Source organism: Microtus oregoni, unplaced genomic scaffold (assembly GCF_018167655.1).
Source record: "Microtus oregoni isolate MIOR12 unplaced genomic scaffold, Mior012 000022F_ref0000154, whole genome shotgun sequence".
Classification (NCBI taxonomy): Eukaryota; Metazoa; Chordata; class Mammalia; order Rodentia; family Cricetidae; genus Microtus; species Microtus oregoni.
Genome location: NW_024543081.1, coordinates 13,645,870 through 13,927,681, shown reverse-complemented (window position 1 = coordinate 13,927,681; position 281,812 = coordinate 13,645,870). Strand labels below are relative to the sequence as shown.

General features: G+C 47.4%; 10 protein-coding genes across 16 annotated transcripts; 6 read left to right on the top strand and 4 right to left on the bottom strand.

Moving 5' to 3' along the window:
* The first annotated feature begins 11,177 nt into the window (after nt 1-11,177).
* On the top strand, nt 11,178-29,657 carry Sun2 (Sad1 and UNC84 domain containing 2). Of its 2 annotated transcripts, none has more exons than XM_041672378.1 (18): nt 11,178-11,367; nt 13,725-13,883; nt 15,056-15,261; nt 15,412-15,558; nt 16,308-16,403; nt 16,718-16,811; nt 17,942-18,015; nt 20,186-20,313; nt 23,038-23,292; nt 23,821-23,898; nt 24,384-24,427; nt 24,893-25,058; nt 25,578-25,799; nt 26,074-26,158; nt 26,504-26,619; nt 26,730-26,897; nt 27,110-27,202; nt 28,205-29,657. In XM_041672378.1, exons 2-18 carry the CDS (start codon nt 13,762-13,764, stop codon nt 28,316-28,318), a joined length of 2,208 nt encoding a protein of 735 aa, XP_041528312.1. In that variant the 5' UTR covers nt 11,178-11,367; nt 13,725-13,761; the 3' UTR covers nt 28,319-29,657. The 2 variants fall into 2 exon arrangements, with proteins under 2 accessions (XP_041528312.1, XP_041528311.1); XM_041672377.1 differs by having other exon boundaries at nt 17,936-18,015.
* A 1,613-nt stretch (nt 29,658-31,270) lies between these two features.
* Nucleotides 31,271-55,496, bottom strand: Gtpbp1 (GTP binding protein 1). Its single transcript, XM_041672499.1, has 12 exons — nt 55,272-55,496; nt 52,263-52,374; nt 45,389-45,569; nt 44,503-44,851; nt 40,033-40,156; nt 38,906-39,020; nt 37,131-37,275; nt 36,834-37,016; nt 36,010-36,145; nt 35,329-35,507; nt 33,824-34,024; nt 31,271-32,864 (listed from the first exon to the last, which is right to left on the bottom strand). Exons 1-12 carry the CDS (start codon nt 55,461-55,463, stop codon nt 32,772-32,774), a joined length of 2,010 nt encoding a protein of 669 aa, XP_041528433.1. The 5' UTR covers nt 55,464-55,496; the 3' UTR covers nt 31,271-32,771.
* A 6,400-nt stretch (nt 55,497-61,896) lies between these two features.
* Nucleotides 61,897-77,318, top strand: Josd1 (Josephin domain containing 1). 2 transcript variants are annotated; one of them, XM_041672341.1, is made up of 4 exons: nt 61,897-63,210; nt 73,706-73,834; nt 73,951-74,135; nt 75,275-77,318. In XM_041672341.1, exons 1-4 carry the CDS (start codon nt 63,026-63,028, stop codon nt 75,283-75,285), a joined length of 510 nt encoding a protein of 169 aa, XP_041528275.1. In that variant the 5' UTR covers nt 61,897-63,025; the 3' UTR covers nt 75,286-77,318. The 2 variants fall into 2 exon arrangements, with proteins under 2 accessions (XP_041528275.1, XP_041528274.1); XM_041672340.1 differs by having other exon boundaries at nt 61,907-63,210; nt 73,951-74,145; nt 75,275-77,311.
* A 1,705-nt stretch (nt 77,319-79,023) lies between these two features.
* Tomm22 (translocase of outer mitochondrial membrane 22) lies at nt 79,024-80,690 on the bottom strand. The gene is made up of 4 exons (XM_041672336.1): nt 80,532-80,690; nt 80,249-80,367; nt 79,784-79,901; nt 79,024-79,670 (listed from the first exon to the last, which is right to left on the bottom strand). Exons 1-4 carry the CDS (start codon nt 80,646-80,648, stop codon nt 79,596-79,598), a joined length of 429 nt encoding a protein of 142 aa, XP_041528270.1. The 5' UTR covers nt 80,649-80,690; the 3' UTR covers nt 79,024-79,595.
* A 7,593-nt stretch (nt 80,691-88,283) lies between these two features.
* On the bottom strand, nt 88,284-98,000 carry Cby1 (chibby family member 1, beta catenin antagonist). 2 transcript variants are annotated; one of them, XM_041672399.1, is made up of 5 exons: nt 97,898-97,942; nt 95,460-95,568; nt 90,511-90,616; nt 90,310-90,428; nt 88,284-88,992 (listed from the first exon to the last, which is right to left on the bottom strand). In XM_041672399.1, the coding sequence occupies exons 2-5, from the start codon at nt 95,535-95,537 to the stop codon at nt 88,912-88,914; spliced, it is 384 nt and encodes a 127-aa protein (XP_041528333.1). In that variant the 5' UTR covers nt 95,538-95,568; nt 97,898-97,942; the 3' UTR covers nt 88,284-88,911. The 2 variants fall into 2 exon arrangements, with proteins under 2 accessions (XP_041528333.1, XP_041528332.1); XM_041672398.1 differs by having other exon boundaries at nt 88,285-88,992; nt 95,460-95,571; nt 97,898-98,000.
* Nucleotides 98,001-98,276: 276 nt separating this feature from the next.
* On the top strand, nt 98,277-154,568 carry Fam227a (family with sequence similarity 227 member A). The gene is made up of 17 exons (XM_041672547.1): nt 98,277-98,500; nt 105,104-105,323; nt 108,026-108,132; nt 114,773-114,842; nt 115,450-115,529; nt 117,484-117,630; nt 119,119-119,220; nt 119,901-120,005; nt 121,258-121,381; nt 123,406-123,513; nt 133,026-133,111; nt 140,410-140,562; nt 142,625-142,782; nt 145,192-145,344; nt 147,367-147,507; nt 150,448-150,573; nt 154,179-154,568. Exons 2-17 carry the CDS (start codon nt 105,182-105,184, stop codon nt 154,249-154,251), a joined length of 1,875 nt encoding a protein of 624 aa, XP_041528481.1. The 5' UTR covers nt 98,277-98,500; nt 105,104-105,181; the 3' UTR covers nt 154,252-154,568.
* A 14,050-nt stretch (nt 154,569-168,618) lies between these two features.
* Nucleotides 168,619-201,994, top strand: Dmc1 (DNA meiotic recombinase 1). 2 transcript variants are annotated; one of them, XM_041672533.1, is made up of 13 exons: nt 168,619-168,669; nt 169,270-169,314; nt 170,868-171,014; nt 174,642-174,724; nt 179,110-179,162; nt 180,746-180,787; nt 183,131-183,203; nt 187,019-187,110; nt 187,590-187,663; nt 187,785-187,899; nt 189,420-189,480; nt 200,636-200,752; nt 201,925-201,994. In XM_041672533.1, the coding sequence occupies exons 1-13, from the start codon at nt 168,619-168,621 to the stop codon at nt 201,992-201,994; spliced, it is 1,023 nt and encodes a 340-aa protein (XP_041528467.1). The 2 variants fall into 2 exon arrangements, with proteins under 2 accessions (XP_041528467.1, XP_041528468.1); XM_041672534.1 differs by lacking the exons at nt 183,131-183,203; nt 187,019-187,110.
* An 11,744-nt stretch (nt 201,995-213,738) lies between these two features.
* Nucleotides 213,739-234,833, top strand: Ddx17 (DEAD-box helicase 17). 2 transcript variants are annotated; one of them, XM_041671735.1, is made up of 13 exons: nt 213,739-214,134; nt 217,280-217,430; nt 218,313-218,412; nt 219,718-219,851; nt 220,444-220,509; nt 222,640-222,781; nt 223,039-223,199; nt 223,289-223,461; nt 224,874-224,984; nt 225,400-225,461; nt 226,550-226,609; nt 230,663-230,899; nt 232,085-234,833. In XM_041671735.1, exons 1-13 carry the CDS (start codon nt 214,085-214,087, stop codon nt 232,588-232,590), a joined length of 1,953 nt encoding a protein of 650 aa, XP_041527669.1. In that variant the 5' UTR covers nt 213,739-214,084; the 3' UTR covers nt 232,591-234,833. The 2 variants fall into 2 exon arrangements, with proteins under 2 accessions (XP_041527669.1, XP_041527668.1); XM_041671734.1 differs by having other exon boundaries at nt 213,740-214,134; nt 230,663-230,905.
* Nucleotides 234,834-234,852: 19 nt separating this feature from the next.
* Kdelr3 (KDEL endoplasmic reticulum protein retention receptor 3) lies at nt 234,853-245,695 on the bottom strand. The gene is made up of 5 exons (XM_041671736.1): nt 245,461-245,695; nt 240,265-240,365; nt 237,036-237,194; nt 236,164-236,416; nt 234,853-235,402 (listed from the first exon to the last, which is right to left on the bottom strand). Exons 1-5 carry the CDS (start codon nt 245,549-245,551, stop codon nt 235,362-235,364), a joined length of 645 nt encoding a protein of 214 aa, XP_041527670.1. The 5' UTR covers nt 245,552-245,695; the 3' UTR covers nt 234,853-235,361.
* An 11,240-nt stretch (nt 245,696-256,935) lies between these two features.
* Nucleotides 256,936-281,332, top strand: Kcnj4 (potassium inwardly rectifying channel subfamily J member 4). 2 transcript variants are annotated; one of them, XM_041672264.1, is made up of 2 exons: nt 256,936-257,073; nt 275,663-281,332. In XM_041672264.1, exon 2 carries the CDS (start codon nt 275,702-275,704, stop codon nt 277,034-277,036), a length of 1,335 nt encoding a protein of 444 aa, XP_041528198.1. In that variant the 5' UTR covers nt 256,936-257,073; nt 275,663-275,701; the 3' UTR covers nt 277,037-281,332. The 2 variants fall into 2 exon arrangements, with proteins under 2 accessions (XP_041528198.1, XP_041528199.1); XM_041672265.1 differs by lacking the exon at nt 256,936-257,073 and adding an exon at nt 257,094-257,393.
* The last annotated feature ends 480 nt before the right edge of the window (nt 281,333-281,812 follow it).

Below are 281,812 nucleotides of genomic sequence, written 5' to 3'. Positions count from 1 at the left end.
CCAAAAGACACTTAAGGTCATGCTCAACTTCCTCAGCGATCAGGGAAATGCAAATCAAGACAACTTTAAGATACCATCTTACACCTGTCAGAATGGCTAAAATAAAAAACACCAATGATAGCCTTTGCTGGAGAGGTTGTGGAGAAAGGGGTACACTCACCCATTGCTGGTGGGAATGCAAACTTGTGCAACCACTCTGGAAAGCAGTGTTTCGGTTTCTCAGGAAATTCGGGATCAACCTACCCCTGGATCCAGCAATACCACTCTTGGGAATATACCCAAGAGAGGCCCTATCATACAACAAAAGTATATGCTCAACTATGTTCATGGCAGCATTGTTTGTAATAGCCAGAACCTGGAAACAACCTAGATGCCCTTCAACGGAAGAATGGATGAAGAAAGTATGGAATATATACATATTAGAGTATTACTCAGCAGTAAAAAACAAGGACTTCTTGAATTTTGCATACAAATGGATGGAAATAGAAAACACTATCCTGAGTGAGGTAAGCCAGACCCAAAAAGAGGAACATGGGATGTACTCACTCATATTTGGTTTCTAGCCATAAATAAAGGACAGTGAGCTTATAATTCATGTTCCTAGAGAAGCTAAATAAGAAGGTGAATCCAAAGACAAACACATAGGCATCCTCATGAATATTAACCTTCATCAGGCGATGAAAGGAGACAGAGACAGAGACCCACATGGGAGCACCGGACAGAAATCTCAAGGTCCAAATCAGGAGCAGAAGGAGACGGAGCACGAGCAAGGAACTCAGGACCACGAGGGGTGCACCCACACACTGAGACAATGGGGATGTTCTACTGGGAACTCACCAAGGCCAGCTGGCCTAGGTCTGAAAAAGCATGGGATAAATCCGGACTAGCTGAACATAGCGGACAATGAGGAATACTGAGAACTCAAGAACAATCACAGTTGGTTTTTGATCCTACTGCACGTACTGGCTTTGGGGGAGCCTAGGCAGTTTGGATGCTCACCTTACGAGACCTGGATAGAAGTGGGCGGTCCTTGGGCTTCCCACAGGTCAGGGAACCCTGATTGCTCTTCAAGCAGATGAGGGAGGGGGACTTGATCGGGGGAGGGGGAGGGAAATGGGAAGCGGTTGCGGGGAGGAGGCAGAAATCCTTAATAAATAAATAAATTTAAAAAAAAGACACAAAAGAGAGGGGCTGGAGAGATGGCTTAGAGGTTAAGAGCCATTGCCTGCTCTTCCAAAGGTCCTGAGTTCAATTCCCAGCAACCACATGGTGGCTCAAAACCATCTGTAACTCGGTCTGGTGCCCTCTTCTGGCCTGTAGGCATACACACAGACCGAATATTGTATACATAATAAATAAATAAATATTAAAAATATGAAAAAAGACACAAAAGAGAGTGATTGCCAAACCTTGTCAAGATCAAAATTCCTGTTTCATAGAAAAATCTGTTGAATATTCTAGGCCTTTAGGCTGAAGATGGATGCCCCAACATCGCAGAGGAACTTTGGGTGACTATCCAGGCAGCCAGCAATTTCTGTCATTTCTCACATTTTTGGAAGTCACTTGCTTGCACTTCCTGCTTATTGAGTTAATATTATTTCCTTCTCGGGTCTCTGAGGGAGTTGAAGACTAGATAGTTATAGTTTTCCTTGTTTACGAGACTCAGAAAAGAAATTCAGTAAAGAGATGTGAAGTGTGTAAGGTTGAGAGATAGAAAAGGTGGTTTGGGATGGTAAAGCAAATAATCATAGAAAGTAAATTAGGTACAAGACTTTGGATTCACCAAGATAGGATAGATAATGGAGTATTTTCTCAGAATTTGTCAAACGCAAATGGACTAGACATTGTTGATGTACTTATTGCCTGTATATATTATATATAGTTATTATATTTTAGGTAGTTTTTGTATCAGTTATAGCCTTCTTTTTTATTTTAGACAAAAAAGGGGAAATAGAGTGATATTTTATTTGTGGGTTTTTTCTTTTTTCTTGTTGGTTTTTAGAGACAGGGTTTTTCTATGTAGCAATCCTGACTGAGTGACTGAACTCACTCTGTAGTCCAGGGTGGCCTTGAACTTTTGGAGATCTGCCTGCCTCTGCCTCCCAACTACTGGGATTAAAGGCGTGCGCCACCACCACCCAGCCTTATTTGTATTTTAATAAATAAAGCTTACCTGAAGATCAGAGAGCAAAACTAGCCACACTAGTCAGCTACACAGGCCAGGCAGTGTGGCACACACCTTCAATCCCAGCAGCCACAATAGTTAGCCATAGAGGCTGGGTGGTGGTGGTGCACACCTTTAATCCCAGTACTAGAGAGGAATATAAGACAGGAGGAGACAGGAGCTCAGTCTCAGTCTGCAGTTACGCTGAGGACAGGATTGCCCAACTTTGGTAGAGGTAAGAACTCTCTAGTGGTTAACTGCCTTGTTTTTCTGATCTTCTGCTTGAACCCCAATATCTGTTTCTGGGTTTTTATTATTTATGCTACACTCCTGGAGCAGTTGGGCTGCCCAATCCTTGCCAAAAGACCTGAAGACGTTCCCGAGACCTCTGTGATCCTTGTTATCACTTATAAACAGCTCTGTCCAAGTTTGCAAGAGTTTGCAGGGCCTTCCTCCAGTTCTGCTTCAGGAGACTCTTGGGCAGGGCTCAGTGACGCTCACTCACAGAAAATACCCTACAGTGAGGGCACAGTTAGCACAGGCCTGGGGCACAGAGGAACCCAGGCACAGCTTCCTGGAATCTTCTCGAGGGCAGTCACCCAGCACACACATAACTTCTCCAGAAACCAGCTGTGACAGCCCAGCTGCTGACTGCCAGGGCAATCAATGGACCCTGAGTTCGTACTGAGAGTTAGTCATGGGGTCACCCTCTGCCTCACACAGCAACTGTCTGTCTGCATGGCACAGTGTTTGAACAGATAGGTTGGGCACAGAAAGATAGTCTTCTCATAGCATGATGGGAGTCTTACCCAGATCTAGCTGCCGAGAAGCTAGCGAGCTGGAGCCAAACTCACCAGACACCGGGAAGGAGGGGAGACTATGAGAGCGAATGGGTGCTGGGAACCATTTAAGCCACAGACTCAGTCCCAGATGATAAGCGGTTGGGGGGGGGTGGGCGGGACTAGATGAAGTCTATGCCCAGGAAGATCCCCTGAGAGCATGGTGAAGGCTGGAGGAGACAGGAAGGAGGGTCTCTAGGGAGCTGCAGAAATGCCCCAGAGTATTGGGGGGAACAGACAGCATAACAATGAGGCCCTTGGGCTAAAAAGGGCTGGGAGGTTAAGAGTGCTCACTCTGCAACCATAAAGATCTACAATTGGATCCTAGCACCCTTGTAAGATCTGGGTGTAGGGGCTGGAGAGATGGCTCAAAGGTTAAGAGCACTGACTGCTCTTCCAGAGGTCTTGAGTTTAATTCCCAGCAACCACATGGTGGCTCACAGCCATCTATAATGAGATCTGGTGCTCTCTTCTGGCATGCAAGCAAACATGGAAGAAATGTTGTATACATAATAAATAAATCTTTTTTTTTTTTTGGTTTTTTTCTAGACAGGGTTTCTCTGTGGTTTTGGAGCCTGTCCTGGAACTAGCTCTTGTAGACCAGGCTGGTCTCGAACTCACAGAGATCCGCCTGCCTCTGCCTCCCGAGTGCTGGGATTAAAGGCGTGCGCCACCACCGCCCGGCTCGAGCACAGGATGCTCTTCCAGAGGTCATGAGTTCAATTCCCAGCATCCACATGGTGGTTCACAACCATTTGTAATAGGATCTGATGCCCTCTTCTGATGTGAGTGAAGACAGGTCAACAAATAAGATAGACCTGGTCATAGTTTGCATGTGTGCCAGTCACCCCGGCACTGTAGAGGAAAATCTCTGGGGCTTGCTGGTTGCCAGCCTAGCTGGAAAACACAAACTCCAATGTCAGGGAGAGACCCTGCCTCAAAGGAACAAGGTAGAGAGTGGTAGAGAGCCTAGATGCCCTCATTTGATCTCACCGTGGAACTGTCTGAGTCTGGGAAGGGATGCAGAAGGGGGTCCAGGACCTAAGGAGCATGTCCTGGTAACAGGGCAGGGTGCTTATGCTGAATAACCACAGCCACCCTGGCCCCAGCACAAAGCTGCTTAGACCCTGAAGGAGAGGATAGCGGAGAAGGGGAGTGGGGGCAGAGTGGGAAAGGGATAGGAAAGGGAAGAAAGGAGTCTGGAGTATTATGAACTAACAGGAGATGGATAATAATAGGTAGAGGACTGTGGGACCCTTACGGGCTGCATGGCTGGATCTTATCAATCAGTGGGAAAAGAGAGATGGCAAATCAGACGGACACATGCTCACTAGCCCCCCACCCTCCAACACTGGAAACCCCTCCTCCTGTTGACAGTTCCCAGTCACTGAGCCACAAAGCCTGGAGTCTCTGACTACCTGGAGGTCTTGCATGGCAACTGTGAGCTATGCTGCCTATAGTGCCCTGGGCATGCTTGAACAGCTGGTGTTGGAGAGGACCTGCAGGCTGGCAAAGCTGAGAAAACGTATGTACACACTGGCTTCCGCAGCCCTGTCCCATTGTATTCTGTAACATAAAGGCCAGCCACCCAGCCTCCCCACACCTGGAGGACCTGGGCTAGCAGGAAGTACAGTCTCTGAGGAAACAGGGGCAATGTGGGGGGTGTGGTAGACACATATTTTCTGGGGTCCCAGATCGGGACACCCTCATCATAAACAGGAAACCTTCTGCCCTTTGTGTTTTCTGGAGAACACTCTAGGGGCTTAGTATAGCATGCTCCTTCTATGTTGGATGCAGGGGAGGCAGGGCCTTCATATGTTCATCCTTGCTCAGGAATGCAGGTTGGACACGCATAACAACACTGCCCTGATACCCCAGAAGCCCCTCTGCTCCCAAGGATCCTTCTCCCCATTGGGGACCTTCACATTGCCACTCTGTCTTCACAGCCACCTGTGAAGAAAAGGAAGGATAGTGGGGTGCTATCCCCATTCTGCAGGTAGAAAAACTGAGGCCAAGTAGCTGCAGCCTGGAGAGTGGGGATGGAAATTTGCTGGGGGTGGGAGATTGGCTTATGCTGGGGCCTCCCAGACCACCAAAGGGACAAAGGAACAAGGTGGAGGTCTCAGCAGCAGGGCCAGAATGGGGTGAGTGAGCTTTGGCAAGCTATCTTCAGTACTCCTTCCACGACTGCCTGTAACTGAGCTGTCCCCTCTTGTCCCTCTTCCCTTGGCCACTCCTCCCACATTTGAGGAACCTTTTCAGGCAACTCCTTTGGTCCTTCAATTATGGACAGGCCATTGTGACAGAATCCATTAAGTTTAGAAACAACAACTACTACTTCTTCTTCTTCCTCTTCCTCCTCCTCCTCCTTCTTCCTTTTTTCAGGCTTCTTTGTGTAACAGTCCTGACTGCCCTGAAACTCACTCTGTAGACCAGACTGTTCTCGAACTCACAGAGATCCACCTGCGTCTGCCTCCCGAGTGCTGGGATTAAAGGCATGTGCCACCACCTCCTGGCCTCCTCCTTCTTCTTCTTCTTCTTCTAATTATTATTATTAATTATCAGAAGGAAGAAATGGATGTAATCATGTTTGGAGTATGTTTGCCTTATGTTAACATGGTTACAAATTATACTTATTTTTGTGGAGGGAAAACGTGTGTGTGCGTGTGTGTGTGTGTGTGTGTGTGTGTGTGCACACGCCCACTCATGTACACGCACACTCACGAGCACTTTGGTGTACATGCCTGTGGAGACCTAAGATTAACATCAGATATCTTCCTCTATCACTTTTCACTTTTTAAAAAAATTTTGTGATTTAATTTTTAAAATTTTATTATGTAAACAGTGTTCTGTCTGCATGTTTGCCTACAGGCCAAAAGAAGGCACCAGATTTCATTATAAATGGTCATGAGCCACCATGTGTTTGCTGGGAATTGAACTCAGGACCTCTGAAAGAACAGTCAATGCTCTTAACCTCTGAGCCATCTCTCCAGCCTCACTTAAAAAAAAAATACTGGGCCTCGCTATGTAACCCTGGCCTGGAACTCACTATGTAGACCTGGCTAGCCTCAAACTCACAGAGATCCATCTACCTTTGCCTCCTGAGCTCTGGGATTAAAGGTGTGCGCCACCATGCCCTGTTCCACCTTATTTTTTGAGACAGTCTGTCACTGAGCCTGGAACCCAAGGATTCAGCTTGGCTGACTGAACAGCAAATCCCAGGGGTCCTCCTCTCTCTGCCTCCCAGTGCTGGACAATCAGCAAGCTTATGTAGGTGCTGGAGACCTGAATTCAGGTCCTCAGGCTTGCAAAGCAAGTACTTTACCGGCTGAACCATCTCCCTAGCCTTGGAGGGAAGACTTTTGTTACTATTGAAATGGTTCTAAGGGCCTGGTTGTGGGGTTCCTTGCGGCCTGGGACTCACCTGAGACTTAATGTCTTGTTGTGATGCACTGACCTGGTCAGGAGATCATCTCTGCAGCCTTGTCCTTGACACTGACAGAGCGGGACTGCAGTGGGGACTGCTGAGTAAGCAGGTGGTCCTTAGAAACGGACACAAATCCCATCACTGACAGAGCTTTCCTGGGGATCATACGCTACACTAAGATCCTCCACACATCCTTACATGCTTGTAGTTCAGACGGGGACACTGAGGCTGGCAAAGTTAAACAATCTGCCCTACATTGGTCTCCAAGAGTGTCTGAGTCTCGGGCCTGCTTTCTAAATCACTAGCCTGCTAATGCCACTATGGCAACCGTGCAGCTGGTGTTAAGGTCAGAGAAATGACCTTCCACAGATATGGAGCAAACCCCTGAGATCTGGTCTGTCACGGACCCTAGGCCTGGCCCTACCTTCTTCTAGGTGCTCAGCCCGCCCAGGCCACTCCTCTGGGGCCCATCCCAGAACAGAGAACATGGGGCTCAGGGATAAAAGGATTGTAGGATGTGGGGGCAAGCACAGAAGCCGCTGCTCTTGCATGGGCATTTGACGATCTCTAGGAACCTGCTGCTGAATGATTGACAGGATCTCATCAACAGAGAAAACAGAAGAGGACAAGCCAGGCCCCAGCCCAGCCTAAGGAAGGGCCTGGCCTTAGGAGAGGCTATGGGCAAGGCTCTGGGAGTGCAACTGAGGATCATAGGGGCTCTGAAGCCTGGGCCACCTGAAGCTTGGGCCGGGGAGTCAGGTGATTGAAGGTCCAGAAGCCGTGTTTAGCGTGCATTTATTAGAAGCCGGGCACTGTGATAGGCGTGGGGGTCAGAGATGATGAAGACACGGTCATTCCAAAGAGTCTAGGCCACTGCCGCGTGCCTGGGAGCCTCCACCTCAGTCAGAGACCCACATCCCTGGCCTGTCGTGACGTGACCCCTGTGCTTTCTCCCCTTGGACCAGTCTCCTTTCATAAAGCAGCTTTACTGGGCTGCTCCCTGCCAGTGGCTTCTTGGAACTGTCGGATGAAAGAGCCCATAGGTGCCTGGAGCCCCATGGCAGGGCTGGGCGGGGTGCAGCAGCATCCCACATCAAATCCCAAGGAGGTGGAGGAACAGCCTCCGGGACTTGGGGGCACCAGGTTTCTCAGGAGTTCCCACTCTCTGATAGCTGCCAAACGTGTTTCTGCAGCTAGGAGGCATGACATGAAAGTCCCCACCCTGCCAGGTTGACCTGTGATGGGTAAATGACAGACGCCAACACCCTGACTACCGGCTGATGCTGACATTGGCAGGAAAAAGTGGAGTTGGCCTTGGCGGCATAGAAGTGAGGGAGCCTCCCCCAAGAGTACTGAGGGCTTACCACTGGCCGTGGGGTAGGCAGACCCACATAGGCAATTCCACTACCAGGTGGGGTGTAGCAAGGGAAGCCCCCAACCTTGGCTGCAGGTCAAGGGCAAACTAAGGGCCTTGGGCTTTCCCCACAGCGCCTGTGCCTTGAAGTCTTTGCCTGTCCTCTTCTGGTTTGACCTCACAGGGGAGGCAACAGAGTCCAGAAAGCCTCGTTAACTTCTTCAAGGCCACAGAGTCACTTGGTGTGGCTAACAGAATGATTGTTGTTAGTCATGTTTTATCAAAAGAGAAAAATGGTTCAGAGAGGTTAAGTGACTTGCCCTGGGTCAGAGTGAGCAAGCAGGACACCTGGCCTAGGTCAGAATAAGAGAGTCCATATCCCACAGCAGTGGGCTTCCCTTCACTTACCTGGACAAGAAGGGGGCAGTAGCCATGGCCTGTCCTGTGGAAAAAGGATCAGTAGCCAGGACCTGTCCTGTGGTCCTGGGGACAGGGGCAGTAGCCATAGCCTGCCCTGTGGTTCTGTGGGAAGGGGGAGGCAGTACCATGGCCTGTCGTGTAGTCCTTTGTGGGGGACAGTAGCCAGAACCTGCCCTGTGGTTCTGTGGGAAGTGGGGGACAGTAGCCATTTCCTGTTCTGTAGTGCTGTGGAGGGGGCAGTAGCCATGGTCTGCCTTGTGGTACTGTGGTGGCGGTGGGCGCGGGGAGGGCAGTAGCCAGGACCTGTCCTGTGGTTCTATGGGAAGGGGGCGCAGTAGCCATGGTCTGCTCTGTGGTCTTGTATTTGTGGGGGGAGGGTGTAATCTTTGGATCACACCCCTGAACTCTGGTTCTCAGAGCCCCCGGTACAGACAACTTCATCAAGTGCACGGTTAGTTTTTGTCAATTTGACACAAACCTAAGCGTAACTGGGAAGAGGGAACGTCAGTGGGGGAATTGCCTCTATCAGACTGGCCTGTAGGCAAGTCTGTGGGGTCATTTTCTTGACTGATCACTGATGTGGGAGGGCCCACTGTGGGCCGTGCTGCCTCCAGCCAGGCAGTCCTGGGTGAAGGAAGAATGCAAACTGAGGGAACATACCAATAAGGAGTGTTTCTTCATGGTGCCTGCTGACCTCCCTCAGTGACAGACTAGGATAAGGCCACGTGAGCCAAAGAGGCCTTTGCTTCTCGAAGCTGCTCTTGGTCAGTGTGTCACCGAGAACCAGACTAGGACATCAGGTACTTGTGGATTTCTTATAAATCAAGAAAACCATTACATATCATGATAAATATCATCTTTATACCCGCATGTGCAGAAACATAACTTTTTTTTATTTTTCTAGATCTGGAGATGGACCCCAGGACCTCGCGCATGTTTGTGCTCCCCCATGGAACTATAATATGAGGGAAGGCACCACCAGAGGCAAAAAAAAAAAAAAAAAAAAAAAAAAATGAAGCACAATAAGTCAGGTGGTCCCCTTCTGATTGTCGGCCTCTGTAATCCTATTCTACATGGGGCAAACCTATGTCCCTGCCCCTCCTCAACCCTGGAATGATGAGAGAAAAGACAAAGCAGTGGGGGACAGGGACATGCCCTGTGGCATGGGATGGCTGGGAGAAGGGAGGCAGGGAGAAGGCTGCCTTATAAATGACAGATCTCCCCAGAAAGGACAGAGGAGTGGCAAGAGGCAGAAATGATGGGGAACACTAAAAGGCAGGTCTGATCGGGGCTGTCATGACAATGGTCAGGAGGCAGGGAGGATCCCAGCACAGTCATGTGAACCTGGAATACCAAAGCCAAGAATTTCCTAAGACCCAGCATTGATTTCCTATGGTTGCTGGGACAAATGGTCATAAACTTGGTGACTTGAAGCAGCAGAAATGTATTTTTTCCCACAGTTCTGGAAACTGGAAATCTGTGAGTTGTCACTAGGCCATCCATAATCACAAGGTGGCAGGGCCACATTATCTCTCCTGCTCTAGGAAGAGGCTCCATTCCGTGTCCTTTATAGCTTCTAGTGAGAACATTTCCCCCACTCCGGGCCTCAGAGGTCATACTGCCTCCTTTCCCCTAACCTGGCCTTTTCCTGAAAAGAATTCTTGTCACAAGATCCTGATAATCCAGGATCATCTCACTCCAAAAATCCCTAATCACTTCTGAAAGGCCATTCCTATCCTAGAACCCAGGATTAGCACCCAATAAAGTATGAAGGCCTACAAGACGTGGAGAGATTGCCTGCAGCCAGCCCATGGTCATGATGCCTGAATGCCCAAACCTGCAGAGGTAAACAGAACAGGGGGTTGAGAGAGTTCGTCCCCTGCTTAGGAGTTGCTTCTAATCAGTAGCATCTCTTCCAGTCGGCAGGAGTCAGTTCCCAGCATAGTTATAATATCATAAGGGCAGGCAGCATCCCATTTCCAGACGGTATAATGAGAGTCTAAAAAGGGGGTCTGCTTTTATCTGGAGGTGGAATTAATACACATGGTTTTTGTGTTTTCTCAGTCTCCCACTGCCTTCCTATACCAGCTTTTGTTATTTAATCATTTCTTGTCCCATTTTTTTTCTTGGCTCTTTAAAGTGATGGGCACTGGATCTCATCTTCCTTAGAAGTGTTTTGTCCCTAGCTGCATCTGCTGTATCTTTTTTGGGTTAGGGTGGGGGTGGGGGAACAGGTCCCTGGAGCCCTGCACTCACTTTAGGGGGAGGAAAGTGGGAGGATGTGTGGAACCAGACTGGCAGGCATGGCGGCACATGCCTTTCATCCCAGCACTCAGGAGGTAGAAGCAGGAGGATCTCAGTGAGTCCGAGGCCAACCTGGTCTACAGGGTTCCAGGACAGCCAGGGCTATTACACAGATCTTGTCTCGAAAAATACACAAAGCAAAAAAGGGAAGAAAGAAAAAACTCTAGGCGTTTTGGAAGATGGGTCGGTATCCAAAATTCAACCTCAGAATGAAAACAGAATGTAATCTTCTAATCTCAACTTTTACCTCTGGGTGGCTCTACAAAAGAAACAGAAAACCTCCATGAACCTGTTCCCTAGTCTTTAAAAGGGCAGACACGGCTGGCCCCAGCAAGTCGTTCACACCACCCGCACACTACTCTTCAGCGCGAGTAGGGACCTTCCACCCGCACCCTTCCCTCGGGTTATTTCCAGGACATCCTGTACGCGCCATCACCTAAAGCCTTTAGGCGTGGGCAGGGGCGCATGAGGGCACACTCAAGTCTCACAACCTGGAGGTCGCACTCCCCTCCCGCTTCCCACGCGCGGATTCCAGGGCCCACGCTGAGGGCGGGCCGAGCCGGAGCCTTTGTGTTCAAACCGACCAATGAGCGACGACGGAGGGCGGGGCCGGCCGGCTGGGCTTGGCCAATGGGTTGCAGGCTGTCAGCGTTGACTGACAGGCGCACACATACACACTTGGCCACGCGCGCGCCGCCCTGCCCCACTCGCGCTGCGCGGGCCTCGGTCGGCTTCATTGTCCGCCCACCGACCCCGTGCCGTCCCGCGTCTCCGCTCCGCGCGCATCTCAGCCCCCGGCCCGGCTCGGACTAGAGCGCGGCGCCGCCCGCGAGACCCGACGCGGGAAGAGTCACGCAAGGTAAGGGACGGGGTGGGCCCGCCTCCCGCAGCCCCGCGCCGGCCTGGCCCGAGTCGCCGTCCGACCCGAAGCGCCGGCCTGCGTCTCCCGGTCCGGCCAGGCCGAACTACTCCAGCCCCTGCGCGGCGCACGCCCCGGACCACTCGCGGGCCGGCGCCCTGACGCATCGCGGTCACGGGGAGGGCGCTGTCCCCAGGCGGGACTTCCCCAGCAGCCTCCGGGGTGGAGGACAGCCAGAAGCCAGCCGCCCCAAACCGGCCCAGGGCAGTGCCACTGACCGATTCCTGGCACTGGAAGTTCTCAGCCTGCGCCACCGCCGCCTGTCACAACTCTGGGGGAGGAAAGAGAAAGAGAGAGGCCCATTTAGCTCAGTTCCAAAACAGCCTAACCCAACCAAACCAAAACAAAGCCATCGCGCGCCGCGCCGGGGTGTGACTGAGAGCCAGGACAGGGGGAGAACGTCTGGAGCACTTTGCGTGTCTCACGGGGAAGTGGAGTGGAAATGTCACGTGTAAGATTCCCCAAGATAGGGGCCAAGTCTCTGTTGTAATGAGGGTTCTGAAGTGGGGAAGGATATTTTATTAGAGGGTTTTGTAACTGATGGTGTGGTAGGGGAGTGTCTATCCTAGCTACTCCCCACACTGTAGACCTTTGTCATCTTGTGAAACCTGGACAGCCGCTGTGGTAAACTATTTTGCGACAACAGGATGCAGCATGAAAGATAAAGATAAGGGCCACACAGCTCTGGGAGTGCTGGGAGGTGGCACACTGTAAGTGTTCAGTACCCTACCTCCTACCTCCTCAGAATGTTTAGATTCTTGCCAACAGCAGCGTGGGCACTGTCTAAACATGTTGCAATGTTTTTCCCCCTGGCAAAGGCTTCATCTGCTCCAGCAGGGCAGGGGTTAAGAGGAGGGTGTGAGTATCTGTAGCTGTCAAGTGGGGGTGGCAGCCATAGGTGGAACTACCTTATAAGGACTGGAATACAACCCAGGCCCCAGGCCAACTTCTTGCTTTGGCTACTACCAGTTGATCCCTTTACCAACACCACTACAGGGAGTGAAGGATGCCAGATGGGCATCCCACCTGGGAAGACGCCAGTTAGCCCAGACAGGAGGCTACTTGTCTTGCTAGCTGGATGAACCTGACCTTCTGGTTTCTACGGTCAGGGTTTAGATGTGTTTCTCACCATTGGGAGGTCAGTGTCTGCCAGGAATATCAGGAGTCCTGATATACCCGATATACAAAGTCCCAGTACTTGGAACGTTTGAGTGATCCCTTCTGGCCCAGGCTCCGAGAAGCCTGCGTTGGTCATCCGAGATTTGAATTTGGGTTCCAAGGCTGAAAGGTTTGTTTACTTTCGCTCACATGGTGGAAGACTGTCTCTGGCCAGGTCTTTTCACCTTGGCCTTCTTGTCGATTTCACCCCATCCCACGGGGTGACTGTGACTGTCCTGTAGGCCAGACTGACTGCAGCACTCCATAAGAGCTCCACCTTCTGCATTACTTCCTTAACAAATATTCGTTGTGCAACCATATAGTTTACAGCTCCGTTTCTACTGTATGTTATACAAAGCTGTAACGCTTCCCAACTTGTAAAGCTTTCGATGGAATGCAGATGTCTAAGCCCTGCAGTCTCTCAGGTCTGAGCAGAAAGAGACTTGGCTCTCACCTACAGGCTAGTGTCCCAGGTTTCTCTCCTGTAGAAGGGTGTGGTGATGGCCACCTTGCTTAGGCCAGGGTCATCATTAATGAGTAGGACAGAAACCAGACAGCTAGTAGTCCTTTATCATGGCCATTGTCACATCAAGATGTCACGTCACAGTGTGCTGGGAGGCTGCAGATGTGAGCCCCGTGATAATGCAGGTGGGAAGGGCTTCTGTAATCAGGATGTGGCTGGGGCCCCAAAGGAAGGAATGGAGAGCATACCCGGAGGAAGGGGAGCAGTGGGTGTGGGGCTGGACATCGTGGGGAGAGAATAAAGCCCTGGTGTGGGAAGGGCTTGAGGGTTCGCCCTGGGAAGCAGTGATCAAAGTCCCTGTCAAGTGTGTGTTAGTCTCTGCTGCACTCAGAGGTTGAGCAAGGCCCAGTTCTGGCTTCCACAGAGCTCAGTGCCAAGGAGGATAAAGACAAGCAGCCTGTAAACTGGGAAACCTTGTGAAAAGAGCCACGGAAGGGGCTCCCTGAGTCCTAAGTAAATCCCAAGGCAGGCAGGGTCAGGGATGAGCGGAGAGTGCTTCAGGTCACAGGGCGGCTTCGCTTAGGTGTGCAGGACATCTGTCCTCTGCAGTGAGGTAGCACCTGTGTCTCTCCTTGGTGGAGCCCTACACCTTATATGTTGTCCTGTCTCCCCCAAGTCTTTCTTCAGGAGACGGGTCCCTACCCTGCCTCGTCATGTCAAGACGAAGCCAGCGCCTCACGCGCTACTCCCAGGATGACAACGATGGCAGCAGCAGCAGTGGTGCAAGCTCCGTGGCAGGAAGCCAGAGCAGCCTGTTTAAAGACAGTCCCCTCAGGTAGGGACGGGGGCTGTTTAAAGACAGTCCCCTCAGGTAGGGATGGGGGTGCTGTTTAAAGACAGTCCCCTCAGGTAGGGATGGGGGGGCTGTTTAAAGACAGTCCCCTCAGGTAGGGACGGGGGACTGTTAAAGACAGTCCTCTCAGGTAGGGACGGGGGCTGTTTAAAGACAGTCCCCTCAGGTAGGGATGGGGGGGCTGTTTAAAGACAGTCCCCTCAGGTAGGGACGGGGGCTGTTTAAAGACAGTCCCCTCAGGTAGGGATGGGGGGGCTGTTTAAAGACAGTCCTCTCAGGTAGGGACGGGGGCTGTTTAAAGACAGTCCCCTCAGGTAGGGATGGGGGGGCTGTTTAAAGACAGTCCCCTCAGGTAGGGACGGGGGCTGTTTAAAGACAGTCCCCTCAGGTAGGGATGGGGGGGGCTGTTTAAAGACAGTCCTCTCAGGTAGGGACGGGGCGGGTGACTCTTCCTTGCCGCTGTTGCGGATGGAGAGGAGATGCCTGTGTTTGGTCCAGAGGCTTCTGCCATTCTTCGTACCTACAAGGATGGCAGGACCCAGGATGCTGCCTTCTCCACCCACTGTGAGCAGGGGCCACCCAGCCTTGGGTTTAGTGAACAGGAAGTGGGGAGAGGCAGCTTCATACAAAAGTCAGGCAGGAAACACCAAAGCTGGGCTCCACAGAAGCGAGTCTGCTGTGGACGGGTGTGGCAGTTCAGCCGCCTTCCCCAGGCCCGCACCTCACATTTCACCACCTGCAGGGTCTCGGGAGCTGGCTCTTGACTCAGGGCAACAGCGCCTTGTCGTCTTGCCTCCTTGCAGCCTTGAGGCCCATGAGGCTCTGGTTAAGTCTGGGAGGCCAGGTCAGGTTTATCCAGATTTTCAGTAGGTTACGGAAACTCCTAGTCCTACTAGGAAACATGGGAAAACATTTGGCTTTGAAGTGAGAAACCCGAATTGAATGGTGACCCACTCTGTCTCTAACTGGTGAACTTGCCCGTCTCTGGTGAGATTCGGCGAGAGGTACCTGTGCTGGGAGAAGTCAGAAGTAGATGGGTTGCTGGTCGCCTGGCAACAAGGCCTACCAGTACAGAGTGAGCCTGCCAGGGCTGTTGGCTTCCCCTGCCTGGCTGGGCTCACTTCCCTGCCTCTCCCCTCATGGCTGTCCCACAGGACTTTGAAGAGGAAATCGAGCAGCATGAAGCGCCTGTCCCCTGCTCCACAGCTGGGCCCCTCCTCCGACTCTCATACCTCCTACTACAGTGAGTCTGTGGTTCGGGAGTCCTACATCGGCAGCCCCCGGGCCGCATCCCTCGCCAGGAGTGCCCTCCTGGATGACCGGCTACACAGTGAGCGTCTACACAGTGAGCCATACTGGAGTAAGTACCCCAGACCCCCTCCTGAAACCTGGGCTCCAAGTTCCTTCCCTCTCAGTGTTCCCAAGAAGCCCTTCTCGGGATGCTTCTCGGAGCACCCCTCAGCCCCAGGTGGAGGCTGTGGGAGCTCAACAGAGCCCCGTCCCCTGCCAGGTGGGGACCTGCGGGGAAGGAGGAGGAGAGGCACAGGCGGCTCGGAAAGCAGCAAAACCAACGGGCTCGGGCTCACCACTGAGAGCAAGGTCTCAGAGGACTTTTTCGGCTCTTCTTCGGGCTACTCTTCAGAGGATGACTTCGCAAGTAGGTGCTGCCTCATTAGCTCATGTGAGTGGACTGAGGACAAGGGGCACCGTGACAGTGTGAGATGACCTCACCATAGCTTCCCTGAGAGCTGGGGACAGAGCATTGGGGTGGAGAATTTGCCTAACAAACATGCAACCTTGGGCAGCTTGCTCTCTCTCTCTCTCTCTCTCTCTCTCTCTCTCTCTCGTGGTGTGTGTGTGAGTGTGTGTTCACACATGTACACACCTTACTGGGTGTCTGCACCAACACTCTCCATCCTTCCCCAAGCATTCCCTCACCTTGGACTTTGTGTGTCTGTAGAATCCTCCTCCACTAGTCTGTGAGTGACCCAGAACCACATCACTGTGTTTTGGGTAGTTTAATCTGGGACTCAAGCATGGTCAATACTCAGTAATTTCTGTTACATGCAGGAATGATCCCTTGTCTGGTTCTAAGCAACTGCCTAGAGATTGTCAGCAAGGAGGGGTACAACAGGGAAATAAAACGTCAGGGCCTGGGGACATGACTCAAGGCACAGTGCTCTAGCAAGCACAGGTCCTAGATTCAGTCCCCAGCACCAGGAAAAGATGTTGGAGAGTCCCCATTTATCAGTTCACACACATGCCTTGAGCTACTACTGTGTGCTAGGCCAGTCTGGTACTCTGGGAAGAGGATGAGAGACTCCAGCTCAAGCAGAAGTCAGATTCCAAATCCGGGGTTCACTGTGATGGTGAGGAGTCGAGTTCGTCTCCTTCCCTTCCCTGCAGGTTACACGGACTCCAGCCAGCACGGCTCAGGGTCAGGGTTGAGGAGTGCAGCGTCTCGGGCGGGCTCATTTGTCTGGACCCTGGTCACTTTCCCAGGTGGGTACTTGCTGTGTGCTAGGCCACTTCCACGCTTCTTATTGTGTCTGCTTGGGCACCCAGGCTACAGAGTTGGGAGGGCTTGTTGTAGAATAATCACTGAGAACCGAGAGCTGTGGGAAGGGCCTAACAGGTTTGAGCAGGAGCCACTGCAGAACAGGTTGGGGTATATGACTGGGCTGGTGGACTTGGAGAGGGGTCACTGTGGAGTGGGACAAACGGGGCCTGGCAAGGGGTGGGCAGGGGAGCGCAAAGATGGGGAGAGCATAGTGTGCTGAATTCGGCTAAGCTTAGGCTTAATGGCTACCTTTCAGGCCGGCTCTTTGGTCTTCTCTACTGGTGGGTTGGCACCACCTGGTACCGCCTCACGACTGCTGCCTCCCTCCTGGACGTCTTCGTCTTGACCAGGTGAGTGAGACTCCAGACTTGATGATGAATCAGAAAGACCTGGCACCACAGGGCTTGATAGAGCAGCCGAGCCTGAATGTGCTCCACCGTTCCCTGGAGATTCCCAGTCTAGGGTAGCTTCTGGCGTAGGCAGGTTTCCCTTCCTAGTTAATAACTCAAAGTTCGTACTCACTTGGGCCCTTCCTAAGAACCAAGGGCCACCCAGCCCAGCCACTTTCAGCCCAGAGAGAAAGGGTGGCTTTGCTCCCAGTGGCAAACTCTGAGGCACTAATTCAAAAGTGGGGTAGAAAGTCCTGACTCCTTAGGCCCGTGACAGGCTACATTCCAGAGGTTCCTGCTTATGGTCAGAAGCCATGAAGAGGCATTGTCTGAGGATGCTGTGGGGTTGGTTATTCCCCAAATTCTCGAACCAGTAGAACAGAGGCTTAGGGCCGTGTCCTTTGGGTGGAGAAGAAAGGCTAGATAGACCAGGAGGTCAGGGCACTTCTAGCCAAGTCCAGGTCATGGAGTATGGCTAAGTGCTGCTGGAAAGAGGGATGGTCACCAAAGAACCTGAGAGAATCAAGAATCAGTCAGGAGAACTGAGAGTCTGAAGCCAGCCTGAGCTACATGGGGAGTCCAGGTCAGCCTGGGCTACCTATCAAGACCCTATCTCAAAAATGTATGTGTGGTGGGGGTGGGTAGGCTAGAGAGATGGCTCAGTGGTTAAGAGCACTGGCTGCTCTTCCAGAGAACTGATTTCGATTCCTAGCACCCACATGGTAGCTGACAACAGCCTGTAACTTAGTTCCAGGGGATACAATAGCCTCTTCTGGACTCTAAGGGTACCTGCACTCACCTGCACATATGTCTACACACACACACACACACACACACACACACACACACACACACACACACGCAGAATTGAAAACAAATTTTAAAATTTATAGAGCCAAAATTCCCCTACTCTTAGGACCTACGGGTACAGTTCTAGTGAACTAGCCTGGCCCTAATCCCATGGGAAGCTCAGGGGTACTTGTTTTAAGTCTACTTTAGAATTCTAGAAAAGTCCCAAGGGACTGAGTGGAGCATGGAGGCCCAGATCCCACATGCTGATGTCTGCCTTCTTCTGTCCTCCCGAGGTCCAGGCACTTCTCACTGAACCTGAAGACTTTTCTGTGGTTCCTCCTGTTCCTGCTGCTCCTGACTGGTCTGACCTATGGTGAGCAGGGGTGGAAGAAGGGAAGACAGAGGCAGGTGTAGGTGTGACAGTCGCTGGGCTAACAGTGCTCCAGGGGTAGGTGTGGCAGTCGCTGGGCTAATAGTGATTCAGGGGTAGGTATGGCAGTTGCTGTGCTAACAGGAATCCAGTGGACCAGATCATTGGCAGAGCCCTGCCTGATTTTTCCACTCTCCCCAACCCCACCCTACTGTCCCAGGCTGTCCTGTCTGAGGGCATCCCAGGGCTGAGGGGACATGTCTCATCTGACCTTGCTCTTGCTGTGGTACAGGGTGTCTCTGGGAGGAACACGCCCCTGGACAGCCACTCTGTGGGTAGCAAGCAGGAACTCTGAGCTATTATTAGGAGCAGCTATTTTCCCTCTATTCCAAATCAGGACAGAGTCTGTGCAAGGGGAATGTTTTTACAAGATCAAGTGAAACCTTTGGCTGCCTTGAACCAGAAGCCGTGAAACAGCGAAAAAAGAACTGGCTGGGACACGAAGAGCTGCTTACCCACAGCTCTGCCCCATTCTGCCTGTCACAGGACCTTGTCATCTTTGCCTTGTGTATTCCACTTCTCATTGGACAGCTAGTTCACTGAGTTTCCGGTTTCATGTGATTTGGCTGTATCCCAGGCTCACTTTCAGTGACTGCAGGAGCTTGTAGAGAGTTGGTTTTATCTGTGTAGCTCTGGCTGTCCTGTAACTCTCTGAGGAACAGGCTGGCCTTGAACTCCCGGGTGCTGGGATTAAAGGAGGGCCACTACCACCACCACCACTGCCCGGTGTACTTTTATTAATAAGAAGGCATTTTTCCAAATGTTGGTTTCCTTTTTGTTTCCTGTTACAAGAACAACTTGTTCATACCTAGTGGAAACTGGGCATCACCCTTAAAATAATAACCATTTTATTACTCACGACAGCGTGGTGCTTGTCCCACCAGCACTTTCCCAGGTACTGAGCACAGCTCCATCTGAGCTTCTCGATTTGCTCGTGGGGTTGACAGCTGGTGTCACAGTCAGAGCTCATGGAGGTGCCAGGGGAGTGTGTGGTGGTGGTGTCTGCACAACCTGCTGACTGTGGGTGCTCCTTCCCTTCCCTGCTCAAGGCTGATAACTAAGTGGCAAACACGACATTTTTCAGGCTCTCTGTTTCTCTGTGGCTGCAGCCTTGGGCCCTGATCCTGGGATGCTGCATTCTCTCGTGTGATGCTCACTGTCAGCAACCCATGGAGCTGGGGAGCTGCTAAGCCCACTCACAAGTGGCCCCTTGAGCCATTTGGACAGGGCAGCCAGTGGTGGTTGTTGTCACTGTTATTCTTTTTTAAAAATGCTGCAAGATCCCCGTGGCAGCAGGCAGCAGAAATGCTGTAGGTCCCAAATGGTGGCAGCGGGCCATGTGGTGGCAGGCAGCGGGGGTCTGGGAGCAGCCAGTCCCAGGCAGAGACGGCTGCTGGTCTCAGAGCAGTGGTGGCAGGCCATGTGGCAGCAGACAGTGGGCCCCAGGCAGAGACGGCTGCTGGTCCCTGAGCAATGACTGGTTCCAGGCAGGGAGACACATGGTGGGCGGGCAGAAGACAGAAACATGGATAGACACGACATGCAGGGTGAGGTTGAATGTTTATTCAGGGGGTTATGGAGGAGGAAGGGTGAAGGGGGGACAGAGAGAGAGGGAGAGAGAGAGGGAGAGAGAGAGAGAGAGAGAGAGAGAAGAGGAGAAAGAGACAGAAGGGGGGAAGCAGAGAAGTGGGGAGAGAGGCAGAAGTGAAGCTGCCTCTCCGAGAGGAAGATGGAAAAGAGAGTGAGCTCAGGCTGGAAGCTGAAGATCAGCCTGCCTCAGCGGATGGGGAGGGGAATGGGTGTGGCTTGTCTCTTAAAGGGACCAAAACCATAACAGTCACAGCTCCCCAGGGCACTGCGCACTGAGACAGCCAGGGCTACCTCAGGGCTGGGCTCCACCCCTAGAAATCTGGAGCTGGTAAAGGAAGGAAGGTGCTTTCACACGGGTTTCACTGTCTGCAGAATGAGCGAAGGAACGTGTGTGTGTGTCTGTGAGCACTGAGTGCGCTGTGAGGTCATGAGGTGTCATTTCCATGCCTAGGAGAGCTGGACTCACAGTGAGTGACACAGGCCGCATGACAGATTCTAAGCAGCACTCTCTCCCTGTGCCTAGGTGCTTGGTATTTTTACCCCTTTGGGCTGCATACACTGCAACCCACCTTGGCCTCCTGGTGGGCAGCAAAGGAGAGCAGGAGGCAACCAGAGGTGTGGGAATCCAGAGATGCCTCCCTGCACTCCCAGGTGAGTCCACAGGGCTGAGGGTGGTGGGCGAACTCCAGCCTGCCTTTGCAGGGGGCACCCCAGCCCTCACAAAGCCACAGAACTACAAAACCCTTTCCCCTAAACACAACTCAAGGTATGTATGTGCTCAGAAAGCAGAAGGAAGGGGTGGCAAACGGTTTTGTTGCCTTTCAATGTGATTTCTCCATATTGCCACGGCTTCTGTGTGTAACATCCTCATAAGGTACCTCCTACTCCTCTTCCAACTTAAACTTGTGACTTAAGACTGCAAGTTTGTAGTAGCTGTGGTCTGGAGGTCCCTTCTGGGCTGAACCAGGACAGGTGGTGCTGGTGGGACAGCAGGCCTAGGCCTTCACTGTGACAGCTGCTCCCAGGTGCTCTTTGTTTGCCTATCAGGCTAGCCTGGGCTTCCTCCCATGGCAGCTCAGCTGTGTTCTAGGAGGGGGGAAACAAGCCAGATGAGATAGGACCTGGAGAAGCAAGTATCAAGGACAGACCAGATGCAAGGAGAGGGAAGCCCCTCCAGCACGCAACCTGCTGGACCACTCTGCAGAGGCTGCAGACAGGGAGTGAGAGATGGTGGTCAGTTTATAATCTTCTCAGGTGTTAAGATGGGGCGGGCCCAGGCTGTGCTCTTTAGGGGCCTGCAGTCAGTTGTGGTAACAAGTGAACCAAATAGGCAAATAACCAGAATGCAATAGAAATATAGGGCACTCAAAACTCTGTCCCAGGGCTAGGGGGGCTGGCTCAGTGCACAGCACACTTGCTGTGTGAGTATCAGACCTGAGTTCAGATCCCCAGTATGACTAGTACACACCTATAACCCTAGTGCTGGGAGGGGGTGGAGTCAGGTGGATCTCAAGGACTTGTTGGCCAATACGGCCAGCTGAAATGACATATCTAATGTCAACTTCTGGCCTCCCCTGGTGCACCAGCTAGTACACTTCACATACATGTGTACACACATGCATACACACATGAGCATGGCACACACACACACACATGAATCTCTTTGTCTCAGCAGGGCATGGTGGCTCACATCTGGCACTTGGGAGGCTAAGGCAGGAGAATCACTGTGAATTTGCAGTTAGCCTGAGCTACATGGTAAACTACAGGACAGTCTAGACTAAGAGTAAGACCCTTTCCCAAGAAAACAAACGCTGGGCGGTGGTGATGCATGCCTTTAATCCCAGCACTCAGGAGGCAGGGGCAGGTGGAGCTATGTGAGTTCGAAGCCAGCCTGGTCTACAAAACTAGTTCCAGGATAGACTCCAAAGCTACCAAAAAACCCTGTCTCAAAAAGCAAACAAACAAGCAAAAAACCAATCAAAACAAAACAAAACAAAAAGCAGAAAAGAAAACAAACATCCCCCCCCCCAAAAAAAACCTCTTTGTCCTCTAGTGATTTGAATTTTGCTTGTACCTGCTGAGTTAACCTTGCCACATATTCCAGCATGGACCTTTTCATGAATATGATCTTATTTCTTTTTTTTTTTTTTTTTTTTTTTGGTTTTTCGAGACAGGGTTTCTCTGTGGTTTTGGAGCCTGTCCTGGAACTAGCTCTTGTAGACCAGGCTGGTCTCGAACTCACAGAGATCCGCCTGCCTCTGCCTCCCGAGTGCTGGGATTAAAGGCGTGCGCCACCACCGCCCGGCTGATCTTATTTCTTAAAATGATGGCATCTCCTGTCATCTGCAAACTCCTTTTAACATTAATCTTTGAAGCGACCAGGAGCGGCTCAGTCTTAGGCCACTTTGCATGTGGAAAGGGGAAGTAAAGGCAGTAGAGCTTGGCCTGGCTTCCACCAGTGTGAAGACAGCAGTGGAGACAGCGGGTTTGGATAGGTGATGGCAGGGGCGGGGGAGGGCAGGCTGGGAATGGCATTCTGTGCTTGTTACCTTTGAGTCATGCGAGCATATGTTTAAAACAGAATTTCTAAGACCGGAGACCTCTGCCCCAAAGTCCTTTACTCTTTAAGGGTTGGTTGTCAGATTGCATTTTGTAATTTCTCTTGGCAAAGATTTCGTTGTTTGGTGAACAACAGTTTTCAAAATTCGTGACACAGTATCAGATGTCAGCCTTGATCCAAATGGCTGCTACTACATCTCTGTAGGACATTGATTTAAATGAGGACAATGCAGAGCTTTCAAACCATTCCTTCTTGATGTAGTTATCTATGGAAGAGCAAAAGCACTGGAAAACCAAAGGCTACCCCTCCCGACCTTATACAGCTCATGGGGTGTATATACATATATACGTATATACATACACACACACACATACATACAGTTCACGGGCTGCCCAGCTGGATATGATGGGAACTATGTTTAGGGAGCTTTGGGCCCAGCTCCTGCAGTGTATGTCCTGTATCTCCTGGCACATGCTGCAGTTACTAGCCATTCCCCAGCTGTTTTTGCTTTTCTGTTTGTTTTTGTTTTTTCAAGCAGGAGTCTCACTAGTTATCCCTGGCTGTCCTGGAACTCTCTCTGTAGACCAGGCTGGCCTTGAACCCACAGATATCCGCCTGCCTCTCTCTGCCTTACAAGTGCTGGGATTAAAGGTGTGCACTGCTATGCCTCGTTGCCATGTCCCAACTGGGCTGAGTCAGGAGCCCCTTGAATTCTCCTCTTTCTGCCAGCTGTCTCAGTGGCCATCCCCAGGAAGCCTTGTGGTAGGTTCCCCTGGGCCCCCCCAACCTCTGTTCTTTTCCTCTGGCCCCACCAGGCTGAGCAGCGGATTCTCTCCCGGGTGCACTCCCTGGAGCGGCGCCTGGAAGCTCTTGCCTCTGAGTTTTCCTCCAACTGGCAGAAGGAGGCCATGCGGCTGGAACGCCTGGAGCTGCGGCAGGGGGCTACTGGCCACGGAAGCAGCAGTGGCCTGAGCCATGAGGATACCCTGTCTCTCCTGGAGGGGTTGGTGAACCGCCGTGAGGCTGCCTTGAAAGAGGACTTGCGCAGGGAGACTGTGGCTCGTATTCAGGTGAGGGAACAGCATTGCCGGGGTGTGGGGCTGCACATCCCCTGAGGGCGATGCCATAGAAAACCCTGAAAGTGCACATGTTGAGTGTAGGAAGCCCCACAGAGCATGAGGGAGACAGTCATGTGTAATATAGCATTGCTTGCCAAGTACCCTGTTAAGGTGGGGATGATCCACCTTCCATGGTGGGAGTGCCCAGCATGGTGCCTGACTCCAGTGAAGTGTTAGACACCAGGTGGTACCCCTTGTATTTCAGAGCCTTGTAGCATAAAGTCCTGTTATAATGTAATGAGCCCCGTTAGCTTCTAGTCACAAGTGTTCCTCCAAGGGCTGCTGTCAAACCTTAGTCTCTCAGGGCATGATGGCGCATGCCTTTAATCCCATCACTCAGGAGGCAGAGGCAGGTGGGTCTCTGAGTTTGAGACCAGGCAGGTCTACATACCGGAGTTCCAGGAGAACCAGGGCTACATAGAGAGACCCTGTCTAAAGCAAAGCAAACACAAAAGCCAGTTTCTTCCCCGTATCTGGCAGGAAGACCTGGCAGCCCTGAGGGCAGAGCATCACCAAGACTCGGAAGACCTCTTCAAGAAGATTGTCCAGGCCTCTCAGGTCAGTGGGCTAGGTGTGTAGGCCTGCGCTGAGGATCTCACCACACTCAGGTCTGTCCTTGGTCCTTCATGGATACTGCTGGGATGTTGCACAGAAGGGGAATGGTCTTGTGGCTTCTCTAGGGGCTGCACTTGTCGCGCATGGATGCTCCACAGTGACCCCTGGGGATGTGTGCATGGGGCGAGGTGGTAGCTGTACTGGTGCATCTGTGCTCAGGGAACATGAATGTACCTAGGTGGAAATGAGTCTGGTGAGGTCATACAACTTCAGCTGGTTTGATCTCTGCTGAAAGGGCTGGGAGGTCCCGAGGCAGGGATGGGATTAACTATTAATGATGGGACACCCCCACCCCCATACAGGACAGGTCCTCAGAAATGAAGAATCCTGTGTATTCTACATGCTAGGCAGTCACTCTGCCAACTGAGCTATGTCCGCAGCTGAATTCTTCATTTCTTTCTTGTCTTTGTTCTTCTTCCTGCTCCCAGGAGTCCGAGGCTCGTGTCCAGCAGCTGAAGACAGAGTGGCAAAGGTAACAGCTGCCATGGCCAAGGCCTGTTCTGTCACCATTAGGGCTCTGCCTGGTCCCTTGGGGAAGGCTGGCAGAAACTTAGCTTAGGACCCTGCTGGCAGCCTCTAAGGTCCAGGGAAGATTGGTAAGGACTGGGGGTGGCAGGGCCAGGCACTGCAGAGAAACTGGAGCTGTGGGCTGGAATCTTCCATGTGCCTTATGTTCTTATGGCCAAGCAGTGAAGGCAGCGGAGGCTGCAGCACTGTTGTGTATTCCAAGCTTAGAGGGAATCAGAACAGAATTAGCTCTGAGACAGACAAGCTAGTTCCCAAGCTCCTGTGCTGTGTTCTCCTGCCAGACTCCAAGGGCAGTCCTGCTCCTTCACACACGCAGTGAGTGACAGGTACACACTTTATGAGGAGTCAGTCAGGGGTCCTCTTCCTTCCTCAGCATAGCCTTACCTTACTTGCCTTCCTCTGGGGTTAGGATGACCCAGGAGGCCTTCCAGGAGAGCTCTGAGAAGGAGCTGGGACGGTTGGAAGCCCAGCTGGCCAGCCTGCGGCAAGAGCTGGCTGCCCTGACTCTGAGGCAGAACTCGGTGGCAGATGAAGTGGGACTGCTGCCACAGAAGATCCAGGCTGCCAGGGCTGATGTGAGTTGGAATTACCCAGAGTCCTGTGGAACATCCTCCCCTCTGAGACCACCCACCGGGGCACGGGGTCTGTCTGCTGGGGCTGTAACCCTAGTCTGTTGTCTGAGACCACCCACCTGGGGGCGGGTCCCTAGCCTGAGGTCTGCTACCACCCGCCTGGGGGCGGGGTCTGTCAGCTGGGGCAGTAACCCTAGTCTGTTTTCTGAGACCACCCACCTGGGGGTGGGTCCTTAGCCTGTTGTCTGCAACCACCTGCCTGGGGGCAGAAGTGGGGGCAGTATCCTTGGGCTGTCCTGGAGGCACTTCGCACGCGTGGACTGCTGCAGACCTGGACTCTGGGGGAAATGTTTGCCGTTCTTAGCCAATCTTCCCTAGAAGGTAGTCCCTGACCTCTGTAACCTCTCTCCCAGGGTCTCCTTCCCCTCCAGCTCTGCCTCCCTTAGTGACAGCCCACCAGCCCTGCCATAGCAGCCCCTGCCATTCCTGCAAGCTTCTCAGTGACACTGCCTTTGTCCCTAGGTGGAATCCCAGTTCCCTGACTGGGTCAGTCAGTTCCTTCTTCAAGATAGGGGTGCCCGTAGCGGACTCCTGCAGAGAGACGAGCTGCATGCTCAGCTTCAGGAGCTGGAGAGCAAGATCCTTGCCAGCGTGGCAGAGATGCAGGGCAAGTCAGCCAGGGAGGCTGCAGCTTCTCTGGGACGGACACTGCAGAAAGAAGGCGTGGTCGGGGTGACAGAGGAGGTAAGAACGACTACCCTCCCCACACACTGCTTTCTTCCCCGGAGGCTGTAGACCTCAACAGTCCTATGCTGCCAGCTCCTCATATGTTCTAGGACATAATGATGGACCCTCTGGTTAGAGGTTTGGGTGTATGTTCTGGGCCAGGTGTGGGTGGTGGAGGTATACAAGACCTGTTTGGGTACCACTGTGCCCGTCTAGCAGGGTCAGTCATGGGTGTGCATGCAGTGTCTGTGCCCCATTCACACCACACTTGTCTCCCGGGGACATGTTTCAGCAAGTGCACCAGATCATCAAGCAGGCCCTGCAGCGCTACAGCGAGGACCGTATTGGAATGGTAGACTACGCCCTGGAATCAGGAGGTGTGTGTCCTGCCTTCACCACTTTGCCTTATCTTGGTTCTTACAATGGCTAGGCCTCAAGTCTGCCAGGCAGCACAGTGCTAAGCAGACAGCTCGAGGCCAGTACTGGACACCCAACGGGACTCCCACCCAAGGCCAGGGATGGCTGAGAGAAGCCATGAGGCACTGAGTGGCATTCCTGGCTGGAAGAGGCCTTGTGAATTTAGGCTAGAGCTAAGGGCTGGGTTTAAGGTCCTTACCCCCATGTTCTGTGAGGAGACAGGCAATGGCTCTTCAACCCTGGAACCCAGGAGCTTATTGGGCCTCTCCACTGAGAGTTTAAAGAAACTTTCTCTCCCGGGACAGGAGCCAGTGTTATCAGTACCCGGTGTTCTGAGACTTACGAGACAAAGACGGCCCTCCTCAGCCTCTTCGGCATCCCCTTGTGGTACCACTCACAGTCACCCCGAGTCATTCTCCAGGTGGGCACTCAGTGAGGGCTCAGTGCACTCTGAACACAGTGGGGGATGCCCCTCAGTCAGCCAGACCTGGTTTAAAGCCCCTTATCTGACATGCCTTTCACCTCCTCCAGCCAGATGTGCACCCGGGCAACTGCTGGGCCTTCCAGGGGCCTCAGGGCTTTGCTGTGGTCCGCCTCTCTGCTCGCATCCGCCCCACAGCTGTCACCTTAGAACATGTGCCCAAGGCCTTGTCGCCCAACAGCACCATCTCCAGTGCTCCCAAGGACTTTGCCATCTTTGTGAGTACCTGGTCTGTGTGGGGGCAGAGGGGGTGTCTTTGCTGAGAATCACCTAAGGTGGCTCTGGCAGTGACGGGGTTAGTGCATTTGAAAGAGGAGAGCCAGGGTGAGACCTAGCCCTTCAGCTCAGCTGTCTGAGGCTGCAGTGAAGACACCAGTTGTGAGACTGAGTAACCCCCGACTCCTCCCCACTCCTACTTGCTTTGCTATAGGGCTTTGATGAAGACCTGCAGCAGGAAGGGACACTTCTTGGCACGTTCGCCTATGACCAGGATGGGGACCCCATCCAGACCTTCTATTTCCAGGTACAGGATTGTGTGCTCATGGGCTGGAACCTCATCCCCCACCCCCACCCATCAATAGCAGCCATCTCCCGGCACTTGCACTGCCAGGCACAGGGCTCAGAGATCTCTTCCCATCCTGCCTCAATTCAGGGTAAAGGTAGAGATTGACTCTCCTGTCAGTGACACAGAGATGACAGCATTCAGGGCTTCCTGAACAGGGTTTTACTAAAGAAGGGTTGTGACAAGGATGTGACACATGTTCAGGACAATCAGTGTGTAGTCAGCTAGTCTCAGGCAGGGCATGTGGCCTACAATAAGTGGGCATCCAATCTTCTACGCTTGATAGAGGCAGACCAGGTGCTACGGATGGAACTCAGTTCATTTTAATTCCTTGGTTGTTTTGTTATCATTGGTTGTTTTGTTTTTTTCTATATGTGTGTATAAGTATTTTACTTGCATACAGTGTGTGTGTGTGTGTGTGTGTGTGTGTACCATCTGTTTGCTTGGTGCCATAGGAGGTCAGAAGAGGGCTTTGGATACCCTATAACCAGAGTTATAATTAGAAGCTGCCATATGTGTGCTGGGAATTGAACCTGGATCACATGGAAGAGTAGCCAGTGCTCTTAACTGCTGGGCTAGCTCTTCAGCCCTATAACACTATGGCTTTTAAGCTAGACACACACCAGCAAAAAGCAAGCCCTGTCCACAAGCCTCCTATGGAACTTCTATGCATGATAATGCTAACCATGACTGGGAATGAATTCGTCAATCTCAGATAAACTGTGCTGGTCCTTGGTACTCAGACTGTTCACATACAGCCCAAGGGCTGGCTCATGGGTAGTGGCCCCTAGAACCCTGAAGTCCCCCAGGGCCTTTGGCCTGGAAACTTTGTTCCAGGAAATACAAACTTTAGAAATGTAGGTTTTTTTTGAACCCCCCGAGGGAGACATCTGGCCCCCCTAGCCCCTTCTGTTGGTGATATGTCAAGGGCCCAGTGACATTGAACCCTTCTTCTCCACTTAGACCTCTAAGATGGCCACATATCAAGTCGTGGAGCTTCGGATTCTGACCAACTGGGGCCACCCTGAGTACACGTGCATCTACCGCTTCCGGGTGCATGGAGAGCCTGCCCACTAGCCCTTTAAGACCTTGTGCCTGCTGCTAGCCGCCTGGGAAGCCCACCCTTCCCAGCATCTACCCCTGCTCTGAGAGTAGGTGTACAGCACCCCACCACTGCCCGCACATGCTTGATAGCGCTGACTTCAGGAGCAAGAACGAAGAGGCAGCATGTGTAGGATTCCCTGCATAACCAAGCAGCTTGAGGTTGCCAACAGGCTCCCATGCCTCTTAGTCCTCCCCCTAGAGCTAGGCGCCTGCCAGGGTGTATATATGTAGCATACTTTGGAGGTCTGGGAGTCAGGAAGTGAGACTATTTGGTGGAGGGACTGGCAGCAGGGAGCTCCTGGTAGGTGCCAAAGCCATGGGCACACTAAGCCAGAGCCCCAGGGAGGTGAGCTGGGGGTCTTGTGGCCTTTTAGGACAGTGCTCAGCACTATATAGTGGGAACTGTCTCTGGCAGGTACCCTGGCCCACAGGGCCCTTGGGGTTTCTTGTATCCTGGAGGGTACCAGCTCCTGTGTGCCTCTGAGGACTGCTGTCTGTGCCAACCTAGATCCCCAATGCTGGGGACCATTGCTTTTTCTCCTGATGTGGGGTGAGGGTCTACTTTGTACTTCATTCCTGCTGTATCCTGCCTGTGCTTCAGAGCAAGGTTTCCATTCCCCCAGGGGAGGACCTAGGCTGTCTTTGGGGCCATTCCATCAGGGTAGCCTAGAAGAGAGGGAAAATGACCTTGGGGGTTCTCCTGGTCTAGTGCCAATGGCCACAATGTGGTTCAAGGTTTCAGGTGGAGAGGTCACACTAGCCCACTCCCATCTAGTGAGGGCCCTGCCCACTCTAAAGCAGCTCCCTTGGGCTTTCAGCTCTTGCTTAGATTCTTTCTCTGTGGGGGCAGTTGGGTAGGGGCTGGGAGGGAGGCTGGCAGAAGTTACCTTGTGTGGGGAGGAGGAAGAGGCTTTTAGACTGAATGGCCCTGCTGTATTATGTATAGAATTCTCAAGGTCTGTTTTTATTTTTTGTTTTGTTTTTTTAAACTGAAAAGCTACAGGCTTGATTCCTAGCCCCATTCTGCGGGGCACCAGCTGTTACTCAGTTCCCAGTTCCTGGCTTCTGAGAGGGGCTTGGTCCTGGCCTATGGGAAGGGCCAAGGGGAGCTGCCAGGCAGGGGCAAGCAGAAGCCCTCTTAGGTGTTCTGAAGCCACAACCTGCACATCCCTGCCCTCGGGGCTTGTTTTGCGCTCTCTTGTCACAAATGCTGCACTTGTCGGTTCTTTTTTAAAACAAACAAAACAAAAAACCTCTCCGAACTGTAATTTATGCCTATGCAAAAAAATAAAGTATGCCCAGGATCAATGGATTATGTGTTTTGTTTTGTTTTGTTCTGGTTACCACACAGCAACTCAGCTTAGACAAGGGACTGAATTCTTAGCTAAACCACTATACCCAAAGACTTAGTCCTAATGCCCAGAAACTCAGGCCTTTGGTTAAAAACTACTGGGATGAACTTGGAACCCCAGCTAAGGTCCACTGCAGTGTTTCTGGATTTGAGGGCTGGCAGGAGGGAGTGAGATGACTTTGGGAGCTGTCATCAAGAGTACCATGAAGAAGGAGGATTTCCTTTTGTCTCTGCTTAAACATAGGCAGAGGGTCTCTGGCTTAAGGAGGTGTCTCCTGAAAGTGTCTGTCAGGATCTGCCAGGGCCTGGGGGACTGCTTAGATTCATCTCAGGGCTGAGGCGCCTCCTACTGACCATGGCATCTTGCCCAGAGCTGGTTCTTGCCTTGGCTGAGAAAATAAAAGCAGGAACTGGTCAGCAGGCAGGAGAGGGCACTGGCCAGAGTACAAGTTGGCCCAGAGCCCAGGGGCATGCTATGTACTCATTCTCTTCCACAAAACAGGTATTACTGGGCAGGAAGAGCCCTAACAAATAGTTCCATAATTGCCACACACCATCAGGGCTCAGTGCCTCTGCCACCTGAACACTCAAATCCTCTGGGCCTCTCATGGTCTGACCCTCACAAACTGTCTCCCTAACTCCCCAACTCTAGCCAAATGTACCCCTGCACTGTGGCACATTCCTGTTACATCATCTCAGTGCCAGGCATCAGTGAGCCTTAATAGCTTCTGCAGGTGCTGTGAGGACCTGGCCACCTCCATCCCACCCACCTTACTGCCTCAGTCCTAGAAAAGATGCTGCACACGCAAATTGCACATACAGAAGGCTACGTCTTGCCCTCATGAGACTCATGGATTAGCAACTTTATTGGCTACAAATGGGCTGGTATTCTCTCTAAATGGAGAGCTGAGCTGGCTGAGTTCTGCAGACCTTTGCAGCCCCATTAATGACCATTCAACACTGAATTCAGTCAGCTCCCCTGGCCATACCCACACCTACCTCCCTGAGGGCCTGAGGCCAGAGTGGTAGCTGTGGTTCCTGAACACAGTAGTTCTAGGGACCACCACTGCTTAAAGGGGCATAGTTAGGATGAAATGAAACTCTACTGTGGCCCAATGCTATGCCATGTGCCACCATGCTGAAGTCCCATTACTACAAAGGTACCAGCCTGAGCCAGAACTACATACAGATGAAAATAGCTGGATTCAGAGGAGTGGGCTCCAGCTGGCTGGGAAAAGCTGTAGGGTGAGCAGGAACTAATCCACTGGCAACGGCTCTTCCCTGTCTTGTCAGCCTCAGAGATGGCAGCAGTGACCGTCCGTCCAGCTGTGGACCCACAGCAGCAGCACACTGCATTCAGCCTGACCACAACACCTGCCTCCCTTACTCAATGAATCCACACAACCTGGAATATGGGGTTCAAAGATAGCAAGTGGCGCATTTACAGCTGCAGAAGTGGGGCTCCTGGAGGCCCTACTCCCCTCAGCTGCCACCAGGTGCACAAGGCAGGCAGAACCAGTGTTCCCATGGCAGCACCTCTACCTGGAGGGCTGGGCAGGGAACATGACACTGTCAACTTAAAACAAACTTTTATTGTGAATGCTGGTTTGGTCAGTCCATGGCCATGGGGCAGTGGTAACTAGAAACAGCTGGGAGGAAGGGCAGGGAGGAAAGAGCAGTCAGGACCAATCGAAAAAAAAGAGCCTGGGAGGAGAGGTGGGGCTGAAGAGGGACCCAGCCAGCTGGGTGTGTCCTGGCTGAGAAGGAGCACCCCAGCCTGAGGTCAGGGTGCAGGGCTTGCCCACTCTACTCTACCCCAGCAGAAGTGCTTTTGATGGCCTAGAAGAATCTCCACTGCCACCTGTCCTTACACACCCCAGTCAGGGCATCTGAGCTCAGGCTTCTCACCACTGTGATGCCACAGCTGTAGCAGCTATGCTGGGGTGATGTGGGGAAGGAGGGTTTCTAGTCCTGGCTCAACTCAGAGGAGTACCTACCCTCCCCCACCAAAGGAGGGGCTATAAAACCGGATTCCAGGAAGGCCTGGACCCAGTCTGGTACCCTGTGCTCTGAGGCTCAGCCAGAGGAACAGGAAAAGCCTCCAGTGGTTACAGAAGTCAGAGCAGCCAGGGCCAGCCAGGCAAGCCCAGGATTGTCTCCAAGGGTAAGCCCACCCATTTCTTTGGATCCATGGCAAGGGTCAAGAGTCAGGGTGGGCAGCCAGGTGGTGGGGGTGCACGCTTTTAATCCCAGCACTTGGGAGGCAGAGGCAGGCGGATCTCTGAGTTCAAGGGCAGCCTGGTCTACAGAGCAGGTTCCAGGACAGCCATAGCTACACAGAGAACCCTGTCTCAGAAAACAAACAAGTCGGGGTGGGCAGTCCTGTAACACAGTCACCATGCTCTCGCACATCACAGGTGCCGCTGCAGAGCTTTTGACCTTACCAGTCTAGGAGCTTAGGAGGGAAAAGGAGAGACAGGGGAAGCCACCACTTTCCATTAAACTCCCCAAATCTTAGATTGGGGGATCCCTGCTCTGACAGAAGCTACTAAACCAAAGAGGAGCTTCCAGCTAAGAGGGGCAATTGGCCTGGGAAGACAGGTGCCTTGGGCTCCTGAGGTTCCCTAAAGGATCTGAGGATCTCATTGAGACAGATACAGATGGAAGGACAGGTGGCAGCTCTCAAAAGTGAGTGGCCAGCCAGGACTGAAACAGAGATTGACAGGGTCAACTGCATTCCTGCACACACCCCCTACACACACACACACACACACACACACACACACACACACACACATACGACAGAGATATATAATAAAAAGAATAGAAATTAAGGGCCCAGATGTACGAAAGATGTGTAAGGGAGGAGGCAGTGGGAGATGGTCAGTCCTTGGACATCTAGTCCATCCTCATCTTATAAATTACAATGCCCCCTGGAAAATGGGGGTTGTGGCAACAAGGATGCTCTGGCTGTGGGCTGGAGTGGGCGGGTGGCGGTCAAAGATGCTCTGCCCAGCTGGTGAGCAGTAGCCAGAGTAAGGATCCCATGGGTGGTCAAGTGCACCAGGGAAATATTCAGCAGCCGCTGGCAGGAGTCACACAGGCCCCCTGGGACTTCACCTTGTGGCGCTGGCCCCCTCGTCGCCGGCCCCCACTGCTGGGCTTGGGCTAAAAGAAAGAAAGCAGGCACTTGAGAAATGGTGGTCCTCTAAAGTAGGGCCAGGCAATGACCATGTTGTAGCCCTAACCTAGTCATGAGTTTCCAAGGGGAAACCGAGTCTTCCTGGCAGCTGTAGGTGTGTGGTAATGGCAGGGGAGCTGGTCAGAGAAGCACACAGGGAAATGAGTCAACATACATCACTAACTGGGAGAGGGGTTCAGGAACCACGGAATGGGACGGGGTTACAAGGAGAGGGAAGAGGAGAGAGCTGAGGAGGAGAAAGAAGAGAGTGAGCACCAGCACTGTGTGATAGTAAGGCTCAGACACCTACTCCAACAAGGCTAGAGAGAAACAACACGGGGCAGGCATTGGGGGGTGGGAGGTGATACCAGGCCTTTGTGAGCTCAGCAAAGACCCGAAAAACAGGCAGGTGGCACAATGACCCAGCAAAGACCACCTCCCTCAGGCTTGGAGAAGGAGTTCTAAGGCAATGTCTCTCAGATGTGCTGGATCTCAGGCACACACAGCACTAGTAACCAAATATATTTGTATTATCAAAGGGAAACCTTGGCTGGGTTTGGTGACTCACACCTGTGATCTCAGCACCAGAAAAGCTGAGGAAAGCTGCCTTAAGTTTAAGGCTAGTCTAACCTACAGAGTAAATCTCAGGCCAGTCTGTCCTACAGATTGAGATCCTACGCCCCCCTCACTTTTTTTATTTAAAAAAACCCCTTACTTTTTATTTTACATACCAACCCCAGTTCCTCCTCCCTCCCCAAGATCCTGTCTTTAAAAAAAGAAAGGGAAAAAAAAACAAAAACAAATAAAAATCAAAATAACAAAAAGGGGAACCTTGACATTTTTCTATTCTTTATTTCATTAAAAACAAATGCCAATCAGAACCACTTAGATTATCAGTCCTGCCCCTCCCAGCACCTTGCTAGAGGCCTTAAGAGGCCCTACTTACCTGTGGCTGGAGACCACTGGATGTAGCAGCCTGTGTAGTTCCTAGAGAGGAAGCGTCCTCTCCAGCTGAGGGGCCCCCTGCTGCTGGCATGCCAGATGGACCTCCTTCTTCTCTTTTGCTCAGGGGACCCTTTTTTGTGGACTGCATTTTAATCTGCTGGGGCTTGGAGTTCATGGGAGAGTTATTGGTCGTCTGGAGGAGCTGTGGAGGCCAAGTGGGTAGCATGATGTCAGAGTTGCCTGCCCAGCTCTGAGTGAAGCCGATGACAGGAAGGCCACCTCGGGAGGCAGAGCAAAGAGGCCTTCCCATTCCCATTCTGAGGCCGGAGCCACACAGCACTGGAACAGATGCCTCACTTCCTGCCTCTCCCTGCCTAGAAAGACTCCAGCCCTTTCTGGGTCCAGCTGCTATTCCTACAGAGAGCTCTCTGAACTTCTGCCATCCTACTCTGAGGTAGGGTAGGGTCTGGGCTGCCCAGAGCCTGTTTTGGACCATACTTTAACTTCAGGCCCCCTTAAGAAACAAAATATACACCTGTCAGAAATCATAAAAGCTACCACCCAGGAGCAAGTGTCTCAGAATCTCCTTGTTGCCCAAGTTTAATCAATCTCAAACACAGCAGGAAAGAAGGTTGGCTGGGTTTCACAGGACACTACAGTGCAGGCTATAGCCTCTAGCAAACTATCAACATGACAGGGATGCTTCTCAGGAAGAAAAAACAGCCTGAAGTTCATTCCCGTCTCAGACATGGAAACCACGTCTTCTTCTATATGGGCAGGGGGCAGGGGTCAAATCCTCTATCAAATGTTCTACCCAAAACCATGGGTGAGCTCTATAGCAGGCAAAAGGTGGGCTCCAGGAAAACAACCCAAGCACCAAAGGACCTTCCAACCATGTCCCCATGATACCCAGCACTCAGCCCAAAGGGATCCACCATGCTGTGGGAAACCCTCAGGCAAAGTCCCAAGCATGCCTCAGGACCCAGAGGTAGCACCTCAGGTCAGCCGTGGCTCTCCAGACACTCTGTCTCCTATGGAGGAGCACCATACCCCAATGCCACCTTCTCTCCTTCAAAATAGCTTCCAAAGCTGGGCGGTGGTGGCACATGCCTTTAATCCCAGCACTCAGGAGGCAGAGGTAGGTGGATCTCTGTGAGTTCGAGGCCAGCCTGGTCTACAAGAGCTAGTTCCAGGACAGGCACCAAAGCAACAGTGAAACCCTGTCTCAAAAAAAAACCAAACCAAAACAAAAAAAAACACAAACAAAACAAAAACAAAAACAGACAAGCTTCCAAAGCCCAAAACAGGAGGCTTAAGGGACAGCTCCTGGGGAAGCAGAGACATCACTGAAGCCATCCCCTAGTACTGGCTCAGCTCTGCCAGGGCAAGGACCACACCGCTGTCCCAGAATGAAGACAACTCCTGGGTTCTCAAGAGGAGCTTGTGGTACTCGTGGTTAGAGCACACTGAAGTTTCCTTGGGCAGGTGAGGTTACCCCAATCATACCTTGGTGATAGTACCAACAGCCTTGGTACGACCTTCCCGAAACACCAACCGCTGGTCTATGTGCAGGTACTCAGGGGTCTTGATGAAGCGGAAGTGGACAGTAGCCTTGTCTCCTGTGCGTAGACAGTCTTTATCCATACTCAAGATGGTAGCTGTCTGCCGGATGCTCCCACAGTGTACTGTCAAGAGAGCCAGAGCCAGAGCATGCATGACCTACCCTGTGGCCTCAGGCTGGAGCCGTGTCTCTATGACAGGGCAAGAACTCTGAGAGCCAGATACATCAGTGCAGTCCACTCTCAGATCTGATCCTGCCTCCTTCCATCTCTCCCCTACCCAGTCCCATGTGGCAGAGCCAGTGCCTATGTATACATATGCCTTCCCAAAGGGTTCTTCCTAGCACCTTGATGATGCCACCGGGCACACACAGAGATGCTCAACACTCTCGGCTGAATAAATATGGGCAGGTGTTTTCTGAGGACTGGTTTTGGTCTCCGAAGCCTCTGTAGGACTGAACAACTAGTGCTGCTCAGGGGCTGGACTAAGGAATGGCTTAGCTAAACAGGATAGAGTTCAGGCAACTGCCTTGCCTGAAGCTGGATGCCTTGGGCTTAAATTGCCGGAGCTCCCCTGGGAAGGCGCAAGTACAGAATATCTGAGGCTGGCAGGATCTTGGACACTTACCCATGGCTTGGTAGCGTGGACTAATTGTGGTGGGATGGTGGAGGACGAGAATCTCAGCCTCAAATTCCCAGGAAGCTTGGGGATTCAGGCGTGGAGAAACCATCACCATGCCTTTCCGGATGGATGAGCGCTTTATCTGAAGGGAAAAAGGAGAACACAGCGCTCAAGGACCATGGTGTCCTTCAGGTTTACCCAGTCCAGTCCGGTCCCAGAGATGAAAATGTCTCTCTAGGAGTGGGAACCACTCCTACAGCTCTACTCCTCACCACAAGGCAGCCTCCGTGCTGTGCAGCAAGCTAAACATTGCTACCAGGAAGCAGAGAATACTGCACAGGAGCTCAGCTTTCCAGCCACTGGATCCTGGAGGGTAAGCCAGGAGCACAGGCAGGTGCAAGAAATCAGTAAACCTGACCATGGAGAAGACAAAGGATATCCCACTTTTCCTAGTAGCTTATAGGATGGTGGGTGACCCCAGAGCTAGTACTCACCCCAAACCCCAGGAGACGGAAGACTGAATGGTAAGAGTATGTGCGCAGATCCCATCCATCCTAAGCTTAGGAGGGTGGCACTGTGCACAGGAGGGACACTCCTATCTGACTGCACTGTGCAAGTGACAACTGCTCAGGCTACGGAGGGAGGAGCAGAGCTCAGGGGGAAACAGTCCTGGCTTGGAAAGGTTATGACGCTGTGAACCTCAGTCTCCTCCTCTGTGAAAAGGGTCAGTAACCCCCGCCTTACAATGCAGTCACAAGAACTGGAGATAGTAAAGTACTTGGCTCGGACTTAGTAGAATTCAAGAAGTTTCTGGAATTATCCTTACTCACCTTCTTTAGTGCAAAGGAGGCTGTCTGGCCTCCCCGCACCTCCTTGACAGGCATGCGCTTGCGATGGATTGACTTGACAGCAATAGACAGGAAGTTACCCAAGGGATCTGGGCCCAGTAGCAGAGTGTCATTCAGCTTGATCAGGCCCCTCAGCGTGGTCCCGGACACCACTGTCCCCACACCCTGCCAAGGAGAAGAACCCAGCCTATTAAGCCTATTCCCACCACAGACTCCTTCGCTGAGGACGGAGCAGGAAGTGTCCACCCACCCTGTGCAGCCCCACCCAGAGGCACTCACGGGAACAGAGTAGGTGTCATCTATTTGGAACTCAGCAGGTTCTTCCTCCCTGTAGCTGGTGCGCGGGGACAGGAGGTTGAGGAACATCTTGAGCAGGTCAAGGTTCTCCCCTGTGACATTGGAGATCTGGAATATCGGGCACATCCTAAAGAGAGAAGAAATAAGGGAGAGGCGCTTAGGTAGCTATGACCTCCTGTCAGGTCACTTTGGCCCTCCTCCTCATTGTCTTACTTACCTCGACAACACGAATCGCATACTCTCCTGAGTACCTCACAGACTAGGGACTCTAAGGAGCTGGAGCGTGGCTGTACCCCTGAAATATAGCCCCTTGTTGGACAACTGGTAGCACTGAAGACAACACAAGCTAGAGAAACAGGCCAAATGCCAGGCTGCTCTGAAGCACAGACCAAGTCAGGGGACAGGTGGCTCCAAGGAAGCCCTGGCTCAGGGCAAAGAAAAGGAACTGTTATCAAAAGATGATTCTGGACCAAGGAGCTAAAGAGCCTAGCACTGTGCTCAAGTCAACACGTAGAATCTAGATGCATTAACATCTGGAGGAAGAGCCTGGTAGAACAAACATCCAATAAACACGTATGCAATGAACAGACTCACTAAATAAACGCCAAACTGGCCTGTGATTAGAGGGCTTTTGAGAAACAATATAAAAAGTCAGTGAGTCATAAAAAGACAGCGTTCCACCGGCCAGGCACAGGCTGGTGCCTTCTATGCTCATGACTTCCACTCCAGCACCCAAGCACCCTCTCTGGGGAAACATAAGGGCTAATCTTGGTTGCCAGCTTGATTAGATTTAGCAGCAACGAAGAGGCTATTTGTGGGAAGGAACAGTCGAGTAAGGAAGCCCCTCCCCCAGGGTAGGCAGAGTTATATCTGTGTAGAACACTGGGAGGCCCCTGGTAATGTTTGGTGAGTGGTCAGTTCAGAGCACTGGCCAAGATACAAAAAAGTCCAAGAGAGGCTTGGTGGAGCGTGGAGCATGGTGGTACAAGCCTTTAATTCTAGCACCCTGGAGGCAAAGACAGGCAGATCTCTCTGATTTCGAGGCCAGCCTGGTCTACAAAGTGAGCTCCAGGACAGTCAGGGTTATGTAAAGAGACCTTGCCTCCAAAAACAAACAAGAAAATAAATTAAAAATAAACAGAGGTCCAAGGAAGAAGCAGCTCTACCTTCGCCTGCCCACCTTCGCTCCATACAGGTGAGTGCACCTCTGTTATTGCTGCTGTGGCTGCCTGTCTTTACTGATATCACAGCCCAGTTTCTTTGGCCTTGCAACATAGACTAAAGACCAGCAGCTCCAGGGTCCTTGAAGACTTCAGCTCTAGACTGGAACTAATGATGAAACAGCTATGGAACTCTCAGCCTCTCCATCAAGCACAGCCACTGTTGGACTATTCAGCCTGTACTATATAAGCCAATCTAATATATCCTGTGTGATAGATATGCATTCCGTCGGTTCTGTGCTTCTAGAGAACCCTGACTAATTCAGGAAGTTAATAATATCCCCATTCCCAGGTAAGGATGAGACATCCTAACTGGGACTTCAACCTCAGAGAGATCAGTAATTCAGAATGGGAACCGCCTGAACCTGTTGACCTAGGAGACTTGTACAAAGACAGAACCTTCTATTTCCTCCAGCCATGTCCACGAGGCCTCATGCTTGACTAGCTGGTTTAGGCCTAAGGCTTGCTGGACCCTGCTGGCAAGGGCACTTGCTTAGAAGCATGTGCTTCCCCACCCTTTAGCCTTGCCCCCATTACCTCTCAGAGCTGAAGTTGGAGGCTGTGACAATCACATCATCTTTGCTCTGCACCAAGACAGGGATCTTCCGGCAGCCTGGTGACTTCAGCAGGCGCTGTAGCAGCTTCAGGGTTTCTTAAAGAGTGAAATGAAACAGAATTAGGACACAGGCTTCTCTCTGGCCAGACTTCCAGGGTATTGCACTCAATAATGATGCAAGCAGGAGACAGACAGACAGACGGACCAGTGTTAAATGTCACGATGCCTGGAGAAGCAGAAAGGAAGATCAAAGCTGGGTGGGTACATGCTGCTAGGTGTAGAGAGCACACAGATGGGGCTCTTGTCTAAGGCCATGTGAACACATAGACAAGTGCCTTGGGTTCCCGAGGATGATGTTCTTTCCACTATGCTCTTGCTGTCTGGAAGGTCTCATCTCAGGAATATTCTGAGCATTTACAAATCTGCAGGGACCCTTCTTCTTCTCTCTCTCTTTTTTTTCTTTTCTTTTTGTTTTTTTGAGGCAGGGTTTCTCTGTAGCTTTGGATCCTGTCCTAGAACTAGCTCTTGTAGACCAGGCTGGCCTCGAACTCACAGAGATCCACCTGCCTCTTCTTCCTGAGTGCTGGAATTAAAGGTGTGCACCACCACCGTTCAGTGCAGGGACCTTTCTAATGAGACCTTCTAATGGGGACAGTGCTCCATTCAACTTGCAGCACCAAAGAGAAGGTGCAGAGGCCTACTCCCAAGGTCTGTGTGGAAACTCTGGTGGCTAAAGGCCAAAAGATATCTGCCCAAACTTCTCCATACACATCTGCTTCAATGGTACAGCACAATGCCAGCTGTTGAGGACACTGGGGAAAAATGGCAGACTAGGCAGGGGGAGGGAAGAGAATGGCAGATGAGACTGGGGGGAAAATGACAGACTAGGGATTTCATAGATCCTATACTTGGAACCAGGAAGGAAAAAGAACAGAAGGAAATTCTGGACTTCTCTTTAATCAAGAGCCAAACAGGAGAGGAAGTAGCAGACTCCAGCTGATGGAAGCTGAGGCCAAGGTCTAGCACAGACAAGGGTGCAGAAGGGGCAGATCGCCCTGCATCAGCATCAACAACCCCACAGGCTGCTGCAGCTGGAGGCTACACTTACCTTGAAGGATATTGGCAGGACACATGTCAATCTTGGTGACAACCACAAAGACAGGTACATTGAGTGCCAATGCCAAGCCCAAGTGCTCCTTGGTCATCCCCACGATGCCAGCATTACTGCCCACCTGCCCCAACAGAAAGGAACTGTCAGGACAAGGAGACAGAGACTGCTGCTGGGGAAGTGGGGACTGCAGCCTGCTGGGGAAAGCTGGGCTGGTGAAGTTCACTTAACTGAGCTCTGGAGGAGGGGACTTACACCTGAAAAGCAGGCCCCAGCGACAAAGCCTTTAACCCCAGCCACTCAGAAGCCTGAGCTTGAGGCCAGCCTGGGCTACAGAGAACTTTTAGAGCCAGCTTGAAAAACTCAGTGATACCCTGTATGAAAAAAAAGTAAACAAAGGGCTGGGCTTAAAATGTAACTTCGAGACAGACTCTACCTAGCACCACCAGACCCAAGGTTCAGTTCTCAGTATTGTAAAAAATAGACACAACAAACAAAAACTCAAATCAAACCAACAACAAAAAACCAGAGGAGTCTTGTAAACAATGGGGCAATTCAAAGAGCCTGGGACGCACAGCCATCCATACTCCCCAAAGTGTGTTCACTTTTAACATCTTTAGTCTTCAGTTAACACACCTTTAAAACAGGGCCAGACACGTCTACTTTAGAGGGACACCTGATGTTTAGCATCATAATGGACACTTGCTATATGAGCACATAGTATCTCTGGGTCTGGAGAAATGACTCAGGGGTTAAGACAACTGGCTGCTCTTCCAGAGGACCTGGTCCAATTCCCAGTAACTACACGGTGGCTCACAACTGTCCAAAATTTTAGTTCCAAGGGATCCAATGCCCTTTTGACCCAAGGATACCACAGACAGTACAAATACATACATACACACAATAAAAATGTTCATAAACAGAAAATGAAAAATAAACACTTTTTTAAAAAAGTATCTCTGGCAGGAACACAAAAAACTGAAGACACTAGCTGCCTCTGGAACAAAGGAAGAAGGGAAACTTTACTACGTGCTCTCTGTTGTCTTTTAAAAAATATATCCATGCTGGGTGCAGTGGTGCATGCCTTTAATCCCAGCACTTGGGAAATAGAGGCAGGGATCTCCATGAGTTTGAGGCCAGCCTGGTCTACATAGCAAGTTTCAGGCCAGCAAGGACAACATAGCGGGACAGTCTTAAAAGAAAAAAAAAATTTTTTAAAAAAAGTCAATTGTGTGTATGTTACTGTGTGTATGGAGAGGAAGTTATGCCACTGTAGTGTCTGGAGACTGGAGGGCAACCTGTGGGAGTTGGCTCTTCCAGGGATCCAATTCAGGTTGTCAGGCTTGGCAGCATACACCTTTACCCACTGAGTCATCAAATTGGCCCTCTTCATTTTGTACCACGCGAGGGAATGCCTACTAGGATAGAATTAAGAGAGAAACTGCTGCCATCCTGTGCCTGCGTGGAGCTTTGAACATGCTGCAACATCTTCACTGTGCAGTTTTCACTTGCTGGCAGCCTCCAGCCCTACTGCTGCCCCCATCTGTCTGCTGCCCCCATCTGTCTCCATCTGTCTGCTGCTGCCCCCAGCTGTCTGCTGCTCCCAGCTGCCCCCAGCTGTCTGTTGCCCCAACTGCCCCCATCTGTCTGGTGCCCCCCAGCTGCTCCCATCTGTCTGCTGCCCCTAACTGGCTGCTGCTTCTCTGAGTTACATCTCCAGTCCTCCGGCTATTTCTTTTCACTCTTTTTCAATACAAATGCGGCTCACTTTGTTGTTCCCACACTGAACCTGAGAATGATCTATTGGTTTCTATATGTTACCTTTTTCCCCCTTGAAAATTCATAACTGTAGAACATTAACAAGATAGTTCATTGTTTTTGATACTTATTTATTTACTTAAAAAAGAAAAAGATGCCAGGAAATGGTGGCACACATCTTTAATTCTAGCACTTGGAAGGCAAAAGCAGGTAGTTCTCTGAGTTTGAGGCCAGCATGGTCAACAGAATGAGTTCCAGGCCAGCCAGGGCTGTCAGAGAAACCCTGTCTCGAGAAAAAAGAAAAAAGGCAATAAATTTTAGCCAGGTGGTAGTGGTACATTCCTTTAATCCCAGGAGGCAGAGGCAGGAGGATCTCTGTGAGTTCGAGGCCAGCCTGGTCTACAGAGCAAGTTCCACAACACACATACACACACATACACACACACAAAAGAAAAAACAAAAACAAAAAAAGGGTGTGTGTGTGCCTAGTATATAACTCAGGCTGGCCTCAAAGACATGATCCTCTTACCTCCACCTCCTGAGGGTTGGGATTCTAGGCAGGCAGAAGTAAAAATACTTAAGGTATTTTTCTTTTGTCTATAGAAGTTTAATAAATGGATGATGGCCTAAAAGTCAGACAGGAAAATTTTGTTTGGGGTGAAGATTATCCCATCGTTGTCCTACCTCAGTACAGTTTTAACTGAATGAAGAACTTGAGTCTCTAAAGTAAAGACATGATAAGAAGGACATGCATTAGGGCTATGGTACAACAGTAGCATGTCTCTCCAGGAGATGCTAACTGATGTGGTTCATACATATTGTATACATGCACTGAAATATTCTGAACTTATTACACATGTTAGTTAACACAATACAACAGAAAAAAAGAGAAAGAAAAATGTTTGTTAAGTTAGTTCCCAAACCCTTCATGTTTAAAAAATATATGCAGGGTAAGAATTCTTTTTTAATTTTTTAAAAAATATTATTAGGGGCTTGAGAGATGGTTTAGCAGTAAAGAGTACTGGCTGTTCTTCCAGAAGACCCAGGTTCTATTCCCAGCATGCACAAAGCAGCTCACACTTGTCTATAATTCTAGACTCTGGGGAATCTCACACCCTCTGTTGTGAAATATTTGTTTAACTGGGCAAATATGTGTTACATTTGTTTATGCTGATTTGTTTAATTATGTAAAGGTATGTTGCTGTTTCACTTTGCCTGCCTAGGGTGGTCTAATAAAAAGCTGCCCAGCCAACAGCTAGGGAGTAGAGGGATAGGCAGGACTGTCAGGCAGAGAGAATAAATAGGAGTAATCAAGTAGAAAGAGGAAGATGCCTAGGGCCAGCCAGCCAGCAAGTAGAACGTACAGAAGGAAAGAAAGGTAAAAAGGCCCAAGACAAAATGTAGATGAGGAGAAAGAGGTTAGGTTATAAGAGCTAGTGGGACAAGCATACGCCCGAGCACTCATAACTAATATGAAGTTTCCATGTCACGATTTGGGAGCTGACTGACAGTCCAAGAAAGCCTGCTACAACTCTCTTCTGACCTCTGTGAGCACTGGGCACACATGTGGTCCATAGACATACATGCAGGCAAATCACACAAACATATAAGATTCAATAAAATTAAATTTTAAAAATTAATGTGTGTGTGTATGCATCTAACGGTCAAAAGACGTCTAGATGGGGTTAGTTTTCTCCTACCTTTATGTGGGCACTGGGGATCAAACTTAGGTTACCAGGCTTGCTTCCCACTAAGTCATCTTCCTTACCCCCTAAACCCTTCTTAATGGCCACAGGCCCAGTGGCCCCTATGGACTTTCACAGAGAAGCAGAGAGGGATGGGCATCCCTGAGCACACACTGCTCCTCCCCTCTCCAGTTTGAAGGCTGGCCTGAGAACCTGTTTGTGGGGTAACTTGAGCACATTTTGTAGCAACAGATGCCTGTGTTTACCACACTTATTAACACAGGCAGCTGAAGAACCAGGAGGGTGGAGGGGCTTTGGAAGGACTTGAAAACTCACTCACTAAGCATGTGTGTGCACTGCACTCTCTTCCTCCCTCCCTTTCCCCTTGAAGCTATGCATAAAGTACAGTAAACTCAGCAGAACACACATGCACACACTTGAGCAGAGCCGAGCCCTATGCCCTTCTCCTTTTTGGTGACACTACATGATGAGCTGCCCTCTGGGAGCCCTAGGACCAGGAAGGCCTACTTCCCACTGTGCAAGCCACCAGGAGAGAAAAGGGCCAGGCCCCTATAACTTCCCCAAAAGGGCTGTAGAATGGTTGCTACATTTCCCTCCCAGGCACTGAAGACACCACCTAAGGCCCTGCTGATTGCTTGGCTCCAGATGTGAGATGCTTTTCTTCTTCCTTCTGATCTCAGAGGGTGCCATGTAGGGCCACTCTCTCAAAGTACCCTCAGGCACTAGAGAAAACATTCCTGAACACACTAAGTAAGGAGGAGACCCCTTTGCCTTTCCAAAAATGAAATCTGTGAGTAGTATCTTGCTTTATACTAGGAGGTCCCCTCCCTGATCTAAATGCAGGAGAAAGGTTAATATTCACCTATGGAGAAGATCACAGAGCTCAGAGGGCTGAGCTCCCCGAGATCCCAACTTGCCATCCTTACTCCAGCTAACAGTCTCAGAAAGATCCTGAACCTTCGTCTAGCACCTCCAGGTCCCCTCCTGAAGGAAGCTTCACACTTACCATGAGCATGCAGAAGTCAGGCAAATGGCCAGTCATGCCAAAAACAGTGGTCTTCAGGTACTTCTCGTGGCCAGCCAGGTCGATGAAGGTAATCACCTTCGTGGACTTCTCACAGATCTTTGTCCACTCGAGGCTGCCACCATGGCTGTCGGGCTTGTTCACTACATTGCCTTCACTGTCAAAGCCCAGAATGTCATTGCCCACGCTGCTGGTTCGACCAGATTCAATCTCATGTTTGTGGCGGAATAGTTTTTGGCGGGCAAAGCCACGACCATTGTCCAGTTCCCCATGTGTTAGGACTCCCAGGAGTGTGCTTTTGCCAGCATCCACGTTGCCTACCACTGCCACCCTGCATGGACACGAAACCAGTATGAGAGCTAGTTCCTGGGAAGACTACTCAGCCAGAGCCTGGGTCCCCAAGGGAGTGTTCACCCCAGCCCTCTGGCTCATGTTGTCCCGATTCCTGGATGAGCACAGAGGGGGTGGGTGTTCCTGAAGCTGTACCCAAGGAGCACAGAGTTAGTCAGAAGTCCTGGCTCTTTCAATGCCTGCAGTCTTAACCCCACTGCTGGGAAGACCCCCAAAGTTATAAAAGGTACAAAGGATCTCCCTAGCCCCCATTTTCTAGCCTCTCAGGTTGATGGTAAACTGACTAGAGCCACAGGCTGGCCCCAGAATGCATGGCTGGGTCTCTCCCACACGTTCCAGATGGAATACCAAGGAACGGAACACAGAAACAGAGCAGCACTGCCAAGACCCCGAGCCCCATACTCCCCCACCTTGGGAGAAGGGAAAGGCAGGGGAGAGACAGCGCTGACTCAGCAAGCACCACAGGCTGCACCACACGCTCTGTAAAGCCCCTCCAAGTGTTCTGTGGCCTCCTCACCTGACCTCCAGGAAGTCATTGTCTCCAACTCGTTTCCTGACTAAGTAATCACGCACACGGCCACCAGCTTCTTGACGCTCACGCAACAGGATGACATCAGCCTCTATCTGTTCCGCCATGCTCTTCACTGTGGCGTAGGAGGCTTCCATGTCAGCTTCACTCAGCCCGTACTCAGTCCCATCTGGTGACAAGAGCCCAGACATCAACAGGAGAGGGGTCAGACCAAGCAGCCTGCCAATAGGCCAGCCAGTCAACCCTATCGAAACAGACTCCCTCCTGGCACTGCAGAAAAACAGTGACAACGCAGGCACACACAGAGTTAATGTATAATAGTGCCACAGTTTCCCCTTCTAGCAGGGCACTGGGTAATTCATTCATAAGCCAGAGATTCTCCTTGAACTTATGCCAAGCTTCATACTGGGTGCTGGGAATATAAGTGCCCTCAGTGAGCTCACAGCCTCAAGGGAGAGACACAAGAAATTAATTAATGTCAATATGGATCTGAGCACTACCCTGTAGAGCTGAAGGAAGAAAACACAAAGGACAGTCTAGGGATGTGAGGGTAGCTTTGAGGGTGCTGACCCCAAACTGGGTCTTTAGGAGTTGAGTAAAGACATCATGGCAGAGAAGCAAAACTGAAAGCACCACAGACAGTGACCAGGCAGGGACAAGAAGAGTCACTGTGTTGGGGCGGTGGGGGGGGGCATCAGGGAACAGAGGGAAATGGAAGCTGCTATGACACCAGACAACAGTAAACGTTTTGTACCAGAGCTGGAGGTCAGGCAGGGCAATAACATGGTCAGAGCAAGGTAGGCAATAAGCAAGAGGCCAGAAGCAGGAGCCAGGCAAGGGAGAAATTCCAATGCCCTAGGTAAGCAACGAGGGCAGGAAGAGGGAGGTTGTGGGAGGGGGGGTGTCCAGGTTATCTTAAAGACAGTTTGTAACTAGGATGGCTCAAAAGAATATGAGCCTAGGATGTGGAGGTAGGCAGGAAAAGGCTGAACAACTAGTTTCCTAGAGTCTAAGAACAGCAATGCACCAGGTGCATCTCTGTAGCATGGGGTTCAGTGTCCACACTCCCTCGGCCTCTCTCTAGGTCCCTCCTAAGCACACCCTGTAGCAGGGTGCTCTCTTCTTTTTCACCACCCAGAAACTTTGCCAGACCAAGCGTATTCTTCTACCTCCTCTTCCTCAAGTTCCCCAAAGCAAGCTCACTAACTCCAAGGGAGGAAAACCACCCCTCTTCTCTTTGTCTCTTCTCACCTGAGCTACTAACCGTCTCTTTGATTCAGGAAACCGAGGAACGAGATTAGCCAACCCTTGCTGACACTCAACCCCAGGGCTCTGAACTGACCACCACTCCTAGAAGAGCTGCCATCACCAAACATCACCAGTGCTCCCCATCACTGTAACCAGCTACAGCCCTGCCCCACCTCCTGAATGCCAGCCTCTGCTAGTCCAGCCACCAAAGGCCCCCTTTTTCCTCCAAACTTTCCCCTGAGTTATCGTTCTAAAGTCTCAACTGTCACTGTCAAGACTTCAAAGACGGGCCAGGCGGTGGTGGGTCATGCCTTTAATCCCAGCACTTGGGAGGCAGAGGCAGATAGACCTCTGTGAGTTAGAGCCAACCTGGTCTACAAGAGCTAGTTACATAGTTACAGGACAGACAGAGTTGTTACACAGAGAGACCCTGTCTCAAAAAAAAAAAAGGCTTCAAAGATATTCTTGTCTAGCACTGGCCACCTCGCCAAGCTCCACATGGGATCCAGTGTCCTACAAGAAAACTCCTACCTAAAAGTCTGGTATTCAGACTCACCCACTCACCCTGTAAGCAGCAGCACACAGATGGTCAGAATCAAAAAAGCACTGGACATTTCCTGTAACCCTACAATACAGGCAGTACTTTTGCCTTTTAATAGTGGAATACATAACTTGACAATTCCAGCACTCAAGAGGATGAGGCAGGAGGATCATAAATGTGAAGCTCCCCTCAAAAACGAAAGGGGAGGAGGGGAGGGAAGGAAGAACACGATAAACAGAACCCAGATACTTGAGAACTAGGGGGCTGCGGAGGGGCCATAGTGTAAACTGGAGTCTTCTGATTCCAAATGTAGATGCTTTTCCTTCCCTGCTGGCCCTCTCACTGTCTGGCTGCTCCCTCTCTTGTTGTCCCTGTTCTAATAAAGACAATACTTTGCTTCTAGTCACCTAAGCATGTCCCTTCATCAGCCCAGTCCTGCTGATTTGATTCCTGTTCTTTATGGTGTTCTTTTGCTGCCTGATTTGGGACCATTTTCTACTGAATAACTGGTCTCAGTGAATCTAGTCTGTGTGTCTTGCCCCTGCAACACCCCCGACAGTCCACCTAGCACAGTCCCCATACATTTAAACTCCCAAAGAAACCATGGTTCTAACATTGCCACTTTCACATCAAAATCTCTGAATGACTTTCCAGAACCAACAGTATTCCTTTCCACTCCAAGTCCTTTAAGTGACGGCCCCCCTACCCTAGTCTTAGCTCGACCCTCACTTCTCACCCAGACAGCCAATCAGCATGTCCCCTCTTGGCAAGATCCTCTCAGTTCTGCTCTGTGGCCTTCTTTACAGCATCTATCACACCCTGACTTTGTACACGAGTTCCCCTGACTACACAGAAAGTCTTTTGTTTTTTTTTCTAGACAGTAGCTACGGAGCTTGCTCTGTAGACCAGGCTGGCCTCAAACTCACAGAGGTCTACCTGTCTCCTCCTGAGTGCTGGATTTAAAGGTGTGTGCCACCACTGCCCAGCTACACAGAACATCTTGAGGATGAGGACCATATCTTAACTATTCTGTGGTGAATAGCTTTTCTACTTTAAGTCCTCAGACGTTTGGAAAATGTAAAACAACTGAATCAAGGGAGAACAACTGGGCAGAGGGTTCTAAATGAGCCACTGAATGAACTTTGGTCCCTTGAGCTCGGGATGGATGGCTGTCATCCTTACCAGACAGACTATCCACCTCCCTTGCTGGTTTTCAATCGGGGCCAGCACCAATGTAACCTTCACCATCAGAACCTTCAGGTGGGCACATTACCCTTGTCTAAATGCACCACTTTCATCATGTTAGGAGAAAAGCCAGTGTCCAGTTACTAAAGACGTCTCAGATTCTGTCCTGCCAGCTCGCTTTCCTTCCCACAAACATTCCACTACTCAAGGTGCTATGGCAGCTTCCCAAGCTTTGGGGACACAAGTCTCAGCTCTTTGGCATAGCGTTCAAGGACCATAAAAGGACCCTGCCTACCTGTCCAGACCCCCCCACCTCACATTCTCCTCTCCTCACTGGAGTACATCTGGCCCTCCAAATGCGCATCTCCAGTGTCTCTGTGCACGCGGTTTCCTCTGCCCACTCGCCACCACTCACAGATGAGCAGCTCCTCTGTGTGGCTGTTCCTGACTCCTACAAATACAACACTGTGTCCCCTGCTGTGGCATCTGCCACTCCCCTCATCGCTATGGTGATTAGGCTGGCTGGCTAGGCAGGTATTCCCTCCCTCTCTCAATGCTCCATTTGCTCAGTTGAAGATGATGACCTTCCTTTACAAGAACCTTTCTTCAGGGATGAGTGTATGACGACACAACTGTGTTCCCTGCTGGACCCTCCAAATGAGCACTCAAATCACAGCTTAGTATTAAGAAACTTTTGACTTTAATCCCAGCACTCGGGAGGCAGAGGCAGGCGGATCTCTGGGAGTTCGAGGCCAGCCTGGTCTACAAGAGCTAGTTCCAGGACAGGCACCAAAGCTACAGAGAAACCCTGTCTCGAGAAAAAAAAAAAAAAAACCCAAAAAACAAAAAACCAAAAAAACAAAAGAAACTTTTGAGATTCTTTTTGCAAAGCAATCCCATAATAAATCAACTACAACCTAGGACCCCGAAAACCTTCCACTACTAACACTAACATTTCTATACCAAATGCACTCTCTGAGCTCGTGGAATGTGCCCGGACACTATGAGATGGTGTACTAGTACTCTCATTTTCTTACTATTGATTTATTTTTGGTTTTTCAAGACAGGGTTTCTCTTGTAGTCCTGGCTGTCCTGAAACTTGCTCTGTAGACAGTCAGACCTCGAACTCAGAGATTCACCTGCCTCTGCTGGATTAAAGGTATACACCATCACTGCTTGGCTGAAAGATTTTATTTTTAATTATATGTATATGTGTGGGAATGTGCACCTGAGTGTAGATGTCCAAAGAGGCCAGCATATGGGATCAGATCCCCAGGAGTTGGAGTTATAGGTGGCTATGAGCTTCCTAACATGCATGAGAACTAAACCCAGTTCAGTGTGTGAAGAGCAGTACACACTCTCCAGCCCGATATTACCTGCATTCTAAGACAAGAAAACAAGTCATAAGTAAACCCGGACTTTCCAGGCTCCAGACCCCAAATTACTAGACAATCACTGACTTGCTTTCTAAAATATCAACCTTAAATGAAGAACACACAGGTATAGAAAAGAGTCCCTCTGGATGGTATAAAAGGTTTTAATGTATTTATTCACATAATACTTTTCTGAGGGACAGGCGGTGGTGGCGCACACCTTTAATCCCAGTACTTGGGAGGCAGAGGCAGGTGGATCTCTGTGAGTCTGAGGCCAGCCTGGTCTACAGAGTGAGTTCCAGGACAGCTAGGGCTACACAGAAAAACCCTGTCTCAAAACAAAACAAAAACAAAAACCGTTTCTCTGAGGAAGGTTTCCATGTCTGCATTCTCCATGTTACAGGGGCAGGCTCTGGACCCAGGAGAAGCTAGAGATGAAGCTGACCTCTGAGAGCCTTGCAATTGATTCAGTGTTGTCTGATGTTCAACTTGTTTAACCAGTTCAGATGGCTTCTGCCTCCAAAGAATCCAGCAGACGGAGTCACCAAGATGATGTGTGGCTACTGCTGGGTGTGTGGGAGATGGGCAAATGAGTATTACATCTTGCTTTCCAAAGGAGAGTTAATTAGTTGTGAGTTGCTGAGCTATGGCAAAATTTAGACTGCAGTAAAGCAGGAGAGAAAAGAGGAGTCTGAATCTGTGGGGAAGGCCAAGACAGGCAGATAAAATCCAAAGCCGGCCTGGATCACAAAGCAAGATCCCATTAAAGTAAATAAATAAATAGAGTCCAGTTCATTAAAGACTAGTCCTACCCCTTGTCAAAACTGACCTTTCTGTGGTTTCCTATGAAGTAGGAAGTGACCTATGAATGGTTTGTCTTAAGGCAGGACAGAGACATACTCGATGAACTCGCATAAGGAATCAATGATTTATCACCAAGCAGAATGGCCTTTTCTGAACCTGCTGCCTAGCAGCACTTGGCAACACTGACAGACTCCCTCCCTTCCTTGACAGGTGACCTCTAAGTCTGCCTATCTCTCTGACCAGGTCTTCTCTCAGGCGATAGGCACCACAGCTGAGGGGTGGCAGGAGTGGGAAGGACAGGGGAGATAGGGGAGCCGTTTTTTAGAGACCAAGTTGTTGTCCCTAGTTGTCATCTTCAGGCATTTTCAAATATTGTTTTGTGTATGTGCCTTCTTTCCTCCTTGTGGGCAAGGACCAGCTTTATTTTGTTTTGTTTGACTTTCTATTGCTGGTGACAGTGCACAGGTCCTTGAACATCCTAGGTGAGCATTCTACTGCTAAGCTACAAGCCCATCCTAGGGTAACAAATTTTAAGTATCCAAAAGAGCTTTGAAAAGTATCAAGATCTAGAAGATCCTTAACATATGTATCAAGTAGCTGAAGAACAATTTTTTTCCAGTACTGAGCATTCAGCCAGGCCTTGCATAAGTCAGGCAATGAAGCACTGCCCCTGAGCTACACCCCTGGCCTTTTTTGTATTTTTTATTTTGAGACAGTGTCTTAGGATGGTTTGAAATTGGCCATCCTCCTGCCTCAATCTTCTGAGTGCTAGAATCACAGGCAAGCACTCCCAGGCCTGGTAAAAGGCCTGTGAGAGCTCCTGAACTCAGACTCAGCTGCCAAAGAACTACTATGTGCCTGTCTACAAGTCTACCGAGAAAGAAAACTGCCCCAATGATGCACACAGGCCCAGCCTGGGCTCCTTGCAAGTGATCCTCAATAATTTCGGTTTTCATTTCAGCAAAGATAATGTTGCAATGAAGATAAAGGTAGTGAACTGGCTATGGCACTAAGGGTGGAAACAAGGAGTGATTGGAGGGGGAGTGGACAAAACCAATTCCATTATCTTGTCTGGGGCTCTGACGTGGGGTTTGCCTTTCTCTAAAACTGCAGACTCTATTATGATGAGTAAGTAGGTTGGAGGACAATAACCAAAGTGGTCACATGGCTACAAGCCTGCCGAGATCTAGAAGGGGCCAGGAGGGACCTCTGTTATCACAACTATCCAGACTGAGTGGTCAGCATGGTTTGGACCAAAGCACCTTGATGTAAGAAGAGAGAAATTCTGAGTGTCTACTTCTTGGTGGCTTCAAGAAGAACCACAGGATTATCAGCTAAGCAGGAAACAGAATGTAATGGGATCCACAAACAGGGTCTATAGGGAAAGACCTAGAGTTACCCAAAGCAGGGTTAATTCTAGACCTAGCTAGGACTTACTGGCTTACCTTGGACGAGGTTTCCTTGCCTAAAGTTCCAATTCCCTGTACGTAAATAAGGAGTCCTGAGGTGGAGAGGAAGCATCTCTAGGGCCCCCTGAACAAGGAACCTTGACCCCAAACTTGTCCTGACCATTCAGTTGCTTGTCCCCCCTCCAGACAGTTCTGCAGGTATTACAGAGTGGTTGCACAGGAGACACGGAGTTAAAAAGGAGGCGGCGGGGAAATGTGCTCTAATAATTGTTTAAAATAAAGGAAAGGAAAACTATGCTCACCTGATCCCTGCCCAATGACATATATGGTCTCTCCGCATCCCTCGTCCATCCTCTCCCACATCTGCCGAAGTAGGCTGTCATACTGCTCTGATGTAGGGCTCACTAGAACCAGCTAGAAGAGAAACCAACAGCCTTAGGACCACACTCACTAGAGAGCGCCACAGCCAAAGCTGATCAAAGCCTGACCAGAGACCCTGGGCAAACCTCAGAGCACTCTAATGCAATACAGCTGTGCAGCCCCCACATGCGCTTTCTGCCTCTCCTGAAACAGCCTTATACGACCCAGATGATATATTAGAATGAGTTATGTCTGCACCACAACCCACAGGAGGAGCAGTGTGCACAGCCTGCCTCCAGCTGCTTCACAAGGGGGTTGTCCCAAACAGGGGAGAAGCCAGCCTGACACAGCGGGAAAGCTGCAGAGCTGTGCTTTGCACCTCCGCACCATCTTCTGCCTACAGTGCACCGGGAGTTCAAGGACAGACTGCTCACTTATAGCTATGCCCTCCACCCACAGTAACAAAAGGATTCTGTTCTACCTTGTCTACGCTGTCTTGATTACTACAGTGAAAACTGCCTGCGAAAGGCCATCTTTGTCAACAAAATTCTACAGCCACTAAGGATAGTATTATTAGGACTATGGGCTGTGTAAATCGTGTCAATAACAAAGTATCAACCACTTATTTGGGGAGGTCTTTGTCATCAGGCATGCCACTCCTATGTGACCTTGGACAAAGAACTTAACCTCTCTAAACCTCAATTTCCTAGTCTATAGAATAACATAAAGCATTTGGGCTGGCTCAAGTCTGTGATACCAGCACTGGGGGAGCTGAGGCAAGGAAATTGCTATGAGTTTGACAGCCTGGGCTATAGAATGAGATTCTGTTTCAAAATGAAACAAAAACAAAAGCTTCTAGGCCAAGCTAAACTAACGCTCAGTACAAAGTTATCTTCACCCAATCATTTCTACAAAAACTGCATGTATCCCGCCACCATTAATCATGAAATGTTTTTCTTGCTGGAAGCTCTCATAGCCTTAGCTCCCCACATTTTTTAACAATAGTGAGGTATAAAATCTAGAGTGTACTCTTTCCAGGGCTTAAATCTATTCAGTCCACCCCTTCTCTCCTCCACATGGTCAGCTTTTCTTTCACACACACACACACACACACACACACACACTCTTCCAATTTCCAAGGACTTCCCAGCTATGTGATGAGGTAACAGTTCCTTACTCATGGCAATTAAATAAAATAGTAACGAAGGTACCACCCTCTTACAACTCTGTCCCAACTCCCCACTGTGTTTCCACGCTTCTTCAGTTCCCTGACCATGTACTGCCATCCAGCCAGCCCACTTCTAACATGCCCATTTAACTCATCAGAACTTATAATTGTAACCCGGTTGCTGCCAGGGTTACACTGTCTCCTACATTTTGGAGGTCCTCTTGAGTTTGGCCATCCTCATCTAGAGGAACTAGAGAGGACTACCATGACAAAAAGAAGCTAGCTGGCTTCCAAGTGCTCAGCAGAGACTGGATGGAGAAAGAATAGTTGGGAATCGTTTACTTAGGTTGCAGGGAAAGATTCTTTCCAGTTTTCTGTAGTTGTGCCACCATGAGATGTCACAAACATTTTCAAAGCTCCATAAAATCTCCCATCCAAGTAGTAATCAGACCAGACCCTGCTTAGCTTCCTAGATGGGAAGAGACTCATTCAGCATAGTATGGCCACAGACATCAAAGGGCCATAAAAACCTCTCTTATAATTACCTTACAAAGGGCAAAGGGTGGGGCGGGCCTATCTTTCATCAGCAGCTACTTAATCTCCATAGGGAATTATCATCTATCTAGTCCAAATACTTCCTGAGTCTCTGATATGGATCTGGTACTATAATGGGTGTCTTAACATACACTTCTAATTTTTGCAATACAGCCATAGTTTCTTGATGGAATAACTGGAGAATTGAGAGGTTAAGATACCTTCCCAAGGTCACAGAACCTCTTTAATGGCAAGAGTTGGAAGGGAAACCCAGCCAGCCTTCCCAGTCCCTCCAAGTGGGCATTAGTGTCTTTAGTGACACCGAACACTTTCTAAACACCAGTTACATCTTAGACTAACATTTTTATTTTTCACAATGCCAAGTAGATGATGAGATCTAATTTCTGCCTACCGTCTCAACAACTCAACTCAGAAGGCACTATTTAAAACCCCGTCCTTACCCTATGACTACTAAGAGATGGCTCAACTCCTGGGTAGCAAGACTGTGTGGGTCATGCCCACTGCCCATCTAGTTTTTAAATTTTATTACATGGGGGTGGGAAGCGTGCCACAGCGTTCGTGTGGACATCAGAGGACAACTTGTGGGAGTGAGTTTTCTAAGTAGGTAGGTCCAGGGGATCGAATTGAGGTTGTCAAACTCAGGAGGCAAGCACCTTTACTAGTTGAGCCATCTCGTCAGTCCCATCTTTTTATACTGTTTGGGTGGACACGGAAAGTGGACACTCCTCGGACATCATTCTCGCAGACGGAGCAACTACTTTCTGTTTCCTTTCCAGGGACCAGGAAGAGAAGCAGCTGCCACCCTACATCCACCTCAGAATGGCTACCTGTCTTCGCGAGCAACCCGCCCCCTGCCCAAGCCACCTTGACCCTCGGTCGTCCCGGACGCTCCAGAAAGAAGAAAACCCTGAGGAGGGCGGAGTGGCCCACATAGGGACAGGGATGCAGAGCGCGCGGCCGGTGTTGAGAGCCCAGTTCCACGTGGCGGAGCCAAGGGGCAGCGATCGAGGCGGGAGCGGAGAGCGCGGGAGGCCGGCTGGACACTGCCCGGTGCCGAGAGTGGGCCCGGGCCCCGCACGTCCGGGAGCGCGGCAGGTGGGCGGGCTGCGTCTTTCCCGCGTACCAGTGAGCCGCTGCCACTGGACGGCAGGCTGCCCGCCGTCGCCTCGGAGACCGTCCGGCCCGCTCGGGTACCCCTGGCCCCGCCGCCGCCGCCTCCCGGGCCTACCTTGCTGGTGAGGTCCAGCTCCGGCTCGCCGTTGAGCGCCTCGCCGTCCTCGCTGCAGTCCGAGTCGAAGCCGCCGTGGAGTCGTGCCGCAGACGCCGCGGCCCGGGCTGCTCCCGGAGAGCTGGGCTCGGGGGCAAACATCGAGGCCGGCACCGGCGACTCCACCGGGGAGCGACTCCGCTCCGCCGCCATCTTTAAGAACTTAGGCTAATTCGCAGCCGGCCGCCAGCCCTCCCTCCCTGGCTCATTTAACTAATTTATGCTTGGCCCCGCCCTTCTCGTTGGAATAATTTATGCGCAGCTTCTCCCGCCTCGAGAGGGTGACACGTATCTCCAGCGGAGACAAAGGCGACTCAGTCTCTCAGCCACCAATCAAGTGTCTTAATGAATAATTAATGAGCCTAAACCCCAACAACAAATATCGGAGACGTCGGGAGCCAAGGTCCCACCTCGGGAGGGGCCAACACGGCGTGCACTCTACCTGCCTGGAGTCTTCTCGCCAACGGGAACAAAGCAGAGGTCTGACTGACTTAACAGCAATCCAATGAAAAGAGAGATCCATGCTTTTCCCCGCCTCCGTACCGCCCCTTCACTTTCCAGAGGTGGGGCCAGTTTCCAAATCACACTGCAAAACAATCCCGCCTGGAGCCTCAGGATGATGGACAAGAGAGGGACCCAATCTTGCCCTCCCTAGGTCCCGCGCATCTGGCCACTGCTCACCCAGATAGTAAACTGCATAATGAACCTGGCACTCCAAATGACTTAACAGTCGCTGGCAAGCTTAAAGCAAATTTTATAGTACAATCGATGCTATTTATTCCAAGAGTTGTAATACTTTAACAGCCAGACCAAGTCAATTAAACACCGACCTTAGGGAGCGCCATTCATTGACTCCTCAGAGATAGATCTATTAAGTGAACAAAAAGGAGAAGATGGCAGCCCAAATACCAGCGTAAAACACCTCACCACATTTGTGGTTAACAGCTGAGCCAAAGGTCTAGGATCTGTGAAGGTAGTTTCCTACGGATTATTTTTTCAGTGATGTCGCTTGTGGAAAGTCCTAGTTCAAAACCCTGTCCGTGTCCCTAAAATTCCTGTTACGAATGTCTGAAAAACCTAGACTTTGTCAGGTGAGTTTTGGTTTTTACCAAGGTCTTATAATGCTGTCTGACCCTATCCACTCTTCCTAGGTAGTAGAGAAAAAATAGCAGCCAGCTGAGAAAGTACAGAAGATTTAGGGTTCAGATCACAAGGTATAGTGAGCAAGAGAAAGGGTTTAAAATAGCCATTCGGGGAGCCTGATACAGCAGAATCTTATCATTTTTAAACAAGCTTCTGTACTGACGCTGCTGGAAACGTGGTCTAAGGTTTGTTGTTGTTGGCAGAGATTTATTATTTTTATTTTGTGGGTATGAGTGTTTGCCTGCAGGTATATCTATGCATAACCTATGTGCAGTACCTGTGGAGTCCAGATGGGGCGCTAGAATCCTTTGAGACTAGAGTTACATGGTTGACAGCCTCGGTTTGGGTGCTGGGAATTGAACCTAGGTCTTCTGGAAAAGCAATCAGTGCTCTTAACCTTTGAGCCCTTTGCCTTTTTTTTATTTTTTATTTTTTTGTTTTTTTGTTTTTCAAGACAGGGTTTCTCGAAATCTGTCCTGGAACTAGCTCTTGTAGACCAGCCTAACCTTGAACTCACAGAGCTCCGCCTGCCTCTGCCTCCCAAGTACGGGGATTAAAGGTGTGCACCACCACCGCCCAGTGCCCTTATTGTTTTTTTTTTAAAGATGTATTTATTTATTATGTATACAGTGTTCTGGTGCCAGCAGACCAGAAGAAGGCACCAGACCTCATTACAGATGGTTGGGAGCCACCATGTGGTTGCTGGGAATTGAACTCAGGACCTCAGGACCTTAACCACGAGCCATCTCACCAGCCCCGCCCTTATTGTTCTTGAAAGAGTCTCAAACAATCCAGACTGGTCTTAAAGATCATTACGTCAAGGAAGATGTCCATGAACCCCTAATTTTCCTATTTCTACCTCACAAGTGTGCCCCTGCAGCAGTGCTGGAGATGGAACCCCACAGCTCAATAGGCGAGCACTCCACTAACTGAACTACATCTCCTGCCTGATAAGTTATTTTGATGTCCCCCCCCTTTTTCCTGGGTAAATTGCTCGTTACTCAACCTATATACTCCTGTATCTGATCCCACGGTGTAGTTAAAACATTAAACTTTTGTTGAGCAGTGGTGGTGCTTGCCTTTAATCTCAGTACTCGAGAGTCAGAGGCATGTGGATCTCTGAGTTGGAGGCCAGCCTGGTGTACAGAGTGAGTTCCAGGATAGTCAAGGCTACACAGAGAAACCCAAATAAACCAAACTCCAGATAAACTCCAAAAAAACAAAATAAATAAAAAATAAAATTTTGATTTGTTAGAAGATCCAAATATCAAGGCATTTTTTTCTTTACTAATGGATTGTGCAATATGAAAGGTGTTTTAGGTCTTAGTCTATCTCCTTTTAAATAGTTCCTTGCCCTATTGGAATCTCCAGAGTGATGTTTTCTCTTTGCATACCAGCAAGTCAATGGACAGAGAGTTTTCACAGAGAGATTAAAATGAAAGCTTTAAAAGGATAATTTGGTCCTATGACCCACTCTTAGGGGAAAGAAAAGATTCATAGCCAATATTTTTCATCCATAATACCTATGTAACAAAGCTTCCATAAAATCTCTGGAAAGAGGGTGTGGTAGTTTGAAGGCCCACAATATCACAATAATAGGGAGTGGCACTATTAGGAAGTGTGACTTTGTTGGAGGGGGTATGGCCTTGTTGGAGGAAGTGTGTCACTGTGGGGGTAGACTTTGAGGTTTCCTATGCTCAGGATACTGCCCAGTGTTTCAACTGACTTCCTGTTGCCTGCAAGATGTAGGATTTCAGCTACTATTTCAGCACCATGTCTGCACGCTGCCATGCTCCCTGCCATGATGATAATGGACTGAACCTCTGAAACTGTAAATGAGCCACCCCAATTAGATGTTTCCCTTTATAAGAGTTGCCATGGCCGGGCGGTGGTGGCGCACGCCTTTAATCCCAACACTTGGGAGGCAGAGGCAGGTGGATCTCTGTGAGTTCGAGACCAGCCTGGTCTACAAGAGCTAGTTCCAGGACAGGCTCCAAAACCACAGAGAAACCCTGTCTCGAAAAACCAAAAAAAAAAAAAAAAGAGTTGCCATGGGGCTGCTGCTGTTGGAGAGATGGCTCCGTGGTTAAGAGCACTGGATGCTCTTCCAGAGGACATGGGCTCAATTCCTAGCACCCATATGGCAGCTCACAACTGTCTGTAATGTACATCACATACAAATAATACATTATAAAAAAAATGATAACAAAAAGAGTTGCCATGGTCACAGTGTCTTGTCACCGCAATGAAAACCCTAACTCAGACAGGGGCTGGAGAGATGGTTCAGTAGTGAGAGCACTAACTGCTCTTCCTGAGGGCAGGGGTGTGAGTCCCAGTACTCACAGGGTGGCTCACAATCATCTATAACTTTAGTTCTGGCATACTGTGGCACCATTCATCCCCGTGGATGCAAAATAGATTCAGAGAAAAAACTTACACTCAAAAATAAAATAAATAAAAATAAAAAATCTTCCTCTAAAGGACAAAGTCTAACTTGGGTTCCAAAGAACTGGATCCATGAAGGCTATGTGTGTGTCTTGTCCATGCGTGCACATGTGTACTTATATGTGTGGAGGTCAGAAGATGATGCTGGGTGTCTACTCAACCCCTTCATTTTTTTAAATCTTTATTTATTTATTATATATACAGTATTCTGTCTGTACATATGCCTGCAGGTCAGAAGAGGGCGCCAGATCTCATTACAGATGGTTGTGAGGAATATGGTTGCTGGGAATTGAACTCAGGACCTCTGGAAGAATAACCAGTGCTCTTAACCTCTGAGCCATCTCTCCAGCCCAACCCCTTCATTTTTTGAAAAAAGTATTCATTATTGTGTGTGTGATGTGTGGTGGGCACATAGGCCATGTATACATGTGGTACTCTGAAGACAACTTTGTGGAGCTGATTCCCTCCTTCCATCTTTTTTTTTTCCCTCTTGAGACAGGGTTTCTATGTGTAGCCCTGACTTTCCTGGAACTAGCTTTGTAGACCAGGCTGGCCTTGAATTCACAGAGATCCACCTACCTCTGCCTCCCAAGTGCTGCCTGGCTCCTCCTTCCATCTTTACGTACATTCTGGTGTTCAAGCTCAGGTCTTTGTGCTTTCACAACAAACACTTTTGCTAGATGAGCCATTTGGCCAGTCCCATCTTCATCATTTATATATCCTCAAACTCACAGAGATCCATCTGCCTCTGTCTCTTGGGCTGGGATTAAAGGCATGGATTCTCATGTCATGTTTAAAAAGATTTATTTTATTGTATGCGTATGACTGCTTATGTGTGTGCACCATGTACATGCCTGCTGCCCACAGAGGCTGTACGAGGGCATCGGATCCCCTGGAACTGGAGTTATAGATGGCTGTGAGAGCCATGTGGGTGCTGAGAACTCTGAAAGAGCATCATGTGCTCTTAACTGCTGGACGGTCTCTCCAGGCCCCTTATTTTTTAAACAAGTCTCTTATCTTATGACTTGACTAGACTAGCTGCCCAGGAAACCCCAAGGATCTTCATGCCTCTCCTTCTGCTGAGATTACAAGGGATATATCCTCCTGTCTGACTTTTTACATGGGCACTGGAGAGCCAAACTCAGGTCCTCACTTATGCTGCAAGCAATTCACTGACTGAATCGACCCCCAATCCCTAAGACGGATTCTGAGGCTGTTTCACCCAGAATGGGCATGGAAGCCCCCTTATCACATACTTCGCTGTCTGTCTGTCTCCTTTGACTGTTCTTCTGTGCACTTCATCTTGTCCTTTGTAATAAATGGGTACATACAAGTATAGTGCATCCCAGGGTTAAGTGAGCCATTGTAGCAGACTGAATTGGATCAAGAGCCGTGAGAATGTTTACAGAGCAGATAGACCAGAAAGTCCAGAGGTTCCGACTCCTAAGTGGCATCCAGAGTAAGAGGCAGTCTTGTAGACCAGAACTCTTTATTTGAAGGTTCTGACAGTATCTCCAGGTATTGAGTTCAATTGCTGGCTGCTCACTGTCTGTCTGAGGCTGTGAGCAGAGGTGCCAATCGTATTAGTTCTATTGCTTCATTTGATATGTAGCATCTTATGACGACGAAGAGTTCAATTTCTGAATACCTTGACACCTGACTGAAAACACATGTCCTTCTCACTATGGGATTTTGCCCAGAAAGGATATATGGAGCACTTGCTTTTTTAATTGAAAGGGAGTATGTATCAAATGACATTTAGAGGTAATTCCCTATCCGTCGTTAGGTTCTCCTTCTGAAAGCAGTTCAGTGCAAGTTCAATTAGTTCACTACAGATACAGTGATTTCAAACAGCTTGATGCCCAATTCACTACAGATACAGTGATTTCAAACAACTTGATGCCCAATTCACTATAGGTACAGTGATTTCAAACAACCTGATCGCCTAATTCACTACAGATACAATGATTTCAAACAGCTTGATCGCAACTTTGTGCTTCAGTTTTCTCCCTAGAAAAGAGAAATGCCTAATACTATTCCCACTGACAGTTAGTTTAGATAGGTAAAGTGTTTACAACAATGCTGGCTGCACAGCAGGCCCCTGGGAGCTAAATCCTATGTGAATACACTGTAACTGTTGGACGGTTGACACTTTATAGAAACCTTTAAGATAGTTCAATAGTCTAGGTAGAAGCAAAAGACTCCCGTCCACGTGGTAATCACTCAGATGTGTTGCATGACAGTGTTGATTGGAATAGTCTTGCGGATTGGAGAAACCACCGCTTTAAAAGTGCAAATCTGTTGTTTTCCAAGCAGAAATCCGAAAGGGAACTAGAGACAATGACGATTTAAATCCACAGGCAACTTCAAATAGTCTGCCTTTTGAATACAATGTACTCAGCTAAACTCAGAAAATAGGGAACCCTAGTTGATATAGTACCAGGCCCTGCACAAACTAGGCGTTTTAAGTCATTCTTGGTTATTTAATGAGTTCGAGGTCAACTGGGCTAGAGGACACCCACACCCAGAGAGAGAGAGAGAGAGAGAGAGAGAGAGAGAGAGAGAGAGAAAGAGAGAGAGAGAGAGAGACAGAGAGAGGGAGAGAGAGACAGAGAGAGAGAGAGACGAGAGAGAGACTGAGACTAAAAAGAAGGCTAGAAAGGAAAAAAGAAAACACAGAAAGGAAGGCCTAGTGACAGCCAACCAAGAAGAGGTGGCAGAGTAAACGGGCAGTGGTTTGTGTGGCGTGAACGTGAATACGACATACGACACCACGGATCTGAAATAGAACTCTCGTTTCCATTTGCAATATGACTCCTAGCAAGGCTCCTGCTCTCTGCGCTCAAAGAAAACAGGAGGCGGTCGGGTTCACTAACCAAGATTATGCCCGACCGCGTTGGTAAAGTGCTTGGAAATCTGGTGAACATAAGTGGACCAGGGCAGCAGCAGCCGCGATCCACGTTCCAGAAAGCACTCCGCCGCGGAGGGTCCTGCGGCGTCCAGGCGGGAGTCGGCGCCGGGGCGGAGCTGAGCAGAAGCTACACATCGACCTTGCCCGCGATAGCAGCCCTGCCGCCGCTGCCCGGCTCCCCAACCACAAACCCGGGGAGATCCCCTTAGAGCGGGCGCGGGCTAGAGCGGGCGCGGGCGGCTTCACACGGACGTCAGGGGTGACGCCGGGTTGGCGGGCGGGGTCAGCGCGGGGGCGTGTCTGGGGCGCGCGCCGCTGACGTTGGGCTCAGGTGCGCGTGCCCGCCCGCGCTGCCTCCCGCTCGTCCGCGCGCGGCCCAGGTGGTGGCCGGCTGGCTCCCGGTGGGGGCGGAGGGGAGGCGAGCGGTCCCCGCGGGGCAGGCAACGGGAGGACGCCCGTGCTCGTCTCCCTCACGTGACAGCGGGAGGTCGCGGCGGGGACGACCAACCGGGTGGGCCAGGGCTGCGCGGGGCGAGGCAGGCGTCCGGCCGCACCCTCGCGGGCCAGGCGGGCCCTCCCGCGGCTCCGCCCGCGCAGAGGCGAAGCGTCTCCTCCGCTGGGCCGAGTCCGCCAGCCTGCCGGTGGGCATGGAGAACTGCCCCCGAAGCCCCCGCGCGGCCCGCGACCCCAAGCCCGCCGGCCCTCGCTAGCTGTTGGCATCGGGCGTTTTCTTCACCATCCAACCGAGTCTAAGGAATCTGTGGCGTTGAGATTCGAACGAAATGGAAGAAAAAGAGCGATGTGACCCATTCGGCTTTGCCCTCCTGCATTGAGGCCTAGTTGGCATCTGCAGAGGAAAATACAGCCAGGAAAGCGTGGTTTTTTTTCCCCCCCGAAAGGGGGTGGGAGGGTAGGGTTGTGAAAGGGAGGAATCTTACGTTTTATATGTTCTTTTTAAATTCTGCGCTTTGAAAGTGGTGGCTGAATAAACTAATCCAAAAGTTATTTTTTCTATCGAGAAGACAGAAGAGGTGGATTTTTTTTTGTCCCTTTTGATTTCAGCCTTTTCTCCCAGTGACAAAGCATAAATCATGGACACCAGAGAATAAGGTGAACCTCAGGAATCTGAAGACGGAAGCCTAGACCTAGACCTTCTGAATCCGGGGGGAAGGAGTGGGGTGTTTATCAGCTCTGTCTGGAATCTAAATCGAAAAACATGAGTTGCATGCCATGGAAAGGAGACAAGGCCAAATCTGAATCCCTGGAGCTTCCCCAGGCAGCACCCCCACAAATCTACCATGAGAAACAGCGCAGAGAACTCTGTGCCCTTCACGCCCTCAACAACGTCTTCCAGGACAGCAATGCCTTCACGCGGGAAACGCTGCAGGAGATTTTTCAGAGGTAAGCCCCCCCCCCCCCCTTGCTTGGCATCGTGATTCCCACTTCTTGATATTTCTGAATTTGTGGGTGGTGCGATGCCTCAGGGACATAAACCTTCAAACCTACGGGTTTGGAATTAGATGCCGTCGGCCGCTGTAAGGAGCACAGGAATGGTTGGCAATCACCATCTCTGGGCCGTCTGTTGTGGAGTAGCCTCAGTTGTGCGGTTACCACGGTTCTGGTCAGTCAGGGAACTCCATGTTGCATGTGTTATTCCCATTTTGAAATGCAGACAGAGCTATGCAGAGCTCCTTAATTTCCTCCAAATAACCCGACAAGCCATGGACTCAGGGTTGAGTTCAGGTCCCTATCTCTGCTGGTAGTCACTGCTATAATGCCTCCCTTCCAGACCCTGCCACCAAGGAATTTACAGTCTAGAGGAGATACAAGATGCATCCACGGTCAACTGTCACCAAAGGTGGGACATGATGGGCACCACAAGAAAAGTCTACCCACAATGCTTAGCTTTTCTGAGGCCATGTGTTGGCCAGGGTGCTCTTCATATATTGTTTTGTATGACTCTCCTCACCGTCATTTTACTGATAGAGAAATGGACAGAAAGGTCAAGTGATTTGTCCAGAGCTGAGAGAGGAGCTGGCTCCAGATCTCGCCTCTTCCTTGGGGCTGGTGAGAAATTCAGGGATGGAGTCTGCAGGAGTTCCTAGGTGTGTTCCCTAGCACTGTCTCCCCCGAAAGAAAAATGATGCCTTTCGGACCCCTTAGAGCAAATATGTCACTCCACAAGTGGTCAGAGTTCAGTTTTATGCTCATTGCTTTGGCTTTTGAAAAGTCTTTGACCAACAGCCTTGAGCATTGTGGTGTCCTGCTGGACCCAGCAGCATGGCTGCAGTCCACAGCAGCTTTGATGGCGAGCCTGTCTATCCCTCCAGACCTCAGCAGAGAAAGCTCAGGATCCTTTGAGACTCCAGGCCACCTTTATTGATACTCCTCACTTGGAGATGAAGTAGCCGCAGCACAGGAATTACAGCTAGAATCAGCCCGTTTGGGGTGATTTGTAAAGCACAGGTGTGGATGGACCACTTATTCTGAAGGAACCGAAGGTCTCTGAAAAGAGCAAACCTGAGTGCTCTTAAGAGTCATTATTTGGTCTACAGAGCGAGTTCCAGGACAGGCTCCAAAGCCACAGAGAAACCCTGTCTCGAAAAACCAAAAAAAAAAAAAAAAAAGAGTCATTATTTCCCAGTGCCGGTAAAGACTAGAGTAACGCCCTTGCCTTAGCAGGGCAGACGTGCCTTTTGGTTCAGGACCACTATCTGCCAGTACAGTTCAGGCCTCGGGAAATGAAGCCCTAGGAGGTAAGAGAACGTGTCTTCCACCACCCAGTCATGTGACAGAAAGGAGGACCCAGATTTCTGAACTGCCTCCTTCTGGGCAGCTCTGGATTGTGTCCTAATCTGTCACCAGGGAGAAGGAAATGACTCACCATGCGTACCTGCGTGTGCTTGGTGCTCTGTCTAGATTGACAACCCCCGAGCCACCTTAGCAGTGCTCCGGGAACCAGGACTGAGTGGATGCAGTTTGCCTAGTTTTAACCACCAGGAATAAATGTCACATTATTACTGGTTGGTTAGTTCTACTCAGGTTGACAGATTTTGACCTCTGTGAGTTTGGCTCCTGGGCTGACAGGAGTTAATTATCTTGAGACCACTAACAGACCAACACTGCCCCGTTTTTTGAGGGCTGTCTTTGCACAGGCAGCTGAGCCCTCGCGCCCAGTTTAGGAGGTAGGTTCTGTGTTTCCCCCTATTCCAGAAGAAGAAATCAGGACATGGAGTTTGTAGTTGCTAATGGTCAGATTTGGTCCCAAGCTTTATAGCTCCAGGGCCCACCTCCAGAGTGCTCCTCTTGGCATGCTGCAGACGGGAAAAGCTCTTTAAAGAAGCAGGAACTTCAGTAGCCTTCTTTCCAGCTAGTAAGCCGGCTGGACTGGGGGTCTGGGCTGCATCATCAAGTGTTTGTGGAAAACACTGGGCGTCTTTCAGATGAGCTCTCCCTGAGTGAGAGGTGCTGAATATCTGCTAGCACCCACAGGGCTTGTTCCTTTTGAAGCATTTGCAAACTGTGGTATTTCTTTTTTTTTTTTTTTTTTTTGGTTTTTCGAGACAGGGTTTCTCTGTGGTTTTGGAGCCTGTCCTGGAACTAGCTTTGTAGACCAGGCTGGTCTCGAACTCACAGAGATCCACCTGCCTCTGCCTCCCGAGTGCTGGGATTAAAGGCGTGCGCCACCATCGCCCGGCCGAAACTGTGGTATTTCTGTGTTCCTGATCAGCACAGTACAGGCTGACCAGCAAGAGAATTCCAGAAAAGGAGTTCTATAATAGAGCAGTTTTATGTGTGTGGATAAGTCAGGACTTCACCCCCTTCCCTCGCCCCCATGTATGGGAGGAATCCAGAAGAAACTGTAAAGGAAGAAGGCAAGAGAGGGAAGACTAACCACTCGCAGTGTGCCAGGTACTGGGAGGCATTGTGCAGAAACAAGCTGAGCAAGGCACCTCGGGGCTGTCCATGGGGCAGGTCTAAGAGACTGAGGTGCAGAGAGAGCCATGGACAGTGGAGCAGTTTAGAAATGAACAGTTGGTCTCTTTAGAAACTTGCATTTATGGTGCTGGAGAGATGGCTCCGTGGTTAAGAGCACTAGCTGCTCTTTCAGAGAAGTTCAGTTCCCAGCACCCACATGGCAGTTAACAGCTGTCTGTTACTCCAGTTCCAGAGGATCTGGCACCCTCATACAAACATGCATGCAAGCAAAAACACCAGTGCACAAACACACACACAATCTTAAGAAAAGAAAAGAAACTGATATTCAAAGGGAAGAAAGCTGGCAAGGTTAATCCATGCTGGTGTACAAACGAGACTCCTGAGTGGTAGAAAAGGGGGGAAAGTGTTGATAAGAACTGTTTGCTGCGAGGGAGTTCATCATGGCAGTTGAGTTTTAGCCAGTTAAAGGGGGAGACACAAAAGCAGGGTGGAGTTTTAATAGAGTTGTGGAGATGGGATGACTCATGCTCCAAATAGAAGTGAGTAAGAATTTAGAATGGAGCTAATGCTGATTAGCAGCGAGGGAGGGTCAGGTGGAAGGGGCTTGACCTGGAGAAGCTCCTCAGGCAGCGGCACGTGTCTCCAGTGTATCCACCTATGCACTTCACCGTATCTGTACATAAACTTTAAAAAAGAGGGCTGAGAGGTGAGCTCTCAGAGTAGCACTGACCTCTTGACCTTATGCATACTCGGCAGGTGTTCTGCTGCTGTACACTTCAGCTTGTGGTAGCATGCTTTTTTTTTTTTTTTTTTGGTTTTTTCGAGACAGGGTTTCTCTGTAGCTTTGGAGCCTGTCCTGGAACTCCCTTTGTAGACCAGGCTGGCCTCGAACTCACAGAGATCCACCTGCCTCTGCCTCCCGAGTGCTGGGATTACAGGCGTGCGCCACCACCGCCCGGCTGGTAGCATGCATTTTATCTTATTTACTGTGTTTCATGTGTATGGGGGTTTGCCTGTATGAATGTCTGCATCACATACATGTGTTGGATTCTCTAGAACCGAAATCACAGATGATTGTCAGCAGCCATATGCCTACTAGAAACCAAACCTGTGTTCTTAACCACTGAGCCATCTCTTCAGCCCCTCTAGTAGCAAAGGGCTCCTTTTTTTGGCTAGGCTACTTTGGAAATACGTAGGCCTGAAACATTTTGTTTGGTTCTTTCCCATTATTTTAGTGACCAGAAGTTCTTGCAGCAAGCTGTGCATGCCTCCCCTAAATAGAATAGCTATTAAAATCTGACTAGACAGAAACTAGCCTGGTGACAGGGAAACATTCTGTTGAAGGAGGAACTAGGTTAGGCGTGCTGGTGAGCGTCACAAAAGGTAAGTGCTCCAGTTTCTCTACTGGTCATTCGTCATGAGAGATGGGAGGAGCCATACTGAAAAGTTTGAGAAGGTGAGAAACTAAGAAAAGTGCTGAGGGTTTTTGTTTGTTTGTTTTGGTTTTGAGACAGGGTTTCTGTGTACTCCTAGCTATCATAGAATTTACTCTATAGACCAGGCTGGCCTCAAACTCAGAGATCCGTCTGCCTCTGCCTCCTGAGTTCTGGGATTAAAGGCGTGTGCCACCACTGCCTGGCTAAGGGGCTGAGTATTAACCTCTAGGGATTGGAGGAGCTCATCCAAACTTGTGAGGGGAATAGCTGACATGTCCCTACTCTATGAGCTGTGTTGTATTTAGAAAGATATCAGGAAATTCAGATGAAAGAAGGGAGAGAAAAGTTGATTAAATCTTTCCTTCCATCCCTGCTTCTCCCTCTTCATTAAAATCCAAAATCAGCACCACAGCAGGCAGAGTAGTGACTTTGGAGGGGACTGAGGACAGTAGTAGTAACCTGGGCTACGGCCCACCTGAGAGCGTTTCAAATCTTACCCAATTCTGGCTGCAATAACCAACACCAGATGCTTGCTACAAGCCCCAGGATTTCTGTAGAAATCAGCAAGGCAGTTCTGGGCAGTAGGCACTGTACCCAAGAGGCTCTGGTGGTGTGCTGATGGACTGTCACGGGGAAGTAACCGTGGGCAGTTGAGTGCTGTCTTGGAGGCTAGGTCCTCGCTGTGCCACTTACCTGGCACCTACGCGTGACTGTGAAAGTCACTGTAACCTTTGCACCTCAGCTTCCTTATTTACAGAAAGATTGTAGAAGGATTAAATGATAAAGCCTATGAAGCAGCTAACCCAGTCAATTATCCTTAAAAGGAAAAGAAAGGACTTTTGGGAGGGCAGGGGGAGAATTAGGGGTGCCCATCCCTGTAGAATGGAATGGAAATTGTTGTTAGCATTTCCTATATTGATCAGTTTGGATTTGTTTTTGAAAGGAGATCTCATGTAGCCCAGACTGGTCTGGAGCTTGTTATATATAGGAAAATGACTGAACTTCCGATCCTCGGCCCTCCACTTCCCAAGTGCAAGTGCCAGCTAGATAACAGTCGTGTGTCATTGCTCCCTATGTTGATCAGTTTGGACATGTTTATTAGATGCCAATGCCAGGCTGAGACATAGCATTAAAAGAGTTCCAGGGACTCAACTGTTTGAATGCATGCCAAATGAATTCTTCAATAAATTAGTATTGATGGTGTTTGGATAAATTTGGATTATGTGTGGTCCTCGGTGTCTCCCTCCATTTTCAGAGTCAGGAAGGATTCTGTGGAAGAGAGGATGTAAGGTTGAGTCTGAAGAAGCTGTGGGATTTGGCCTGTAGTCAGAAATAGGATAAACCACTAAAGGCCACATAGCTCTGATGCCTGAAGTATACCAAGCTCCCCGGAGAGGACAGCAGCGGATTGAGTAGAGTGGGACCTGGAGTTGGCTAGGCAGGCACTAGGCTGGAGAAGAGGGTGAAGTGAGGCCTTGGTGAGTGTGAGAGAAAGATCTGTGCTGACCTGTTGGGAGGAGCTTGCGGGCTAGCAGAAGAGTCTGGGAGCTTTCAAAAGCTCAGTGTGACACTAGGGGCCTCCGGTTAGGAAATGTGGGAACAGCAGGAGAGGGTCTGAATCTTAAGATTTTTAAAGAGATGAGAGCAGGACAAGAGATCTTGGGACAGCAGTCCTGAAAAGCAGACTTCAGAACGATGTCTGTGTAGCCATTGGTGTTGAGGGCTGAAGCACGGTGTGTAACCTTCTCTATGCTAGGGACTCGTTCCTGCTTTACTTGCTGGCTCATCCTGTGTTACTGTATTGAAATATTAGCTGCCTCTCAGAGTCTCCAAAGTGAGCATGAAATTGGGAGACTGAGGAGAGCACTGCCCTGTGAGCATGCAGGGAGGTAGCCTGTAAGAGGTTGAAGTCTTAGCCTTATTTCTAGTGATGTCATCTTTCTTGTATTGGTCAGAGACTCTCCAGGGAAGATTGAAGCCACACAATAGGTTCCTGAAGAGTGGGAAGAAGGAAAGGATCTGCTACCGCCCACATGTGGTCTCCTCTTCACTTCTCCACTGCCAGGAGAGGGAACCTGGGTCCTAGTGCTCCATGTTTCAGCCTGGGGACTCAGGACTCAACAGACCTTTGACTCAGCAACCTGATACTCCCATCCCACCCTGACTCTTGGGTCTTCACTGTAAGCCACATAACTGGATTCTCATGAACGCAGGTTTGAGCTTAGTTCTGCCAGCTGTTAGTGTTCATGGACAAGTCAGTTAAATCACCTGACTTCATGTGGAGTGGCACAAGCCTAGCATTCCCAGCACGGAGGAGTTGGAGGCAGGAAGGAGGATCAGGAGTTTGAAGTTATCCTCAGCTACATAGGGACTTTGAAGCTAACCTAGGCTACATGAGACCTTCTTTGGGGGGTAGTTGGAGGGTTCAAAACAGGGTATCTCTGTGTAACAGTCCTGGTTGTTCTGGAACCGGCTGTGTAAAGCAGGCTGGCCTTGAACTCAGATCCACCTGCCTCTGCCTCCTGAGTGCTAGGATTAAAGGTGTGCACCACCACCCATTGAAACCTTTTATAAGAAAAGAAAAAGTTCTTTAAATTTTACCTAACTTTAGAATTAAAAAATGTTTATTTTTATTATTTAAAAATTGTCAGAAAAGAAATTAAATGTCGGGCAGTGGTGGCTCATGCCTTTAATCCCAGCACTCAGGAGGCAGAGGCAGGCATATATCTGTGAGTTCGAGGCCAGCCTTGTCAACAAGAGCTAGTTCCAGGACAGGCTCTAAAGCTACAGAGAAACCCTGTCTCAAACAAACAAATAAAAAAAGAAAAAAAAAAAAAGAAATGAAAAAGGCACATTGACGCCGGGCGGTGGTGGCACACGCCTTTAATCCCAGCACTCGGGAGGCAGAGGCAGGCGGATCTCTGTGAGTTCGAGACCAGCCTGGTCTACAAGAGCTAGTTCCAGGACAGGCTCCAAAACCACAGAGAAACCCTGTCTCGAAAAACCAAAAAAAAAAAAAAAAAAGGCATATTAAAAGAGGGGAAAAAAAGGACCACCCACAGCCATGGCCCTCATTGGGACTGCTTTCTGCTGCCTAGACACCCAAGGTCTGAGTGCCTATGGGAAGGAGCTCTTTGACAAAGCCAACAAACACCAGTCTTTGCACAGCCTGGTTCTGCTAGAATTACCCTATTGCAGAAAACCCCTCTGGGGCTAGCTTCTGAAACTACTTTATTCTTCACCAGCTCTTACAGTCAGGCTCTGAGTGGAAACAGTAGCATCCAGGTTGTGGGTCCTGTTGGAGGGAGCCTGCTAATTTTAGGCTGAAAGGGTTGGGGCTTGAAGCAGAAAAGGTATTAAAAGAAAATGGCACATAAAACATCATGTGTAGGTATGTGTGTGTGCCCATGAGTGCAGGAACCTGCAGGACCGAGGGGCATCAGATCCCTGGGAGCTGGAGGTTGATGTCTGTGAGCTGCTTAATGTGGATCCTGGGAACCACTCAGGTCCTCCAAGAGAGCAAACCTTTCTAGCCGAAGAGCCATCTTTTCAGCTTCGGACCTCAGGATTATTTACTCAAATAGGATGAATTCATACCTCCCAGTGTGGGAATTAAATGAGGCACTTACTAAAGCAGTAGTTCTAGCATTGAGCAAGTGATGGTCATCAGAGGAAATGGCATTTGGTTACAGCGTGTGGAACTGGTGCCTTTGGTCTGGAGATATCAAGTGAGCCCTTTTCCCTTTAATTTTCATTATTTTTTTAATGCATAGGGTAGGGATATTAGTTTTCTCCAGTGGTTGTCACTGGGAATATCAGCCATGGGTAGGCCCCATGTCCAGGAGCAGTTGGTCAATACAAAACAGACTATATTTATATTTTGTCTAATTGGTTTTTTTTTCTATCTCTTCAGTTTGTTTTGATTTTCTTTTTTTAAGAGAAAAATCATGAATTTTGTGGCTAGGGAGGTAAGAAGGATCTGAGAGGGGTTGAGGGAAGAGAAAGAATATAATCAAAGGGCTGGAGAGATGGCTCAGAGGTTAAGAACATTGACTGCTCTTCCAGAGGTCCTGAGTTCAAGTCCCAGCAACCACATGGGGGTTCAGAACCATCTGTAATGAGGTCTGGTGCCCTCTTCTGGCCTGCAGGCAGAAATACAGGCAGAACAATGTGCACATAATAATAATAATAAATATGGCAAATATATTGTATGAAAAAAAACTAACATCAGCCAGGAAAAAAAAATTTTATGTGTAGGCTGTTTTACCTACATCGATGTCTGTGTACCATATTTGTGCCTGGTGCCAGCAGAGGCCAAAAGGCATTGGGTCACCAGGTACTGGAATTATAGGTTGTTATGAGCCATCATATAGTAGCCAGTGCCCTTAACCACCAAGCCAACTCTCCAGCCGTAAATCCCTGTGATGCCCAGTATGGTGGCACACACCTTTAATCCCAGCACTTCGGAGGCAGAGGCAGACAGATTTCTGTGAATTACCGACTCCAAGGGCTTGTCTACAATAACAACAACAACAACAAAAAGATATGTTGGCCTTCCAGTCAAAATGGCCTTCCCCATCTCCTGGTTTGTCAAGACTGTGAAAATAAGCCAGGCGGTGGTAGGGCACGCCTTTAGTCCCAGCACCTGGGAGGCAGAGGCAGGCGGATCTCTGTGAGTTCAAGGCCAACCTGGTCCACAAGAGCTAGTTCCAGGACAGGCTCCAAAGCCACAGAGAAACCCGTGTCGGAAAAAAAAAAAAAGCAACAACAACAAAAAGACTGTGAAAATAAAATGATAGGATTGGAAATGCCTTCAGTACAGGCCTCAGTAGGAAAATGGAATTGCTGAAAGGAGCAATAAAAAAAAAAGGGGGGCAGTCGGGCGGTGGTGGCGCACTCCTTTAATCCCAGCACTCGGGAGGAAGAGACAGGCGGATCTCTGTGAGTTTGAGACCAGCCTGGTCTACAAGAGCTAGTGCCAGGACAGGCTCCAAAGCCACAGAGAAACCCTGTCTCGAAAAACCAAAAAAAAAAAAAAAAAAAAGGAGGGCTTGAAATAGGTGGGGTGATGCATACCTGTAATGGTAGCACTTTGGAGCTGAGGCAGGAATATCCTCACCTCAGGGCCAGCCTGAGCTAGTATGGAGACTTCAGTTGAAAGCTGGGTAGGCCACCAGAACTACAATTGAGTTTGTTTGGTTTAAGGTTTGTTTTTTTGTTTGTTTCCAAGACAGGACTTCTCTGTGTAGCCCTGGCTGTCCTGGAACTCACTCTATAAATCAGGCTGGCCTCAAACCCAGAGATCACCTGCCACTGCCTGTAAATTTATTTTGTTTGTCTGAGTTGATTTTGTGCTTTTTTTTTTTTTTTTTTTTTTTTTTTGGTTTTTCGAGACAGGGTTTCTCTGTGGTTTTGGAGCCTGTCCTGGAACTAGCTCTTGTAGACCAGGCTGGTCTCGAACTCCCAGAGATCCGCCTGCCTCTGCCTCCCAAGTGCTGGGATTAAAGGCTGCGCCACCACTGCCCGGCTGCTTTTTTTTTTTCAGGATAAACACGGGCACACATGCATGGACACACATGCAGGCACACTGTCTGTAATGGGCTCTATATTCCAGTTTAATATAGCCCTCATTAGAGTTTATTACCGTTCATTTGGCTCCTGTTCATACATTTATGCTGCCTGTCTCAACTACTGTGGACCTCTGAATATTCAGTAATAATGATTACTGAAGTACAGGTCTTAAATAGAGTATTTAAATTGCAAAAGGCAGGAGCAACACTCACTGCCTGCCATTTAAATATCACCTGTCTTTTACTAGTTTTTTATTTTATTTTATAGTGAAGGTCTCACTATGTAGTTTCAACTGGCCTACAACTCACTAAGTAGATGAGGCTGGACTTGAACTCACAGAGACCTTCCTGCTTCTGCCTCCTTAGTGTCAGAATTAAAGGTGTGTTGCCACCACTGGCACCACCACTACCATGCCCAGCTTTGTCAGTGTTTTGTTGTTGTTGTTGTTTGTTTTTTGTTTGTATTTTTAAGGTTTGTATGAAACAGAAATAACATCAGTAGGAAGGCTATGCTGACAGGAATTTGTAAAGGAGACCAGCATCTCTGTGCATCAGTTCGTTTTTGTTTTTCAAAGCAGGGTTTCTATATGTAACAGTCCTGATTGTCCTGAACTAGCGCTTGTAGACCAGGCTGGCCTCGAACTCACAGAGATCTGCCTGCCTCTGCCTCCCGAATGCTGGGATTAAAGGGGTGCGCCACCACTGCTTGGTCTGTGGATCATTTCTTGTGGTCATTCCCTCACTATAACCCTCCTCTCAAAAGGCCAGACAGGTCTCAACCTTCCTGGATGTTTTTACAAGGGGGAGGCAATCTCCAGGCTAGCTTGTTTGTGAGATTATTCTGCCAAGAGAACCAGCTTCCAGGGCAATGCTGCAAAATGCTTTTTAGGTGGTCCTAGGCTGGGGAGGCTGGCAGACCAGCAAGCCTAAGCTTTTCCTTTACATTTGTAGGTTGTCTCCAAACACTATGGTGACGCCCCACAAGAAGAGCATGCTGGGAAATGGGAACTATGATGTGAATGTCATCATGGCAGCACTTCAAACCAAAGGCTATGAAGCTGTTTGGTGGGACAAGCGCAGGTAGAAAACAAAACTTGATTTGGCGACAAGGGCCAGCCATGGCACCAACCCCAGGTGAATGGGGGCAACCATGGAGAGTGGCTGCCTCAGAGTCTGACACCTTTTCTTTTCTGCAGGGACGTGGGTGTCATTGCTCTCGCTAACGTCATGGGATTCATCATGAACCTACCCTCCAGCCTGTGCTGGGGTCCCCTCAAGTTGCCTCTTAAAAGGCAGCACTGGATCTGCGTTCGTGAGGTGGGAGGGGCCTACTACAACCTTGACTCCAAACTCAAGACTCCGGAGTGGATTGGAGGCGAGAGTGAGCTCAGGTGACCCCTAACAGCTGGGCTGCTGAGCGTTTAGTTTGGGGTGCTGGGGAGTCAAGCTCATCTGATTACCTGACAAAGGAAATGAAATTCCTGTGTCCTTGGATCCTTGCCCTGCCTTCTTGGAATCAGGGTCTTTTAAGACTCAGAACTCCATCCATCCTGTGATCCTAGCTTTCTGATGCTGTCACCTTCCATTTAGATAACTGCCAGTTATCTATCAGACAGGGTTAAATTTCTCTGTTGACTTACTTATTTTTTGAGACAGAGTCCCTCTATGTAGTCCCAGTTGTCCTGGAACTCCTTATGCAGACTAGACTGGTCTTGAACTTAAGAGATCTGCCTTCTGCCTGCCCTTGCCTCTTGAGTGTAAAGACATTTGCCACCACCACACCCAGCCCCGTAACTGAAGTTTTTTTCCTTTTATTATATGTGTGTAGGTGTGTGTGCTCCTGGGCATGTGTGGAAGCCAGAGGACAATTTTTAGGGGGTTGGTCTTCTTCCACTGGGGTTCCCGGAATCTCCCTGCTTGGCAAGTGTTTTATCTTGAGCTGGCCCAGGTTTTATGCTGTTTTAAAATATGCAGTGTTCTAGAACTCACACCAGCACACTAATGGTAGTAATCTCTGAGAATGAGCAGAAATTGTATATCTGTGTGAGGGTGCTGGATCCTGGTGTTACAGACAGTTGTGAGCTGCTATATGGGTGTTGGGAATTGAACCTGGGTCCTCTAGAAGCAGTCAGTGCTCTTAACCACTGAGTCATCTCTCCAGCCCTGAGACTTGAGTTCTAACAGAAATGGAGAAGTAACCAAACATGGAACTTTTAAGTCACCCTTGGAGTTTTAAGATTGCCACAGGGATAGCCTAGGTGGTGGTGGTGGTGGCGCCGCACACCTTTAATCCTAGCACTCAGGAGGCAGAGGGCAGGTGGACCTGAGTTTGAGGCCACTTGGTCTACAAAGCAAGTTCTAGGACAGCCAGAGCTATAGAGAGAAACCTTGTCACAAACAGAACTGATTGGTATGAGTGATAAATGGGGAAGTCTCTATCCTAGTGAATGGGCGGCCCCAAGACTGCAATCTGCAACTCACTGGCATCTCGTTTCTTGTTGCCTATTCCCTCTTACATAGGAAATTTCTAAAATACCATTTGCGAGGAAAAAACTGTGAACTCCTACTGGTGGTACCAGAAGAAGTGGAAGCCCATCAAAGCTGGCGAGCAGATGTGTGACAGTTATGCTGGACCTGCTCTTCGCCTCAACCTCCAGCCCTCTTTGATGTGCTGTGGCCTCTACAGTGGGTCTGTCCAGCCACTTCCCTAAACATCTCATTGGGTTTCCCCCTCAAATTTGACAGTGCAATAGGACAGGTGTGTGGACTGTCACAGCCACCAAGCACTGTCTGTGCCTGGGGAAGAAGGTAGGAGCTCTGAACATTTAGGGCAAGCCATTTAACACCTTTTCTATTTTAGAGAAGGGAGGTAAGAGGTGGGGGGCTTGCTTACTTCCCCCTTTCTATGAGGACTTGATACAAGTTCTGCTGGTAGTTGTCACTGATGCTCCAGGCTCGCAGGGAACACACACTTCCTCTTTTTCTCTCCTGTGGCACCAGGGGGTCCAAGGACACAATACTTGCAGAGCCCAGTGACTAGTTCAAAGGACCCAAGCATAAGCGTCTCAGGAAACTGTCAGGCCCCCAGCGGTGGCACTACATGCCATCTGCAATCCATAATGCCACTTCTTACCCCATTTTAAATCCTAGCCAGCCTTGGAGTTTTATAATGAGAAGTTCTGATATTCCAAAGTGGGTAAATTGCACAGTATTCCAGCAAGACAATGGTGAAAGATGCCTAATGTTGTGTGGCTGGAGCCACATTAGGACAGTCATGGGTAGCTTTTCACTCAGATTATGTCCCAACATTTCACTACATTGACATAGGAGGCTCTGGGGCAAAAGACAATGAAGAGGAACAGTATTCCTAGTTGGCTCATTTTAACAAAATCAGAAACACCTCTGCCATTGACACCAAATTTCATAGGGACAGAGTTGGGTGAGGAAACCGCCATGAAAATGAGCCTCGCAGTCTGAGAGTGAGAACTGGCAGGCACATCCTGGGCTCCAGAGTTGCAGGTTATGTGCACAACGCTAGAGGCTCTCTGAGTTTGGCATCTTTGTGTAGTTTCCATTACAAACTGAGGGTTGGCTCACCCCCACCTCAAGTAGTTCTAGACCATTTTTCTCCTGTAATTTTAGAAAATAAGTAATTACCATACCACACACTAGTGTGGTTGTGGTGGCCTTCAAGGCAGGTGGGCAGGCAGGTGACCTGGCCAGTCCTTAGGGAGACCTGGTCTCTGCAGGTCTGAGAGCTGTCCCACTGTCGATCCTGAGCAAGCTTACTGGGGTGAAGCGGGGGCTGTCTCCCCACTGACTGGAGTGCATGTTTACACCAGCACTTCTCTGCACATGCATCTTCAATCCAACAAGGCCGTTTTTTATTCGAGTAGCAGAGGGCCCCAAGTGGCTACTGCAACTCAACCACGGTCATCTGTACCATTTTCTACACCGGATCTGCTTGGCACCATGGGGAGCTCTGACCCTGCACAATGACATTCCAATCACTACCAGCCAGAAGTTACAGCCGACCTTGCTGATCGGCACAAGCAGGACCTTGGGTCCATTGGCACTGTCAGTGGTAGTAAGCCATTTCTTGGGAAGAGGAGACTCCTCCCTACAGATCTGCTTGGGCCTGTGCAAACAGCACTGGAAAGGAGCCCCATGCACGCGGAGTCCATGAGCCAGTGGAATGTACAAAGACGCTTAAGCATTTCAGGGCTGGTCTGTTCATATCCAATCTGGTGCTTAGGAACAGGGACCCATGTTGATGCCCAAGGGCAAAAAGCCCCATTCCTTTTAAGGAAGGGGAGCCTGACCCTGATGCCCAGCAAGGGGCAGCCCTAGGCTTTGTTCTTCTTGCTTTATTCCATTTTTTGTTGGCCTTGTGCTGGGTTTGTTTACAAAGATGTATTTTGTTTAACCAAATATTAAAAATGAAAAACTGAACACATTTGTTGCCTAACTATGTAAAAACCTTTGGAATGATTCTGACATAAAGGGATTTTGTTACCACTCTGAGATACACTGTCAAATTTCGCACCTGAAAAGCCAAGACAAAGTAGTTCAGAGGTGCCCAACCACCATTGTCCTACCAGAGGGGACGCTGAAGCAACATCATGTGTTTGAGGTCAGTATGGAATCCAGCTAACCATAGCCTGCCTCAAAAAAAAAAAAAAAAAAAAAAAAAAAAAGGCTGGAGAGATGATGGCTCGGAGGTTGAGGACACTTGACTGTTCCTCCAGAAGACCAGGGTTCAATTCCCAGCACCCAAATGGCAGTTTACAACTGTCTGTAACCCCAGTTCTAGATCTGATACCTTCACACCAATTCACATAAAGTTTAAAACAAAACAAACAAAAAATACCCTTGAGGCATTTGCATTTTACTGTAATTTTTTTTTTTTGTTTTTGTTTTTCGAGACAGGGTTTCTCTGTGGTTTTGGAACCTGTCCTGGAACTAGCTCTTGTAGACCAGGCTGGTCTCGAACTCAGAGAGATCCACCTGCCTCTGCCTCCCAAGTGCTGGGATTAAAGGCATGCGCCATCACTGCCCGGCTTTTACTGTAATTTTAAAATGAGACTTCTGTTGGAGTTTACCTTTTGACTGTCTATTAGTGTTTCTCTAATTATCAAGTGAAAAGCCAGACACAGCAGAGCTGTTTGCCTTGAGAGCACACAACAGTGGTCTAGGTAGAAGGCTGGCTTTGAATCCAGATCCTGTAGTGACAGGCCTTCTACAGGTTCCTTAACCCATGGGAATAGTACATCCTCCTCAATCATACAATGCCACTGGGAATTGATTACAAAATAGGATCAGAAAACCTGCATAATAAATTATCACACTGGGTGTGGTGTTGCACAAGTTTGATCCCAGCACTCGAGGCAGAGGCAGGCAGGCAATCCTGAGCCAACCTGGTCCATACAGACCATGTTTCAAGAGAAAAACAAAAGACCAACATTGAGTGGGAAAACTTCAAGGTTCAAAGATAGGACAATAGTAGGATCCATTTACCAGAGGCTCACTTAAAAAAAAAAAAATAAAAAACAAAAAAGGAAGCTGAGTGGTGGTGGCACGGGCCTTTAGTCACTCCAAGAAGCAGGCGGATCTCTGTCTCTCTGAGTTCAGGCCAGCCTGGTCTACAGAATGAGTTCCAGGACAGCCAGGAAACTCTGTCTTGAAAAACAAAAGAAATCAGCCTTACCAGGTGTGTATGCCTATAATCCCTCAGCACTCAGGACTGAGATGAAGGCTAGCTTGGGTTATGGAGAGATTCCATCCCCAAGAAAAGAGGTAACAAGCTCTATCTCCTCTCAAGACCAGAAGGCAATACATACTTTAAACAGTTTCTAAGTAATGTGTAGACTGCACACCCACAGAGCATGCCCTTCAACTTTCTGTAGGGGAGACTGAAGTGATTCAGGGCAACAATCAACACCATGTTCAGAAAGAAATGTTCCTTAGATGTATGAAACGAGGTTGGAATAGAGGTGCTGGCTTAAGCAAGAAGAAATTTGGCAGGCAGTGTCCCTGTCTCTTTTTTGGGGGGAGGGGCAGGGGAGGAATAGAGGAAGACAGAGTTTCTCTGTCAAACAGTCCTAGCTGTCCTGGAACTCATTTTGTAGAACAGGCTGGCCTCAAACACACAGAGATACACCTGCCTCTGCCTCCCAAGTGCTGGAATTAAAGGCATGTGCCACTACTGCCTGCTGTCCCTGGCGTTCTAAAATGGCCTCAGTTTAAAATATGTATCACAAACACAGCAATAACACTTTCAGTTGGAGTTCTTTTAATATTTAAATACAAAAAGTGAGCACTGACTTCTTTTTTACACAGCACGCAGGTCCAATTGTGCAGAGGGAGGAGCGCCTGCTCAGACCACAGTCCCCATCTGGCTAAAGCTACAGCCAGCCTCCCTTCTCTCCACCATACAGGGATTCCCGTTGACCATTTTGTAATGGCAGCTATAATGGATCTTGTCAGTTTCACACTGCTTACATGCCCCAGACATTCCCATTCTTCTAAAGAAAAGTGTCTTTAAGGGTCGGGGTGCTTACTTCTTCCCCACAAGGGGCACGTGAGAACTTCGACAGGAGCAGTTTACTAAAGGGATAACGTGGAATAACCTTCCACATGGCTGTCCTCTAGCATCAGACCAGGAAATAAGTGAGAGCATGATGAAGGGCACAGGTCCAACTGGAGTCTCCATGAGAAACGGAGAGTGCCCACCAGACTAAATAGATTGATGCGCCAAAGTTAAAATAAGTCCAAACAATCAGCAGTTCAAACACAACTCAATTTCAAAGTCCTCCCCCCGGACAAATTCTTAAGTAATAATCTAGATCTTTCCAGGAAGTGGAGGTAGAGCCCCTGGCATTCCTCCTGACAGCCCTGTGTTAGGCCCCAAAAGTATCTGGAAAAGAGAAAAGTGTGTTAAGACACTGTATAGTTTCAGTAGGTTAAACAATCCAGACCTCGGGCCTGCATCGCTGGCCCGGAGCCCAGGAGCCCAGAGCGTGTGCTCACCTGCCGCTGCTGCAGCTGCTGCTGTTGCTCCATTTGCAACTTTTCTGTCTCAAAGACAACAGGAAGAACCAGGATCATAAAGGAGGTGGTCCCAATCCACAAAGCTGCCCTGGAAAATCTGCAGAGGGAGGTGTGTGTGGTGACGTACCTCCCCCGATGTTTCTCAAAGTGTCCCTACCCATTCCCTCCACCGAACTCCTAGCAGAGCCAAGAGGAGCAGTGGTTACCTAGTGATTACTGTAACGTTCTTATAAGTCTCGCATATAGAACCCTTAGTTAATATGAAAAAATTCCCACAACGTTCCTGCCAGATAAGAACTCCGCTCTGAAGGCGAACCACACTCGGAGTGTTGCAATGAATCCAAGGTCACTCAAGCTCCCGCCTGTGGCTTCCGAGGCCCGGTGTCCTCTGACGGCACCAGTCCCTCCATGCACACTCTCGGTGTCTCTACATTCGTTCCTTACCTGTACATCTTCTGAGCCACAAAGAGCGAGAGATCAAAGGTGGCTCCGGCGGCGGACCGGACCCTCTCCGGAAACATCTCCGTCAGACCCCAAAGTCTCTCCGACAGGGTCTCATCTAGCTGTGGTGGAGGAGGTGAGGGTCGTTGGCGAAGCGGCAACAGCACCGGAGTCGCCGAGCCCTGGGCCTGGCCCTTCCCTGCCGCGCGGATCAGCCGCCCTCCCGGCTCGCGGTGCCCACGCTCCGACGGCCCGCTCCCGCCCCGCTCCCCGCAGACCCGGGCACCTCGTCGTCGTCGTCTTCTTCCAGCTCCTCCTCGGCCTTCTCCGCCTCGGCTTTCGGGAGCAATTCGTCTGGGGACAGAGGCTCCCCGGCGCCGGCAGCAGCGACGGCGGCGGCCATGGCTGTAGGACACCGGAAGCGGAAGGGAGCCGGCGAGACGGCTCGCCGCTGGACAGAGCGTCTTCCGGAAGCGAGCCGGGCTAGCTAGAGAGAGAGAGAGAGAGAGAGAGAGAGAGAGAGAGAGAGAGAGAGGGAGGGGAGGGAGGGAGGGAGGGAGGGAGGGAGGGAGGGAGGGAGGGAGGGAGAGAGAGAGAGAGAGAGAGAGAGAGAGAGAGAGAGAGAGAGAGGCAGGAGGAACTCCGTCCCGCCCCCTGGGAGTCGTCCGCCTCTTGGCTCTGCGGATACAAAAACTCTCAGCATGTTGAAGGAGAGAGGCTATTCTGTGCAGTTGGGGCTGGGCTGGGCTGGGCTCCGATACCTGCATATTTAAAAGAAAAAAAAATATATATATAGGCATTTAGAGACAGGATTTCTATGTACAGCCCTGACTGTTCTGGAACTCGCTTTGTAGCAGAAATCTACCTCTACCTCCCAAGGGATTAAAGGTGTGCACCGTTCCACACGGTTCTGCTTGTTTATTGAGACAAGGTCTTGCCTAGGCTAAGCTAACCTCAGATTTCTCTTGCCTCAGTCTCTCAAGTGTAGGGATTACATACGTGTGTCGTTCAGCCATCAATAATGAATGCTTTAAAATTTTTATTTTATATTATGTGTATGTGCACGAGTATAGGTACCCTTGGAGGTCAGAAGCCTTTGATCCCTGGAGCTGGAGTTACAGTCATGAGCCACTCGACATGGATGCTGGGTACTGAACTTGAGTCCTTTGGAAGAGCAGTAAGTGATCTTAAATGCTAAGTCATCTCTCCAGCCCCAACAACACATAATTGAAGAAACTAAATCTTATTTTTTAAAAAATTGCTTTCATTTTGTGTTGGTACATGTATGCATGTAGTGCTTATGGAGGTCAGAGGACAACTTAGAGGAGTTGATTATATCTGTAGCAGGGCTCCAGACCTTAGTATGCTCCAGCTTAGAGCATAACTGACTCCATGATGGAAGTGCCATTCAGGCTGTAAAGTCAGCACACAGCACCACGAGGGGAAAATGAAACAAAGGACTAATCCGTCAAAGACAACAGTTCTGGGAAAGTCTCTAAAGGTGCAGACCTTGCTTTCTGACTTCTGGAGTTCTGCTTCTGGCTAACTGTTCTTGTTAACTGAAACATGCCAACCCAGGACACGGTTTTTGTTCTTAAAAGCTCAGTGCTACCACTGGGATCCTGAACATCCAATATAGTCACGGCTGGCTAATAAAGACTTCCTATTGGCTTAAATCCCTGTCTGAGCCATCTGGTGAATTTCCCAATGAAAGACCCTCCAAGAGAGTCTTTCCTCTGGGGAGACCCCTCCCAAGGAACAGCGAGACCACTTGTACGGATGCAAACAGCAAGAGGTTTATTCAGATACACAGGTACCTGGGGCGACAAAGTCTCTCGGAGGACTTGAGCGCCTCCAGGTCGGGGTAATGGGTTTATATATGTTTTGGGGAGCAAAAAGCGCGGTACAGAAGGGAGAAGCGTAGTTACAGGGTTTTTATTGGTTAGTTTCAATGTGGCCGAGTTCAGGTCGGGACAAGGTCCCTGGTTTCCGAGAATTCGGATATGGGCAGCCTTGGCTCTTATCTAGGGCAGACAGGGTGTCTTCTCGATGTTCCTCCCCGCCTGGGACAGACGAAGCCCACATTTTCGGTATTCCTCGTCCCCCCCTCCCCCCCCCCCGGCCCAGCCACAGGTGTCTCTATCTCGTTTTGGCAGCTTCTAAACTGCCCTTTGTTCAAACCCTGAATATTCAGTACAAGCCTTGTAAAATGGCGTTACCCGTGCATCAAATCCAGGCTTAGCAGCAGGCATCTTCACTTTACTCCTACTGCTATTATTAATTATTTTGAGACTAGGTTCATGTGGCCCTGGCTGTCCTGGAACTATGTAGGCCTCCAAATCATAGAAATCCACCTGCTTCTCCCTCCAAAGTGCTTAGACCAAACATATGCAACATCATATCTAACTCATATATGAATTTTAAAAAAAAAGTATGTTGTGGTTTGCAAGAAATGGCCCCCAAAGGGGAGTGGCACTATTAGGAGGCATGGCCTTATTGGAGGCAGTGTATCACTGTGAGGCGGGCTTTGAGGTTTCTTTTGCTCAAGCGTCTCTTAGTGTGACAGTCGGTTGACTTTCTGTTGTCTCTGAGTCAAGATGCAGCACTCTCAGCTCCAGCACCATGTCTGCCTGCATGCCGCCATGCTCCCCACCATGATGATAACTGGACCTCTGAAACTGTAAGCGAGCCACCCTCAATTAAATGTTTTCTTTATAAGAGTTGTGGTCATGGAGTCTCTGCACAGCAATAAAAATACCTAAGACATATGTTTAATAATAAAGGTTTTTTTTTTGCTGTTGTTTGTTTTTTTTTTCCGAAACAAGGTTTCTCTGTGTAGCCCTGACTTTCCTGGAACTCACTTTGTAGACAAGGCTGGCTTCCAACTCACAGAGATCCTCCTGCCTCTGCTTCCCTAGTGCTGGGATTAAAGGGGCGTGTCACCAACATCCAGCATTTTTTTTTGAAAAGGGTTTTCAGTAATTATAAAATTGCCAAGCAATCAGAAAATAGTGGGATCATACAATGTCACTTTCCGACCGCTGGGGATGCCTGAGAAGCCTGAACCAGGATAAAAGTCAGAGCTCCAGAACTGGGGGGAATGAGGAGCCAGTGCTTCAGGTTTCCAGAACAAATGCCTAGCAGCAAAGGCCACGCGGTGAGTGGAATCCAGGTCAGAGGTCACACAGACAAATGACCTCTAAGAGTTCCAGTGAGAGGTTATGCTCCACCTGGAGAGGAGGAGGGTGTCCTAGAACCCTCAGCTCCTGGCTGTTCCACTGCCTCTTCCCTCAAGGCTACATACAGTAACTGCCACCCCATGTCCTGTCGGAATCTGAATCTGGAGGTAGAGCTCTTACTTGAGGTGAGGGCAGCTAACCACGGCTGTAAAAGTCATCCTATACCTGCAAACTCAAGTGTAGATTTGCTCTGGTTGTTGCAACTAATACTGTCTTACGTCCACAGAACTTTCTGTTTCGGCTCGTCAGTGACAACCCTTCCCTAGTCCAACTCAGCACAAAATGTCATGGGACTATTGCGTTGATTACAAGAAATAATGGCCAGTTATAGCACTAGTCAGTTTCTAGTCTGACTAAGGCTTTGAGGGAGAATTTTAGCCAGAGCCTGAAGGAGATATCTACCAAAAAGGAAACTTTTTTTTGTTTTGTTTTTCAAGACAGGGTTTCGCTGTGTAGCACTGTCTGCTTCCAGAACTCACTCTATAGACCAGGCTGGCCTTGAACTCAGAGATCTGCCTGCCTTTGCCTGCCCAGTACTGGGATTAAAGGCATGCACCACCACTGCCTGGTTTCAAACAGGAAATTCAACACCTGGGGCCATGTTGGTGCCTGAGGGCCACACCTACTGCTGGAGCCTGAGCTGTCTGTGCTGACTTCCGGGCCTGGGCTGTCATTGAGAACCATGTCTGGGTAGTCCATGGTCCCACTGCAGCAAGGGTCTGTGTTTATGTCTGCAGCCTATTGTTGCCACCAAAGGCCATATGGATGCCGAAGGTCTGGGCCGTCCCATGACCAAGTTGGTATCCGTGGGCCCTGACACCGCCAGGGCCATGCTGATCTGAGTGGCCTGCACTGCTACCCAGGGCCATGGTGACATCCAGGCCCACACTCCTTTCAAGGGCTTTGTCCATGGCCCTACAGCAGCTGGGATTTAAGTTGATGGCCACAGCTCTTGTTACCACTGAGGGCTGTGCACTACTTGGGGTCTGGTCAGCCACCTGAGTCCATACTGATCTGGTGGCCTGTTTTGCTACCTGGGGCCATGATAGTCTGGATTGGGGCTTCTGCTGAGGGTCGTGTGGGTCTGTGGTCCTGCTGCAGTTGGAGTGTTGATCTCTGTGGCCCATGTTACCATGGGGGGCCATAGGAACCAAGTATGCTGAAATCTGAGGGCCATGCTGAGCAGCCGCCTCCCTATGCTGACCCTGCCCCTCGCTGGCCACTGCAGCAAGAGTGGGTACTGCTCACATCATGGGAGAGCTGGCCCTACATTCAGGGATACGGCCCCAATGGCATGGGCGTAGGAGAGCTGGCTCTACCCCAGCTGCCTGGACTGACCAAATCATCTGCCACCCAGCCCACGTCCAGAGCTTTGACTGACCCACTCAGCATCTACCCTATCTGTGTCCTGCTGGAGTGTGAAGGGACTGGTCTTGTGGAACCCTAGCAGCAGGATCTCTGACTGGGGCAACAGCAGGGTATCGGAGAGGAGTCTTGAGGTTCCAGTGCTGATGCTGATGGTGTAGCACTGAATGAGGCCCTGAATGAGGCCAGCAATTCACTGTAATGAACATTTGCCAGTAAAGCTGAGTGGACAAAAGGGTCCATTGCGTGGCACCCTGCAGCTCCCAACGTAACTGAGCGGAATGAAGAGGTAGGGAAATGGAGGAGCCAGGTGTGGTTGTTTTTGAACTTTTTAAAAATTTTTTCTACAGGGGTGAAGAGTGGATATGGAGGGACTGGGAAAGGAGCAGGATTGGGGTGCATAAGGTGAAATTCCCAAAGAATCAATAAAAATGATATTGGGGGCTGGAGAGATGGCTCAGAGGTTAAGAGTACTGACTGCTCTTCCAGAGGTCCTGAGATCAATTTCCAGCAACCACATGGTGGCTCACAACCACCGATAATGATATCTGGTGCCCTCTTCTGGCCTGCAAGCATACATGGAAGGAATGTTGTATACATAATAAATAAATTTTAAAAAAATTTAAAAAAATAAAAATGAAATTAAAAAAATGACATGCTCTTTAATCCCAGCACTTGGGAGGCAGAAACAGGTGGATCTCTGTGAGTTTGAGACCAGCCTGGTCTACAGAGCTAATTCCAGGACAGGCTCCAAAGCCACAGAGAAACCCTGTCTCGAAAAACCAAAAAAAAAAAAAAATGACATGCTAAGCATGGTGGCCCTAGTACTCAGGAGGCAGAGGCAGGTGGATCTCTATAAGTTGGAGGTTAGCCTGGTCTATATACCCAGCTCCAGGACAGCTAGGATAGAGCCTGTCTCAAAGCAAAAAAAAAGACATACCTCTCAAGTGGGGGAAAAAAAGCAAGACTAGTCTTCCCAAGGGACCTAGGGCTGGCAGTGAGGACTGGGTTATGTTTTTGTGTTTTCTAGACATTTTTGATAACAAAGGTCACCCTTGGCCCCTTCCTGCAACTATGACTGTCAAAAAAAGCCTGGTGAGCCCCACGTGCAAATCCCATGTTCACTAACGTCAGCTCTTCTGTTTCCAGCTGTGTGGTGGGAACAGTCTAGGCCCCTGCAACCTGCTCCTCCTACAGAACGAGGGCAATGGTGGCCTTCTGCTCAACTAAGTCCTTAACTGCACAGCTGCCCTCTATCACACTGGCTCCAGAACCCTGCCTAAGGTACCAGTGGTGGCAGGGGGAGTCACAACATTGAGACATCTGAATGTGCCCTATTGTGGAATATTATTTTATTTATTTATTTATTTATTTATTTATTTTTGGTTTTTTTGAGACAGGGTTTCTCTGTGGTTTTGGAGCCTGTCCTGGAACTAGCTCTTGTAGACCAGGCTGGTCTCGAACTCAGAGATCCGCCTGCCTCTGCCTCCCAAGTGCTGGGATTAAAGGCCTGCGCCAACACCTCCCGGCTTGGAATATTATTTTAAATAGGGAAAGAAAGGTTACATTTGTTTTTGCTGCAGAATGTTACTTTCCTGTACGAAGGTGTTGCTTTTGTTTCACTTTGACTGCCTAAGGCACCCAATTGATCAGATAAAAAGCTGAACCGGAGAAAGGACTGGTGGGGCTGGTGTTTAGAGAGAATAAATAGCTGAAGCTGAGCAGTAGTGGCACACACCTTTAATCCCAGCACTCGGGAGGCAGAGGCAGGCGGATCTCTGTGAGTTCAAGGCCAGCCTGGTTTACAGAGCAAGCAAGTTCCAGGACAGGCTCCAAAGCTACATCTTGAAAAACAATCTCTCTCTCTCTCTCTCTCTCTCTCTCTCTCTCTCTCTCTCTCTCTCTCTGTATACATACACACACACAGAGAGAAATCTAGGTGAGAGAGAAGAGAGAGAAATGAGAGGAGAGAACGAGGAGGGACACCTGGGGCAAAAAGCCAGGCAGATGAAGAGAAGCAATGAAAGCTACACAGAAGGAAGAAATATGTCCCGAGGCAAAAGGTAGATAAAGAGAAACAGGTTAAGTTAAAAGCACTAGCCAGAAACATGCTTAAGCTAGGCCAAGTATTCAAAACTGTAAGTCTCTGTGTCATGATTTGGTGGCCCACATGATCCTGAAGGGTTTATCCGCAGCCCTTTCTCTTTCAGCCAGCACTTCACTAGAACGGTTTCGTCACCTGGTGAACAGTACTCATGTCATGAGAATTAAAAACAAATGTCCAGCATCATAGTTCTCAATAAATGGTTGCTGAAAGGTGGCCTGGACACCAGTAAACCCCACTGCTCCATAATCCTTATTTATATAACATACCGGGATCCTTTCAGGATTTCTTCAGTACTAAGTATTCACTTGGGCTGGCAAGATGATCCATGGGATAAGGACAGAAGTCACCAACTTGACAACCTGAATTTGATCCTCATGACCACATGGGACAAAGAGAACTGACTCCGAAATTTGTCCTCTGACCTCCACATGGAGCAGAGGGACACATACAACATACCCCATAAAAACAAATAAGTAAAATGTAATGGAATTAAAGTTGAAAATAGAGGCTGGTGGTGGTGGTGGCAGCACTTGGGAGGCAGAGGCAGGTGGCTCTCTATGAGATGGAGGTAGGCCTGGTACAGAGTCCCAGAATAGTCAGGATTACACAGAGAAACCCTGTCTGGATAAACAAAAAGGGGTGCAGAGTAGACTTCGGGTTAGGCACTCGCTCGGGGGTCAGGAAGTGAGGCTGTGAGCTGCAGTTCTCCCTTCGCCTCTGTCCATCCCCCTGCAGCGCTCTGCTGGCCATTAGGAAACTGTAAGCCAAGCCTCAGCGCAGGCTGTCCCTCTGTCACTATGGGCTGGGACTCAGAGGCCTCTGGCACTTGCACTGTTGTGTGAAGCGGTTTCCAAACTGGTCTCTGAACACTGTCTCCTAGGGCACAGCTAGGCATGCTAACAGGGCTGAACCGAGGGGGTGTGAGACTGAGTGCAAAGGACTGAGCCTACTGCCGGACTCAACACCAGCCCAGAAGGAGGGACCCACTGAGGCAGTCCCCAGTTTAAAGCCCTGGGCTCCATGCCTCAACCTGTGTCCCCTGCTCGACTCTAACAATGAGATTCCCCTCTGGCTAGATAAGACTAGATCATACTGACTTGGGCACTGATTCCCATGCCACCCACTCCTCACCAGGTCTGGACCACATAGTGGGCCACCAGTGCCAGCTCCCTAAAGCGGTGGAATTTGAGTGCGAAGTCATTATTTCTCTTCTAGGGTGGCTTTCCACTTCAAGGTGCGGTTTCCCTAACTCTAAAAATTCTTTTGGTGGAGCAACAAAAAGAACCCAGCTCTGCTCATTTTGGGGAACCCACACTGGTTTCGTTTTTGTTTTTGTTTACCTATTTTGCTACACAGAGATTATTGAACACCATTTAATAAAAATAAATAGTCGAAACAGAAAGCAGAGTAAATTACAATGTGCTGTGAGGGCAGAGGTTGCTGCTGGGAAGCTGATGGCAGAAGAGGCTGTGGACTTGGGGATGGGGATTCTTTGAAGGCAGAGAGAGCACGGCCGGAGAGGACAGAGAATGCAGAGCCACTTACTGTGCGCCCTCATGTGAAGTGTGAACTGGTGTGAACTGGAACTAGTGCCAGACCCCAGTGTGAAGAGGTGAACTGCCAACTGTCTGAACACAGCAACTCTGAGACAATGGACAGCTATATGCTGTCACCTGCAGAGAGCAGCCAAGGGCTAACTATTTTCTAGACCCGCCTGGGGTTTGCTTTAGATTGAGACCCTGGGCAGTGTGCCTGTGGTGCCTCCCAAGCTATGGCCCTGGCTTGGAACCTTGGTTTCTTCCATCCCATGCCACCAAGTCCAAGGGAGCTAGGGTCTGTGAATGCTCACTCTCAGGGCAAGTCTATTAATTTGACTGAAAATCAAAGGGCTCTGCCACATCCTCCTCCCTGGGGGTCAGTGGTGACTTCTAATCTAGCGAGCCTGTCCAGGCTCTTCACTTCCTCCTGCGGTTGATGATCTTCAGTTCGTCCAGTTCTTTGTCCTTCAAGTGGGACTCGGCAGTGGTCTCTGACAGCTGGAAGGGAAGCATCAGTCTGTTACAAAGGAAGCTATGTCAGGCCATGCTGCCGGCTTGCACAGCTACTCGGCCCCAAGGAAAGGCCTGCAATTCCTCGCCCAGTTGGCCTCTTCCACAGGAGAGCCTTGGCAGTCAAAGGAATTACTCATATTCAAGCCCTTGGCACTCCCATCATTTACGGCTGTGTGGCACACCACATGTGAAGGCTGAAAATGACAGATACCGGGCACTCTACAGTTAGGGGACCGTAAATCACTTTGACTTGTATTCCTCATGCAATGGCACCTAGGGAACAAGCGCCTAGGGAACAATACTGTAAAAAACGTCAGGGGAATGGGATGCTCTAAAAGTGATGCTTCTTTCCTTACCAGGATCTCTGACTAGGCTTTACAGCAGAAGGAAGTTGTCATTGATCATGAAGACAGAGGGCGATCTCTATTTCCAGAGCAAGTGTGTGGCTTGCATTAGCTCTGTGAAGTAAGAGCTACTCTGATGTGTAGTGATATCTTGTTTGTACAAATAAAGCTTGCCTGAAGATCAGAGGGTGGAGCTTACTGCTAGCTAACCATAGAGGTCTGGAGGTCTGTACAGACAAGCAGGAAGTGATAAGGTGGGAGGAAGCAGGAACTTAGTCTCTTTTCAGCTGGGAAGTTGAGTAGGTAAGATGGCTGTGGTTTTGCTCCTCCTCAATGATCTCGCAGCATGTCCCCCAGTATCTGACTCCGGGCTTTTATTATTAAGACCCATTTGAATTCATGCTACACCGAGGCCAGTTGCCCTGCTGTTGGCTAAGGTGAACAGCAGTTAGCCAGCAGGACAAGAAAGCTACCCATCAGCTCCATCACGTCTGCCATCACTATGTGCAAGCACCGCCAGGCCCAGGAGACACAAGAGACTGACATTAATTGGGTATGCACACTCAGCAGGTCTGCACTGGGCACTAACTTAGTCTCTGTGAGGCAGGATACCTCCATACCATGAACGGACACCCCCACCTGAGATGCCTTCATTATAATCTTCATTCCTGACACTACCCTGGGGCATTCGGCTCACATACTTCTTCATCCAAGAAACTCTCCCCTGGATAGACCTCTTCCCCTGGGCCAATGCCAGGCTCTGCTTATAAAGGACACCCTTCCATAGGCACAGGCATTGTGGGTATTGTTACACATCCCTGTTCCAGCTTTTAGTGGCAAGGTTGACTTTTATGTACCCAGCAAATGAGCCCTTGGGAAATCAGTTAGGTGGCTTGACTCAAGACAGAGCTTCCTTGAAGGGGACACCTAGGCGTCCCTTCCAGATTGCCTTGCTCACCATGTCCAGCAGAATGTCCACTTTCAGCCGCAAGAGATTGTTCTCTTCTTCCAGCTGCTGGTTCCGTTTGCGCAGGCGCTGAGTCTCCCTACGATCCACACCTCCACTAATCACTGTGTCTAAAGGAAGCATGGAACAGGAGTGAAAAGGGGGGATTCCTTCTGCTATCCTGATCACCAAAGCTGCAGGAGGGCCTCTCACCTGCTACCCACTGGCCATTTTCAAACTTCAGGTTTTGCCCCGCCAGGTTCATGGTAGGAGTTCCATAGTCAAGGCCCAGCTCCAATTCCCGCGTTGACCGATCTAACTGTGGTAAGAGACTATGATGGCTTAGGAAGTCACAGAACAAGAGCTCACACCCCAGCTTCTCCCATTAGTTCCAAACCCAACAAACAGGTGTCTATCCTCCCACCAGTACTTAGCACCTTTAAATATATATATAATTTATTTATTTTTGAGTCATGGTTTCACTATGTAGCCCTGGCTGTCCTGGAACTCACTATGTAGAACAGGTTGGTCTCAAACTCACAGAGATCCACCTGCCTCTGCCTCCTGAGTGCTGGGATTGAGTGTACTGCCACACCTGTCAGTACTTGAAATACTTCACAAGGCTAGATTATCAAATGATATACAGCAAACATTTAAAGAAGAGGCTAGGAAAACTGCCCAGTGGGTAAGAGTGCTTGCTGTACTAACAGGCTGACCTAGTTTTAGTTCCCAGCACCCACATAAAAAGCCAGATGTGACCACATGTGTCTATAAATCCCAGTGATGTATATACAGGGGGAGGTAGATGGGAGAAAGGAGGCTCAGTGGGGTTTGCTGGTGACAAGCCTAGGTGAAAATGACAAGTTGCAGGTTCAGAATGAGACCTGTCTCAAGGTAATAAGGCAGAGAATTACTGGTAAAGCAGGAGACCCAGTGTCCTCTTCTGGCCTCCGTGCACAAGCGCCCACCCACCCACCCACTTTAAATTATAAGAGGGAAGAACCGCTCTATTCTAAGCTTGGATGTTTCCAGAAAGGCTATATAGGCTGTAATTTGTTGTTTTTTTTAAATATTTATTTATTTATTATGTATACAATATTCTGTCTGTGTGTATATCTGTAGGTCAGAAGAAGGCACCAGACCTCATTACAGATGGTTGTGAGCCACCATGTGGTTGCCGGGAATTGAACTCAGGACCTTTGGAAGAGCAGGCAATGCTCCTTAACCACTGAGCCATTTCTCCAGCCCCTTGTTTTTTTTTTTTAAAAAAAATATTTATTTATTTATTTATTTATTTATTTATTATGTATACAATATTCTGTCTGTGTGTATACCTGCAGGCCAGAAGAGGGCACCAGACCCCATCACAGATGGTTGTGAGCCACCATGTGGTTGCTGGAAATTGAACTCAGGACCTTTGGAAGAGCAGGCAATGAGCAACCACTGAGCCATCTCTCCAGCCCCTAGGCTGTAATTTGTAAACTGAATTTTTTACATCTACTTTACAGTTCAAAGAATCCGTGTATATCTGTATACACATAAGGATACTTGGCTTTATTGATTCCCTCCTGCATCACTACATTATAATAAGGAAATTTGTAGTTTGCTTAATATGAAAGAACATAGTTGTGAAAGCATAAAATCCTAACAGTCCCTGCCAGGGCTTATTTAATGTGACAGTCAGTTTCTGTATTCATTGACAGAGCTCGCCAAAGTCTCCCGAGTCAGGCCTGGTTTCCGAGCATTCAGAAGTGAGTATGACCAGCTTTTCCAGAGAGGAGCTTTCGGCTCTGTGAGGGAGACATAAGTAGCTCAAGAAGCAGGACCAAACAATGGGTTCCAGAGCATGCACACATGTGCACACACATGCACACACATACACACAGAGCATGTGCACACACACAGACACACAGAATACATACACACTCTCAGAGAACACACAAAAAAAGGGAGGAAGTCCTTCAAGTGTGTGCTGAAATGTCTGTTGCTCAGTTGGGACTTCCTTGATCACCCTATTTAAAGGGACAGCTTTGTTTCCATGCCACCCTCCTCATTAAGATTAAGATATCTGCTCACTGCCTCTTTATTTTGCTACTGGGACTTGAATGTTCTAGGCAAGTGCTCTACCAGTGAGCTATATTCCTTGCCGTGTGTGTGTGTGTGTGTGTGTGTATTCATGTATGTGCAGGTAATGTGTGTACAGGTGTAGAGGCCAGAGAACAACATCACATGTCATTTCTCAGGCACTATCCACATTAAAAAATATCAGGTCAGGCATGGTGACACATATCTTTAATCCCAGCACTCAGAAGGTAGAGGCAGAGGCAAGTGGATCTCTGAGTTTGAGGCCAGCCTGGCCTATAGAGCAAGTTCCAGCACACCCAGGGCTATACAGAGAGACCCTCTCTCAACTTTACCCCCCACAAAAATAAAAAAATTAGCATCTAGGGTATTAGCTATCCTGATGGCATTTTCACAAGTGTGCAAAAGATTCCCTTCTCCCTTCTTCTCTGCATTTTCCTGATAACTGTCCACCATTCCCGTCTCCTCCGCCCCGCCCTTCTTCAGCACCTATGTTGAGAGACATTCTCTCAACGGCCTGAAGCTCAGCAAGCAGGCCAGGTTGGCTGGCTGGCGAGCCCCAGGGACCCTCTTGTCCTCAGCCCCATGTCTTCTTCCTGTGCCCCACCCCCATTCACATGCCATAATGCCAGGATTTTTAAATTTATTATATTTCTAACACTAGATTCATTTGTTTTATAGTTTGTATCTTGTCTCCATGCATGTATGTGCACCAAGTGCATGCTTGGTGCCTGTGGAGGGCAGGAGAGGGCAATGGGTTCTTGGACCTGGAGTTACAGATGGTCATGAAGCCCCACGTGGGTCCTGGGAATCCGACCTGGGTCCTCTGCAGGAGCAACAAGTGCTCTTAACCACTAAGCTGTCACTCCAGCCTCTGGCTAGTTTTTAAAATGTTGGTTCTGGGGACTGAACTTAGGTCCTCATATTTTCTCATCTGAGTCATCTCTCCATTCCTCTGGAATCCCCTTTAAAAAGTATTATAAATTTTGAGAGGGTCTTGTTGAGGTACCCAGGCAGGCCTTGATCTTGTAATCCTATCTCAGCCTCCCAAGTACCTGGAATTATACTACCAGGCCATGCCCCCTCTTCTTATTTCATACCCAGCACCCAAGAGACTGCCTGATGTACAGAGTTCTCAGCTAGCTGTCACAGAACTGATGGGCAGGGAAGATGACCCTGGGCAGGTGAAGCAGCATGCATATAGGAGGCTCCTGTAAGGCTGGGTGGCTGAAGCAAAAGGCGTACAGAGGACAAGGCCATGAGGACCTGGTCACTGTCCTGTAATAACAAGTCACCACTGAGCCCCCAGGACTCTGTGCACCACAGTATTTCACATTGCATTCCCTTGTCACAGCATTTGTCTGGGCGGCTCCAAAACTGCAGGGAGAGTGGGCTCTGAGCCACTCAAAGACAGATGGGTTTTGTTTTGCTTTGTTTTTTAAGACAGAGTTTCTCTGTGTAGCTCTGGCTGCCTTAAAATTCCCTCTGTAGACCAGGCTGGCCTCCAACTCAGATCCCAAGTGCTGGGATTAAAGACATGCGCCACCACCACCTGGCTCATCCTGTTTTTAAAGTTTTGTTTTTTGGTAGGGTGTGGGGTTGCACACCATTAATCCCAGAGGCAGAGGCAGGCAGTCTGAGTTTGTCCCTGTCTACATAGACAGCTTGGGTCAGCCAAGACTACACAAAGGGACTCTGTTCTCAAAGCAACAACAATAACAAAAGATTTGTTTTTATTTTATGTGTATGAGTGTTCTGCCAGCATGTAAGTAGGTGAACCTTGTAAGTGCAGTGCCACTAGAGGCCAGAAGAGGGCGCTTGATCCTTGGTAACTGGAGATACAGATGGTTTTAAGTCACCATGAGAGTGCTGGGAACCCAACCCAGGTCCCCCCCCCCCTCTGCAAGTGCAGCAAATGCCCTTAATGGCAAGTTCCTGAATTTTTTTTTTTTTTTTTGAGACAGGGTCTCTTCCTGCAGCCCTGGGTGTCCTAGAACTCTATATGTAGACCAGGCTGGTCTGGAACTCACAGTGGTCCACCAGGTTCTTTTTCCTGACTGCTGAGATTAAAAGTGTACCACTACACCCACTTGAATCTGATCTTTAAACATGACTGAAATTAATCTGAAATTAATTTTTTTTTTTTTTTTTTTTTTTTTTTTTTTTTTTGGTTTTTCGAGACAGGGTTTCTCTGCGGCTTTGGAGCCTGTCCTGGAACTAGCTCTGTAGACCAGGCTGGTCTCGAACTCACAGAGATCCACCTGCCTCTGCCTCCCAAGTGCTGGGATTAAAGGCGTGCGCCACCATCGCCCGGCCTGAAATTAATTCTTAAACAAGTTTTGGAACTAAAATATAAATCAGATTGGACAACGTCACCTGGGACCAAAATCAGAATGAGGCTGTCTGGCTGGCTGGCTGTCTTAGTGGGGTCTTGAATAAACTCCGACAGTAACTGCCACACAGGAATTTAAACTTGAGTAATAATATAAACTAAAAGAATGCTGTTGATGGCCAGGCGGTGGTGGTGCACGCCTTTAATCCCAGCACTCGGGAGGCAGAGGCAGGTGGATCTCTGTGAGTTCGAGACCAGTCTGGTCTACAAGAGTTAGTTCCAGGACAGGCTCCAAAACCACAGAGAAACCCTGTCTCGAAAAACCAAAAAAAAAAAAAACCAAAAACCAAAAAAAAAAAAAGAATGCTGTTGTTGAACAATCTTTTGAACACTGTGTTGCTCTCATTGGTTTAAGAAAGAGCTAAATGGCCAATAGCTGGACAGGAAGAGGTTAGATGGGACTTGTGGACAGGGGTGGAGTCACCAGCCAGATGCAGAGGAAGCAGGACGTGTACAAGATGAGGTAACAGGGCATGTGCAATATAGCAGCAAGTAAGTTAATAGGAATGGGTTAATTTAGGCTCTAAGAGCTAGTTAGAAACAAGCCTGAGCCACCAGTCGAGCATGTATAATTAATAAGTCTGTGTGGTTATTTGGGAGCTGGCTGGTGGCACAGAAAATTCCACCGACAGGATGCCCTCCAGTGCTATCTGTCCACCCAAGACCACCTGTGCCCCAATCCACTCACAGAATGCAGGTTGGAGAGAGAGGCCGACTTCCGAGGCGGGGTCTTCTTTGGGCTGAATATACTCCCAAAGAGAGGCATTCCTGACTTGAGGAGGAAACACCAGCACTTCCTTCTAGGGTCAAACAGATCAGTGACGTTACTTCATTGTTCTCAAATCATGGAAATATTTTAACCACTGGCAATTACCAACCCTGGCACTATCACAGGGAAGAGTTGTCCATTTAGACAGAACAGCAAAGGAAGGCTGTCTGAGGTCCCAGAAGGCCTGGCAGGAACTCCCATGTGTTGGATGCTTTTTATGTGCTGTGCAGGATGCCAATGCCTTTGCACAATCTCCTTTAACTCACAAACACCCCTTGACAAGCCCCTCCTCTTCACCCCATTTGGTTGGTGACATTTAGAAAGCTAAGGTCTTCAGTGGGAATGGGCATTTGAACCAAACTTTGTGTGGCTTCACAGTTATGTTAGCATCAGGCAAACCTGTCCCAAGTTGGCCTCACCAGAACTACAGTGTGGACCAAGGAATGAAATTTCTATCCCATAAGCCGGTCAGAGATGGACCAGGAACTCTAACTTCTGCATACACACAATTCTAAAGCTGCGAAGCTACACTGGTACTTCATTCCCAGCTGACAGTGATGCTTATCACTTGGTCCCTGTGTCAAGCCCCTTGTCCTGTTATGAGAGGTAAGGTGGTCTCAAGGAAAGGAGAGAGCCATGGTGGAACTGACAACAACACTGTCACCATTATACAGCGTCAATCCCAACCTCCTGTGCTTGTAAAAGTCACATCACTTAGCTTTTGGGAAGAGGTCAAGGGTTTTTGTTTGCTTGTTTTTTTTTTCTTCAAGACAGGATTTCTCTGTATAGTCTTGGCTCTCCTGGAACTCACTCTGTAGACCGGGCTGGCCTTGAACCCAGAGATCTGTCTGCCTTTGCCTCCTAGTGCTGGGATTAAAGGCATGTGTCACCACTGCCTGGCATCTTTCTAATTTTAAGAATAACAAATAAGGAGAAGTTTTAAAACCGGTTGCAAGGCTCCAGGGTAGTTTTTTTTAATGTATGTGTTTATGTGCTGTATGCACATGCACTGCAGGTGTGTGTGCGTGTGTCTATGTGTGTGCGTGCTTGTATGGAGTCCAGAAGAGGACACCAGGTGTGCTGCTTTATCGCCTCCTGTCACAGTCCCTTGGCAGGGTCTCTCACTGAACCTGGAGATAGACTTGTGGCCAGCAAGTCCAGACAGTCCTCTCTCTGCCCCCGACAGTGCTGGGAGTACCGGTGTGGAGTCCGCCACGGGCTTTTTCCTGGGGTGCTGGGGACTTGGATTCAGGTCACCATGCCTGTGCAGCGAGCACTCCTATTTCCTGAGCCTTTCCTCCAGTTCCCTTCAGAAATCTGGAACTCTCTCACACACACCCTTCTACAGAGTGAGTGCAAGCCGTAGCAACACCCTACGAGACTCTCTGGATGACTTTAAGATCAACTCTGCTGAGATCCTAGGTTTCTTTTTTGTTTTGTTTTTGTTTGTTGGGACAGGGTTTCTCTGTGTAGCCCTGGAGTGCACTCCGTAGACCAGGCTGGCCTCAAACTCACAGAGATACATCTGCCTTTGATCAGACACCTTTAGTCCTAGGGTTCTTTAGTGAAGCCTTCTCATAGGAAGGGCTCAGGATCAAGACAGTTATGAGGCTATACCTGGTTTCCAACCAACACCGCTGCTCACCCTCAGCGGGATCCCAGCATTTTATCGCTCAAGGGCCTCAACTGCTTTATTTTTTGTTATTGTTTTAAAATGTATGGATGTTTTCCCTGCGTGTAAGTCTGTGTACCATGTGCCTTAGGTCCGCAGATCCCTGGAACTGGTGCTACTGGCCGTCCTGAGCTGGGAATTGAATCCATCTGGTTTCTCTCCAACAGCAACTTGTGCTCTTAGACGTTGAGCCATCTCTCCAGCTCTCGAGTCTCTTAATTATAACCAGGAATAATAAAAGCACCCAGTTTGTAGGCGAGGAGTGTTTTCTTATTTACAAGTTGTTGGAGCATTTGATGCTCACCATAACCCTGGGAAGCAGATCAAGCTGTGCCCCTCTACAGGGAACTGTACTTATTGTGCGAAGCTTTAGTTCGCATCAGGTTATAAAATGCATTATCTTCACTCCGACAAGAAAGTAAAGGGAGAATCTTTGGTTCTCAAAGGCAAAAGGGTCAGCCAGTTGCGTGTCTGCAGGCGCACAGGCCACAGGACCATAGGAGTTCAGTACCAGTTAGGAGAAATCCTTCAGGTGATGGGTCAAAAACACCGTCCCAGGATGCGAGTCACCGTCGCAGGATGCGCCCGCAAACCACCCGGCTTGGCCGCCACCCTCTCTAGGTGAACCTGGGCGCCCCCTACTCCCGGGCTGGCCCCGGCCTTCGCCCAGCGCTCCCAGACGTACCTGGCGCGTCTGGGAAGCCGGAGTCCAAAGCTCTCCCCAAGCCTTCCGCAAGGATACGCCCACGTCGCGTCAACCGTCGAGAAGGCAATTGGCCGGCGCCGGGTTCCCATCGCGCGCATGCGCGGCGGCTATGGCCTCTACCACTGAGGGTGAAGGGGGAGCCATGTCCCAGAGGAGCCTCCGCGGAGCACCGGGGCTCCCGCGGGTTCCCTCTGCTTCAGCGAGCGCGGAAGACCTTGGGAAAGTGTTCTGGAGTTACTCTTACGCCAAATGGTGTAGGCCGCGAGAGTAGTACCCCCTTAGACACGTTGGTCTAGCCCCCAGGTAGCGCCGCCGTCGCCATGGTAACCGCGTGTGGCAGCCACTGGGCCAGCTCAGGGCTGCATTATTGTGGAAAAGGAGTGTGTAGTGACCCGGGCTGGACTCACAGTAGCAAAATGGCCTGCTCTTCGGCTGCCCCGCCCCGGCCACAAAGCAAAATACGCTGCTTTTCGGTGGTTTGGGGTCCCGGGTGCCAGCGGCCATCCGGAGCTCCGTTGGGTCACCGGAGGGACCCGTGGCGGAACCCGCCCTGAGGCTTTGGGATTCTCCCGAAGCTTTCAGGTAAGACAGACGAACAGACAGAGGACGACTGCTTGCCAGCAGCAAACTGGCTCCTGCCAGATCTGCCTCCTCCTCATGCCCACGAGCATGAAACTGAGGTCCAGGAAGGTCACCCAGTGAACAAGGAATCCCCTCCAGAATTCCTCAAGTCCTAATGGCGTGTATTGGGTGTGCTCTGTTTGGTAAAGTAAATGAAACGCGCCATCCAGGAGATGTTTCCTGGTGGCCTAGTGGGTGCACTAGGTGTCATCCCAGCCATAGTAAAGGATAAGACCAAAGTGCAAGCCGTTTTCCTCTTTTGCCACGCTGCATTAGAAGAGAGAGTTTCACGATCAAAATTAACCGTATCTAAAATTAACCATTCCCTGGTTCAAGAGAAACATAAAGTAGAGCACATTTGTAATTTACGGTCATTCTAGCAGTTTTTTGTTGTTGAGCCCTGAGCCTTGGGAACGCAGATCCCGTGCTTCACCGATGAGGTGTACCCAAAGCACCTTTCACTGGGCAGCCCAGGCTTCCCCGGGGGTTCTCAGCTCATCCTGCTTCAGCCTCTTAATGCTGGATTACAGACATACTCTAAACCTGGCTTCAGCCCCTACAGTTTTTTCCTTTTTTTTTTTTTAATAGATTTGGGATTTGAAACTTGGGCTCACTTTGTAGTTCTGGCTGGTCTCCAAATCCTCCTGCCTCTGTCTCTAGAGTACTGGAGACTGAAGGCTAGTGCTACCACACCTGACCCTACGCTGTTAAAAGTAAAATCAAGGGCTGGAGAGATGGCTCAGTGGTTAAGAGCATTGCCTGCTCTTCCAGAGGTCCTGAGTTCAATTCCCAGCAACCACATGGTGGCTCACAACCATCTGTAAAGGGGTCTGGTGCCGTCTTCCGGCCTGCAGGCATACACACAGACAGAATATTGTATACATAATAAATAAATAAAAAATATTTTAAAAAAAAAGTAAAATCAAAACAGATTAACTTGACTACTGCTTTATTTAACTCGGTTTTTCCAAAAATATGCTTAATCATATTGATTGATTGATTGACTGGTTTTTAATTTTAAAATAAAATTTACCTTCTTCGGTCACACTAACCAAATTTAAGAACTTTGTTTTCACATGTGGCTAATGGCTGCCGGGATGGGCAGTATCTCTGGAGCCTTCGTCTGGCCTTATTGCTTTCTCTTCTCTCCTTTAACCAATTAACTCCTGCTCTTCCTGCATCACCATTGACCTCTCTAACAAGGTCGAAACAAACTGTCGAAATGCTTAAGAAGCAGAGGCAGGGATCTCTGTGAGTTGGAGGCCAGCCTGGGCTAACTAGCAAGTCCCAGGCCAACCAGCAGGGCTACATAGTGAGACCCTGCCTCAAAAGAAGCTAAAGAGAGCACACTATGTCATCTCATACCCATCCCTGTGGACCGCCTCTGGAAGCAGTATGAGTCTTAACTCGTCGTCATACGCATAACTTTTATAAATTACAATTTATAGTTATGCACTTATTTTAATTCTACAAGTCTACCCCAATAGCCCACCCCACTAGGGGGACTTGGATCCAGTCTAACTTAGTTGACCCTCTTGTGTACAGTTAGAGCACTCTTGCTAGTCTGTGGGAGGTCCTTAGTAGTCATTGAGTGCTGAAAGTTGACAGTGAACCCAAGTCTGACTCCACAGTCTGCATTTTCAAATCCCAGCTGCCAGAATGCCCCCAGGGGAAAGTTTCTTGGCACCCACTCATCCACGCTCAGCACCTGGCACCGTGCTTGCCACAGGGCAGCTTTCAGTGAAGCTGACTCTCCCTCCTCTACAAGCTACGACTGTGCTCCCGAGCACACGTACCCTTAAATGGTATGAGGAAGAATTCAGCCTGGAGCAGTGTGTGTATTTTAAACATTCCTCTTTAGAAACACGCTACTCAGTTCTCACATTGGCATGAGTAATAGCGTTAGGCTAAAGCTGGAAGCTTCCGACAGAGTCATCTGAGCCTAGCTCCTCAGAGAACAGAGTGTAATTTTCCAGCCCTTCTGGGGAATGGGTAGGAGGACAATGAGAAGCCCTAAAACGCAGCTGCCTCCTCTCACCTCTCCCTGTTCGACCTGCCGGCTAAAGACTAGGAGCAAAGGGCAAGAAACAGTACTGACCTGGGCCTAGGTCAGTCTTCCCTTCCATCCAATGGGCTTGGTCAGGGTCATGGGTTGGTATGGAGCGATCCCTGCAACCACCAAGACCAGCGGAGTCAGATCAGAGGGAGATACACAGGTAGTTCAATTCAACAGGACTCAGTAGCTGGTCTTGGCTCACACTTCAAGAGTCTGACCCTAAGTAGTTTCTTTTAGGCACATTTAAGCACAGCACAATTAGTAAAAAGAAGTTTCCTGGTGATAATTAACTCAATCCCACGGGTACAACAAAGCTTAAGATAGGACTGCGTCAAAACTCTTTGTAAAGTGTAAGTAACATCTTCCGGGAAAATGGGTTCTATAGAAAACTGAGAAAAAAAGTTCAAGATAACTTATGTGATAAGGGTCTGGAGGGCAGCGCTGCAGATGGACTGATGTGATAACATATGTGACATGTGATAAGGGTCTGGAGGAGGACGGTGCTGTAGATGGACTGATGTGATAACATATGTGACATGTGATAAGGGTCTGGAGGAGGACGGTGCTGTAGATGGACTGAGACAGACAAGCTCCAGGGTCTGTTGGTCAGTGCGGTCTGACCACACAGATAGTGCAGAGGTCACCAGGCTGTTAACTATGTCAGTGCCTTCTGGGTGGGAAAACAGGTTGTGTGCTCCCCTTGGAAGATAAGCCCTGTGTGTTTAACCTTCCTGGTTTCCCTAGTGCGTCCGTGTGAGCACAAGAACCTACATCCTTCCCATAGGACAGTTTGCGATAGGCAACTTCTTCCAAAAAAACCCCAAAAAACCAAAAACAAAAAAGACAAAAACAAGTATTGAGTGATTAATTGTAGTGATTGCCCCTGGAGTAATTCTACTATGTAGTACAGATAATAGAAACCCAAAGATAGATATTGGGGTTCAAGCTGAAAGATCAGAGAAGCAAAGCAGCCAACCACTGAAGAGCTCTTATCTCTAAGAAATCTTCAGACTGAAAAGGGAATGAGTTCCTGTCTCATCTCGCCTTCTATTCCCCTTTAGTTCTGGGATTAAAGGCATGCACCACCACCACCGCCTGACCTCTATGGCTAACTAGTGTGGCTGCTGGGATTAAAGGTGTGTACCACCACTGCCTGGGCTGTATGGCTGACTGGTGTGGCTAGCTTTGCACTCTGGTCTGCAGGCAAGCATTATTTGTTAGATCATAAACAAAATATCACTATACTCCTAATGGAGAAAAACAGAAGTGAGTCATTCCAGTTCAGGTTTTCTTTTTTGAGACAAGGTTTGGTGAGGTAGCCAAAGCAGGCCTTGAACTCTTGATCCTCCTTCCTGAGTCCCATCACTTACCTTGCTGGGGTTTTAGGCATGTGCCACCATAGCCAGCTACCAGTTATATATATTAAGTGCTGTAATAGGTTAAAGTAGCCACATAAAAGGGTCTACTCTATGGTCCTGGTGACCTGGACTAATCCCGGGTCTTTCTAAAGATGATGTATCACCTGGGACTAAGTCCATAGATGGGACCTCATACACAAAGACACAAGGGCAATAAGAGCACAGCATGACCTGACTGAGCCGGTCCCCAGTGCTCATCACACAGGCCTGACAACCTGAGCGCTCTCCCTGGAACCCAGCTGGAAGGAGGAAGCTGACTGCATGAGGTTGTCTTCTGATCTCCTCGTGTGTACCATTGCTATATGTATTCCTGCGCCCATTAATAAAGATCTTCTTAAAAGAACATATCATGACAGGGAACCAGAAAGAAGTCTGTGGGCCAGGCCTCTGGAGTGCAAAAATTGGGAGAAGAGTGGGAAGGGAGACTGAACTGGGGGAGCAGGGTGCAGGAAGGAGTGGTAGGTAGACCTAGGTTGGTTTCTCCATGACCTTAGCTCCCTCCTTTCATTCTGTATGAGCTGCGTGAGGACAAGATCTAAGACTCTGGCTTCCCCATCCCCACGTCTTATACTCTGGATGTGGAGGGAGATACATGTTATAGGACTGGACTCAGGAGACAGGCCAGAGTGTCCTAAAAGTTAGGGACAAAGGGCTGGGCAGTTTTCTATGGATACAGAAAGCCCTAGAAGGCTTGTGCTGAGGAGGACGGTTGTCCTACGGTTATAACTCCTGAGAGCTGCAATGAGTCATGGGGTCACATGTGACAGGGTGAGACAATGCAAAGGTTCCTCCATCTTGTATTTGTTTGTTTATTTTGATTTTTGAGACAGGGTTTCTCTGTGTTACAGCCCTAGCTATCCTGTAACTTGCTCTGTAGAACAGGCTGGCCTTGGACTCACAGAGATCTGCTTGCCTCTGCCTCCCAAGTGCTGGGATTAAAAGCATGCACCACTACTGGCCAGCCCATCTTGTATTCTTGCTGAAGCCATTTCAGGTTTAACAAGAATTTGTTCTTCTTGATAGAGAATCCCATGGAAAATTACCCAGCCCTGTTCTAGGAACCCAAGGTTGGGATGTCCTAGCTAATTTGACTTCTGTTAAATTGTCTGTCAGTGTGGAAATCCCTCCAGCTAAGTGCTTACCATAGCTTCTGTTAAAACTGCTTACTGCTGCAAAGCAGCTGCTGGGTGAGATGCCAGGATTCTGCCTTTAAAAACTCTGTGTTCTGCACACTCGAGGCCACACCTGGGCCCTTGAATACCTGAGTGTAGTCCCAACTGGCTGGAATAAAGACATTCTATTGACTGTTACCTGTGTCTGAGTGGTCCTCTCTGGTGGCCTCCCTGTAGCACCTCTCCAAATCTTGTCTTAAAACTCAGGTCCAGAAACGCAAAGAGATTTGGTTTCATTTATAGTTGGAATGCTGACTTGCAGAGTGGTCTGGAGCCCTGGGTTTTCCAGTCCCCTAACCTCCACCCCCCGCATCTCCCCCTTCCTCCAGGTTTCTCTGTGTAGCTTTGACTGTTCTGGAACTCACTCTATAGACCAGGATGGCCAAGAACTCACAGAGATCCACCTACCTCTGTCTCTATTCTTTTTTTTTTTTTTTCGAGACAGGGTTTCTCTGTGATTTTGGAGCCTGTCCTGGAACTAGCTCTTGTAGACCAGGCTGGTCTCGAACTCACAGAGATCCGCCTGCCTCTGCCTCCCGAGTGCTGGGATTAAAGGCGTGCGCCGCCACCACCCGGCCTCTGTCTCTATTCTTAAGACTAAGTCAGGGCTGCCACAGAGCTCTGCAGATAATGCCTGCAGCCAAGACTGATGACCTGAGTTTGATCTCTGGAACCCACTGATGGAAAGAGACTTGTCTCCCACACCTTGTCTTTTGACCTCTACACACACTGGAGCATGTGAACTCACCAAAAAAAAAAAAAAAATTAAAAAACATAAAACGGAAAAGTTAAAAGTTTCTATAAGAATCAGTACATGGCCGGGCGGTGGTGGCGCACGCCTTTAATCCCAGCACTCGGGAGGCAGAGACAGGCGGATCTCTGTGAGTTCGAGACCAGCCTGGTCTACAAAGGGAGTTCCAGGACAGGCTCCAAAGCTACAGAGAAACCCTGTCTCGAAAAACCAAAAAAAAAAAAAAAAAAGAATCAGTACATGGCCGGGCGGGGGTGGCGCACGCCTTTAATCCCAGCACTCGGGAGGCAGAGGCAGGCGGATCTCTGGGAGTTCGAGACCAGCCTGGTCTACAAGAGCTAGTTCCAGGACAGGCTCCAAAACCACAGAGAAACCCTGTCTTGAAAAGACCAAAAAAAAAAAAAAAAAAAAAGAATCAGTACATGGGGGCTGGAGAGATGGCTCAGTGGTTAAGAACACTAGCTGCTCTTCCAGAGGTCGTGAGTTCAATTCCCAGCAACCACATGGTGGCTCTCAACCATCTGTAATGAGATCTGATGCCCTTTTCTGGCATGTGGGCACACACATGGAGGCAGAATGTTGTATACATAATAAATAAATAAATCTAAAAAAAAATAAGGGGACAGGTGACAATCTAGTTCATTCCACACAAGCACCACACATATGTGTATATTTTTTAAAACTGTGGTTTCAAAGGTGGAAATTACTTTGCTAACATGATACAGATGTAAAGGATGAGGTCATGGCGAGGCTATTGAGGGGGAAGACAACTGCATAAAACAGTTAACTTTGGGGCTGGAGAGATGGCTCAGTGGTTAAGAGCATTGCCTGCTCTTCCAAAGGTCCTAAGTTCAATTCCCAGCAACCACATGGTGGCTCACAACTATCTGTAATGAGGTCTGGTGCCCTCTTCTGGCCTGCAGACATACACACAGACAGAATATTGTATACATAATAAACAAATAAATATTAAAAAAAACCCCAGTTAACTTTGAGTAAATATTTTTGCATCCATTTGGAAAAAAAAATAAAGGACTTCCCAAACAAAAGCCTTTCTTCCTGCTTAATTGTGTGCACCGCGCCTTGTCATCCTCGTTCAGCGGGCTGTTGTGAGCATCTTTCCGCTTTTGTTTCCTGAGATGGTTTCATGCCATTTTATCCTTGCAGGCTGCCTGGATAAAGAACAAGGTTGGAGTGGGAAAAGAGAGGAAACTTCCTGCCTGCCAGTTTACAAGAACCTGACTAATGGAATCTGCCAAGAAGATGGATGTCATCAATGTCACTGCCTTGCCCATGATACCACTGGATGAACACCAGGTGGTCTCTGTCAATGCCCGGAAAGTACAGGAGAATTCTTTGAGGAAACAGTTGCAAGACCATCCCCCCAGTATCCTTCCAAAGCTGCCACTCACGGTCAGACCAAGTACCTCTCATGGTGTAATGAATGCTTAGGTTCATATATATTACCTGTTAGCCCACTCTACATACCATGGTAATTTTTTCTGAGCATGGAAGTCCTATTTGCCTCTAAAGGAATGTGATGTTTGGAAGAGTTGTTTAACTTGAGGTTTAACATGTATATATATATGGCTTTTCGAGACAGGGTTTCTCTGTGTAACAGCCGTGGCTATCCTGGAACTTGCTTTGTAGACCAGGCTGACCTTGAACTTAGAGAGAACCATCTGTTTCTACCTCCCAAGTGCTGGGATTTAAGGTGTGTGCCACCACCTCCTGGCTGAGGGTTATTTTTTAAGCAGAGGGCACTCAAAAAGAAGATGCCCAGGTCAGATCTGTTAAAAGAGGGGGAAAGTTTTGTATTGGCTCCGCTTACTCTTCCTTCCTAGGAATTAGGGCTGTGGACACAACAGGCAGCAACTAGGAAGTCAGGAGCTAGGCCTCTGTCCCCAGAGAGCTGAGCCCACCACTCAGATCCTTCATTTCCTCTGGTTGACCTCCCCTCTCCTCACCGGCTAGCCCACTACTCAGGCTCAGTCTGCCCCTCTGGCATCCACCCAGGCTCTGCCTGCCCCTGCTCTCTCCCTGGTCTCGCCTTCACCGACCCTCCTCTCTCCACTGAACTGTTTCCCTGCCGCACAGACCCCATCTCAGAGTCCATCCCACAAATAGGTTTTAAGTCTTGCTGCCGCCAGGCAGCCTACATCTTCCACTCTGCCTCCCTCCCCACATTCCTCTCCCCGACCCTTCTTGAGACACCAGCTAGTGTGATCCCATCTGGATCTGGATACTTTCTTGGGGCTCTTTCTAATGCCTTTCTTAATTCCACACTCGACTTGGCCTTGTCATTATTACACGTCCCTCTTGGTGTCTTCACTTTCCAAGTGCCATTCTCACCGATAAGAACCCTTGAGGTTAATGAAAGGGAGAGCGAGCCTGCTTTACGGGGAAGGAGGGAGTGACAGGATTCTGAGGTTTATCGAGGCATGAGGCTATCAGATAAGGTAGAACCAGTTGGACTCAAAGAGAGGTTCAATTGAGAGACGATGATAGCAGGTGCCCCTTGTCCCAGTCATCCCACACCTGAAAATCTCTCTTAAAGAAATATCCCAGGAGCCGGGTGGTGGTGGTGCATGCCTTTAATCCCAGCACCTGAGAGGTAGAGGCAGGTGGATCTCTGTGAGTTCCAGACCAGCCTGGTCTACAGAGCAAGTGCCAGGACAGCTGGGTTTGTTACACAGAGAAACCCTGTCTTGAGAAATCAAGAAAAAAAAAAAGAAAGAAAGACAAAAGAGGCTGGATGACTCTGCTATCAAGAGTGTTCACTGCTCTGGGCCCAGTTACAAGCGCCCACATCAGGCTGCTCACAGCCACCCCTAACTGACCCCAGGGGATTCACAGGCACTAGCATGCACATACGTACACTCACTCAGGCACAAGCATACATGCATAAAATTAAAACATCTTAAAAAAAAAGAGTATTCCAAAATTTGAAACCTCTCTGTGCCATGCTCACCCCAGCTTTGTTTGCTGTTGAGAGAGGCTGTAAGTGGCTTACAGAGCAACAGCCCAGCAATAGGAAATCTCGCTGAGGTGTGCGTTCTAAGTGGCCCGTTATTATGTGGCCGTCGGGTACGTTCTTGTGGAAGAGAAGTCATGGACGTGAGCCAGGCATCCGTTGACAGTGTGATTATACTTGCACGGAATACTGGAAGGCAAGCTGGTGCAGGGGCGCATGCCTGAGGCAGGGGGATGGCTACACAGACAAACAAACAAAACCCGAAAAAGAAAGCTCTCGAGACTCCATCAGAGGGACTGGAAAGGTGGCTCAGTAGCTAAGAGCACTAGCTGTTCTTCCAAAGAGCCTGGGTTCAATTCCCAGCTCACAACTGTCTGTAACTCCAATTCTAGGGGATTTGATACCTTCACACCAATGCACATAAAATAAAGCTAAGTAAATTTTTAAAAAAGACTCCAACAGAGAGGCTGGAGGCAGTGTGGACAACTTTTTCCTTGGTTAGTACTTTACAAGGTGGCTACAACACTTATTTTTCTCCTCCATCTCCTTTTCTCTTCCTCTTTGTTCTTTTTTTAAAAGATTTATTTATTAATTATATATACAGCATCTGCCTGCATGTATCTCTGCAGGCCAGAAGAGGGCACCAGGTCTCACTATAGATGGCTGTGAGCCACTATATAGTTGCTGGAAATTGATCTCAGGACCTCTGGAAGAGCAGTCAGTGCTCTTAACCTCTGAGCATCTCTGAGCCATCTCTGAGCCCTTCCTCTTTGTTCTTGACGTTGTTTGTCTGCTTGCTTTTTTCTTTTTTTGTTTTTATTTTAGACAGGATATACATTATAGCCCTGGCTAACCCAGAGATTACTATGAAGCCCAGGCTGGCCTCAAATTCATGGCACCCCTTCTGCCTCAGCCTCCTAAATGCTGGAATCACAGAGATGAGTGCTCACACCGGTTCATAAATTTTCATTTATAATTTACAAAGTGATTCACTTAGACTTGATGAAGTCAGGAATGTTGGCAGAAGGAATGAGTCAGTAGAGAGATGGTGTAGCCTGGACACCTTCCTGGCCGACGAGACCCCTCTGCCATGGGTGCCTGCTCGCCTCCTGGAGTTTCCTTAGCAACTTGCCTCCCAGCATGCATCATTGGCTCCATGAGTCAGGTGAACCAGAAGATTACTGAGATAGACCTGGGACCCAGCCTGTGGGTCAGCCTCTCGGTGAGTTGAAGCAGATACTGGAGCTCAGGCAAGGCCTTTGGGAAGAAAGGGTTCTAGGGAGAGTCATTCGAGGTGTGCCCTGCAGGCTCTGTACCCCTCCAAACACATGTTTGTACAGTTGAGGTTTCAAAGTTCACTTTTAAAAAATTAGCCGACTTTAAAAAAAGTATGTATGTGTGTGTATGCCACGTGTGCATGGGTGCTTTTGGAGGCCAGAAGAGGGCGCTTGGTCTCCCGGAGCTGGAGTTACAGGTAGTTCTGAGTCAATGTGGAAGGCCCTGAACTTGGGTCCTCTCAAAGAACAGCAGGAGCTCTTAACTGCTGGGCTCTCTCTCTAGCTCCAGCAGGCTGCTTCTTAAGAGAAGTTTTTAAATTTGCAGTGAACATATATACCATACGCCCCACCCTCACACATGTGTAACCTGCCCCATCAACCTCTCCATACCTCAGTTATAATCAGCAAACCCTTCCTGCCCCCAGCATTACTGCCGACCCCCTTACTTTATCTTAGGCTTCCCTCCTGATGAGTGTGGACCATGCGCAATGATGTGTATCATCTGCCTCTGCAGTGCATAGGGAATAGCCTCATGCCCCAGCTACGCACACCGCCCTTTGTCTCCCTTCCCTCCCAACCTCTGGCTGCCACTGGTCTACTTCTCGTCTGTTTCAACCCTAAAGAATGCTGTGACCTTGGAATCCTGCAGTGTAGCTTGAGGCATCACTTAGTAATGCACCTTGAAGGTTCTTCCTTGGCTTTCCACGGATAGCCCATTCCTTTCCAGCTTTTGCTAATACCCCATTATCTGGATGTACAGCAGTTTGTTGATCTACTCCCCTCCTTGGGCATATTGGTTACTCTCGTGCTTTGGAAACTAAGACTAAAGCCGGACATCCCTGTGCAAGCTATCACTGTGAGTGCAGCTGTTTTGGGTAAATACCAAAGGACACACTATCAAAGCCGCTTCCAAGGTGTTACAGTCTTTCCACCAGTGAGCTCTGGGGTTCCTTTGCTTGGAATCCTCACCAGCACCTGGTGGTATTGGTGTTCTGAACTTGGCTGTCCTGGTAGGTGTATGGTAGGGTTTCACATGATGATCAGACAACACAGGTTGTGGCATCTTTTCATTGCTTTTTCATCATTCCTATATCTCCTCCTCCTTTTTGAAACAGGGTTTCTCTATGTAGCCCTGGCTGTCCTAGAACTCTCTCTGTAGACCAGGCTGGCCTGGAACTCTGAGATCTGCCTGCCTCTGCTGCCAAGTGCTAGGATTAAAGGCGTGTGCCACCTCCGCCCAGCTTTCTCTGTCTTTTTTGATGAGAATGGGGTTTTTAATGTTTTGTTTGTTTGTTTTCCAAGACAGAGTTTCTCTTTGTAACAGCTCTAACTGTCCTGGAACTTGCTCTGTAGACCAGACTTGAGCTCAGAGATCCGCCTGCCTCTGCCTCCTGAGTGCTGGGATTGAAGACATGCACACCAGTGCCCAGTGGGGTTCTCAGTGTTAATTGTCAACTTGACAGTGTAGGGAGATTGGCCTCTGTTGATGTCTTTGGGAAGCTGTGTTGATTATATAGTTGAGGGGGGGCACCCTGCCCACTATGGATGGCACCCACATGCTGGAATCCTGGACTCTGTTAATGGAGAATAGGTACTGGGCACACATTCAGCGTGCTCTGCTTTCCAACTGGGAATGCAATGTGCCTGCTGCTCTGAGCACCTGCTGCTGTGAACTCTTGGCTATTCAGGGCTATCCTTCTGTGCTGGGCTAGCCTCCGGAGCTGGGCTTGCCTCCTGTGCTGGGCTAGCCTCCTGAGCTGGGCTAGCCTCCTGAGCTGTGAGCTGCAATAAGATGCTTTTATCAGATTATTCTACCACAGCGATGGGCTGGGGTGGGGAATTAAAACATGAGGTGTTTCCTAGGTCATAGGCCCATCTTTAAAAATTGAGCTACTAGTTCTCTTGTTTTTATAGTTAGATAAATCTTTTATTGGGCATACCTTTTGCAAACATTTTACCCCAGTCTGTAGCTTGTCATTTCATTGTTTTGACAATGTCTGAGGAAGACAGATATTAAAAATGTCAATGACTTTCCACTTCATCTTTGGCCTTTGGTTCCATGTCTAAAAAGTCACTGTCAGTCCCAGGGTTACTTGGGAGCTCCGACCTTATCCGCTATGGCTTTAGAGTTTTACATTGTACATTTAGGATGGTGGATGGTGGCTCATCTTGACTTGGCTTCTGTGACCCCTGCAGTTTTCACCTCTATTCATCCACGCTGCCCCAGCAGCTCCTCAGCAATGGAGCAGGGTCTCCAGTGGCACCCAGAGCTGCTGCCTCTGGCTTTCTGCTTCAGGGCGTCGGTCCCCTGTCTCTGCCCACCTTCTCAGTTTGGAGGCCACCACCTGCTCCATGTCTCCAGTCCTCACAATTCTGAGAAGAGTTGTTGATGTTTCGGTGTGTTCAGACTTTTACTGCTAGGGCAGGGTGGTGGCTGTGGCTCTCTTACCTGATGGCCTGGAAACGAGAAGTCTGCAGAGTAGTTTGGTTTTATTTTTATTAAAATCTAAAGCCCTTCCATAATCCTCAAACATGCAGAGACACATGGACACAGTGGCTCTGGTCAGGGTAGGGGCTCTTCAGTTGGCCACCGTCCCAGCCACTCAGGATTCTTGAACATGTTATGTTTGCTTGTTTCACTTTTTTTCATAGTTTTCCAAGACAGGGTTTCTATGTGTAGCCCTGGCTGTCCTGGAACTTGCTTCAAACTCAGACTCACAAAGATCCACCTGCCTCTGCTCCCTGAGTGCTGGAATTAATGGCGCGTGCATTTCGTTTTTTTAATTAATTTATTTTACATGCATTGGTGCTTTGCCTCCATGTATGTCTGCGTGAGGGTGTTGGATTCACTAGAGATGGAGTTACGGACAACTGTGAGCTGCCATGTGGGTGCTGGGAATCGAACCTGGGTCCTCTGGAAGAGCAGTCAGTGCTCTTAACTGCCGAACCATCTCTCCAGCCCCAGCATGACACAGGTCTCCAGATCTAATGAGAAGCCTAGACTAGATGACCCTCACCCGCTGTTGGAAGGGAAGTTTCCCCGGGAGTTTTTGGCGCATAGTGTTCTCCTGGTGGTGATGCCCGCCTCTTCCTCCTCTCTTCTTTCCCCTTCCTCCTCCTCCCCTCTTCCCTCCATCCCTCCCTTCCTCTCCTTTCCTGTAAGTGCTCTTTGCATTTTTGGTCTGTCTAACCCAGGCCCTCGACCTGTCATTTCTCTCCACTTTCTCACTCTTCTTCCTACCACGGCGTCTTGCTTTTTGCCAAGTGTCTCTAACCTCGTGATCTGCCTCCAGATTTTTCTCCCTGATCACCCCGGCTTTCCCAGTATCAGTTTCTGAGGACTCCAGCTCTTGTGTCATTCTCTCTCTTGCATTTATTTTTTTTTGGGGGGGGTTGTTCAAGACAGGGTTTCTCTGTAGCTTTGGAGCCTGTACTGGAACTAGCTCTTGTAGACCAGGCTGGCCTCAAACTCCCAGAGATCCGCCTGCCTCTGCCTCCCGAGTGCTGGTATTAAAGGCGTGTGTCACCACCGACCAGCTGTTGCATTTAATTTTTTTTAGAAAATTTTTTTCTTCCTTTGAGATATGTTCTCATCACCAGGAAACCTAGCGTTCAGGAGGCAGAGGCAGGCGACTCCATGTAAGTTCGAGGCAGCCTGGTCTACAAAGTGAGTTCCAGGACAGGCAGGGCTACACAGGGAAACCCTGTCTTGGGGGGAAAAAGAGAATGAGAGAGTCTCACCATGTAGCACTTGGTGAATCAGAACTCACTATGTAGACCAGGCCACCTCCAGCTTGCAGAGATCCCTTTTTCTCTGTTTATAAAGTGCTGGGATTAAAGGTGTATCAACACACCTGGTTTTTGTTTATATTTTAAAAAGTTTAAATAGCTGAGTAATACATACTGTTTTATAATATGCAGACTATTTATTAGTGAAAAGTGAAAGCCATCCTTTTCTTGCCAACTTTCCTCCCTAGAGGTACCCATTGCTATTCCTATGCCATGGATTCTTCCAGAGCTTTTGTAGGTTATTTTTACGGGCACTACATTCCTCTGGGTTAAGATATGTAAATATATACAGGATCATGCTATAAATGCTCTCTCACAGCCTGCTTTTGTCTTACTAATTTATTCATTGATTTATTTTCAGAACAAATGCCTCTCGGGAACTCTTTTCAGCCAGTACTATTGGCCTGCCTATTATTTTAGTGGCCTCGTGGTATTCCAAAGGTTGGATTGAGCATAATCAATTTATTTTCCAATGATAAATATCTCAATGGTATTTATTTTATTTTATTTTATTTATTATGTATGCAGTGTTCTGTATGCATGTTTGCCTGCACGCCAGAAGAGGGCACCAGATCTCATTATAGGTGATTGTGAGCCATGTGATTGCTAGGAATTGAACTCAGGACCTCTAGAAGAACAACCCGTGCTCTTAACCCCTGAGCCACCTCTCCAGCCCCTCAATGGTATTTTAAAACAGTGATGTATGTGTCTGTGTGAACATATGCCATGTGTGTGCGGGTGCCCATGGAGGCCAGAAGAGGACTTCAAACCCTCTGCAGCTGGAATTACAGGCAGCTGTGAGAGCCTGTCTGGGTACACGGATCTAAACCCGGTCCTCTGGAAGGGCTCTTAACTGCTGAGCATCTCTGCAGCCGCTCTCGGGCATTTGAGCGTAGTGAACATTTGAGCATAGGGAGCATATGACTGTTTCAGTGCCTTGATCTATTTTGCTTCTTGTTGCTGTGATAAAACACTTACCAAAAGCAACATGGTTGGGAAAGGATTTGTTTCCTCTTACAGCTACAGTCCATTATGGAGCGGAGCCAAGGCAGGCACTCAAGGCAGGAACCTGGGGACAGGAAATGGAGCTGCTACTGGCTGGCTCTTCATGGCTCACTAGCTGCCTGGCTGACTGTCTGGTTTACTTCCCTTTAGATTTATCTTATTTTATATGTATGACTGTTTGCCTGCATGTATTGGGTCCCCTGGAGCTGGAATTATGGATTGTGAGTCTCCATGTAGTTGCTGGGAATTGAATCTGGGTCCTCTGGAAGAGCAACAAGTTCTCTAAAGCACGGAGCCATCTCTCCATCTCAGTTTGCCTTCTTATACAACCCAGAACCACCTGCCAAGGGTGGCACTGCCCATATCAATCATCAGTCAGGAAAATGCCCTACAGACTTGCCCATAGGCCAGTCTGATGGAGGCAATTCCTCAGCTGAGGGTCCCTCTTCCCAGCTGACTCTAGTTTGTGTCAAGAAGACAAAAATCAACCACCACAGGGCTCATTTGCAGAATAAAGCCCTAGAAGTGAGGTTTCTCAGTGCGATGAGTATGGTTGGGGCGGGGGGGGGGAGAGAATGTGAGCACATAGATGCTCGCCACGGCACACATGGAGGACAGAGGACAGCTCGTGGGAGTTGGTTCTCCTTCTACTGTGTGGGTCCCAGGAATCAAACTAAGGTCGTCTTGCTGAGCCATCTTGCTGGTCCTGATTTTCTTCTCATACAAGCGAAGCCATTCTTTATGAATGGGGGCACCGCTAGCATCAGTTCGCGGCCCACCTCTGAGCTGGAATTGGAATCAAGTTGTGAATAGCAGTAGGGTACGCAGACATGCTCTCTGGATGATTCTGTGCAGGCATGTATTCCTGTGGGAGGGTAGCACTGGGTGTGGGAGCTTTCCAGTCAGACCACCAGATGGGAGGGAATGAGCCTCAACATCTGGTAAGAGGCCCCACAATAATCCACCTACCTGAGAGCATCCATAGGGATAGGATGAGCTGTATGTAACACATGCCCGACCTAGCTGGGACTTAGCGGAGCCCCTGGTCACATCAGGGACCGAGTATGTATGTGAGTGCACAGATCTGTCTGCTGTTGCCTTTATGCACCAGGCTTGACTGTGAGGTCACTTCTACCATCCTGGAACCCATTCTACTGGGCGACACATCCAGCACTTCCATAGAGAACTCTATCCAAGCACAGCTAGCCCCTTAGCTGACAAGCAATACATTGTGAGGGCACTGACATTCCCTTTTCTTTCCTTTTCTAAGGTGAGGGTGGGGAGCATCAGAGTTACAGTGGGCTCTGGTGAGAGGTCAAGGGTGACTGATTGATAACAAGGTTAGCCCCTAGTAAGTACCTGTTTGACAACTCTGGGCTGTGTGCAAAATGCACCAAATTCTTTCTCCCGGGTCCTTAGAGAGGCCATGGAAGGTAGGTGTGGTTATTACCTTCTTAACGGAAAGATCGCATGTGTGTACTTGTGGATTGCAGTCAGAACCCTGCTCTACATCCTGTGCTCCCAGAAGTGGAGCCAGGAGGATAGCATGTTGCAGGATGCTGGGTGAGATTTGTATTGATGACATACAATGGGACCATGTCAGTGACACCGATGGCCCAAGGTCCCTACCACCCGTGGGGCGGAGAAGAGGTACTTGGCTACATACTCTGTTTCAGGCCTTTGGATGCCAGTAGGATAAAGCTCCAATTCCTGACCCCTGACCCCTTCCCTGGATTTGCATCAATCTCTAATGCCCTGTTTTTTTTTTTCTTCTTCTTCTGATTTTTGAAGGCAATTGAGGAATATGAGTTGGAGAAGAAGTCTTTAAAAGAGAAAACTCACGGCAGCCTGGGAGACAGAGGCAAAAAATCCTTTCTCAGTCTGAAAAGTGCTTTTGTGGGGTTTGGTTTTTTATTCTCTTAAGTTTAGATCCTTTTCAGCATTTTTGTTTTGTGCTAGCATGGATCGCAGGGCCTTGCACGTGCCAAGCACTTGCTCAGCCACTGAGAAAAACCCCAGTTGTTAATTTTTAATCTTTGAAATGCAATTGAGTTAGAATCCAGAGTTCTACCTGAGGATAGCTTTTGTCCTCCTCTGTGGTAGCCTTCCATTAGACCTGACACTGAACGAGGAAGGAGGGAGGGACAAGACCATGCCGGGCTATCTGCTAGGTGACATCACACCAGGTGCTTTGATCCCTGCTTCTTTATAAAGCTCCACCTGGTGGTGCCACACACACACACACACACACACACACACGCACGCACGCACGCACGCGCGCGTGCGCACACATACACACACCCAGGAGAGTCCTGCTGGGGAGGAGCTTTCCTGGTGCAGAGTCTTGTCTTCCCTTCTGCTTCTGAACAGATAGGCCAGTCCAGCAGTCTGACCGTCACCAGGCAGCCCTCTCCCAGTAGCAGGTGCAGCCACTGCTTTTTCATATTTAACTTCTCCTCCATTCTCAGCCAGGAGACCAAAGGAAGAGTCACCGATATCCTGCAAAGGTTCGGAGCTCCGGAACGCCAAGGTGAACCTGACAAAAAGGGTAAGAGCCCAGTGCCATGTTGCTGTACCAATGGTTTCTACCATGAACAAAATGGGTTTTATTCTTCAGGAAGGAAGATTTGGTGTGTAGATAGCGACTCACAGAGAAAGGCAGGGTTCACTTTTTCAAAGATCTGGCAATACTTTAATTCTAGAATTGCTCATGTCACTCTTGAAAGGGCAGAGCTGAACCCAGCCTCTGCAGTTAGAGTGTCTTAGAGTTCTGTGTCTGTTACTGTTAGAGCTGAGGCATCTCCGCTTAGAGAGAGTCCTCCAGTTTCACTGCCATGGCACCACACAACTCCATGTGCCTTCTCCACAGAGGGTCCCATGTCACCACTCACCAGCCAGGCTGGTTATGGTGATCATTGTGGATGTGCCAGGAAGCGGAGATGATGGTCCAGGGCCATGCAACACGTCAAAGGACAGGCACAGCTCTCCACTCAGCTCTCCAGCCCAAGGCCAGCCCGCTTTGTTGCCGGCAAGTCCAGTGACAGCTGTCCTTGTCAAGAGTCACAGCACAGGCTAGGGGTGTGGCTCAGGGGTAGAGGGCTTGTCTAGCATGCACAAAGCCCTGGGTTCTGTCTCCAACATTGCAATTTTTTAATTTCAAAAAGAACCCCAAAAATGGGTATTTAAACTATCTAGATCACCTGTACCGAAAGCCTTAGGAAACAATGCATTATCTTTTCTGACAAAATAATTTACTATATTAATTTTGTGTGTATGGGGGAGCGGTGCACATGCCATGGCACACATGTGGAGGCCTGAGGACAACTTGCAGAAGCCAGTTCTCTATCTACCTTGTAACTCGCGGGGCTTGATCTCGTGTCATCAGACCTAGTCGCTGGCATCCTCGCTCGCTGACCCATCTTGATTGCTCGTATTTCCATTATCTTTTTATCACCTTTAACTTAGTAAATTCCGAAACAGCACAAAGCCCGGTGGTTGGGTCTGAGGTGAAATTGCCTTACACGCATTGATGGTGTCTGAGTATAGTTGTCCTGCCTGAGGTGGCATATGGAGAATGGCAGAGTGACCTCTGATTCAGGATCAGCACAGTCATTCAGCAAGCTCTTCTCTCACTGTCCCCTTCCATGGCCAAGTTATAAAAGTAAACAGCTAGCCCAGCACAGTGTATCAGTAGGTGCTGTGGGCTGATGGTACTTGCACCCCTCATTCCATTTTCCTGCATTGTCCCATCTTTTTTTATCAACTGTCATGTTTGCATTTGGTTATAAAATTTAATTTAATGATATATATTAAGTAATGTCATATATTGAGACAGTTACATTCTTTGATAAATATTACTGTTTTAAGAAATTCATGCTAGCTGGGTAGTGGTGGCACATGCCTTTAATCCCAGCACTAGGGAGGCAGAGGCAGGCAGATCTCTGAGTTCAAGGCCAATCTTGTCTACAGAGTGAATTCCAGGGCAGCCAGGGCTACACAGAGAAACTCTGTCTTGAAAATCATGCTAAATAAATGGCACAAAGAGGCAGAGGACTATGTGCTCTGAGATATTAATGACAATAATATTGAAAGTAATGAGGGAGAAATCAATTAGCATGTAGCAGTTTACATGATAATTTTGAGAACAGTATACACATACATACACACATGCATACATACATAAACATAGACACACACACCCTGAAGAAATCTAGAATAAGGCTAGGTGTCTAAACTAGGACATAAAAGTGTGTATGTGTTGGAGAGACAGGAGGGAGAGGAGGAGGGCTAACATAAATGTATTTGGAAGTCTTTGCTCAGAGCTTTAAGGAAAGCAGAGCTGACGCAGCAGGCATCGGGGAGTGGTGCTGGGGTCGGGGAGCTCTCGTTTGCTCCCTGTCTGTGAGTCTGTTGCGCTGTGTGTAGAGGGGGAGGCATGTTCTTGTTTTAAATTGTCAAGATGATGGATCCCATTTTCATAGTATGCTTTTTTTTCTCGTCAGAAAAGAGCAGATAAAAACCTGCTGGCAGAACTTCACCAACACCCCCCGTTTGATGAAACGAAGCCCAACAAGCTTCCCAATGGCGTGGACTTCTGCGATATGGTGGGCAATGTGATCCGGTCTGAGAAAAACCCGTTTAGTGGCAAGGTAAGGAAGAGAGCAGGGAGCCAGCTCACTCCAGCTGTACAGGCGCGCCTGCCGAGGCAGAGGACTCTACTGGAGGGGCAGAACCCGTTGTCAGTGCTGGCAGCAGTGCTTTTACATCCTGAGCTCTCTTGCCAGCCCTTGCAGTGTGTTTTGATCATGTGTGCTATTAAAAAAACCAACTGGAGCAAGTACCTTCATATCTACATGTCTGTCTGTGGGCTATCTGCTGTTCTCTCAACTGCTCTGTGGCACGTAGGTCAGCCTGACTTCGATCACTTTCCAGTCAGAACAATTCTGCTTTGGGTGTGGAGTATTCCCCAACAAGGCTCGTGCACAGGGCTCTGGAGGGAAGAGTGATGATGCCCCAAGATGCTTCATGCTTAGGTGAAGCAATGCCAGAGGCAGGCGACAGCTCAGTGGAGGTCTACAGAAGAAGACGGTCAGACTTCTCTTGGTGACCCTGTGGCTAGGCCTCTTCATCTTTTATGGCTGCATGATCTCTTTCCCCCAAATGGTTCTGGTCATTGGGCCTTAACTAGTCAGCCCTCCCTCCATTCCCGGGACTCGCATGGCAGGCAACTGTACTCGCTGCTACACCCCCCCAGTTATCTCCCTGTCTCTATCTCTCTTCTTCCCTTCTTTTTTTTTTCCTCCCCTTTTCCTCCTTCTCCTTCCCGCCACCTGCCTGTGCTGAGTCCCGCCTGAGTGAGATGAAGACCGAAGGCATGTGATCCAGCGGCAGACACACAGGCGTCCCTCAGTCATAGATGCTGTATGGTGGGGAGAGCATAAGCTGAGTTTGTGTGTAACTGTTTTCATTTTTGACTTAACGTGTATTTATTACTGATTCAGCAGAGTCTCGTGGCTTTGCCCTTTGCCTTGTGTCATAGATGCCTAGGTGACTCTCTCTAGAGTTGTGGGTTCCTAGTACTGGTTCTGCCGTTTGCTGGCCATATTACTTTAAGTCCTTGAGCTCTGCGGTCCTCAGTGTCCTGAACTATGGAGCCTCAGTTTCCTAGTATGTGATAATAATGTGTGCTCAGAGATTCTAGCCAGGTTAAGAGAAAATGTAATGTCACTTAGCATAGGACCATGAAAATCATGAGACTCACTGAAAAGTTAGGGTTTTTTTCTTTCTTTGTTTGTTTTTATATTTATTTATTTATTGGTTTTTGGTTTTTGAAGACAGGGTTTCTCTGTGTCGCTTTGTTGCCTGCCCTGAAACTAGCTCTTGTAGATCAGGCTGGCCTCGAACTCACAGAGATCCTCCTGCCTCTGCCTCCTGAGTGCTGGGATTAAAGGTGTGTGCCACCACCGTGCAGCTTCTTTCTTTGTTTTCATTGTTAGCAATTCAGCCCTCAGGAGGTTGGGACAAGGAGAATCACAAGCTCCTAGTACAGGGGACATAGTGAGGCCCTGTCTTGAGCAACAATAGCAGTAATAATAATAATGGCCACGATACTAATGTAAACTTCATTTCTTTTCAAGTCTTACTGTTTAGACAGAGAATTAGAGAAGTTTCTATCCTCTCCCTCCCTGAGCGCCATCTGGCTGGACAGCTTTTGGTGGCTGTTTCATGAACGGTACCAGGTAAATGTGAACCTGTGTCTCCTCCCTCACTGGCCTTGCCTTCTTATGGGACCAAGTCCTAAGTCCCTCTGTTCCAGTGAGTCACCTCTGCAGATTCAGCCTCTCACCTCCCTACTCCTGCCCCACCCACGTACCTGAACCTCAGCTCCCCTGAGCTTGAGCAGTTGGTCAAGTAGCGGGTCCAGGACAGGGGAGAGAGGAGAACGTGGGACCTCCTGGCCCAGACTTAGGAGTTTACCTTCCCTGACACTCCATACGTGCTGTGTAAATATGGACAGCAGACAAACAGCTCATTCCTCCACCTGTGGGTTGTGACCCCTTTGCAGGGGTGGGGGTGGGGGTCTCAAATGACCTTTCCCGGGGGTCACATATCAGATATTTACATTACAACTCATAACAGTAGCAAACTTACAATTATGACGTAACATTGAAAATAAGTGTAAGTTGGGGGTCATCACAGCGTTGATAACCCTGCTCTAGCAAGTAAGACTTCTGAGGTGAGATCAGTGCTTTGCCTGAATCGCAGACCCCTGCCAGGTGTGGTGGTGCATATTCAAGGCCAGCCTGGGGTCTCCTGGTGAGGCCATCTCTGATAAAACAACAAACAGAAAGAGAAAGCGTGGCAGCCCCTTGGCAGCTGCAGCAGGCATGCTGATAATTCTCTGTCTCTCACCTGGCAGCCAAACAAGGAGATTCAAAACAAGCTGTTTGACCGAATAGCCCGAAATTACGCCTTCCTGTTGTTCAAGACAATCAGGTCCCACTATGAAGAGGCGCTCATAAAAGTGAGTATAACAAAACATTCAAGTCTAAAACAGTTTAAAAAAAATTAGACATCTCACCAGGCAATGGTGGCATACGCCTTTAATCCAAGCAATTGGGAGGCAGAGGCAGGTGCATCTCTGTGAGTTCGAGGCCAGCCTGGTCTATAAGAGCTAGTTCCAGGGCTGGAGAGATGGCTCAGTGGTTAAGAGCATTGACTGTTCTTCCAGAGGACCCGAGTTCAATTCCCAGCAACCACATGGTGGCTCACAACCATCTGTAATGAGATCTGGCGCCTCTTCTGGCCTGCAGGCATACAGGGAGGAAGAATGTTGTATACATAATAAATAAATAAAATCTTTTTTTTTTTTTTTTTTTTTTTGTTTTTCGAGACAGGGTTTCTCTGTAGCTTTGGAGCCTGTCCTGGAACACCCTTTGTAGACCAGGCTGGTCTCGAACTCACAGAGATCCGCCTGCCTCTGCCTCCCGAGTGCTGGGATTAAAGGCGTGCGCCACCACCGCCCGGCCATAAATAAAATCTTTAAAACAAAACATTTATAAAAAAAAAAAAGAGCTAGTTCCAGGGTAGGCTCCAAAAACTACAGACATTTCATAGATCCTGGATAAAGTACATAAATGAGAAATTCACTGAGGAAGAAGTATGGATAGGAGAAAAGTTTAGTCACAAATCAAAACAGAAATAAAAATAATAATTGAACTCCCTGGAGCTGGGGGTGTTGCCCTGAAACAGTGCTTCTCAACATGCGTGAGATCCTAGTTCAGTCTCCAGCATCACGCAGAGAAGAGAAGAGAGGAGAAGACCCCCTCTCAGCCTGTATAGTGGTTCACACCTGTAATTCCAGCATTCAGCAGGCAGAGAGATGATTCACGTAAATTTCTGGGCTGCATAGTGAGACCTTGTCAAACAAAGTTCAATTGATCCTGTTTGGGGTGGATAGGCATAGGGAGATGCATGCGTATGCAGTGTATATATTTCCATATCTTGCTGTTTCCCTGGCTGTGCTCAGAAGCACTGAGCGTTAGAACACTGCGGAGGTGTGCTGGGAAGGCAGAGATTGCTGGCTGAGCAGAGTCTGGTTCCTGAGGAGTGTCCTCAGTGACACCTGGAGATGGGGAGATGAGGAGGCAGCCCAAGACAGAAAGGAAGGTAGCCTGGTGTTGGGAAGGAATTTGGTCACCGGTTCTTGGCTCAGCCAGGCCTCTTTTCTGAGGGCAGAGACACTGGGACTGATGCTGAGCTCTGTTTCCTCCCAGAGGCTCCCATCGCTTCTGAGCAAAGCCCTGTACACCAGCTTCTGCTGCTGCTTCCCCCAGTCCTGGTTCAACACACATGAATTCAAGTCAGAAATTTGTAACACCATGGGCCTGTGGATCTCAGGTGAGAGGGGAGGAACTTCCTGCCAACTAGGGAAGGAAGGTGGTGCAAAATGTTTCCCACCAGAGGCTGGGTGTGTTTTTCGACTAGCATCAAGACAGTCTTCCTGTTGTTTCCTTATCAGTGGAGTCTGAGCTTGGTCCTACATACCTGCATATATGCATCCCTGGCTATGGCAGGGAGTTTGTGAGTTCAAAGCCAGCCTGAATTCATGGCAAGCCCCTGCTTAAAAAAAAAAAAAAACACGAATACAGCAGCCAAAATGAACTGTAAACAAAGTTAAAGCTGGGCGTGGTAGCACACACCTAACACACCTGCAGTCCCAACACTTGGGAGGCAAAAGCTATGAGTTTGGGCCAGCCTGGGCTATATGACAAATATCAGGCTGACCAGAGTTACTTAGACCTATCTCAAAACACCAGAGGGGAAGAAAGAGGGAAGGAAGGAGCAAGGGAGGGAGAGAGATAGAGGATGAGAATGTGAGAGAGTGAACTGAGCCGCAGTCCCAATTCCCCTTTCCTTGTAGGCAGTTCTGAGACATGGCCGCCTGACCTGAGCCTGTGCCCCACCACGTCTGCAGGGAGCGAGGCAGCAAGTGTCAGTTCAGCCCTGTTAGTTATCCGTATGCCACGGACCCCAGAGCAGCAGGACCCAGGTGGCCCCATAGTCCACTTCAGCACATATTGCGCCAGCTTCACCTTGGCTTTCCCAGATAGCTTCACTCCTTTCCCCCACTTCCCTATCTCAGCATAGAACCTTCCTGAGGTCATTGAATGCTGTTATTTTTTTGTGAGGATTTTTGTTGGTCAGATATTGTGCAAAACAGGCAACTTTGACATTTTATGTTGGGAGCAAGAAGTACAACAAGGTCACTGCCTCATAAGGAGTTTTGTCACCATGGTTAAGCTCTACAGCATCCAGTAGGAAACATGGCTGGATCACAGAGGAGGAGCCGAATGCTTTGGGGGACCCCTGTGCAGGCTGCCTGGTCTTCACTCTCTTCTTTCCACGGGGAGTCACACGGAGCACATTTACCTACCTGCCAGGGAGAGGTGTGATGCCTCTGCCCAGGAGAAGCACACCAGAGATTCACGACCAAGGTTTTCATTCAGGGTCATCTTGGAGACACCTCCATCTATCTGGGATCTCAGTTCTGGAAAGCTGGTGTTTAGCCAAGCCATACTGTCTACGGACAGCCCAGGAGGAATAGCTCACTCATTAAAAAGTAGTTTTGTGTCAGTGTAAGGAACTGTTTGCTGGCTGCGTTCCCAGACACTAGCCAAGGCCTTTCTAAGCCTTGGGCTTGCTGGGTGAACTCTTCGCCGCACACCCTTTTAGCCCTCTGAACATGAAGGGTTAAAGAAGTTCAAGAGCAAACAACCGAGTATCATGCTTTAGATCCAGAGTTGTTCCCCTCCAAAGCTAGGTCTTGGGTCACTGTGGTAACCTGTCTCTCATTTCCCACCTTCTTCCTGCTGTTCCTTCTCCCTGGTCCTGCTTTTGCCTAACTAATCACTAGGAATAAACCTCCTGTCTCCTATTCTCGAGTGGAGGCAGCAGCATGGCACAGTGGCTCACGTTTCTCCAGTGACCCTTGGAAGCATCATTTCTGGCACTAAGCCTGAGAGTGTGTTGAAGAACCTTTGCTGAGCAGTTATTCACTGCTGCCCGGTCCATTGGGAGGCCCTGGGGATGTAGACCTAGCCCTAGCCCCTGCCCCTGGGGAAGGGAACTCTTTGTTCAGCAAGAACAATGGGAGGCAAACAGGAAACTGGGCAGCTGCAGCATCTTCATTAGGGCTGTCATGGGGTCACATGCCCAGGCAACAGAAAGCGGCAGGGCAGATGGCATTGTCCCCATTCCTCAGGTGAGGAAACTCCCCAGAGAGGGAGTGACAAGGCCAGAATAATGCTGGTAGCAGATCTCCAGTTCCCTGAAGCCATCAGGGAGACTCAAGGCCTCTGTTCCCCTTGTTCTGCTCCATTTTCATTAGTGGAAGTGTCTGTTACCCTCTTGGCTTCTTCTAGGGACGTATCCTTGCCCAAAGAGCTATGACAATTGGGACTACTCAGAGCTGGATCCGGAGAGGTTCCGGAGAGAAGAACTGATGTTACACAGCAGTCGACTTATAAAGGGTAAGCACCAAGCTCCAGCCCTGTCCCTTCTGCCCCTTTCACAGTCCAGCCACAGTGTAACCGAGGCAGAGTACCAGGGCACTGATGTCCCCAGCAGGTTTTCTCTCATAGGCTTCCAGGTTAGCCATCAAATGAATACAATACCAGTGTCGCTGAATATGGGGAGTAGAGTTTTACATTTGGTAGAAAGGCTGGGGACACCCAGTTCTGACACAGGGATTGCCTAGACCATGAGTTCCATCCGTAGAGCTATAAGCAAACAAGCAAATCTACCCTCTTGTCTGTCTGTTCTCCCATACTGTATCAGGTCTGTATGTACCAGTATCATCTACGAGCCTGCGTGTTCTACACTGTATGGGTCTGTATGTTCTAGTATCGTTTATGTGTTGAAATACGAGCGGTGGGCTGTGTCCCGCCACCCGGCTAGCTTTACCCAAAATAATTACACGGAAACTGTATTCTTTTAAACACTGCCTGACCCATTAGTTTCAGTTTCTTATTGGCTAGCTCTTACATATTGATCTAACCCATTTCTATTAATCTGTGTAGCCCACGAGCTGGCTTACCAGGAAAGATCTTAACCTGCGTCTGTCTGGAGTGGGAGAACCATGGCGACTCCTTGACTCAGCTTCTTTCTCCCAGCATTCTGTTCTGTTTACTCCGCCTACCTAAGGGTTGGCCTATAAAATGGGTCTAGGCAGTTTCTTTATTAATAAGAAATCATTCCCACATCATTTCCCCTTTTTCTGTTTAAACAAAAAAGAAAGGCTTTAACTTTAACATAGTAAAATTACATATAGCAAAACAGTTATCAAGCAAGAATTACAGTTACAATATTTATATCTATTTTATCTTTTATCATAACTAAGGAAAACTATAACTATTCATTCTTCAACTCCATCAAAGACTCCAGAAGGATATAATACTACCTAAGTAAACAAGAAATAAGAAAACTCTAGAAATGACAGAGACATCTCGCTGCCTGGACAGTCACCCAAAGTTCTTTTGTACCGTTGGGGCATCCATCTTCAGCCTTCAGGCCCATAGTATCCAGCAGACATTTTCATGAAGTAGGAAATTCCAAAGACAGTTCAGTCACTTTCTGCTGTATCCTGCAGAATGTCTCGCAGACTCTTTCATGAGTCAGGAACCCCGAAAGGCCATCTCACCTTTAGGCAAGTTCAGCAGTCCTCTCTCTGCAGGTTCTCTGTGTCCGGTTTATGCAACAGTCCAGGCAAGAGCAGTTTCTTGCCCAAATGGCTATCAAACTCCATAAGGATCCTTTTTGATGCCCATCTTCCTCTCGAAGTAGATTGGTGCCGCCAGGAGCAGATATGTCTCATTGTCATGAAAAGTCCTAAGTTATTAAAATATTTTAAATGCCATATTCTGTAGCCTTTGAGAGATATGAAGAATGCCTATCTGAAATATATCTCTATATATCTAGAAAATCTAAGTAACATGACTACAAACTTGACTATTATTTATGATTATCATCAACAGCCTATATTTCCTAATTATACATTACATTTTAAAAATGAACTACACAACCTTATTCAAGATCAGAAATACATATACATATAATAAAATTGACCTTAAATCTCTATCAATAAAGCAAAATCTATATTAATGCAAATTATTCATATCTATATCATATCCCCCTTTAAATGTAAAAGAACATTTATAAACAATATTTTGGGAATTATGGGCGCAGTTTTTTCTCTCCAAACTGCTTCCTGCTGAATGGGGGCGTCGTTAATTAGGTCATTTAGGGTGTAACCTGGGTGCCAGGTTTATCTCAGTTGCCAGTTGAGTGAAGTAATTTTTTGAGGGTGTTCACAGGAACTTTTCAGGAGGTCGTGGTCTATCATACCATATGGGGATAGATGCAATCCACAGGGTCTGGTCCTCTGTGAAAACAAAAGAAGACCCTTTCCAAAGCATCATATCCTTAGACCCAAATTTTGAAATCGTAATACCCTTATATCCATCCTGGTTTAGCTTGGCAGCCCATGTAATGAAATGTCTCTCTGTACTTAGCTCCTTCACAGTCAAAAATTTTAAAGAAAACACAATATACATAATCCAGACTCTCTGTGAATTTTTCATTTTTACATGGCTTATTTTTCTTTATTTATTTTAATCTCTTAACTATCTGTACTCTGTCTCTTTAAAGACTTAACTTTTTTAAAAAAAAAAACATTAACTTTATTTTGTATATTCTCTTTCTTTTCTCTCCCAAGTCTACGTACATTCATCCAACAGTGTGGTCTTTTATGTCTGAATCTGTATTATTGTGAATCTGTAATTTTTTTTTTACTATCCAGGAGCATTTCTTAAAATGTTAAGCAGTTCTTAAAAACTTAAGTTGCACCATGTACAGGTAATACGGTAATAAGGTACAGCCTGTTTCTTGCCCAGTCTAAACCTTAACTGAGCTGTTTTTATGGTAATTACGATAGTTCCTGCCTGAGACCAGCACAGTTCATCATGGCGGAGCCGAGCAGCTCCTGCCTCAGAGCCATTTGGTGCCCCTGAGCCACACACAGTTCCAGGCACACAACAGTCCACATTGCCATCAACCAAGCTGTAGCACATTATTCCAAATGCTCCATTTAAAAGCTCTGTCTCCCGCAGGATCCAGACAGAGATCGCATTGGTGGCACAGCCCAGAAAGTCACACTTTAAAATGACGCAGCTTTTTTTTTGCTGCTGTTGGTGATTTAGGAACTCTCTCTACAGCAAGCCACCAACAAACAGCCAAAAGCTGTGTTAAACTCTGTTTTTTTCTGTGATAAAAATTAAGCTCTCTCAGGTTTTACGTGGAGTTCATTAGCACGTTGGGAGCCACTCTGTTGAAATACGAGCGGTGGGCTGTGTCCCGCCACCCGGCTAGCTTTACCCAAAATAATTACACGGAAACTGTATTCTTTTAAACACTGCCTGACCCATTAGTTTCAGTTTCTTATTGGCTAGCTCTTACATATTGATCTAACCCATTTCTATTAATCTGTGTAGCCCACGAGCTGGCTTACCAGGAAAGATCTTAACCTGCGTCTGTCTGGAGTGGGAGAACCATGGCGACTCCTTGACTCAGCTTCTTTCTCCCAGCATTCTGTTCTGTTTACTCCGCCTACCTAAGGGTTGGCCTATAAAATGGGTCTAGGCAGTTTCTTTATTAATAAGAAATCATTCCCACATCATTTATGAGGCCTGTGTATTCTATGTTCTATCCAGTCTGTGTGTTCTAGTATCATCTATGAGACCTGTGTGTTCTATACTATATGGATCTGTATGTTCTAGTATCATCTATGAGGTCTGTGTGCTCTATGCTCTGTCAGGTCTGTGTGTTCTAGAATTGTCTATGAGGCCTGTGCATTCTATACTTGATTGGGTCTATATGTTCTAGAATTGTCTATGAGGTCTGTGTGTTCTATACTCTATCCAGTCTGTATGTCATACAGTAGAATATGAAAAGCTAGTTAAACCGGGCAGTGATGGTACACTCCTTTAATCCCAGCACTTAGGAGGCAGAGGCAGTGGATCTCTGTGAGTTTGAGGCCAACCTGGTCTACAAGAGCTAGTTCCAGGACAGGTTCCAAAGCTACAGAAAAACTCTGTCTCGAAAAGCTAGTTAATAGGAACCTAGGAGTTTACTGGCGCCTGGGACCTGCTGGAACCTCTGGGTGCTATTTCATCTCCATGACAGTCAAGTGAACTACAGGAGACACATGTGTGTCACCACTGAGGACACTGATGGCCAGTGGAGTAACTTACACAGTCCCAACTTTTCTATTTCCCTCCCCATACCATGTCATAGACATGTTTTGGTGGCATTCACCTCCAATTCAAGCACTTAGGAGACCGAGACAGGAGTTTGAAACCAACCTGGTCAATTACAGAGCAGAAAATTCTACTGCCCACTTGTCATCCACCCTGTGAGCACTCTGACTACAGTTCATTGGCGTTGCTACTTCACCTTGGTGGCTAGTTTAAGAGTCTGTGAAGGTCACGTCACGTCGTGTCTGTGAGCCAGGTCTTGGGCTGAGATTGTCTCTGGGCCTGTGAGCCTTGCCCCTCCTCCCTATCCAAGGGCAGAGGCAGGCAATTGAGCCCCAGCATGTGGATTGCAACTGCCTTGGGTAGAGACAGGGCACGGAGGCCACACGGAGCAGGGCCAAGATAGCTCCTGACACTGGCCATGCAAGACGTCCACACTGAGATTTGAAGGTCAATGTTTCAGACAGCTAGAGGGTGTAGTAATAGGAGCGGTGGGGCTGCATCCCCAGCACCCCAGCCGCCTGCTAGCTTCTGCCCCAAAATAACAACACACAAACTGTATTCATTTAAACACTGCTTGGCCCATTTCTATCTAGCCTCTTCTAGGCTAATTCTCACATATTAATTTAGCCCATTTCTAATCATCTGTGTAGCGCCCCTACGTGCGCTTACCGGGAAGATTCTAGCCTACGTTCATCCTGGGTCGGAGCTTCATCGCATGCGTCTGGCCTGGCGAGGGGAGCATGGCGTCTCTCCTGAGGCATCTGCTCCTGAGAGGAGAGCTATTGAGTCTCTGAGCTCACTTCCTCTTCCTCCCAGTATTCTGTTCTGTTTACTCCACCCACCTATGTTCTAAGCTATGAGCCCAAGCAGTTTGTTTATTACTTAGCCAATGAAATCAACAGATTGATAAATGACACTCCCATATCACTTCCCCTTTTTCTGTTTAAACAAAAAAAGGAAGGCTTTAACTTTAACATAGCATAATTATATATAACAAAACAGTTATCAAGTAAAAATTACAATAATCTTTATCATAACTAAGGAAAACTATAACTATAACTAACTATTCTTTAACTCCATCAAAGACTCCAGAAAGATACAATATTACCTAAGCAAACAAAAAGTAAGCAGCTTTTAAAACTCTAGAAATGACAGAGACATCTCGCTGCCTGTACAGTCACCCAAAGTTCCTCTGTACTGTTGGGGCATCCATCTTCGGCCTACAGGCCCATAGTTTCCAGCAGACATTTCCACAAAGCAGGAAATTTCAAAGGCAGTCACTATCTGCTTGACCTGAAGAATGTCTTGCAGACTCTTTCATGAATCAGGAACCCCGAAAGACCATCTCACCTTTAGGCAAGTTCAGCAGTCCTCTCTCTGCGGGTTCTTTGTGTCCAGTTCATGCAACAGTCCAGGCAAGAGCAGTTTCTTGCCCAAATGGCTATCAAACTCCATAAGGATCCTCTTCGATGCCCATCTTCTTCTTGAAGTAGATTGGTGCTGCCAGGAGCAGAGTGACTCATTGTCATGAAAAGTCCTAAGTTATTAAAACATTAAATGCCATATTCCGCAGTCTTTGAAAGATATGAAGAATGTCTATCTAACTGAAATGTATCTCTATATATCTAGAAAATCTAACTAACATGACTACAAGCTTTACTATTATCGATGATTATCCATTAACAATCTATATTTCTTAATTATACAATACATTTTTAAATGAACTACACAATCACAATACCTTAATCAAGATCAAGAAATACATATACATATAACAAAATTGACCTTAAAATCCATACCAATGCAAATTATTCATATCTATATCATATCCCCCTTTAAATGTAAAAGAACATTTATAAACAATATTTTGGGAACATGGATGCAGTTTTTTCTCTCCAAACTGCTTCCTGCTGAATGGGGGTGCTGTTAATCAGATCATTTAGGGTGTAACCTGTGTGCCAGGTTTATCTCAGTTGGCAGTTGAGTGAAGTAATTTTTTTGAGGGTGTTCACAGGAACTTTTCGGGAGGTCGTGGTCTATCATACCATATCGGGAAAGATGCAATCCACAGGGTCTGGTCCTCTGTGAAAACAAAAGAAGACCCTCTCCAAAGCATCATATCCTTAGACCCAAATTTTGAAATCGTAATACCCTTATATCCATTCTGGTTTAGCTTGGCAGCCCATGTAATGAAATGTCTCTCTGTACTTAGCTCCTTCACAGTGAAAAATTTTAAAGAAAACACAATGTACATAATCCAGACTCTCTGTGAATTTTCCATTTTCGTGCGGCTTTATTTTAATCTCTATTTCATTTCTTTTTACTTCTATTTTATATTCTCTGTATATCTTTTTTTAAAATATTTATTTATTATGTATACAATGTTCTGTTTGTGTGTATGCCTGCAGGCCAGAAGAGGACACCAGATCTCCTTACAGATGGTTGTGAGCCACCATGTGGTTGCTGGGAATTGAACTCAGGACCTTTGGAAGAGCAGGCAATGCTCTTAACTGCTGAGCCATCTCTCCAGCCCCCATCTCTGTATATCTTTGACCTAGAATAACTCTGTAGACCAGGCTGTCCTTGAACTCTCAGAGATCCGCCTGTCTCTGCCTTCCAGGCATTGGGATTAAAGGCGCATGCTACCACACCTTGAAGTCACAGAGGTCAATCTCCCTCTACCTCCCAAGTGTTGGGATTAAAGGTGTATACTACCACACCCAACTACTCTCTTTCTTCCTTATTTTTGTTTTTTACTTTAAGAATTTTAACTTTTAGTCTGCATATATTTTAACACTGTAAATCATTTAAAATTTTTCTTTGTCTTTGACGCTCTCTTTACTGTATCTCTGTTTTTCTGACCACATGAGTCTTTAATGTACCAAGCAATATCAGTAAAACTAAAGCCGTGGCTTTGCCGGTTAGATGTAGCCCATTCCTTAGCTTTCCAGCCTCATGACTGAGGTACTGGCTGTAGCCATGTTTATAGCCACAAATCTATGGCGTTTCAAGGTCCCTGCCAGCCAGCCAGCTACAACAGACAACACTCAAGTCCTCTCTCTGTAGCTGGCCCTCCTGCCTCAAACAGTCAGAGTTTGCCCTGGCAGGATGGCCCAGAAAGCCGGCATTTTTAAACGTTGCAGCTTTTTTCCTGCTACGGCTGAAAACTGAAAAGCATGTGTTCAGCTTTTCGTCAACAGCGTTTAAGTGTTTCGTAGCAGGACCTCTTAATGAGCTGCAGGGTTTTGCAGCTAAAGCTGAGTCAGGAAAGCCTCTCTTAGATGAGAGTGCTTGCTTGCCTCTAGCAAGCAGAGCAGACCCAAGAAATTGCCACATGAAACATGCTTTACTCTATTCTTTTCCAAGCTTTCTCAGGCTTTCTGTGGACTCAGTTATCCACACGTCTGGGTGCCATTTGTAGTAATAGGAGCAGCGGGGCTGCATCCCCAGCACCCCAGCCGCCTGCTAGCTTCTGCCCCGAAATAACAACACACAAACTGTATTCATTTAAACACTGCTTGGCCCATTTCTATCTAGCCTCTTCTAGGCTAATTCTCACATATTAATTTAGCCCATTTCTAATCATCTGTGTAGCGCCCCTATGTGCGCTTACCGGGAAGATTCTAGCCTACGTCCATCCTGGGTCGGAGCTTTATCGCATGCGTCTGGCCTGGCGAGGGGAGCATGGCGTCTCTCCTGAGGCATCTGCTCCTGAGAGGAGAGCTATTGAGTCTCTGAGCTCACTTCCTCTTCCTCCCAGTATTCTGTTCTGTTTACTCCACCCACCTATGTTCTAAACTATGAGCCCAAGCATTTGTTTATTACTTAGCCAATGAAATCAACAGATTGATATATGACACTCCCACATCAGGAGAGAAACCCACTGGTGTAGACGCTGTGGTTAAGTCAACTGGACCCTGCAGCTGAGCCAGGTCCCCACTGCTGGTGAAGTTTTAGTCTCGTCTTGGGGTTCCACGGAAGAGCCTGGCTGCAGCGTCAGTCTGGAAATCGTAACAGCCCCTGCTTTCCCAGGACCAGACCCTGCCTCTGTCACTGTCCTAAGCAAACACATGCTTTCCTCAGGCAATGGGTCAGGCAGGGTTTCTCTGTGTATCCCTGGCTGGCTTGGAACTCCTCTGTAGACCAGGGTTTTTTTTTTCTAAGGGGGGAGGAAAAAATAAATAAAAGAAAGAAACCAGTTCTTAAATTGTCTTTATTTCTGCATCCAAGGATTAGCTATACTCACTTTTTTTTTGTTTTGATGCATTGAAGGTTTAACAACTTGTCGTATTGTCATATTGGTAGTTTTTCTTAGTTTTTGGTGGTTGCAGGGCTCAAACCCAGAACTTCAGCTCATGCTGATCCTGAACTCTGACCCGGCAACACCCTAGTCCTAGATTTTCTTCTACTTTTGTTGTTGTTTTAATTTTTTTCTATTAATTTTGTTTAGATTTATTTTATGTGTGTGAGTGTTTTGCCTGCATGTCAGTCTGTGTGCCACATGCGTGTGCTTGGTTCTCACAGAGGTCAGAAGAGAGTGTTGGGTTCCCAGGAACTAGAGTTCCATATGTTTGTGGCCACCCTGTGGATGCTGAGAATGACCCTCTGTAGAGCAGAATGTGCTGTAACCACTGAGCCATCTCTCCAGCACTGGATTTTCCTTTTTAGACTTTTAACCCAGTCATGCCTTGTGGCATACGCTTCTAACCCCAGCACTTGGGAAGCTAAGGCAGGAGGACTGCAAATTAAAGGCCAACATGGACCCTATAGATTTCAGGGTCAGGGCTAGATAGTAAGACCCTATTTCAAAAGCAAATGAACAGAACAAGTGTAGGAGGAGGCAGGGGGCCGGGTGTGATGGCACACACCTAATCCCAGCACTTGGGAGGCAGAGGCAGGTGGAGCTCTGTGAGCTTGAGACCAGCCTAGTCTGTCAACAGCCAGAGTTACATGGTAGAGAGACCCTGTCCCCAGCAGGAGAAGTCAGGACTACACAGAGAAATGCTGTCTTAAAAACAAACAAACAAATGAAACCATTTTCTTTGGGACTTGGCTTAGTTTTGTAGGAGTCCGGGATTAGTTTTCTGTGAAGGCACTGTGACTTTGTTTTGTTATCTGTGCACCGTGCCCTGTACATGTGGCCTTGTAGGCATTATTCTCTGCTGGTTCATCAGCTCTGCCTCATTGAGCAGAGGCCCATGCTTGCCTGGGGCCAGTTCTGTTTCTGGTTCCATTACCAATGCTTTTAGGATTGTCTTAGGCTGTAACTTGAGGGGCCTGCCATTCTGTAACATGAGGGCTGGCTTGTTTGGGTTTCTGTCCAGTCCGGTACCCCACAGCCAGCAAACCCCAAAGAAAATCACACAGAGGACTTCATAAGATTGTAAACTGATTAGCCCATTAGCTCAGGCTTCTTGCTAGCTCTTATAAGTTATATTAACCCATTATTCTTATCTATGTTAGTCACGTGCCTCGGTACCTTTCTCAGTAGGCAGCTCACATCTTGCTTCTTTGGTGGCTGGGCAGAACTGAGAGGAATGGGCTTCCTCCTTCCTAGCATTCTCCTGTTTTCATCACCCTGCCTCTACTTTCTGTCTGGTTGACCCACCTATACTTCCTGCCTGGCCAATCAGCATTTATTTAAAATATGATTGACAGAATACAGACAATTCTCCCACAAGCTCACCTGCAGTGGCCAGACACCACAGAACAGCTTTTCTGTCTCCTAGGAAGAGAGTTCTCCCTCATCACTTTTAAGAAAACCTCCACGCAGAAGGCAGAACAGAACAAAAACAAGAAATTCTATCACCTTCCGGTAAGCAGAGAACACAGACCTGTACCCTGAACTACACAGGGCCCCCGAAGCTGCTACAGCCCTGGGTTTCCTGGAACACCTTGGCCGTCTATGGAAGGCATATCTCTAACCTGTTCTACTCCATTTGCTCAGAGAGGGGTCTGTTAGGCTCCAGATTATCCACTTATGGAAGGAGTATGGGGGACAACTACGGAAACGTGAGAGGAGCAGACCCAGTCCAGGTTGACCCCCAGATGTGTAGGCTCCAGGCTCACATCTGGGTCTCAGTCCTTCATCTCTGTCTGTGTCTCCCCCCACCCTCTTCTTCTCCCCTTCTCTCCCCATCCCCTCCTGAGAGTGGAATCTAGATCCTGCTAGGCAAACATCCTGCTACGGCACTATAGATGCAGCTTACAGTGGCTGCTGATCCCCTTCAGTCCCATGCTCAGAGCTGTTTTTCTTGGCCCCCTCTAGAGGATGCTCCTGATGAGGCAAGCTCAATCCCCTTTCTTTCTGAGCATCCGTGTGCTCTGGGCATCCCTCTGACCATGGCCATGTCCACACTGACCTTGAAGCTCTAGGTCAACATGCCTTTTCCTGATGACCGAGTGTCCATATTGGACACCGCATGAGGCTTGATGCCAGGTTATATGCCATGTGTTTACTACCTGGGCCTCAGCACAGAGATGATGCAACCCACCTCCATATTCCATGTGCCTCTTGTAACGGTCTCCCATTCTCACTGAGGGTTTTTTTGTTAGTTGAACTTCTCCCTCTGCTAGTATGTAAACTCTATGAGGGAGGGGCTGTCTCCTGTCACTGTCTGGACTCCTTTATCATCAAAGGTAGGCCTGCCACCAAGAAGGCACTCCATAGGATGTCTTCATGATGGTCACCCTTTGTAAGCTCTGGGCCCTGTGCTTAGCATGCGATGGAGATCTCTATCACTCCTGCCCCAAGCACAGGCAGAACAGGCGTGGCTGAGGCAAACTGTCAGTGTTTGGGCACTGCCAGTCACTGTGCCCAAAACAAATAGGTTTCTTTGTACTGAAACACAGAAAGCCTTCTGACATTTATTGCAAGAACCCAGCTGAGAGTTCCCATCTTCTGTCCTGGAAATAGAAATAATCAAAACCTGGAACCTTGAAAGCAGCTGAAATTTGAATGGCAAACCAGGACAGAGGGAGTATTTGGATGTACTGGCGATAGAGCCTCTCACCATGAGCAGACAGTCCCCATCTGCTCAGTGAGTGCAGCTGGCTGCATTCAGAACATGCATTTCAGTGGCAGCCGACTGACTCTCTGAGAGTCCAGAATTCAGGATATCAACCCGTGTTTTCTCTAAGACCGACTTGCCATCTGCCCTTGTCTTGCTCACGCACCAAGGACCTGTAGTGGATCCGCTTGTTCTGTGACTTAGTTATAAATCAGGGCTCCCAGAAACCCGTCAAAGACTCAGTCAAGTCTCCCGCCCCTTTAATGAGTTTTAAAGATGGCAGAAGGCAGCGTCTATAAAGAGGAGTTTGAGCTGGAAGATGGCTCTGTTGATAAAGTGTTGATTAAAAACCTGAAGACCTGAGTTCAATCCCCAGAACCCATGTGAAAAGACTGGGTGTGGTGGTGTGTGCCTGTCACCTAAGTGCTGGGGACGCAGAGGCAGACAGATCCCTGGCCAGCAATCATTGGCCAGTCAGTTAGTTCAATCATTGAGCTCCAGGCCACTGTGAGGTTCTGTCTCAAAAACAGTGTTCTTGAGGGCCCAGCTGTCCTGGGTGTTCTCTGTGTCTTTCAGGAAGCGCTTGCTCCTGTCCGCAGTCCTCCTGGGCACCAGAGTCCAAAACACCAGTTCCTCTCATTGCTTATTCTATCTGATGTCTCGGGCAGCTGTGAGGCATGGGAGGGGGTGCAGAGAGGAGAGCAGTGTGAGTCTTTACCTGGGGTGTGGAGAGGAAGAGGGTGCATGTGACAGAAGGCACCCAGCAGGTACCTGTGAGCTGAGAGCCCAAGGGGCTATTGGGAGAAGGAACCGGATGAATGGAGAGCCTTCCAGGAGGTAGGAACAGCTTGTACAAAGGCCTGAGCTGGGAGGGAGGAAGAGAGAGAGGGATGGAGGGAAGGAGGGAGAGAAGGAAAAGAGATAGAGCTACTTGGGGAACAGAGAGCACAGAGCTTTGTAAGTGAGGGAAATTGAGACAGGAATTAAATCTGAGGATGTGGACTGTTCATTTCCTGGAAATGAGAGGATAGACCAGATTTCCATTGTTCGTTCATGTATCACTGGACAGCTGGGCAGCTTCCATTTCCCCGCTGTAGTGAATAGAACAGCAGTAAAGGTGTTTGTGTGGTGGGTGTGCAGTTGTCCGGGTGTCTACCCAGGAGTGAGGGTCATATGGTAGTTCTAATTTTAATAATTTTCATAAAAGTTGTATTAATTTGTACCCTGCATCAGCAGTGATTCAGGCTCCTCTCCTTCAGCCCTCCCCACCATTGTACCCCACATCAGCCGTGATTCAGGCTCCTCTCCCTCAGCCCTCCCCACCATTGTACCCCACATCAGCTGTGATTCAAGGCTCCTCCCCACCATTTGTTGTCACACTTAGGATATTTGCTGCCCTTGTACAAGTCCATGGCCACAGTCCTGCATCTGGCGGTTTATGGGATCCTTCCCGTTTCCTTCTCTAGCCAGCCTCCTGGAGTGTGAAGATGGCGCCTGGAGCTCTGGCCGTCATCTTGGTCCCTAAGGACAGTCTTCTTAGAGTGAAACCCAAAGGTGGGAGAAGTCAAGACTCCTGAGCCTTAGCACGACTCTGTGGGAGAGCAGATTCTAGCTTGAGCCACTGTTATCTGGGAGTGCTTCAAGGCAGGGACTAGGTTTCTTCTGTGGTTGGCAAGCAGCAGATACCACAGTAGTTACTCAAAGAAACGTTAGTGGAGGCCATGCTCTGCCAGAATGCATAGAAGTGGCCGTGTCCGGGAGCCACAGTGAACATCGCATGTGGCAGCTGGCTTCATCTTGAAGGAACTCCAGGGAGCAAAGATATTCAGTTACTGCTCCAGATCTTTAGCAGCTGAGTGACATCCCACTAGTGCCTGACACCCACTCCACATCATCCTTTGCGCTTTCCCCTCTGACCCACTTCCCTCTGCTGTGGTCCTGAAGCTGGGCCAGAAAGCTCTTCTCACTTTACAGAGAAGGATGAGGTAGAGCCAAAGTGCAAGTATTTCTCTCATACCAGTTTTGCTAACTTTATTTATTTAAAATAATGCTCCCCTGAAGTCTTCTAGTTTACCTGCGATCCATGAGAAAATATTAAGACAGCTGACCGCAGAGGACAGCTCACGATGTCAACAAACGAAAGGTAAGCAGGCTGTGGCGGAGGGCAAGGCTGGCTTGCTTCTCCGTTCTTGCCCCTGAAACCTTGCTGCGTGGATCCCTCAGAGCACACTTTGCTTTGCCCTTGGGTTTGACCCGGGCCCTGGCACCAAGCAGTGGCTAGGAGAGGGTGCTTTGTTGTTTCAGTCAGATAAGCACCCCAGTGCACAAGACATTCCCATGACAGAGCCCTCAACTCAAGTGTCAAGAGTGCCAGGGCTTCCAACCCTGTTCATTATGTCAGGCCCTGCATCCTTGGAGTTCAGTTTATTTTGCCACCCAAGTGCTGGGATAAACTCATGTGCCACCCTTGGCAAGGATATGTTCCCAGTAAACCAAGTTAAGTTTTGTCAAGACTCCATGCCATCTCTAGAGAAAGGAATGAGGCCCTATCCAGGGCCATAGACATTCAGGCCTTAACTGCTGTTTGAACATAAAAAGTGCCCGCACAGGAAGCAGGATGAACTGTTATCAGCCTTCCCACAGATGTGGTTAATTGTGCTGGATTTCTTGCTTCTTATCTGGCAAGTTGTCAAACTCTAGGGTAACTGGGCTCCCTGCCCACTCTGTTTTCAAGACAGGGTTCCCCTGTGTACCTTTGGAGCTTGTCCTGGAACTTGCTTTATAGACCAGGCTGGCCTCGAACTCACAGAGATCCACCTGCCTCTGCACCCCACCCTTCCCAGTGCTGGGATTAAAGGTGCATGTTAGAAGGAGGCCACTTGTTCTTCCCAGCAGCCCAGCTAGCTTAGACCCAAAATAACCACACAGAAACTGTATTGATTAAAACACTGCTTGGCCCATTAGCTCTAGCTTCTTATTGTCTAACTCTTACATCTTAAATTAACCCATTTTTATTACTCTGTATATCACCATGAGGTTGTGGCTTACCAGCAAAGTTTCAGCATGTCTATCTCCGGTGGTGGCTCCATGGCATCTCTTGACTCCACCCTTCTTTCTCCCAGAATTTAGTCTAGCTTTCCCTGCCTACCTAAGTTCTGCCTTACTATAGGTCCAAAGCAGTTTCTTTATTCATTAATGGTAATCACAGCACACAGAGGGGACTCTCACATCACCTCCCCTTTTCTGTTTAAATAAAAAGAAAGGTTTTAACTTCAACATAGTAAAATTGCATATAACAAAACAGGTATCAAACAAGAATTACAGCCAGGCGGTGGTGGCACACGCCTTTAATCCCAGCACTCGGGAGGCAGAGACAGGTGGATCTTTGTGAGTTCGAGGCCAGCCTGGACTACAAGAGCTAGTTCCAGGACAGGCTCCAAAGTTACAGAGAAACCCTGTCTCGAAAAACAAAACAAAAAAAAACTATTATAGTTATTATAATAGTTGACTATTATAGTTACAATATTTATATCTACTTTATCTTTTACCATAACTAAGGAAAACTATAATTATAAATTCTTCAACTCCATCAAAGACTCCAGAAAGATATATTACCTAAGTAAACAGGAAGTACATTGTAAGCAATTTCCAAAACTCTAGAATTGACAGAGACATCTCACTGCCTGAACAGTCACCCACAGTTTTTCTGTACCATTGGGGCATCTATCTGGAGCCTACTAGCCCATAGTATCCAGCAGACTTTTCCATGAAGCAGGAAATTTCAAAGACAGTTCCGCCTATATTGGCAGTTTGTCAGTCATTTTTTTCTGTGTCCTGCAGAATGTCTAGCAGACTCTTTCATGAAGCAGGAACCCCAAAGGACTGTCTCACCTTTAGGCAAGTTCATTTCTCTGTGGATTCTGCATGTCCAGTTCATCTAATGAACTCCATAATGAGCCCCTTTGATGCCCATCTTCTTCTTGAAGTAGATTGGTGCTGCTAGGAGCAGATGTGTCTCACTGTCATGAAAAGTCCTAAATTTTTAAAACATTTAAATGCCATATTCTGAAGGTCTCTGAAAGATTTGAAGGATACCTAACTAACTGAAATATATCTCTATATATCTAGAAAACCTAACTAACATGACTACAATCTTGACTATTATAGATGACTATCTATTAACTTATATTACTTAATTATACATTACATTTTAAAAAGAACTACACAAACACAATACCTTAATCAAGGGCAGAAATATACATATATGGTATAACAAAATTTACCTTAAATTTGTATCAATAAATCAAGAGCTATACCAAAGCAAATTATTCATCTCTATAGCATGTCCCCCAAATATAAAGAAAGATTTATAAACAATATTTGGGACTATGGGTGTAGTTTCTTTTTTCTCCCAGCATTCAGTCTAACTTTCTCTGCCTACCTAAGTTCTGCCTTGCTATAGGTCCAAAGCAGTTTCTTTATTCATTAATGATAATCACAGCACTTAGAGTGGACCCCCACATCAGATGTGTGCTATCACCACCCAACTTACTTTCGTTCTTCTTTCTTTGTTTCTTTGTTTCTTTCTTTCTTTCCTTCCTTTTATTAAGATTTTATTTATTAATTTATGCATGTGCATGTTTTGCCTACATGTATGCACGTGCATCATGGTACTCAGGGAGGCCAGAAAAGTATTGGACCCCCTGGAATTAGAATTACAGACAGCTGTGAGCAGCCATGTGGGTGCTCGGAACCAAACCCAGGTCCTCTGCAAGGGCAGTAAGTACTCATAACTGCTGAGTCATCTCTACAGCCCTGGGTTTATTTTTATATTTATTCAACATTATGTGTATATATGTACATTTTTGTAAGTGTGTACCACGGGTTTTGGATACCTTTGAAGGCCAGAACAGGGCACCAGATCCCTTGGAGCTGAGTTAAAGGCCACCATTGTGAGCTTCCCGATGTAGATGCTTCTGAAGAGCAACATGTGTTATTAACCTATGAACCATTTCTCCAGCCTTAGACATTTTTCTTCCTTCCTGCTGCTGGGGGCTGAACCCATGGTCTTGTGCATGTTGGTCAAGCTCTCTACCACTGAGCTACGTCCCCACCCTAGACTAATGCTACTTTTTCTCTTGATGTAAACGGAGCCTGCACTTTTGTTTACCGGCTGCCCAGACCCGAATAATCACACAGAAACTATATTAATTACAGCACTGCTTGGCCAACCACTCGGGCATATTTCTAACTAGCTCTTACATCTTAAATCAACCCATTTCCATTATTTTATATTTTATCACAAGGCTTATGGTTTGTTACCACACATCTTGCTTCTTGGGCAGTTAGGTGTCATTTACCTCACTCTGCCTTCTTTTTCCCTGCATTCAGTTTAGTTTTCCCAGCCTAGCTATATTCTGCCCTGCTGTAGGCCAAAGCAGCTTCTTTATTAACCAATGGTAATAAAACATATTCATAGCATTCAGAGGGGAATCCCACATCATCTTGTTGTGTTGGTGACTTGGTTCCACTGTTCTCTGCCTCCCTGTGCTACCATCGAGAGCTCTGCAGCCTTTCCAGTGGTCTGTTTTCAGTGACCTGATGTCTTCAAGCAATTCTCTGCTAACCTCCTACAGGAATGCAGAGTTTTGTGCAGAAGCTGTTTTTTGTTTTTGTTTGTTTTTTTGTTTTTTATTTTTTTTGTATTGTAGACCCAATGCTCATTCTGCTCCTGCATGGCATTTTAAAAACTTTGGGACTGTCCTTATTCTGTGACCACACTGTTTTTATAGATACTTTATCATGGCGCCTGGGTTAGTGTGGCTCTTGTTATTTACACGTCATGCCCTTTTTTTCCTCAGTAAACTCGGAGGTCCTTGAAGGTAATCCATTTCTAGTACCCAGCATGAACCTGGTTTGGAGTGGATGTTCAGTGATTATCTGTGGACAGAGAGATGGGCCAACATGGCCTATGGCTGTTTGTCTGACTGTAGAGCAAATGGAGTCATCTGGGTCCCCTGCAATTCCAGAGGACTGACGCCTTGCACCAATCCCACCATGCAAGGGCACTTCCGCTCTAGCGGGAAACTGAGACCCACCCCAGACGCCCTTTTCCCTGGGTAAATACTCGCAATCACTTTTTTGCTGTATCACATTGACAGATCAGCCCACATCAACCCTGTACTCCCGGAAAGCCACGCAGCAAGTTAAGAGGATATCAGAAGCCAGAGCATGGATGAGTTTGTATCTGAAAAAGGTGAGCATATGATTGGAAATTTAAGGTCTATTTTATTGTTTTTAATTTGTGTGTGTGTGTGTGTGTGTGTGTGTGTGTACATATAGTGTGCATGTGAGTATGTATGTATGTGAGTGCGGGTGTCCTCAGAGGCCAGAAGAGGGTGTCTGAGCCCCTGAAGCTGGAGTTACAGGCTCTTGTGAGTCACCTGACGTGGTCACTGGGAACCAAACTCGTATCCTCAGGAAGAGCAGCAGACATCCTTAACTGTTGAGCGTCTCCAGGTTAGAGCAGAGGTGAGTTAAAGGAGCCATGGATGGCCAAAGCATCTTCATCTTACGCAGATGGCACGTAAGAGCAGGGGCATTTCTGATTACAGCCCAGATGTTGCCTGCAGATCTCCTAAGGATGATTACTGGGTCAAGAAGACACCCATTGTCAGAGTGTTTTGTCTGTATTTAAATTCCCTGTTGGAGCCAGGTATGGTAGCTCACACCTGTAATCCCAGCATTTAGGAGGCTGACTTGGGAGGATTGCTAAGCATTCTAGCCAGCCTGAGCTATGTAGCAAGTTCTAGGCTATCCCGAGCTAGAGTCAGACCTTGTTCTCTGAAGGCATAAATAATATTTTTTTTCTACTTTAACTCAGACCCCCCATGCATAACAGGAAGAGAGCTGTGAGCTTGCTTCTGCTTCCTTCTCTCTGTTATAGAAATAAATACACTTTTTCAGTGGGTTCAGATCTCACCAGCCTATGCAAGCTTACCACAAGGCACAGCTGTTATACAGAGAAACCCTGTTTTGGAATACAAAACAAAACAAAACAAAACAAAAAAAAGGAAGGAAAGAAAGAAGGAAGGAAAAAAGAAAAAAAAGAAAAAAGAAACACAACATTTCCAGACCAGGGTGTATTGAGGTGGAGCACTTGCCTGCTGTGAGAAGGGCTGGATTGCCAAAAGAAGGCAAAAGTTGGTAGCATCTGCTGCCACCCAGCTCCACTACCACCTGTCTTCTTCTTCTTGTTGTTTGTTTGTTTGTTTTCGTTTTTTGAGACAGGGTCTCTCTGTATAGCCCTGGCTGTCCTGAAACTCACTTTGTAGACCAGGTTGGCCTTGAACTCAGAGATCCACCTGCCTCTTGCTGGGATTAAAGGTGTGTGCCACCACTTCCTGGCTTTCCCCACCCCTCAATTAATACAAGGTCTCATTGTCTCCCAAGCTGGCTTTGAACTGCTTATCTGCCTGCCTTAACCTGCCAACTGCTGACTATGTGCACCACTCCGCTAAGCTTTTTGTGACAGCCTGCTTATTAATTACAATGATAATCTTTGCCATTGGTGAAAAATTCAGTCTTTAAAGTTTTTGTTAAATTGTGTGTGTGTGTGTGTGTGTGTGTGTGTGTGTTGCCTCACATGTACAAGTGACCGTGGAGGAAAAACTTACAGAAATGGAATTACTAGAACAAAACACATACATTAGATTCACAAGAAAAGCATACAGTTGGAATTCACTTGCCCCTAAGCCTGTGTTGGGCATTGTCCAGTTATTTCTGACAAGGGACACGGCTCTTTGTTATTGCAGTAGACCACACGCAGAACCTTTCCTTTGTGTTGGCCTTCCCTGAGGAGGTGTCTTAAGCTGGAGTTGCTGGGCCAGAGGCATGGATGCTGGAAACATATCATGTCCGTTGCCGTTCCTACTGCTGTGATAAGATGCCCGGAGAAGAACAAGCTAAGGGAGAGAGGCTTTGTTTGGACTCATGGTACAGACCATGGAGGTGGGGAGGGGACAGCAGCAGGGACCTGAGGCAGGTGGCCACATTGTGTTCACACTCAGGAAGCAGAGCGCCATGGATGCTAGCTCTGAGCTCATGTTCTCCAAGCCAGACAGGAATAGCCCCACCCACAGGGAAGATGGATCTTCCAATTTGATCAGTCAAGATACTCCCTCACAGATATGCCCAGAAGCTAAATAATCCCTCTTTTTTATGTCTGGAGACTTGTTCCTTGAGTGACTCTAATTCCTGTTAAGTTGATGACACTCTGAATCACACATGACAATATCCTTTTCTTCCTTTTCCCCCAGTCCCACCATGCCTGCAAAAGCCCCACGCTGACTTCAAACCAATTCAACCTTTATGGGAAGAGCCCACTAATCGTGTACTTCTTCCTCAACTACTCCAAGCTGCAGCTGAATGGCCAGGATGTGCTGGTCAGCAGGAGAGAAAAGACCAATGTCGTCCCATATCCTTTTCACCAGACTCCTGCCACCTCTTTGCAGAAGCGGGGCTTGAGGAGAAGCATCCAGGCTTTCGTGCGTAACCTGGCACACAGTGTGTACTTGTTAGGAGCAGCCATGGTATGTGCTTCAGGGGTAGAGTCTTGCTTGTGTGCTAAGGTGAGCCTCAAGTCTAGACCTTGGGTGCTGGCCAGTAGACCCTAAGCATGTCAAATTGCCCCATGTACAGAGCCACGCTTTTTCATCTTTAAGCATGAACTTAGGTACCATAGCTAGATGCTCACTGGTCCAAGAGTGTATGGACCATCAGTTTTGGCATCCATGTGAGAGTTTCATCTAACCTCCTTCTTCCCAGCTCCATTTGGAGCTGGTAAAAAGCTCAGCTCATGGGAAACAGGTGCAGCATGTGTTGGTATTCTGAGCCCTAACAACATGCCTTGGGGCTAGAGCATGAGTTCTACTGGGAATCAGTTTGCTCTGTTTGTTCAAACAGCTCCAGACTCTGGAACTAATGCTACACTAGCCAGCCAAGTGACCTTAGAAACATCCCGGTTTCTCTGTGGGCATCACTTTTTTCATCTGTAAAATCAGAATAAGGGTTTCCACCTCAGGCGTGCTGTTTGTTTTCTAAGACAAAGTCTGTCTGTGTAGTCCTGGCTGGCCTGGAACTTACTGTGTATGTAGATCAGGCTGGTCTTGAACTCACAGAGATCTGCTTGCCTCTGCCTCCTGAGTGCTGGGATTTAAGACTTGTGCCGCCACACCCAGCTTCAGGGACACTTTTGCAGATTGATTCCCAGAGTAGTAGAGGGTGCTCAGCACAGGGCTGGTACTCCAGGCTCATGGGCAGGAGGGCAGCAGAAGGCCTTTTCCTCTTCTGTCTGTAGAGCATGACACAGATTTCTGAAGGATGGTGACAGCTGTCACTAGACAACACAATCCAAACTGTCCCAGCATCACCCTGTCCTTTAGGTCCCGAGGGAGCAGCTGGCTGGCTAGTCACCCTCCAAGCTCCCTAAGTGAAGACGTCCCACCGAGCTAGCGGTGTTGTGACTAGGTGGTGTGTAGCTGGCACTAAATGGCACTAAATGCCATTGCTGTTGTCACCATCCTCTAAAGGAAGGGTTATCTTTTCGAGAGGTTCTTAAGTTAGGGTCTGACCATATAGCTGAGGCTGGCCTCAAACTCAGGGCAATCCTCCTGCCTCAGCCTCGTGATTGCTGAGATTACAGGTGTAAATCACCAGACCTGGCTGTTATCCCCTTTCATAGATAGATAAATGGAAACACAGAGAGTGACAGCGGAGGTTCAAGGCTTGTCACAAATGCAGCCGAGGTTCTAACCAGGGGCTGGAGTGCAGCAGAGGAGAGAGGTGTGGTTTGATTCGGTGTAACCTGCAGCTCTGGCTGGCCTGGAACTCCCTGTGTCCTCGAACTTGATCCTTCTAACTCTATTTTCCGAGTGCTAGGGTTACCGGTGTGCCTCACCACACCTGACTGAAAGAGGGGCCTCTTCAGCATTAAACTTGAAATGGACGATGAAACTGAGTGTGACGGTATGTACCTATACTGTCAGCACTCAAGGGAGGGGCAGGAGGCTAGTTATTAACTTGAGACATAGCTGCATCCTGTTTCAAAAAACCGAAATCCAGCTGGGCTTGATGTGCACACCTTTACTCCCAGCACTCAGGAGGCAAAGGTGGGTGGATGTCTGTGAGCTCAAGGCCAGCCTGGTCTACGTAGTAAGACTATCTTAAAAAAAACAAAAAACAAAAAACAAAAACAAAAACAAAAAAAAAAAAACAAAAAACCAAACCCAAATGCCAAGCCAGAAAACGAGATGAGTCATCAGGCAGGCCTCCAAGGAGGGATATTGGAGTCCCCTCCCCTTTACCATTGTGATGGCAGACTCCAAGTCCAGACTATTCAGCTGGGCTCGGAACTAAACTGGTGGCCTGCAGCTACAAAGAACCGGTGATGCTGGGGAACCCTCTGGAAACAGAGCTGCACTGCCCAGCAGTGGATGCTGCCATCCTCCTTCTTCAGACATCTAAGGAAATACTTTCTGCCTCCCTACCATGGACAGGGCCAAAGGGGGCCTTATGACAAGGTGGACACTGCCTGACCACAGATAGGACAGCTCTCTTCATTCCCAGGCTAGCCATAGCCAACCTCAGGTCACTCCCTCCAAACCCCAGAGCACCCAACATTGTCCTTTGTGCAGTCTACGCTGTCCCTCCCCGCTCCATCTGCAGCCAGCTGCATGAGACACTCATCTCTTGTTTTCTGGATTGGCGTTTGGGTTTGGGTTTGTTTTTTTTGTTTGTCTGTTTTTTCTTGTAAGCATGGGTCTCAGCCACTAACAGTGTGTGTGGGGGGCAATACAGTGGGCCTTTCCTTGACAGCAGAATCCACTGACTCTGCCATGACCTACGCTGACATCATCTTACTGGTCATGAAGAACATGGAGACTCGAAAGAGAAAGCTCAAGCAGCTGTATCAGCTGCACGAGAATGAGTGGACCTATTTTAACAACTACCTGACGGAGCTGCAGGAGAACTTCGAGAGGTAGGAGGGTGTGGAGGGTGTGGGCGTGGACACCCGTCCACTGTGGTGGCCAGCAGGGTTTAGCTGCAGTGCGGTGGGGCTGCTAGCTTGCTCTTTGCCTTCACTGAATACAGTCAGCCTTCCTGTGCTCAGCCGGATGAGAAACAGCTCATTGACAGAGCCTAGCTCCCTTCTTTAGAATGTGTGTGTATGTGTGTGTTTCTCCACTGTGTGTGGTGGTGGCTGTCAGTTGTAAGTCTAGCATTCAGGAAGGCTGAGGCAAAATTACCTCAAGTTCTGGATTACAGAGTAGGAGCCTATCTACACACACACACACACACACACACAACACACACACACACACACACACGAAGAAAAAGCTCTTTAGTTAAAAGCTGACGTCACAGTGTATGCCTGTAATCCCAGCACTCGGGAAACTCCTAACTTGGAGCCTAACTGGGCTCCGGATAGACCTGGCCTGGGATGTGCGTACGGCTAGGAGAGGGCGTCTCTCATGCTGTGTTCCCTTTGCTAAGCCTATGGCAGCAAGCCCAGAAATCCAACTGGTTTTGATCCCCAACTTATGAGTCTCTGGCACTCATTGATTGCCCAGCGAGTGCTTTTAACCTCTGAGCCATCTCTCCAACCCTCTTGCCACCTAACTTCTGACACAGGGTCTCCCACTGAATCTGAGCAAGACTCAGGGACCCTCCTGTCTCTGACTCTCCAGCACTGGGAATGCAGGCACATCTCACATGGCTTTTACACGTATGCTGGAGATATGTTCATATCCTAAGGCTCTCACAGCTAGCACTTTACCACACAGGGTATGTCCCTAGACCCCTGAATATCTAAATAGCAAAATGGTGTTCTGCTTTGTTTTTTAAATGACGGCCAGAGCTGGAATGAAAGTGGCCATGTGGAAGATAACTCGTAGGCGGGCTAGGATGCTTTAGGGACATTACTACTTGTTTCTCTAATAGAACACAGGTCCAGAGCATTGGCTCTGATGTTGAGCAGACTCTGTCTTATTATCCATGTTAATTTATTTTATGTGTGTGTCTTGCACTTCTGCATGTATGTGTACCACCTTAATGCCTGGTACCTACATAGAAGTCAAAAGAGGTTGTTGAATCTCCTGGAATTGGAATACTGATGGTTGTGAGCTGCCTGCCATATGGGTGCTGAGTATTGGGTGTGGGTCTTCTCTAAGGGTAAGCTGAGCTCTTAACTGCTGAGCCATCGATACAGCCCCTTGTGACAACATCTTAACTCACATAAACATATACGAATGGCTCTTTTGTTAACTTTGAATACTCATAATGTGATCTTCGTCAAGTAATTGTCTATTTGCATTTCGGAAGTCAGCTGAGAGTTACCCAGTTCAGCAAAGCCATTATGTGCCCTGTGAACACACTCTACCGAAAGCTTCCAGTAGCAGCAGCTGCCAACACTTTCCGACCATTTCCTGTGTACCTGGCACTGTTGAACATTTGACCTACACCAGCTCACACCTCACCACAAATCTAGTGAGCTCTGTGAACACACTAGCATGGCGAAGTAAAGTCATTTCCCCAGGGTCACACAGCAGGCAGCAGAGGCCCAGTGGATCCAGCTTCCTTCTGAAACTATGCATAGGCGAGGCTTCTTTTAAGATGGTGGAGCCCTTATTTCTTCTGTGGTTTCACTTCATATCCATCATAAAACCCAAGTGGTCTGTATGTGGGATGTGGTGACCCCTGTGTGGTTAGCTGTTTCCTGGCAGACTAATGTAGGTGTTTATCTGACAAGATCGCATTGCAGCCGGGCGATCGCAATGCAGGTGGTGGCGCACACCTTTAATCCTAGCACTCAGGAGGCAGAAGCAGGGTGATCACTGTGAGTTTGAGACCAGCCTGGGCTACAGAAAGAGTTCCAGGACAGCCAAAGCTACACAGAAAAACCCTGTCTCAGGAAAGAGAGAGAAGAAAGAAGGAAAGAAAAAGAAAAGACGACACTGACTAATTCTTTTCAATATATGTCTTTTGTCATCTTATCCCCCAGGGAGGTGAATATTATCGATCAAAGAGCAGCAGAAAGAAAAAGGGCCAACCATGCCTTTCTCTCGTCCTCCTTACTGCTTGATGACTTGCTTGACAAGAAATCCAAAGGAACCCCCCACCGAGAAATGACGTTTCTCTCAAGGTTTGTTCAAACAGAAGCCTTAGAAAATGTCCAGTGTGAATGATGGGAGAATTCTCACCAGGTGGGGCAGGTGTGCAGGTGCCTGTCTGGGTCCAATGATGGGAGAATTCTCACCAGGTGGGACAGGTGTGCAGGTGCCTGTCTGGGTCCAATGATGGGAGAATTCTCACCAGGTGGGACAGGTGTGCAGGTGCCTGTCTGGGTCCAAAGGGCACCCGCTGAGCTTTCCCCAGTCTCGTGTCTCAGAATAGAGAACTGGCCCAGGGGTGGGTAGATTGTAATAGAGATGGTTTATTAAGGAAGGAAAAGGGCTAATTCTGAGGGTAGAGGTGGACTAGAGAGTCAGGAGCCTCAGATGTCACTTGGGGTCACTCACGCACAGCCACCTTCTATGACCCAGGGTCCTGGGGCTCTTCTCCCACGAACTCTGTTTTGTCACTGGTAGCCACGATCGGGAGGGTTTTCCAGTCTTTCTGCCAGCTGGCATCTCTCGCCTGCTCATCTACCTGCTCACCACCTCTCCTGCTCCTCATCGTTCATCACAACACCTTTCTCCATCCCCACCTTCCTGCCACAGCTTTTTCTTGAGACCTGTGCTCCCAGAAGTTTTATGGGGACGTTAAGGGATTTAAAAGAAATTAATTCGGTGCTGGCGAGATGGCTCAGAGGATAAGAGCACTGACTTCTCTTCCAGAGGTCCTGAGTTCAATTCCCAGCAACCACATGGTGGCTCATAACCATCTGTAATGAGATCTGGTGCCCTCTTCTGGCCCACAGGGATACATGAAGGGAGAATATTGTATGTATAACAAATAAGTAAATCTTTAAAAAAAAAAAAGAAATTAATTCTATGTGTATGTGACTGCATGCAGACATAGGTATCCCATTCATGCAGGAGCCCAAGATGTCAGAAGAAGATAGCAGAGACCCTAGAACGAGAGTTAGAGACAGTTGTGAGTGCTGGAAACTGAACCCAGATCCTCTGGAAGAGCAGCCAGTGACCTTAACTGCTTGCCCGTCCCTCCAGCCCCAGGGGTCAGTCGTTTCACAGCTTTTGTGTGTCTGTTGGTTGGAGAGGAACCTCTGGAAGCCTACAGTAGGAGGGGGCTGCCATCCCTGCGTCATAAAAGGTTTTGTTTGAATATATCCTGAAAGACATAAATTTTACAAAATGAAAGCTACAAGGTCTAAATAATAGTAACATGGTCACACTCACCCACGGCCTCATCAAGGGTGAGAGCCAAGAAAGCTGTGTACATGCTCACTCCTGAGAGCCACTCGTGTATGACGTGTTCCCTGAAATGTGACCCCTGCACTGTTAAAAGAAAATGTGCACGCCTTTAATCCCAGCACTCAGAGGCAGGCAGGTCTGTGTGAGTTTGAGGCCAGCAGGGCTACAGAGTAAGTTCCCGGACAGCCAGGGCTACATAGTGAGACCCTGTCTCAAAAAAAAAAAAAAAAAAAAACCCAACAAACACAAACAGAAAACCACATACTGATGGTTATTTATTGAGAATGTGATAAAATACAAAATAATAATTGTAAGGGGGAATCCAGTGATGGAAGAGATTAAGAAGGCAGTATGAGACAGCATCCTCATCCTCTCATGGATGCAATATTTCCACTCCTCCCTGGGATTGTGCAGACATCCTCCACACACCCTACGCTTTTCTTCTGACCTGAAGCTGCTTCCATCTCCCTGAGGCGTCTTTCTCCTGGCTTCTTTGCTGGTTTTACTCTTTGATCTTTGTTGTCTCTGTATTCCGGGTGACTTGGGCTGCCTTCATAGTTCAGGGTGAAGCTCCAAAAAGCCCACAGGAGCCAACCCTGATGGCTGGGGCTCCTCCCTTCTTGTGACAGGGAAGCAAGCCACCTTTTCTCAGGACCATTCTGTGCTGGGGAGGGAAGAGCCTTTCTCTGTGGGCTGATGCCTGGCCGACTGCTTTCTGGAAACGCTGTGGAGCAGGTGCCCTGCATTTAAATAACCCCTCGATTCCCTTTGTCTTCTTATTTTTCTGTATGGTCTTATATCACCAACCTCTTTATTTTAGTTTCTCTAGGAAATAAAAACCTTTCATTCTTGTGACAGTTCAAATCGTTATATAAATTAGGATTGCAGCCAGATGTGCATCACAGAAAAAATAGAAAAGTCACAGTGTAGACGTTAAACCCTGGAAGTGGACAGTCTAGGCCTGGTGGGGGTTTCAGGGCCTTCGGGAAACCAGAACCCAGCCTGTCCCTTAGGGTTCCTCAGGGTCTCACGTGGCTGCTGAAGTTTCAGGCATTCAGTCTGTGTTCCAGGCCAGCAGCTCAAGAAGGTTAACCTTACTTATTCTTAGCTTTCTTCCCAGAAGTCCCAGTTGCTTTCCCTGTGTTCTCATTGGTAGCCTAAGAATATAGCATTTCCCCCTTACCACTTCAGTGTCCAATTCAGTATTTCTGAAAGTCCTTTTGAAATTTGGTGATTTTGGTGATTTGAATGACTCCTGTAATTTTAGTGGTGAGCATCAGTGACCACCATGTAGTTTTGAAACTTTTCCCTCATCTGGTAAAGCTCTGGCGGGCTCCTTTCCAATAGAGCCCCATTCCTTCCTGTGTTCTAGAAGGACCTTCCCTGGAAATACTGTGATATTACCATTTTATTTCAGGGGCCTGATAGTAGTCACATGGTACAAAGGAGCTTGGGAATTGTAATTTTAAAAATTGATAAGGATCCTATTTCCCAGAGTCTCGTTCAGTCTTGGTCCTCAAGCTGCTGCTGGAAGATTAATGGGGGGGGGGGGGGGTGGCCTTGTGTTGGCTCTACTTCCTTTCCCTTCACCAGCCTTGCCAACTCATTTAACTTCCCATGTGTTTCAAGGTGCCAGGAGAGCTGCTTCCGGAGAAACCACACTGAATTTCTGAGCTAGTTTTATTGACATCCATTTTGCTTCCACACAGGAAGAAACAGAAAGAGGTGGAAGAGAAACAGAGGGGTTTCCAGTCCCCTTTCTCATTAGTAAGTCTCGATAACTACTCCCTGGGCCTACAAAGCCCCTACAGAATCGGACCTCCTTCCAGTGCCAGGTGAGGTGGGCCAACAGTGGGAAGACGGGACTAGGAAGTACCCACCCTCCAGCCTAGCTCTCTCAGGGTTTGCCTGAGAGACCTACCTGGCAGGGGAACTCCGTGCAGGTCCACTGCATCTTTTCAGACATTTTGCTTCCCCTCGCTGTTTGAAGTATTGTCATAATAGTGCTACATTGTCGGATGAAAATAGCAGCTCCATTTACCAATGGTTTACACTGTGCTGAACATTGAGAAAATAAGCCCAGCACAAACATGACCACATATGAAAGTTAAGCTTTCCTGAGGGTAGGGACTAGTCACGGGTTCCCAAACACAGACACAGGTTACAGCCCACTGCCGTAGGCACCTGTGGGAATCCAGCAGTAGGTCCCCACAGCCCCAGCTGACAAGCAGTGAAGAGTGAAGGGCAGCAAATAGATCAGCAGATTAAATGCCCACAGCACCTGGGAAGATGGAGCAGGGCTCCAGGAGCCATGCAGGAGTGATGTGACTGTCTGGCACAGGTGACAGAATTTGCTGGCAGGAGGCAGGGATGTGAAAGAGGCAGCAGCTAGGAGAGCAGAGCCAGAGGTGGAGAAAGACTCAGATCATAGGGACCACTGCCTGGGAGGCGGGCAGAGCAAGGGATGGAGAAAAGCTCAGGATGGAGGCGGGGCACCACATGGAAGGAGGTCGAGGCAGGGTGTGGGCAGGACATCAGAGACTCTTAAGGCTGTCTCTGGACAAGCGAAGTTTTTATGAAGTCCTTTACTTTCTGTTATGGGAAGTGCTGGAAGATGGTCAGCAAGGGTATGTCACTTATTAAATTTGGCTTTCAGAAACCCAGTGGCAGGTGTGTGTGTGGGGGACTTGTAAAGGGTCCCGCAAACCCTTGTCTGAACTTGGTACCTGTATATACCTCCCAATTAGGAATCCGCAGACTTTCTCAAGCTTGGCTCAGAAAAATATTTCAGAAACTAGTCCTTGATAACATATTGCTAATTAAGAAGCCATTTACAGCCTGGCAGTGGTGGCACACTCCTTTAATCCTAGCACTCAGGAGGCAAAGGCAGGCTGATCTCTGTGTGTTCAAGGCTAGTTTGGTCTACAAGAGCTCCAAAAGCCACAGAGAAACCCTGTCTTGAAAAACAAACAAACAACAACAACAACAACAAAAACAAAGGGAAAAGAAAAAGAAAGAAAGAAACCGTTTACAAGCAGAAAGTGGCGGCATGAGGTTATAATCGCAGCACTTAGGAGGCTGAGGCCAAGGATTTTAAAAGAACAAGTCCGGGGATCTAATTGGTGAATTAGTTCTTTTTGTTGCTGTAATCAAACACACAAGACTGAGTGTTCATGACAAAAAGATTTATTTAGCTTACAGTTCTGGAGGTCTCAGAAAAAAATGTATGTATTTATATTCTGTGGGCTGTGAAATACAAACCAAAAAAAAAAAATCAGAATTTTCAAAGGATCTTGCACACATGCACTGACTGAGTAAAGTCCTTGCCACACAGTCATGAGGACCTGCTCTCTAGAACCCAACCTGCACCTGTAATCCCAGTATTCCTGCAGTGAGATGGAAGAGGAAGTGGAGGCAGGCAAACCCCAGGAAGCTTGTGGGCTAGCTAACCTTGTAAATAACATCAAAAAGATGATCTCAAACAAGGTAGATGACAAGGACCAACACCCAAGGTCATCCTCTGACTGACACACATGTGCCGTAGTACACATGTGTCCCCCCCAAATATCATACACCCGTGCACACACACAAAAGGATGGTATAAACACAGCATCAGCTGACTGCTGCTGAAAGACCCCGGGTAAGTGTGAACCAGGCCAACAGCTTCCCTTTTGGTTTACCGCACAGAAAAGGTCCAGGTGTGGCAACTGTCGAAAGTGTCAGAGAACCATTGCTGCCACCTCTGTGGTCCTTACCTCTTAGGTCAGGAAGTCTTGGAGCATGCCTGGCTGGGAGTCCTGGCCAGGCTCGACTCAAAAGAACTCCTTTTTGCTGGGCCCCGCATCTGGGTTAAATTCTCAGAACCTAAAGGACAGCTCACAACCATCTAATTCCATTCTAATTCCAGGGAATCGAATGCCCTTTTCTGGCCTCCAAGGGCACTAGGCATGCACGTGGTGCACATATGTACATGGCCAGCAAAACACTCATACACATAAAATAAAAAAAAAACTAAGAAAAGGAAACTTTAATTGTTATTTTAATTGAAGTAGGGTGAAGCAAGGCAGAGTCATCTCTCTGTATCTTCAGTTTTTCAAGACAGGATTTCTACGTGTAGCCCTGACTGTCCTAGAACTTGCTCTGTAGACCAAGCTGGCCTCAGACTCAGAGATCTGCCTGCCTCTGCCTCCCAAGTGCTGGAATTAAAGATATGAGCCACCATGGCCTGTAGCAGAAGGCCGCTTGTTGGTTCCCAGCCGATTAGCCCTGAAATAATTACACAGAAACCATATTAATTAATTCACTGCTTGGCCCATTAGCTCTAGCTTCTTATTGGCTAACTCTTACATATTAATTTAATCCATCTCCATTAATCTGTGTATCACCATGTTGCTGTAGCTTACCGGGTAAAGTTCCTAGCATCTGTCTCTGGCAGAGGCTCCATGGCTTCTCTCTGACTCTGCCCTTCTTTCTCCCAGCATTCAGCTTAGTTTTCCCCACCTAGCTCTGTTCCCCTATAGTTCTGCTACAGGCCCAAAGCAGTTCCTTTATTTATCAATGGTAATCACAGCACCCAGAGGGAAATCCCACATCAATCGCCAGGCTTGGACACAGTCATCTTTTAAGGGCTAAATAGAGAGGCAGCGATCTCAATCACCGAGCTTTTAAAGTGCTCCCCCTCAGGACCCCCTGGTTCTATGACCCTATATGGTTCTTATCTTGATTCTCAGGCTCTTTCTCTGTAAAGTGGGAATGATAATAGTACCTATGGCCCAGGGCTGATGTGCAGAATGAATCGGCCAGCTCTTTGTAAAGCCCAGAACACAGTGCCTGACACAAGCAAAGTAGATGTGACAGAAGTGTGTCATCATCATCATCATTACGTTACTGTTTGAGGTAGGGTCTCACTGAGTATTCCAGAGTGTCCCCAACTGAAGAGCCTCCTACCTCAGCCTCCCAAGTGTTGGATTACAGATGTGTGCCACTGTGCCCTGCCCTAGCAATGCTCTTGGCACTTCCTTCTCCCCGGCACATCTAACATCAGGTGCTGTGGTTCCTTCCTCTTCTTCCCCAAGGCCTGTGGGCTGATGCGATCACTTTTATTGGTCCCTAGTAGGATTCATTCAACACTCTTGTCAACGAGCCAGGCCTCTGTTCACTTATTCCTAGGTGTTTTTGTTCTGAGAGCTAAGCCTAGCTGTCTGTTTTAATTTGCTTGTCTTGATTCTCTCCCTCTTGTGTATTACCACAGTCCCAGATTCTTCCTTGGTTGTATACATCTCCCCCTGTCCTCGTACATTCATGGCATGTATGTCCCTGTCACCTGTTGTTTGCTGGCCTTTTGACCCGCTTCCCCCAGGTGCTTGATTCTAGCCTGCTGTCGTCTTGGTCATAAGAAGTTCCCACCATTTATGTCTGTGTCTTTTTCATTCCTCCACAGCAAGCGCAACGCCAATATGTTCCGAATCAAGCAGGAGATGCTCTTTAGACTCTCCCCGACTTCCATGGAATGAACGCCAAGGATAGGCTCTGACTGCAGAGGTGGTGCCTGCCTGTGTTGTCGGACAGCAGTGAGAGCTCTGCTGCAGCCAGGGCCATGCTGAGTCTTCCTCAGTCCACTGGATAAAGAATATTAAAGTGCTCATCTACCACGAGCCAAAGTGAGGGCTGACAGAAGGTGACTCACCTCATCCATTCAGACATTTACTGATGCATTCTTTCATTCACTTATTAATAATAACCACACAATTCAACGCATCATTACGAAACATAGCAAGACCCTGACTCAAAAAAAAAAAAAACCCAAGTAAACAGGAAGTATTAGAAGGGAACTGAGCTTGGTGGTGGTGGCGCACGCCTTTAATCCCAGCACTTGGGAGGCAGAGGCAGGTGGATCTCTGTGAGTTTGAGACCAGCCTGGTCTCCAAGAGCTACAGAGAAAACCTATCTCGAAAACTAAAAAAAAAAAAAAGAAAAGAAAAATGAAATAAAAAAAAAAAGATCCATTCTATAAGTTCTGTTACTCTGGAGAATCCTGACTGATTTTGGTACCAGAAGTGGTTGCGCAGCAACAGAAATATAAGAATGAATCTTTTAAGTGTCTGGAATAGGCTTTCAATTTGCTTACACCTACAAGTACTGAGACCTCTCCAGTTATCAAAGCCTCTCCTGGGAGCTCAGAATGGACTAAAAGTCCATGATGTGAACTATTTTACAAACTTACGGAAATAAATACATTTGATTATTCTTTTTTTTTTTTTTTTTTTTTTGATTTTCGAGACAGGGTTTCTCTGTGGCTTTTTGGAGCCTGTCCTGGAACTAGCTCTGTAGACCAGGCTGGCCTTGAACTCACAGAGATCCACCTGCCTCTGCCTCCCGAGTGCTGGGATTAAAGGCGTGCACCACCACCGCCTGGCTTTACATTTGATTATTCTGATTCATCAAACAAACGGCCTGCTGAAGGCCTGGAGAGGTGGCTAGGAAGAGCAGGGGAAGGAGGATGGAAAGAATTACGCAGCACCCAGGGAAACTTATAGGGCTATGTTCACTGTCTCGACAGTGGTGAGAGATCCACATCCGTAATTTACCTTAAAGGCGTGTATGCTCTTGTGTTAACTACACCTCAGGCTGTTGTTTACAAATGCATGTGGATTTGTAAACAGGATTACGTGCCTGTAATCCCAGCACCTGGGAGGTGGGACAGGGAAGATCAAGAGTTCAAAGCCAGCTTCCACCACATCTCAAATTCAAAGCCAACCTGAGCCCTACTAGACAAAGTCTAGTCTCAAAACAAAGAAAACAAATTATAAACATAGATATTTCCAAATTCTGTCCACTGAAATAACCTAGAAATAAAAGCTGATAGCAACCCAGGATACCCTTCCCCAGTGCTAGGCAAGTGCTCTACCACTGAGCTGCCCCCACCTCTAGCCCCGGACTGTGGCTTGAGATAGCATTCCCTTTAAATGAACACACCAGGCTGGTGTCCAGTGGTTTTCCACACTGATTCAGAGCACATAGACTTGAGCCAGCTGTGAGTCCAATGCAGTGTGGAAATGGTAGTCGTGATAGACCCTGCCCCACCGTGTCTGTTTGAAGCTGATACTTCATGAAAAACACATAGAGCAGAGCCCAGTCCAGCAGGGGCTGTGCAAGGTGCTGGCCATCCAGCTCGTGCGTGCTCCACAAACGTGGCCAGGTGGCCTCTTCCTTTGCACCCGAACCCGGCTTTCTCTCCAGAGGCTCACACTGCGGAAGAACCACTTTCCCCTCCCTGAAGAAACCTCGGTGGATCTGTCTCCCACCCTGTAAGGCAGGCCAGGCCTCAACCATTTCCTGCCCAATGCAAATAAAGAGCTCCCCAGGAACAGCTGTACTTGGTTCCCAGTGGCCTGCCTGATCCTCAGATGGCTCCATGTAGCCCACCCCCTGTCTCTAGCTTCCCAGTGAGACTCTGCTTCTTTAGGGCAGGTGTCTGTCTTTATCTCTGTATCCAGCAGAGAACTGAATTGAGAAGTGTCTGGTGAATGCTGATGCAACGCATGGTAATAGGTTTGCCTCCCACGTCTGTACGAGGGATGTGGATGCAGTGCATGGTAACAGGTTTGCCTCCGACATCTGTATTTGAGGTTAAAAGGTTTTCGCCTTTGGAAATATGAACAAATGAGAAAGTCCAAAACATATGATGAGTCGCTTCCATGTGTATATTGAATATATCTTATGTCTATATATTAAAACATTTCCATAGAATTCATTCATTCATGTATGTTAAAATGTATGTGATACACACACAATTATACACACCACACACACACAATTATTTGGGGCAGGCCCATCTGTTATCTATATTAAGTTAGCATATATCATAAGTTTATTCATGTGTTTTTAGTTTAAATTTTTTCTTTGCAGTATTAGACATGGAACCTAGGGCCTTGCCTATGCTCGGCAAGGACTTTCCCAGCAAAGCACTCCTTCACATTTCGGGGTCTTACTAAGTTTCCTGGGCCACCCTTGAGCTTGTGAATCTCCTGTCTTCGTCTATGGGCCCAGCTGCCTGCCACTGCATGGTTTGGGGAGTGGGAGGCACACTCATGAAAGAAGCTTAAACTAAAGGGGTAGAAATAAGTCTGAGCCTAGATATTTGCATTCCTTTAAATCCTGCACTTCTTCGTATTGTCTGACTTGTGTCGTCCGTGCTGTGGCTCCCAGAGTGTCCCAGACTTCTTTTCTGGGAATGGGAATTGGTACAACCTAACATTTCCAGGAGCCTAGGATGCCTTTCAAGGTCCCTGAAACTATGCCTGCCCCGTAAGCCAACTACACTTCTGGAAATCTACCTAAGAAAATCTCAGGAAAGAAGGCACGCAGAAGATGCTTTATCTGTCACCTCAAGATGACATCATCAGGAAAAAAAGGCATGAAGAAAATGCTTCATCTGTCACCTTTGGATGACATCATCAGGAAAGAAGGCACGCAGAAGATGCTTTATCTGTCACCTCTGGATGACATCATCAGGAAAGAAGGCACGCAGAAGATGCTTTATCTGTCACCTCTGGATGACATCATCAGGAAAGAAGGCACGCAGAAGATGCTTTATCTGTCACCTCTGGATGACATCATCAGGAAAGAAGGCACACAGAAGATGCTTCATCTGTCATCTCTGATAAAATGGGATGCTCATTACTAACAGACATTTTGTGCAGCCATTTAAAAGCTATGTGAAAAATGCAAAAGTAAGACTAGGGATGTGGCTGGGGGCAGAGTGCCTGTCGAGTATGCCGGTTTTAATTTTGTTAATGTTTTCAGTAAAGACCAGTTGTTTTTATTTTGGTTTTAATTTCTAAAACTTGGATGATTTTTTTCTTTGTTCCTCTCCCCCATTAAAATGTAGGCAGTCCTTAGATGAGTGTGTATGTACACATCAGTTTGTCACAATGTCTCCCCAGAGTAATAAGCACAGTATTTGAAACTGGGCACAACATAAAGGGAACTAGGACAAGAGCAGAAGGCAGGCCTGGAGATGCTTGGAGCCCAAGCTGATGCTTTCCCAGACAGCTGTCCCTTCTATTGGCCTCCAGCTTCATACACTGTCCCACATCAGCCTTTGTCCTCTCGTTTTCCTGCCAGTCTCTCGGGCTCAGCCTAAATGATATGTTTTCTCTCCCCCAGACAGATCAGGTGCTTTTGTGTGTTTCCATACCATCCTGCATTTCTTTCTATTTTTAAGATTGTTTCTCTCTTTGGCCGGGCGGTGGTGGCGCACGCCTTTAATCCCAGCACTTGGGAGGCAGAGGCAGGCGGATCTTTGTGAGTTCGAGACCAGCCTGGTCTACAAGAACTAGTTCCAGGACAGGCTCCAAAACCACAGAGAAACCCTGTCTCGAAAAACTTAAAAAAAAAGATTGTTTCTCTCTTTGTTTGTGTGTGTGTGTGTGTGTGTGTGTGTGTGTGTGCATGCATAACGTGTGTGCAGGCCAAAAGAGGGCATTAGATCCCCTGGAATTTAAAGCAGTTGTGAGTCACCTAGTGTGTGTGGGTACTGGGAACTGAATTCAGGTCCTTTAGAAAAAACCCTTAACTCTTAACCATGGAGCCCCAAATGTATTCTTGCAACAGAAGAATAATAAGATCCCAGGTTAAGAGCTTACCTGGCTGTGTACTAGCGGCAGGCATGTACGGGGGCGGGAGGCAGAACAGGCTGCATGGACCTGTTTGCTAATCCTGGGAATGAGTCCCAGGGTCCTAGCCTAAGTGAAGCCCCTACCACTGAGCTTTCTCCAAGGATCGTGCTTTGAAAGTAGAGTTAAAGCATAGGAACATGGTTCTCTCTTCATTACTGTGAAGTCGTGGCTTTATCCTGTTCTCACAGGATGGTCACACAACAGTAAGAGCCCGAGAAAATCATCTTTCATAAGTTTGGATCACTTTGTCTAAGAAGTGGTATTCATCTTTGGGAGACTGAGAAAAAGAGTTCCCACTTGTTTGGGGCAGTGTCTTAGTCTCTGTTCTATTGCTGCGAATAGACACCACAACTGCAGCAACTCTTACACAGGAAATCATTTAAGTGGGGTTTGCTTACAGCTCCGAGGCTTAATCGTTATCACCATGGCAGGAAGCTTGGTGGCATGCCTGCAGACACATGGCGCTGAAGAAGGAGCTGAGAGTTCTGCATCAGGATCCACACTCAAGCAGCAGGAAGAGAGAGCTACTGGGCCTGGTTAGAGCATTTGAAGCCCCTAAGCCACCCCTAGTGACACACTTCCTCTAACAAGGTCACACCCTCTAGTCCCTGTCAAGTAGTACCAATCCCTAAGGACCAAGCATTGAAATATATGAGCCCATAGGGACCATTCCTATTCAAACAGGCAGTAATTTGAAAATACAGTTGGTCATGGTGGTACATGCCTGCAATCCTGGCACTCAGGCAGGGGAGGCAGGAGAATTGGGAGTTTGAGCCCAGCCCAGGCTATGTAGCGATTGCCTGTTTGGAAAAACAACAACAGCTGGGTGGTGGCGGTGCTCACTTTTAATCCCAGCACTCAGAAGTCAGAGACAGGTGGATCTCGGTGAGTTCTAGGACAGCCTGGTCTACAGAGTTCCAGGACAGGCTCCAAAGCTACAAAGAAACCTTGTCTTGAAAACTCAAAAAAGGAAAAAAAAAAAGGGAAAAGAAAAACAACAAAACAGCCAGGTAGTGGTGGTGCATGGCTTTAATCCCAGAACTCAGGAGACAGAGGCAGGTAGATCTTTGTGAGTTTGAGGACAACCTTGTCTGCAGAGTAAATTCCAGGACAGCCAGAGCTGTTATACAGAGATACCCTGTCTTGAAAACAAAATAAAACAAGAACACTGACTGCTCTTCAGAGGACCTGATTTCAATTCCCAGCATCCACATGGTGGCTGGTAACTGTCCTAACTCTCATCCAGGGAATCGACATCCTCTGGCCTCTGTGCACAGTGCACAGAAATGCAGGCAATGCTCTCATACACATAAAAAAGTAATCTCTAATTTTATTTTTAAATTTGTTTTTTTCCAGACAGTTTTTCTGTGTAGCCCTAGCTGTCCTGGAAGACTCCGTAGAGTAGGTTGGCCTCAAACTCAGAAATCTCCTGCTGGGCAGTGGTGGTGCACACCTTTAACCCCAGCACTCAGAGGAGTCAGAGGCAGGCAGATCTCTATGAATTCAAGGTCAGCCTGGTCAACAAAGTGAGTTCCTGCACAGCCAGAGTTGTTACACAGAGAAACCCTGTTTCAAAATAAAATAAAATAAAATAAAGCTGGGTAGGGGTGACTCATGCCTTCATGCCTTTAATCCTAGCACTCAGGAGGCAGAGGCAGATGGATCTCTGTGAGTTCAAGACCAGCCTGGTTTACAAGAGCTAGTTCCAGGGCAGGCTACAGAGAAACCCTGTCTCAAAAAACAAAACAAAAAAAAAAAAGAAAGAAAGAAAAGAAAAGAAAAACAATACTACAGGATCTCACTGTGTATCTCTAACTGGCCTGGAGCTTGCTGTGTAGACCAGACTGGTCTCAAACTCAAGAGATCCACCTGCTTGCATGCTGGGACTAACAGCATATACCACTATACCTGGCATTCAGTTTTTGAAAAGTGTTTCTGAGGTTGGTGACATGGTTCAGCAGGTACAGATACATGCCCTGGGTTCAACCACCATGACTCACATGTGGAAGGAGAGAGTCGACTCCCACAAGTGTCCTCTTCGTGCTATGTTACCTGTGCTTGCATCCACTCCCCACAGTGCACATGCGTGATGTGGGTGGGATGCCCTTCTGTAGGCTGTGAATATGTCTTATTACCATTGGTTAATAAAGAAGCTGATTTGGCCAGTAGCCAGACAGAATAGTGCCAGGCAGGAAATCCAAGCAAAAAGCGAAGGCGGAGTAAGGGAGACACAATGCAACCTCGGAAGGAGTAGCATCTTCCTAGCTACTCCTCCCAAGCGCTGGTAATATTGGAGGTGTGGCCACCACTCACAACTGAACATTAATTTAAAAAACAGTCTACCATATGTACATTTTATACTCTTAATGTTTTAATACAATCTGTTGCACCTGTCAGCCTTGAGGGACAATATGGTGAATAAAGGCGTAGGACAAAGCCTGGTCCCATCAGCCTCTGAGTGATGTCTAGGGAAATACACTGGGCACCAGTGAGAACCAGGAAAACAAGATAGACTCAGAGGCCTAAGGGAGAATTAGGGAGCATTACTGAACTTCCAAGAATGGTTTAGAAAGACTTCCACTTTCCAAAATATGCAATATACTGAGCATGGTAGTGCACGCCTTTAATACCGGCATTCAGGAGGTAGAGGCAGGCGGATCTCCGTGAGTTTCAGGAGAACCAAGTCTACATAGTGAGACTCTGTTTCAAGAAAAAAAAAACCCACAGAAACTTAAAACACTAGCGGAAGCATTTTGTCTGGGGGGTGCACGTGCCTACACATGTGTATCTAGAACAGTTATAGAGCAGTGGTTCTCAACCTGTGGGTTGCGATCCTTTGGCAAACCTCTGTCCACACAAATACTTACACTACAGCTGGGCAGTGGTGGCACACGCCTTTAATTCCAGCACTCGGGTGGCAGAGGCAGGCAGATCTCTGTGAGTTCGAGGCCAGCCTGGTCTACAAGAGCTAGTTCCAGGATAGGCTCCAAAGCTACAGAGAAACCCTGTCTCAAAACAAACAAACAAATTGCATTACAATTCATAACAGTAGCAAACTTACAGTTATGAAGCAGCAATGAAAATAATTTTATGATGGGGGTCACCACAACAATAAAGGGTCGCAGAATTACGGAGGTTGAGAACCACTGGGCTAGAGCATCTTAGCCCTGGCTTACCCCCACTCAGTTCTTGGGATAATAAGGGATGACTGGTCACCTGTGCATGCTGTCTTTTTATTTGTTGAACGAGACAGGGTTTCTCTGTGCAGCCATGGTTGTCCTGGAACTTGCTCTGTAAACCAGGCTGGCCTTGAACTCAGAAATCCATTTGCCTCGCTGGGATTAAAGGTGTTCACCACCACCACATGGCTACCTGTATATGGTTTCTATCACTAAAAGAACCTTAGAGTGTGAGACCCGGAGTTCAGATAGGATAGCGACGTCTGCCGACTTTGCTTTCTCAGTCCTGGAACAGGAAGAGAGGAGTTTTTGATGGCTTTTTGTGTGTGAGCAAATGGCCTCAGAGAAGACACATTTTTAAATTGCTCTCCGAAGTGACTCGCTTCTTGGTTTCTAAAAATGTTTTTCAGTCACAAGGTTCACATTCTGCAGAAAGATGAAACTATTCATGGAAAATTATGCAACAGGGAGAGGCACACTTGAGGGTTATGTCCTATCGTAGCATAACTGTCTGTGTTCTTTCATCTCGGTCCGCAATAGCCTGGGTACCTTTTCCTTGAATCTCTACCAGCACAGTGCCTGGCACAGTAGGAAATCAAGGCTCACTATCTAAATGCACTAATGTTTAAGGTAGATTATTGTGTGTGAGAGATGAACCTTCTTTCTTTAGTTCTCAAGCAAAATCTTTCTCAAATTCATGCTCCTGAAACTCCAGATTCCTGGTGTGAAGATCCCCAGACAGGGACAATGAGCTTTTGTCTGGCTATAAGGTGATTGTCCACAGAGGGGCAGTACAGTGTAATGGTTCAAAACTCAGGTCCTGTTCAGAATCCACTGCCTGTTTTCCTGTTTCTTTTCTTTCTCTCTTTCTTTCTTTCTTTCGTTCTTTCTTTCTTTCTCTCTCTCTCTAGCTCTTTCTTTCTTTCTTTTCTTGTTTGGTTTTTGGTTTTGCAATGCAGGGTTTCTCACTATAGCCCTGGCTGTCCTGGAACTCACTGTTGACCAGGCTGGCCTTGAACTCACAGAGATCAGCCTGCCTCTGCCTCCCGAGTGCTGGGATTAATGGTGTGTGCCACCACCATCTGACTTCATATTTCTTTATACAATGGCATTTTTTAATGTATAGGGAAATTGTGGCATTCCTGAGGTTCCCCAAACACACACACACACACACACACACACACACACACACACACACAATTGGCTATTTTATCTGGCCACTAACTGGTGCAGAGTGGCTTGCTTTTTTCTTTGTATCTTGAATAGGAAAATAGCATTTTGTCATACTTGATTTCTGTCTCTCTGTCTCTGTCTCTCTCTCTCTCATTTGGCTTTTTGAGACAGGACTTCTCTGTGTAGCCATGGATGACCTGGAACTTGCTCTATCGACCACCTGCTTCTGCCTTTTGAGTGCTGGGAATAAAGGTGTGTGCCACCACATTTGCCACTTCTTCCTATGAAATACAGTCTTACCGGAGGCTGGAGAGGGGGCTTGGTGCTTAAGAGCACCTCCCAACTACCCGTACTCCTCTCTTCTGGTCTCAACAGCACTAGCACACGGGTGCACATGCTTACATGCAGGTACACACACATACACACCAGATAATCTCAGCAGTCTGCTATGGCTTCTGAGTTTTGTGGTATGCCCTGTTCTTGCAGGGGACCTAGATTCGGTTCCCAGCGCCCACACAGCGGCTCGCAACCATCTGTAACTCCAGTCCAAGGGATCCAATACCCTCTTCTTCACTGGCCTCAGACACTCATGTGGTGTACATGTAGGCAAAACATTCATACACGTGAAATAAGTGTTAGATTGATTTAAAAGCCATTTGTCTTATAAAATAATAAATGGCCCTATGTTTTCTTCTAGTGCTTTTCTTACAATATTCAGTTTGATCTATCTGGAATTCATTTTGGTATGAGGTGTGAAGTATGGTTCCAATTTTATTTCCTTCCAGATGGTTACCTAGTCATTCCAATGCCATTTGCTCGACTAACTCATTTTCTTCACCAACTTGAAACTGCTCCCTCACGATACTCAGAATTTTTTCAAAATGTGACTCCGCCCCCCCATTTGACTGGAAAGTGCATGTTTTTTTGCTCCCTGGTTGTGGCTGGTTTTAAGCGTTTGAAAAGCTGCATAGACCCGTCAGTCGGGTGTCCTAACACGGCTTTCGTCTCACTTCGTGAGTTTGTCATTGCCAAGCTCGTTTCGGTTTCTTTCTTGAGTGTACTGCACACAACCTTCAAATATTATGAACATTTCTCTCTCCCAGCTGTCACTACACAAACTACATATGTTAGATTTCCCTAAATCATCTTGCTGTGCTCTTTGCAGCTCTCCGGTATCCTGCTGATGTCTTCAAATCGCTCAAAAGTTGCTGTATTTTAGGTGGATTCAGAAGGAAAGCCGGCCATCATTATTAATCCTTCTCAAATGGACATTTTTCATTAAAAAAGACAGACAGGCAACGATTCTGGAAAATAAGGGTGTTTGAAAAGCATTGGTTGGCTCTTTATCAACGGGTGAGGGTGTCCTTCAAAATGCCAATTGTTTTAGTAGTTATTCTATCAAAAAGGTTCAGAAGAAAATAAAGGTCACCCTGTACTGCTGGGTCATCCAAGACACTTCCAAGCTACCTCAGCAGTCGACGGTCTTTCAAGTGTTTTATGATTCTCAACAGTTTCCATTTAAGGGGGAAAGGAGGCAGTCTGGAGAAATGGCCCCACTGGCATTATGGCTGGCCCGGGTTTCTATTTAAAACGGAACTAAAGCCGCGCAATGGTGGCGCACGCCTTTAATCCCAGCACTCGGGAGGCAGAGGCAGGCGGATCTCTGTGAGTTCGAGACCAGCCTGGTCTACAGCGCTAGTTCCAGGACAGGCTCCAAAGCCACAGAGAAACCCTGTCTCGAAAAACCAAAATAAATAAATAAAAATAAATCGGAACTAAAATCTGCTGGTTTTCTATCGACTACTTAGAACCACGTTAGGACAAAGAGAATTACTCTCCATCCCAGATGAGAGGGCAGCAAATGCGAAGTCATCAGAGGACAGAAGAATCGGAAGTCTGAGGTACGCAGCCAGATATGGAAAGATTGGAGTGAAAGCAGCCCCGAGCGGGCAGGGGGAAAAGGACCCCCTTTTTCGACCCTCTAACAAACAGTTCTAGATTGTCATTTCCCGCCCTGGTCAGCCGCCTCGACTCAGCGCCACAACTTGGAGTTCTCTCTCCTTGACCCGGCACTTCCCTTTGCCCAAGGGTTCTCCTCTCAGGCCCAAACAGAGCTCGTGCTCTATCACGGGCCTCCCTTAGAAACTTAGAGCCCTGCTCAGTCCCACCGGGCAGCACCCACTAGGGCCCTCGCCCTTCCCGTCAGCCTTTGCCCCGCCCCACAGCTCCTGCAGCCTTCGCTCCGCCCAGCTCCACAGTCTTAGCCCCGCCCCATAGCCATAGTCCCGCCCCATAGTCTCAGCCCCGCCCCGTGGCCTTAGCCCCGCCCACATTGGTGGCACGCTGTGGCCGTCCTCGTTTGGCGCCAAACCCGTAGAGATTCGACGACTGGGTTGTCGGCCACCGCGTTCTGGGTCGTCGGCCACCGCGTTCTGGGTCCTAGTTAGAATCCTAGACTGGACCGGAAAGCCTGAGTGGGAATCGTAAGGGTTTCACCTTGAAAATCTCGGGGAAACCGTGGGCTCGAGGTGGGGGGGTGAGTGGTGAAAAGAGGAAGGGCGGGAAAAGCTGAGGAAAACTCAAAGCGTTGAGGAAGCGCTTCCTCTCCGTGCCTTTCTGTGGTCATTTTTGGTCATTGTTGGACTTGGCTTGGTAACTGTCGCCTTCCATACCGGCCCTGAGGCGTGTAGGGATTTCGAGACATTCCCTGCCTCGTGGAAATAAGTCCGACCTGAGTCTTGCCGGCCTCCCTGCCTCCCTGCCTCACGAGGAAACTGGGGCCTGGATAATGTAGGCCTCAGGGCGCTTACTGAACCTCAGAGCCCATGGGCTGACCGCCTTCACCTTCCCCTGCCACCCCCAGTCCCCCGAAACCCCTTCCCCTGCCGCGCCCCCGAAACTCCTTCCCCTGCCGCCCCCCCGAAACTCCTTCCCCTGCCGCCCCCAGCCCTTTGAAACCCCTTCCCCTGCCCCACAGTCCCCCAAACCCCCTTCCCCTGCCCCCTAGTCCCCTGAAACCCCCTTTCCTTCCATCTCTCCATTCTCTGAAACCCCTTCCACTGCTGCTCCTCAGTTCCCTGAAACCCCTGCCCCTGCCGCTCCCTCTGTCCCCAGAAACCCCTTCCCTTGCCCCCAGTCCCCTGAAACCCCTTTTCCTTCCGTCTCACCATTCCCTGAAACCCATTCCCCTGCTACCCCTCAGCCCCCTGAAACTGAGGCTAGGTGCCCTGCTTCAGATCTGGGGGTGGGCACACTGGTGATCTCAGCAGAAGGCAGATCTGAGTTCATGGCCTGTGGGTCTAATAGATCCTGGTGCAAAAGGAGAGAGGAGTCTGCCAATAGATTTGTTTTTCTGGAATAGTCTATAATTTGAACTAATCATGAATACAGCCAAGAGTCGGGCATGGCGGTGCACATATGTAGTCCCAGAACTGGGGAGGTGGGAGAGGAGAGCCAAGAGTTCCAAGCCAGCTTGGGTGGGCTATGTAAAACACATACACACAGGCACTCACACAGATGCACCTACCTCAGGAGGCAGAGGCAGGAAATTCGTGGTAAATTCGAAGCCAGTCTGTTCTACATATGGAGTTCCAGGACAATACAAGCAAAACCATCTCTCACGACTGAAAAAAGGAACAATATTCCAGAGGAGCCTACTCAGACAGTTCCCTCTTTTGTGCCCAACTCTCTGCTGCCTTAGTAGTTTGTTTCCTTTGTGTTGGACTTCAAAACCTGACTTTGGTCTTTTTTTTGTTTGTTTTTTTTTTTTGTTTTTCGAGACAGGGTTTCTCTGTAGCTTTGGAGCCTGTCCTGGAACTCCCTTGGTAGACCAGGCTGGCCTCGAACTCACAGAGATCTGCCTGTCTCTGCCTCCCAAGTGCTGGGATTACAGGCGTGCGCCACCACCGCCCGGCCTGACTTTGGTCTTAAATGAGGAAACAGAATAGTTCAAGAACAAGAGTATTCATTTTATTTAATGTACACCATCATGTCTATAGCTTCTTGGTTTTTGTTTTTTGTTTTTTTTTGTTTGTTTGTTTGTTTTTGGTTTTTCGAGACGGTTTCTCTGTAGCTTTGGTGCCTGTCCCGAACTAGCTCTTGTAGACCAGGCTGGCCTCGAACTCCCAGAGATCTGCCTGCCTCTGCCTCCCTAGTGCTGAGATTAAAGGCGTGCGCCACCACTGCCCGGCTTGGTTTTGTTTGTTTGTTTTTCTTGTTTTGTTTTGTTTTTACCTAACTTGTCATTGGGTATTTTTCTGGCTAGTTTTATATCAACTTGACACCAGCTAGAGTCATCTGAAGGGAGGGCTCCTCAATCAAGAAAATGCTCCTAAAAGACCCAGCTGTAGGGCATTGTGGGTGGTACTATCCTTGGGATGATGGTCCTAGATTCTATAAGAAATCATGGTGAACAAACCATGACGAGCAAGCCAGTAAGCAGCACCCCTCCATGGGCTCTCCATCAGCTCCAGTTTCCAGGTTCGTACCATGTTTGAGTTTCTGTCCTGACTTCCTTCAATGATGGACTAAAACCCTAACTCAGACAGGTATTTACCGTACGTTTACAAAATTATTAAACTAGTAAGTACTGTGGAATATATAGTTTTATGAAGCAAAGATACAGTTTACCCGTGTACCAATTCACAACCAGCAATTGAGAATGTATTCATCAGGTATGGGAAAAATAAAATCCTTTACCAAGGTTATGGTAAATTTGACATGCTAGGGAAGATGCAAAGAAGAATGATATAAAGTTCTTAGAGTGTTGTTAAACATAAGCCTGCAATTAATAAGTCTAACATTCAGAAGAACAATAAAGATATCTTCATTTGTAATGACTGTATGATAGGAAATCAAAAAGTGATAGAAAGTAGCCTTATGTGTGGTGGCACATGACTAACCCAGTACTTGGGAGGTAGAGAAAAGAAGATCAGCAGTTTAAGGTCCTCTTCAGCTACAGCTTGAGGCCAGCCTGAACTACGTGAGATGTTGTCTCAAAAAGACAAGCAAAAAAGATGATGATTACATATAGGAAATAATACCACAAGCCCAGCAGAAAGATTGAACAGCCACTTTTTTGCATGCAAATGTTTTGTTTCTTTTTGATCTTTGGTGACTTTGAAATTATACCAGAAGCTTCTATGCAAGAGAATTTTTACTGTACAAACTATGACTGCTGTTCTGGCTGTGTTGTTTTGTTTGAAACAAGCTAAAGTCCTCTAGGAAGAGGTAACCCCAAGGAATTGCCTTTATCAGACAGCCTGTGAACCAGTCTGGAACATTTTCTTCATTCATGGTTGATGAGGAAAGGCATAGCCCCACTGTGGGCATGCTATTTGGGTAGGTGGTCCTAAGTTATATAAGCAAGTAGGTTGAGCCAGGCAATGGTGGTACATTCCTTTAATCCCAGCACTCAGGAGGCAGAGACAAGTAGACCTCTCTGAGTTAAAGGCCAGCCTGGTCTACAGAGTGAGTTTCAAGATAGCCAGGGCTACACAGAGAAATCCCTGTCTCTAAAACGAAAAACAGAAAAAACAAACACCACCACAAGAAAGAAAGGAAGGAAAGAAAGGCAGACTGAGCAAGCCATGGAGAACTAGCTAGTAAGCAGCCTTCTTCCACAGCTGGTGCTTTAGATCCTGCCTCCAGGCTCCTGCCTTAGTTCCTCCTTTGGCTTCCCTCAGTGACAGACTGTGATTGGGGTGTGTAAACCCTTTCCTCCCCAAGTTGCTTTTGATTTTATCCATGTTTTATCACAAAAATAGAAAGCAAAATAGGAAAACTACATCTTAAATAATATTTCTTATTTTCCCAGAATTGATTATTTTTCTGCTGCTTCCCTTTCAACATGAAAGAAGATCAAGTTGTGCAGGAGGAATCAAGATTCCAAGATGAGGAGGTATTATTAGATTGTTGAAAGTTATGGCAATGTTCAGTCTTTCCGCAAAAATCAAATTTCATAGTTTTTAGGTACTGTTTTTAGGAACTAAAAGTAGAAAACATAAATGTGTAACAATTTCTTTGGCAAAGTGTGCTAAGTTTAGCTACTTAGCAACTGGTATGAAAGTTTTTGTTGTTTGTTTTGCAATAGAAGAGCTCCAACTCAATTCTTCTTTCTGGTAGGCACATGCTCTTCCATTGGTTACATCTCCAGCCCTAAATGAAAGTAGCTTAAAAGAACTTACTGCTACCTATGCACGCTGTTCCTGAAAAAGTATTAAATAAAATAGGTCAAATGAGGGCTGGAGAGATGGTTCAATAGTAAGGCTGGCTACTCTTCTAGAGAGCCAGGTTTTGATTCTCAGCACCCATATTGGTCTGTTTTCTAAATATGTAACAATGTGTTTGAAAAAGTGATCGAGCCTACTTCAGTGTTTAGATAAGTGGAACTGAAATATTATGGAATGACTAGTGAATCAGAATTAGTCACTCCCAAAAATGTGAAACATTTATTTAGATGTGACTGTCTAAAATCCATTCTTTGTTTCATTTCATTTAGGAATCTTTGTTTCAAGACATTGACCTGTTACAGAAACATGGAATTGTGAGTAACTTTTCAGTACTGTATTAAATGGTCTGTTCCATTCTCTCAGCCTTGTCCTGACCAACCCTGGAAAATTCTTTATTGTGTGGTGAAGGGGAACTGTCTGTCTTCAGTTGTTCAGCAACATGCTTGGTGTTACAGAATAATTTAATCCCAGTATATGAGAACTGACTCCCAGGAGCCAGGAGATTGAAGCAAGGAAGCAGTCAAATCCAGAGTTGTACTAACATAAATAAGGGGAACTGGGGGCTGGAGAGATGGCTCAGCGGTTAAGAGCTCTGGCTGCACTTCCAGAGGACCCAGGTTCGATTCCCAGCACCCACATGGCAGCTCACAACTGTCTGTAGCTCAAGTTCCAGATCTGACATCCTCACATTAATGCACATAAAATAAAGTTAAATAATTAAAAAAAAAGAAAAAAAAATAAATAAGGGGAACTTAACTAACAGAAGTGTGTCTCTGGATGGCAGCAAGCCCAAGCAGATCCCCACAAGCTGAGTTAGGATATATTGGCTAACATAAAAGTGACTTCATCAAAGCTAGAATAAGCCTGGTTGACCTTAAGCTAATATCAAAGAGACACACTTCAGACCTGATAATAATAAAACTGTACATACCACTCGAGTCGTTTGTCTGTTTATGGTATGCTTGGAAATTATATAGGGGAAAAATCCCAAAACCAACCAACTAGTGCAATCGTGGAGTTACAAATATCTATACTCACATCAAACTGAATTCATACACCTGGCCTCTACTCATGCATTTAATGCCAGTAGTACTCCTCTGCCTGTGACAACCAAAAATGTCTCTAGACACTGTTGAGGATTCCCAGTGATTAAAAACCACTGATTCAGCTGGAGGTGTTTGGAGCATCTCTAAGCAATCACCACCACCACTTGTCTCTCTAGATTTAACATTAGATAGATAATGCTTTCATTTGCAAAAAATTCTATTTGTCCAATAACCAGGGTGAATCATGGTGGCAGAAATGTAGACTGTCAAAATCTGTGGATATCAACAGCAATCATTTGGTGTTAAAAGTTTGCTGAGGTTGTCTTTTGAAATCTTGATAGTAATCTCTTTCCATCAATTTTAGAAAATAGAAGAGGGAGAAAATCCCAGTCTTTTTGTGATGTAGTTATTTGTGTTCTTCAGGAGCAGAAGGAAAAAAAAACAACTTTGAAAAATGTAGAGAACATATTGGTAATGAAGTTCTGTAGAAGGAAGGAGCTGAACTGAGGGGGTGAATGTGTGATAAATTTGCTAGCTTTTCCACCAACAGACTTTTCTTTTTAATTTTTTGCTACATTGCCATGGTCTCACTAACATTCTTGGGAAAATCGGGGCACAGCCAGAACATTTGGCAACCTGCTGGGTATGTTCTACTCTGATATTTCCAGAACATTTGGCTAGGTAGTGGGTGGGCTCCACCTGGTTGCTTGTGTAAAATTAGCATCATGATGGAAGGAGATGGACACGAAGCTCATGATATAGTAGAGGGGCCTTTTAGGCTGGCATTTTATCAATCTGCTACACCCATTCTTTCATTTCAGAATATGGCTGATATTAAGAAACTGAAGTCTGTAGGAATCTGTACCATTAAAGGGATACAAATGACAACAAGAAGAGCCCTCTGCAATGTCAAAGGACTCTCAGAAGCCAAAGTGGACAAGATTAAAGAGGCAGCCAACAAACTTATTGTAAGCCAAGTTCATTCTTTGCTGTTTTAGTTTAGCAGAGTTGCCTTTGTAGACTTTCTCATGAACATTAGAAACTACAGTAGGAACTTTAAGTTCTTGTAGATAGACCACAATATATTATAGTCCCCATGTTACCCGCTTATTAGTTCAGTCCCAAAGCCACAACAATTAGTTTCCTGGAAGACTGAGGTGAGCATGAATATACCTAGAACATAATCTTGCCCTGAGTTCCATTCCTAGAACCCACATGATAGAAATAGGCATGTACCCCATAGCACACATACAGTTAAAGTTTAAAATCTAAAAAGAAAACCTGGGGGTTGGGGATTTAGCTCAGTGGTAGAGCGCTTGCCTAGCAAGCGCAAGGCCCTGGGTTCGGTCCTCAGCTTCAGAAAAAAAAAAAAGACAAAATAACAATAAAAAGAAAACCTGTTTTTTGTTTTGTTTGTTTTGTTTTAAGATACTTGGAATACTACTGAAGGCAATTATTTTACCAAAACTTTTCTTTATATTTCTTTGACTTTTAGTTCTTCTGCTATTTGTTTTTAGCTGTCCTCCCCTTAGTTTGGTCTCATCTTCTCAAATATGCCTATAGCTTTTCTGAAGCTCAGACTTAAAGAATTTTCTCTTTTCTGATATAGGCCACCTGGGAAGACAGCCCTAGATTAGAAAAAGACTAACATCAGCTAGGGTCTATGTGTCTGCAGCTGAAATAGATATAACCATGCCTATGTCCACTGAGGTAACTGAATTCATAACTCATACCTTCCAGTGGCGCCATGGACTGCAAGCAGTCAGGCTGCAGGGAAAGGAATATAGCCTTAGACTTAAACTCTCCTATAGAGTTTTGGGTATCATCAGAGGACCCCTATTTTTAGTCTATAAATAGAAATGTACAGGAAAGTAGTCACCAAGTATCCCTCTCTACAGAAGATCAAGACTTTTTTATTTCTCGTGTATCTGTGAGGGGAGGGAGGGGGAATCTCATGACCAGAAGAGGCTGTCTTGGAGAGGACCCAGTGACTGTGGTATTCATAGACCCACTAAGCAATGTATCCAGAAGTCACTTCCTCAACTGCCAGAGTGTCCAGAAAGTCTTACAGTAGTGCCCAAATTTTGACAAACTACTACTTTCTAGCTCCTACACATATTTTTTGTTTGTTTTTTGAGACAGAGTTTCACTGTGTAGCCCCTGGCTGTCTTGAAACTTGCTCTGTAAACCAGACTGGCCTCAAACCCTCAAACTCACAGAGCTCCACCTGCAAGTGCTGGGATTAAAGGCAAGCACCATCACCACCCAATTTATTTTATTTATTTATTTGGTTGGTTGTTTGGTTAGTTGGTTTGGTTTTTTAATACAGGGTTTCTCTATTCAGCCCTGGCTGTCCTAGAGCTCACTCTGTAGACTAGGCTGGCCTCAAACCCTCAAATTCATAGAGACCCACTTGCTTCTACCTGAGAATTAAAGGTGTGTGATACCTAGTTGCTTCTACACATCTTTTTAAAAAAAAAAAGTTGTCTGTATCTGTGTGTGTTATGTATAGGGGTAAGACTTGGAATTATGGCACACATGTGGAAGTCGGAGAACAACTTTGTGGAGTTGGCTCTCTACTTTGACTGTTAATTGGGTTTTGGGTTTGAACTAAGGTCAAATTTAAAGCTATCACTTTGACCCACTGAGTCATTTTACCATCCTCCATAGTCTTCTTATCTTTAGATGCTAAATCTCATTATTTTGTATGTGTGTGCAGGTGTGCATGCATATGTGTACACATGGGTGGAAACCTCAGATATCATTCCTCAGGCACCATTTACTGTCCTAGGATTCATGAAGTTGGCTAGGCTGGCTGCCAGTGAGATCCAAGGATCCACCTTGTCTGTCTCTTTCATGCTGAGATCACACTCGAATTACTTCCTGTTTTCTTTACTTGAGTTCCAGAGACTGAATTTAGGTCCTTGTGCTTGCAAAGTAAAAATTTACTGACTGAACTCTCTCTCTAGCCTCCAAATCTCATATTCATATGTGGTATATATACATGTTTTGTGTGCATGTACAAGTGCCTATGCTTGTGCATGCAGAAGCATCCTATGTCTTCCTCTATTACTCTCCGCCTTGTTCTTTTTAAAAATGATTTATTTATTTTTATTTTATGTGCATTGGTATTTTGTCTGCATGCATGTCTGTGTGATGGTGTCAGATCACTTGGAGGTAGAGTTGCAGACAGTTGTAAGCTGCCACATGGGTACTGGTAATTGAACCAAGGTCCTCCAGAAGAACAGCTGGTACTCTTAACTGCTTAGCTATCTCTCAAGCCCCTCCACCTTGTTTTTGAGACAAGGTTTCTAGCAGAACCCGAGGCTTAGTTTTGGCTAGGCTGTCTGGCCAGTGACCTCCTGGGAGCCACCTCTCTCCATGCCCCAGTGCTAGGGTTACAAGCACAAACAACCATACCAAGCTTTTTACATAGCTGCTAGAGATTTGAACTCCAGTTTTCTTGCCTGCATAACAAGTGTTCTTACTCAGCCATAAATTTTCTTATTCAAGGAAAAACAGAAGAACACCTTTTCTTCATCCAGATCTTATCCTTTCTTAACTGAAGCTAGGTCTGGGCTTACTCTTCCCTCCCTTGTGTTTAAGAACTACTAGAACAACAGAGAAACATAATTAGCTGCATTAGAGTCCATTTTCACTGTTCATCACTACATCAGCTGTAGCTTATTAATTCAGCAAATGAGTGATGCATCTGCCATATAAAGATATTGTCACATGAGTAGTGAACACTACTATTTCTGGGATCCTTAAAATGTCTAGAGCTGGAGGGAGGTGATGCTATTGAATGAGATCAACTGCATCGTCAGTAAAATACTATTCTGTTCTGTGCCATGGATGTATTTCATTTATTCTGCATGACTGTCCTCTAAAGGCACAGTATTTTTACCCATTCTAGACTCAAAAATGAATTCTGGAATTGCACCAGATACCCCTATATCATGCTACCTAATAAGAATGTGAGAGGTTGGGGCTGGAGAGGTGGCTCAGTGGTTAAGGACACTGACTGTTCTTCCAGAGGACCTGGATTCAATTCCCAACATGGCAGCTCACAACTATCTGTAACTCCAAGATTAAACAAACATGCAGGCAAAACACCAATGCACACAAAATTAAAAATAAATATATAATTTTTTTTTAAAAAAAAAGAATGTGAGATGGATGACTCTAAGGTCTTTCCCACGCCCCCCCCCCCGGGACTTTTTTTTTTTTAAAAAAAAAGATTTTTATTTTATATGTATGAGTGTTTTGCATGTATGTATGTACACTATATGCATGCAGGGTCCATAAGAAATAGAGAAGGGCATTGGATTCTCTGGAACCGAAGTCCAGTTGTGAGCCACCATGTGGGTGCTAGGAACTGAACCCAGGTCCTTTAAAAGAGCACTTTACTAGATCTTAACTACTGAGTCATATCTCTAACCCCAAGCCTATGTTTTTTGCCCATTTTCTGATATAGTCTTCAAAAGGAGCATACACAGATGATGAACTTGATGACTGAGCATGTAGTGCTGGGAAGCAGTTGCCATTCCAGTCATCTTACACTGTTTTTTAACTTGTCCATTGTCTTTCTCTAGGAACCAGGATTCCTAACTGCATTTGAGTACAGCGAAAAGAGGAAGATGGTTTTCCATATCACCACTGGGAGTCAGGAATTTGAGTGTGTATCTCAATTTTTATTACCACTAAGTACAACCTTTGGAGTCCATTTTTCTTTTCCTCTATCTCATCATGATTTCCACTCTTGTGGAAAAAGTAGCTTCCTACTTTGAAGGAGTTTGTAATGTTTGTTCCAGAATGAACGTGAGGCAAATTCCAGGTTGAACAGTTTACATTTCTTCCAAGGAATTCATAATCATAAATAATTTGTAATTTAGCCTTTATTTATCCATGACTTGAAATATCAGCTTATATTTCATTACTTTCCATCTCCCTTGATGAAGAAAATTTCATTTCCCACTTTGTGTTTACTTAAATTAGTTGTTAGATTGAATATTTTAGAAGAAACAATCTAGGACTTATTCCTCAACAAGGGTGGTTCTAGCATCCCTTTTCATTTACTCTCATGTTTTCTGACATGTATTGTTAATTTCCCGAAATTGATTATGAGTTTTCCCCCCAAATTGGATTATCCAGGCTGATGTTAAATACGGGTGCTCAAGTGACCTTCCTGCTTCCAAACAGCCAAGGCTACTGAGCCCACTTTATTATTTTTTTTATAATAGTTAATTATCCTGGGTGGTGATGGTGAACTTTTTATCCCAGCACTTGGGAGGCAGAGGCAGAGGCAGGTGGAACTCTGTGAGTTCAAGGCCAGCATAGTCTACAGAACATGTTCCAGGAAAATGATGGTAGAAAAACCCTATCTCAAAAAAAAGTTACTTTATAGATTTTTCTCCAAGGATGGCGTCTAGGTTTTAGGTCTGAAGGTCAGGAAAATATAGATCACAAATAAGGGACTTGTAGGAGGAGTAGATTTAGGATCAAAGGCTGAAGTCTATGAAGTCTAAGCTACTAATTAGACCCAAATGAATGCTAAGCTAAATGCCCAGCCAAGACACTCTCTCTCTCTCTCTCTCTCTCTCTCTCTCTCTCTCTCTCTTTTCCTTTGGAGACAGGGTTTCTCTGTGTAGCCCTGACTGTCCTAGAACTCACTCTGTAGATCAGCATGGCCTCAAACTCACAGAGATCCACCTGCCTCTGCCTCCTGAGTGCTGAGATTAAAGGTGTGAGCCACCACCACCTGGCCCAGGACTCTCATTTTTAATACCATCACCATTATTATACTTAAAACTAGTAATTGTCATCAGTTATCTTCCCAGAGAGCTCATGAATGATGTGTGTGAGTGTGTGTGTGTGTGTGTTTAGGGTCTTATAACATTTTTCAGGGTGACTTGAACTTGTCATCTTTCTGCTTCAGCCTCCCAAATGCTGAAATTACAGATTATGTATCACCATACCTGGCTATTTATCTAATTATTAATTAGTAAAATCTTCCCAAGATCTAGATGTAACCCAGTGATCAAGTGCTCACCTAGCAGTTGTAAGGCTCTGTATTCAATCCTCAGTCACCCAAGAAAGCAAGATCTTTCCTTATGGTACTTATCTTTTTTAAGTCTAATAATCATAGAAGTGTATTGAGATTTAGCTATTCATAAATGTTCAGTTACTATTTATAAACTTAGTTATCAACCTCAAAACTATAGATCTAATACCACAACTTTCCAAGAGCTATTCTATTATTATCAGGAAGCCAAATTTTCCCATACTTTGAAAGCTCCCAAACACCAAATAGTATTATGTAGGTTTGATTTGTATCTGTTTAAATCTTTTTAGATTTAAAATATTACTCTTCTGCACCTAATTCTAAATGTTCCCATGTTTTACAAAAGAAATCTTTTTTTTTTTTCTTTTTGGTTTTTCGAGACAGGGTTTACTCTATGTAACAGCGCTAGCTGTCCTGAAACTAACTCTTGTAGACCAGGCTGGCCTCAAACTCACAAAGACCCACCTGCCTCAGCCTCCCAAGTGCTGGGATTAAAGGCATGTATCATCACCATGTGGCTAGGAAGTCATTTTTTTTTTTATTTCAAATAATTTAGGCTGGTTTCACAGGTAAGTCTTGGGGTTACTTCTTTAGCTTCTCAGCATTGCATAAATGCCAGAAATTTTGACTATTATTTTCCAAAACTATACATTTTCAGGGCGACTCTTCTCAAGATGAAAAGTAGCATGAAATTCTTTAATAGTCACCTGATGTATAAGATTTCTCAAGGGCTTGTGCTCCTCATGGGATGATTTTGTAGTCAATGTCCTTCTCAGATTATACATGCCAGTGTCTTTTACTTATTTTGTTTTATGTGTGTGTGAGTATTTAGCCTATGGAGGCCAGAAAAGTTACTGTATCCCCTAAAACTGGAGTTACAGATGGTTGTGAGCCACAGTGTGGGTACTAGGAACCAAACTCAGCCTTCTACAAAAGCAGCAAGTACTCTTAACCACTGAGCCATCTCTCTAACCCCTTTTCTTAATTGAAGTCAGCAGAGACCTCAAAATGCTTCAATTTGCATTTAAATTGCTGTCTTACTTAGGCAAATAATAAATCTATTCCCTTAAGGCTTTGTCTAATTTGTGATTGCATCCCCAAAGACATGCTAATAGAAACGACAAAAGGTTTTTAAGTGCTCCTACCAAGTCTCAACACTTACTTACTGCATTTAATGAATGGATGAATGAGATCATAATTTCTTTAGTTCTTCTCATAGTAAGAACATTAAATGCACTAAAACATTGTGTTACCAATTAAATATATGCTGTCAAAACGTGGCAGATTTCTTCTAACTGCTAACATTGTATATACTATTTGTCTTAGGGTTTCCATTGCTATCATAAAACACCACACCATGACCAAAAGTAAGTTGGGAAGAAGAGAGTTTATTTTGTCTTACAACTCTCCTCACTCCTTTCTCTTTGACTTTTTGAAGTAGGGTCTCTCTGTGTAGCTCTGCTGATCTAGAACTCATTCTGTAGACCATGCTGGCATTGAACTCACAGAGATCCACCTGACTCTGCCTCTCCTGTGCTAGTATTAAAGATGTGCACAACACCCTACTCTCATAACTATCAGGTCATACTCCATCACTGACATAAATTAGGGCAGGAACTCAAGGCCTGAACCTGGAGGCAGGAACTGAAGCACAGACTATCGAGGAATGCTTCTTACTTACTGGCTTGTTCCCTTGGCTAACTCAGCTTGTTTTCTTATCACACCCAGGGCCATCTGCTCAGGAATGACACAGCCTACAGTAGGCCCACATCAATCATTGATCAAGAAAATACCCTCTAGACTTGCCTATAGGCCAATCTGATGGAGACATTTTCTCTGTTAAGATTTCCTTGTTTCAAGATGACAAAAAAACAACAAGCATACTATCTTTGAACATTTTCTTCTCTGATAGGGTCTGCCTAAAATTTGGTTTTATGTGAGATAAACCAACAATGGCAATCACTGGATTCTCTTAATTTCTGTTTTTCACATGTTCATGAGCATATTAAAAATTAAAGCATGGTGGTGTATGCCTTTAACTCAAGCACTTAGGAGGCAGAGGCAGGTGGATTTCTGTGAGTTTGTGTCCAGCTTGGGCTACATAGGGAGTTCCAGGCCAGCCTGGCTTACATAGAAAGATGCACCTGAAAAAAAAATTGGATATTCAGTTAACTATTCATATAACTTTTAGAAACATTATCTATGCACAGTTTAAGAAATTTGATTAGTAACAAGACCATTGCATATGTGTAGTTCAGGCTTTCTTAGCATATGTATGAAAGACCCTGGTTCAATCCCTAGCACCACAAAATAAACACTTTTTTCATTTCCCTTTCTTTCTTTCTTTCTTTCTTTTTGTTTTCTGTTTTGTTTTGTGGTTCTTTTGTTTTGTTTTTTGAGATAGGGTTTCCCTGTGTAGCCCTGACTTTCCTCAAATAAGCACTGTAGACCAGGCTGGCCTCAAACTCATAGAGATCCTCCTGCCTTAGCCTCCTGAGTGCTGGGATTAAGGCGTGCATCACCACCATCCAGCTTAACGAATCTTTTAATTCCAATTCAGAAGAGCAATGGACATAAAGCCTTACGGACACATTTACTATTGATACTCAGAAATAAAAATGGGACTTATAAATTACTTTGTTTAATCTTCTTGCTAATCCACAATAGAACCTGTGACTTAAACAGTGAGTGTCATTTCTTTCAACTATGAATTCCCATTCTTGTTGTATATATAGATGATATGTTACTAATGATACAAACTTCATCTCCTTTTTTTATTTTATTTTATTTTATTTTTGAGACAGGGTCTCTCTCTACACAGTTCTGGCTGTCCTGAACTCACTCAATAGACCAGACTGACCTAGAACTCACAGAGGTCCCCCTGCCTCTGCCTCCTGAGTCCTGGGAATTAAAGGCATGCGCTGCCACACCTAGCGCATCTTTTTTATTTTTTTGTCTGTATTTATACTCTGTCACCAACATTTTTTATCTGTTTCCAGTAAATTACTAGGAGGTGGCATTGAAAGTATGGCAATTACAGAAGCTTTTGGAGGTAGGTAGAACCTTAATAGTTTTATATAAAATGACATTTGTTAATATATGGATACATGTATAATTAAACAATAAATAATAAACAAGTTCCTGCTTGAGAATATTTGATGAAGTATCAATTATTATACTACAGGACTATTCTAAGATAAAATAAAAACATATACTAACAGCATATTTCTTATTGACATTTTTCTTCCTGTTACCTCTGATTGCTATAGAAAAAAATTGAATTTTTTCTCTTATTCCTTCAAAAGGTAATTCAATAATAAGGTTGTTTTTTGTTTAGGCATATTTAATGAATATAGAGAATAAATTTTTTTCACTTTATAGCATATATGTGTATATATATATATAGTGTGTGTGTGTGTGTGTGTGTGTGCGCACGCGCGTGTGTATGTGTACAGGGTCTTATTGTATGGCCCTGACTGGCCTGGGACTCACAAAGAACTACCTGCCTCTGTCTCCCAACTACTAATACTAAAGGCCAGCACTACCATACCTAGCCTATATGCTATATTTTAACAATTAATTCGTGTATAGCTGTTTTACATGCTGAATCTGACAATCCAATATTTGCACTTAGAGAACTAAATGTGGACTGGAGAGATTGTTCAGAGGTTAAGAGCACTGGCTGCTCTTCCAGAGGTTCTGAGTTCAATTCCCAGCAACCACATAGTGGCTCACAACCATCTGTAATGAGATCTGGTGCCCTCTTCTGGCAAGCATACATGCAGACAGAACACTGTATACTAAATTTAAAAATCTTTTTTTAAAAAAAGAGAGAACTAAATGTTTTGTTGTCATTATTTCTATTGACTTGAAGAAGTAAATCTGATTTTCATTTCTATTGATTCAATCTTAGCAATTTCTCCTCTTATATATTACTTATGAACTTTTTAAATATTTATTTATTTATTATGTATACAATATTCTGTCTGTGTGTATGCCTGCAGGCCAGAAGAGTGCACCAGACCCCATTACAGATAGTTGTGAGCCACCATGTGGTTGCTGGGAATTGAACTCAGGACCTTTGGAAGAGCAGGCAATGCTCTTAACCTCTGAGCCATCTCTCCAGCCCCCGAGCTTTTTAAAAATTTAAACTGAGAGTTCAGTGGACCTAAATGATTAGGGAAGTTTTCCTTTGGAAAACATTTGCTTCTGCTGGTAACTAGGGATGGCGCTATTCAAGATCACATCAGCTTTTCCTTGAGAAAAGAGCCTGGCTGTCCTCTCTGTGGTCAGGTCTGAAACTCTCATTTGTGTGACTAGTCATACGGAAAATTTGCTTTAAATTAACTTTAACCTAAACAGTACTTATGTTGAGGGGCTGAATTTGTTTTGTCTCCCACTTATGGTATTCATACATGCAGCATCCTTTTGTGAGATTTGACAGTTAGAAAGCAGTGAGGTTCTTCTGTGGAGGGGAATACTGGAAGTGGAATTCGGGACTGTGGGCATTTTAGACAAGTGCTGTATCACTAAGCAACATTCCTAACCCAAATGCAGTGTTAGTTTTGTTTGTTTAGTGAAAATATATAATAGTAACTGTACTTTTCTAAAGTTCCTTTTTCTAAATTTTTACAGAATTTCGTACTGGAAAAACTCAGCTGTCTCATACCCTCTGTGGTAAGAACATACAACATAACAGTGATAGTCAGAACGTTCACTTAGTAGATCTCTACTGCATCTTACATGACCTTATGCAATTGAACCAAAATGTCCAAGGAAACAAAAGCTCAAGAGGTTAAGTAGACAGCCCATTGTTGCACGGATGGTTTTGGAGTGTGTATGTGAGGTACTGTTGTCAATGCTGCACTATGAACACCTGCATGAAGGTACAGAGGAGGTAAATGGTTTATGGTGAATTGGCAGGAGTGGTACCCAGTATATCAAATTCTTCCTATCCATCTTTTTTGTCTTTTTAAAAAACATAACAATGACATAAAATTTATTAAAGACTAGAATACTTTACTGCCTATGGGTGTATTCTGTCCAAAATGAAGCATAAAATTAAATTTGGAGCCCAGCAGGATGACTCAGTGGATAAGGCACTTGCCTCCCAACCGAAGAAACTTGAGTTTGATCCCTAGAACCCACATGGTAGTAGGAGAGAGCCGACTCCCACAGTTGCCCTCTGACCTCCACAAACATGCCATTGCATCATGTGCCCCTAAACGAAATAAATGAGTAAATATAATTTTGGGTCTTTAAGCCCGGTGGTGGTGGCGCACGCCTTTAATCCCAGCACTTGGAAGGCAGAGGCAGGCGGATCTCTGTGAGTTTGAGACCAGCCTGATATACAAGAGCTAGTTCCAGGACAGGCTCCAAAACCACAGAGAAACCCTGTCTCGAAAAAACAAACAAAAAAAAAATTGGGGTCTTTGTTTGTTTTGAGGCAGGGCTCACTATATAGTTCTGGGTGGATGAAACTTGCTGTATAGACCAGGCTGGCCTTGAACTCACAGGGATCTGCCTCTCTCTGCCTCTCAAGGGCTGGCTGGGATTAAATGCATGTACCACCACACCTGACAAATATAAATTTCCTAAAAAGTAAATATATAATTTTTCTAAAACAAAATAAACAAGAAATTCCTTATGCACAAAGATTCAATTTGTATTTCTTTTACTTAAATAAAAGGAACATAGAAAAGTAGTTAAAAAGGGGGTTCTGAAGCTGGGCGGTGGTGACGCATTCCTTTAATCCCAGCACTTGGGAGGCAGAAATAAGAGAATCTCTGTGAATTCGAGGCCAGCCTGGTCTACAAGAGCTAGTTCCAGGACAGACTTCAAAACTACAGAGAAACCTTGTCTTGAAAAAACAAAAGGGGGGGGTCTGATATGCACCTTAACACATGTGAACATGCATACACACATGCTAACACAACACACAAACACACACAGGAAAAAAGTGAAAAGGGGGCCAATATTCTAGAATCAAAATGTCTTGTTTCTATCACTGATAGCTGTATGAGTGTGGGCAAGTTGCTTTACCCCTTTAATTGTCCTCATAGTAGAACTGAAATAATAATAGTGCCAAATCTTGGGGAGTTTTGAAAAATAAATGAAATAATGTGAACGCCTAGTATGAAGTAATTCTTTATGTTAGCTATAGTAATACAATACATATGAGTTGGGGATGTAGCTTGGTTGATACTAAGTCTAGCATACCTGAAGCCCTGGACTTAATCCCTAGCCCTGGCATAAACCAGTTTGGAGAGGTGGATCAGATTTCAAGGTCATCCTTGTCTACGTAGTAAGCTGGATGCCAATCTGGGATACATGAGAACCTACCTTTTGAAAAAAGTAAATGCTTGGCCTGGGGAAATGGCTCAGTTGAGGAAAGTGCTTGCTGTATAATTATGAGGACCTAGGTTTGCATCTGTAGCACTTTTGTAAAAAGCTGGGTACTGCACCACACGCCTATAATCACAGTTCTGGGGAGCCTGAGACAGGAAGATTCCTGGGCCTTGCTGCCTAGCAAGTCTAGCACAATCAATAAATTCCATATTCAGTAAGAGATGCTGTCTCACAAACGGTAGACACACATGGGCCCATACATAGGAACAGTTCACTTGCCACAGTATACATATGTATACATGCAAAGTAAATACATTTAAATATGGACAGTAATTGAAAGATAACTAGAATTATTTAGCAAAAATTATATTTGTGATTATTATGAAAATAACTAACATTTAAATTCTAATTCTATTTATTTAAAAATTGGTTTTGACAAACATTGTGAGAGAGATTAAAATTCTCAGTTAAATTATTATTATCCTTGCAGAGTACTTATTTACCATTGGTTACTGTGGTGGAACTACAGCAATCTTTTTAGAAGCCAAAGGGTCATTGTTCTTTGCTAAGTTTACTAAAATTGCAACCAATGTAAACTTAAGGTTAACTTATGTGTTTGTTTTCGCAAAGTTTATTCATTCATGTTAATATTAATTTTTAATTGTTCCCCAGTGACAGCGCAACTTCCAGGAGCAGGCGGCTACTCAGGAGGAAAGATTATCTTCATTGATACAGAAAATACTTTGTAACCCTTTTATTTAAACAAATCCTGAGGCAGTGTGGTAGAGCAATATTATTACAAAAGAGAATGTGTCTTGATATATCATTTTCATAGTGATCCTAGTAACAACAATAATGACAAAAGTAAAGGGGACAGCAGTGCTGACCAAATGCTCACATCACTGCTTGATTTATTTCTCTACGTGGTTTGATGCAAAATGACAAGCAAATACATGAGGTGAAATTGTATCTTAATCATTTTTAAAGCTTCATATCCAAAGATTTTGCTTCAAGTAGAGGGAAAGACTTGAGGAGCTTAAATATATTGAAGGAAAGAAAGGGTCAAAGCTTGTGATTGTGTCACAGAGGGTATGGCAGTTTAATTGATATAAAAGTATTCCAGAAAGGTGATTTGGGTCAAAGACATGAAGAACTTTGAAATCAGATGGTGAATGTCAATTAGATATTTCTATTTCAGAAATCTCAGAAAATGGGAATGTTGTCTAGGTTGGAAGCAATATGCACAAAAGGAAGCTGGGTATGGTGGTGGATGTCTTTAACCCCAGCACTCAGGAGGCAAAAGCAGGTTGATCTCTGTGAGTTTAAGGCCAGCTTGGTACATAGTAAATTCCAGGACAGTCAGGACTGTTACATAGAGAAACCCTGCCCCTAAAAATAAGCAAATAAATGAAAGGGGAAAAAAAAAACAAAAAGAAAAGGACAGGACAGGAAACATTACTAAGGGAAACTGCAGACAAAGGAGATTGGCCTGAGAGGCTACCCTGAGTCTCATCTAGACAGGGAGCAGAATGGTACTGAAGACAACTGATGTTTCTTGGTAGAGTGTTAAACATGAGGGACAAGAGGATGTACAGATAACTGTGGAAAATTCTTTTTTTTAATATTTATTTATTATGTATAATTTATTTATTATGTATACAATATTCTGTCTGTATGCCTGAAAGCCAGAAGAGGGCGCCAGACCTCTTTACAGATGGTTGTGAGCCACCATGTGGTTGCTGGGAATTGAACTCAGGACCTTTGGAAGAGCAGGCAATGCTCTTAACCACTGAGCCATCTCTCCAGCCCCCAACTGTGGAAAATTCTGAGGAAAGGATGGAGTCAGAGATGTGGATGAATTAACTAAAGAGAGGGTGGAGTGAACTTGTAACTTTGTCATGTGCTTGTATTTATGAAGAGGACTAAAATGAAGAATGTACAGTCATAGAAAGTAGGAGGAAGTCTGCCTGTGGAAGGCAAGCAAATCTGAAGTGTGAAGAAGAGAAGAGAACAGATGAGAAAGATCACTGGAGTTGGAAATTAGTTCCAGGGAACATTTGCAGTGGCATCTTGAGTGATGGAAGTCTCAAGGAAACAGCAAGCGAGGGAGACAATGTGTAATTGGACTTACACAATGGTTTGAAGAGGTACCAGGTTCAGAAGATGTAAGAGCTGCACAGGTTCTTTAAATGAAGCCCGACCTGCTTCACCAGGCTTATTTCTCAGCAGAATTAGAGGCAAAGAGATGAGAATGTTTCAGTCTAATCCCATCCTGCTAAACATGTTAAAAATTGGAAAACATATAATAACATTCTTTAGGTAATGAAGGTTTTTTGTGTTATCATTAAGGCCTCTTACATCGCCAGAGCATCTTTCTTTTGGTTTCCTGAAAGCACTGCTTTCAGAAAGGTGATCCAGATGGTAAAAAGGGATCTGACATGTCTGAAATGTCTTTTGCTTTCCTCTCTTTTGACCGTTAGCTTGGCTGGTCATAGAGAAATCCACATGTTGCATTCTACAGGGGATTTGCTCCCTCTATCCCCATGTCATAGTCTTATTGAACCATACAAATTGTTAAGCTTCTCATATCAAGGCCTGCTCCTTCTGATTTTCTGTAATTACCCAATTCAGAAAATCTTGTCCTTCCTGAACTATTGTAGAATTTATTATCAAAAATACTCCTATGAGAGAAAAATAAGCCAAGAACTATTTTCATAATGCTGAGAAATCTGGGCATGAGAAGTCTCTGAAGAAACCTTCTGACTTGGGAAAGGAGGATTGGATGCTTAGAGCTGCAGCAAGAGGGGCTCAGATGGAGTTCCACTAATTTTAGAAAGAATTGACTAACAGTGCTCCTCAAAAGGGAGGAGTGACTCTTGCAGATTAGCAATCTGGACTTTATCAAAACAGGAAGAAAATAGTTGAGAGCAAGGGGAAAGTCAGGAGGGAAATCTCTCATGTTTTTTTCCTTGGGGTCTCTCAACCTATACTACTGTTTCTTGATATTTTTCTTCTTACATTTATATTTTGTCTTTGTAAGTTTTAAACTTACCTAGGACATAGATTCTTATTACTTTTGTTTTCTATAATGCTCTGCACTGATAATGGGGTAATATGGTCATTAATTCCATGTGATAATCAGTTAGTAAGTACTTATAGATTCATTTGTATTTTCCCTCAGTGTAAACTCAACTCTTGTTTGTTTGGGATTTTGTTTTGTTTAATTTTGTTTGTTTTTGTTTTTCAAGACAGAGTTTCTCTGTCTTGCTCTGGCCTTCCTGGAACTCACTTTGTAGATCAGGTTGGCCTTGAACTCAGAGATCCACCTGCTTCTTCCTCCCAAGTACAGGGATTAAAGGTGTGGACCACCACCACCAGCTTTATTTTATTTTATTTTTTAAAGATTTATTTATTATGTATACAACTTTCTGCCTCCATTTATACTCACACTCCAGAGGAGGGCGTCAGATCTCTTTACAGATGGTTTGGAGCCACCATGTGGTTGCTGGGAATTGAACTCAGGACCTCTGGAAGAGCAGACAATGCTCTTAACCTCTGAGCCATCTCTCCAGCCCCTTTATTTTATTTTATATTTATGATTTTTCAATACCAAGTCTCTCTGTATAGCCTTGGTTGTCCTGGAATTCACTCTGTAGACCAGGCTGACCTCAAACTCACAGAGGTCTGTCTGCCTCCTAAATGCTGGGATTAAAGGCATGCAACACTACCACATGGCAATAGTTGATGTTTTATAAACAGTGCACATAAAAGTGAAATGAAACTACAGACATGCATTTTTTGTTTCTTCATTCCACTTGGAACACTGTTAGAGTCACTAAAGGCCAGAGAATAAAGTGTTGATTAAATCTTCTCTGTAGTTTACCTGTTAGTGATTATTAGCATCTTCCATTTGCGGTATACAGGAATGTACTAGTTTCAGAAAACTACCAACTTCATTAGAAGGTGTATAAAAGTCAAAAACAAAAACCTGCTTAATCAAATCAGATCCCTTTTAGACTCTTGAGGTTACTTTTTGACCCTTTACTTCACATCACCAAATTTTTAATTATTTTGCCATACATTATTAGTGTAATGTTAAACTATTTCATTCTGAGCCAATGAAGAATTTGAAGTGACTTGAATTATAACTCAGTGACATTACTGTTCTAGAATAAGTCTATTTTTATAGAACTCTGAACAAAAGAGACTTATGAACCTTAGTTTCTAATTTTCCTTTTAACTATTCTGCTACATAATCCTAAATTATTTGCCAAAACTCTTTGTCAGTGTCCTTATGAAATAAGGACATCACAACTAGCTTTTAAACTTATTTTAAAACTTAATATTCAATTTCTGCTTTACCATTATGTGTGACCTCCTACCATCACCTAAAATATTTTGAAACACTTATAGAGAGGGGCTCTGGGAGTCCTGAAGTGATCGCTAGCATTCAGAATGCCTCTGCGGACACACTGTTACGTCTTAGTTGTTTTACTTGCTCACGGTGCTACCTTTTCTTCGGAATTGGTTTATTGGATCCTTAATCTTGCCACACTCCAGCCGTCCAGATCGCCTTCGTGACATTGCTGATCGCTTTAACGTAGACCACGATGCAGTACTGGACAATGTACTCTATGCCCGTGCCTATACTAGTAAGAACCCTGTACATTTTACGCTTAGATTATGGAAAGGTGACAACACTAATTTACCATCTGATGATACAACATTTTCACCTGTTTTCATTAAATTTTCTGCAAATTAGTCCATAAATAGTATCATCTGCTAAGTCCTCAAGGTACTCAACTACCTTCAAATTCTTTATTTGTTTTCTCTAAAATGTAAAGTAACTGTCAGCTATTTTCCCTTGTAGTGCTGGGATTGACTCCGAGTTTCACATACTCTAGGCATGTGATTTACCACTGAACTAAAGCCACCCAGAGCAACTTTTTTTTTTTTTTTTTTTTTGCTAAGGTACCATTTGCCACAATGCTCAAGCAGAATATGCAGCCCTTACTTAGTATAGTTGAGAGGAAAGAAGAACTCTTATCTGCCTGTTTCTGAAAAACACAAACACAAGCTTAAGTTAGCCTCTGCTTCTGGCTTTTGTAACATTTTCTATGTTTCCCATCAGGTGAACATCAGATGGAGCTACTTGATTATGTAGCAGCCAAGTTTCATGAAGAAGCTGGCATTTTCAAACTATTGGTACAAACTTTTAAATAATGTTCACTGACAGAGCTACTTACCATATTTTTCTATTCTGTATAAACAAGCATCTTCCTTCTATTTTAAAATGCATGTTTGGTTTTATGTTACTCCTGTGCAGATCGTTGACTCAATAATGGCACTTTTTCGAGTGGATTTCAGTGGCCGTGGGGAATTGGCTGAACGGCAGCAAAAATTGGCCCAGATGTTGTCACGACTCCAAAAAATCTCAGAAGGTAGATCTTTAAAATAAAACAGTAGTGTCACATAGCATCTATTGACTGTGTTTGTGATAGTGTGTTTGCAGAGAATCTCAGAAGGATGTCAGAAGCATAACATTTTAAATTACTTTGATAATCTAAATGATTATTTAAACTAAAACTAATTTTGATATAAATAACAATAATGATGAATTTAAGTATTTTTCTTCTTTAATTAATTTATTTATTTTTATTTAATGTGCATTAATGTTTTGCCTGCATATATGTCTGTGTGAGGGTGTCAGATCTTGGAGTTACAGACAGTTGTGAGCTGCCATGTGGGTACTGGTAATTGAACTCAGGTCTTCTGGAAGAACAGTCAGTGCTCTTAATCGCCGAGCCATCTCTCCAGCTCTTAAGTTTTTTTGTTTGGTTTGTTTTTTGTTTGTTTGGTTGGTTTGGTTTTTTGAGACAGGGTTTCTCTGTAGCTTTGCAGCCTATTGTGGAACTAGCTCTTGTAGACCAGGCTGGCCTCTAACTCACGGAGACCCGCCTGCCTCTGCCTCCCAAGTTCTGGGATTAAAGGTGTGCGCCACTACCGACTGGCCTTGTTTTTCTGTTTTGTTTGTTGTTTTGAGACAGGTTTTCTCTGTTAGCTTTGTTTTTTTTGTTTGTTTGTTTTTGTTTTTCAAGACAGGGTTTCTCTGTGGCTTTGGAGCCTGTCCTGGAACTAGCTCTTGTAGACCAGGCTGGTCTCGAACTCACAGAGATCCGCCTGCCTCTGCCTCCCAAGTGCTGGGATTAAAGGCTTGCGCCACCACCACCCGGCTCTCTGTTAGCTTTGGAGCCTGTCCTGGAACTCACTCTGTAGACCAGGCTGGCCTCAAACTCACACCGATTCACCTACCTCTGCCTACCCAAGTGCTGGGATTATAGGCGTGAGCCACCACTGCTTAGCAGTATTTTTTATTATTAATGAAAAATAGGAAGCTAGGCATGGTGACACATGCCTTCGATCCTAGCACTCTGGGAGACAGAAGCAGGCAGATCTCTGAGTTCGAGGCCAGCCTAGTCTACATAGTGAGTTCCAGGCCAGTCAGCTCTACATAGAGAAACCTCGTCTTGAAAAAAAATTCCATTTGAAGTTGATTTTAAATTGGGCAGTGGTGACTCACTTTTAATACCAGCACGGTTGAGGCAGAGGTAGGTGGATCTCTGGGTTCGAGGCTAGCCTGGTCTGCAAAGTGGGTTCCAGGATAGCTAGAAACAAGAGCTTGTTTAAAAAAATAAACTCAATGGTGCAAGATTCCTAAACCAAAATCTACTTTTTGTCTTGTTTTTCAAGACAGTGTTTCTCTGTGTAGACCTTCCTATCATGGAACTCGATCTGTAGATCAACCTGGCCTCCAATTTACAGAGATCTGATTGCCTCTGCCTCCTGAGTGTTGGGATTAAAGGTGTGCACCACCACCACCCAACCTATACTGAAATCTAAACAATGAACTTTGTATTTTTTACTGCCCTTCTCTTAGTGTCTTAATTTTATTTTTATGCAGAATATAATGTTGCTGTTTTTGTGACCAATCAAATGACTGCAGATCCAGGAGCAACAATGACGTAAGCCCCTGTATTGTATTTTGCAGAGATTACTATCAAAAGGTTAGAGTATAGAATAAAATCACTTAGAAATAACCAACCTTATCTAGGTGTGATATCTCATGCATGTAATCCTGGCACTTGGGCGATGATGGCAGGAGGATGGTGAACTCAAAATCAGATTGGGCTATGTTGTGGAGCCTCGTCTCTAAACAACAATAATAATCAGCCTTGATAAGGGCATAGTGTATCTCAGATCACTTCATTACACAGTGCACTGTTACTTCCTATAGCATGTAATGTTTGTTATTCAGAACCTATTTTTTCTGTATTCTCTATAGAATAAAGCAGTGTTTTAACAATTTTCATCAGTACTAGGGGCCCTGCTTTAATCTAAGACAAAGGGGGTATCAAAGGACTTAGGGGCTTGAGATATGGTTCATCAGTTTAGAACACGCATTGCTTTTGCAGAAGACCTAGGTTTGAGTCCCAGCACTGACATGGTAGCTTACAGCTATTCATAATGCCAGTCCCACGTGGTCCAACACCTGACCTTTGCAAGCACTAGGTATGCACATGGTGCCCATACATGCATACATTCAAGCAAAACACTTGTACACATAAAATAAATCTTAAAAAAGAAAATGATCTTAGGCAGATAAAACTTACATTCCAAAAAAAATTGAAAGGCTGCTATACTAAGAAGAAAAATTAGTCCTACTGCACGTACTGACTTTGTGGGAGCCTAGGCAGTTTGGATGCTCAACTTACTAGACCTGGATGGAGGTGGGGGTTCCTTGGACTTCCCACAGGGCAGGGAACCCTGAGTGCTCTTCCGGCTGAGGAGGGGGGGAGGACTTAATTGGGGGAGGGGAAGGGAAATGGGAGGCGGTGGCGGGGAAGAGACAGAAATCTTTAATAAATAAATAAATTAAAAAAATAAAAATAAAAAACAAAAAAACAAAACAGAAAAACAACAACAAAAAATAAAATAAAATTTAAAAAAGAAAAAAAAAAGAAAAATTAGGCTTTTGATTAGATATACAAGAGACATCTTAAAAACACACACACACACAAAGAAAGGCCTGTTACTCATAGAAACAATGTAAGTCACACAAAACATATTCAGAATTTACTGAAGTATTTGCCCACATGTAAGAGTACAATGGCTCTCTGAAAGATGGCAAGGAATAGCAAAGCAAAGAGAGCTAAAATAAGATTGTGAAAGCTTAAAATTCAAAATCACTATCTAGAATGTTTGACTGAACAAGCAGCTGAATAACCCTAAGTTCACAATGACTTTCAAAAGCTTTTCTGTGTTTTATTCAGAAAACTTTAACCAGAGAAAATTTACAGATTAGCACAATGAGTGCACACACCATTTTCTTAGATTCCCTAATGGGTATTGTTTCATTGCAATACACACACTCTCTCCTCCTCTCACCTTCTTTCTCTCCCTCCCTCTCTCTTTCCCTCTTCCTCTCTCTCTCTTTTCTCTTATAAACATGCATGCTGGTATGCACATCTGTGAAATCTTTTTGTCTGGTCTATATAGTCCTGTATGTCCATAAATACATGCATTGACATATATTAATTTTTTTTTTTTTTGGTTTTTTGAAACAGGATTTTTCTGTGTAACTTTGGAGCCTGTCCTGGAACTCACTCTGTAGACCAGGCTGGTGTTGAACTCACTGAGATTCACCTGCCTCTGCCTTTTGAGTGCTGGAATTAAAGGCGCGCACCACCATCATCTGGCAGCATATATTCTATTTGTTGTGTGTGAACCATTTGAGAATTGTCTGGCTTTTTTTTTTCTGATTGTTGAGTATTATTTGTAGACACTGATGGTTCACCACTTAATATTTCAGCATATTTCTCCTTTATAAGCACAGAACAATTAACAGATGCTGGTTAACATCAACAGTGATGCTATCTGATATCCAAGTTTCTCTAGTTGTTCTGACAGTCTTCTTTATAATTGCTATAAAGAGGTTGTTTTAGATTCATGGTCCTCAGCTAAGGGCATGCATTTCGCATACTTACTGAGTCTCTCTAGTCTCCTTTAATCAAAATAGCTCCTCAATCTTGTTAGATTTTTTATGATACTGAGATTTGGCTTAAAATTTTTAAAAAATTGTTTTTATTTTTATGTTTTAGGTTTTGTTGGGTTGGTTGGCTTTGGTTTTTCAAGGCAGGGTTTCTCTGCATAACAACCCTGGCTGTCCTGGAATTTGTGGGTGATATTCAGATTATGTAATACCATGTTTTGCAATAAGATTTCACCATTTATTTTAGCACCTGTCAATAAATCTTGTCTAAATTAATCATTGCTTCAATGTTGCAAAACAAGGTGATTTTGCATTAAACCAAGGCACTGCTTCTATTAGGTGCATATAAAATGAAACATAGGCATAGATACTAACAGATACTTGATACATTAATGCAAATTCCCTAAGTTGTCCTGAAATGAATGCGCCTCTCTTCGGACATTTAAAATTTTATTTATTAATTCATTTTTGTTTGCTTTATATGTTTGAGTGCCTATATGTATGTATGTGCAACACATGTATGCTTGGTACCTGATAGGGCCAACAAAAGGCACCAGATTACCTGGAGTTACAGATGGTTGTGAGCCATCATGTGGGCAGTGGGAACTAAATATGGGTCCTCTGCAAGAGCAGCCAGTGCTCTTCACCACTGTTCTTTCTCCAGCCCTCTTCAGGCATTTAAAAGCTTACCTTAGCAAACTGCTGCATCTTTTGCATTTTGATCTATCTCCTGCTTTTCAATATCTTTTATGAGTATTTTCTACTTAGTTATTGGAAAAAACCAATGCGGAAAATATCAGCTATGTGAATAGTAAAAAGAAAGCTAAAATACTGTGGGAACAAAGTACAGCTTAGTGGTAGGATGTGCACTTAGCATGTGCATCCAGTCTTTCTCCCTTCCAAAATATAAAAGATTGAGAAGAAAACCAACCATTCATTAGTTCAAATATTTATTGAAAATCTACTAGGTAACAAGATTCTGAGAATTCATTAGCAAATGAAAGAGACAAAAGCCTTTGTTTCCATAAAGAAGAAAGATAAATGATATCGATTTTGCTATATAACTAAACATTTTAAAGTCTCGGTATGGCCATGTCCCACATCACATCATCTGTAGTGTAGTCCTCTAGTGTTTAAAGCAATCTTTTCTCTATGAAGTGTCTTTTCTACACAGGACATAAAGTACTTCACAAAGAGATTAATTTTAAACTAAAGAGAAATGGAAGATTTTTAAGGCTTGCTTTAAAAAGAGAAAATGACTCATTGGCTCAGAGGGAGGAAGTGGGTTGCATTCAGATAAAACAGTACAAGTTAAAGAGCACTGTTCTCTCTTCAGGTGTGGGGAGAAAACACTGAGGAGGCCCAAACTGTCACTCTAGAGTTACAAGGTAAAAGAAATCAGTGGAAATTAGGCCAGATAGAGGTTCTTTTTTCTTGTATTTGTAAAAAGTTTCAAAAAAGAGTAAAACCATCTTGAGCTTACTCCTGTAAGACAGTGAAAGAAGATTTGAGAGGTGGCATAAAGGAAATAACTGGAGGGGGAGGCAGAATGGAGAGATTTCTATGAAGAGAGCTAAGCAGAGAGCCAGCGATGATAACAAAGCCTAGTATTTTTGCAGGGTAAGTCTGCTGTGAAACATCTCTTCCACCTAGCCAAGCTGTAAGGAAACAGGCTCACTATAATTAGTATGTTCTGAAGTATATTAAATTATAACAGTACAGATTAAATACATGTCTTTGTATAAAGCACAAAGTTATCACATCTAAATGAAAAGGGGACAGTTTTAAACTAAAGGATTTCAAATGCTATTAGAAACCCTCCCATAAATAAAATATCTTGTTTCTTGGTGTTGAGGAACTCCAAGCTGCAGCTCGCCTGGAGCCTGTCAGAAATATCACTATAATTGGTATGAATCCCTGAGTACACTGACAATAATTGAGGCTTGTATCCCATGCATTATACTAGATGGCACATCGTATTAAAAAAGAACAAAATTATAGAGGCGAGGAGCGGCTGTATGATACAGCAGAGCAGCAGCTCCTAGATGAGGCTACAGCTCCAGACGTTAGCACTGAAACGACCCAGTTGATGGATCCTAGAGATAACAAGCCAGAAGGTGAGCATAAGAAGCTGCACACTGGCCGGGCCATAGTGGCACACGCCTTTAATCCCAGCACTCAGGATGCAGAGACAGGTGAATCCCTGTGAGTCTGAGGCCAACCTGGTCTACAAGAGCTAGTTCCAGGACAGCTAGGACTGTTACACAGGGAAACCCTGTCTTGAAAAACCAAAAAAAAAAAAAAAAAAAAAAAGCTGCACACCAGGACAAAGAAGCTCCAAGAGAGAGACCATGATGTCACCATGTACTATTGTGTGTCTGTTTTCCTTCCTTCCTTCCTTCTTTCCTTCCTTCCTTCCTTCCTTCCTTCCTTCCTTCCTTTATTTTCAAGACAGGGTTTCTCTCTGTAATAGTCCTGACTGTCCTAGAACTCACTTTGTAGGCCAGGCTAGCCTCTAAACTCACTGAGATCTGCCTGTCTCCACCTCCCATATTCTGGGATTAAAGGTGTGTGCCACCTTCCACCTGGCCAGCTTGCTTTTCTTATAGATCCCAAGACAACTAGCCCACCACCGGTATGTTTGTTTCTTAAACAAAAAGCCATCCAGAACATCTGCAGTCTTGTGAATGTATAACTTATTCATTAAACATGTCAACCTATGGCTTACATTGCCAGCTTAAATGAAGAAGTAATATGTTTAGAGTCACTAGCATAGTGATCTTAGGCAAAGTGTTTAGATTATTTGAACCCCATCCATTCTGTGTAAACTTAAGTAATTCTCATGTGACCCTGATGTAATTCAACTCTCTTCACCTTCTTGCAGTTTTCTATGAAGCCAGTCTCAATATGTATTTGCACCTCTCCTTATCCTTCCCCACCAAACAAAAACTCCAATTTCAAAAGATGGAAGGGTGCAGGCTTTGAATTTTTGTGTGTGCATGTTTTAGGAGCAGACAGAAAGGATGGATATATCACTTAATAATAGCAACTACTACCACTTCCTTCTTCTCCGCCTTTTTACTTTCTTTTCTTTTCTTCTTTTTGAGAAAGCCCTGGCTGTCCTGAACTTGCTATGTAGACCAGTCTGCCTGCCCCTGCTTCCTCAATGCTAGAACTAAGGCATGTCCCTCTATGCCTGGCTCACAAAACTTCTTAAACATATTCTTTTTTTTTCTATCGGTCAGGACTCAAGGACATGTGTTGAGACAGGGTCTGTCTCTATGTAACCCTGGCTGGACTAGAACTTACTATGTAGACCAGGCTGGCCTGAGGAGGCAAAGGCAGACAGATCCCTGTGTTTGAGATTAAAAACATGCCCCAATACTCCTTTTATTTTTTTATTTTTTTTATTTTATTATTATTATTATTATTATTATTATTTGGTTTTTCAAGACAGGGTTTCTCTGTAGCTTTGGAGCCTGTCCTGGAACTCCCTTGGTAGACCAGGCTGGCCTCGAACTCACAGAGATCCGCCTGCCTCTGCCTCCCGAGTGCTGGGATTACAGGCGTGCACCACCACAAACCAAGTCTTCTCTTTAAAATTCTATCTTGGATGTACTCTTTTCTTCCCATGTCTCCCTTATTTTAAAGCCTCTTCCTCACTCTGTTTTATTCAGCCTTTATCTTCTCAATGGACCCCTTCGCAGATTTTCACCTTGACCCTTCAAATCTAAAGCACCAAGAGTTCCATTGTCTGGTTTGCCCTATAGCCTGGATCTATACCCTGACAGAATTTAAGATGGTATTATGTATATTCCTAATTTTTAAAAATAGGCAGCTCAGAATATTTATTGTTCACCCAGTCATACAACTAAAACTAAGGAAGTCAGGATTTGAGCCCCATACATCTCTGACTTTGAAACTGATGCTCCTTGGGCAGAGATATGTAGTTTAGTAGAAGAGTATTGGCCTAGTGTCTTAGTTAGGGTTTCTGTTGCTGTGAAGAAACATCATGACCAAAGCAAGTTGGGGAAAAATGGGTTTATTTCTCTGACACTTCCACATCATAGTCCATCACTGAAGGAAGTCAGGACAGGGACTCAAAGAAACTGAGAAATCTGGAGACAGAAGCTGATGCAGAGGCCATGAAGGGTAGCTGCTTAGTGGTTTACTCCCTATGGCTTGTTCAGCCTGCTTTCTTTTTTGTTTGTTTGCTTGCTTGCTTGTTTTTTCATGACAAGGTTTCATCAGTAGCTTTGGAACTACTAGTTCCTGTCCTGGCACTAGCTCTTGTGGACCAGGCTGGCCTCGAACTCACAGAGATCCGCCTGCCTCTGCTTCCCGATTGCTGGGATTAAAGGCGTGTGCCACCACCATCCAACCCCAGCCTACTTTCTTATAGAACCCAAGACCACTAACCCAGGAATGGCACCACCCACAATGGGATGAGCCCTTTCCCATCAATTACTAAGAAAATGCCTTATAGACTTGCCTACAGTAAGATCTTATGGAGGCATTTTCTTAACTGAGGCTCCATTCTCTCAGATGGCTTTAGCTTGTGTCAAGTTAACATAAAAATAGCCGGCATACATAGTATGCACAAAGTTCTGGGTTCGTTCCTCACCACCACAACAAAACAACCAGAAAGAAAAGAAGTTGGTGCTTCCTAGTCGCACTGTGTTCTTCCATCCTATCTCATTTCGTCTCAGAACCATTCTTCATGACCTCTGATAATTTGGAGTAAGAAGATCAGAATGATAGAGTATGCTATGTCCTGTTCAACCAAAGTGGAAAAATCTTTCTATCCCTCCTTATTCCTAGTGTCTACCCCCACCTGCTCCCTCATTCTCCCAAGAAAAAAAGGAAAAGAGAAGGGATGAAAATGTAAAAGGCTATAGGAGGGACGTGGGAGGCTTTCTGATGCTGTTAACTTGGTCAGAAATAGATGTAAATTAAAGCCCTCTGGAAGAATGCGGGGTGCTATGCCACCTTCTTGTACATCATCTCAAGACTGTGACTGCTGCAGTAGTCAGGAAGTACAGACACTAAGAAAAGTTTCTTGGATTATGTTTCATTGAAAGATGACGGTTTAAATTGAATTGGTTATTTAAATACCTACCATTTATTGAGGTTATCTTTTTAAAATTTATTTATTATATATACAGTGCATGGATACATAATATACATATATGTACTATATGTATACCTGCAGGTCAATAGAGGGCACCAGATCTCATTATAGATGGTTGTGAGCCGCCAGGCAGTGGTGGTGCACGCCTTTAATTCTAGCACGTGGGAGGCAGAGGCAGGCGGATCTCTGTGAGTTTGAGACCAGCCTGGTCTACAAGAGCTAGTTCCAGGACAGGCTCCAAAACCATAGAGAAACCCTGTCTCGAAAAATAAAAACAAAACAAAAACAAAAACAAAAAAGATGGTTGTGAGCCACCATGTGGTTGCTGGGAATTGAACTCAGGACCTCTGGAAGAGCAGCCAGTGTGCTTAACCTCTGAGCCATCTCTCCAGCCCCTATTGAGGATATCTTATGTGATAAGTTTGCTGTCAGGGTAGAGCTTATATGTATCAATGAGTAGTCATGGTACCTAGTACACAGTAGCTCCCAATAAGTCATTCTTAGTATCTTGAGTCTTCACAATAGTCCTAAAAGGTCAGACGTCCACCTTATTCCCCATTTTATCATGAAAGAAACTGGGTAAAGTAAATAGTACATGTTTGAGTCAAGATTAGAGAAGCAGATAAATAATAGCTATAGTCACTAGGCTAACACTTTACCTGAATTGTTTCATCTTATTCTTACAGTTGTCTATCATTTGGTACCATTATTATGTCCCATGAAGAGTCAGAAACAGAATTTTCCTGAGGTCACAGAACTGACAAACCAGACTTTGAACTCACATTTAATTCATAAATCACACACACACTAGGCTGTACCTGCCAGAGGGAAAACTAGTATCTTGCCACCCCCAAAGACTTTGCAGGGATACACTTATTATTCTAGTGAAATAACCACTGTTCAGGACCCTTAGCCTTTAAGCAGAGATGTGATTGGGTCAGAAAATTCTCTCAGGGGAAACTTAAATAAAGCTAGCTCATAAGACTTGGCAAAAAGGCAGATTACTGGGCTGGAGAGATGGCTCAGTGGTTAAGAGTATTGCCTGCTCTTCCAAAGGTCTTGAGTTCAATTCCCAGCAACCACATGGTGGCTCACAACCATCTGTAATGAGGTCTGGTGCCCTCTTCTGGCCAGCAGGCATACACACAGACAGAATATTGTATACATAATAAATAAATATTTTTTAAAAAAGACAGATTACGGGCTGGAGAGATGGCTCAGTGGTTAAGAGCATTGTCTGTTCTTCCAAAGGTCCTGAGTTCAATTCCCAGCAACCACATGGTGGCTCACAACCATCTGTAAAGAGGTCTGGCGCCCTCTTCTGGCCTTCAGGCATACAGACAGACTATTGTATACATAATAAATAAATAAATTAAAAAAAAAGACAGATTACTAGTCTGATAAGAAAAATATAACTATATTTTAAGTTCATATAACCAGTGAATGTAATTTCCCTATACATAGGCCTCTAGCAGAATCCAATTTTTAATCCAAATTATAAGTAAATATTAAATCCAAGCAAAGTGAAATATATATGACTTAAAAGAATGTCTTTGATACATTGAGGACTCAGTAAATCTTGATTATTATAATTCATATTTGTGTATGTCAGAAGGGAGGTTCAATGGCACTCCTAAACTTAACATAAAAATTTTACATGTGTGTGTATATGTGTTCATTTTGCTAGATAGGATTCTGTATTTTTCATTAAATTGTCAAAGTGTTGGTGACTTTCATAATAAATGTTAAGGGCTACAAATTCCATACACAAATGTACACAGAATTGCTGATAAAGCAAACAAAATTTAAATTGCCTTAAAATTCAAAGTTAAGACTGATATTATTTCATAGTCTATTTTGATTAAATACAATCTCAAGGTTTGAATCATTTTGATAACTTTTTTGTAGCTATAATAGTGTTTTTATATGTTTTCACAGACTTTTTGAACAGCCTGTAGTAATCCCTCCATATAGCTCATCTGCCTGTGGTGATGACATTGTTAATACTCAACCTTTACACCTGGAACTATCAAGGACAGGCAATGGGACCTCTTCTCCCTTGTGCAGGGGATCACATTAGGAATAGCAAACAGTAATTTGCTAAGAAAAAATGTTGACTATTTATCTAGAAGCTCCACTTTGCTGTTTGTAGACAGATTTCCAGAACAGCCAGTGGGGGGGGGGGTTTACTTCAACTGGAAGAGCTGAAAAGCTGTCTCTTTTATATTTGCCTTTCTTTTTAAATTTTATTTTATCTTTGAGACGGGGTCTCACTATGTAACCCTGGCTAGCCTGGAACTCTCTATGTAGAGCAGCCTGACTTTGAACTCATAGAGATCCACCTGCCTCTGCCACTAGAGTTATGGGATTAAAGGTGTGTGTCACTATGCCCAGCTTTATATTTGCATTTCTTTTAGAATCTGTTTCAAACAGTCCTTGGTGTATAGTTTCTTTGAAGAAAGGTTACAAGCCTGTGTCCAGAAAGACCTAGACAAAGGAGAGCTAAAGTATCTTCAGTGTTCTTTGCAGTGTTCATGAAAGACTGTCATATGACACACTTACTTAGACATCAGATGAATAGGGATTATTTAAAGTAACAGTGAAGGATTCTTTCTCTTTGTGATGCTGGGATGCTTTGCACATGCTGGGCAAGCACTCTATTCCTGAGCTACACCCCAGACCACAAGTATGCTCTAATAGGAAAATACACAGCATGGCAGGAGACCACAGAGCTGCAGGTCCCTAGTAGGAGGCACCTATGGGATGAGTAGGATCTACTTGACTAAACTCATAAGGGAAAGGGCTTTCATTTCAGAAGTAAAGTTTTATGCAAAGGCATCAAGGCATAAGAGGACTTGCTTGAACAAGAAAAAAAATGTGGATGAAGGAGAAAATGAGTACAACTCTAGTTAAGTTTGTTAGGTTTCCGTTACTATAGTAAATAACTGAAACGACTGGTATGAGTTCACACACATAGACATATATACATTAAAACAAATCTTTACAAAAAAAATTAGCTGCGTGGTGGCGGCACACGCCTTTAATCCCAGCACTTGGGAGGCAGAGGCAGAAGGCTCTCTGAGTTTAAGAGCAGCCTGGTCTATAGAGTTGAGTTCTAGGACAGCCAGAGCTAGATACAGAAACCCAATCTATATATAGCAATTAGAATTACTTTCTACTCTTCTAGGGGACCTGAGTTCCATTCTTTTGTTTTGTTTTGTTTTTTCAAGACAGGGTTTCTCTGTAACTTTGGATCCTGTCCTGGAACTAGCTCTTGTAGACCAGGCTAGCCTCGAACTCACAGAGATCCGCCTGCCTCTGCCTCCCGAGTGCTGGGATTAAAGGCATGCGCCACCACCGGCCGGCTCTGAGTTCCATTCTTGGCACCCACATCTGCTCACAATTACCTGTGGCATACAGATAGATAGATAGATAGACAGACAGACAGACAGACAGACAGATAATAAAAACACCAAAAAAAAAAAGAGGAACTATTTATCAGGGACTCTCAGAAGCCTAAACTAGATAGCAATGAGCTAATAGCTCTAAATGCTGTCCTCCACAGTTTACAAATAAGCCTCTCTGTTTGTTGTATGATATAGATCTGGAAGCTAGGGAGACCATTCAGGTGTAAAGTATTTGCTGTGTAAACATGAGGACCTGAATTTAATACCCAACACCCACATAAAAAGCCAGTTACATAGTGACAAAAGTTTGTAATCTCAGTGCTGGGAGGTGGAGACAAGCCAATCTCAGGCTCACTGGCCAGCCAGCCTAGCCTAATCACCAAGCCCACCAGGTTCCAGAGAGAGCCTATGTCTAAGATAAGGTAGATGGTTCCTAAGGAACACGTGAGGTTGACCTCTAAAATCCTTACACACACATACAGAATACACAGTCACTCTATCCTTCCCATTCCACTCACAGAGGCTACCTCTTCCTTGCAAATATTACTGTATAAACAAATGGAACCTGAAAAAATGTTTTATTAATTCAGCTTCCAGGCAGATCCCAAAAAACCCATTGGTGGACACATTCTGGCTCATGCTTCAACAACAAGAATAAGCTTGCGAAAGGGAAGAGGAGAATTGAGGATTGCCAAGATTTATGACAGGTATATATTTCTTTATTCTTCAGATCCTGTGCATGTGCCTTTAAACAAAATTGCTACCCCTGAAAGACTATACTTACTCCCTGGCAGATACTATTTGCTTGAGTTTCCTCCTTAAATATTATGTCACTGATCAGGAAGTACCATCTATGTACTAGGGATCTAGTCTATAGTCACATTTATCAGTCTCTGACATTCAGAGCATATAGTGAAGCAAGCAATGACATCACATTTACTTTAGTTGAAGGCTGTTAGGTTCTAGGAATTATAAGGAGGAGAGTAGCTGGGAGGAGAGATTCATTTTGCCAGTGGAAAACCCATTTCACAAGTTCCTGAGGAATACTAGATTTTATCTAATGTCCTGGAAATGCATCTATAGTCCAGCTTCAGCTCATTTCTAGACATATGGAGGACCTGAGACTTTTTTTTTCAAGACAGAGTTTCTCTGTAGCTTTGGAGCCTGTCATGGAACTAGCTCTTGTAGACCAGGCTGGCTTTGAACTCACAGAAATCTGCCTGCCTCTGCCTCCTGGTCCTGGGATGAAAGGTATGCACCACCACAGCCCAGCTCCCTATCAAAGACCTTTAAGTCACATTACTTTTCATTGATTAATGTTCAGTAGTCAATGGTATTCCACCTTCACAATTTATATTTCTGTGAACAGGTAGAATTGCACTGCTTGCAGTTAAATGACAACTCAGAATGCATAGAGCCCTTACAGAATAAGGTAACTGATGGATGTGCTAGACAACCAGATTTCCATTGCAGGTGCCCAGGACTCTCCTAGTTTATCTCAAAGCCTTTTGCAGCTCCCCCTTTGTTAGCAGAGCCTGTAGAAAGGTGCCTGCCTAAAGAGTGAGACAAGCTACATAGGATCTGCACCACAGGCCTCAAACTACCCTGAAAGAACACCCAGTTTATCCTGATTTGCCTGCCTGTTTCCAAGTTTGGGGGTAATTTTTCTTGACATTCAAAACTTTATATAGAGTTGTTTAACAAATGTTTGCGAGGGTTGATAACACTGCTAGGTAAGGTCTGTAGTCCACATTTAGCTGTACCAGCACTGCAGTGTCTCTGGAGACTCAGACTGATGGGAACGTGACGACTGTGACATGTGCACAGTATTTATAGAAAGAGAGCTTTTTATAAACTTCTGTTCCCTTGTATTCTGCAGCCCTGAGATGCCTGAAAATGAAGCCACCTTCGCAATAACTGCTGGAGGAATCGGGGATGCCAAGGAGTAGGTGGGGAATTGGTACAGATTGCTTCTTGGTGCTTATTAGGAGCTGGAGAAATGGAAAAGCAAGCAGTCTTGAATTTATATCTTGAAATAAGAGTTTGGTTTTTTTCCCCCATGTGTTATTAAAGGAAAGTCAGAAAAAGATTTAAAGCTTATATTTATCTTAAAAGTTCCAGCCTGATATGTAACCAACTAAATATACACTGTGTGTTGATTCAGAAATATGCATACATATTCTTGAATCACTTGATAGACATATGCATACATGTGACTGTTGGGTATGGGAAAAGGTACTCAGTGCCCTTCTTTCTGACTTTCAAAGTGAGCCACTGAGCAGACAGAAAGTCAAGGAGCTCAGAGGTGTCCACTCCCCCAGACTTCCCATAACAGCACCAGTGACCTATGGAACTGGATGCTGTTCCCCAAAAGGGAGATGTGCAAGGGGAATGTTTAGAGTACACCAAGGAGTTGTTTGCCTTTACACTGGCAGCTTGCACATTCATCTTTACAGCAACAGGAGAGAAACAGTAAGCCAACTTTTAAGTCATTTGATTTGTCAAGTTGAAATGACTTTTTAAAAATGCATTGTGATAACTGGGCATGGTGGTGCACACTTGTAATCTCAATATTTAGGAGGCAGCTTTAGCTACATAGTGAATTTAAGACTAGCCTGAGCTATATGACATTGAATCCAAAAAAGCATGTTTTTATATTTTGAGTAGAACATAAAAACATGTTTTAAAATTTTAGAATGATTTAAATATAAAATCTAGAACAGAGCCCTCAAAATTTGTAAAAGAACATTGGTTTCATGTGTATGTGGTTGTCAGAATAAAGTCTAGTTTTTAAAATATGAGAATATTTAGAAACTAAAATATTAATTTATAATCATTACAGATGATCTTTTCTATTGTGTTAACTTATATGAAAATCTTAAAAGTAAGGTATTTGCTACAAAAGGTTTTTGAGCCGGGCGATGGTGGCGCATGCCTATAATCCCAGCACTCGGGAGGCAGAAGCAGGCGGATCTCTGTGAGTTTGAGACCAGCCTGGTCTACAGAGCTAGTTCCAGGACAGGCTCCAAAGCCACAGAGAAACCCTGTCTCGAAAAACCAAAAAAAAAAAAAAAAGGTTTTTGATTTTCTGTTAAGTCATTTGCTGTCTGTTTCTCAGATGCTACATGCTAACAGACAAGGTGTGATTCCTGCCTCAAGGAGCAGCACACTGGGGAAGGGAATGATGCTCAGGAAAATGAGAAAGCAAATGGTGAGACCTTGAATTGACTCTTGAATGCAGTCTTTAGAATGTAGGGGAGGGAGTGTCAGACACAGACCACAAAGACCTGAGGGCTCCCTGGAGAACTAGAGGAGCCCAGCTGACTGCAGAAAGCACTCAACATCTAGGGCCTGGAGGTAGAACCCTTCTGCCTTTTTCTCCTATAAAACCAAGGAAGCAGCTCCTTTCAATAAAGCAGGAACAAAAGCATCTAGGAGCAGGTTTTCTATATAGTCTGCAAAATCATTCAAATGAATTGTTTTCTATGCAAATATTGAAGCATTGTTTTGTTCTAGGAAAAGGATTTGTTGCTAGATACGTTTAAAAAATTTTATCTGTGCATTATATTTTGGCATTTTAAAATCTTTCTGCCAGCTGGTAGTGGTGCACAGCTTTAATTCCAGCACTTGGGAGGCAGAGGTAGGCAGATCTCTGTGAGTTGGAGGCTAGCCTAATCTACAAAGTTCCAAGACAGAGCTACACAGAGAAACCCTCTCTCAAAAAAACAAAAAACCAAACCAAACCACAAAAAAAAAAAAAACTTAAATTTTTTTTTTCTAGCTCAGCAATAGGCAATAGGGTCCAAAACCAGGGTTCAGTACAAAGGCCTGCCATTCTGGGAGGAGGTCTTGTTTCAATATAGCATGCTGTTCGGATCTGAATCCTTTCTAGTTGACTATCTTGAGAGAACAGTAGCTGGGACTATGGAGATAGAAAAGAAACTTAAATTTGGGGTCAGCTTTAGAAGAACATGGTAAACTGTGAAGGTGTTTAGGCCAGCGACAGGTTCACTTTGAGCTTTTCTAAGCCAGGATTCACTTTGTCACCTGTGACCAAAGCAACTGGGCTCTGGCATTTTCTTCCAGACTGTAGAAGGAGATCTGGTCCCTGTTTTAGAGGTAGGGAGCAGTGGTGGAAACACTGAGAAAAACAATTGGTCAGTCAGCACTCCTGGTTGCAAGCTACAGAATCTCAAACTAGCATATGCATGTCAAGAAATTCATTGACTCAGGAAACTGAAAAGCTGGTGGAAGAGCTGACTTCTTCCACCAGTGGTGCAGAGATCTCAAATGTGTTTTCAGGACAAGAACCTGCTACCTCATCTGCTCTTCTGCCTTCAGGCTTCTATTGTTCTCCTACATGCTATCCCTACATAGTAGCCAAGGTGCTGCCTTGAGCTCTGGGGTGCTCTTCTATGCAGTCAGGACATATAATAGAGAAGTCACACCTCTCTTCCACCATCATCCATCCTATGAAGTGAAGACCATTTGAGATACTACCTATTCAGCTATACATTCAGAGCTTGCTATAGCAAGAAGCTTGAAGCTTCTACCACCACTGGCATGTAGTCTATTGTGGGAGTAGGATACTCAGTGGCAGTGCTAAGAGTGAGAACATGAGTTAGAGGTACCCAGATACAGTAACAGCAGGTCAGCAGCAGTGCCTATGGCTAGAGCAGGCTGTTCCTGCTGCTAGGCTGTAGGTCTCTGCCTCCTGACTGCAGCATGTCCAAACTGCATCCATTCCCAAGCTGGTGTTCTAGGTTCCTGCCAACCCAATGACCCTGGTGTCACCTGTGAAGGTCCCCTGTGCTTCAGTTAGCAGGAGTTGGAGCCTAGTATTTGCCATCTAGAGCCCCAACCATGGCCCAGGCAGGGTGACTCTGGCAGTGCTGCTTCCAGGCATTAGAAGAGGGTCAGCAAGCAGGGCTTGCCTAACATTTTCAGGTTGTGGGGGAGGTATCTCAAGATTTACTCTCCATAGTCTCCTCTGCAGCAGCAGCAATACATTAAACAGAAAGTTGTTGAAGAGACTATTATTAGTCTGTTACTTGAAGTTTTACTTGACTGAATAGAGAAAAAATTCCCAAATGATATTGTCTTTTTTTTTTTTTTTTTTTTTTTTGGTTTTTCGAGACAGGGTTTCTCTGTAACTTTGGCTAGCCTCAAACTCACAGAGATCCATCTGTCTCTGCCTCCTGAGTGCTGGGATTAAAGGCATGTGCCACCACCGCCTGGCATGATATTGTTTTATACAACATGCAGGCTTATTTCTCTCACACAGAACATTAGAACCAGTCATGGAAGCACAGACCTGTAATCCCAGCATTTGGAAAGCTGAGGCAGGATGACAAATTCCATGCTAACTTGGGCTATATTGTTAAAAAAAAAAAAAAAAATTCCAGGTGGTGGTAGTATACACCTTTAATCCCAGCACTCCAGAAAAAGGGGAAGCAGATCTCTGTGAATTCAAGGCCAACCTGGTCTACAGCATGAGTCAGGGCAGCCAGAGCTGCTGTTACACAGAGAAAACCTGTCTTGAAGAAAAAAAAAAGAGTAGCTGAAGTTAGGCATCCAGAGACTCTGTGATAGTTTCAGTTCCTCCTCAACAGCCAAACTCTGTTCTGATCATGTTGGAACTTTACCGAAGACAAATTCTGGAATTCAAATTAGGTGAAGAAAGATGGAGGAGGGTGGGGGGCAAAAGAAAGGTTTCCTTAAGCTGAGTCAGCATTTAGGAAGCAGCCCTCCCACACAGCCTGGCCCTTACATCTCATTAATCATATTTATCTGCAAAGAAGGTCAGACAATACTGCCTTTTGTCCTGGACAGCAGGAGCCCAGCTGACACACAGTAGGGTGTCCTGTTATTAAGAAGGAAAGAAACACCAGGTGTTGGACTCTAGCGTCCAAACACCGAGAAGGAGTCGCCCCCAGAGACCATCTCACATACCAAAAGCATGAGGATTTTATTAATTCTGTCATGACAGGGTCCCCCAGCATTCGGGAAGCCGAGGGACCTCGAATAGCTGGTACAGTCTACTTTTAAAGGGGCCACAGAAGCAAGTGGGGTTGTTCTTTGACTATTCTGATTGGCTTATTTGAAAGGGCTATTGCCAATAATTGACTGGAGAGCTGTTGCCAGATCAGATGAGGTAAGAGGTCATTTTGACCCCGTTTCCCAGGGGACCGAACCGAAGCATACGTATATGGGTAATTGTTCAGGAACTGAGTACGTGTGAGTGTAGCTGTTAGGTCCTTGGTTCCCAGGGGAGGAGGGGAAGCATTATGGCACAGAGGCTGAGAGGATTCAGAATTGTCAAAAATGGCTTCAGGATTGTCTTAAAGTCTTACACAGGCAGTGGTCGAGCACGCCTAAATCCCAACTCTCAGGAGGCGAGGCAGGCTTGTCTACAGAGCTAGCTCCAGGACCGGCTCCAAAGCTACAGAGAAAAAAGAAAAAAGAGACTTGTATTATTTTTTTTTCTTTAACATTTGTGTGTGTGTGTGTAAATCTGAGGACAACTTTTCTGAGTTGTTTCTGTGCTTCTGCCGTGGTCCGTCCTGGTATGAACTCTGTCAAAATGTGGTGGCAAATACTTTTATCTTCATTTAAGTCATCTTGCTGGCCCAGAGAATGGTTACTGGATAAGCATTGAGAAGCACAAATCTCCTAGTGCGTCACTGATAAATAAATTTCATTGAGTGCATAGAGCATACCTTGTGAAGTGCTTCCGACTTTGTGCTGCCTGGAAAGATTGCCTCACTTGCTTTACTGTAGAGGAGGATGGCAAAACTCTTAAGAAGGGTTTTTTGTTTTTTGGGTTTTTTGTTTTGTTTTGTTTCCCTGAGACAGTTTCTCTATGTAACAGCTCTGGCTGTCCTGGAACTTGATTTGTGACCAGGTTGCCTCTGCCTTCTGAATGCTGGGATTCAAGGTGTGCACCACAACTAATGAGGCAGTTTTTTAAAATGAGGAAGTATACCATCTTGCATAAGAAGCCCAGAAATCAAGTCAAGGGCCTGAATCCTTCTCATTATCCCTCCGTCCTTTCTGCCCCGGTTTTACTCTCTCAAATCTCCAGTCCTGATGGCTATAGCGGTTTCACCAGCACATCCTACAGTGTCTGGAGAAAGATAGGAGGGCTTTCTGTTAGAAGGGAGGAAACAGCTACTAAAGTTGCTGCTACATAACCAAAGAATGGGCTGGCTGGAGGGTCTAAGGCAGGGATGGTCGAGAGGCTGGGACCTTCTCTGTAGTGACATCATCATCTCTCAGTGATCTAACATAGTCTACTCTTGGCCAGAGCAGTAAGTACATACTTACCAAACCTCTGATGGCCTCCCAGTGGCCCAGGAAATGGTGTGGCCTCTACATAAGGGCCTGAAGTCCCAGGAGTGTGGCTCTTTGTACTAGCCAGGCCCTTTGCATTTTTCTTCCAGAGCTTCTGGCTCGAAGAGTTGCTCACACACACGTGACTGTGCACAACCCGTGATCTGACGTCCTCTTCTGGCCTTCCCAGGCACTTCACACTTGTGGCACACATACATTCATTCAGGCAAGACCTTCAAAAACATAACATAAAAATTAACCAGTCAGCCGGGCGGTGGTGGCGCACGCCTTTAATCCCAGCACTCGGGAGGCAGAGGCAGGCAGATCTCTGTGAGTTCGAGACCAGCCTGGTCTACAAGAGCTAGTTCCAGGACAGGCTCCAAAACCACAGAGAAACCCTGTCTCGAAAAACCAAAAAAAAAAAAAAAATTAACCAGTCATACTTACAGCTTATCTCTAGACTTTTTCAGTTAATAACTTTGGAGCAGAGATGTCTGTGACAGCTGTAACTAAGAAGAGTACCACATAAGTTCATGTATATTTGAAGTTCAAGGACTGGACCGTTGTCTTATTGTAGGGAGCAGTGGAAGCTCACACACACACACGATAGACTTCCCAGAGCCTCGCCTTCCTTCCATCTTACTGAGAACATGGAACTGCCACAACCTCCCTTTCAATTTTTAAATCCATCTGTGGTAATTTTGCACATTCTAGGCAAGCACTCTACCAGGACTTTGCACATGCTAGGTAAGCACTCTACCATTGAGCTACATCCTCAGCAGTGTGTGTGTGTGTGTGTGTGTGTGTGTTAGATTTTTACAATAGGTCCCATACTAACTAGCCTGGAGCTCTCTACCTTCCTGCTTTAGTCTCCCCAGTGTTGATGGAATTTTTATTCAAAGATGTTACCAACTACTTTGACTTGTTTGCTCTTCTGAGTGTCTCTGCACCTATCACTTACACTATTCATGACGAAACTCACAGTGGATAGGATAAAAGTTCTGTCTTTTGTTAAATGGAATGGTGCATTGCTGACTAATGTCCCAGTCACACCCATGTTGTGAGGGAGTTTGTATGATAGCTCAAGCTTTAAGATTAGATTCCCAGAAGCTTCCTGCTCATTCATCCTTCATAAGCTACCATTTGATGGCATCTGCTGTGGGTCACTGTTGACTTAAGAATATCCATATTCTCAACCTTTCAGATAATGAACCAGTTCATTAGAAAACCCACACAAGTCTCAAAGACAGAAAAGAGAACCACTGTGTTTCACACTTAAGTGAATTTAACAATGATGAAACTGCAGAGTTGTAGAAGCCAGATATAATGTTCATATATAATGTATTCATCTCACAGCAAAAATAGCTCAACAGTAAAACTTAGCACTTTCAAATCTGATCAAAAAGAACATGTCTCTGTTAGGGCAGCTAGGGCTGTTACACAGAGAAACCCTATCTCAAAAAAACAAAAATTAAAAATTAAAAAAAAAGAACATGTCTCCTAGTGGTTGAAATGTCTAAGTATGTATTCTACCGTTATAAAACAAAAAGAATAATCAACAGCAAAAGTGAGTAGAGTTTGCAGATGCAAACAAGAGAAAAATATAAAACCAACCTGTGATCCCACAGTGAGATGGACAGGTTTCCTGAGCTTTGCTTCTAGCATCCCTTTGGAGACAATGGGCAGTGTCTAGAAAAAGTGTGTCATCACTTGGGAGAGCCTCAGGTGTCTACAGTGCAAAGGCTAGGGCTGCTGTTGAACACCTGTACTGGCTGGTTTTGTGTCATCTTGACACAAGCTAGAGTCATAAGAGAGGAAGGAGTCTCCGTTGAAGAAATGCCTCCATGAGATTCAGTTATGAGGCATCAATAGTGATCAATGAAGGAGGGCCCAACCCATTGTGGGTGCTATCATCTTTGGGTTGGTGGTCCTGGGTTCTATAAGAAAGAAGGTTGAGCAAGTCTATAAACAGCATTCCTCCGAGGTCTCTGTATCAGCTCCTGCCTTTGGGTTCCTGCCCTGTTTGAGTTTCTGCCCTGACTTCTTTTGACGATGAACAACAGTAATGTGGAAGGGTAAGCTGAATAAACCCTTTCCTACCGAATTTGCTTTTTGGCCATGGTGTTTCATTGCAGCAATAGAAGCCCTAAGACAACACCATACAATTTATGTACTAAATGTGTGATTCTGGACCAGCTATAACCTTCCTGACCTCAGTCTTATTATCTGTAAAGTGGAGAGATGACAGCAGCTAACAGTTATTGATTATTATACATGAGACACTACCCTGAATGCAGTTCCATGGCTTTTCCCAGCATCCCTGTAAGAGATCCCTATTGTTTTATTGGATTGACAGAGGAACTAAAATTAGTGAAAACTCTTAACACTTGCCTTGAACACTGTGAGCACATAACTATTATTTCTGAGATTTTCAAGGTGGGAGGTAGATTGAGCTAAATATATTTTCACTAATTCCAAGAGTTTGGTTTGTCTCTAAATGAGATCCCTTGGTCTCTGACCTCTTTTCTGGTGAAATTCTATGTTTACAAAACACATAAACTTTGGCACTGGACAGATGATTCACTGGTTTCGAGTGAGTATTGTTCTTCCAGAAGACCAGAGTTCAGTTCTCAGTACCCACTTCAGGCAACGCACAACTCTCTGTAACTCCAGCTCCAGGGGATCTGGTACCCTCTTCTGACCTCTGCAGATAATGCTTTCATGTGCACAAATGCACACATACTCACAGTAATTTATTTGTTTGTTTTTTCAAGACAGAGTTTCTCTGTATAGCCTTGGCTGTCCTGGAACTAGCTCTGTAGACGAGACTGGCCTCAAACTCAGAAGTCCACTTTCCTCTGCCTCCTGAGTGATGGGATTAAAGGCGTGCGCCACCACACCTGGCTCGACACACAGTGTGTTTTAAAAATAAAACAAACACACATACACACACATAAAAGTTGAACCATCTTTAAAAATATATATATACATATATGTATATGTATACGTATGTATGTATGTATGTATGGTCTGAGACAGGGTTTCTCTGTGTATTCCTGCTGTCCTGAAACTGGAATTCAGTCTGTAGACCAGGCTGACCTTGAACTCAGGAAGTTGGCCTGTGTCTGCCTCCTGAGTACTGGGATTAAAGGTGTGCACCACCACGACCCCCAACAAAAAAATTATTTTTAAATTATGGGCATGTGTTGTCTATATGGGAGTAGTGCATATAAGCACAGGTATCTGAGAAAGCTAGAAGAGGGCACTGGATTCCCTGGAGCTGGAGTTATCTACAGACATACATCTTTATGTAGATGCTGGTAACCAAATGAGTTCTCTGCAAGAGTAGTATGCACTCTTAACCACTGAGCCCTTTCTTTAATTCTGTTATCTTTTGGATGTGAACTACATCGTATTTGTGTTATGCTCAAATCTGTGAAGTCCCCGCAAAAGCCAACAAGGAAACTGAATCCTATATGTAAAAGCAAAGAGCCTTTATTTTAATCAAGTTTGCAAACTTGGTCTCTCCACATTTCCAACGTATTGGAATAACCAGAATAGAATAGGGTTTTATAGTAGTAAAGGTGTGGGTGAGGGGTTTCTGAGGTCTTAACACCCCTGATTGGCTGACATTCGACTAGGGTTTTCTGGTGACTGTGCGCTGGCAGGTGTTTCTATTTACAGTGCTTGGAATGCCAGGAAGTTCCTTTGAATGGTCTGTTCTTGGGTGGAGGCCCTGTGATCTCAGCTTGTGATTTCTTTAGCCCAGCACTGTCTCAGGGTAAACAATTGAGACTCCAGCCTCCATTTAAATTCATTGACGGCCAGAGTCCCAGGTGATAATGGATAAAGAACTTCCTTTGGGTGACCTGCCCAGACTTGGATTATCATGGCTGGCCCTCACACAGACATTGCCCATTGTCTCCCAGAGAACATTGGGAAATGCTCTTATTCACCCTTGACTCTTCCCTTCACATCCCTAGCATCAGCAAATCATTTGCTCCATCTTCCCAAGGCAATCATTTCTCCAATACCCAATTGATATTAACCTGCACCAAGGCCCACCATCGCTTGCCTGGATTACACTACCCCCTACAAACACCAAGACAGGGTCTCACTATGCAGCCCTTGAAGGGGACTCCAGAATAGTGAATAGTGGCAGGGGCTCCCTCCCAGACCCCATTTAGGCACAAACACCTGTTTTCACAGAGAGATCCTTTTTCTGGTTCTGCCAAATGGCCTTGCAGGTGTAATTTTTTATTTATTTGTTTTTGTTTTTCAAGACAGTGTTTCTCTGTAGCTTCGGAGCCTGTCCTGGAACTAGCTCTTGTAGACCAGGTTGGCTTCGAACTCACAGAGATGCAAGTGTAATTTTTAAGAGGGGAGGTCTGTGTTAGAATGGGCTAGGATGTGGTGATAAAGGAGATAGAGGACAAGGGATAAGGAGAAGGAGACAAGGAAACCGGGGCAGGGATATTTGTCCTGGAGGGATAAAGGATTGCCTCTGGATAGAGGGGAGACAGATATGGCCCATAGGCAAATGGTGGTTTATTTTTTTTGTTTTTTTGTTTTTCGAGACAGGGTTTCTCTGTGGCTTTGGAGCCTGTCCTGGAACTAGCTCTGTAGACCAGGCTGGTCTCGAACTCACAGAGATCCACCTGCCTCTGCCTCCCGAGTGCTGGGATTAAAGGCGTGCGCCACCACCGCCCGGCCAAATGGTGGTTTATAAAGGTAAAAGGGGAAGCCCTTGTTAGGATGAGGTGTTTAATTTTAATAGGGCATGCTGATTAGGTGAGCCAAAGGAGGATCTTGATTACTGGACTTGGTAGTCAGTCTCAAGAGAAAGTGGCCAAATAAGGGAATAGACCTTGGTGGCTAGCTTCAGGAATGCTATTTAATGGTTATTAGGAAGGCAGAGGGAATGGCAGAGAAGAGCAAGACCTCCCAGAGCCACATCCTCTAGGAGGCTAGTGTCCCTTTAGTGCTGGTTGTTCTGGAGCTCTCTGTAGACCTGGCTTTGAATTCATAAAGATCCACTTGTCTCTGCCTCTCAGTGCTGGGACTCAAGGAGTGCTCAACAACTCCCAGCTTCCCTACTGTCCTGTCTTTTTGTTGAGGGTGTTGGGCTCAGCAAACATTTTTCCTGCTTTTCTGTGGCCTCCACTCGCGCAGCCCTCCTCAATTTTCTTTTTCTAAGTTAGCAGCTGTAACATAAACATTTGTCATCTGACTCCCTCTCTAGAGAACAAACTCTGAGCAAAGGAATGTGTTAGTTCCCTAAGCATCAGGACAACCAGCACAATGCCTGGCTCTCCATGTCTGTCTCTATGGCTGAACTGACAAGTAAAGACCTTTTATTTTCCTGGTTTCTCAATAATGTGGGCAACATTCACAACAGGAGACAAGACAGCCTCCAGACTGATGGCCTCCCTTCTCCGCATCGGTAGAAATAAGACTAGAGGTCTCAAGGGACGCAGCAGGTTCACAGTTTTGCAAAGCAAGTATGGCTGAGCTTGTATGCCTTGGCAGTACGCAGGGATGACAAACAAAAGAAAGTAATCTATGAGCTGGGCGGCGCCCGCGGCCTAAGCTGGCCTGCCTTCCCCAACGGGGTCTGCCGTTTCCCCAGAGAGGCGACCCATCTGATGGCGACTAAGGCCATCAGCGGCCACCTCAGGAAGGGCTCCCAGAGGGGGGGCCTCTGGGTGAGCGAGTCGACTGTGCCCAAGCAGGAGCGATGACAACAGTCTATTCGGAACTGTGGGAAACACAGGTGTCTTTTAGCCCAGTGGGGATGTCGCCCCTAAAGAGCGACACGACGCACCCAACATGGATGCGGCGCCAGCGCGGCGAAAAGCAACGGAAGAAAATGGCGCTGGACTGCGTAGCCAGCTTGGCGAACACAGGGCGGCGGGGCAAGGGGCCAAGGCCGTTCAAGAGGGCCTCAAGACCCTCCAGGTTCTAGTACCTACAGACCCCCGAAATCCGACCAAAACAACGTGGGGAGAAGCTATTGTGTCTGCACAAGGCCAGCCTCGAGTGCCGTTTGAGCTCGGAATGCTGGGAAAAAGTCTATTCTCGAAACAGAACTCGCAACGAAGACTACGCACCCTCGCAATAGAGGGCCGGCCAATCACGCAAACAATGTTACGTCGCCGGAGGATCGCCCCACCCCCAGCCCACGTTCTGAAGCTGGCGGCGCGAGAACGGTACGCCTGTTGCGTACAGTGCCTTATTTAGGTGGGCCGCCAAGGGTGCCCGTCTCCGCCACTGACGTAAAACGCCTCCTAGAATGTCTGTAGCCCCGCGCCAAGCCCTCGGGCTCCTCCAGACGCTGTTTACGTAGCGTCTCGGCCGTGCGTAGCGATAAGTTGGAGCAGGCTCAGCGGCCGCCGCCATTTTGTGCAGTCGCTGGGAAGGAAGGGAGACGCCTATACCGTGGCACCGCCCGGTTTGAGCGTGACCAGACCTCCCCGCTGTACTAACAACCCCCGATTCTCTGTGTTTTGCTCCCGTCTCCGACGAGAGAGGCGGCGACGGTGGCGTCTGCGACGGGAGACAGCGCGTCGGAGCGAGAGAGCGCCGCGCCTGCCGCCGCCCCAACAGCGGAGGCGCCGCCGCCATCGGTCGTCACTAGACCGGAGCCACAGGCCATCCCTAGCTCGGCCATTCGTGCCCCGCTTCCAGATCTTTATCCGTTTGGGACCATGCGCGGAGGCGGCTTTGGGGACCGGGACCGGGATCGGGACCGTGGAGGGTAAGGGGAAGGTGCGGGCGGGGGGCGGGGTAGCCCGCGACGTACAATGGCCGCCGTGCTCGGGCCTCTGGCTCGGCCGAGCGCATGTACGGTCCGCCGTCGTGGCTCGGAGGCGGCAGGCCAGCCTTGTCGCCCCGCTTGACCGGTCTCGCCGATCATTTGGTCCCTGCAAGCCGCAGTGTTTGTCCAGGAAGAACCCGCATGCTCAAGTCTAGAAAAAGCGACTTCGAGGTGGTTTCCTTTCCGTTATGTCTCCAGCCATCCCATTTAGAAGGACTAGAGTCGAAAAGGTCTTTTATGACTCTAAGCCAGATTTTACTCCCTTTCGGTCATATTTGGTTAATTGGAAACACATCGGAATGGGAAGTGCTGGGCTGCTTTTAAAAGATCGAAGTTGGGAGAGCCGGGAGGTCAGGTGACATTTTTATTTATTGCCTTTTATAGATCCAGTTATATTGCAGAACTAACTTTGAGGCCTAAGCTAAGAAGTTTTTTGTAAATTACCGCAGGAAACTTCGTATTGTGCTACTAGAAAAATCCTTGAATGTGCCTGTCCTGGAGTCAGTACTCAAAAAAAGTTTATGCCAACGTTGTTCGTGATACTTAGATACCGGAAACAGTTCACGTCTAAATAAACTTTAAGTGATTTTTTTTTTAATTTGGATACAGTAAAGTCTTGACTGGTCATGGTGATGCACACTTCTAATCTTAGCACTCAAGCAGTAGAAACAGGTAGATCTCTTGAGTTCCAGGCCAGCCTGGTCCACATTGTGAGTTCCAGGACAGCCAGAGCTACATAGTGAGATTCTCCCTCGAATGGGGAAAATCCTTAGAAATAACAAAGCTATTGAAACCAAGAGATGTTCTTGAGGTGGCACATGCAGGTGATCCCCAGCACCAGAGGCTGAGGCAGGAGCTTGGTGACTGAAGCCAGCCTGGGCTACGGTAGCTCTTGTGTCAAAGCAAGGGAACGGTTTTCAAGGTTAGTTGTAGAAAGAAAGAAAATTCAGTTAGAATAACCCTTGTAAAGGAATCTTAATTTTAGAAGCTTTTTTTCTAGATTATTACTGTAATATTCAAGCAGTGTTAGCTGGGCCATTATGGCATGTGCCTTTAATTCCAGTATTTGGGAGGCAGAGGCAGGTGAATCTCTGAGTTCGAGGCCAGCCTGATCTACAGAGTGAGTTCCCGGACAGCCAGAGCTGCACAGAGAAACTAACTCTCTGTCTGGAAACAAGCGGAAATCGAGCAGGGCTGCATCACATCAGGAACACCGGGAGCATATTAGGAGCCACGCTAAAGTCGTTTGACAGAGGCTAAAAATCTCTTCAAAACTGGGTTGGGTAATTTTTGCAAGACTGAAAAAAAAAAAAACAACTGGCTTTCTAATTTTTTTTTTGGTTTTTTTTTTTTGTTTTGTTTTGTTTTTTTGTTGTTGTTGTTTTTTGAGACAGGGTTTCTCTGTGGTTTTGGAGCTTGTCCTGGAACTAGCTCTTGTAGACCAGGCTGGTCTCGAACTCACAGAGATCCGCCTGCCTCTGCCTCCCAAGTGCTGGGATTAAAGGCGTGCATCACCACCACCGCCCGGCTTAGCTTTCTAGTTCTTGTAGAGTGTTTCAGACTTGTGTTTGATTTGCAAGTGGGGTGGAGTGGCCAACTCAGAAGGCCTCTTTGGTCTGGTATTGAGCTGAAAACCTGGGGCCTTTTAAAGGTGTGGATCAGTGTTCCTGGCTGTATATATTTTTCTGTTGTGTTGGTTCAGCAGTAGTATTAATAAATTACCCCAGTTCTGCCTACTGAACGTACATATCCAATGAATCCCAGTAAAATTTCTTACCATAAATCTTTGTCAGGTTGGCCTAGAATGTGCGATGTTTCAGTGTAGACAACCACGGCTCTTCTAACAGAGGAGGGTTTTAGGTTGTAGGTTTTGTCCCACCACTCCCCAAACTGGCTGGTCTTGAAACTGAAATTCCTCAAAGTAGCTACTGTTGAATTTTCTGATTCTGTAGGGTTTTACAAGGGAGAAGGAAATGAGATTTTAAAATACCCTGTTTGTGTATCAAAGTCCTGTGCTTTTACATAGAGTAAGGCAAATAAAGGTGATATTTGTTCTAGGAACAGTTAGCTTCTAATTTCATACATTTTAGGTTTGGCAAGTGGCCACATCTGTATTCTTGAACAAGACTTAATTTTAAATCTGTTTGAAGGGGGTTTTGTTTTGATACTGCAATCTCATAGTCCAGACTGGCCTTGAACTTTGATCTTGCCACCACTTTTCCAAGTGCTAAAGATTGCACGCTTTCAGCATTGTATCTGGCTTTGAATTTTATTAGATGAGATACCTTAACTTACATCAACATTGTTTCTTCTGTAACTCAGTATTATTTGAGCATGGTGTGGTAGCTCACACTTATAATCCCAGTGTTTAGGAGGCTGAGGCAGGAGGATTTCTGTGAGTTGGGGTAAATGAGGTTCAGCCTCACAAGAGTAATATTATTTGGGGCAGAAAAAGGAGATACAAAATAAAGTATATCGATATAAAGATGAAGGCTAGCGAGGAAAGGATTACAACCCTTTATTCTGCTTCTTTTGAATAAACTAAAGGTGAGTACTAGTTCCTGGTGTCCCTATAGTTTGCAGATTAGCTGGGAAGTGCTTGTCTCAGCAAGCGGGGAAGTTGACCAAGAAGCTACAACAGTTTTGAGGGACTTGCTTCAAGTATATGTGTTTTTCTCCATCTCCATAATCTTGCTCTTACAGTTTAAGAGAGTATCTTCTTTGAAACCTGTTTATGTTTTATCCCATGCAGAATCTCTAGTACCACTTAAAAAAATACACTGGGTATGTAGTTGGGAGGTAGCCAATGATTTTGCCAAATGGATAAAATTAGTAGTAGTGCTGTTCTCTGCATAGAGAACTAAGATGTAGAGAAGTAAAGTGTGCTCCCAGATTACATAGGAAGTTTCAGAAGGAAATAGAGCTCAATACTTGTCTGGTTCTAGAATCTCTGCTCTTACCCCTGAGATTCTAAGATGAACTCAGATGAACCGGCTTTGGAAAGGGCTTTCCAGGAGCCATCTCTTCACATATTTCTGTCACATGAAACAGCTACTAATGAATCAACATTTTCTGGTGTCTTTAGGTTTGGAGCAAGAGGTGGTAGTGGCCTTCCCCCAAAGAAGTTTGGTAATCCTGGAGAGCGTTTACGGAAAAAGAAGTGGGATTTGAGTGAACTCCCGAAATTTGAGAAGAATTTTTATGTGGAGCATCCAGAAGTAGCAAGACTGACTCCGGTAAGAAAACAGATTGATCCAGGTGGTTGTACTTTATTTTGTATTAGGTCAGACCATAACAGTCCTAGCCATGGCTGGCTTGCCATTGTGTTTTGTTTAATTTTTATGTGATACAACTATTTTATTACTGGGTAGTGGTGGTGCATGTCTTTAATCCCAGCACCTGGAAGGCAGAGGCAGGTGGATCTCTGAGTTCAAGAACAGCCTGGTCTACAAAGCAGTCCAGGCAGCCAGGACTGTTAACATGGTCTCATTATGTAGTTCTAGGCTAGCCTTTAACTTTCTTTTTTTTTTTTTTTGATTTTTGAGACAGGGTTTCTAGCCTTTAACTTTCTATCCTGCTACTTCAGCTCATGGGTGCCAGGGTTACAGGCATGGGCAGGCAAACCTGGTTTGTGATATTCTCTCTTTGGTCAAACCCTGAGCTTTGTCCATGAAGGCAATTTCTCAACCATTGAGCTAATAATTTTCTTTTAGCAGTACCATGCTCAAACCTGGTACCATATGCATTTAAGCTTAAACTCTACTATTCACCTATATTCTCATAAATTAGTTTAAGATAAATTAACATTTGTGTTCTTTTACCACCTGATAGGGTATTCTACCCAGAAAATACTTGCTTGTTCAGAAAGAGCTTTGGGCTCAAGTTATAGATAATCTCTTCCTAGTTCTAGTTTTATGTATAATAGAAGTTAATTATTTGTAGTAGACTGTTATTTGTAGTAGACTGTTTAAGTAACCCTGGCTGGTCTAATTGTTTTTGGATAAGGTTAGCCATGTGCATCACAAACTTGAATTCATGTAAAAATATTAATATTTATCATGTGTGATAATAAAGCTTTTAAATTGAGAAGAACTTTTACTGTCTTCTCCCCCCCATAGTATGAGGTTGATGAACTCCGTCGAAAGAAAGAGATCACAGTGAGAGGAGGCGATGTCTGTCCCAAGCCTGTCTTCGCCTTCCATCATGCGAACTTCCCACGTAAGTGCTTTAATCCTGCATTAAGTGGTAGGTTGCTTAAATTTTTTTTTAAGGCTCAGAATTTTGTTGACAAATAGAAGCCTTTTTTAAAAGAAAAGATAATAGACAGGAAGTGATGGGCTCATGCCTTTAATCTCAGTACTTGGCAACAGAACTCTGAGTTTGAGACTAACCTGGTCTACAGAATAAAGTAAGTTCCAGGACAGCCAAGGCTGCACAGAGAAACCCTGTATTGGAAAACCAAAAAAGAGAGAGGGAAAAAAGAAAAGATGGTAGCTTATTGGCCAGTCAGATGGTTCAGTGGTGAGAGTGTTTGGACCACCTAAGTTCAGCCTTTGGAACCCAGATAAACGTGGAAGGAGAAAACCAACTGCATGAAGCTCTCCTCCGACCACCACACACTCACTCCAGCACATCACACATGCACACAGTAATAAAGTTAAAAGTTTCTTAGGTTTTTATTTTTCATGACAAAGTCTCACTGTATAGATCAGGCTAGCCTAAAACTCAAGAGATCGCTTGCCCCTGCCTCCCAAATGCTGGGATTAAAGGTAGGTGCCACTATACCTGGCTTTAAATAGTAATTTAATGTGAGTTTTCAATTTTTTAAAAGCATGAAGGCTACTTGTATTAATAACCACTATGTTAATAGTTATTAATACTTTTTTTTTTAAGATTATTTGTGTAGGGTGAGGTTCCTGAGAAGTCAGAAGACAGCATCAGATTTCCTGAAGTTGGAATTACACACAGTTCTGAAATGGGTGTTGGGAACCAAACTTGGGTCTTCAGTAAGAACAAAAAGTACTCTTTAACAGCTGAGCCATCTCCTCAGCTTTGGTGTTTTGTGTTTTTTTTTTTTTTTTTTTTTTTTTTAAGATAGGGTATCTGTGTCACAACTCAGTGTGTCCTGGAACTTGTTTTGTAGACCAGGCTAGCTTCCTACTCAACAGAGGTCCACTTGCCTCCCAAGTACTGGGATCAAAGGAGTGCACCACCACCCCCGGCTTCTTCTTTCTTTTTAGTGTCAAAACTTGCACCGATATTTTGCCCCTTCGTTTTATAAGGCAACAGAATATTGCTTCTAGGATACAGTATGAACTTTGGGGACAGTAAATGACGCATGGGCCTGTGCTATTAGGTTTGTTAGGATAGTAATTCACAAAGGTGGTAGTGAACTGGCAAGAAATTGGGTTTAAAGTTCTTGATAAGTCTAAGTAAGTCTTATCTTCAGTAACTGCTACTCTAGATCTCATGTGTGCCCTTAGCTTTACTAGTAAAAGTAGTAATGCGTTCATTTTTTTTCAGAGTATGTAATGGATGTACTGATGGATCAGCATTTTACAGAACCAACTCCCATTCAATGCCAAGGATTTCCTTTGGCTCTTAGTGGCCGGGATATGGTTGGCATTGCACAGACTGGCTCTGGGAAAACATTGGCGGTAGGTACCATGTCTTTGACATTGTAGTAACTTAATTTTGTTATCCTAGTTCTCTTAGATTTTTCTCAGGTGTCATGTCCATGTCATGTGTCCCCCCCACCCCCCAACACACACACCCTGAGACAAGGTTTCTCTTTGTAGTCACTGCTGTTCTGGAACCAGGGTGGCCTCCAGCCAAAAAACTGCCTGCCTCTGCCACCTCCCAAGAGCTGGGATTAAAGTCATGCGCCACCATGCCCAGCTCACGTTTTCTCAATTTTTCAACTCATAGTTAAAATACTATGTGCAAGCCAGGGTGGTGGGATATGATATACCCTTTAATCCCGGCACTAGAGAGGCAGAAGCCAGCAGATCGGCCTCTGAGTTGGAGGCCAGTTTGGTCTATGCAGTGAGTTCCAGGAAACGAGAGCCAAAACATAAAATACTACTATGTGCAATATTTCAAATGGAGGTTTGCATTGTACTTGAGTGTGGTGATGTGTTGTATTTTTCTTCCTTTCTGTTAGGGCATTGTTAATTACTGATTTAAATTGGAACCATTAAGATAATGGCTTGAGTTTGTATGACATTGTTGATTCTCATTCTTCCTCAGTATTTGCTGCCTGCAATTGTTCATATAAACCACCAGCCATACTTGGAAAGAGGAGATGGCCCAATTGTAAGTGTATTACAGTTTGTAAATTTTCTTGTTTTTTTGTTTTGTTGTGTTGTGTTTTTTGAGACAGGGTTTCTCTGTGTAACAGTTCTAGCTGTCCTGGAACTGACTTTGTAGACCAGGCTGGCCTTAAATTCGCTAAGATCCACCTGTCTTCTGCCTCCCAAGTGCTGGCATTAAAGGCATGTACCACCACTGTCCAGCCCAGTTTATAGTTTTTAAGAATTAAAAATTCACATTGGTATGCTCTCAAGTTCTTTGTTCTGCCTTCTTGAGAACCACCTGGGAATGCTCTGCTTTACATTGGCCTATTTGTTAAGTCTGCTCACGCTGTTTGTGGGTGTGGCCGTGGAGATCAGAAGAGGGTATTTAATCCCCTGGACCTGGAGTTACAGTTGTTATCTGCAATGTGATTATTAGGATTGTACCCAAGTCCTGGAAAAGGGCCAGTGCTATTTATTAACCACTGAATTGTCTCTTCGCCCCTGCCCTGCCCTGCCCTATCATTTGGAATTAAATGACTGAATTTGAGGCATTCTTTCTCTTTTCTGTTTGGGGTTCTATATATATCTAACTTGTGTCCTTGTGTGTGTTAGGCAAATAAATACTCACCACTGAGCTCTATCTCCCTGAACCTAGTCTTTGAGCCAGTCTTTTTTTTCCCTTTTTTTAAAAATGTATTTCCTTCCTGTGCTTGTTTTATTTATTTATTATGTATACATTATTCTGTCTTGTGTGTCTTTGGAAGAGCAGGCAATGCTCTTAACTGCTGAGCCATCTCCAGCCCTGAACCAGTCTTTGTAGCACATTTAAGTACAAGTCTTTTTCTTTCTTTTTTTTTTTTTTTTTTTTTTGTACTGAGGGTTGAACTTAGGGCTTAATGTGTGCTAGGTAAATATTCAACCATTGGGCTATATCAGCAGCCCTCAAACACAATTTTGAATTACTCATTTTTGTTAGTTTTGGTTATTTTTCTTTAGGGAGTGGATTCTCTAGAAGTTAGGGTCAGTTCTTCCCACCACACCACGTGGATCTCTGATCAGCTTTTTATTTTTAACATAGGCTAGGCTGGCTTTGAACTCCTTGCCTCCTGTGCTGGCATTAAAGGTGTACACCACCATGCAAGCATCTTTCTTCTCCAGTCATCATTGTCGTCACCCCTATTTTTTTTAAGTAGGTTTTTTGTTGTTGTTGTTTTGTTTTGTTTTTGTTTTTTAAGGTAGGGTTTCTCTGTAGCTTTGGAGCCTGTCCTGGAACTTGATCTGTAGACCAGGATGGTCTCGAACTTAACAGAGATCTGCCTGCCTCTGCCTCCCAGGTACTGGGGTTAAAGGCGTGTACCACCGCCCAGCCAAGTATTTTTTAACTTTTATGTCCATTGGTGCTTTGCCTCCATGTATGTCTGTGTGAGTGAGGATGTCAAATCCTTCTGAACTAGAGTTACTGACAGTTAGTTATGAGCTGCCATGTGAGTGCAGGGAATTGAACTAGGGTCCTCTGGGAGAGCCACTGTTTTTAACCCCTGAGCCATTTTTCTAAGCTCAACTTTAATCTGTATTTCCTACTGACATTTAAGTTTTTGTTTGATGGATGTCCCCACCCTAGCTAGAGAGGGTTTCTCTGTAATGGCCCTGGCTGTCCCTGAACTTGTTGTGAATACCAGTCTGATCTCAATCTCACTCACAGAGGTCTGCCTGACACATCATCTTTCCTCTTGTAAGGTTAAAAGTTGGTAGTACAAATCTGGGTGTGATGGTGCAAACTAGCCTGGCTAGCCTGGGTAGTAGAAAAGTGAGGATCAGAAGGAACTTCAAGGTCATCTTCAGCTACATAGTTAAAGGCCAGAGAGTCTATAGAAAACGCTCTTTTGTTTTTGTCTTTATACTTTTATGTAATGATAATGCATCAGAGTAAGCCAAGTGGGAAAGATGCTGGTATATTTCCATTTCTAAATTGTAAGTTATATTTGCTCATAAGCCAGTGTGCCCCACTACTCAAATAAATTGATGTGCTAAATTGGACAATGAGGGGAAAATTAGACTACCCTCTGGTTCTTAGGGTTGTTTGGGTGTTTTTGTTAAACTTGGGTTGGCTGTCTCAAGTTTATTTGCTTCTCCCCTCCCCTTATTTCAGTGTCTAGTGCTGGCTCCTACAAGAGAACTTGCTCAGCAGGTGCAGCAGGTGGCTGATGATTATGGAAAGTGTTCTAGGTTGAAGAGCACATGCATTTATGGAGGGGCTCCTAAAGGTCCTCAGATTCGAGACTTGGAAAGAGGTAAAAAAAAAAATTCCTTCCTTGCCAATTTCTGTAAATGAAATTGGACAAGTTTCTTGTTAGAATATTCAGTAGCAGGGGGAAGCTAGAGTCTTAACCTGCTCTTTGAAGTTTGCATTACATCATGCCCTTCAGATACTGTGTATGTTTAGCAACTGCTGAACATCAAATGCAGCCATCAGAACTGGTGTGTCATGGTTTCTGTGTACTGAGGTTTAGACTGTTTATAAAAAGTTTATTGTTTTGTTGCTTTGCAGGTGTTGAGATTTGCATAGCCACCCCTGGGCGCCTAATAGATTTTCTGGAATCAGGAAAAACAAATCTTCGCCGCTGTACTTACCTTGTGTTGGATGAGGCTGACCGAATGCTTGATATGGGCTTTGAGCCCCAGATCCGTAAAATTGTTGACCAAATCAGGGTTCGTAAAGCTGATACTTCATTATATTTATACCTGTTCAACTGTTATATAGTTCTTTAATATAAAGGAAAACCTTCATTTCCTGACAGCCTGACCGGCAGACACTGATGTGGAGTGCAACCTGGCCAAAGGAAGTAAGGCAGCTTGCAGAGGACTTCCTGCGTGATTACACCCAGATCAACGTGGGCAATCTGGAGTTGAGTGCCAACCACAACATCCTGCAGATTGTGGATGTCTGTATGGAAAGTGAAAAAGATCACAAGTATGAAAGGGGACTTTGTTTTCTTGTTTTGATAGAATATTGGGATTGGTTGATTTTTAAGGTAGAGCTGCTCTTGATGTCCTAACATTGCATTTAAACTCATGATCCTTCATAATGCTAAAATTACTGCTGTACTGTACCATAGCTGAAAAGGCCAGGATTTTTTTGAGGTTGGAATTATTGTTGTATTGTTCTGTTTCGTTTTGTTTTTCCAGACAGGGTTTCTCTGTAGCTTTGGAGCCTATCCTGGAACTAGCTCTTGTAGACCAGGCTGGCCTCGAACTCACAGACATCCGCCTGCCTCTGCCTCCCGAGTGCTGGGATTAAAGGCATGCGCCACCATCACTGCCCGGTTAGGATTCCGTCTCATTGCCTCCATTTCTTATTTTTTGAGATAGGAATAATATCAAATGCATCAGACCTGCTTGAATCTAGTGTGAGTGAATTAGTTGGAATTCACTTCTATTTCATGTATGTGAAACAGGATCTCGTGTATCCTTCTTAGGCCTGGACCTTGAGGTGTAAACAAGATTACTTAGAGCTTTTGCCTCCCATGTACTGTGAGTTCAGGCATATGCCACCACACTGTTTAGGTGTTGCTGAGGATTGAACCCAGGGCATCATGCTTGCTGGGCGAATACTATAACCACAGTGGATTAGTTTTTGTTGTTTTCATGTACTGTCCTCAGATCCCTAGGGGTGGAATTATAGATGTTTGCCAGACACCATAGTGGATGCCCAAAGCTAGTGTCAGTCCCCTCTGTAAGAGCAGCAAGACTTTTAATCTCTTCAGACCCTGAATAGTTATAGATGTATGCGTTTAAGTACCTGTGAACAAGCCAAGCGTGTTAACACACCTTTATACCAGTGCTGCAGAGGCAGGCCAATTGCTTTAAGATTGTTTTTTTGTGTTTTGTTTTTTAAGACGGTTATACCAGTGCTTCGCAGGCAGGCCGACTTAAGGTTTTTTGTGTTTTGTTTTTGGAGATTGTTTTTCTAGTTTGTGTAGCTTTGGAGCTGGTCCTAGAACTCCTTCTGTAAACCATGCTGGCTTTGAACTCAACAAAAATCTGCCTGCCTTTCTCTCCCGGATTACAGGTGTATGCCACTACTGAAGTTTGAGGGCAGCCTGGTCTACAGAGTGAGTTCCAGGACAGCCAGGGCAACACTGAGAAACCCTGTTGTATTGAAAAACAAAACCCAAAAAAGTTAGGTCTGGAGGGTTTTTTTCTTTTTGGAAGAGAAGATTCCTGTTATGTAATTAAGGTTGACCCTTGGATTCTCCATCCTGCTTCAGCTTCCTGAGTGATACTGGGACTGTAGGCATGTTCCACCACACTCTAAGCTTTGGGAGTTAATAGCATCTGTGTGGATGATACTGTATGAGACTGCATTGTTGGTCTTGTTTTCAGATTGATCCAACTGATGGAGGAGATCATGGCGGAAAAGGAAAATAAGACTATAATATTTGTGGAGACAAAGAGACGCTGTGATGACCTCACTCGAAGGATGCGCAGAGATGGGTGAGTACAGCACCGAGAGAGCATTATACCAGCAGTTTTCGACCTCTAGGTTACGCTATCTGTGGAGGGAGGGTGGGCAGACGACCCTTTCATCCTGGTCATATATCTGATACCATGCATGCCAGATATTTACATTATGATTCCTAACAATAGCAAAATTGCAGTTAGTGAATTGGCAACAAAATGATGTATGGTTGGGGTCACCACAGGAACTGTATTAAAGGGTTGTATTGTTAAGAAGGTTGAGAACCACTGCTATGCTAGGGCCTTTACACATGTGTATTTTAGCATAATGTGTAATTGTGTAAATGTATAAATAAGCACCGTCTTCTTATTATGTAGCTTAAACAACTTGATCAACATTATGTACTAATACTTGGGTAAAGATTTCTAATGTATAATATTCTTCTGATAGTTGGCCAGCTATGTGTATCCATGGAGACAAGAGTCAACCAGAAAGAGATTGGGTACTTAATGGTAAGAATAAGACTAAGTATTTTCTTTTGAGATAGTATCTCACTGTGTCATTCAGTCTTGCTTTGAGCTCATAGAAATCCACCTGCCTCTGCCTACTAGCACAGTAAAGTTTTTTTTTTAAATATTTATTTATTTATTTATTATGTATACAATGTTCTGTCTGTGTGTATGTCTGCAGGCCAGAAGAGGGCACCAGATCTCATTACAGATGGTTGTGAGCCACCATGTGGTTGCTGGGAATTGAACTCAGGACCTTTGGAAGAGCAGGCAATGCTCTTAACCACTGAGCCATCTCTCCAGCCTCACAGTAAAGTTTTTTTGACAAATGTTATGCCCCCTGCCCTATTTAGAAAGAACCGGGTAAAAGATTATTTTGACTTTGTACATCAAATAATGGTTTGAATGATTTCTACACAAAAACAGATGGTCATAGATAGTTTTGAAGACATGGCCTGGCTGCGTTCCCTATACTAGATTCTATTTGTAGATCAAAGCCCAACCAGCCCTATTTTAGCTAATTGAACCCTGGGCATTTTCAGTACCTCTCCAGAGTTCTTTAAAGCTTATAATAATAAAAATAAATTTTTTTTTTTCCAAATGAAAGGGCTGGAGAGATGACCCAGGCATGGTGATGCACGCCTTTAACCCTAGCACTTGGGAGGCAGAGGCAGGTAGATCTCAGTGAGTTTGAGGCCAACCTGGTCAATAAAGTGAGTTCCAGGGTTTCAGGCCAGCTAGAGCTGTTAGACAAGAGAAACCTTGTCTTTAAGTAAAATAAAAAAGACCCACATGCTGCTCTTCGGAGGACTTGTGTTGAGTGCTTCACAAGCACCTGTACTTCCAGCCACAAAGAGATTCTATGCCTCTGGCATCTGAGTACCTACATTCATAGACACACAGTTTTTAATAAAATACTTTTATTTTTCTTAAAGTGGGTATGGTATAAACGGTTAAGAAGGTTTACAAAACCAACATTATCAATGGCATGTATATTAGGTGGGTGGGGAGAATGATTTTTCTTTGTCTTTTATGGATGTTCTTTATAGCCTCAGTTCCCTAACTTGGTACCTGTTTTTCTTTTTTTTCAGAGTTCCGATCTGGAAAGGCTCCTATACTCATTGCCACAGATGTAGCCTCCCGTGGGCTAGGTTTGTATAGATAGGTCTCTGTCGGTGGTTTGTGTATCTTTTGTTTTGAAAATTTTTTTTGTCATGTCAAATTTAGAGTTGTATGTATATAAGTTTAGTCAAAAGAGTATAAGTGTGATCCCCCTCTTGTAAATTTTTTTTTTTACCTTTGTGGGTTTAATTTATTTTATTATTTTGGGTTTTCTGCGGTCATCCCACCCACCCCTCTTTTATTTTCAAAGTCTCGTCCGGCTCCTAACAAACAGGCTTTGGTCTGCAGCAAGGCCTAGGCATGACTATTAAGTTACAGGGAGAAGAGATAATTCATCTTACAGCTTAATTTCTTTTTGTTCTTGTTCAATTTTCTGGCTGGATAGAAGGAGCCTAATGAAACCTGGCTATCAAAAACTGGTTTCTTTAGTTTTTGCCTTATGCTAGTTTGTCTATTATAGATACAAGCATAGAGGCTACTTCTATGAACATTTACTAAAAAGTTTGATTACTTTATACTGTAACATTCTTTTTTAAATGTCTGCATTGCCTGGTATTATTTCAGTAAAATAGTGGGCAATTCTCCCTTCTTACCCTCCATTTGGCCATCAATGTGTTGTCCACTTTAAGAACTTAGTTTAAAGGTGTTCTTCTTTAGTTTCAACTCACAAATTTAAGATACATACAGATGGCCTGTTGTTTTGACCTGAACAATTCTGACCCAAAATGTTAACATTTATAAAGATTATTTCAACTGGGTGTAGTAATACATGCCTTTGATCCTAGTATTTGTGAGACAGAGGCAAGTGGTTTTTTATTTTGAAGCCAGCCTAGTATGCCTAGTAAGCTTTAGACCACCTGGGGCCACATTATGAGACTCTGTCTCCACAAAAAGAGATTGCTGTAGCTGGGCATGGTAGTATATGCCTGTAAATTCCAGCACTTGGGAGGCTTGGGCAGAAGAATCAATAGTTTGAGGCCATCCTTACTTATATATAGCGAGATCTTGTTTTAGAGAGATGGGGGTCATTTCTATCATGAGGAATCCATTATTGATATGTTTAATTTCTGTTGAGGAAGGAGAGAAGTACCAAATTTCCCCGTGCAATTTAACATAACAATGATAAGTATTGATGCGGCAGTAGTGGGGCTTTTTTATACCTTGAACTCCTTCAGAGGTAGTGACCTGCAGCCATGGTGGGAAGCTGTGTCTTCCCTCCGAGGTCATGTCTGGGTCTGTGCCGTTAGAACTTGGGCCTGTTGGGAGAGGAGGCAGAAGCCTGAAAGCAATTTCCATGAAAGCTTTCAGTAATGGTGGTTTTTAAAACAGGCTTGCTATGTGCTGGTAGCTTCTTTGTGCATCTTGCCTAGACAATTAAAAATCTTTGTTCTGGTTGTGCCCCTTTGCATATTTTAACAAAATCAATTGGCTGCCATTAGAATAACTTAGACTCTTCATCCCACCCTCCCTCATTCAAGTGAGGGGAGGGGGAAGGTGCCTGAGTCTGTTTCTTGTTACTCAACATCAGTGCTTGTTTTGGGCCCCTTTGTTTGCTGCCTTGTAAAAATAAAAAGGAGGGAGAAAACCCACCACAATGGCAGAATTCTGACCAAGGTCCTACAAGATCCTGGAAAGTGAAGGCTTCTACCTCATAGACAGGGGTGCTATTTTCAGCTGAGTCACCAGGCCTTTTTTCACTTCTGTGGAGCGATGGTCTCTTAAATGATCCCTTCAGGTAAGTTCTTGGCTTCCCATAGTTCATAGTAGTCATCTTCAGGCGACCACTGTTCCCTTTCCACTGGGATATTTTTTATTTCGCTTTTTTTTTCTTTTTTCTTTTTCTTTTTTGTTTACAGACTGTTGAACTAAAAGTATTGAATTGATTTTGTTTTGTTTTTTTAGCAGAAGCTTTGATATCAGCTGCAGATCACTCAGTACATGACTGAGGCAAATCTACATTGGCCCGAAGCCGCTCTAGATGAGCCTGCTGGCTAGTCTTAGATCCTCCCAATTAGTCATTGGAGTTTTAGGCCATGGCATAGGCTCTCCCAGGCCACTGGCCAAACCATGTAACTTTCCATTTCTTACCCTGCTACAGCATCTTCTCTAGACAGCAAGATAACATTGTGGCAGTACGCCAGTAACCTCAGGGCAGCCTGGACTGGAGAAAACCAGATTCTGTGCTTGCTCTTTGGTGGCCTCAGGCAGCTGTGTGCACACAGGACACCCTTCTAGTATGAAGAACTTGCACCGTGTCCACCCTTTATCAAGCCCCTCCAGAAGTGCTCCCAGCTGTTAGCATCTGGAGCCCCAGTTTCTTGCTGCTTGGAAAGCACACTCCTGTGCATCCAGTGCAGTAATTCAGCGTGCTCTGTTGCCCATGGTCACCAGTGGGAGTGACTAAGGGCTATTATTCAAGCTCTGAAGATGTGCTTATGGAGTTACCCCACCCCCACCCCAATCTTCCATCCTTGCCCTATATTTTTTCTTTGTGGCGTCAACGACCCAAGCCGGAGACTCAAGCTGCCCCCTGTGATAAGTGCCTTCTCGTCTTTCTGGTGTGATTCAGGACTTTAGGGGTCAGTAAAGACTGAGGAGCCTTTATTGTAATAAGAAACAGACATAATGCCCCTACTCCACACACCCCTAACCACAGCTGAATTTTTGTTTTTTAATCATCTCCCCTTCCCCTGAAATTGATCCAGTCTGGGCAATAGATGCAGTCTGACCCTTTGGATGTAACTTTTTTTTAATTTTTCTACAATCACCCCAATTACCTTGGGGAGGCGTTGGAGGACCTGAAATTTTTACCTGAACCCAGGTTCTCCGGCGCTTGGCAACCAAATGGGGCTACAGAGAAGCATCTAAGCCAGTTCACAGAGCGAGCGTGTGTGGGGACTTCTCACTGCCATGGACCCTTGATGCATGCTCCCCGCGCTCCAGTGGTCCCGTGTCAGAAGGCGGAGTTTTCGAAAGGAGGCCGCCAAATATAAAAGACAAAGAGACGGGATCGGCTGCAGCGGTTTCCCAAAGGAGGAGGGAGTGTGCATCGGTCTGGTAACAAACAGAGAATGTTTTTTAATTATTTCTATCACAGAAATCTGTGTTTTATCTAGGATATTTTCGGAATATTCTTTGTAAAATGCAGATTTTTTTCCACAAAAATTAGGATTCTGTTATTAAATTTGTTTGTTGGGTAGGATAAAAAACATTTAGCTGAAAGCATTACACTAACATTTACATAACTATAAGTTTTAGGGGTTACCCAGCCCAATTCCTAGCCATGTGCAGAATATTAATGTGTGTCTCAAAGTGTCATGGTTTTCCCCACGTTCTTTGGCTATTGAATCTCCAGGTCACGTAGACAATCTGATTAATGATACAAGTATCCAGTTTGTAAACTTGAGTGGAAAAAACCCTCACTTGAGAAGCTGGGCTTGGAAGTGCAGTGAAATTTTAGTGTAATGTGTTCTTGTGATTGAAAGGGAAAGATAATGTGGATGTTCAAGCAAAGCAAAATAGGTGTGTACTGTGGCTCTGGTTTGCTTTTTAAATACGAGAGCAAGAAAGCCCTAACTGTAGTCTGAGAATGTAGTGGGTAGATGAAGTGCCTTTCCATGTTGCTCTGTGACTGGTTGGAAGGTAAGTTGTTGTGCTGTTGGTAGACTGTGCCAGGCTTCTCCCAACAGAGTAGAAGTGATTTGGCCCTGCACTTTAATGGTGGTTATTGATCTCTACATCCCAGTTCTGAAAGCGGTGGCACTGGAATGTGTCAGTCTGAACTCTGGTTGTAGTGTATCTCCTGTCAGCATACTGTCACAGAAGAGGCAGGAGTTTGGGGGGTTAAATGGGATTCCCGTGGGATTATAATCAAGATGCAGTGCCCATTTGTGTCCTGAGAATCACTGGTTCTCTTTTACTCTGTTGGGATGAGTCTTTTTTGTACCTGCTCAAAGTGGTTACTAACTTCATCTTTTCTCCTCTTGCTGTCATCTGCATTCGTGCGTTCCACCTCTTGGCCTTGTACTTTACCTTCTCTTTCCACATCAACTTAACGCAATGACTCATCATTGACCTGGAAGATGTGGAAGATGTGAAGTTTGTGATCAACTATGACTATCCAAACAGCTCAGAGGACTATGTTCACCGTATTGGCCGAACGGCCCGGAGCACCAACAAGGGCACTGCCTATACTTTCTTTACCCCGGGGAACCTAAAGCAGGCTAGAGAGCTGATCAAAGTGTTGGAAGAGGCTAATCAGGCCATCAATCCAAAATTGATGCAACTGGTGGACCACAGAGGCGGTGGCGGCGGAGGGGGTAAGGGTAAGTCCTGGAATTTTCCAGGTACTGTATGGGACTCCTTGATGCTAATTGTTTTTTTAATTTTTCATTTTGATCTGTGAAGGAAGGCTCTTGCTTAGAAGTCAGAGAATGCTTAGTGGTTTTCATGGCGTCATTGTAAGTCAAAAAGCAAGTTTCATCATTTTACTGCTATTGTTACTATTGTAGCCTTGTATGTGAGAATCTAAGACCCACTTACTTAAATTTTGGGTCACGTGCATGGTCAAAACTAACTCATACATTCCTGTAGATTTCTTTTTTGTGGGGGCGGGTGTTTAAGACAGGGTTTCTCTGGCGTCAAACTCACAGAGATTCCCCCCACCCCCAAACACACACACTGATGGTGTGGTGTTTGCTTTGACCTCTGGATCTAAGGCCAGGTGCGACTTCTAGGTACAGTTTGAGGCTTGTATCTAGACCCTGTCTCTCTTTGTTTTTGTTTTTGTTTTTTGTTTTTTTTTTTTGAGACAGGGTTTCTCTGTGAAATAGATCCTGGCTGTCCTGAAACTCACCCTGTAGACTAGCCTTGAACTCAGAGTGATCTGCCTGCCTCTGCCTCCTGAGTGCTCAGATGAAAGGAGTGTGCCACTACTGCTTGGTTAGACCCTTTCTCTTAATAGATACACAAAGCTAAAGCCTGGTTTTTTTGATACCTTTAAACTGCTTCTTAGTTATACTAGAGTTTTCAGTTTTGCATGTGGAGAATTTGGTAATTTTACGTCATTTCATAGCATAGTATTAGCTAACACACAACTGATCTATGGTTGTGAGATGCACTCAGCTCCGACTCCTGGCTCCCTAGCCTGGTGTGCGAAAGTTGTTTATTGTGTTTTGGCTTCAGGGTGGTAGTGTACGTCTTTAATCTCAGCACTCGGGAGACAGAAGCAGGCATGTCTCTTAAGTTTGAGGCCAGCCTTTTCTGTAGAACAAGTTTCAGGACAGCCAGGGCTAAACAGAAACCCTCTCTCAGGAAACTGATGGGGGGAAAAATAGATTGTTTTTGTTGCCCTCAAGAAGAGTCTAAAAGGCACCAAGTTAAGTATTAGCTTAAAGACTGGCATTGCTGACACTGAAGATGTGTTGAGTATTTCTGTTCCCTTTTATGTTTAGTTTGTGTTGGATCTCATACTGGCTTTAAAAATGCCTTTATCTTCCCATCAGGAGGTCGCTCTCGATACCGGACTACTTCTTCAGCCAACAATCCCAATCTGATGTATCAGGATGAGTGTGACCGGAGGCTTCGAGGGGTCAAGGATGGTGGCCGGAGAGATTCTACAAGCTACCGGGATCGCAGTGAAACCGATAGAGCCAGTTATGCTAATGGCAGTGGCTATGGAAGCCCAAATTCTGCCTTTGGGGCACAAGCAGGCCAATACACCTATGCCCAAGGCACCTATGGGGCAGCTGCTTATGGTACCAGTGGCTACACAGCCCAGGAGTATGCTGCTGGCACATACGGGGCTAGTAGCACCACCTCAACTGGGAGGAGCTCCCAGAGCTCTAGTCAGCAGTTTAGTGGTATAGGCCGATCTGGGCAGCAGCCACAGCCACTGATGTCACAGCAGTTTGCACAGCCTCCAGGAGCTACCAATATGATAGGCTATATGGGGCAGACTGCTTACCAGTACCCTCCCCCACCTCCTCCCCCTCCTCCTTCTCGTAAATGAAGCTGCTTGGTGGGAGTGACTTGTGCAGATTACATCTAAAGGAACGCTGTCTATTCTTTTACCTTATAGCCATTTTTATTTTTTCTTTTCCCAACCATTGTGGTTTATCTTTTTTTTGATGCAGATTAGTTAAAATTCACTGCCAGGTTTCTTCTGCCCACCCAAAAGATCCAGTCTGTAATAACAGATTTTGTACGGAAATATATATATATATATATAAATATATATATATATAACTGACTAGAAAACATTTTCTTCCCCCGATTTAATGCATGTTGAGGATATTAGGCGCTTTTGTTGGAGCCTGCTTATTGTTGGGAGGGAGGGTAGGAAAGGATGGAGTGTTCTGCAGAAGATGGCAGCATCTGTGCTTCAGGCTGTTCTCCTTATTGGGAGAAGCCAAGAGGGATTTCATGTGTGTTGTCCATGGTGGGTTTTAAGTTACTGAAGTTAGATTACTCGGCATGATGGATTTTAAGACTTGTCAGTCATTTTGGCTGATGGCGTATTAACATGGATTTGAGAGCTAAAAAATTCCTAATTGGTTTGCCCCTCTCTCCTGCAGTTACTAAATATTAACCAGGTTAGTGTTGAGTTAGAAATCAAATTTCTGAGTTCAAGCGACCTTTTTAAGTTTAAAAAAACTACAAAGCATTGTTTGCTGGGTAGACTGGCATTTGGGTAGAGACTGCCTGGTTTTGCTCCCCATATAACTAGGGACCATCTGAAAAGTTGATTTCTTTAGCCAAATAGTTATGAGCAGTAAGCATGCATCAGTGAGTAGCAGATGCTTCCTAAGCAGCTGAGTCTATGGTGTACAAAATGCCTTTATAAATGATGACATCCAAATGGGCAGATCGTCCTCTTAAATTCAGTATTTTTAGAGTTAAGGTGGCTCATGGGCTGCTCTGCCCTCTTGACCAGGCTCTCCTGAGCAGGACTCCATGGCCTGTTCTGTGGTGTTTCATAGCAGCTGGAGGCACTCGTCCTCGGCATCCTTTTGCACTCAGCTTTTCACAGGTAGGTAGTGCTTAGGAAGCACTCTGGAGGACTAGAGCCCAGGTCCCCCTTACTCTGCAGTGGGAAGGTGGGTTTGTCTCATCCCTTTGTTAACTGTTTTCTTCCTGAAACTTCCAAGAGCAACAGATGCACCTGAAAAGAATTTTGCTCTTGTGTCCCCTAACAGGATGGGACAGTAGATGGCCCCAGCACCTGTGAGAGATCATCACATGGCGGGGTCTTTTGTTTTGCTGTTACCTGTGCTGCTCATTCACAGTACAGGAGGAGGCTCCACTTCATTTCGTGGCTGTGCCCTCAGAATGCTTGCTGCTTTGTAAAAGTCGTAACCATACACTTGAGGTTTCCTTCAGGAAGAGAAAGGGGATGGTTTTGAGGGCTCTGAAAGTAGGATTCAGTGTGCGACACAACAGGTAGGTTGTCAGCATATGTTGGGTATATGTATGTGAACGCTTGGCATCCTTTTGTTTTCCTTACTATTTTACAGAATATGAAGCTGGGGGAGTGGTGGGCACAGATGTGTGGCAACCCTGCTCTGTGCTTGAAACCAAAGTGTATGTTCTGTCTGTCTCTCACCCTGCCAAAAGGAAGTGTCTAATCATGGACACTGACCAGCCTGTTACAGATACTTCTTCAGATTTACCTATTAAGCATCATACCATGGGCTATCCTGTGCTACTGCAGCTCTTAAAAACACCCTTTCTGTTAATGCCTTTGGAGATGAAGCAGTAGCTAGGTTGCTTACCTCCCCTTTCCACCAGAAGCATAATCCAGATAAATTAACAGCTGAATTACTACTTCATGAGCTCTTTTGGCCTGGGTACGGCAGAAAACTAGCAGTTTTCCTATTTAGTGCAAATGACTTCTGTCTTGTCTGTCCTTTGAGTTCTCTCAGAACAGGCCTAGGCACGCCCTCTGAGGTGGGGTAATTGCCTTCGTGTGGTTAACTCACTTAAGGAAAGGGCTTCAGTATTAAGCTGTGGGCTGCTTCTCCCTACCCCTCCTGAACAATTCATTGTGCAGACTTATCTAAAAGGTTGGTGGCTTTTGCCTGGGATCAGTGCTCTGCTAATGCATTTGCTGGTCTCTGAACACATTCCTGTCATTGAGACTTGAATTGTAGGTGTGATGTTAAGGCACAGGATGCTAAGAGCTATGTTACTACTATTAGTTTGTAAATTGTCCTTTTGATACCATATTGTTTTCTTTTGTAGGTATAAATAAAACAATTGACAATAAAGGTGTGAATTTTTTATTACATCAAAACTTAGAAAATATTGGGAGATTGAGTGACTAGGCACCCTAATTAGCACCTCAAACTGGGAGGGAGGGGAGAGTGGGGTTGATGGTAGGTCTTGGCACAAGAATCTGAATCACAGTTGGATGGTTACGGTATCCACCTAGGCAACTGAGATGAGTCTAAGCTGCAGTGTGGAAGCCAGTTGAGTGACAACACATGCACACACCCAGGGTCTTGTTCCACACTGACCTAGGAAGGATCTTTGAATGTATCTGCCTGTTCCTTGGCATGAGCCTTCCTCTAGTCAAAGGAGCAATATTTGGTCATTCGTGGAGGGGGGTATCTTAACTGCTCCTTAATTCACTCGTCATTGTGAGGCCTCATTACATCCGTGGTGATGGTGAGCTGGGAAGTTCGGCCAGTGCTTTGCTCAAATTCACACCAATTGTTTAAGTCATCAAGGAGAACAGTCCAAGTAGTTTGCTCTGGATGCCTTATAGGGTGGCCCATCTCTTCAGACTGGCATAGGTAGGCTTAACTTCTTTCCTTTAAGGACTAGAAGAAAAGGAAGATGAAGTTATAGATCATGCTATACTTAGAAAAGTATTGTTTCATCCCCCTCCTTTTGTGAGTTTCATTAGCCTGTCTATACTACACCATGCCTCTTAAAAGTTGTTTGCGGATCAGGTTACCACAAGTTTCCATTTCAGGTTAGCCATGGGCTCTATGCCCCTTTGGCTCAATTTTGGCTACTGTGCTCCTTCCTTACATAGTTGTACATTTTAGCAATTGGCTTCAATTCATCGCTCCACTCACATAAACTATCTCGTCACCCTCACGACCCTCCCTGCATGGCAATTACTGGGTTGATTGAAGTGACTTTTTTTTTTTTTTTCTCGAGACAGGGTTTCTCTGTGGCTTTGGAGCCTGTCCTGGAACTAGCTCTGTAGACCAGGCTGGTCTCGAACTCAAGAGATCCACCTGCCTCTGCCTCCCGAGTGCTGGGATTAAAGGCGTGCGCCATCATAGCCATTACAGATGCTCTGGTGATGTACTAGCAAACCTCCTCAGCCCTGTGTGAATTTAGTTGGTTTGCGTTTCAAGGTTTAGAACTTTTCAAGGCCCACTTTGGAGCTTATGCATGAGATATTTCCTAACCAGGTTTGTCAAAAGTCCCCAGTTCTCATCTGTACACAAGTATGGTTCCCATTGGTCTGTGCCTTCCCCATCCAAATAAGCTCCGGAAGGGATGAGCCTTGGCCCTGACTCATCAGCTGGAATACCATAGAGTGCATAATGACAGCACCAGTCCCTACCTCTGGTCACATACAAGTAGAAGAAGTCACAGTAAAAGATGGTTTGTACTACTCCAGACACCACGGAGATCTGATCATAGAAATTCTCTGTCTGGTACCGCCAGATCCAGTTGGCTAGATAGAGTGCCCGATACAGTCCCAGGAAGAACAGGTAGTGAGTGGTGATGGTCTCCGCCTCTCCTGTCTTGCTGATCATGAAAAGCTGCGGCAGGATGGCCACTGACTCCAAATAGATGGAGAAGGTCCAGAGGACCTGTCAGAGAAGCAGAGGGCTGTGAGGGTCCTTGCTTTGGAGGACCCATGTGTAGTGAAGTATGCTGGAGAGAAGAGTTTGTCATGGAATCACTTGTTCAGGGTCCCAGTGTAACCCAGGCAGGCTTTGAGTTAACTGCCTCCCACGGAGGGGCTGCAGTGACAGTCATGCTTCACACCAAGTTTAGGAACTCGTGTGGCTTTTTGGTGTTGGGGATAGAACTCAAGGCTGGATGCATGCTGGGCAAGCACTCTACTCAGTGTCCCCAGCCTGAACTTCAGTAGCTGTACCTTTTCCATTGCCTCCTATGGAAATACAAACTCAGGTGTGTAAGGTCTGTTTTACCACAGCGCAAACGTCCACAAAACAGTTTTAATAGACTGCACAGTTGATAAGTAACAATTTAAGCCACAGTGTGTCTGTAAGCATAGGACCTCCAGAGATGCTTGTCTCTCGAAGCTCAGGCCTGCTGAGTTATAGGCAGCCTGGACTGCAACAGAAGCAGGGTTACCACTAGCTTACCGTGGAACCTCTGACTCAGCCGATGTGCCCCTTGCCTGGGAATGGGGGTGAGTGGTGTAGGCAGGCCCAGACGGCTGGGCCTTGGGGTCAGACTCACCTCCATTGGTGCATTACTGTAGTTCACCAGAAAGGAAAGGCCGATCACTGGGACCAGGAGGAACTCCAGCCGGAACGTGTCATTCTCCATGTCAAATGTTTTCCGGAACTTCCAATAGATCATGTACACAGTGACATAGGCACAGAGGAGGAAAACAACCTAGGGAGACATGGACATCATTTCTTAATGGTCATAATAAGCTATGATCTCTGTAACCCGGAGGGCCAATATGCTATGGTCCCCTAACATGTGTGAGAGAGAGAGATGTGTGTGTGTGAGAGGGGGGGGAGCGTTTTCTGGGGCCCCTGGCCTTGTGAGCTGGAGGATTGCATTAGTCACAATGGCTTCTCTGATGCCATCCCCAGGATCTCTTCTGTAGGTCTCGACAGTCTTGGAATTTGCGTTTCTAACAACTTCCTGGTGGTGCTACTGTGCTCACTGGCACTAGATTACACTGGCACAGAGAATGCAATCACTTAAACGTCACTAGAATGGCATGCTGTCACCACAACCTGTAGCATGGGATCAGATCACATGCTCTGTGAAGACGTGTGAGTCCATCTGCCCTACAAGAGGATTCATGGGCAGGCCTTTCCTCTGAATGCTCCAGCTAAGATTAGTGAGGGAGGGAAAATGATGGCCATCTCTCCATTACATTCCAGACTAGACGCTTCATCCTGCCACACAAGGCTGGGTCTGCAGAGGAATGAACTAAGCGGACAATGATTCTAAGTACAGGGTACAGACCCAGATTCACACAGTTCAAATGCTTCACAGGTGACAACATCCCCCTACTAGTGATGAGCCCAAAGGATGTCCCTGAGTCAGAGGATTCCCTTTGGTGTGCCAGAACATCTCTTGGAATCTTCACAGTCACCCTGCAAGACAGAGATAAGACATTCCCACCCCACCCGTGAGCAGGCAGAACTAGGGCTTCAGATAACACACTCAACCAAAATGGGATTTCCAGAGTAGGTAGGAATCCCGGGGTAGAATTCTCAGGCTTTGGGTTTTTTGTTTTGTTTGTTTGTTTGAGACAGGGTTTCTTTGTGTAACAGCTCTGGCTATCCTGGAACTTGCTTTGTAGACCAGGCTGGCCTAGAACTCATAGAAATCTGCCTGCCTCTGACCCAGAGTGCTGGGATTAAAAGTGTGCACCACCACACCCAGCTATTCGTTTTGTCTTTTGAAAGTCGTGTGTGTGTGTGTGTGTGTGTGTGTTGGCACAAATACATGCTGAGGTGTGCATATAGATGTCAAAGGATAATATGCGGCAATTAGTTCTCTCCTACCATATGGGTTCTGGGGATCCAGCTCAGATCATCAGACTTAATGGCAGGCATCTTTATTCATTGCACCTTTTTACACTCAGACTAGAACTCACCATCCTCCATCTCAGTCACTTGAGATTCTATTTAAAAAGCTTTCTCTAGCTGGGTGACAGTATCACACACCTTTAATCCCAGCACTCGGTAGGCAGAGACAGGTGATCTCTGTGAGTTCGAGGCCAGCCTGGTCTACAGAGCTAGTTACACAGAGAAACCCTGTCTCAAAAAACCAAAAAAAAAAAAAAAAAAAAAAAAGAAAAATAAACCAACCTAAATCAAGCCAGGCACGGTCGTCTGCTCCTGTGATTGCAGTACTTAGAAGGCTGGTGGATTTCTGTGAGTTCCAGGCCCCCAAGGCTACACAGTAGGACCATCTTATTTAAAAAAAAACAAAAACAAAAAACCTTACCTAGCTGTCAGATACCTTCCTGTGCCACCAATCCCCATCTGCCTTAGGAGCCACAGTACACACTTTGTTTTGTAACCATGTAACTGAGGATAGATGTGTGCATGACTAGTCAGCCACACAACCCTACCGACCCACTGCCAAATAAAAAGGTGAGGCCCTTTGTTTACAACTAGGAATTTCAAGATGGCAACTGCAGAGGCTAAGCAGTGTGATGCGCTGCTGAACAACTGTCTAGTTTACATACCCTCGAGTCCTGGCCACACTACGGACGGCAGAGCAAGGAGTTAAAAAGGAGCCTAGGAATCCGTGGGGCTGCCAAGCCCGCCACGGATGCTCACATCCAGATGTTAGGTAATAGGAGCGGTACATCTCTAGCTTTGCCCAAGTCACCCACACTGTTGCCTGCGCGCAGCTGCAGCCCACTTGGCTGACGAGCAATCTGTTCTTACCTCTGATGTATGTGCCTCAGAGCCAGGAGGGCTGGTGAGAATCTTCATCCCCAAAGCACGCAACACTCCATGGCAAAGAGATGAGGCATGGCAGAGGAAGTGAGAAAATGGCCTCACTTGCAAACCACAGCACCGTGGAAGCCTTTGGTTCCTGTAACTGACTTGAGCCCTTGGCATTCCTTGCCCAGTACCCCCCTGGCCCCTCTCCCTACAGCAATCCCACGGGGTTCCCATTGCCTCAGCCTCATAACGCTTCTCTGAAGAGGCCAGCTTGTTCCTGCCTCTAGGGGCCTTTGCCCTGGCTATTGTGTTTTGTTGGGTGCTAGTCAACTAATCTCAAGGTTAATCTCTCGTCACCTCGGTTTACTCCTTAGCTCCAGCGCACACTCTCTGAGGTAGCTACCCAGCCATCCTCTATCAGATAACTCTTCACAACTTTTTAAAAAGAAAACATCAATTAATGTAAGATTTTAATACTTTGCTTAGCCCTATCCCTAACCAGTGTTCTCATTTGCCTATGGCGTTCCCCTCAGGATCCATGAGCCTTGAATGTCCCCAAGAGTCTGGCACAGAAGAGGCAGAACATGCTTGTGGCCAAATCAAGTCACCAAATGTCCAGAATCCAATAAACAAACGTCTGATTTATTTGTTTAACCATTCTGTGTTACGGCTAGTTTTAGGGAATGTGTGTGTGTGTGGGGGGGGGGGAATCTTTTGAGACACTGTCTAGCCTGTGTAGCCCTGGAACAAGGTATGTAGACCAGGCTGGCCTTGAACTTGCAGCAAACCCTCCTGCCTCCTTGCTTCCCCAGTGCTGATATTACAAGAGTGTGTCATGATAACGTGCCTCACATTTAAATTTGCGACCTCGATGACCTTCACAGTCACCCCTCTGAGCTAAGTGCAAGGACTACCTTGGCCCTGAGGAGACAGTACTGAGAGACCCATCCCTGAAAGGCCCTGGGCAGCAAGGCAGGTGCGATGGTTTCAGCCCTGGCCTGAAACTTCCCAGTGCTCCCGCAACCCAGCGTGAGCGCTCTCACCTTCATCACTGTGTTGTAGACGGAGATGAAGTTGGAGAAGAGGTCCAGGTACCTGGTGGTGAAAACCAGAGCGAACAGGATCTGGCTCTTCCCAGAGATGCCTGTGCAGGGCGAGCAAGAGACCGTGAGAAGACAGGATCAGGGTGGTGGCCCAGGCGCCAGGTACGGCTGTCCCTGCCCAGCTCTAAGTCACTGGAGTCCCTGTGCCTCTGTTGAGCTGTGCTCTGTCTCCAAATAAAGATTCGAACACTACGTTCCCAGTCACCCTGCGTGCGCCACCTTGGTGCTTCTCAGTGGAGGACGCGGGTGTAGTGTGAGTCGCCTGGGTGGGGGTGTTGAGGCTGTTCTGTGTGCCACCCCCAGAGCTCCAGTGACAACCCCAGAGCTCCATCCTGGGAGAACAAGGCACTGACTCCAGGTGCTGATTCACCAGGGAGACAAGCAGGCAGATGAAGGCGCGGGCCAGCAGCACTCTCTTTTCCAAAATGCACAAATTTGTAAAGCCCTTTTCCTACTCACAAAGGTCATGCCTATTTTTACTCATTATAATACGAAAATGAGGGGTGCAACTCAGTGAGGGAGCCCTTGCCAAGCATGTGCAAGGCCCTGGGTTCAGTCCCAACACTGCAGTTAGTAAATAATCAACACTAAATGGTACGTGCAAAAGTAAGGAAGCCCGAGAGCACGGACCTCAGCTCACTGTGTGCGCTTGCGCATGACCTAGGTGCATGGAGTCACAGACCCTGGGCCACGGCTCACTGTCTGTGTCTGCGCATGAACCAGATGCAGGGACTCACGGACCTCGGGCCACGGCTCACTGTGTGTGCCTGAGTGCCTGCGCATGACCCAGGTGCATGGAGTCGTCACAAACGGTGTCTTATTTTCCACTTTTATTTCTTTTTTTCTTTCCCTCTTTTGAGACGGGGTCTTGCTGTATGGTCCTGAATGGCCTGGAGCTTGCTGTCTAGAATAGGCTGGCTTGCAGGTGTGGTGGCGCTTGCCTTTAACCCCTTTTGAGTTCAAGGTCAGCCAGGGCTACGTGGCTGAAACCATATCTCGAAATTAACTAATTAATTAATTAGTCAAAAAAGAAAAGGCTGGCTTCAAGCTTTTAGCACCTCTCCCTGCCTCTGCTCTTCAGTGCTGCAGCTACAGGCGTGTACCACCACTATGCCCAGCTCCACGGTCTGTCTGTCTGCCTTTTAAAAAAGGAATTATTTGCCAGGTGGTGGTGGTGCACTCCTTTCATCCCAGTACTCAGGAGGCAGGGCAGGTGGATCTCTGTGAGTTCAAGGCCAGCCTGGTCTACAAGAGCTAGTTCCAGGACAGGCTCCAAAAAGCTACAGAGAAACCCTGTCTCGAAAAACGAAGAAGAAGAAGAAGAAGAAGAAGAAGAAGAAGAAGAAGAAGAAGAAGAAGGAAGAAGAAGAAAGAAGAAGAAGAAAGAAGAAGAAGAAGAAGAAGAAGAAGAAGAAAGAAGAAGAAGAAGAAGAAGAATGGGGTTCAGCTCCCAGCCCTCCACAAAGTGGCTCACAACTGCCTATAACTCTAGGCAGGAGATCTGCTGCCCTCTTCTGACCTCCACTGTCAATGCAAGCACGTGGTACATATACATAGGCTCAGGTACACACATATACAATAAAAAGAACAAATAAATATAATAAAATACTATTTCTTTTGCACACACACACAGACTCACACACAACACTAGGGACCCTCCACATCTGAACCCTCCTCTCCTCTCAGTTTTGGCCTGTACATTCGTTCACCTGTCTCCTCCATTTTTTCAGGACAATCCCACGAGGACCCCAAAGTCAGCTTAACACAAAGCTCTCTCCCCTCATCCTCCTCCACCCCTTCTTGGTAAACAGCCCTCCAACCCTTAGCTCTCAAGCCCCAGAACTCACAGCGACCCTTGGGCCTCCCTCCCTTCCTCTCCTCTCCAGCTCCCTCTCTCACATCCCTTCAGCATCCCTTAGCCTACTCCCCTTTGCTCTGCAGCTCTGACAGCCAACTATGTCACTTCAGGGCCTCGTGGATTGGTCTCTTAGAATCTTTCATTGCTGGCCACTAGTCCTCCATTTCCAGTCTCCATCCAGAAACCCAAGAACTACTGTATGTATGTATGTATGTATGTATTTGGGTTTTCCGAGACATGGTTTCTCTGTGTAACAGTCCTAGCTTACTCGCTCTGTAGACCAGGTTGGCCTGGAACTCCCAGAGATCTGCCAACCTCTGTCTCCCGAGTGCTGAGATTAAAGGTGTGCACCACCTCCGCCTGGCTTCAAGGGTTATTTTAAAATAAATTTCTGCTTAAAGTGTGTAACTGGCTTCCAAATGTCCTTAAAAGACACAAAACCTTATCCCAGTTGCAGCCTGGGCCACCCTCTGCCCTGGCTCTTGTCACGGTCGGTCCAGTCTATCAATATGTCTAGATTATATTGCAAGTGAGCAGAATGTCTGGGCAGTGTGACCCACGTAGTGTCTTTTCTTTCCTATGTCCACACCGCCTACCTAGCACTTCTGGTGGGGCTGACAGTCCTGGGACAGAGTCACCTTCTGTTTGTTTTGTTTTTCGAGACAGGGTTTCTCTGTGCAGTCATGGCTGTCCTGGAACTTGCTCTGTAGACCAGGCTGTCCTTAAACTCACAGAGATCTGCCTACTTCTGAATGCTGGGATTAAAGGAGTCTGTCACCACCACCCAGCCATGGTGACATTTTCTTTTATGTTTTTTATTATTTTATTTTCTGGGTTTTTTACATGTTTTATTGATATTTATTGAGCTCTGCATTTTTCTCTGCTCCCCTCCCTGCCTCTCCCCTCCCCCCTTCAACCCTCCCCTAAGGTCCCCATGCTCCCAAATTACTCAGAGAAATGCAAAGCAAAACAACTCTGAGATTCCATCTTACACCTGTAAGAATGGCCAAGATCAAAAACACTGATGACAATTTATGCTGGAGAGATTGTGGGGAAAAGGGAACACTTCTGCATTGCTGGTGGGTATGCAAGCTGGTACAACCCCTTTGGATGTAAATGTGGTGATTTCTCAGAAAATTAGGAAACAACCTTCCTCAAGACCCAGTAATACTACTTTTGGGTATCTCTCCAAAGGATGCTCAACCGTGCTACAAGGACACATGCTCAACTATGTTCATAGCAGCTTTGTTTGTCATAGGCAGAACCTGGAAACAACCTAAATGTTCTTTAACCAAAGAATGGATAAGGAAAATGTGGAACATTTACACAATGGAGCACTACACAGTAGAAAAAAAATAACAACAGCTTGAAATGGATGGAGCTAGAAAACATCATTTTGAGTGAGGTAACCCAGACCCAGAAAGACAAATATCATATGTATTCACTCATAAGTGGTTTTTAAACATAAAGCAAAGAAAACCAGCCTACAAATCTCAATCCCAGAGAACCTAGACAACAATGAAGACCCTAAGAGAGGCATACATGAATCTAACCTACATGGGAAGTAGAAAAAGACAAGAGTTACTGAGTAAATTGGGAGCATGGGGACCACTGGAGAGGGTTGAAAGGGAGAGGAGAGGTAGGGAGGGGAGCAGGAAAAAAGCGTAGAGCTCAATAAAATCAATTAAAAAATAAAATTATTTTAAAAACCTAAAAACAAAAAACCCAAAACAAAACAACAAAAACACTGATTTCCACAAACACCATCCCCATCCAGAGCCCAGAAGAAAAAGGGACACTGTGAGTCTGAGCCTGTCTCTAAAGGGTTAACCAGTCAGAGCACCCTCCTGTCCTTCTGACTGATGGGAAAACAGAGACCCCAGGTTACACAAGAGACCCCAGACTACATAACACAGCAAGACAGTGGCTAGTGTCTCCAGCACTCCGGCCTGGCACCGGCTGCCATTTTTCTTTTGCCACAGCATTTACTAAGGTTAAGGAGCCACACCACTTACTGACTTGACCTCACTGGTCCTTTTTGCTGGTCTTGCAGTAGGCCAGCAACCCACGGCAGGGCAGTGGGGTTTCAGAGCACAGTGCTCAGGAGGGTAGCAGCCCCCACCCCTCTTCCTGCCCCTGGCATTCTCTGAAGCACGGCACAGGTCCAAGTGGACTTCCCTTTTGGGCCTCCAGTCCCCAGGTGCCCTGAGCCAGACCCTGAAGGACTATGAATGACACTCGGGGGATGCCAAACCCCAGAACTTCCAGTTCAGTGCAGAGCCACTGGACCCCAAATGTGCCCGAATCCTTAGCAGCCCAGTCCCTCTCCTATCCAGTCTCCCTGGTGACATCTAGAATGCTTTCAACCCCCATCCCCCGCTTCTGGAGAGACCTGCTGCTCCTCTCGCTCTGCTTCAAAACCTTTCATGGCTTTCTCAGTCTTGGATCCCAAGCATAATTGGTAAAGCCGTTCACCTCCGGACTACCCTACCTTCTGGATCTTCCCCCCACCCCCGACCCCCGTGTGTATCCTTCCCAGGATCCGCCCTATGCCCTGTGGCTTCTATGTATTTGTACTAGCGTTCTCAACTCTGTTCTCTGCTTCTGGGCACACACCCTGCCCATCCCCTTCCTCCACGTAGCGCTCAGCTGTTCTCTGCTTCCCCAGCTCTGGTGGAGTCTGAGCTCACCCCAAAGCCCCTGTCTGCATTCCTAATACATGCAGGGGCTCTAAGGACAAAGAAGGCTGAAAGACAGAGGGCAGCTTTTCACTGCACAAGTGGGACTGCAATCATCAACCAGCCTGGAAACTTCTCCCAACCCCAGTAAGGCAGCAAGGCAGCCAGACCTCTGGCCAAACAGGAAGCCCCTCCAATAGCTCCCATCTCCACTCAGGGCCAGCTCCACATCCCCGCGCCAGGCTGGTGTCACTAGCATGCAGGAAACGGAAGGTCCTTCTTGGGGAGTCAAAGGCAAAGGAAAGACACCACCACTAGGGTACTTTCTAAATATACGCTCTTCTCTCCTAGTGAGGGGAGGGTCTGCTCCCCTCCCCCCAGTCTTTGTCCAGTACCGGTGACATCGCCACCTTGGGGTGAAGGATGGGGCGAGGAAGGCGCGGTAGTAGTATCCGTGGAAGCGAAAGTCACGCTCTCACATAATCCCCCGGATCCTCTGATGTGGAACAACTTCACCAAAGTTTTTGGATGCGCGCGCGGTTCACTCAGAGCCCGAGTTCCCACCCTGGTCCCTTCCCGCCCCGCCCGGGCGCCGCTCACCGGCGCAGCTCTTGGACCTCCAGATCTTGACCAGGAGCAGGAACATGGCAAGGAGGTGGCTCAGGTCTCCGAGGATTCGAAACACGTTCATGGTCCCGCCCGCCGCTTCCCGCGCCGCGTCGAGCGGGGAACTTCCAGGGAACTTTTCGGAGCGCCGGGCGCTGCCACGTCCCCGTCCCCGCGCCTCGCGGTGTCCCAGGCCGGTGCCGCGCCTCCCCGCGCGCGCTCCCGCCGCGCACTCTCAGCCGCACGGTGACGTGGCGGGGCGGCCAGGAGCCGGAGAGGAGTCAGGAAGCGGAGCTTCCCACGTCCCCACGCCGATGGGCGGGACGATTCGCACAGCGGCTGCTGGCCTACGCCCTCTCTGGACCTGCATTCGCACCCAGGGGTCCCGCTCATCCCCAGAAGGCACAGTCATAGGCAGGCACTTGGCTAAAAACTGAGTCCCGACTGCCAAAGCTCTGCTGGGGCCTGGGAGGTGGAAACAGGCTCTGGGCCGACCCCTGTCAACCTCCTGGGTTGGAACTCATGAGAAGTGGGGCCCCTCTCACCTGTTAATCTGGATAGCTCTGGGCTAACATTGTTGATGGTTTGGGGTGTGGAGACATGCTGTCCCGGGCTCCTTTCTTTGGGTCTCGGTATTGACCTTACACTAGAGCTGCTGAGAGTGTGAAAGAAGCTAAGTGCGCTGGATCCCACGCCTTCATTTCTTTTCCCCTCTTCTTCATGTGAGAAGACGCTAGGAAACATTTCGCTGACCAGGAAAAACTCCAAATGTCAGAGAGGCGGGCAGGATAGAGTGGGAAGAACCATCGATGGGCTTGAGGCCTCCCACTATGTGGGTTCTTGAGCAGGGCAGCCACCCTCTAAACCTGTGGACAGGGGACAGATGAACCAAGGGCCTGACTGTCTTCTCCTTGGTCCCAGCACCCTTCCCACTTACCGAAGCTCCACATCTCTCCTCTTCCCACCCGCACTGCTTGCAAGAGAGGCTTTGGCAGGAGGAAGATCTGTCACTACCATGTTCACCAACTCTTTCCATGCTCCCCTCCCCAATGCCTTCACCATCACTCGCAGCCAGCACAAAGCTGTACTGGGAGACTTGGCGTGTGACCCCGAGGAACAGTATCATGGACACGGTCTGAGGGAATGCAGCATGTAGGACCCTGGATAGGCTTGTTGTGAATCTACAGGTAAGAACACACACATGCACAGACACACGCACACACGCACACACACACAGTAGAACTAGGCTTGTGACTCAGTTGGTAGGGTGTTTGCCTAGAACACCACCATATGAAAAAAAAACCTCACTATATATATATAAAAAAAAAAAAACCTGGGGCTGGAGAAATGGCTCAGAGGTTAAGAGCATTGCCTGCTCTTTCAAAGGTCCTGAGTTCAATTCCCAGCAACCACATGGTGGCTCACCACCATCTGTAATGGGGTCTGGTGCCCTCTTCTGGTCTGCAGGCATACACACAGACAGAATATTGTATACATAACAAATAAATAAATATTTAAAAAAACAAACAAACCTCACCAGGTGGTGGTGGCGCACGCCTTTAATCCCAGAACTTGGAGGCAGAGGCAGGTGGATCTCTGTGAGTTAGAGGCCAGCCTGGTCTACTGAGCAAGTTCCAGGACAGGCTCCAAAGTTACACAGAGAAACCCTGTCTCAAAAAAGCAAATCAAAACAAAATAACAACAACAAAAACTCATATAGGGCTTATTGAGATGGCTCAGCCGGTAAAGTCACTTGATAACTTGCTTGACAAACTGACCTCAGTCACCAGAACCTACGTGCTCACAATGTAAATTAACAAAAAAACAAGACTGGATGTGGCGGTACACCTATAATCCCTGCTTTTGGAGATGGCGGCAAGAAGATCAGGAGTTAAGGTCATATAGTGACTGGGCTAAATGTCTCTCTCTCTCTCTCTCTCTCTCTCTCTCTCTCATTTACTTGCATGCTAGGAATAGCTGAGAAAGGCCCCAAGATGAGACATGTGCATGTCAAAAGCTTTAGGGTCACCATCTGAACAATGTGCCCGGGTAGGCACTGCCATTCTCCTATTAGACAGAATCCTGGGTCCAGAGACGTGAAATCATCTTCCTTCCTTCCTTCCTTCCTTCCTTCCTTTTTCTTTCCTTCCTTCCTTCCTTCCTTCCTTTTTCTTTCCTTCCTTCCTTCCTTCCTTCCTTTTTCTTTCCTTCCTTCCTTCCTTTTTCTTTCCTTCCTTCCTTCCTTCCTTTTTCTTTCTTTCCTTTTTTCTTTCCTTCCTTCTTTCTATCTTTCTTTTTTCTTTTTTTAAAAATATACTTATTTATTTATTTATTATGTATATAATATTCTGTCTGTGTGTATGCCTGCAGGCCAGAATAGGGCACCAGACCCCTTTACAGATAGTTGTGAGCCACCATGTGGTTGCTGGGAATTGAACTCAGGACCTTTGGAAGAGCAGGCAATGCTCTTAACCTCTGAGCCATCTCTCCAGCCCCTCTATCTTTCTTTTTTCTTAGTTAGTTAGTTTGTTTTTGTTTTTCAAGACTGGGTTTCTTTCTCTATGCAGCCCCGGCTGTCCTGGAACTCATTTTGTAGACCAGGCTGGCCCTCAAGCTTAGAGATCCGCCTGCCTCTGCCTTCCAAGTGCTGGAACTAAAGGTGTGTGCCACCACTGCCTGGTTGTGAAATCGTTTCTATTTATCACACAGACATCATGTTAGCCTAGAACTGAGGCTCAGTCCCAGTCTGACTGCCCTGCACTGCTAGTAGCCATGATGGGGCGGGGTGGGGGTTCCAGGCCAGAGCAGTGAGGGAGGGGGTGGTACCCTGTATAGCAAGGACTCCCACCTGACAGGGAGATTTCCCACAATGAAAGCCACAGGGCTTGCACAACTGTGGGAGGGTAGCATACCTATAGGATGCTAGGCCCATCAGCTGTGCTGGGCAGCTCCTGCCTGTTCTGCCTTAGAGCCTGTGGGGCAGGCAATGGAGCCTGAGGTCAGAGAAGTGCGGTGCATGGACCATGGCCCTCTGGGAAGATAAACTGCACTCAGCCCTCTGTTCCCCACTTTTACCCAGCCTTGCCAGGATGCTTTCCCTAAGTGGATGCCCAGAGAGGGCAGTGGCCATTTAAATCCCTCAGGTGAGGCTATCCAACATGCTGGCATCTTCCAGTGCTCACCTCCTGCCCAAGCCAAAGAGAAGCTTAGGCAACACATCTGCCCTCCTGGGAAGCAACCCAACTGTCAGTGGGGCCTGGGGACTGGGCTGGGGCTGAGTCTTCCACTTCCTGTAATTCCTCCCAGGAGACCTTGGCCAAGGAGACTGGTCCAGGCCAGGAGGCCTGAGAAGTGACCACTGTAGTGGGAAAAGGGAAAGGACTGAGGCTGGGGAGCTGCAGGGCCTTGTGCTGGGCCTGCCACGACAGTGGTGAGCCTTCGCATGCCTCTGCTCTGGGCTTCAGCTTGCCCGTCTGTTAGATGGGTCTTCCTGAGGCTCCTGAGAAATGAATGCTAAGTCTGAATTTTACAGATGGGGAAATGGATGGTCTAGCTGTCTGTGCCCACAGCCTGCATCAGTACCCTTTCCCCAGGGCTCTGTCACTCTGTGTTAGTCATCAGCTCACCGCACCCACCCCATCTCCAAGGCGGAACATCTGTTAGAGCACCGCAGAAATCAGGTGCGGTATGTCCTACCTGTAATCCCAGCTTTTGGGAGACTGAGGCAGGAGGATTGCCTTGAGTGCAAATCCCAATAGTTAGTTAAAAACGCATTGCTCCAGCCTATTCCCTGCCTCCAACCACCCGGGGCCATCACCATTCCCCATCAGTCCCTGACACAGGTGGATGTGAGCGAGTGCCTCATCCTCTGTGCTTCGATTTTTACCACCCCCCCTCCAAATGTGCTTGCTAAGGTGAAGCCACGAGGGAAATTTCCCTCAGCTCAAAGGTTGAGGAGTGTTCCTTCTCATTATCAAGGAAGCTTGTATGTTCAAAGTCAAGTTGTGGGAGAGAGAATGAGGGTCACTAGATTTTAGAAAATGATATGCACGCATAATTGCATAATAATGTTTTTTTTTCCATACTGATTGTAGCGCTTTATGATATTTCACCATTGTGCTGAATGTCTTGCAGAGTGTGGGCTGGCTCCCCAGCAGAGGCCCACAAGGCAGGGAGAACCTGTTCTGGGGGTTCCTAGACCCCCGTGACACCTTCTGAAACAGCCAGCCAGAGTTGGCTCCCAGCTGCCTTTCTCTCCCTGTAGCTGGGCCCCAGGTGTCCCAAAAGTTCCACCCCTGGCAGGTGATGGCATTTTACAGATGAGGCAGCCAAGGTTGTGAAACCTCCCTTCCACTTCTAGTGCCAAGTATATTTATTGAAGACCAGCTGTGTGCCAGGCGCCCTGAGGACTGAAAATAAAGATCGATACAGTCTGCAGGATTTCTCTGGGTATCCAGCGGGGAGGAAGGGACTAGTCACAAACAGTGTAGGACCCTGGGGATGAAGTCAGAAGCCTCCTGCTCACGAAAGGAAAGTTGCAAGCAGGATTGGAATTAAGGAAAGTGTCAAGGCAAGTGGGTTTTGAGTAGTTTGCCTCAAGAACAAAAAAAAAAAAAAAAAACCTGGAGATAGGGTTCCAGAGAGTAAAGATGTGCCTAGGGACAAGAAGATAGGCTGTGGCCCACTGTCCCCGTGCGTGTCTGCATTGCTCTTTAAAGGAGGTCCGCAAAGGGAAGCTGAAATAGAGGAACTTCAGCCTAGGGAGATGAGCTGGGAGTCTCCGGTTGTATCAGCCTGGGAGCAACCCTTTTGAACTATTGAATCTCTCACGTCCATTACCTGTTTTTTGTTTGTTTTTATTTTGTTGTTGTTTTGTTTTGTTTTTAACTGACTCTGGGGATGGTCATAGGACCAAAGTCAGCCAAGTGTCTAAAGCGCCTTGCAAGGAACAGGTAAAGATCACGTGTCAGTTCCTCGAGTCCCTTCGCAGGAAACCGAGTCCCAAAGAGGGCCCAAAAAGTGGACTCGAGAGGAAACACGGAACCCGTGCAGTCTTAAAGGGTAATTCCCGCTAAACAGCGCTTTCCTGGCACCTTAGATTTCTGCCGCTGGAATTGCTCGGAATTGACCGTGCGGGGGTGATGTGGGTTGTACGCTGTGTTTCTGAGGTGTGTGCACTACGCTTGGAGAGTTACTCTAGGGACAGGTGTCGTTTTCTGAGACCCCCAAACGCCGTGGTCCGCGTGGCTGCTCCAGCCTGGTGCCCCGAGTCGTGAGCGGGGCCTGGCCCGGGCGGGGTTCCCACGGCAACGGTAAGCCGCTCCCCGCGTCTCCGGAGTGACAAGGCGCGAGCCAAGACTCGGAGCCTGGATTTCTGGAGCCGACCAGGGAGCGAGGCTGGAGAGAGATCGCTGGCCAAGTGAAGTGGGAAGCGACGCAGCCTTTCGTCCTTGCGCTGGCGTCCCGAGGGCATCTGGCAAACGCCACTCCCACTCACCCTGTCCTCGGTGTGGTCGCCAGCTGCCGCCAGATACCCCGCCTGGGAATTCCTTCCCTGCTTTCCAGGTGGGAAGACGGAGGGCTGGGCTGCGCCCCAGCATCACTAGGTGAAGTGGGCAAAGCCAGGACCTGCACTTGGTGGCCAGCATCCCGATCGAGAACTGTGCAGACAAGTGGAAGAGGAACCAGTTGGAGAGTTGGAGACCAGCCCAGTTAGTAACCTGCTGTGTGGTCTTGAAGTCCCCACTCCTCTCCAGGTCTAGGAGATGGGACATTACCACCAATGTCTCAGAGTAGCTCTCGCCAAGTGTGTGAAATAATCACCAAGTTTAAAAGAAGCTGTCGAACTGCAAAGTACCTTGCACACGCCAAGGGCCATCTTCGTTTCTGTTGTGGTCCTGTCCGTCACTCCAGCCCCAAGGGCAGTCTCTGTGACAGCCAGCTGTACCCTGAAGCTGGGTCTCAGAATCTTCCATGCCTAGAGGTTTCAAGCCTGCAGGTGAGTCCCCCTCTATTGTTTTCTCCCCATGGACAGAGCCCCGGGGCAGTCTCCTGGGATCTAAGACTCTGTGTGTCCCAGGTGTAGAGGGGTTGTATGGGCTTCCGCCTACTCACTCACCTGTCCCCCTCCTCTGTGACTGAACAGATCAAGTTCTCTCTCATTAAGGCTGTCTGAAGCCCAGGACCTGCCCCCTGGACAGAGCCCATTTGGTACCAAATGTCCTTTGTGAGCCACGTGCTGGGCATGTGTTTGGATGGTTGTGTCTGTGAGCATGTGTATCGTGTGTGTGTGTGTGTGTGTGTGTGTGTGTGTGTGTGTAGGGGAAGTATATACAATATACATGGGTGTGTGTCTGTGTGCCTGGCATGGCAGGCCTTCGTGTGTGTGTGTGTGTGTGTGTGTGCAGGGGAAGTATATACAATATACATGGGTGTGTGTCTGTGTGCCTGGCATGGCAGGCCTTCGTGTGTGTGTGTGTGTGTGTGTGTGTGTGTGTGTGTGCGCGCGCACGCACGCGCGCGCACTTTGGGTGGATGTGTGAGTCTGTATATGTGAATGTGTGTATTTATGGCTGTGTGGAGTGTCATGTGGTGTGTGTTGTTCATTCCTGGCATATGTGTTTACCGGGCATCTATGTGTGTCTTTCTGGTGCGGATGCATATCCAGATAGGCTTGTGTGGGCTGTGCTCATGGTGTGCTTGAGCAGATGTGTGGAGCTGCTGGGATCCTAGGTGCTGTGTATATGGGAGTGGTGTGGGGGTGTGCTGAGGGTCTTGGGAGTAGAGGCGGCTCCCTCCCTCCTCTGCTCACCTGGTGACCTTCTTCCCCAGATAAGGACTGTGGTGAGGCCACTGGGCAAGCAAAGGCCACCTCTTGCTCCCTCCACAGACCTGTGGCTGCTCGGGTCTGTGGCCACAGTTGCCACCAGAGGCTACGGTTGGATGGGTGAGCCTGGGGCCAGGGCTCATGTGACACCCCTCACTGCCTGGCCTCCTCCCCTCCCCACAGCAGGAGCAGCAGCAGGAAAGGTTGGCGGAGGGGGGCTATTTTGGGAGCATCTCCTTAGCAACAGCTGCCACTGCCGTCTGTGGCGGTTTTTCTATAGGTGCTAAAATATTCCACCCTGGTGACTGAGTGCTGGGCGGTGGGTGAGGATGGGGATTGAGGGTGGGAGAGACCCCTATGGTCTTCCATCCCAAGGGCTGGCATGCTGGCATGGATGCTGGCCTGCTGGGCCCCCAACAGCCCTTTCCCCACTCTGGACCTCTTCAATTGGAGCTGTCAGGACTGTGGTGCTTTGAGGCAGGCCAGCTGTGTTCTGATCTGGTTTCTCATCTAAACAGCTGGGTGGCCTCAGTTTGCATCATCTGTAGAATAGGCTGGCTAGACTCTCAGAAACATTCTAACCGCCCCCCAACCCTCTGGGATCAGTAATTCTGGTATTTCTAAGTGCACCCCAAGTCCCAACTGTTGCCACCTGTCATCCCCTCCACCCTTCATCCTTCCCAGCTCTCTGCACAGGCTTTTGAGGCTACTGTGGGACCCAGGAGGCCTGAGCAGGCTCCCAGAGTGGGTGGGGTTAGCAAGCTCTCTGCCAACCTGGCAGACCCTTCTATAGAACCTAGGTAGGTGCCGAACCCAGTTCCAGTCCTGGCTTCTGCATTTGCTTATTCCCACTGAGCCAAGGCAGGCCACGTCCTCTCTGTACCCAGGAAGTGAGAGTCCCAAGTCCATGCCTCTGCCTCACAGAGTTGTGAGAGTCAGGAGATAAAATAGGGGCTGCAGCACAATGAATGGACAGATGGACACACTTCGGCAGAACGGCCATTCTTCCGGACAGTTGACCCTGGCACTGAAGCTGTGCGTTCAACACAATGCGGTGCCTCAGTCTCCAGGCTGGAAGCTTACCTGAAGCAGAGAGTTCTTGTAGAGACCTGGAACAGTGCTGGACTGAAGGGAGGAGTCTGGAGCCTGCCCCATCCGTCCCACCCTGTCAAGGCTACCCTGACAAGTCAGGCTTTTATATTGGATGAAAACAAGTCAATTTGCTCACAGGGCTGGAGAAGCCGGTCCATTCCAGACGAGGCCTCTGAAGTTGGTCCCAAAAAGATAAACAACTTACCAAGGAACACACAGGTGCTAACATAAGCCATTCTCTTTTCTTTCCCCAAGACCCTTACACACACACACACACACACACACACACACACACACACACACACACACTGGCAGGCATCCCACCTATCATATCAAACTGGGCATAAGCTACTGGGCCATGCCATGGTCTGTGACAAGGTCTTTCAATCATTCTCAAAACAATTGCTCAAAATGGGGAGGTGTCTTTTTTTTTTTTTTTGGTTTTTCGAGACAGGGTTTTTCTGTGGTTTTGGAGCCTGTCCTGGAACTAGCTCTGTAGACCAGGCTGGTCTTGAACTCAGAGATCCGCCTGCCTCTGCCTCCCAAGTGCTGGGATTAAAGGCGTGCGCCACCACCGCCCAGCATGGGGAGGTGTCTTAATGCTTCCCATTTAACATGGGAGAAAACAAGACCCAGGGTGAAGAGACCACCTGTCCAGGGTCACGTGGGTGTTTATTTGATGGTGGAAGGAGGACTCTATTTCCTGGGGTCCCCGGATCTCTTATTACCTAGCTCCAGCCCTGCAGCCTTCCGGGGACTCAGCATTGCCCTATAGTGCAGCCCAAGTCCATCCAGGGAGCTCCATCCCTCCCTCAGACTTTTGCCTGGTGACCTGGTGAGGGACACAAAGCCTGCAAGAGCAGCTGTGGTAGATCTAGCTACCTCTGATTCTGTGTACCCCTCCTGTCTACCCTTTCTCCTGCACTCACCACTCCCAGGGCAGCCAGCCACCAGGGGAGGAAACTGCAGGTCACTAGATGTCCCTCCCTCCGTCCTGCCCTGACACTTTCAGTTCACACAGAGGTATAGTAGATACCAGGCATCCATCAGCTGCTAAGTGAACACTTATTTTTCTGGAGGGCAGGAGTCAATGCATACACACACACACACACACACACACACACACACACCAGGGAGCATCAGTAGTCCTGGCTATCTGCCTGAGGGCACAGCAGGGTAAGGAGGGAGATTGGCAAAGAGAACAGACACTGTGCACAGCGAAGGTCCACAGTGCTGAGGATGGCACCTGCGGGACAGCCATGAGCACCTGCTGCCAGCACCCACCTACCTTCAATGGCCTGTTAGCGCTCACAGTTTGTGGATAGGTTAAACAGAATCTCACTAAAGGTTATTACAGCTTCTAAGTGCTCCCCAAGCCAGGTTGGTCTGATTTCCAAAGTTATCCAATAAGAACCATACTTGCGCCTGCCTTAAGGGCTGGTAATAGCTGGGTCCCCAGGGCTAGCCAACTGAATGAATGGGTGCTGGATTGCTTGTGTCTTGGGAAGTGGTGCTGAGGCTCTAAAGGCAAAGAAGACTGAGGGGATTTCAGGCAGGAGGAGCACAGGACACAGCCAGAGAGAGGTGTGAAGGCATCTGGTACGTTATGGAATCCGTGGGAATAAGAGGACTTGTGAATATATGGTGTGCTGGAGCCTGACAGCGTACCATACTGAGACAGGGAGAGCCCACAGTGAAGAGATGGTTGTGTGGCCTATGTAGCCGTAGTCTTGTCCTGGAAGGTCTGCTTGGCAGAGGAGGCCAAAGAGGTTGGCTACTCAGTCAGTTCTCCACAAGCTTGTTGTGGCCCCGACTCAGCTCTTCCTTCCTACTCTGGACCTAGTCCTCCATGGCCAGACTCCAGCAGGTTCAGCTGGCTATCTACCTGCAATTGATCCAGACTCCTAAGTAAGGGGTGCTTTCCTCTTACTTTTCCTTAGGAGGCTAGATCAAGGTGGCACATGCTCAGCAAAGTGGCTGGTTGGCTCCCCGGGGACTGGGTGGTGCTTCCAGAGTGTGGGTCCCAGATCTGGGCTCTCTGGAGGTGGTTGGGGGAGGAGGGTCTGAATCCTCTTCTATCAAGACAGCAGAATAAGGGCTGGAAAGCTGGCTCCATCGAGGTTTGCTGCTCTTGCAGAGGACCCAAGTTAAGTTCCCAGCACCCATATGCCAGCCCACACCTGCCTATAGTTCTAGTTCCAGGGCATCTGACAACCTCTCCTGGCATTTACAAGCACCTGCACAAGCGTAGTGCACAGACACACACACACTCACACAGGCACCTGCACACACGTGGTGCACACACACACACACAGGCACCTGCACACACGTGGTGCACACACACACAGGCACCTGCACACACGTGGTGCACACACACACAGGCACCTGCACACACGTGGCGCACATACATACACACACACACACACACATAGGCGCACGCACACACATAAATAAAAAAAGGAAAGAACTTAAGATGAAGAAGAAAACAGGGACTAGGGTTTGTTTGACTTCTACCCCACTGGATGACCTTTTGCGAACTTAAGGACCTCTATGGGTCCTCAGTCTCTGTACTGGAGCCTTACTGACTAGGTGACTATTAGGCTCCCTCCAAAAGAGCGACCTCTATCTCCACAACTGGGGATGCTTAGGGCCCTTAATTGATAGCGCTTCGGGAGGGAATACAGACCTCCCAGGAGAGGGTCAGGACCACCTGGACCCTAACTGGACCGGTTCCCACCTACCCTCTCCTGGGCTCGGAGAACCTTTCCCACCTACCCCTGGGGGGACTCGCAAACCCAGGAGCGGATCCTTGGAACGGATTCCTGGAGGAGCGCAGCAGAGCGAGCAGGAAAACCCGGGAAGGATCCGGGCGAGAACGGGACGGCGCAGCCCCCAAGACCCCTGCCCGAGTCGACGGTCCCGGGAGCGAGTGGCCTGCCCGCGTGGGCTGGGCGCACCCGGAGGGCCAGGGCGGGGTCTGCCTGGGGTTGGAAGCCGGGGCGCGCGGCCTCCGCAGCGGGGTGCGGGTCACGTGTGAGGAGGGGCGAAAGTCTCCGAAGCGGGGCGCGTGCTGCGAGTTGGGAGTTCTCGGCGCGCCGCGGGCGGCGGGAGCTCGGGCTCCCGGGCGAGCCGGGGACGCGGCGGGGACCGGGTCCCAGACGGAGGGGGAGGCGGCGGGAGTGGGAGGGACGGCAACAGAGAAGGACACAGCCGGCCGATTCGCTGGGCGAGACTGGGCCGGGGCAGAGATCAGAGAGCAGCGACGAGGTCCACAACCCTGCGGGAGGAGAGGCGGGACTGAGACGCTGCGGCGGGGACCGTGCAGCAGGCGCGAGGTGGCCACAGAACTCGGCGACCCCAGGGAGAGGGTCGCGGGACTGTGGGTAACAGCAGGCGGCGGGGCGCCCTGGGCCCCGGGACCCCACAACCTAAGCCCGGGCTTCATGATGCTGCCGCCCGGGCAGCGCTCAGCTCTTGGCGCGGGGCAGCGCTGAAAGTTGCGCAGGAAGCGGTGCGGTACGGCGCGGAGACCCCGCAACCCACGGCGGCCGCCCGGGTCAGCGGCGACATCGCGGGCAGGCGGCGCCCGAGCCCCGCGCCCCGCGCCCCCGGACGCCGCCCGCCGGACTTCGCCGGGGGATGTAGCGGCCACTCGCTGCCCAAACCCTTCTCGGATCTTTCGCCCCAGGGTAAGCTCGGGCTGGCTTGTCGCGAGCGCTGTCAATCCATGAGTCCTTCCCACTGTCTATCTAGCCGAGGGAGTGTCTGTTTGTCCTGCTACTCTGGCCATAACCCACCCTACACTCATCTCTCTGACCCCGGTCCTGAAAGGTCCCCGTGTGGTCCTGTGACTTCTCCGAGCTGGCGTGCTCTGTCCACTTGGCCGTCTGAGCATCGCCTATGGTTTGCAGCTGGCAAAAGAAAGGAGTTGGATGAAAGAGATTTTGACCTCCTGTCCTAGCGATGGCCCTTCTCTGCCCCCGCCCACCTCCGTGCCAGGAGCTGAGAGGCAAGTGACTAGCAGCAAGATGGGAAGGGGATGTCTCTATTTCCCACCTCCCACCTGCAGTCTCTGAATGGCTCTCACTCAGTATGACAGAAATTTCCCTTCTGCTGTGTTGAGTACCTGCCTTGTGTCGAATGACCCTAGGTTAGTTGAGGGGTTTACAGTGGTGGAAACTGAGGCTTCAGGGAGAGGAGGGAATAGGGAAAGCACAGCAGTGAGTGATACCTTGAGCTCCAGGCAGGGAGAACTCCCCCCCACACACACACCACACACCTGCAGAATGTCCCTTAACCAGGGTCAGCCTATTGCTACTCTTACATACACACAAGCTATGCAGGGGATCCAGACTTCAGGGCAGGGAGAGGTAGCCCAGAGAAGCGGGCAGCAGTGCCCTCTAGGCACCAGGAAGCAGGGTGACTGGCCTTCACTGACAGACAGGGCCTTAGGAGCAGGAGAGTGCCAAGTGGTAGGTTGAAGGAGCTGGGAGCCTGAGGGGGTGTCTGGCCTCTGACAGAGAGGACCTGGACCCAGGGATGCATTGCATTCTCCACCCCCATCCCCCATCCAGTCCTGCACCTTCCAGGACTTCTAGGGACCCTAGAGCCCTGCATAGGCTTGACTTGGCTTCTGATGAGAGGAACAAATGGGGAAGCAGAACAGTCAGGGCAAGTGACTGCAGACTGCATGCAACATGGTAGGAGCAACAGCTGCTTGACCATGGGGCTGCAGACTGGAGGGTTGAATCTGGAGCATTTAGTTCTATTCTCCCTTTGGAAGAAGGGTCTCTTTCTGGAGTTTTCCATACTGGGCATCATGCCTCATTTATCACTCGGTCTAGGCTTCGGAAATGAGCCCAGCTAGCTGAGAAACTAGCATACTGGGCAGGTTATGCTCCCCGAGCTTCTGCCAACACAACTGTGGAATGGGGACCCCAGACCTGCCCCACTGACCTCCAGTGGAGGGCCCTGAGCTCTGTGAGCAGAGCACTGGTGGGCTGGAGAAAAGGCTGGGCAGGTGGGAGCAAGGACTCGATCTACTTTGAGGGAAAATAAGTAGCTACGGAGTGGCAAGAATATGGTTGGAAATATAGACTGGCAATAATAGAGGTGTCTAGGCATTAGAGGGGGGACTTGGAACTTGGGAGCTGTACCTAATGATCCCTTGTGTCACCCTTGAAGAAACAACTCCCGGGGGAGGGGAATAAAAACATAGAGGTGACTGGTCAGATGGAAATGTCCGTGGGCTTCTGCTGGGGTGACCTTGGGCAGTTGGCTTCACTTCTCTGATCTCAGTTTGTACAAGTGGAAAATGGGAGGGTAGCCCTGGCTTCATTGAGATGTCAATGTCTTGCACGAAGTGTTAGAATCCTGAGAAGAGCATGCGAAGAAAGCCAAAGCTTGCAGGTTCTCAAGAGACATTTGTGGATCGGAGGACAAAGTCACTCTGGGATGCTGTGGGAAGATTCGGGGCTTAGGATGAGAGGGAGGGGGAGGAGGAACTGTGTGGGCTCACACAGGGCGGGCTGGTTCTTAATGTGGATATGGGGGAGGCGGGGGCGAGCGCTAAGGGGGGTGTGAGGAGGAGGGGGCCCCTCTGCGGGGACCACTGAGTCACGAGGACATGTAAGCGACATGACAACCAGCAACATGGTAACCAGGAAACTAGCAGTGGGAATGGAGCTGGAGCAGTGTGTCGGGGTGGGGGAGGGTGGACTGGCAGCACCCAGGCTTGGAGGGTCCCTGGTGGGTTAGGCTGGCTGGCCCGCAGGGGATGCAGGCCAGGGAAGGCTAGGAAAGAATGGGGTGTAGGCGGAGGCAGAGGAGACACCCAGGGGGTCTGCTGAGCAGGGGGGCTTCTTTGGTACCTCCCCAGGCTCCTCTTCTCCTCCACATCTCCACTTCTCATGCCTCTCCCCCTAGGATGCCAAATTTGGCTCACGCAATCTGTCGTCTCTCTTCTGAGATTGGCACGGGGACGAAAGCCGAGTGCATTACATCAGCGCCTGATCCCCCTGCACTGGGGGAGGGAGGGGAAGGACCAAGGACCGGGCCAGGCTGGGAGCAGAAGGGCAGCAGCCAGACTTCAACTTTCTTGTCTGTTTCTTGTTTGCTCTTCTTACCCTAATCTTAGATGTAGGGGGGCATATAGGGGAGGCCATGCAGAACCTTGAGGTGGTACAAGGACTCCAATCCTGGGGCGGTCCCATGACTGGGGCAAGAAGTCATGCCCTGGCTAGGAGAGGCCTGAGAGTTCTCAGGACCCCACGTGCCATTGCCTGGCCATGTGACCTTGGACAGATTCCCCTGTATAGAATCCACATCTGTATAGTGATTGTTGGCCACTTGTAGTATTGGCGATCCCTCCCCCCGCCTCCCCCTTCCCCCACCCAGAGGAGGTGCCCTCTGTCACTTTGATATTCCAGGACCCCAGGAGGGATCCTGTGACCTTGAACATCAGCTTCCCTCCTTGTGCCTCTGTCTCCTCACCTGTGAAATGGGAATGGTGGAATGTTTAAGGTGACCACTTGGGCTCTGGGCAGGAGTTGTAGTTCAGGAGAGAGAGCAGGGACCTGGCTCCAAAGCCACAGATATGTGCGAACCCTATGCCATCCCACATGATGGCCAGAGGTGGGGGAGCCGCCAGCCTCACCACCATGAGGACAGGTGGCGTGGGAGGACTGTTTCATGCACGCAGAGGCTTGGTGCTTATATCATTGGTCTGACGCTGTAATTCTGCAAAAGTGAAAACCGGTCCTGTGGCCACAGTGATGACCCCTCGTGGAAGCAGGCAGACAAGAGCCAGGCAGATCTGGAGCCCCAAAGGCCAAGCTCTGGCTCTGGCCCCTCCTCTTCCTTTCCTGCCACCCTGCCCATCTCCACCATCAAGGACTTTGCTCTGATCCTTTACTTGTATGTGAGGGATTCCTTTAGCACTAATCTTAGGTTGTCCCTGTGAGGGACAAGCTGGATTTAGGGTTAAGCTAAAAGGTTATGGTCCATTCTAGAATATTCCATTCTAGAATATTCCTCTCCCTGGCTGAGTTTTAGGCAGGAGATGATCTAGTCACCCCCAACAACGTGACATCCCCTCAGGGATCCTCTGGGGAAGAACTCATTTTTATAGATGGGAAGACATGCTTAGTGGCAAGGACTGAGCTGGCCTGGTTAGTTGTCCTGAGTCAGCCAAATGGCCTGTTATTCCCGCGAGGCTGAAAAAGATGGGTATACCCAAGGTTTGGCTGAGCTTCCTGCTTCTAATCAGGCAGTGCCTTTCTACCTGGTGACTTTCACCTCCTGGGTGACTGTGAATGACATCCCCACCTCGGTGATCTGTGCTGTTTCTCAAAGATGTGCCTGGAGGCCCTGCATACCACTCTGCTGCCTAGCTGGTGGGTGTGCTGCCTGCCCAGGTATGAGGCTAGGGGCAGCAGCGAATTCCTGCTTACTCCTCTCAGCAGCCCTCCACTGATGATGTCCTGTCCCTATATTCCAGATGGAGAAGCTGCAACCCAGAGGGGCTGTGCTACCTGCCCAAGGTCACACAGCCAGGAAGTATGGAGGGACTGGGTTTGAGTTTAGACAGATCTGGTTCCTGGGGGCCGTCTCCAGGGCTTCCCCAGGAAGAGTGGAAAATATTCCTCCCCTGGGCTGGGGTTTGGCAGGAGATGGTCTAGTCGCCCCCACAGCCCGACACCCCCTCAGAGATCCTCTGGGGGCTCCATTATAGAGACAGACGCAGTCATGAACTACTGGGGAGAACTCAACTTATAGCCGGGAAGACTGAGCTGGCCCGAAGTGACCAGAGTTCAGCATTCTGTTCTCTAGCCTGGGACTCGGTCTTCTGCACCAGTGGATGAGGGGAAGGGACCTTGGGTGGATGGTGACATGACATGTGGATGTGGATTCAGAATCCCAAGATGCTGATGGTGTTGGGTTGGGACTTCTGGAAGAAGGGTCAGGTTCTGTCAGTCCATGGAGCAGAGAGAGCAGGCATGGCAGGTCTTATCTGTAGCCCTTGTGCCTTGACCCTAGACCACTGGCATACATCGGCATCGTGGCCTGATAAGGTTTAGGGATGCGGAGCCAGAGACCTCATGAGACAGTCTAGAAGCCGGTAACCTGACTGTACCTCTCTGTGTGACCTTTGGTCACTCAATTGCCCTCTCTGAGCGTAGTCTTTCCAGTCAAGTGACAAACTTCTGGAAAAAAAAATCTCATTGCCACCCCCTGTCCCCACCTCTCCCAAGTAACTGCCACTGGGCTGTGGTCTTTAAATGCTCCTCCCTCCTCATGAGGACCCTGGGCCCTGGAAGGGCCAGGCAGGACCCCTGGGGACTGGTATAACCTTTAAGCCTCCTCAGGCGGACTCAGTCTTCCTGGGGCTGGGGGGGGGGGGCTCTCCAGGCTCAGCCCTTCTTCTCTTTTTCATCTTTATTTTTCTCCTGCTCCCTCTTCCCTGGCGACGTGGGCTGATCGCTGCTCAAACTTTTAATTCACATGGTAATTGTAATAATAACATGGGCCGAGGCCCCTCTGCCTGTGACACTGCAGCTGGCGGAGCTCAGCTATGAATAGAACCTGAGTCACACACGCGCGCTCATGCAGGCGCGCTCTCCACTCATGGGTGGTGGGTGGGGTGAAGCGTGGGGGCAGGGGGCTCCCGCTCCCGCTGGCTCTGGATCCTGACCCCCTGCTTCCAAAGGCCTATGCAAGAACCGTCCCCACAGACTGCCCTCTGGTTCCTGGGTGAAGCTGTCACCCATAGGGCATGGTTACTTCTCCTTCACAGAAGGGGAAATTGAGGCTCCGTTAGGGAGCATGGCCGCTGGAAACCTGTGGGACTGGGCATGTGAGTTTTGGCTGATTCTGAGGTCATGGGGTTCTGTTTCAGGATACGCAAGCCAGGGGAATGGGGGGCTCTGAGGATAGGCTACTACCACTGTGGGTATCTTGCAGTCAGTTTTCTTACAGCCTCCTCCCACCTGCGTGTAGCAGGTGCGCGCAAGAGCCCTGCCTGGAATGATGGTTCTGTGTTTGGTGACAGAGAGATTGTATGCAATGGAAAGACCTCAAACTTCTGATCCTCCTGTCTCCGCTTCCTGAGTGATCACAGGTGTGAGCCATGGTGCCTGGCTTAGTGTTTGGGGGCTGTTTCGTGCCTGCTACCAACTGAGCTACTTCTCCAGCCTTTGTAGACTGTCTTGAGGGAGTGAGCAGAAGGTGCTGGACTTTCTGTCCCGTGAGCACAGCACCCTGTTTTTAGGTGAAAAAACGGAAGCATGGTAATAAGAATTTGTCCCAGGCCACACAGGTATGTCCTTAGGACCTGTGTATGTGCCAGCTCCTGGAAGCCCAACCTGGCACCGTCCCCCATCCCGTGTCTCCCTCTTTGCCCTTCCCTACCAGACTCTTCCCTGTGGCTGTCTGGCCAGTCCTTAGCCAGCACACGGCCTCAGCAGAAAGAGTGAGGTAAGGTGCCCCGGGAGACACCATCAGGCCCTTATGAGCTACCAGGAAAGGTGAACTGTATTTCCCTGCCCACTAAGAGCTCTGTTGTGAGAGGTGGTGTCGTCATGGCGACCTACCACTGAGAGCATGGATTGGAGATGCCTGGGGGGCCTGGGAGGCCTCTAGCTGGGCAGAGGTATGGAGACTGACAAAGGGTGACAAAGGCTGGGGACTGGGCCGAGGAGGAATTTCACCTCAATTTTAGGCCTGTCTCCTATGCCTTCTCTCCCTCTAGCAACTCACGTGGGACATTGGCTCAGACACCACGCAGCTTTACTTGGCATCAAACAAGCATTTGCCTAGTGAAGGTGGCAGAGGTGGGGCTGGTCCTCCTTCTGCTCCTCAGGGCCTCCAGTGTCCCCGACATCCTCCCCTCTCCATCAGGTAGCCGTATCTCTTCCCCTACACTCCTCTCCTGGGCAAGTACAAGTGAGACAAGGGAAGAAGCAGACCCTGTCACAACCCTTTGTGACCTTCATCAGGCCACTGTCGCTCTGGGAGGCCCTCTGAGTTCGGGAAAGCCAGGACCACTAGTGCGGACATGGGTTGGTGAGGTGCGCTTAGCTTTTCCCCTGTGGCCTTCTCTGTTTCTGGAACAGGGATGGCAGGGAACAGAGAGGAGGAACCAGGTGTCCTGTGGGGCTGGTGCCACGCCTTCTCTTAACTCCTCTCTGCCCGGCCCCTGTTGAGATGCCATTGGTCCGAGAACAGATAGGATGAGGGGAATGGGACACAGACAGAAGCCATTTTTTTCAGATACCTTGTATCCAGTCAGTTAGTGCCTGTCCCCCCCAATGCCTGCTGAGCCCTGCCCTTGCACCCCAGCTCTCTTTTCTTGTCTGCAGACCTGCTTGGGGGGGATAAGACATTGAGAGGGTGCCAAGCCATGCAGCTGCAGATTCCAGGGCCACCTGACCTTGGAGAAGTCCTAGCTGGGCACCAGGGCCACCACCCCCAGACACCAGACAGTGACTGAACAGGAGGGTGGCAGAGAGGCCAAGGTCTCATCTCAGAGCTGCCCCGAGTCCTCGGATGAACCTTTTAACCAGCTGTGCCTCACTTCTTGTGGCCAAGTGGGCTGCTTGTCCTAGGTCTGTGAGCAGCCACTGACCGGCACCTGCCGAGGGACGGGCACAGAGTCTCAGCACAGGGCAGTGGAAGGGACTCATCTCATGGGGACTGGAGTTTGGGGCTCCCAGACAGCCTATTGCCTCAAGTATCCACACGGTGGTCAACAAGGTCCCTGTGCCTTTGCCTCCGGAGCCTACAGCATCTCTTGTAGTGTTCCTGATGGATTATTTGGGTACCCTAGGGAGTGAACCCTAGGCCTCAGGCACATTGTCTGCATTCCTAGCCCTCCTCCCCATGCTCTCCTTTTATTCTTTCTCTTCCTGTTTTGAGACAGGGTGTCACTAAGTTGCCTGGACTAGTCTGTGTTGGGGTCACCTTGACTTTGTCCTCTGTCTGCCTCAGCCTCTCCAGCAGCTGTGACAACAGGTTGGATCACTAGATGAGAGGTGCTGGCTCTCAGCCCTCATCACCTTTCAGAGTGGGGCTTTTAACATCACAGAAGGGAAGATCTGGGTGTGGCGACTCAAGCTTGTAATCCCAACTCTTTGGATGGGGTGAGGCAGAAGGATTGCTATAGGTTTAAGGCCAGCATGGGCTATGTGATGAGTTCTGGGCCAGCCTGGGCTACATAATGAGATCAGTAACCAAGTGACAGGCAGGGCCTGGCTTGTAGAACACTAAAACACAAGGCATGTGTGAGGGTAAGTAGTATTTTAGGATGGTCACTCGTGTGTGTGTGTGTGTGTGTGTGTCCGCGCACGTGTGTGCTTAATAATACCTTATCCCAACACATTACTTTACTCTGGTTCTTGTTTGGGCCTGGCTAAAGATCCCAAAGCTATAGATACATGGCTTCCTTTTCTCCCAGGCCCCTCTGCTCCTGGGAACCCAAGTGCCAAAGCCTTTAGGAGGCTACTGCTTTGCTTTGGAGCATCCTCCTTTCCTATGCATGGCCGTCAAGCCAGCCTGGGTCTCTAGTCCCCTGCAGCCAACTGTCCCCTTAGTCCTGCGTGGGCCAAATTCAAGCTCTGTCTTGCCCACCTTCCTCTGCATTCTAGAACTTGTATATCCGTCCGGGGACCCTTTCTTTTTTTAGTCTTTTTAAGACAGGGTCTCTCTGTGTAATCTTGGCTATCCTAGAACTAGCTCTATAGACCAGGCTGGCCTCAAACTCACAAAGATCTACCTGCCTCCTGAGTGCTGGGATTAAAGGTGTATGCCACCACACCTGGCCCAGGGACCCTTTCTTTAGCCCCTGACTGTGTAGATTATTTGGCTCCTGTCCTCAACAAGACACTTCACAAGATCTGAGCTAAGTTTCTTCTTGAAACATTGTTTCACTTTGTAGCCCAGGCTGTCCCGAAATGCCATAGATCTGCCTGCCTCTGCCTCCTGAGTGCTGGAACTAAAGACGTGTGTGCCACCACAGCCAGGTCAGAACCCATTGCTTCTCCCACAGCACATAGTGGGTACTCAAGCCCACAGCACATAGTGGGTACTCAAGTGCAGCCTCCAGAGCACAGCCGCAGACAAACAGGCGGGAAAGCAGATGCTGAACCAGCTCAGGATACTGTTAGGTGGTGAATGAATGAATGGACGGATGGGCTCCCTGGAGCTGGTGGGAGATGGTCAGATTCAATGAGTACGCACTCAACACTCAGCAGACAGATGTTCTTTTAGTCACAGTCCCCTTGGCTGTTGCCAAACAGTGTTGGGATGTGACCACAGTTCCTCACCCTCTGAGCCTCTATCTGCTATGTCCTTTCCCCTAAGCCCTGCCCCACCTTCCAAGCCATGGTTCCTCGAGCTTTGCCCAGAGTATCTGCTACCCCTCTTCTCCCCAGGACTTCCAGGACCAGCTCTGTGGAGGTGGAACAGAGGCCCGAGACTTGAACTGTCCTGTCCCCTGTCTCCTCTACTCACAGCTACTGTGCCGTGTGGTGAAAAGGGCAGCTACTGTACTGTGTGGTGCAATGGCACAGAAGGTCCCTCCTGGTCTGTGCTCGGGGCCACCTCTGCTCCCTCATTACAGCATCAAAAATAGCTTGTCACATTCTGTGACATCGCCCTGCTCAGGCCCTTCACGGGAATTATGACAAGCTGCACAGATCTCATGTCCTTGTCCCTGTCAGTTGTGTGTGAAGCGTTTACTGCATGCCAGGCTCCGGGACTCAGGGTGGACAGCCAAGGATGTCCAAAACAGATGGACCAATGACATCAGGTCTAGAGGGCTGTGAGGAAGAGGAGGACATATCAAGAAAGTACAGGACATGTTAGAGCCTAGAGCCTCTAAATCAAAACTCCAGCGGGAGGGGACTTGGAACTAAAGAGCCACAGAATTTCAATGAAAAGGGCAGAGACAGCCAGTGCATAGGCTCCCAGGCAGGACAACTTGATACGATGGAGGGATGGGGAGAAAGGCCGTGTGGCATTGTGGCAAGGGTTGGGGCAGGAAATTGAGCAAGCAAGGTCTGTGTGAGAGCAGAACCTTTTTTGGGCTTGGAGTTCAGCCCGGGGAATGTGAGGATCCCCAAAACTATAGCTGGGGGGGGGGTTAATAGGAATCCTTGCCTGGGGAGGCCAGGAGGAGGCTGTGGGTGGGGCTTGAGGCTGTGGCCGGGCAGAACATGGAAATCTAGTCCTGTGGGCCTGCTCCTCAGCCCCCTGTGACATAATAGGACCACCATAGCTTGGAATGAGAACCAGAGCCTGGCTGGTGGCTGGCCATAGTGTTCACTGAACATGTTTTCTCCCTGCCCTTATATTCTTGGGGTGAAGGAGGCACAGAGCTTAGGCCTGAACTGCCCTGGAAGGGCTCACAGACTGAAGAGAAGGGGGGAGGAAATGGGTACCTCTTAGCCATCTAACAGACACTCGAAGCGAGTCTGCTCTGAAGGAGATGGGGCTGCTGGTATTTAAGGCTCAGGACTAGATGAGATCACAGGGTGCGCGCGGGGCGGGGGGGACAACGATGACTGCAGAGGAGCTGAGGAGGGAGGTCAAAGATGGAGGGAGGTTGATGGCTGCTGGTGGTGATTGGTGGCTGAGCCCATGCTCCCAGGGTATGTGGCATATAGAAGTGAAAGGAGCCAGGCAACCTGAGAGGGGCTCTCAGGCCTGAAGGAGTCAGGAGCAAGAAGGGGACTTTTCAGGGACTCTTTCAGAGCCCCAGGCGGTAGAGGGGAGAAGGGGAGGCACACGTCATGTTCTATAAGAAGAGTTTTTATGGGTTTGGGAGATGGTTTGGTAGGTAAAGTGCTTGCTACGCAAGCATGAGGACCTGAGTTCAGATCCCCAGACCCTGTCTAAAACGCAGAGTGTGGCAGTGTGCTTGTAACCCCAGCATTCGGGGAGGAGGGTAAGAAACAGGCAGATCTTGAGACCTGCTGGCCAGCCAGTCCAGTCGAAACATCAAGCCCCAGGTTTAATGAGAGACTCTGCCAAAAAGTAAGGCAGAGGGCAGCTGAAGAGAGAGCTGATGTCAACCTCTGGCCTCCACGGGCCGCATGCAGTAGCGGGACTTAGGAGAACACACACGTGTGCACAGGCATACATGAGTACCACAGGACAGTGGCCTCTTACAACCTAGGGTGGCTGCCCTCTGCACCTCACGCTTTATACCCCTTGCCCTCCACTGGTCACCTTTGCAGCCTGGAGAGTGGGGGTTATTCTTCCCCCGTTTTGGAAATGTGGCTCAGAGAAGTTAAGGCATGTCGCCCCAGGCCTCACAGCCCCTGGGGGCTGTGTTCTTGGACCGTCTGGGATCTTACTATTTGTTGAGGACCTTACGGATGCCGTGACCCCTCCGACGAGCACACATATGTTCGATGCTAATTTTAAAACACACGGGTATTTTCCATAGGTGATCCACCCATATGATTCTAAAATTAAAAGACAAATGAGAAGGCAGGGAGTATTCTCCCCCCTCCTCCATCCCCAGCCACCTGCTTCCCCTCCCGAGAAGCAGTCAGTGTCACCAGCTTCCTGGGTCTCCATCCAGACGAGCGAGCGAGCAGAGAGAGAAGCAAATGTGTGTAGCTATAAACTCCTCTCCCTTTTCACACGAGGTAGCGGTTCTACTCGCCGCCGCTCACCACTGCTGCTTCTTTCCACTTAAATGCATCTCACAGACCTACAAGGCTCCCAAAAGTGCTGCCTCCTTGGCTTCCATGGCTGCGTGGTGCTGCTAGCTCGCTCACGGATGGGCAGCTGGGATCCTTCCAAGCTGTGCTTCAGCAAGGAAGGCTGCCTGCCTCACTCCACGCCTGTGTGCGACTTGTGTGACTGCGTGATGGTCTCCAGCTGTGAGATGGCTCAGTCATCAGTGCCCTTGGCTGGGCAGAGCCACCCAGAGTGAGGGAGGAGGCACAGTGGGGCACCAGCCTAGCTCTGAATCCCACCACCCCTCCTCTTGTCCTCTTGTACCATTTCTGCTCACGATCCCTCCCCCCCTCGCAGTGTCTCACTGTGTAACCTTGGCTGGCCTGGAATGTTCTATATAGACCAGGCTGGCCTTGAACTCCTAGAGATCTGACCTGACTGTCTCTCCCTCCCAAATGTTGGGATTAAAAGCACATGCCATCACTACCAACTTTTATTGTTACTTTTTTGAGACAGAGTTTCACGTAGCCCAGGCTGGCCTGGAATTTACTGTAGACCCCAAGATGACACTGGACTCTTGAACCTCTTGTGTTTACCTCCTGCGTGCTGAGGTTGCAGTCACGTGCTAGGCTGGTCCCTCTTCTGTAAGGTGGTCCCTGCTGGGGCAGCCTGTGCACTGAAGGGACAACCCGTGTGCCTCCCCACCCCCACCCCAGCTGAGATCCAGGTGCAGGACAGCTGTGGTGTAGGAGGGTAATAGACGATGGCCTTCAAGCTTACCCAGGTGGATGGCAGGGACAAGGTAGATGTGGGCTCTTCTAGCTCACCGTTGATCTTCTTTCAGCCTTGGGAAAACAAGCTAGCTCAGTGGGCTGAGTGGGTCAGGGGGTTAGCCAGCCCAAGCTCTCAGCTGTGAGGCTGTGGGAAGGTTTGAGACCCTCTCTTTCCACTGTCCATTCACACATGCTCTACATGGTCATCCAGGAGTTCTGGAGCCCGGCAGCCAATGACCATTAGAGGTCAGCTCCATCTCAGGTCCAAAGGTCACCTACTCTGTTGCCTGGGTACCCACTACCAAACCCTATGGGCTTTGTCCAGAGTATTCCCAGTCCCCTTCTTTCTCTCCAGTTCCAGGCCACCATTGTCATCTCTTGCTTCCCCATCCTACCCCTACACCATACCTGGAGGCCAGCCTAGAGCATGCTATCAGGAGCCAAATCTCACAGGTGGGCGTGGCCCTCAGAGATGCTGGAGTCCAAGCTGGACTGTATAGCACTAAGTAGCTCAGGTTGGCCTCGGACTTCAGGCTGGTTGTAAACCTTCTGTGCCTTCGTTCTTCTATTTCTAAAACAGGAATAATGACAGTACCTTCTCTGAGCTCACCACGAGGCTGAGAGTAATCGATCAGCGCCAAGCACTCCGAATGGCTCCTGCTCAAGAGGGAAAGCCTGCTAAAGGCTCAGTGCAGATCCTGCAACATGATAGTGCTGGCCAGGGGGAGGGGCGGCGCACAGAGGGATTCCAGAGTCTAGGGGAAAGCAGTGTGGCTTGCACTGTTTGTGCGCATTCTGGTGACATCGGGGCCGCCCTGCATGTAGGAATGTGTCATTCTGCTCCTTTTGCCAGTGGATATACTGAGGATGAGCTGGGAGGGAATCTTCCGGAGCCTGCCTGGCTGAGTCCAGACTGTGGGATTTGGTTCTGGGGTCACTGCTTTCAGGACAGAGGATGACACCCTGAGTGAGGTGCTGTGGGTGAGTGTGAGTGGGTCCTGGATTCTGTATCTGAGATTCCTCCTTGGAACCCTGAGCAGGAGTGTTCCGTTTCCGCGTGATACATGCTCAAATGTGTCCCTTACCCTATGCAGGCGTGACCTCTGTGTGATCCTGTTTATTCTCTTTACACTCTTAGGTAGGGAGATCCATAAGGAGCTTTATGTATAGATGAGGCGCACAGAGAAGAAAGAGATGATGTGTCTGGCCTGAAGTCACATAGAAAGTGGTCTGGAGGGACTGAGGAAAATTCAGTCAATTAAGTGCTTGCCCTGCACCCGTGAGGACTTGAGTCTGATCCCCAGAACTCACACAACAGGCTGAGTGTGGTGGCACATGCGTGGAACCTCAGTGCTGGGGAAGTAGAGGCAGGAGGTTGCTTGGAGCTCACTGGCTGGCCAGTCCAGCCTACTTGTCGAGCCCCGGGGCCAGTAAGAGACCCTGTACAGAGGAGGTGGACAGTGTTTCTGAGCATGACATTCAGGGTTGTCCTCTGGCCTCCAGTGCGCTGTGTCCACATAGGATAAAGATTTGGGGTGTTAACATTGGGAGGGAAATATGGAGATGTAGGAATCAGGTTATCCAGGGTCAGAGGAACAGGGTAGGAACCTGAAACCTGCAAAGGGTCGTGCCTTTCTGTCCCCATTCCACGTTCTTTTCTTTTCTTTTTTCTTTTTCTTTTCCTTACTTTTAGTAATTTATTTACTTTTATTTTATTTGCATTGGTGTTTGCCTGCATGTGTGTCTGTATGAGAGTGTCAGATCTTGGAGTTAGAGAGAGTTGTGAGTTGCCATGTGGGTGCTGGGAACTGACCCAGGCCCTCTAGAAGAACAGTCAGTGCTCTTAACCTCTGAGTCCTCTCTCCAGCCCCCACGTTTTTTTCTTTTGAGACAGTCTCATTATATAGCCCTGGCTGACTGGGAACTCAATATATAATTCAGGCTGGCGTTAAACTCCTAGAGATCTGCCTGCCTCTGCCTCCAGAGTGCTGAGGCTAAAGGTTTATTTTACCATACCTTCCCTGAGAAGCGCAGCTCAGCTGCCTGGAGCCTCGAGTCCCTCTCTCACTGCAGAGGCCCAAGTGTTGGACTGGAAAGGTCTCCCCACCTATCAAGTCTAAGCCTGGGAGCCTCAGAGCTGGAGTATAGGTCAGTCTTGTAATCTCAAGGGTTGGGATAGGAGTTGCGGGCATGAATTCCCCACTTCCCCAGGGGAAATCTGCCCATCTTCTGGAGACAGGACCCCACTCCCCCTGCCTGCCTGAGACTCAGAGAACTAACAGCAAGGGACTCCATCTCTTCATTGTCTTATACAGCCTGTACATGTTCCCTCTTGCCAGGGAGTTGTGAAGGGTCCCTGTTTTGCAGACAGAAGTGGGTGAACCAGGCCAGAGCACCTGTGTGGTAAAGTCAAGCCAAAAGTTCTCCCCCAGCTCTTGTTCTGGGTCCCCGAGTCACTGCGTCTCTGCCACCACCAACGTGTCACCCTTGGAGTTTTACCTGCAGCACTCTAAGGGCCCTTCCTCCCCTCGGGTGTGTCCCCAGTGCACAAAATCATCCAATGCTGGCCTGCTGAAGTCAGCGCCCCGGCCAGTGCCTCCGCGTGCAGGCAGGGAAACGAAGGCAGAGTCTTGGCGTGGAGGCTGAGAGCCTGGGTCTTGTCATCTCAAGCATATGGATGCAACCAGCAGGTCGCTTTCATAGTTGATCTGAAGCTAAATGGGGGTGAAAGAGACAGAGAAGGTGGGGCATCCTGAAGGGCAGGCAGGCAGGGTGGTGAGGGAGAGGGAGGGAGGGACCGGTGACTTGAGAACCAAAGGCCTTGACCCTGGAGGAACCAGGCTGAGCACAGTATCACAACAGATGAAAGAGGCGAGAAGCCAGGGGCCAAGGTGATCTGGGGGCCAAGAGGTGCCGTACCTAAGTGGGAGTCCTACCTTGCCACTTCTGCCATGAGCAAGCCCCAGGCTCATCTCCCCAGATGGGGATCAGCAGCCAGAACCCCCTCGCGTTTCGGCAGCTGCTTAATAAATAGACGTTCGCTGAACAAAGACACAGCGGTACCTCGGTGAGACAGGCAGGCCACGCCTGGTGTGGAGTCTGCACTTCCAGGACATTCTGTCCCTCAAACGCTTCAGAGACAGGTCCCTGGACAGGTGTGAGACCTCCGGTGAGTCACGGTACCCCCCGGTCTCACCAACAGTGACCTAGAAGATTCATGAAAGGATAAAACGCCTTGGCAACCTGGCCGTTCCCAAGCGTGGCTTCCACTGCCCTCTGTCCATCTGCCAAAGGGAGGTTCCCCGGGAGGTAACTTCACAGCATCTGGTCAGTCTTTCTGTCATGGGGAGCCAGGATGTGTGTGTGGGTGAGCGACTGGAATGGTTGTCCCCCCTACTCTGTGGGGTTCCTTTGCCACCAGACAAACCACAGGATGCAGTCTGACTAAGGCAGGACCCCATCTCCCTGCTCAGTTTGCTGGACTGGCAGCCTGCTCTTGGAGGTTGCGGGAAACCCTGGCCGCCTCACCTTCCCCTGCTTCTACTGTCTTCTTCAAGTTTCATCACCTCCAAAAGCCCAAGACAAGATGGAGATTGAGTGGTCCCAGGCTTGGGGAATGATACAAGGCTGGGAAAGAGAAAAGCTTGTCTGGGGACCTTCCTCAGGGTATTGCAGAAGGGTCCGGCCTCCTTTTCTCACCCAGCCCAGCATCCTTTAGTCCATTTGACGGTCAGGATGGAGACTGGTCCCCGACCTTCCAGGAGAGTACGGGCTGGGGTCATGCATCTGCCTGGACAAGCAGGGCTCTTCTTTGTTCAAAGTAAATTCTACTCAGAGGAGGAAGATGGTGATCCGTGCTTTGTGTACCCTCCTGTAGTCTGTGTCCCCCTCTCTTTTGAGCATTCCCTCCAGCTTCTGTGTCTTTCCCCCAGAAGCCCCATGCCATGCAGTTAGCGCATGCACAAATGCCCAGCTGGCACTTTGCACTGGAGAGTCAGGTGAGCATCATGCCCCTGTTGATGTAATGGCCACAGCAGATGCTTATGGGAACAGGAGGCTAGACTGAGTGCCCACAACTACTCCTCACTGTACCTGCAGGGACCGATCTGGGGAGCCAGTTTTCCTGAGCACTGGGATGGGCAAGCTTTAAAAGTTCATCGTGATGCAGGCACAGGAAGGCCTCCAAAACCTGCTGGGGCCTTGAAAAGAGGCACAGGGGCCTGGAGAACTATAATGCAAGTGACGGGAGACTGGGAAGCGTGTTGACCGGGGAGCTGAGTACCTAATATGGACAGGGGAAAAGACTCACGGCTGATACTGGCAGAGGCACCCTCATCTTCACCCACTAATCAGAGGGAACACTCCAATAGCCTAGAGCCACAGAGGAACACCGCAGGCTCCCTTGTGAGGGTGGACCCCACAATGAGCCCTGTCTTCAGCACAAGTGAGCTGGTCCTACCAACAGAGTCAGGGGTCTTGTCCTTTGCACCTTGGGAGGCAGCCTTTGGCAGGACCCCCGCCCTTGGACATCCATCAAAGACACAGGTGTCACTTCTTGTCCTCTGCCTCTCTTGTGGAGGTGCAGGCTGTGCTTCAGAGCCCGACATAGTGAGGTTAGCACCTACATTTTCCAGTCCTCCAGACCCCTCCAGACAGAAGGGACAAAGAGCCGAAGGCCTGTCTTTCCAAATATCAGTGTGGGGAGCAACCTTGTCAGGGCAGTCCTCTGCCCTGCCTCCTTTGGAAACCCTCAATGGCTCCTTTCCGTGTCTGCGGCTCCATGGCCTTACCTATAAAACAGGGGTCTTGAGTGAGTATGGCTACCTTATGTCCCTCAGCTGTGTCTTTGGTGCAGATGAAGGAGTTGAAGGCCATGGGGGAACACAGCAAGGGAACCCCAGCTATTGAATGCTTTGAAGGCTAGGACCAGTGCTGAATTTTGGCCCATACCCAAGAAGCTAAGGTTCCAGGTCAGGTAACTCAGGGCCAGTCAAATCACATGGCAAATTACTTTGACTGAGGGAGCCCTTTAGGGTGGGGTGGGTGAGAGAAGCAGGGTCGGGCAGGGTGGCCTGGGGGAGGGAGAGGGAGACTCTGGAGAAAGAGGCAGGGGAAAGGGCTGTTGATATCTAAATTATAGCATTGGTGCGCACCGGTTGCTGCGGCAACCAAGTTGTCCTGAACCAGGGAAGTGTGTAAACATTGCCACAGATGCACAATTAGACCAGGAAGAATAGAACAGAAAATAGAAGCTTCCAGACTTATATAATTCTAGGCCAAGATGTTATCAGGAACCCAGGCTGGGTCCTGGCCCTGTGGGCCTCCGGGGCCTGAGACTGCACCAGCAGCTCCTGTACTCAGACCTCAATGGCGGGGAGCACAGAAGACAGTGTGCCCTCTGTGTGAGTCCAGCTGGTGGACACGCCACGTGGGGGTGACAAGCCTCTGCTGGGACAGCTGGCAACCACAGTCAGGCACACCACCTGCCTCTCACAGGTGCCAGCAAGTGGGGAGCAGCAGGGTGGGGGCTTTGTCTTCCAGGGTCTTGTAAGGTAAGATGCAGATGAGGAAACTGAGGCTCGGAGAATGAAACTGAGTGATCAGGTGATCCGAGGTGGGTAGGACAGAAGAGCAGCCACTGCCTCACCTACCCCCAGTCTTCATGCAGGAGCTCCTGGAAGGTGACACCTCCCGAATCTGGATCCACTTTCTTCCCAGCAGACCACTCTTCCGCTTCCAGCCAGCTGCATGTGCCCAGACCGGGACAGAAGTGCCAGGCTGTCCCTTCCTCCATCTTGACCAGCACACCAGATAATCTGTCAGCACCTAGCCTGCTCCCAGCAAGTCTGGGGACAGGACGGGAATCCGGGGGTCAGCGGAAGCCTGTCTGGGTATACTCATCCCTGTGGTAACTTAGCCACAGGGAACTCTGAGGATTTGCAAAACCAGTGCAGATAGGGAACTGAAATGTAATGAAATAGAATAAAAAAATCATTATAGGTGGCCCGTGCAGAGGCTAAACGGGCAGGCAAATTGGGGGGGGGTCAAAGCTGGGGCATGCAGGACACCGAGTTAAGATAAGCATCTGGATGGGAGTGTGGCTTGGTGGGAGAGTTTGCTCAATATGCCCAAGGCCCTGGGTTCCAACCCTGGCACCACTAAAAATAGAAAGGGGTTGGCAAGGTGTCTTGACAGATAGACACTTGCTCTGCAAGCCTGGCAGCCTGAGTCTGATCCTCGGAACCCATGGCGGAAAGAAGAGAGCTGAGTTCTGAATGCTGTCCTCTGTCTCTGATACATGCCACGGCAAGTGTGCCACCTCCCACTAATAATGACGGTGATCACAGCGATGATAATACACTGAAATGAAGAGAGTATAGGGGTGCACCATTTTGGTTCCACATTCAGGAAGCAGAGGCAGGCAGATCTCTGAGCTTGAGGCCAGCCTGGTCTACAGAATGAGTTCCAGGTTAGCCAAGGCAACATGGTCAAGACCTGCTTCAAAACCAGAAAGGAAGGGGAAAAAAAAAAGATACAGATATAGAAACTTCCAGAACAGCAGCAAGGTGGAAGGGCCACATTGAGCAGCAGGGGCTAGGACCTGCTGGATTCTGTTCTTCGTTGGGCAGACCCCAGTCCAGGGTCAGCCTCAGGGACACAGGCTTAGGCTTAGTTTCAATAATGACCTTCTGCCATAATCCCCAAGTCTCACAGGAAGTCTTGAGGTCCTGTGAAGACGGTTCTGGGCCTGAGAGTTTGGTGGTCTCTTTACAGTAGCCCCTCACTCCCCAGCACCTCACCTGTCCCTTGTTCTCCACAGACCCTGCATCTCCCCAGGTGACCACGCCGGCCTCAGGTCATGCACGGACACAGCCGAAACGGGCAGGCCCATGTGCCCCGGCGGAAACGCCGCAACCGCTTCGTCAAGAAGAACGGCCAGTGCAACGTCTACTTTGCCAACCTGAGCAACAAGTCCCAGCGTTACATGGCGGACATCTTCACCACCTGTGTGGACACACGCTGGCGCTACATGCTCATGATCTTTTCCGCGGCCTTCCTCGTCTCCTGGCTCTTTTTTGGCCTCCTTTTCTGGTGCATTGCCTTCTTCCACGGTGACCTGGAGGCTAGCCCCTCGGTGCCTGCTGCAGGAGGCCCGGGGGGCAATGGTGGGGCAGCCCCGACGGCCCCCAAACCCTGCATCATGCATGTAAACGGCTTTTTGGGAGCCTTCCTGTTCTCAGTGGAGACACAGACGACCATCGGTTATGGGTTCCGGTGTGTGACGGAGGAATGCCCGTTGGCCGTCATTGCAGTGGTGGTCCAGTCCATCGTGGGCTGTGTCATCGACTCCTTCATGATTGGCACTATCATGGCCAAGATGGCACGGCCCAAGAAGAGGGCACAGACGCTGCTGTTCAGCCACCATGCGGTCATCTCAGTGCGTGATGGCAAGCTCTGCCTGATGTGGCGTGTGGGCAACCTGCGTAAGAGCCACATTGTGGAGGCCCATGTCCGAGCTCAGCTCATCAAGCCCTACATGACCCAAGAGGGCGAGTACCTGCCGCTCGACCAGCGGGACCTCAACGTGGGCTATGACATCGGCCTGGACCGCATCTTCTTGGTGTCACCCATCATCATCGTCCATGAGATTGATGAGGACAGTCCACTCTACGGCATGGGCAAGGAGGAACTGGAGTCGGAGGACTTCGAGATCGTGGTTATCCTGGAGGGCATGGTGGAGGCCACAGCTATGACCACGCAGGCCCGCAGTTCCTACCTGGCCAGTGAGATCCTGTGGGGCCACCGGTTCGAGCCCGTGGTCTTTGAGGAGAAGAGTCATTACAAGGTGGACTACTCACGATTCCACAAGACCTACGAGGTGGCTGGCACGCCCTGCTGCTCTGCCCGTGAGCTGCAGGAGAGCAAGATTACGGTGCTGCCCGCCCCGCCGCCCCCTCCCAGTGCCTTCTGCTATGAAAATGAGCTGGCCCTCATGAGCCAGGAGGAAGAGGAGATGGAAGAGGAAGCCGCGGCTGCAGCCGCCGTGGCTGCAGGCCTGGGCCTGGAGGCGGGTTCCAAAGAGGAGGCAGGTATCATTCGGATGCTTGAGTTTGGTAGCCATCTGGATCTGGAGCGCATGCAAGCCACCCTCCCGCTGGACAATATTTCCTACCGCAGGGAGTCTGCCATCTGACCTCCAGGGCCTGCCCTCTTCTATTCCTGCAAGACCCTCTGCCAGGGGTGGGGTGCAAGGACAAGCCTCCCACTCTCAGGATAGAGCTGAACCTGGCTCTGTGGACCTGGAGGAAGGTGGGGACTTCAAAGACTAGGAGATCCCTTCCTGTTGACTGCAGAGCCCAGGACGGGGAAGGACCCAGGTACTCAGCCCTGCTGACCTGAGCTCTGCCCTCGGCACCTCCCCACGGGTGGCTCTGGGCCCCCAGACCTTCCACCCTTTCCCCACTGACCCTTCAAGGATGTGACCCTTCTGCTCTCAGGACCTTGGGGAAGGTGGCTGGACTGCTAGGGAGGGTGGGCATCATGGGGGTTCTGGGTGGGCAGGGTGGGTCTCGGGAGGGGGAGGGGCGTGTTTCTTTTGCATGACTGTGGTCTGTGCTCTTGACTCTCTCTTTGTAAATACCTATAAACGGAAGAGATGGAGACACAAGTCCACCTCTGCCCGTTTCTCCCTGTGAGACAGAGAAGCCACCATCCCTCTCTGTGCACCCCTACCCCGCCCAGCCTCAGCTCTGCCCAGCTGGCTGGTCCCTTGAGGCCCTTGAAGCCAACTCTGTATGGTGTTGGGTTTGGGTACAGACAGAACCCCAGAGGTGGGATGAATACCCTCCCTCCTTGCGATCCCTCCAGTTTCCAGATTGATGATGGCATTTGTAACTATTTTTAATAAAGCATATGGTCGCTAGAAGTAGGCTGTAGAGAGGAGAGAGAGAGAGCGCATGTGAGTATCTTTATGTGGCCCCCTTTCAAATTTGTGTGTGTGTGTGTGCACATGTGTGTGCTCATGTGGAAGCCAAAGGACAGCCTCAGGTGTCTCTCAAGAGTCACCCACCTTTTTTAAAGATTTATTTCCATTTCACAGGCATGAATGCTTTTTTCTGCACGTGTGTCTGTGTACGTGTGTCTGTGCACTGTGTGTGTGCCTGAGGCGCATGGAGGCCAGAAAAAAACATCGGATCCTCTGGGACTGGAGTTACATATGGTTGTGAGCCACCGTGTGGTGCTGGGAATCAAACCTGGGTCCTCTGCAAAAGCAACAAGTGCCCTTAACCACTGAGCCATCTCTCCAGCCCCATCCTCCTTATTTTCTGAGATAGGGTCTCTTCACTGGTCTGGAGTTCATGGTTAGGGTAGCTAGCTGACCGGAGAGCCATAGGATCTAACTGTCTCCTTCTAGGTCCAGGTTTTCTTTCTTTTCGTTTCTTCTCTTTTCTTTTTCTCTCTTTCTTTTAGCATAGGTGCTGGGGATTGAACTCATGCTTGTACTTTAGTGACTGAGCCATCTCAGGGGTATGTACCCTCTCTGAGATACTGACCCTCAAAGGGACTTCTGCCACCTGATCGGCAATGGAAGGACCCTATTGTGGGTGAGCATCACCGAAGCTAGATCTGAATCAAATCTTTGTAACTCAGGGGAAGTAGGACGCGCCCACGGGATTTACACACATGCTTGTGTACGTACACACATTCATGTCTCTACACACTGCTTGAGGGAGCCTGCAGGACCTCTGGCAATTCCTTCCCTCTGGGCTCCATAGTTTGTATTGTGCGGAGTTGCCCTCACTCAGGCAACCATCTGGTCTTCAAGGTCTGTGGGTAGCTGCGCTCCCAGGCAGTTGCTCCTGAAGTCTCCAGGGAGCTGTACTGGGATGGCCACTCTGGAAGAGTCAAGGTAGCCTTGGCTGCATGGTCTGGTGCTGAGCTGGGGCTTCAGGCCCTTCCTCCTCGACGAACCCTTTTGGGGTGTTTTCTGGGGAGCCTCAACTTCAGCATCATTTCTGATGTATTTTGTTGTGCAATTTGGGTCATCAGGGGACCGATCTGATGCAATGGGGGACGTCAGACTCCATCTTCAGGAGCATGGCAAGAGTTGTCATGCTGGATGACCTAGCCCTTATCTGAGGGGCTGCCTTCAGCCAGTCTATTCCACAGGCTGGGTCTGTGCCCAGCACTCAGGCTATAGACAAGCAGAAAGGACCCTGTGTGGCCTCACGAACTTCTGTGCCAAATATGCCAGCTTACCTCCTGTGAAGTAAGGTGGGTTGAAGGACCTCACCTCACTAGCACTGACCACAAGTACCATCTGGGTAATTACTGCACACCTAGCTTGTTTTAACAGTTGTACAAGAGAATTTGAGGGCTCTTTCCTGGAGAGAGGCCAGCTGGGGGATCCAAGGATCCCAACGGTAGCTTGTATTAGGCAGTCAAGAACTGGGGTCTCATTTGGTAGATGAAGGCATGCAGGCCAAGAGAGCTGAAGACTGGCTTTTCCCATATGGTGGTTTTCGGAGGGCAAAGGTTGCCTCTCTCCCAGTTCTCTGAAGGCACTGATGGACAGAGACTGCCATCCTCCCGCTCCCCAGCCTGCTACCTCAAGTGCATCAGTGACCTTTAGCAGTCTCAAAGGGCTGGAGGCGAGGATGGGGAGGTGGCACTCAGCAAGGGATAAATCTCAACTGCCTATCCACCCATGCGCACCCCAGACCCAGGTAGCTTCTCAGGGATATATCCTGCTGTTCAGCCCTGCAGGCCCTGGGAGGACACAGCTGAGACTCTCTTCTCATGCTTGCCCCAGGTGACGGGGAAGTGTCAGTCCTGAACTCAGTTCCCATGTTCCAGAAGGTGGGACAAGTATCAAGCTGTCCGCTCTGGCTAGAGGCCAAGCTGACCACCACGCTGGGACAAGCATTCCAGGGCCCGCTGGAAACTACCAGAGAGCCGCTTGCTCAGACTCCTGGGGCAAGGGTCCTTTCAGACACCCCATTCCTCTCTCAGGCCACATGCAGCATGTCTTGTGGACGAGAGAGAGGCAGATTTGGCCGGAGCCCAATGCCAGGACTTCATACTGAGCTGCAGGGGAGTACCAGCGGGGGCCCTCCAGGCAGACCCAGGGTGCAAGAGAGCTCAGACTGCACGGCTCCACGCAGGCTGCAAGCTCGGCTGCCGGCTCAGCTCTGCTGACTCACCTCTCCCCCACCTGTTCCCCTTTCGCAGCCCTCCCACCCGCTTCCCAGCTCCATGTGCAGCTCCTCTGATCTCTCCTTCCTTGCGCTCCTGGTGGCTGCATCCGGGGGCGGCTGCAGCTTAGATACCTTGGTGCTCCGTCATGCAAACTGGCTGGCAGCTGCAGGACCTTTGGAGGTGCTGCCACGCCCTTCTCTGCTTGGCCCAGGAAAAATGAGCTAGACTTGTCTGGCCTTGCGCCTGCTCCTCCGTCGGGGAGAAGGACCCTGGAAGTCTTGAAGGGAGTAAGGGTGTGGGAAGGGAGGAAGGGTGTGGTCTCACAGAGGCTCCGCCTCCGCACGTCTCCCTGAAAGCCACCATTCAGGAGTAATCTTAGCTCACGATGGCTTCCTTAAGAACTTCAACAGCTTAGAAAGAACTAGAGAGGAGCCCAGATGGCGTTCAGCACTGTACTGTCACTGGCAGACCTTTCTGAGATCACACAGGCTTTTTCCTGTATGTGGCTTCTCTTATCTTTTCTGGATAACGAAATGTTCTGGGCAGTATAGTTTGCTTTGTCAGGTTGGTTTTTTTTTTTTTTTGAGACTAGGCCTCAAATTCAGTGTGTAGCCGAAGATGATCTTGAACTTCTGACTCTCCTGCCTTCACTGCTCAAGAGCTGGTATTAAAGGTGTGTACCACCATGCCCAGGCAAGTATTCCATCTTTTGAGTTTGGCAGAGGCCCGTGGATCTCTGTGAGTTCCAGGCCAACTTGGCCTATCAAGTTCCAGGACAGCCAAGGCTACATAGAAAGATGTTATTCTCAAAAAGGAAACAAAAGCCAAAGACGGTAGACTTGGCATCCACAAAAACAAGCTAGGCCATTCTAGGATTGGGAAGGGAGGAGGAACTTCAACACCAGCTTCCCTCCCAGGGAAGATTGTCACTAGGAAGATTGGTTAACAAGGGACAAGTGAAGTCAAGACTCCTGCCACCTCCATATCCCCTGCTGAGAGGAAAGTCATGGGTGTAAGAGCTGGAGGCACCTAGGCTGAGGTTTGCCCTTGTCATTTCATAGCTAGGTGGCCTTAGGCAGGTCAGTTGTCTCTGAGTGTGTGTGTGTGTGTGTGTGTGTGTGTGTGTGTAGGGCCTTCACGTATCTAGCTCACATTCTGTACGGATTAAACGAGACCCTGTATGTGACTGGGCATGGCAGGTGTGGGGTCAGACGCATTAACGATCTAAATAAATGTTGAGTGGCCTTTGGAAAAGGTTTTGATCAACTTTAACAATAAACGACACAATTAGTTCGCGAGCAAACTTGGAGTTTCCTGGCAACAATGGGGAAAAGAGAACCCTGAAGCGTTACCTAGCACTCCGCATGTCTGGGCTCTGAGGCAGGAGAGAGCGAGCCCTGGGTTCCTGAATCAGTGTGGAGCCCGGGGTCATCTCATCCTTCTCTGGCCTTCATTTCCTCATCTTCATGGTCAGCAGTTTCCTGGGGTTCTGGTGTGTTGCGCAAGCATGAGTTCTGTCCCTGACTCTTTCTGAGGATGGTGGGAAGCCTTGGGAAGAGAGTGGGTCAGGGCAGAATTGGCACTTAGTAAAGTCAGCCGAGTCTGTGCTACCTTCCCCAGGCCTGGACACCGGCCGGGCTACCCTCATCTGTCTGCCTGCTCCCTTGAAGGTCCCGTAAAATCGCCTCACAGACCTGGCAGGAGTCTCCCAGCTCACAGTGTTGCCTGGGTCCCTATGGTGAGCACAAAATGACCACCGGCCATCCTGTAT

Bases quoted from the DNA above. Each gene is read 5' to 3' on its own strand.
- Kcnj4 (XM_041672264.1), top strand. From the start codon at position 275,702: ATGCACGGACACAGCCGAAACGGGCAGGCCCATGTGCCCCGGCGGAAA.
- Josd1 (XM_041672340.1), top strand. From the start codon at position 63,026: ATGAGTTGCATGCCATGGAAAGGAGACAAGGCCAAATCTGAATCCCTG. The intron at 73,835-73,950 runs GTAGAAAACAAA...TCTTTTCTGCAG, and splicing joins GTTTGGTGGGACAAGCGCAG to GGACGTGGGTGTCATTGCTC. The intron at 74,146-75,274 runs GTGACCCCTAAC...CCTCTTACATAG, and splicing joins GGAGGCGAGAGTGAGCTCAG to GAAATTTCTAAAATACCATT.
- Ddx17 (XM_041671734.1), top strand. From the start codon at position 214,085: ATGCGCGGAGGCGGCTTTGGGGACCGGGACCGGGATCGGGACCGTGGA. The intron at 220,510-222,639 runs GTAAGTGTATTA...CCCTTATTTCAG, and splicing joins AAAGAGGAGATGGCCCAATT to TGTCTAGTGCTGGCTCCTAC. The intron at 224,985-225,399 runs GTGAGTACAGCA...TTCTTCTGATAG, and splicing joins CGAAGGATGCGCAGAGATGG to TTGGCCAGCTATGTGTATCC.
- Fam227a (XM_041672547.1), top strand. From the start codon at position 105,182: ATGGAATCTGCCAAGAAGATGGATGTCATCAATGTCACTGCCTTGCCC. The intron at 119,221-119,900 runs GTAAATGTGAAC...CTCACCTGGCAG, and splicing joins TGTTTCATGAACGGTACCAG to CCAAACAAGGAGATTCAAAA. The intron at 150,574-154,178 runs GTGAGGTGGGCC...ATTCCTCCACAG, and splicing joins GGACCTCCTTCCAGTGCCAG to CAAGCGCAACGCCAATATGT.
- Tomm22 (XM_041672336.1), bottom strand. From the start codon at position 80,648: ATGGCCGCCGCCGTCGCTGCTGCCGGCGCCGGGGAGCCTCTGTCCCCA. The intron at 80,368-80,531 runs GTGCCCGGGTCT...CCTCCACCACAG, and splicing joins AAGAAGACGACGACGACGAG to CTAGATGAGACCCTGTCGGA. The intron at 79,671-79,783 runs GTGAGCACACGC...TCTCTTTTCCAG, and splicing joins AGCAGCTGCAGCAGCGGCAG to ATACTTTTGGGGCCTAACAC.
- Cby1 (XM_041672398.1), bottom strand. From the start codon at position 95,537: ATGCCTCTCTTTGGGAGTATATTCAGCCCAAAGAAGACCCCGCCTCGG. The intron at 90,617-95,459 runs GTGAGTGGATTG...CTCTTACCACAG, and splicing joins CTCTCTCCAACCTGCATTCT to TTAGATCGGTCAACGCGGGA. The intron at 88,993-90,309 runs GTGAGCAAGGCA...CTTCCCTTCCAG, and splicing joins TGGACATTCTGCTGGACATG to CTGTCAGAGACCACTGCCGA.
- Gtpbp1 (XM_041672499.1), bottom strand. From the start codon at position 55,463: ATGGCGGCGGAGCGGAGTCGCTCCCCGGTGGAGTCGCCGGTGCCGGCC. The intron at 44,852-45,388 runs GTGAGGAGGCCA...GTGTCCATGCAG, and splicing joins AATGACTTCCTGGAGGTCAG to GGTGGCAGTGGTAGGCAACG. The intron at 32,865-33,823 runs GTAAGTAGGGCC...TCTTTCTTTTAG, and splicing joins CCAGTGGTCTCCAGCCACAG to CCCAAGCCCAGCAGTGGGGG.
- Kdelr3 (XM_041671736.1), bottom strand. From the start codon at position 245,551: ATGAACGTGTTTCGAATCCTCGGAGACCTGAGCCACCTCCTTGCCATG. The intron at 240,366-245,460 runs GTGAGCGGCGCC...CGCCCTGCACAG, and splicing joins GAGGTCCAAGAGCTGCGCCG to GCATCTCTGGGAAGAGCCAG. The intron at 235,403-236,163 runs GTAGGGACTGGT...CTTTTCTTCTAG, and splicing joins CTACTTGTATGTGACCAGAG to TCCTTAAAGGAAAGAAGTTA.
- Dmc1 (XM_041672533.1), top strand. From the start codon at position 168,619: ATGAAAGAAGATCAAGTTGTGCAGGAGGAATCAAGATTCCAAGATGAG. The intron at 171,015-174,641 runs GTAAGCCAAGTT...GTCTTTCTCTAG, and splicing joins AGGCAGCCAACAAACTTATT to GAACCAGGATTCCTAACTGC. The intron at 189,481-200,635 runs GTAAGCCCCTGT...TTATTAATTCAG, and splicing joins GATCCAGGAGCAACAATGAC to CTTCCAGGCAGATCCCAAAA.
- Sun2 (XM_041672377.1), top strand. From the start codon at position 13,762: ATGTCAAGACGAAGCCAGCGCCTCACGCGCTACTCCCAGGATGACAAC. The intron at 15,559-16,307 runs GTAGGTGCTGCC...CCTTCCCTGCAG, and splicing joins TTCAGAGGATGACTTCGCAA to GTTACACGGACTCCAGCCAG. The intron at 25,059-25,577 runs GTGAGTTGGAAT...CTTTGTCCCTAG, and splicing joins TCCAGGCTGCCAGGGCTGAT to GTGGAATCCCAGTTCCCTGA.